The sequence below is a fragment of the Peromyscus maniculatus genome, chromosome 18 (genome assembly GCF_049852395.1).
Source record: "Peromyscus maniculatus bairdii isolate BWxNUB_F1_BW_parent chromosome 18, HU_Pman_BW_mat_3.1, whole genome shotgun sequence".
In the NCBI taxonomy this organism is placed as follows: Eukaryota; Metazoa; Chordata; class Mammalia; order Rodentia; family Cricetidae; genus Peromyscus; species Peromyscus maniculatus.
This window is the reverse complement of record NC_134869.1, coordinates 32,158,766-32,447,123: the sequence shown is the minus strand read 5'-3', so window position 1 is coordinate 32,447,123 and position 288,358 is coordinate 32,158,766. Positions and strand designations below refer to the sequence as shown.

The 288,358-nt window shown below is 38.8% G+C and overlaps 1 protein-coding gene across 1 annotated transcript; it reads left to right on the top strand.

Moving 5' to 3' along the window:
• Positions 1-107,005: 107,005 nt before the first annotated feature.
• Positions 107,006-249,560, top strand: Otogl (otogelin like). Its single transcript, XM_076554398.1, has 56 exons — positions 107,006-107,254; positions 110,267-110,333; positions 112,047-112,145; positions 114,188-114,342; positions 120,400-120,521; positions 123,965-124,170; positions 128,846-128,973; positions 129,334-129,440; positions 133,584-133,690; positions 133,893-134,018; positions 135,789-135,897; positions 136,703-136,749; positions 137,178-137,323; positions 138,919-139,042; positions 141,083-141,260; positions 146,138-146,262; positions 148,634-148,843; positions 151,456-151,621; positions 152,189-152,263; positions 155,017-155,069; positions 157,108-157,270; positions 161,739-161,846; positions 162,675-162,813; positions 184,233-184,367; positions 189,506-189,655; positions 191,636-191,755; positions 193,978-194,094; positions 197,742-197,898; positions 199,093-199,119; positions 205,265-205,432; positions 207,135-207,413; positions 209,776-209,893; positions 214,614-214,693; positions 214,988-215,026; positions 219,057-219,106; positions 220,573-220,750; positions 221,576-221,718; positions 221,935-221,958; positions 222,049-222,141; positions 224,038-224,227; positions 226,849-227,063; positions 228,567-228,708; positions 230,393-230,578; positions 231,535-231,747; positions 232,136-232,240; positions 232,473-232,580; positions 233,911-234,012; positions 234,331-234,435; positions 234,520-234,560; positions 238,674-238,737; positions 239,807-239,985; positions 240,411-240,515; positions 242,140-242,259; positions 243,327-243,372; positions 246,928-247,007; positions 247,685-249,560. The coding sequence occupies exons 1-56, from the start codon at positions 107,006-107,008 to the stop codon at positions 247,883-247,885; spliced, it is 7,089 nt and encodes a 2,362-aa protein (XP_076410513.1). The 3' UTR covers positions 247,886-249,560.
• Positions 249,561-288,358: the final 38,798 nt, after the last annotated feature.

Here is a 288,358-nt window from a genome sequence, read left to right as displayed (position 1 = left end):
ATTGACCAATCAGATCAATTTGACATACAGACCACCCCACAACACAAATGGTTGTAGTTTCAGTGTGTGTGTCCATCCGTCTGTCCATGAATTCATTAGGCTGGTGTTTCCTTCCACCAAAATTTGTGATTCCTATCAGGTAGCTCACTCTATAAGACTCGCCTGTCTTCAGACTGAGAGTGTAACATCCTCCTAGAACCAGCTCTAGACTTCTTCCATCGCCTTTTCTATTTTTGGAAACTTTTCCCATTAAACTCTCTATAGATGGCCCAACTTGAGTTGCTTGTGGTTTCTACTGTAGTCCCGAAGGGCATGGCAGACACGTTAACTATACAAGTCCTCTAAACCTTCCTTACAGTGACACTGGATTTGTTATCAGTATAAATCTCTCTAAACCAATGGGATATATTAAAGCATATGCCTAATCAGGTGTCCAATACATATAGTATGTATTCTTTCCCTCTATCTTACTAGTTAAAAAAATTATATAAAATTGATTCTAAAATGTTTTTAACTTTAAACTTCTTTATCCTTAGAGTGAGTGGCTTGGGCACCATCCCAGGCCACTGTGGAGAGCCATTGTTAAAACAAGAAGACCTCAAATAAGCAGTCATTTAAGAAATAAGCAGCATTTTACTTGTAGGGAACCATTTTTGAAGTTGAAAGTTTAGGGAGGTGAAGACGATTTATTCCTGGGAAGTAAGATGAACTGAATTTTTTTTTTTTTTTTTTTGGTTTTTCGAGACAGGGTTTCTCTGGGTAGCTTTGCGCCTTTCCTGGAACTCACTTGGTAGCCCAGGCTGGCCTCTAACTCACAGAGATCCGCCTGCCTCTGCCTCCCAAGTGCTGGGATTAAAGGCGTGCGCCACCACCGCCCGGCAAAGTGTAGTCCAGGCTGGCCTCGAACTCAAGATCCTCCTGCCTCTGCCTCCTTCAGCAAATCCTACCGGTGCGCGCCACCACAACCGGCCTGAATTTTTAAAGGGAGCATCAAATGTGTTCCCTTTCCTTGATGAGAATTTTGACGACCTTATTTTTAGTATCTGAATAAGTTCAGGTGAGCATCAATCATAGAAGATGTGTGTTAGCATTCGGGCATTTACACCGGCCTGCCCTCAGGGGGAATCCAAGTGACAGCAGGACACATCACCACCAGCCTGTGACATCGTGGCTGTCAGCACTACCCCATGCAGTCACGCTCTCCCTGTGTGCATGTGCTATATGCCCTTATAAGAAGTAATCACCTCCTCCCTTTCCTCTCTGTTCTTTCTGCTCTCTCTTAGTGGCTGCCTCTGCATCCCCACCCCGCAGTAAACCTCTCAGGCGAGCTCGGTTTCATGCTGTGATTTGTGGCACCGCTTGGCTTCAACTGTTAATCCCACCAGCTGAGAATAAAACCACTACCACAGTTTGAAGTCAAATCTGAAACAAGCTTTAATTAAATACTGGGGAGGTGGATGGGCTCTGGCCAGGTCCATCTGTACCCAGGTTCCCTGGAAATGGCCTTGAATTAAGTTTTGCAAGGGCTTAAGAAGGAAAACCCATAATTCATTGCATTTCCGAGGGCCAAGCAGACATCCTAACATATTTCCTGCCTACGTACCTCCTGCCCACATGTGATCAAGCACCTTTAGTGTAGATGGGTGGGTCAAAGAAACATGTTTAGGGGAGTGAAAACATAAGACTTGTTATCTCCCATAAACAATATCTCTAGCATTTCAGGAACTTTCCATCCTTGGGCAAGGGGCTTATAAATCACAGGAATTTTTGTTTCATGGATCTCTAAGTCATAGTAATTAAAACTTAAAATGTAACTTTGGCTCTCACACAATCCACCAAGTTACCTTTGGCCATTAAATCATTACAATATGTAAATTACAGTTACGGAGGTATATAATTCAGAAGTGAAACATTGGGCCCAGAAGGCAAAATACTCTTCTATTGTTTGTTTGGTGTTGGATGACCTAAGAGAAGTATTATTGAAAAATTAAAAATCACCCTATGTATCCGTTTCTTTATCTAATGATGGGAATAATTTACCTGAGAAGATTATTGTGGGGAGTGAACGATGTAGTACATAAAATCAATTAGAAAGGAGCTTCACATATAGTAAGCAATAGAAAAAATAGATTTGACAAAGACAGCTTTTTTCAATGTCAATCAATACAAATTAAATAATTCAATGTAATATAAGGCATTACAAATTAAATGTGAAGGCTTCATTCAAATTAGGATGCAAACCTCTATAGCTATAGAAATTAGAAGGCTTTCTAATAGCATTTCAAACATTTCCTAAAAACTGCTCAATGTCGACAATTTTCTTTTATTAAAATATTGTTTAAATATACATAGGCATTACAATAGTCTTAACTTCCCAGGGCCTTTAGTTCTTACATGACAATAAAATTAAAATAAATGGAGCAAACTATAAAACCAATAAAATAGAAATTAGAGACATTAATTTAATGTGATAGGTGATGTCTTGTTGAAAGGAACTTGCTACTTATGAAAACTCATTTTTATAGCGTTGGGTCATTTGAGTCTGGCTGCCTGTAATATATTTGATGATGACTCACTTTTACCACCTTCAAAAGAGTTAGAGCACAAGGAAACCTCTGTACAGACTTCCATGATGTCACGTTGTCTTCATGGAAAATAGTCTCATCACCTAAGTATTTGGTCCATCCCAGTTCCTTCTCATTAGGCAGTGACAAGTGAGTCAGTGATCCCTGTTGGCAGCATAGTCATGAAAAGAGTCAGATACGTAGGCATCAAAGCTGAGTGCTAGTATGGAGTCAAAGAGGCAAGAGCAAAATAGCCATGCTGTCTTCTAAATGTATTCTCTTAACACCAAAGTCAAGACATGCTTTTTCTAAAAAAAAAAGAAAAGAAAAGAAAAGAAAAAAAAAAAGAAAACCAAAAACACTAAACAAACAAAACACCAAACCAAACCAAACAACAACAACAAAAACCCAAACCCACAGAGAACTCTTAATCCCTCCTAAGCCCTTCCAAGGACATTCGAGAAATAACAGTGCATAGACTTTTTTTTTTCCCTAAGAGACTGGAGATATCACTAAATTAAAAAAAAAACAACTTGTGAAAGCATGTCTTATAATTAAGAGATGATATGATTGGAAAGAGATGATGATGTTGGTAAAGAATGCATCCTTTGAAGAAAAAAAAGTGCAAAAAGTGTTAATATGGTACCTTATAGCTAAAGCAATTTTATAATTTATCCAAGAAATGTGTTACCACTTATCTAGTAATTTAAAAGTAGGGCAATAGGTAAGTCAGGATAATAAATAACATAATTCTTAGATATTAGAAAAGGTCTCCTTGCATATGTGATTGAACTATTGAAAATGTCATTTAAAATGATATTCATTGTTCCTGCATTCAGAACTCACAGTAATTGAGACTGTTTATTCTTACTCAAACAACACCATAAACTCAGCAAATCAAAATTCAAAACAAGACAATTACTCTATAACAAATATTTGTTAAAATTTTACATTGAAAAATTGTCATTGGCCCTTGAACTGTCAGCCATGTAGTGAATTCTTCCATTGTCTGAATTGCTCATTTCTCGATGAAAACATTAACCAGCCACATTGCATTATCAGATGCTAACAGCAAGAGTGGAATGCATCTATTTCACAAGGTCTAGTAAAGAGGAACGCTCCACAAGGTCAACTGAACAACTAACTAAGGTGGCATCAAATGCATTGGATAAAATATAACTACAGAGCATTTTATGGCTGTTCAGAATTCAGGGGTGAAAATAAACAGTGTGATATCATGTCCATTCTTTTCTGTGAACACATATATCTAAACAAATGGAAAAAAGAGAAAGATGAGCCAAATCTTGTACATTCTTACTTTGAATTTGAATTTAGTTTTATTTTTTACTTTTGGGAGACATGTTAATTCTTGAAAGTCATGACACAAAAAGGAGAGCAAGATGCAAATTTCATATTAAAAATGTTCTGTTTTAAAAAGTCAGTTGAGTTCCTTATAAACAGAAGTTACAAACAGAGACATATGGTAGTGACATATAAGAATTAATATATTATCAAAGGTAATGTGCTAATTTAATATATATAATGTGTAATGATCAAGCCAGTGCAATTACCATATATTGTGATGGGAACCTTTACATTTCTCTCTCTGTTGTTTTTATTTGTGTGTGCATGTGTGTGTGCATGCGTGTGTGCATGTGTGTGTGCGTGTGCGTGTGCGTGCGTGCGTGCGTGCGTGCGTGTGTGTGTGTGTGTGTGTGTGTGTGTGTGTGTGTGTATACATGTATGTGGGTAATAAGCATGCTTATTCGTGCTCATGACTGTAGAGGACGGAGGTCCACCTTGAGTGCTGCTCCTTGAAGCTGTCTGTCTTCCTTCTTGATACATGATTTCCGGTTTCTCAACAGGTTCTTTGGCTCACTTGTTTGACTGGGCTGACTGGCCGGAGAGCCTCAGGAATCCTCGTGTTTCTATCTCCCCAGCATTAGCATTCCAAGCATGTGGCACCACACCCAACTCTTTGTACGGATGCAAGAGATCAAACTCAGGCTTGCAAGTCAGGTGCTTTCCTGACTGAAACCTCTCCTCAGTCCCAGTTGTGAACTGTAGTTAGTCTACTGTGTTATAATACTAGAACTCATTTTACACATAGAGCTGTATTTTGATGCCTGATGCCTGACTTCTATTCCTTCTTTCTATTCCCTTCAATAACTTCTAATGACTTTTGGTTTACTCTCTACAAAAATCAACTTAAAAAAAAATTCTGCATGTAAGTGAGAACACGTGGTATTTGAATTTTTGTGCTTAGCTTATTTCAGTTAACACAATGACATGCATTTCCTTCCACATTGACGCAAATAAAAGGATTTCATTTTATTTACACACTGAAATGTATTTTCCTGTGTTATATACCACAATGTCAATATCTGTTCATCTATGGTTGAACACTTTTTGTATTAGTTACTTTTCTTGTTTCTGTAATCAGTTATATGGCATAAGCTACTGTAGTGATTTGAATAAGAATGTCCCACTCCCAGACTCTTATATTTGAATGTTTGGTTCCCAATTGGTGAATGACTTAGGAAGAATTAAGAGATATGGCCTTGTTAGAGGAGGAGTGGCATTAGCAGTGGATTTTGAGGTTTCAAAGACACATGCCATGCTTCCTACTATGACGGAAATGAACCAATCTTCTGAAACTGGAAGTTAGCCCCCAATTAAATACTTTCTTTTATAAGTTGCTTCGGGCATGGCATCTCTTCACAGCAATAGAACAGTAACTAAAAGAGAAACTTAAGGGAGGACAAATTTATTTTGGCTCTCTGAGGATGTAGTCTATCATGGTAAGGAAGTCACAGTGGAAGGAGTTGAGGCAGCTGGTCACATGATATCCACAGTCAACCAGAAAGTGATGAATGTTGGTGTTTAGCTTACTTCCCCCTTTATTTCAGTCTTGGACCCCCAACTTGATGGGTACCACCCACAGTTAAGGTGTGTTTCCCTACCTCAATTAACCTGATCTAAAACTCTCTTGAGGATACGCTCAGAGGGTAATCTCCTAAGTAGTTCTAGATCCTGCCAGAATGGCAATATTAATCGTCACACCTTGGTTAACTTTATGTACCTTGGCTAGTGAAAATTTTTATCACACAAATCTTTCACTTTCATGGTTAGCGTTCCCTAAAGATATATTATTTGAAGGTATTGTGAGAGGTGTTGTTTCCCTGATTTTATTCTCAGTCTGTTTGTCATTTGTATATAGGAGGACTACTGAATTCAAGTTAAATTTGTATCCAGTCACTTTACTGAAAGTGTTTATCAGCTGTAGGAGTTCCCTGGTGGAATTTTTAGGATCACTTATGTATAATTATCATGTCATCTGTAAGTAACAATACTTTGACTTCTTCCTTTAAAATTTGTATCCCCTTCATCTCCTGTAGTTATCTGATTGCTCAAGTTAAGACTTCAAGTACTATATTAAATAGGTATGGAGAAAGTGGACAACCTTGTCTTGCTCCTGATTTTAGTGAGATTGCTTTGCGTTTCTCTCCATTTAAGTAGATGTTGGCTATGGGCTTGCTGTAAACTGTCTTTATTATGTTTTGATATGCCCCTTGTATCCCTAATGTCTCTGGAACTTTTATTGAGAAGGGGTACTGGATTTTGTCAATAGCCTTTTCTGCATCTGATGAGATGATCATGTAATTCTTTTTCTTTCAGTTTGTTTATATGGTGGATTACATTGATAGATTTTCTTATATTGAACCATCCCGGTATCTCTGGTGGATGATCTTTTTGGCATGTTCTTGGATTCTGTTTGCAAGTATTTTATTGAGTATTTTTTGCATCTATGTTCGTAAGGGAAATTGGTCTGTAATTCTCTTTCTTTGTTGGTCTTTATGTGGTTTGTCTAACTGTGGCCTTATAAAATGAATGGGCCAATGTTCCTCCCATTTCTGTTTTGTGGAATAATTTAAGGAGTATTGGCATTATCCCTTCTATGACAGTCTGGTAGAATTCTACACTAAAATCATTTGGCACTGGGCTTTAAAATTTTTTTTTTAATTTATTTTTTGGTTGAGAGTCTTGTAATGACTGCTTTGGTTTCACTAGTGGTGATAGGTCTATTTAAATGTTTATCTGCTCTTGATTTAATTTTGGTAAGTGGTACCACAATTAAATATTGAGAAAACTATCCATTTCTTTTAGATTTTCCAGTTTGGTAGAGTACAGGCTTTTTAAAGTGTGTCTATATAATTCCCTGTTTTTTTTTTCTGTGTCTGTTATTATGTCCCCCCGTTTCGTTTCTGATTTTGTTAATTTGAATATTCTCGCTTTGCCTTTTAGTTACTTTGGGTGTTTGTCTATCTTGTTGATTTTCTCAAAGAACCAATTTTTTGTTTCATTGATTCTTTATGTTGTTTACCTTGTTTCTATTCTTATTTCAGTCCTTAGTTTGATTATTTCTTGCCATCGACTCCTCCTGGGTGTAGTTATTTCTTTTTGTTCTAGAGCTTTCAGGTGTGCTGTGAAGTTGCTGGTATGACATCTCTCCAATTTTTTTTTTTTTTTATGTATGCACTTAGTGCTACGAACTTTCCTCTTAGCACCACTTGAATTGTGTCCCATAAGTTTAGGTATGATGTATAGTCCTTGTCATTGAATTCTAGGAAGTCTTCAGTTTCTGTATTTCTATCTTGACCTGTTTTTCATTCAGTAGAGAGTTGTTCAGTTTCCATGAGTTTGGAAGCTTTCTGTTGTTTCTATTGTTGATATCCAGCTTTAATCTATGGTGGTCTAATAGGATGCAGAGTGTTACTTCAATTGTTTTTGTATAAGAAGGTATATTCTTTTTTTTGTTTTGTTTTGTTTTTTTGAGACAGGGTTTCTCTGTGTAGCTTTGCGCCTTTCCTGGATCTTGCTCTCTAGACCAGGCTGGCCTTGAACTCAGAGATCCGCCTGCCTCTGCCTTCCGAGTGCTGGGATTAAAGGCGTGCGCCACCACCGCCCGGCTAAGAAGGTATATTCTTTAGTGTTTGGGTGAAATGTTCTATAATATCTGTTAGATCCATTTGGTTTATAACCTCTGTTAGTTCCAGTATTTCTGTTTAGTTGTTGTCTACATGACCTGTCCATTGGTGAAAGTGAGATATTGAAGTCCCCCACTATAAGTGTCGGAGAGTCAATATGTGATTAAGTTGTAGTAGTGCTTTCTTTACAAATTGGGGTACCCTTATGTTTGGGGCATAGATGTTAAGAATTGAAATGTCATCTTGGTGGATTTTTCCTTTGATGAGTATGTAGTGTCCTTTTCCATCTCTTTTGATTAGTATAAGTTTGAAGTCTATTTTGTTAGACATTAAAATGGCTACACCAGCTTGTTTTTTAGGTCTGTTTTCTTGGAATATCTTTTTTCAACCATTTGCCCTGAGATAATATCTATCCTTGATGTTGAGGTGTGTTTCTTGGATGCTGCAGAAGGATGCATTCTGTTTTTGAATCCATTCTGTTAGTCTGTATCTTTTTATTGGGGAATTGAGACCATTGATGTTGAGAGATATCAATGAGCAATGATTTTTAATTCCTGTTATTTTTTGTTGTTGTTGTTGTGGTGGTGGTGGTTGGTGGTGAGAGTGTGTGTCTGCATATTTCCTTTCTTTTGAATTTGTTGGTTTGATAATATCTATTCCCTATGTCTTCATGGTTGTACTTAACTTCTTTAGGTTGGAGTTTTCCTTTTTAGCACCTTCTTTAGGGCTGGATTTGTAGATCAATGTTGTATAAATTTGACTTTATCATGGAATATCTTATTTTCTCCATTTGTGGTGATTGAAAGTTTTGGTAGGTATAGTAGTCTGGGCTGGCATCTGTGGTCTCTCAGAGTCTGTGGCACAACTGTCCAGGCTTTTCTGACTTTCAGTGTCTTCACTGAGAATTCAGGTATAATCCTAATAGATCTGCCTTTATATATTACTTGGTTGTTTTCCCTTGCAACTTTCAGTTCTTCCTTTGTTCTGTTCATTTAGTGCTTTGATTATTATGTGCCAAGGAAACTTTCTTTTCTGGTCCAATATATTTGGTGTTTATAGGAGTAACCAACCGTCTTATTAAATAAGAAACACAGAACCAATGTAAAAGAGAAAGCCAAGAGGTCAGAGCTCAGAGCTAAAATCTCACCCTTCCTCCTGCCGTGGTTCCAGCTTCCCGAAAGAGAGCTATTTCCCTGTGTGTAAGTTGTTTCATAGTCATTCTGCCTTCTCATTGGTTGTAAACCCAAACACGTGACTGCCTCGTCACTGTCTGTATGTACAGCCCCCCCCCCCAGGTCTTAATGGCATATGTCTCCAATGCTGGCTGTATCCCTGAACACACAGAGATCTATGGGATTAAAGGCGTGTACCACCACCGCCACAGTCTGTCTATGGCTCTAATAGCTCTGACCCCCAGGCAACTTTATTTATTAACATACAATCAAAATCACATTTCAGTACAATTAGAATACCACCACAGGTGTTCTGTGTGCTTCTTATACTTTTATAGACATCTCCTTTTTTATATTAGGAATTTTTTTTAAAAGTTTTTTTTTATTTATTTTATTTTACAATACTATTCAGTTCTACATAACAGCCACAGATTTCCTTGTTCTCCCCCTTTCTGCCTCCCTCCTCTTCCCCCCAGCCCACCCCCCTTTCCCATCACTTCCAGATCAAGGCCACCCCTGGGGACTGAGATTGACCTGATAGACTCAGTCCAGGCAGGTCCAGTCCCCTCCTCCCAGATTAAGCCAAGCGTCCCTGTATAAGTCCCAGGTTTCAAACAGCTATCTCATGCAGTGAGCCCAGGACCTGGTACCACTGCCTAGATGCCTCCCAAACAGATCAAGCCAATCAACTGTCTCACCTTATATTAGGATTTTTTTTTTTATGATTTTGTTGAAAATATTTTCTGGGTCTTTGAGCTAGAATTCTCCTTTCTCTATTCCTATTATTCCTAGGTTTGGTCTTTTTATAGTGTCCCAGATTTCCTGGATGTTTTGTTTCAGGAGTTTTTTAGATTTAATATTTTCTTTGACTGATGTATTCATTTCTTCTATTGTATCTTCAATGCCTGAGATTCTCCCTTCCATCTCTTGTATTTTATTGGTGAAGCTTTCCTCTGTAGTTCCTTTTTGAATTCCAAAATTTTTTATTTCTATCACCACCTCAGGGTCTTCTTTATTGATTCTATTTCTATTTTCAGCTCTTAAACAATTTTATTAGTTTCTTTTCCTTCCACTGTTTGTATTTTCCTTGATTTCTTTAAGGGATTTATTCATTTCCTTCCATTTGTGTGTGTTTTCTCAGATTTCTTTAAAGGATCTATTTATTTCCTCTTTAAAGACCTCTATTATCTTCATGTAGCTGGTTTTAAGGGCTTTTTTTTTTTTTTTTTTTTTTTTTGTGCTTTAGCTATGTTGGAATATTCATGGCCTGCTGTGGTAGGATAGCTGGGCTCTAGCCGAGGCATTTCCTGGCTTTTATTGGTTGTGTTTTTATGCTGGCCTCTAGGCATCTGGGATTGGGAGGATTATAGTTCTAGTTGATATCTAGCTGATATCTGGTCTTGTCTTTGTTGGGTGGGTGTTTTGCTCCTTTGCTTCTGTTACCTCTTTGATTTTAAGGAGAGTTTGATGGCTGTGTAGGAAATTTTCTGTGAACCTGATAGGTATGGACATTGCAGTTTCCAGGTGCAATGTCTTTCCCGGTATTGGGAATTGAAATTTAGGATTGGGGACAGGCTGTGGATCTGAGGGGGTTCACAGGAGGGAGGAAAGCAGAGTGTTCTGCAAGGACTTCATTTAATCTTCTTGCAATGGGGCCAGAGAATGAAGAGAGGTCACCCCCAGAAGGTCTGCCATTAAGCTGGGGATGAGACTAGGAGATTGGATCTAGAGGAATGAAGGAGAGGTGAAGATCTGTAGTTAGCCTCCTTGTTTCCCTGGCAGGAGTGACCTGTGGGTACACAGGGAATGCCTTCTGGAGCTGGATGCTGGGATAGAAGAAGGAGCTGGAGGAGGAAGATAAGGAGGGGATGCTTGTTTAAATGTAATTGCCCCCCCCCATAAAATCATAGGGAATGGCACTATTAGGAGGTGTGGCTTTATTGGGATAGGTATGGATCTGTTGGGTGAGGTGTGTCACTGTGGAGGTGGGCTTTGAAGTCTCCTATGTGCTCAAGCAGACACAGTATCTCAGACCACTTCCTGTTGCCTGCCTATCAAGATGTAGGACTCTCAGCTCCAGCACCATGTCTTCCTAAATGCTACCATACTCCCAGTTGCCATGCTCCCTGCAATGATGATAATGAACTAGACCTCTGGAACTGCAAGCTCCCACCTCAATGAAATGGTTGCCTTTGGAAGAGTTGCCATGGCCATGGTGTCTTTTCACAGCAACAGAAACTCTACGACAGAAGGTTGAGATCCGTGGTATCCATGGGAGATGTTGGGGTAGTGGTAGAAGGGAAGGCTGAAGCGAGTGTGCTTTTGCACAGCTGGGGACGAGACTGGGGGATTGGATCTCGAGGAAAAAAGGAGAGGTGAGATCTGCTGTCAGCCTATCTGCTTCACTGCCCCCTCCTTAATGGTATATCTTGGATATCCTTCAATGACCTTCCACTGAAATGTAGCCTACCTGCTTCCCCGCCCCCCTGCTTTCTTAACAATATATCTTAGATATCTTTCAATGAACTTACATGATTGTTATTAGTCCATTGTGTCATCATTGACTTAACTAGTTCTTTATTTATGTCTTTGGAATTGTTTACAGATTTCTGGCATGAATGATAGGTATGATCAGTATAGTGATAGATATTCAATTATGTAAGACATGGTGACTGTGTCAGTCAGAATAAACCAAATCATGCTTTATTAAAAAGGTTATGACTAAATAAATTAGTTTCTTGCTCATGTCAATTGCTCTTGGCAGGTTTAGGTGAATCATCTGAACAACTGCCCCCATGTGTTGGTTCTGAATTATTGGATGCTTTGATCTTATGTCTTACCTATATCAACAAATACTTTTATGATCACTGTGTTAGGAGAATTATGAACTGGAAAGCCAGGTAGTGGCAGTCGTACTATCCTAAAGATAACCTTTGCTACCATATTATTAACCCAAGAAAATCAAAGAGTCATGCTTACCTTCATGAAATCAAGGGATGCCATTGTTTTTGGGGCCAGGAGTACAGGGGATCTCAATACTGAAACACAGAAGAGGTGGACTACCATAGAGACTGGTTCACTGATTATAGAAAATAAGGGAGGCCAAGATAGCAAAGGGGTTGTAAATTTAAATAAGCAAAGGGATTCCATTAATCAAATCCTAGGTTTCATCTGTAAATGATCAGTTAGCTAAGCTAGGACACAGGTTTCAGGAATGAATGGAATCAGAAATAACACAAGTTCTTGACTGGAAGAATGGCCCAACAATTTCTGTGGACAGGGGATTTCCAACTAGAGAAGAAAAATGAGTGATAATACTGAGAAATTAATGAGAAGGTATAGTCTCAGTGTAGTTGGCAAGTAGCTATCAGGAATAAGAAGGTGAGCTGTTGTTCTGTTGTTTGAACAAGTAGTTGGAGAACAGGACTGGGAAATCCATAGTTGATGGCCCCTGAAATTCTAGCCTCACAATTGGATTTGGAAAATAATATGATAATAAGGTTCCAGAAGGTGTGACTGACTCTCATCAACTTCTACACATTCTAGCTGGTAATACCTCTTCTATACTTCCATTAATTTCTCTTTATCACTGTCATCACCATAGCTCAAGCTAGAAACCTATGTCCTGGATGTTAAAGTTTTGTAATTTATCTATCTTTAGCTCCACTGGCTGTCTCTAATTTATTACCCATACTGTAGGCTTCTAGTTAGAATGAATAACACATACACACCCATTGCTTTAAAATGATTTAAAAGTTTTTTTGTTCACTTTAGAATTGAGTAAAAAAAAAGTACTGTGTTAATGATCTACAAGGGCATTAGTATTGGTCACAATCTACATTTCCTTTTTAAACTCACAATATGCCTTGATCATCCTAAACAGCCTGCATTGACTGTTCATCTGTGTTCTCTCTTTTCCCTGATTTTGCAAATTCCATTCCTCTGCTGTGAATACTATTCATACTATCCTCCCCTTTAGATGATGTGAATATATCATCTCAGTCTTTGCTAAAGTGTCTTTACCCAGTGAAGCTTTCTTAGTTCATTTTCTGTAACTATAATGGAATTCTTGTGACTAGGCAATTTATAAAGAATAAGTTATTTTTACTCACAGTTCTGTATGGCAAGTTTTCTTGTCGGACTATCTTTGAATTACCAGCCCCCAAATAACAGCACAGAGACTTCTTATCAATTATTAAAGCTTGACCATTAGCTTAGGCTTGTCCCACTAGCTCTTATAACTTCAGTTAACCTGCTTTTACTGATATATGTTCTGCCACGTGGTTTGGTCTCCTCTACTCTGCACTGTGTGTCTGACCTCTTTATTGTCTCCCTGGTGTCCCCTGCATGCCTACACTCCTTCTCATCTTCCTTTCTCTCCCTGGAAATCCCACCTATCTTCTCCTGGCTTGCTATTGGCCGTTTAGCACTTTATTACACCAATCACAGCAACACATCTTCACACAGTGTACAAATATCCCACCACAGTTTTGGAGGCTGGGAATTCTGAGAGTGTGATGCCAGTGTCTGCAGAGGTTTAAGCGAAGGCTTTTGAATTACTTACTACAACTCACGGCTGAATGTAGAAGAGGAAGGAGACACCCAAGAAACGCCAGTGCTCCCTCCTTTTTCAACAGCCTACTTTGGTGTTTATTGATACAGTCCCTTAAGGGGGAGTCTTCCCGAAGTTGAAAAAGTACATAAGTCTATTTTGAGGTTTCAAAAATGCTAAAAAAAAAAAAAAAAAAAAAAAAAAGGAAAGGAAAGGACGGATATACTGGTCTCAAGCTAGAAAGAAGGGAAGAAAGAGTTTTGAAAAACAAACAAAATTCCCCGCAGATTTGGTGAACAGGAGACTTGGGAGGCCTTGAAGAGAGACACAATAGACATAATAGCCGGGCTTCAAGGGATTAAGGAAAGAGAAGAATACATCCAAGGATATAGATTGTTCTTTTCAAGAGTGTGGGAGCCCACAAAGATTCCAATTGTGGTTTGTTTCTGTTTTGACTCAAGGTCAGAGAGTCAAAGTTTATGTTGCTCTCCAAGGCTGCATAATAGGATGCTTTGCCCTAAGGAGTGGCTACCAAATGTTTAGAGAATTAAGAAAGGGTCTACACTTGTTTGTACTTTGTACCTTGATCTTGAAAGGGAGAGGAGGTCTTTTGGCTTTTCCCTTGCTGGTGTGTGAAAAGCCCATTAGGAATAAACTCAAGGCCCTCCTGAAGTTATCCTGTTTCTCTTTTTCTTCTTCTACATCTATATTTTTTCCTATCTAGCATTTTTCAATTCTTCAGTGTCCCCTTTAAGGACTGTTTGACAGGTCAGGGCTGGACCTCGACACAAGAGTGCTCCTAATAACCATCAGTATGTGCTTAAATGTAGACAGAAAAAAACTATGACATGACAAGAGAAAACAGTTAGAAATCAAAACTGTGAAACGTTCACTAAGGGGAGTCAATGTACAGAACAGCCTAAATATTGACTTACAGGGTATAGATACATCAACAGCCACCAATAGCACAAGTTAGGGGAGGCTTGAAAGGGACCACTAAGTTCCTAATAGGCGGGAGGGTTCCAGAAAGACAGTTTCTAGTATTACATGTGGGAAAAAAACCCTATAACCTAACTTGTGGCATAGGTCACAGAAGCCACTGGCTTTGTTTGAGGATCCTTGGAAGGAAAGGATGTGCCCACGGGAGAGGACAGGGGTGGCACGGCACAGCTACAGGTCTCATTGTGAAGGTTTATGATTATGTCATCAACCCTGGGACCTTTAGGAAGAGCCTCAGGCCACTTTGAGTTGTTTCCCGTTCTCTAGAGCTGTGGTCTGCGGAGGTCAGCAATGATGAGATGTGGTCCACGTATACTTATAGGCACCCACTTCACACACATCATCAAAGTTAATGTCCACACTGAACCTCGGAGGCAGATTCTATTTTTTTTTTAATTTGGTTCCTTAGAATATTAATAAGAGGGCGGGAGGAACACGTGGAATTCTCAAGTTGGAAGTCGTATCTCTTCCTAGTCAGTTGGCACTAAGGATGAGAAAGGATCCCAGTATTGGTGGCTGGTAGAGAAACAGGGGATCCCTGTGTGCCCTGAGTCACAGCTGCTAGAACTTTATACTGGGTAGACTGGGATGGAAAGCCTGTTCTATGGGTGTCATATCTCACAATTTTTTAGAGGTTGTACAGAGATCTTTTGGGGGGATAATTGAATCTTATGGCTTTTACCTAGTGATGTTGATGCATTAGAGAAAGAGATCTCAGGGTCCAACTTACTACAAGTGTCGTGTGGAAGCCAGAAAGAACATCTAAGTAACAATACTGAGACTTATCAGCTGCAGCGGCCTAGGCAGGAAAGGTCCAGAGATGTTTGTGAGCTTCAGGGAGTCTGCTTTCCTAGACTCAGGATTTTGCCTGAGGAGGAATGGGACCCTGAGACTTGAGCTGGGGACAGCTGTTGTGCATGGACCTGAAAATCTCGAAATTCCAGATTTTCCTGAAACTCGGGGTCCTGTGGAAGTGACTCACTTTTGTGTTTCTTCTTCCCCAGTGTGAGAAGCTGAAGAAGACACCTGTCCAAGTAGTATATCAAACTTTCCTCTCTCTTCTTATCAATTTTCACCTAAAAGAAAAAAAAAAAAAGGAATTTGAACAGAGGTATCTCATATAGTGGGCGGATAATGCTTTCCCAGGAGCCATAAGCTTTTAAGGGAAAACTCCCATGCTAGGCTTGGGATACTTTCTTACAAGTTGCTGCTTAGGGAGCTCACAAAGGCTCCTAAACAATACAAGTTATTGCCTTGCTCTTGGTTGTACATCGTGACTAAATAGCAAAACCATATTTCTGAAGACACCACCCACTTTGGTTGTAGGATATAGAGATATAAAACTGCAGTTGGCCTCCTGCTGGATAATTTTCATAATGCCAGAATGTACTATGCAAGGAAGAAAAGTTATCAATAGTCTTACCCTGCAGTGGGATCTGCATGCTACAGTACTGACCTAATAGGCAAAGTGTCATGATAGAGGAAATGGTATATATGTATTGCATTTCCATGTTATCTATATATTTTTTCAAATCTCAGTGTCTTTATCTATAAAAGGATGTAGCAATATCACAAATTGTATAAAGATGTTGTAAAAGTTAAATTAATTGAGCTAGGAAGTTGCTTAGGTAATATGTAGATTAGGATACTTTGTTTTAGATATTATTAACTGATCTACAGGGATAAACTGATCATATATATATATATACATTATATATATGTACTTTCCTATTTAAAGAGGAAAGTGCTAAGAATGTTTAAATTCAAACCCAATTTTGTCCTTAGGATCTATGATTTCAGAAAGTTGTTTACATTTTCTTTCTGTAAAATTTTTAATAATATGGTTTTAATGACTAAAAGGAGGTACTGTATATAAATCACTAAATAGTATTTGGAAATGGTAAGTACCTAATATATAATGGGGATGAGAAATCTAAAGGTTAGATTATCATGATGGAAATTTACATAGATGACATCACTTTCCAAAATGGTTTTCTAATGAAATGTATGTCAAGAATGAAGAGAGTGAAATTACTTCAATTTTCAGCAAGTTTTATGGGTCTGTCTCAGTCCTAGACAATGTTATATATTTAGAGGTGATGAGATTCCTTACTGAAAGGAGTTTGCCATTAAACGTGGAAGATGAATCATCACCACATGGGAAATTGCTTGTAAAACTATCAGAACTCTGATTGCTTCCATAGTGTTGACTGCTGTTACCCACAGATGTGAAGTCACCACTGTTGTGGAGTATTAGTTTAAGATTCGTTACTTTCATTTTTTGCTGTGGAACATTTATTTAATGATGCAAAGATGTGTTGCATTCTTTTATGTTGCACTAGTTTAACTCTGTGAAGCTGTGTTACTTTGCCTGCCTAAAACACCTGATTGGTCTGATAAAGAGCTGAACAGCCAATAGAAGAGGAAGGAACAAGAAAAGAAGAAGGAGAGGAGGATTCCAGGGGCCAGCCACCCAGCCACACAGCCAGTCATGAAGTAAGAAGGAAAGATATATAGAATAAAGAGAGGTAAAAAGGCCAGAGGCAAAATGTAGTTAAAGAGAAATGAGATAATTTAAGTTAGAAAAGCTTGCTAGAAACAAGCCAAGCTAAGGCCAGGCATTCACAAGTAAGAATAAGTCTCCATGTATTATTTGGAAGCTGGATGGTGGGTCCCCCAAAAGTAAAACAAAACAAAACAAAACAAAACAAAACACAAAACAAAATAAAACAAGAAAAACCAACTCTACATCACAGCATGGAAGGTCACAGTAAAGCACACAGGTTCCTTTGATCCTTTAGCTAAAACATCTTCCTCAGCGATCCACACATAATCTTGTCGAACATGCTCCTGTTTATATTTTTGTTTTATTTATTTACATGTGAATGTGCTTGTACATGTCTACGTGTGAGTGCACGTTTTTCAATGTCTGTGAGTACCCACGTGAGTCAGTGCACATCCATATGTATGTGGTTGCACGTGGAGACCAGAAGCTGAAGTCAAGTGTCTTCCTTGTTTGCCTTCCGATTTATATATTGAGGCAGAGTCTCTAGATGAAAGTAGACTGTTGAGATTCTGCCCATGCACAGTTCAGGAGCTAGACAAGGGGTCTTGCATCTTACATCATCAGTGTGTTCTGGTAATTATGTATGCATGGTGTGGTCACACAATCTGCACATGCGTGGCATAACTCCATAAGCCCACCTGCGCCTTAAAGAGCCAGACACAGACTCCACCTTCTCTCTCAGTTCTGTTCTCTCTTCCCCCCCCACCATCTTTCTCCCTCTCTCTGCTCTCTGCACGTGTGTCTCCCCCAGGCCCGGTTCTTCTGCCCCCTCTAATAAAGCTCTGATACTGATACTGGGTTTTGTTATGGCTCTGACCTTTCTGCGAGGTAACCAGCACCGGTAACCAGCCCTGCTTATCATTCTTACATAGACCTCACCAATTTGGTAAGTCTAGCTAGCCGATTTGCTTCCAAGATTCCCCGTCTCTGCCTCCCAGGGACTGACATTACATACTGGCTGCCATTTCTGCCTGGCATTTCTGTGGGTTCTGGGAACTGAACTGCTCTCACTGAGCCATCACCCGAGCCCCTTGTGTATCTATTTAAACCTTATTGAATGAACATTTTTGATTTGTTAATATTAAACTCATGGCCAACAGCACTGTACCTAGTGTTCGAGTGATACTGAACATAAATATTATCTTTGTAAAGCCCACCCAGACTTCTTGAGCTTATGTCTCAATAGCAGGTCAACAGTATGTTCAGGTCACTTTAGACAGCAAAATCATGAGCAAAAGTGGAAGGATGCAAAGCACATGCACCAAATAGACCATGAAATGGTACTTATTTGCATTTAGGAGAGACTGTTCTACTAGGCAGAGAACATACTATTCTGTGTATTTCTTTGAATGATCTCAAAAGTATAATGGATACTGATTCTTTGACTGTGGTGGTGGGTGGTTGTAGTGATGGTGATGGTGGTGTTACTGATACATTTTTAGCATACACTAAATCCATGAATAATGAAGATAGATTGTATGTTGTAAACCAAGAGGGCTTCATTGAGAAAATGGGTGTGTGGTTAGTTGAAGGTTAGTAATCAAGATGGGAATAATGGATGAGACATCTCAGCTCCTCATGGGTTCTTGTTTCATCACATTCTCCAAGTGCTGGCCACAAACCCTCTCCTTACTCCAGTATGCCATGCTGTCCTCAAGCTGGACCCTTGAACTTCACAGCATATCACAGAAAGAGTTTCACGATAAAACACAAGAGACACTAAATTTATAGAATGAATATTATTCAGTCTGTCTTCATATCTAAGATAAACTTCTGTCTGAGAAGTAGAGAAACCTGGAGATTTCATTCTTGTAGAAATATTTTAATTAAAAGGCTTTTGTCCATCCAATACTAATCTTCAAACCAGGAGAGATTATTGTTATTCTTTTGTTGCTACACACCCACGTTTGACAGAGCAGAGATAAAAGATTGGAAGGTGGTTAAGAGACCCTCTCATGTCTCCCACTCCCTAAATTAGCTTATGTTATCTTTGATTGTCTTTGTTAAGTGGGAAAAAATGAGCTCCCCTCACTCTATATTTCAAACATTACATCTTAATCGTGATAAAAATAGCATGTAGGTATTAGTCAAAGACTTGTTTTCTCAAGATTTGGCTCAATACCAAACTAAAACTTCCATGTGCTCCAGTAAACCTAGTGTTTCTCATAGGTTGCTATTTTTGATCCCTGTTGCCATGACAATGGACTTTACATCAGCAGAAAGGGGATGAGGTACTGAGTGATTTATACCCACTGTTTGATATTTTAAGCCACTCACCACTGCTCTTTTCCTTTTCTGTAGAAAGAGTATATGAATATTTTTCTTGTAGAGCTTTTGGATCTCCAGATAAAGGAGTTAAAAAAAAAATCCAGCCCTCTAAAGTCACATCAGTGTCTCTCTTGTGAGATGTGTGGCAAGAAGCTGCAATGGTCCTAAAGAACAAACACAGGAGTTATAGTCACTGACCTTCTCCACTGAAAATTGTTCAGTGGAAATGAAAAGTCCATGAAGCATTAATTCTGTAATGCCAAATTGGGGAGAAAAGCATTTAAAATTATTATTAAAATAAATTAGCTCAAGAATGATTAAGAATAGCTGATTTCCCTTTGAAGGCTAATCTTTCCCCTGATAAGTCCAAGGCTATAGCATGCTCACTAAATAGAAAGGTTTATTTCCCTTCCAGAGGGGAGGCTAGCAATTCTGATGGGTTCACTTGTGGCCCATGCTCGGTGGGCATCTTTGTTGTTGATAATATGTTAAAGGAAAATATTCACTGGTCAAAAAGTCAGTTTGGAAAGGGTCAGTGGAACACATGTCTCTCACTTGCATCCTTTTAGTCTCGGGCTAATTTCTTCTGACTCCCCAGAGCCCAGAGGTCAGGGGTCTCCTTCACCCAAAATTAATACGTTAACAGTTGGAACGTTTTTCCGTGAACTCAGGGCTTTGAGCTGTCCAGTTGGTAGCAAGCATTGTAACCTTAAAAGAGTGTTTATACCAAGCTTATAGAAAATGAGGGGAGGCTGATAAACACTTATGTAGTTGATTGTAACTTTTGAAAACACTGTGTTCCAAACTATTAGAAAGCGTTTGAATTCACTGAAAGCTAGCAACACATTCGGCATTTAACAGAAGCCCACCATTTTCTTAGTTCCTTCAGGCTGGGGTTAGGTACAAGGCATTTTTACAACTCTAGAACTTCTTGATTCAGAGAAAATGATTCAGCCAGGCTGCAGTGATTGCAAAAATGAATAAATCTTTCCCTACTTTTGTTTCTCCAGTTCCTCTACTTTCATTGGGTCCCTCCCTGTCGGTCCCATTTCCAATGGAGAAAATGCCAAGATGGATAAGAAAATTCTTCTTCCTTTCTCCCAACCTAATGCCATCTGCAAGCCTGGTGTCATACCTGACCCCCAGACCCTCTTTGTTTGCTCTCTACATGCCCTGCTGTAGCTATCACCTGTCATCAAAGAAGCTTCTCTTTACAGCAGCTGGAGCCACCACCAAAAACTACAACTGGGCATAATACAGAGATGAATGAACTGCGGGGAGCCCAGCCCCGATGGATACATCTGCATCTAAGGAACATCATGGAGGAGGGTGCGGAAAGATTGTAAGTCTGCTGTGAAACAGTCTCTCTCAGAGATAGTTGCATGAATAAGGCTGAGCCAACGGGGCAATATCAATAAACATGTTAACATGGAAGTGGGGAGATTTTATGGGGCCCCACCCCTAGGCAAAGAAATATAGGAAAATAGTGACTGCTGGGAGAGGGAGAATTAGCCAGTATTGCTTGTCCATACCAAGTGGTCATCCCTGAAACCATATACATATAGACAGCACAACGGACTCATCAGGTTGTATTTATACATTTAAACATACATACATACATATATATATATATATATGTAGGTAACAGTAATAATTAATAAAAAAGAGGCTATCAATTTGAGACTGGGAGGACATAGAAAAGATTGGAGGGAAGGTACCTGGGAGGGGCTGGAGAAAGGAAAGGGAAGGGAGGAAGTGATGTAATTCTATTTAATTGAAATGTATTAAAATAGAGCTTCAAGAAAAGATTGGGGAACCGATTCTTTTCAGTTATCACAGCTTTAATATATATGTGTAATATATAATCTATACACATGTAAACATCTCCATATATGCTCCTCCCTCTAATACAGGACAGATTTGATATTCAGAAATGTTCTCTTTAAAAAAAAAAACAAACTGTATTAGCTCTGGGTTCTCAGTTACTGCTGATCAGAGAACATTAATAAATGCTTGATGAAAATTTTGTAATTCCAGCATGCTGGTGAATAAACATTCAACGAAAGGCAAACTGGAAAGCCCCAGTTTTAAAGAGCGAGTTTCTCTGGCCACAATTCAAATGTTTGCTTTAAGAGCACATAAGAAGTTCCTGCAGAATCTCTTGCTCTCTCTTTTGGACAAATACGGCTTGCTCCTCCTCCGGGAAGGTTGACGTTACCAGAAGAGTTTAAATAAACGTGTGGTACAAGTCAGCACAGGCCGAATGCCTCTGAGTTCTTTTAGTTCTTGTGGTGGGGAGTGGGTGGAATGCACACACAGTTTTTTTTTTTTTTTTTAACACAAGGAATTCTAAGTACTCTGAAGAGCTGGTTGTAAGAATCAAGGTAGTCACACAACTCCTCATTCTGGAACTTTCCCTTCTCTCCACCCCTTCTCGACATCCTCCCTTCGCATGTGAAGGCTCTTGAATGCTTGCCAAAAATAGAAAGCTGGGTAGAGACTATTCTTTCTCTCCTCTGTGTTTTATCCCAGCTGCAGCATAATTCAATGAATGTGAAAAAAATGATTTCATTATTTTTCTTATGATAACATGCTTATCTGGAGGCTGTGAGGAGGGATGGTGTAAAACAGATAGTAAAATATGAAGTCCTTGGTCCTTGTATTGAATTCATATCTTCAAATTATTACAGTAACCTTTTTTATTAGGAACGCAGTGTCTTAAGTCCTCTTGTAATAGATAACATGAAGTCTCATACAAGGGATGTATTTGTTAAGGACACAATTAATTATATGGAAAACTTGAGATATGAGCCCCATGCCCAAAAGTAAAAGGGGGAAGTTGCTATAGGTAAAATGTTGTGATATTGATGTCTTCATTGCACTAGAAGAGAAAACCCTTTGAGAAGGACTCAGTAATTTGTTTCCTTTCACGTTAAAAAAAATTCTGGTGAAAGGATGCTTAGTCTCTAAGGATCATGCCATGTTGTTAATTCTGAAATGCACTCTTACGTTCTTATGTAACAATTTTTCCAAAAAAGTATTTTTCTTTCCTCTCTCTTTTTTTTTTTAATTCAGACTTCTGCTGATTCTAGACCCATGAATCCATCAATCGACAAATCTGCGTTGCCTCCTGAGCACCTTCAGTGGGGACAATCAGGCTGCTGCATGTGGCCAAAGGACTCTACTTACATTGTCTGTGCAGCCGAGTCCCTGGTATGTCACTATGCTTATGAGTAAGTGGAGAACATGTAGACCCACCTCCCAGACCAGCTGTGACACTCTGGGAAAGCACTATACAGATGTGGGTGTCTTTGTTCTTGACACGCACAGCAGTCTAGGGACAGGATCACTGCCATGTTATTATTATTATTATTATTATTATTATTATTATTATTATTATTATTTGCTTGCTTGTCCCTTTAATGGCCTTACTGCTCTTCCTTGTGTGAACTTCATCAGCCAGAAGAGTGGGGTTAGCTTTTATTCCCTCTCTCCCATCACCTCTATGTTCAACTTATTATCAAATCTTGCTGATTTACATTTTAATGGTTCTGGGACACATCTGCTTACTTAGAGACACATTTGTTTACTTAGAGATACCTTCTCCCTTATTTTGACTACATGAAGAGACTTGGAGATGATCTTTTCTTTGTGCCCACTCTTGCATCCTTCCTCCTTACTGCAGTCACAGTGGTTTGAATGAAATTTGACTGCACCCACCTCAGCTTTCACAGTTTCTTAGATGCCAAAAGCGTTTATGAAAGTCCCACTGCCTAACCACCTCATGGGGAAACTCTCTTACCATTCTTTCAATGCTCTCTGGCCTTGTCATACCTTTTCTTCTTCTTCTTCTTCTTCTTTTTCTTCTTCTTCTTCTTCTTCTTCTTCTTCTTCTTCTTCTTCTTCTTCTTCTTCTTCTTCTTCTTCTTCTTCTTCTTCTTCTTCTTCTTTTCTTCTTCTTCTTCTTCCTCCTCCTCCTCCTCTTCCTCCTCCTCTTCCTTTTCTCCTCCTCCTCCTTCTCTTCTCCTCCTCTTCCTTCTTCCTCTTTCTACACCACCTCGTTTTCCCTCTTTTCCTTCTCCTTACCCCTCCTTTTCATTACCCTCTTCCTCCTTTTCCTCCATTCCTCTTCAGTTTTCTTGTTTCTGACTGCAAGATCTCCTTTTTTTACCACTGCCAGAATATTTCTCTTCTCACCCCATGGTTGATTATTAGTAGTTATTTAATGCTTAGCTTAAATGTCATTTCTTTGACCACATAACTAAGTTGGAGCTATTTGTCATATATGTCAAACAAGAACATATCCAAATTAGTTCTTGTTTTCTTTTCATAAGATTCATTTAAAATGTAACCACATCACTTCGGAGCTTTCTTTTATGCAGGCATGCAAGCTCCATAAAGGCTGTCATGTAACTCCTGCTCACCTTCCACTAGCAGAACGATATGAGCATCTTTGACATTTATTAAATGTGTATTGCCTGACTTTCATCACTTGGAAATTTAGAAATAGTTGAATGTATAGGAAGTTCTGTATTTTAAAAATATCCACACCAGGGGTAGGGCATGTTGATTAGTAATGAAGTTCAGAAATGAGATACTGGATTTAATCCAACACCCCCACTCTGCCTCCCCACAAATCTTTGCCAACAGTTGAGTGTAGTTTCTAGATACTGTGTTCTAGACAATTGACAGAAAACACTCAATAAATGCTAACTTTTTTTTGATTTACTTCTGAGCATTCAGGTTTGATTGGACCTTATGGCTTGGGTTTTAAATTTTAATGTAGTTCATATTGGAGACAGCTTCATAGTTTCCTGATCTATTGACTTAGCCTACCTACTAGGGTTGTGATACAAAGGTAAGGATTCTGAGTGTTCATTTTCACTTTAATATGAAAATGATTTCAATTCTATTAGGTGTGAAGCCTGAGGTAGGTGCTGTGAGTGGAAACACAGAGGTACTAGGCAAAGAACCAACTCTGAAAGCAGTTTACAAATCAACAGAGGAGATAAGAGAAACATTTGGATATCATAATTAGTTACTTTTGCTATTGATTTTGCCAAAATCCTGCCAGAAACTACTTAAGGAAGGAACAATTTATTTTGACTCCCAGGTTCAATCCATCTCAGTGGGGAGGTTGTGGAAGAAGAGCTCAGGTCACATCCTGAGGGGACAGGAAGCAAGAGAATAAGAGGATGAAGCTAGGGATATGTGCCAAGGAGCTGCCCCCAGTGACCAACTTCCCGAAGTTTGGCCACTCCTTCCAGGCTTGTAGGACCTCCACAAACAGCATTCATATCACGAGCATATGGTAGACTTACCACATCCAAGCCATGATCATATCCGTATGCAATAGACTGATGGAGGGGAGAGGATCTACTAAGAAATAGTCCAACCCTTCTTCTGGTCCCCTCTCCAAAACTAGAACTTAGACTAGCTGGAAACCTCAAGATTATTGGTGTATCACATCTTGCCTTTCATTACAATCCCTCAGGGAGCTTTAAAAGATATTTGAATTCAGCTTCAGTTTAATTTGAGATGCCACAAGGACATGTTCCGTGCTGTGTATGGTATTGTTAGACCCCAAAATCTTGGGTCTCAAGTGGGCGCCCCAAGAAACCAGACTCCGGTCCAGTTGATGCAATAGCAAGAGGTGTTTATTGATGCGGCTGTACAGTCGGGCAAACTCTGCTCCAAAGAGCAAGTGTCGCATCTTACTACAGCCCCATGGGGGCTTTTAAAGGAAAAACCCACAAAAGCCATAAGATTACAATTCCCATACAATTTCGTTTCACAAGATCATGGTCTGATCACAGAGTGGGTACAGTCATATCCACATGTACATTCTTCCTGAAACCTCAAGGGGGGGGTATCAGGGTGGGAGTGGAGTTTACACAAAGGTCCTTCTTGGGACACTTGCAACTATCCCAGTCACAGTTGAGCACATCTCTTAACAGAAATCTTTTTGCATTGTTACATTGTAGGTGTGGTTGAATCATGGCTGAGTCAGGTTGCCCTTGGAACTAGATTTTTAGTTTCTCATTTCCTGGGGCTTGGGGGTGTGTGTGTAAGCCTGAAGGGTTAGGGTCTTTCAGTATCAAGCGTGTACACATTTGGGGAAGGACCCGGCTCAGTTAGTTAGGAGACAGTGCCATGCTTCCCCATTCTTTCAGGAAGGCAACCCTGGGTAGGAGGGGGTTAAGAGCAAGGCATTAGGGTTGGAGAGGAGCTGCCTGCTCAGGCACATCAGTGCAAGGTGCTTTCTTCGATGTCTTATGAAAATGTAACACAGAAATGTTCATAATCTTTTTGGTTTTTCAAGACAGGGTTTCTCTTTGTAGCTTTGTGCCTTTCCTGTCTTAATCATTTTATTACATGGATCTTCAAAAACATCTAGGTGAATTAATCAGTTTTTAGATTAGCAACCAAAATGTATTAGAACATGAAAAGTAAAATTGTAAAAATATGCCGAGAAAAAAAATGTGATCGGATTAGCAATTCTTGGCTTTGAGTAAAATTTATTTAAAACTATTCTAAGAACATATGTAATAGAAGTAAGCGTGGGTTACAACATTTGTGGAGAGGAAGCTACATCAAAATAAATGTAATTATAAATCAAGTATAAAATGTGGAGATAAATCCCAGGGCTCATCTTTTATTTTAAAGTCAAGGGTATAGAGAAACAACTTAGGTTGCTTGCCTAGGTCACACACTAACTGTTTGGGTATGGTTTCTTTCACACTAGCTAAAATTTCTAAAGGAAGTGGAAATAGTGATATTAATTCTGAAGGTGCTATTTAGGATAACTCATAAGTTTAATCTTTGCTTTATGTATTATCATTGTTTTTGAACAGTGCATTAATCAAAGTTCTTTAGAGCAGCAGACTTTAACCTATGGGTCTTGACCACTTTGGAGGTCACATATCAGATACCCTGCATATCAGATATTTACATTACAATTCATAACAGTAACAAAATTACAGTTATGAAGTAGCAATGAAAATAATTTTATGGTTGGTGTTCACCACATAATGAGGAACTGTATTAAAGGGTCACTGTAGTAGGACAGGCCCATAGGGTCTAGGAAATTGACTCTGACCAGTTGCCAAGGCATGCACATAACATACTGCTTATGAGCCAACCTGGAGTCTGCCTGAGGGCCTAGCAACAGGCACTGTTAAGAGTTCCTGATCATGCCCAGCCAATGAAGGATGACCAGGCAATGCCACCAGATTTTGACACAGACTTGGTGTTGGGAGGAGGGTATATAAGGCCTTCCCCATTATTAAATAAGTGAGTTTGTTGTTTGCCTTCAACTGACTTCAGGTATCTGTGCTGTTGATGCCCCCCCCTCTCCAAGGAGCCATTAGAATCTAGCAACAGGTCACAGCATTAGGAAAGTTGAGAACCACTTCTCTAGAGGAACAGAATGAATATAATGATTATAATGGAAAAGGGGTATTTCAACAATGGCCGTCTTCACACCGAAGAGGCTGAGAACTTGTTCCTGTTCAGTTCATGAGGCTGGATAACTCAGCAGTCAACCTGGAGAGACTCTGGTCTTCAGTCAGAGTTGGAAGGTGGACGAAGTTGGGTTCTGACATCAGGGAAGGATGGCAGTATGGTGGCAGCGGCAGTAGCAGTGGCAGTCACCATACGGACGGATTTTCTAGCAAGATGCACAGGCAGGCAGCCACAAAGCCACGGCTTTTCCCTTGGAGCTCTCTTCATCTGGGTCACCACAGGAAGATGCTGCCTACCTTTAGTGCTGGTTTTCTCACTTCAGTTAACTCAATCAAGAAAATTCCTTGCAGGTTTGCCCAGAGGCTTGCCTCTTAGCTGATACCAGATCCAGTCAACTTGACAACCAAGATTAACCATCACAGACGGTGTGCAAATTATGGTAGTGACATGAATCAATGAATTAAATGGATTACTTTTTAATCATCACCTGTATAAACATTTAAACATACATTAAAATTTGCAATGATCATAGACCTGGATGTTAGTATAAAAACTTACAATTTTAATGACATTTTGTTTTGTTTTTGTTTTTCGAGACAAGGTTTCTCTGTGTAGCTTTGTGCCTCTCCTGGAACTCACTCTGTAGACCAGGCTGGCCTTGAACTCACAGAGATCCACCTGCCTTTGCTTCCCGAGTGCTGGGATTAAAGGCGTGCACCACCACCATTTTTATATCTGCCAGACAGACTTTGTTTTCTCCCTCAATATGCTTATCTTTGCCTACTCAGGTTCCATGATTCTGGATAAGAAATGGTAAATTGCTGTGATTCCATTTAAAGAATGCTTACTAACAGTAGTTTATGGGGCAGCTGACAAAAACACTTGGGCTTTGCTAGCAATATGTGACATTATTTTCCCCAGAAATCTTGACAAGTGGGTTTCCAAAGGTGCCAGAAAAAAAGTCACTTGCAGATAAACATTTTTTTCCCACCAAAATACGAGCAGATTATTTTTTTTGTGTGTGTCTGTTCAGATTATGATATCATTAAAAATGAAGAGGAACCCTTCCAAGATCCACAGATTCAAATCATAATTGCTATGTAGGATTGACTAGCACATTTGTTGACTCCAAAGCCATGGTGCTTCATAAAAACGTTAGCATTCAGTGTCTGTGTGTGGCCACGCTCATGCCGAGATGATGAAGGGAGGCCTTTGGCTCTTGGCAGCTGCTCCTTCGTATGAGATCATTAGTTTTCCCTGCCCTCCTTGGGACAAGGTAACCTCTATATTTCAAGGACTATCTTCATGTTGACGGCATAGCATCTGGTCTGCATAGATTATGTCCAGGGACCCAGAGCCTTATGCTGGTAATCATTTTCTTAGGTCTATTTCTCAGTGGATGGTCCACATTTTTGTTTGCTGTATTTTTCCAGAGATTGTCTATCTTTTATATCTTTCTTCTTCTTTTCTGACCACATTTTTAGTTATCTTTGCCTTGTCTTCTATATGCGTTTCCTAAACCATATAGAAGGCACACACAGTTCTTTAGGTACATATCCTACAAGAATTGCAGACTTTTGGAACTCTCTCCTCTCTCTCTCTCTCTCTCTCTCTCTCTCTCTCTCTCTCTCTCTCTCTCTCTCTCTCTCTCTCTCTCACACACACACACACACACACACACACACACATACACACACTATACCCACTATACCTTATGCTGCATTGTGTGTGATGCTTTGGGTTGTATTATTCTACACTTTATAAGCTCTTTGTCTGTACTTAGCAAGTCATAGCAATGGCTTAAACTCTCACTGGTTGAACTTATTTGTCTACTTTAAGAAAAAGCAATTTAGCCACAAATCCTATAACAACACTGCCTAATCTATAAAAATAAATGTCTTTGAGGTATTTTCTCACATTTTGGTTAATTTACTGAAAATTCTGTTTGATCAACTATTTGACAACTTTAAAAAATGTTTCTATTTGCCAAAAATGTAATTGTTGGAATTGTTCACAAATTTTATAGTAATAAATTGCACAGAGTGTTTTGTCATTTGCTTTGCTTAAGCTGAGATTACCCTGATATCTGGGACCAGCTGCTGGCATGGCTGTGAATTGAATTGTCTAGGATGGCAGTATGAGTTTCTTATGGCTGCCATAACAAAGTATTTTGAATGTGATGGACTATTTTCCAGATGGTTGAAAGCAAAACCCCACTTATAAATTTTAGTGTTAGGAAGTTAGCATGTAGACATAGTTTTCAATTTAGGTATTCAATCAATTTTTTTTTCAGTGAACTGATTTTAGAATATTTGATTTTTGGCATATTGACTTGCTTCCCTATTAGATATGTCATGTCATTTGAGTTTTACTGGAATTCTGATTAACACAATAATTCTGAATAATTCTTGTGGGGGACAAGTGCGTGTACTTCATATCCAGTTTCTTTGGCACAAATGATTTTAAAAGCTGTGACTCATATCATAAAGTGTTACGTGTTGCCATTTTGACCCAAATTGTTGTAAAATTTGATTACTTAGCTAGAATGATATTTAGTAGATTTTTCCATTATTAAATTATTTTTTCTCTTTGTAGTTGATCATAGTCTACATGGGAGTTTCTTTCAAAATGTGAAAAAATTCACTGTATTAAACTTCTAACCAATGTTTTAGGATCCATTGATTATTCTTGCTTGAATCATTTATTATATGGCTGGTTACACAATGTAAATTTTATAATATTTGTAACCCTTATTTTTGCTTTTTATGCTTATGGGTGTTTTGTCTGCATGTATGTCTTTGTCTCACATGTGTGCAGTGTTGGTAAAAGCCAGAAGAGGATATCAGACTCATCTGGTGTTACAGACAGTTGTGAGCCAGCATGGGGGACTGGGAATTGAACCTGGGTCCTCTGGAAGAGCAGCCAATGTTCTTGAATGCTGAGTCATCTCTCCAGCCCAAGTTTTCTAATGGTAATATTCCTTCTACATGTGTATATTAGCTACCTTGTGCATTGTTGGTACAAATGCCTGGCCAAGTTAAACAGCTTAAAGTTACTGTAACTAGCGGTCTAAAGGTGAAATCCATCATGGCGGGGAAAGCACAGCAGAAGGGGGATGAAGCACCTGGACCACATTGCATCTGCAGTCTGGAAGCAGAGAGATGGATGCCGGAGCGAGCTCAGCTCACTTTCTCCTTCCCTTCAGAGAGGAGCCCAGTCCAGGAACCGTGCCACCCACAGTTAGGATGTATTTTCCACCTGAATTAGCACATTCTAGAAAATCTATCACAGATATCCCCAGAAGTTTGTTTCTGTGGTGATTCTAAGCCCCGTCAAGGTCACAATCAAGATTAGCCACTGGTTTTTAAAAAATAATTCATTGTTATTATTATTCCTGATGCTCAACTTAGCTCAAATCTACAGTCATAACTCCTCTTGTGTCTTTATGACTTCATTAGATTGTAGGCTTCTCTATGTTCATATCACACACACACACACACACACACACACACACACACACACACACACGGAGGGGAGAGAAGAGAGAGAGACTCCCCAGTCTTGTCTAGCATGGCCTCTGTCTGACATACAAACTCATTAATTTGTTTTGTTTTTTGAGACAGGGTTTCTCTGTGTAGACCTGGCTGTCTTGGAACTCCCTCTGTAGACCAGCTGGCCTTAAACTCACAGAGATCCTCCTGCCTCTGTCTATGAGTGCTGGGATTAAAAGTGTACACCACCATGCCCGGCCTGAAATCATTAATTTTTTAAGGAGACGGTGTGGAACTTAATGTTTTCACTGTTACTAGGCCTTTGCCATGTTCAAACCTTCATAGAGGTCAGAGTTAAAATTAGGTCACACTAGGCCAGGCGTGGTGGCCCTTGCCTTCTTTCCCACCACTTTGGAGGCTACGGCAGGCAGATCTCTATGTATTTGAGGCCCTCCTCTGGAATGGGCCTGAAGTCTAATTAGACAGCTGTTGGTCACTGACAAGATTTCACTGTCACTATTGTATCTTTAGGGATATCTCTACATGCTGGTCGTGATTGGGTTTCATAGGCATCAGAGCTGGCTAGGACTACTAATTGTTTTGTTTCCATCCTTTGGCAGCTTGCATGGCACCTCTCCGTATGATGAAAGCTAGACCCGAGGACTGGGGTCTGCGGGGCACGGTAGGAACAGGTAGACACACCGGGTTGGGTCCCCCCACAAGATATGCAGGCTAGGCTAGGCCTTGTGATTGGATATGGTATAGGTGGATTGAAGTCAGGCAGTCACAGAGTGGGGCTGGCTGGCACCCAAGATGTATATCCTGGCCTAACCCTGGAGGTTAGGGATCACACTTGGAGAGCTCACTAGACTCTGGATGTGGGATCCAAGGTAGATATAAGCATTGAAAAGCTAACAGGGAAGGATCAGACTAACAAGGCTGGACTCTGACACAAGATGTGCCAATCTGAACATTTTTTTTTTTCATTTTGAGGGAGGACTTTTTTTTTTTTTTTCTATTTTGAAGATGGTCTTACGATATAGCCCTTAGTGGCCTGGAACTCATGATACAGACCAGGCTCAGGGAACACCATTGAAGAGGGAGCAGAAAGATTGTAAGAGCCAGAGGACCAGGACATCTGCTGCAAGATTGTGTCTCCTAGAAATGACAGGGAAGCTATACCCATAATATCTCAACAAGATAGCTGTCTAAACAAGGCCAGAATAGTAATAACACAAATGGACGCGCTAACTTGGAAAAGAGAAATCTCATTGGGTTACACCCTAAGACAAGAGGGAATTAGTCTTCCACAGCAATGAGCCCCCTAACTGGCTACTCAACACCAAGTAGTCAGCTCTGAAAATATACACATACTACACCACTAAATGAACTCAGTAGGTTGTATTCATATATTTATGTATTCATATGTAACAATAATAAAGAAAGAGACCATGAAGAAGGATAGTTAGTCAGGAAACATCATTTTATGGGGATATTAGGAATACCAGATTTTTAAGCATTTGGAGTTTGAACTTGAACTGGTCCACCTCTCTTCAAGTCATATTTCAATATTTCTACTGTCACACCTGGTTGGTTACATACAATTTCAAAGGAAGGGAGAAGCACAAATCTACTATATGCCTAGCAGAAAACCTGCAGTGACAATAACATTGATGATCACACCAAACATTTTAATACTTTAGTTTTACTTTTACCATTTATGATGCTAGAAAAGGAACCTCATTCATGCTAGATAGTGCTTTACTAGTGAGCTATATTCCCATGTATGTGTACACATGTATATGTATGTGCACATGTGTACCTATTTGTGTGTGTGTGCAGATGCATGTGTGTGATCCTAACAATCTAAATGACTAGAAAGTTTATAAAATATGCAACCAACACATCATTGGTTGCTAAGGCTTCAACTATTCTCTTAGATCAGATCCCCCAGAAAATAAAGATTGAGGTAAGGGATCTGAAATTCAATCCCAAGGAACTCATTGTGAGTGAATAGAAGAATGAAACAGGGGCAGAGAATCAAATGACGATGTCTCCTGGGCTGGTCTTTGTACGACCTTGTATCAAACATGACTGCTTACTCAGTCTTGGAGGGCCTCCTTCCAAGAGGCTGAGTTAAACTCCTGAGCTTAGGGATGCTATTGCTCCACTCTGGAAAGAATTCAACCTTGATCTCTCATGTCCCATTGCTCAAAGGATTCCTCTAAAATGGTTTGCTTCCATGAACTACAGTGGTGCTTGTGTGTTTTCTGAGCACTTGAGGTGGGAGCATCTGCCTCCGTGGTAGTAGGGAAGTCAAAGGCGAAGAAGATGAAGGATGAGCTGTTTGCATGGGATCTGGGCTGTTGGAGGAGCCTATTGAAGCTTGCACAACAGAAGAATATAAGGTATTTTTTTCTACCAAAGATGGCCATTGGATTCCCTATGTATACAGTATGCAATCATAAGCCGGCAATAAATTCAATACATTTATAAAACGCAGTAATCAATAGCTCAAACAATTAATCTGGGCACAGTCATCTGACATAGTTATTGATCAGTCACATGAAATAGGTTTCATTGAATCATTTCAAACACTCAGTTGTCATTCGCTGTAGCTGGGTGGAGTTATTTTTACTAATCGCACAGTTGGGGAGCAATGAGTCTTACTGCGTGTAAGCTAACATTTTGTACTAGTTAGAACATATTTTGGTAGGAAAAAGCTGAGTGCTAAAAATAGCCACCTGGAAAAGCCATTTTTATCAGGCTGATTTGACTGAGAAAAGTCCTTGAACTCTAGTCTTAAACATGAGGTCTGTTTTTCTTTTTCGTTATCTTATGCAATGAAAAAAAGATGACTTCTTAGTGTCGATGTTGGATGTTAAAAAGTTTATGGTTTCAAGGCAAATAGAATTTTATCTGTGGAGAAGAGGTTTCTTCTAAGGAGAAGACTGGCTAATTTTGGCTCAGTTCCCTAGAGTCACAGTTCCTCTCCGATGGGAATTCGAGGAGCTGGACTGTTTATACTTGAGAGAAGACAGGGGGATAGAGAGAGCGACTTTTTGATCTAGCTGACAGTCACAGAATCTAAGGTTTTGGAATTAGGGTTGTAGGGCATTGGGAGCGAAGCTCCTTGAGGCCAATGAAATGTGACCGTGAGTTCTGGGAACACCAGGCCTGTCTGTCTTGAATCTGTCAAATTCATCCCATCCTTACAGGATCTCCTTGACACCAGATTCAGCCTGACCTCCATTTGGTGTGAGGATCCGATCCTGGTGTCATAATGGCAGAAAGGATGTTTTTCTGGCAATCAATGATAAAAGGTTTTTTAAAATGTAAAATAAAATAAAAAGAAAAAAGTGCATTTTTCTAAAGTAGCAAAAATCAAAATCCCCTATGCTTATACACTGCTCTTGGTCATAATAAAATGTTTAACCACCTAAAGGTGACCATTGCTACCACTTAGCAGTCCTTCTCTATGCTGCTACTGTATTGTACTGACTTGTTGAGTTGATAGGCACTTTCATACTTAGCCAGCAAGTTCTGTGTTTACTTACATATTTTAAATCCCGGGTCCTGTGCTCATTGCATGAGTTGGCTGTTTGAAACCTGGGGCTTATGCAGGGACACTTGGCTCAGCCTGGGAGGAGGGGACTGGACCTGCCTGGACTGAATCTACCAGATTGAACTCAATCCTCAGGGGAGTCTTTGCCATGGAGGAGATGGGAATGGGGGGTGGGCTGGAGGGAAGGCGGGGGGGGGGGGGGGGGGGGGGGGGGAAGAAGGAGGAGAACAAGGGAATCCATGGCTGATATGTAAAATTAAATTAAATTATAAAATAAAAAATCCTTTATATATATATGTGTGTGTGTGTGTGTGTGTGTGTGTGTGTGTGTGTGTGTGTGTGTGTGTGTGTATTTGTATGTGTAGACGTGCATTCATGTGTGTGCATGTGGAGGTCAGTGGTCAATGTCAGGTGTTTTCTTCAGTGGCTCTCCATCTTGCTTTTTGAGACCATGTCCCTCACTCAACCCGAAGCTCACCAGTTCAGTAAGAATGCCTTGTCAGAAAGCTCAGAGAGTCTCCTGTCTCTGTGTCAGCACCTCTGCGGTCACTTCCCAGCTTCAGCTTTTGTATGGGCGCTGGGGACTGAGCTGAGGTCCCCACGCTTGCATAGATAGTGCTTTACCCACTGAGCCTTCTTCCCAGTGCCCATATTTTCTCTCTAGATGGTAGGTGCTGTAGTTTGGACCCACAACATCCTTCAAGGACTCATTTGTTAAAGGCTTGGTTCTTAGCGTAGCATTGTTGAGAGGTGAGAACTTCTATGTGATGAGATCTTATAGATGAAGTGAAGTGATTTAGGGCATGCCTTTGACATGATATTGGGGGCCTGTCTGTCTTTACATTACAGCTACTTGGAGGCCAGTCACTTGGCCTCACCATATACTCCCCATTGTGATATGTTGTCCCTTGTCACATCAACAAAAGGGCTGAGTGACCATGGAATAAAACTTATGAAGCTATGAACCCAAGTAAGTCTTTCCTCTTTGTAAGCTGATCATCTCAGGTGTGTGTTACAGCAATGGAGTCTCACTAATATAAGCAGGTATTCCTTACAGTTTTGCATTTAAAGATGTTATTTATTATTACACAGTTGTGTTTCCTTCATTCAGAAGGTACAATTTAACTAAAAAAATGATGCTTGCTATGTATCTATTACTCCCTAAGATCTAGATTTCACAGACTTGTTTCAATGGTTGTCTTTAGAAACTCAAAGAGTTTTGCTTGATTTTTCTCTCTTTAAAAAATATCTTCCCGGAAGGGCCCGGTGGCAGCGGCCGACAGGGACATGCAGGCCCAGCGGCAACCGGCAGAGACATACAGGCCCGGTGGCAGTTCGCAGAGGTGGATGGGCCCGGCAGCAGTGACAAGCAGAGGTAGGTAGGCCCACAGTGGCTGCCGGCAGAGCCATACAGGCCCATTGGCCGCCTGCAGAGGCAGACAGACCCAGCAGCAGCTGACAGGGACATACAGGCCCAGTGGCGGAGACAAGTGGACGCAGGTGGGCCTGTGGCGGCAGGCCACAGGGGTGGACGCAGCTTGGAACGGGGATGCCCCTAGCCCCAACACCTGGGGAAGAGGCTATCTCCGTGGGTCAGAACCAGGGTGAGTCTGGGCACACCGTCTGGGGACAACGCAGGGCCCAACTGCTGATCCTGTGAAACCCAACAACTTGGAGGTGTTGGTGAGACTACCCTGCTCAGCTGAAATCCATCTGGGAGAGGATTCAGATGCCTATAGTTTGAAGTCTGAAGAAACAAGATCAGCTGAGGAGTTGACAAATGAACAAAACGTGACCTGGAAACACAGAAGAAGGAGCTACCCAGCCACTAAACCAGATCACCAGAATCATAAGTATATAATTCACCGACTGAAATCAGCTGTCCCTGAAGAAACAGCCCAATTGCACCAATTTAACCAAGAACCCCTACTAAACCAAGACTAAAAATTAGAACAAGAGAGGCACTCTCAGACACAGACACCACCTGCACCGCACAGAGGAAGAGATGAGTAGACGCCAGTGCAAAAATACAGGCAACAACATAAAGACCTATATGGCAACATCAGAACCTAGTGATTCTACACCTGTAAGACCTAAACATACCATGACAGAAGAAACAGAAGAGATCAACCCTAAAAATGACTTTAAGAAGATGATAGAGGCCCTTAAAGAAGAAATAAAACATTCCCTCAATGAGGAAATAAAAACTTTCCTTAAAGAGGAAATGAAAAACTACCTTAAAGAGGAAATAAAAACTTTCCTTAAAGAGGAAATGAAAAACTCTCTTAAAGAGGAAATAAAAACTTCCCTTAAAGAGGAAATGAAAAACTCCATTAAAGAGGAAATAAAAAACTTCCTTAAAGAAATGGAAGAAAAAACGAACAAAAAATGGGAAGAAATCAAATCAAGCCAAGAAAAAGCAACTAAACAGATGAAAGAAACATTCCAAGATCTGAAAAATGAATTTGAGAAAATAAAGAAAACACATGCTGAGGGAATGCTGGAAGTAGAAATCCTGACTAAACGAACAGGAACTACAGAAACAAGCATAACCAACCGATTGCAAGAGATGGAACAGAGAATTTCTGACACTGAAGACACGATAGAGAAAATAGATTCGTCACTCAAAGAAAACACTAAAGACAAAAAAGTCGTAACACAAAACATCCAGGAAATTTGGGACACCATGAAAAGACCAAACCTAAGAATAATAGGGATAGAAGAAGGAGAAGAATACCAACTCAAAGGCACAGAAAATATATTCAACAAAATCATAGAAGAAAACTTTCCTAACCTAAAGAAAGAAATACCTATGAAGATACAAGAAGCTTACAGAACACCGAATAGGCTGGATCCAAAAAAAAAGTCCCCTTGCCACATAATAATCAAAACACTAAACACACAGAACAAAGAAAAAATATTAAGAGCCGCAAAGGAAAAAGACCAAGTAACATATAAAGGTAAACCCATCAGAATAACACCAGACTACTCAATAGAGACTATGAAAGCTAGAAGATCATGGACAAATCCCATGCAGACACTAAGAGACCACGGATGCCAACCCAGACTATTATATCCAGCAAAACTCTTAATCACCATAGGCGGAGTAAACAAAATATTCCAGGATAAAACCAGATTTAATCAATACCTGTCTACAAACCCAGCCCTACAGAAAGCACTAGAAGGGAAAATTCAACGCAAAGAAGCTAAACACATCCATGAAAAATCAAGCAATAGATAATCCCACACCAACATACACCACAGAAGAAACAAGCTGGTGTAGCTATCCTAATATCTAGAGAAAAAGGATGTTTCAAAAGAGAAGAAGTCTTGTGGCAATGCCTCAGTGGTCCAGGTAACTATCAGAACTCGGAAAAGTTGGTTGAACTTGGAATTGACTGGGAGGCCAAAGATTTAAAAAGCAGAGGATTCTCTCAAGACACAAGTTGTGTGATAATAGTGTGTTTTGTGTGTGTGAATGAGAATTTGTAAATGTTGAATTCTAGGCTTCAACAATCATTGTCAGTGCAGATTAAGCTGCAAGTATTTATGTTGTAAAACTTAAATTATAAAGCTAGTTACGTCTTTCTAACAACAAGTTTTAATGTTTATGAGCATATTTTACCTACATTACCTTTTCAGGATGTTGAGAAAGATGCATCACAAGCACAGGCTGGAGGCTGGGGGCTAGATGGTTTTGAGGAAGAGGTCTTGGTGGACTCTTTCATAGAGCAAAGGGAAGCAATGCCTTCTGGGAAATGAGCTAAGTTTTAATCTAGTCTTTAAGATTAGAAGTCAAAAACAAAAATATTAAGGAAAGGAAAACCTAATTGATCTTTGAAGTATTGTTATGTGGAATTGAGTGGGACTTTTGAGGCCTTTCTTCCAGAAAACAAGGACTTGGTTGTCAGGCCTATATTAGGCCTAAACCTTGGTGCCATGTAGTTGTACTTAAATCATTTCAATGGAAAGTGTCTTAGTGATTGGAACTTCTAGTGCAGTTTGGAGTTCTTCCATTTGAAAAATGTGATATTTGCATGGGATTGTTTGAATCTTGTTTTCTAGTCCCTCCCCATCACCACCCTCATAGTCTGAAGGTAGATTTTTCTCTTGATAAAGGAACAAAAAAGGTGAACATCTTGTTTATAAACAGGTATCTAGTAACTAGTGGTAAACTTGAAACAGTAGAATTCTTTAAATCCTAATTCTAGGTAGCCTTAAGAAAATGTATCTTAATTATTTTTGAACCTGTATTCACCTTGTTTTTTTCAAATATCTTAAGTTATATTTTCTTTTTCAGAGCTGCTTCTTATTTGGGGCTACTTTTTTTTTTTATTAATTGAGGCGTAATTCATAAAAGGGTATATTGTTTTGATGAGACTTTTTACAACTGTGGCTGGATGTCTTTCTTTAGTCTTCCAAGAAGGGCCATTTTACTTTTTTAGAGTTACTTTTTAAAGTCATGAGGTCAACAACTTGGACTACTATGCATGTAAGTGCTAATACAAATTAAAGCCCAAGTTGACCTCTAGCAGCAGTTCATTCTATGTTGACAGTGAGAGAACACTTTCCCTGTTAGGATACTGTTACTCGTGGACTGAAATGCTGAAGAAACCCCTTTCCCTATTTTGTTTTTTGGCAAAAATCAAGGTATATTCTAGGGTTTCCTGGTTGACCTCAACAGATAAACTGAGATGATAGTCTTAGTTCAGAAATGATCTGAATGTAGATTTACAGTCTACATGTACAGCTGGCTAAGTGAGATCGCTTTCACAGTTCTTCATGTATTCCATCGGCTCCCCATTAGTCACTGAACTCTTAAAACTGGTATTGTAACATTATCACAATGTTTTGCGCCAATTTTATAGACTTTACAGTGCAATATGTGTTCCTTTTCTGAGGCAAACCAAAGGTATATTTCTCAAGGTTCTGCTGCTATCAGTAGCGTTGATGGAGGATTCTTTATACATTTGTAATAGATAGAAATAAACCAGAAAAAAAGAAGAAAAAAAGTGGTGGAGGAAAAGGTGAACACTGCAAGAATACTCAAAAGGGCTGAGAGTTGCAAAAGCCAAGAATGGCTTTGCATAGTAAATGGAATAGAACAGTTCTGAACTATAGCTTACTTTTCCTGGTTTGGTCTGACAGAATGATTGAATGCTTTTGTACAAAAATCAGAGCCTTAAAAACAAGGGTTTGGTGAGATTGTAAAATGGTGTGCCACTTTGGCAAAACAGTTTGGTGGTTGGTCAAAATGCAAAACATTGTTACTCCGTTACTCAATAATTCTACCCTTAGGAATATATCCTCAAACTACTGAAAATGTGCACCTATGAAACATGTACATGAAGGTTTACAGCAGTGTGTTGCTAATAGTAAAAAAGTTAAAACAACTCAAATAGCTATCAAATATTGGAGAGAAATAAAATGTGGCTTATTCATACAATAGAATATTATTAAGACATAAAAATGAATGAGAAACTGACAGATTAAATGACTTTGGTGAACCTTCATAATTTCATTTGTAGATCTTTCCGTTTCTAATTTATAAATACATTTGGGGTTATAAATTATAAATGTACTGCCTCCTGTCAACATTGTATACTTCTATTTGATGATTTCTGTGTCAAACATTATATGGAAATGTTTCCAAGTATTTTCTGTATTAACTGTGAATGAATAGAACAAAATAAATTGCCTGTGATGGGAAAAAAAAATATCTTCCCTTATGAAGCAATGCTTGAGTTTTTTTTTTTAAATCTTAAAATCAAACCTGTCACATGTTTACACATTTGTTTTTCTCTGGAAGAGCAGAGTTTGCAAGTAGCAATACAGGAGGGATTTAAATCCTAGTGTCTCTCATTCTTGAGTACAAGTGTTTCCATCATTCCTGTGTTTTTTAAACTTGAAAAACTTACAAACTCCTTGGAGATATACATACATACATACATACCCAGATATGTATGCAGGTACACACATATATACACACATATACACACTCATACACACATGTTCACACACAACCTAAGAAGCTTCTCTCCTCTGAAAATTCTCTCTCCAGTTTGAGAAAGACTGATGTAAGAAAGTAATGTTTTATTCTATGGAAATTGTTTTCAGTATGAATCATGGCTACAAAAGAATTGTAGATTTATAAAGGAGTAAAATAAATTATTAAATGATTCCATCAACTTTAAAAAATTTCATAATTGTGTGTGTGTGTGTGTGTGTATGTGTGTGTGTGTGTTTGTGTGTGTGTGTACTTGGGCCTTTAGGTAGTGCCAGGACTGATGGACTCTTTGGGGCAAGACAAGGGGAATGATTTGTGCTCCTGCATTCTCCATTCTCCACTCCCATAGTGTGTGCTCTGTGCTACGTTCTTTCCAGCAGAACCTGCTGTCAGAGCTGGGACCTTGTTCCCTTGCGAATCACAAGTGCTGGGGACTGAGTTTGTTCCCGATCCCTCCTCATCTCATTCTTGGAGGTAGCATAATCTCTATGGCTGGTGGATTGGAGTCTAGGGTGGGATAAGAGCGGACACATGGACAAGGAGGCACGGCTCCTTGCTTCAATTCGGCTCCAATCTGAGGGGACAGTCCTTCTCCTGAGGACCCTATGGGACGCACCAAGGCCTGAGCTGAGACCAGGTTTCCAATCAAACTTTCCCCATGTCTCACCCTACCTCCTTCAAATTCTTGTCAGCATAACTGATGTAAACATCTCCCATACAATCACCCCTATGAAAGTATCTGGCTCAGGAATCCATACAAGACAAATGGTGAAGTCAAAGAAATACTTAATTGAAGTAAAAGAGAATGTTTTCTCGGTGCATTTAGCATAAGGCAGGACAAGTGGGTCTGCTTCTCAGGCAGCATGCATCTTGTAAGCTCCTTCTTCACATATTCCAGAAAGGAAACACATGGACTCTAGATATCAATAAGCTGTGACAACCTCTTCATTCTGAGACACGGTTTCACAGAGCCCTCTTATCCCTCCCTAGACGGGAGGATCTGTACAGCAAAGTGGATTCCACCAATTTAGGCATTTAGGCAAAACCAGACAAACCCACAGAACCAGCTCAAATCCTCTTTTTTTGGTTTTCTGAATCAGCCAAATAATTAGAACCACGATCACAACTCTTCGCTCTGGATCATGGAGGTGATCTATAATTATAATGGGCACTATCTAAGCTAACGGAGCTCAGCTGATGTTATGAGCATGACAATACAGTATAAATCAGGAATAGGAGCTTCTCTATGGGTTTATGAGGGACTAGTGGCCAATCCTTGTATCCTTTAGTAAAGTGGGAACAATTTGTATTGCATTCCAGTGGCTGGAGGTGTGCCTGAATTGCTGAGGAGTAGGAATGCCAGAAACGCACGGGGAGAATACAGAGCGACAACTGCTGAGAATGTGAATTTAGTTTTTGTAAACATACAACAGAAAAGAATGTAACATCATCATATGACTTGTATAAATCATTAGAGCCCCAATCCATCTTCGGCTCAGACCATCTCCTTTGAACCTTTGTGTGTGTGTCTGATTTTTAAAAAGAACTACCACAAAACCCCCCAAAATAATTGTCCAATCCATTCTTTTCCTTTGAATCATTCAGGTTAAATTAAACATATTTGAGATAACGTTGAGGTTGAAATGCCTGTATACCTCTACTGTCTGAAGGCAGTTCTAGGATAACACTCTACCACATGAGCAAGAGAAGAAACAACTGAGCTCTCACCCCAGCAGCAAAGTAATTTCCAGTGCTCCGGTGTTCCTTGTCCCTGGCCATCAATATATGTTTGAGATGATCAGCGGAACACAAAGGTGACACAAAGGCTCTCATTTCACTATGCTGTGAAAAACAACAACAACAACAACAACAACAACAAAAGACAAGCCTAGTCAAAAGGGAAGCTAGACTTGAGACACAGTGCAAGGTACAGTGCATTGCTAACTGTCATTATCGAATGAAAGAGAGGGACTCTCTTAGCTGGTTTAAAATGTGGCAGCCAAGAAAAACTCCAGATGTAGATTCAAGAGATAATTTCTGTGCGTAGTCCTCGCTGATGGTGTTTATAAAAGTAAATGTCAAGGTAAGCTTGGCAAGAAACAAAAGGGATGAGTCACATTCCTGCAGTCCTGCTCCCCAGATGCTGTCTGTTACCTTTCGGAGTGTGCACAAGTCTGGGGCTGGGTTTCTGCTGGGAAACAGTATGCAAACACTCAAGGAACAGCAGGACAGTCATTTTTCATATAAGCTTTGTTTTCATTGCTGCGATTTGGAAAAGTCCAAGTTTCCAAATGCAGAAATCCATGTAATTGCTCTGCAACTCGAGTCCTTGCTTGCCCTCTGGACTTTATAAAACAGCTAGGTTGAAAAAATGCACTTGGAAGAAAGAGTGAGCGACCTCTGAATTAAATGCCGCCTTCCCTTGTCTTGATTTTATATCAGACAAAAGCGAGTTTGTTTAGAGAACAGAAAGGTGTGAGGAACGGTTGTCAGGACCTTGGCTGGTTTTTGCTTTATGCATATTTTTTTCTGTGACTGCACCTGTGCCATCAAGGACTATGTCATAACCCATGAAGCCAACAAGGGTTCTGAAATGAGGTGATCCAGTGCCTTCTAGGATACGTTGCATTTAAGAATAAACGTGTCAACTAATTTGCCCATTAATTAATTGGATTATTTATCTTTTTTGCTATTCAATTTTTTTATTGAATTATTTAAAATTTCTCCCTATATTTTAGATCCTCAGTGGGGTAAATATCTGACATAGATGTTTCTTTCATACTAAAGGATGTCTTATCTGTTGATTGTTTCTTTTGGTGTGCGGAACTTTTAAATTTGATACAATCTCATTTATCAATTCCTGCTATGATTTTCTGACCCACTGGAACCCTCTTTAGAGAGTCTTTGCCTATGCCCACATCTTTTTTTTCTTTTAAACATGTATTTTTTTAATTGATTCTTTGGGAATTTCACTTTATGCACCCACTCATTTCCTAGTCCCTCCATGTCTGCCTTCCACCCTTGTAGCCTCCCATCACCAAATTAAAGATGCAAAAACAACAACAACAACAACAACAACAAAAAAAAACAGCACCACTTTGTTCCTCCATCTTTCCCGCCTCTCCATCACCTGTTCATTCATCTTAGTGGCATTGGGAGCTGTGGTGTGTCACACAGTACATCCTTTTGCCCAAACAGCTTTACTTGAGAACGTTCATTGCATTGAGTTGTTGGTCTGGTTCAAGGCCTCTGGCTTCTGGTATAGCATCAATACTGGACCCTCACCGAAACGCCCCTCCGATATCCTACTGTTGTCCTGAGTCATGGAGATCCTGCAGCCATGGTTCCACAGGACCAGTCCTTTCACTCACTCCAGCAAGTCATAGATGGAATAGATGCTGGGGTGGGTCAGCTCAAAGCACTGGATGTGGGTCTGGGTGGTAGCTGAGTTGTTCAGCCTGGACCTCAGCTAGGACCATCTCCCTCAGATGTGTGGAGGAGCCCGCTCTTCTGTGGCCATGGTGAAGGTTGGGGTTGGCTCTTTTGAGTATGGGGGTGGGTGCGAGGGGCAGACCAGCTCTGAACAGCCCTCAGGCTTCAACATGCTATGCTTACATCTTGAAGTGCTTTCCTCTAGTAATTTATGGCTTTCATGTTTTACATTAAGGTCTTAATCTATTCAGAATTGGTTTTTGTACAGAGTGGAAGATGTGGATGTGCTTTCCTTTTTCTACATGGAGACATCCAGATTTTCCCAGTACTATTTGTTGAACGATTTCTCCTATTTGTGTAGTTTGGTTTTGTGCCGGTTTGATATCAAGCTAGAGTTATTTGGGAACATTCAATTGATTGGCTTATAGGCAAGTCAGTCAAGTATTTTCTTGATTAATGATTAATGTGGGAGGGTCCAGCTCACTGTGGCTGGTACCAATCTTGAGCAGGTGGTCCTGGCTTGTATACGAAAGCAGGCTGAACAAGGCATGAGGAACAAGCCAGTAAGCAGCACTCCTCCATAATCTCTGCTTCAGCTCTGACCTCTAGATTCCTGCCTTGAGTTCTTTCCTTTGACCCCACTTCAGTGATGAAATATGGCCCAAGATAATTGCAAGCTTATGGTCATGGTGTTTTAGTTTAGCAATAGAAAACTAACTGGACACCAGTGTATGCTTTAGGCATCTTTGTTGAGAATGATATAGTAGTAACTACATGGATTATTTCTAGAATGCTTTTCCCATTCCACCCATCTTTACGTTTCTGTGTTAGTACCATGCTGTGTAGTACAGTTTGATGTCAGATATGGTGATGCCCCCAGTATTGATATTTTTTGCTTAGGATTATTTTGGCTACTTGGGGATTGTTTCTGCTCTCATAATTATGAATTACAGAATTATTGTCCCAGATCTGTGGAGAATACCATTGGAATGCTGACTGGAATTTTATTGAATCTGTAGATTGCTGTTGGTCCTGTGAACATTTTCTGTTAATTCTGCCAACTGAAGAGCAGGTAAGGTACCTTGTAAGATATAAAAATACAGATAGCCAAGAAGGACACATTTTCAATGATGTAGTCATGATGGAAATATAAACCAGACCACACTGAGATTTCACTTTACTCCAGGCAGACAAAAAAATGATTAACACAAACATGTCTCTGTCTCTCTCTGTCTGTCTGTCTCTGTCTGTCTGTCTGTCTGTCTCTCCCTTCTGGTAAGGATGTGAGGGTAAAGGAATGCATGTGGAGTAAATTAGTGACTTGGAAATCAGTATGGGGGTTCCTCAAAAGTTAAAAATAGATCTTGCATACTATCAACATGGAATATATGATCCATACAATTGTGGGTGTACCTCCAAGGAAATCAAAGCCAACTTACTATAAAGATAACTGAATATCCATGTTGATTGCTTCACAATTTCCAAACTATGAAATCAGCTTCAGTGCCAACAACAGATTGTGCTGACTAGTGTTTTGTCCACTTGGCACAAGCTGGGGTTTATCTGAGAAGAGGGAACCACAGCTGAGGAATTGCGCTCCTAAGATGGGCCTGTAGGCCAGCCTGTGGGACATTTTCTTGATTTAGTGATTGATGTGGGAGTCAGGCCCACTGTAGGTGGAGCTATACCCAGTCTGGTGGTCCTGGGATGTTTAAGAACGTAGGCTGCACAAGCTATTAGGAGCAAGTTGGTAAATAGCACTTCTCTATGTTTTGCCCTCAGTTCCTGCTTCCAGGTTCCTGTCCTGAGTTCCTGTTCTGACTTCCTGGTTCATGGACTACAAGCTGTAAGATGAAATAAACCCTTCCCTCCCCAAGTTGCTTTTGGTCATGATGTTTTATCATAGCAATAGAAAGGTAGCCAAGATATAGATGGACGAGGAAATGCATATTTTATGTATTTATATATATATTATATATACATACATAAATATACACATTTTTTATTTATAAAGAAGAATGATATGTTGTTTGAAGGAAAATGAATAGAGTGAAAGATCGTGTTAAAAGCTCAGACACTGGCCGGGCGGTGGTGGCGCACGCCTTTAATCCCAGCACTCGGGAGGCAGAGCCAGGCGGATCTCTGTGAGTTCGAGGCCAGCCTGGGCTACCAAGTGAGTTCCAGGAAAGGCACAAAGCTACACAGAGAAACCCTGTCTCGAAAAAACCAAAAAAAAAAAAAAAAAAAAAAAAAAAGCTCAGACACTGCATGCTTTCTCTCCAACATGGACTCTAGAGGCAAGGAAGATATGAAAGTAAAATGGTATTGTCATGGATGGGGGAGGGCATAGAGGGATAAGGAAAGGCAATAGTGGAGGTTAAATGATCAAATCTCATGACATGCACGCACAGAAACGCTGCAACAAACCCCTTCCTTTGCATAGTTGCTAGGTGTTGAAATATTGATTATCATTCCAGGAAGACACCGTTTTTCAGGCTACTCATGGCTCTGTAATGAGGGCAGGATGCGCCTTCCTCAACATCAATATTGTGAATCATTGTTTCATGTTTTTAACTTTGCCTCCGTTTCCAAACTTCCCTAAACCATTTGATACATGTAACCTCACTTCCTCGCTGTCGTTATTTCCTGGTGTCTGAATTCAGCCTCCTTGCTTTCTGGAAGTTTTGACAGTCACCGGTGACATTTTAGGAAGAGTATGTAAAGACTCTTGAAGGCTGATTCATTGTTTTGACCTCTCCATAGCACTCGCCTTGTTGATCACCCACACTGCCCCCCCAAAACACTTCCTTATTCTCTAAATTCCATGAAGCTTTGAAACTGATTCTCATGACCAGCATGTCTTCTAAGGTTAGGGCTTAAAACCATGAAGTAATTTTTGATGCTCTTCTACCTCTTTTTTTCTAAGCCTTCCTATATTTCCTTTGTAATATTCTACTTTTATGGTTTTAAATCTCACAGCTCCTACTGTTGTTCAAGTCCTAAGGTATGCTTGTTCTTAAGTGAGTTTTTTCCCCTCATTCCAATCATTACAAGAACTACTGTGGGTTTTTTTTCCCCCTCCATAAACCACTTTTTTTTTTAAACCAAATAAGCTACTCCATCATGTTCTGTGTTTGGGAGAGGCTGGATTCAAGCAAGTGGGAAACAATCTGTTCTAATGATACATTGTTCTTAATAGCAGAAAAAAAAAAAAAAACCAAAAAAACCAGACCAGTCTTTGCCATGAATAGATCAGAACCTTGCTCAAATCCTTCCCAGAGAAGCTTCTTGTGGTAGATGGGAACTAACAGAGACCCACCACTGGAAAATGAACAGAGAGTGAGAGATTTTGGAGCACTCAGTCCTGAATGGGATGTTTTCATCAAAGACCTCCCCTCAAGGCTCGGGGATCTTAGTGGAAAAAGAGGTAGAAGGACTGTAAGAGCCAGAGGTGATGGGTGACTCTGAAGGAAGAAATGTCTTCCAAGGACACTGATGCTCATAGGAACTAACAGAGACTGTGGCAGCATGCACAGGACCTGCACAGGTTTAAGCCAGGTAGGATACTAGCCCTGTGAAGGAGAATTAGACAGAAGTTCCCACCCCTATCTAAGAAGCTGTCTGCAACTGATACCTGCTGGGAATGGCAAGTCAGTCTTCTCTTGTAGTGTCATTGAGTACATCAACCACATTCCAGGGTAGGTCCCATGCCTAGGAGCAGTTGACCAGAACAAAATGAACTCTATGGTTTTGTTGTTGTTTTGGCATTTTTTGTCTTACTGGCTCTTTGTTTTGATTTTTATTTTTGAGACAGAGGTGGGGGTGGGGGAGCAGAGAGAACATTAAATTGGATAGTAAAGGGAGGTGGAGAGGGTCTGGGAGAGTTGGGAGAGGGAAAATACAATCAAACTATATTGTATAAAAATCTTGCCTGTCCTGAAACTCACTTTGTAGACCAGGCTGGCCTTGACCTTGCAGAGATTTGCCTCTGCCCGCTACTCCCCTTACCTAAGTGCTGGGATTAAACTCATACACCACCACTACCTGACTATTTAAAAATTTTCTAACACCCAAATTGGTCATTGTATCTTATTTTTCTCTATTTTTAATACTAAAAATATAAGATAAGACAAACACTAATATATCAGAGCTGGGCAAAGACAAACAGATGGAAAAGAGCCAAGGGGAAGACAAAAGAAATAGAGACCTACTCTTTTGCACACTCAGGAATCTCATAAAAACACTAAACTGGAAGCCATAATATGTATGCAGAGACCTGGTACAGAACTATGTAGGCACCAAGCATGCATCTGGCATGCGTTCATACATGCATAGGCAAAACAGTTAGGCTGGCAAGGTTTAAGTAGACTAAATAGTGAGGTTAAAGTTTCCTAAGCTAATTTGCCAATGCATCATTTCTCCATGAATCTCTTTATATGAACTTGTTGTTTTAACTATCTCCATCAATTACATTTTTACAATGTTGTTCCCCCCTCTGCAACATTACTTATCTATCAAGCTATGATAAGATCCTTCTTCCCAGATTTACATGATTTCTATCTTTCCTTTGATATTTATCACATATAAGCTATTACCAATTAGTTCTTGACTAAAAGAAACGGGAACAAGTGTCAGCTAACTTGGCTCTCTGTTACCCACACATGCTCCCGAAGATTCAAGGAGTCAAAACATACTGGGAGGCTCACAGATTCCCACCCAGCCAGGAAATACATGTAGGCACTAAGGAAGCTCTGAAAGAAGCAAGAAGCATAAATATCATGGCAAGAAGAGCCTGCTGAGGACTATGTCATTTTCACTACTGCCGCCTGCCATGACCTTGACCTCACACTATGCCATGACCCTGACCTCAAAATTACCCTTGTCCTGCTATCTCCCTCAGAACACCAGAGAGCATCCTTCCATCACCCGCCAATGACATGCATGTTTCCATTTATGGATGGAATATCTGTTTCAGTATTGTATGAAGAACATTAGCTATAACTGAGTTCTAGGTTGGAGACTTTCCCAAGGAGGAGAGTAGACTATTGCTTAGAAAAGTATCATCAGAAGGGGCCAGTCACTCAGCCACACAGCCAGATGTAGAATACAAAGTAAAAAAGAAAGATATACAGGAACAGAGAAAGGTAAAAACCCAGAGGCAAAAGGTAAGTGGGATAATTAGTTAAGAAACAAGCCAAGCTAAGGCGGAACATTTATAAGTAATAATAAATCTCTGTGTATATTTTTTGGGGAGCTGGGTGGCAGGCCCCCAAAAGAGTCAAAGAGCAAAAAACAAACAAACAACAACAACAACTATACTGTACTAAATAAATATTTTAAAGATTATGTTGATCATATATTTCCTATTATGGGGTTGATATCCTATGAGAATTTATGGTATGCTTTATTTATTTTCATGATGATTGAACCAAAAGAGGGCAAATAGCCTTTACCATTCACTTACTATTTGTCAGGGAACCATGGAGAGAATATTCTATCACAAGAATGAAAATAAAAACTTAGCTTTATAACCATGTGTATGTATAACTCTGGGTGACTTATGCACATCAATACCTTTCACGCCTCAACAACCAACTAAGATAGGTCCTTTTGTGTTGGTCCTTATATAGGAAAGGGTATTGTTAGGTTCTAAAGAGGTAAGTTGAACACTGGCTGCTTTTCCAGAGGACTCAGGTTCAATTCTTGCCATCCATAATGGATGGCTCTCAATAGCTCACACTTCCAGCCTCTGAGGGTGACTTCACACATGTGGTAGACACATGGAACAATACACATGAGTAAAAATGGATTTTTTTTTTTTTCGAGACAAGGTTTCTCTGTTGTAACTTTGGAGCCTGTCCTGGAACTCACTCTGTAGACCAGGTTGGTCTCAAACTCACAGAGATCTGCCTGGCTCTGCCTCCCGAGTGCTGGGATTAAAGGTGTGCACCACTACCACCACGCGGTATTTTTTAAACAAATGAAATGGATATTATTGGTTACAGAACCTTAGTAAGTTTCTCAAAGTTTCATATCATGTAAGTGAAGAGCTGGAATCCAAAGCCTCTTTGGTATTTTCTATTGCTGGGAAAGCAAGAACAGCTCAGGGAAGTTTCCCTTGCCTTGAGGACCAACCCCTTCAGTTTCTTATTATGAACTTATTTGAAATGCAAATTCTCTGGGTCTCTACCACATCAGCAAACGTGGAGGAGGGGCTGTGAAATCTGTATTTCAGTCAGCACTCCAGCTGATTCTAGAGTACATCAGAGTCTGAGAACTACAAACTGATATTCCTTCTCCCTATAAGCATCCTCATATGCCTCCACACATTCATGAGTTGTGCTTACTGATTACAGCATTCTTTTGTGTATCATTACTTATTTGTTTGTATTTTACCATATTTTTGTAATTCTGCTTTTGAAGGCGTCATTCCTTTATTTGTATATGCATGGACATTTTGACTGCATGTTCATCTGCACCATTTGTGTGCCCTGGTGCCCTCAGATGCCAGAAGAAGGTGTCAGATCCTCTTGGACTAGAGTTACACACAGTTGTGAGGTGCCATGTGGATGCTGAGGATCAGGATCTGTATTTTTAACCCTTGTACTAATAACTCCCTACCTTCCATTGATTTTTTTCCCCCACACTAGAGTCTTTGGTGGTTTTCAAATATTCTAGGAATACTCAGGCTTTAGTGTTTGCTCTTTTCTCTACTTGGATCATCTTTTTCTCCAAATAGCCGTAAACAAGGCTATAGGTCACAGTTCACATTACCCCTACCAGAGAGACCTTTCTTGCCCATCTTGTTTAAAATGACTATTTTCACTCTACTCCAATCCTTCCAACTATGCCACCAATCTCTGTAAGTTTTCTTTTTTTCTCTCTATAATGGATTTTCTTGACATCTGATATACTATATGTTTCATTTATTTACATTTATTTCTTACATTTTCCTTTCCTTCCATGCTGCCAGAAGATAAGATACGTAATAGTGAAGATTTTTATCTATCGTATTATACTGTATTGTCAGAAACTTGTATTTTGCTTAGCACATAATAGTATTTCATAATTATTTGTTGGCTAGATTAGTGTTCTCATTTACATAGAATTTTATATTTGATCAGTTTTGTAAATGAGGTTTTACTAATTTAGAATGATGATTTTCTTTCTTTTATTGAAAATGATTTTTTTCATACGATATATTCTGATCATGGTTTCTCTTCCCCAACCCCTCTGAGATTTCCCCCACCTACCCTTCCATTTAGAATAAAATGTCTTGGCCATTCAGAATAAAATCAACAGGAAATAGTTAAAATTTTATTCTATCAAGTCAGGTGTAGTTATCCAAAAGTCCTTTGTGGTATTTATAATGAAATGCTAGTGGCTACTATAATTTCATATTATTAATGAGTTTCTAGGTTACTAGAGGAAAAATGTCACTTAATTGATGTTTTCCTAAACACCCAATTACCGCTTAGTCGCAGATACTTTTAGTATAATTCTTTGTGAGTAATTGTTCCTTTTATGTTTACATAACAAAGGCCATTGGTAGCAAGTTTCAAAAGGATAACTTCAGCTGCCTGGACAGAACTTTGATGAACTTGTTTAGAAACAGAATTGACCAAAATCTCTTGCCAAATTAGACAGCTGACCCCAAACTGGATCAGAGCACTGATGTTTAGCTTGGTGCTCAGGACTTAATCTACTTTCCAAACAATAATTAATGCTGAAAGATATATGAGAGTTTAATTTTCATCCCGACTTTACAGATGAGGAGCCAAAGGAGGAAGAAGTTAAATGGCTTATTTAAAACCCATTACAGATTAACAGCAAGCTGGGACTCTGTGTGCGTTTCTCGGCTTATGTTTGGAAAGTCATTCCTGCCTCTCTATTGCTAGTACAGTCACTAGTGGCTAGGCCTGAGAGGTTGGTAATTGATAATTGGCCTTCTCCAGTGCTATTGTGCTGACTGGAAGCTTCCATTAAAATTTGGTCTTCTGACTGAGACCTGGCTCATGTTGAAAAAAAAAAAGTGACTCTCTAAACTGTATTCGTATCATTATTTTGGTTTCTCCCAATCCTTTAGACAGAGAAGTTAAACTAGTAGGAGAAATGAAAAACCAAACAAACAAACAAAAAAAAACAAAACAAAAAACAAAACACAAAGTTTCACATATCCTGATGTTAGCAAAGAGCATATTATTGTTTATAAATAAATAAGTTTGGGATTGTGATTTCTTTTGCCAAGGTGATAAGAGTCATCATATAACACGTGTAGACCATCACAACTCAATTATGGAGATGTAAAGGAGAATGTAATAAAAATGCATCATTTCCTCCTAGGGAACAGATAATTCCTACTGAATCCTGCTTTTTGGGTATGGGCTCCTTTATTTTAGGAAGAAGGCTTCAAAGTGTAGTTATACTTGTAAAACCACCAATTTGTTTCCTCTGCTCCATATTTGTAGTTTGCTCATCGAATGGTGGTTACGGTAAAAGTTCTCTAAAAAAAAAAAAAAAAGTTGCTGTAAGAATTAAGATAAAATGGTCCAGGGTGAGTGTTTAGCACAGTGCTTGGGATATGACAAGAACAGCATAATTATTATTGTTATCAGTCCCTTCATCTTGTTCCTCCTTGATATCAAATGATGATGGCTGTTCAGTGAAGATGGGAACAGTATCCTCAATATGAATAGGAATGGGGATAGTATGTGATCATTTTTTCCATCCTTGTCTTTCAAAGACTGGCTATAAACACTTTCCCTAATCAGACACAAGAGGCGTCTATTGCCGACTTGAGTTGTCAAGTGATTCCAGTCCTCAGAACTGACAGTTTAAGCTATAATTAAGCCGCAAAAGTCAAGGAAATATAATATTTCTCTTTTAGAATAGAAAAGAAAAGGCAAGGGCACGTTAACTGGCTACAGCTGACTAGCGAAACAGTTGTCTCTAGACAGTGGACTCAAGAATGAAAGCAGAAATGCAAAGTTACTATTGATGTGTTGTATTGCCAACTGAGATGCCTTTTGAGTAAGTGTGTATGCGAACTGGTGGATGGGAAGGTAATTCCTGTCCTAAGCACAGCCTCTGGACATGCCTAGTAGGACAGACATGTAGATTGTTTTACCTAACAAATCATCAACTTCCTTTCAATGAGTCCTTTTGCTCTACAGAGAGTGGAAAGCTAAAATTCCACATTTCCCAGACTTTATTAAGGGAGGAATATCTGTCCGATATGATTTGAGTTGAGTCTATCCAATGAATTCACGTGAGACTTCAACTCAGATCTTGAATTCCCCAGTGTAGAGAGGAAGGGGTAGGGGGAAGAACCTGTTTTCCAGAGTACCTGGAACCAGGGCTGGTCTTGGAGGTAGCTGTTTCTAGAAGCTGTTTTCTCAGAAGTCCATTTCTTGAGCTGGGCCTTGGTGGTTGTCCTAGGACACTCTGTTTAAGTGTATTAACTTGGCTGTTCTAATCATTCGGTAAAACACTTAATGCTTGGGAAGGGTAGCATTCTCTTTCTGTCCAGAAAGGACAACATGGATTCCATCTGCTGTAACTAAGCCTTGGCTAGTAAACAGTTTCCTCCTGGTTAGAATTTTCAGTGTTGAAATTTGATGGCACATGGGATGAATTCCAACTTCATTCTTTCTTCTCTTTTTTTTTTTTTTTTTTGATCTTGTCTTGGTTAAACTCCATTTTCCTCCTTAAATATTCCCCAATGCTCCCCAGCTAATTTCCTTCCTTTGATCCTCCAGTTTTATAATTTTATAAGTAGGTGGGTTTGTTTGTTTGGACGGATTCTGTTTGATTTCAGTTTTATCTTCTTACTCACCAAATGCAAGTGCTTTGGGGGACTGTAATACTAAATACTACTTAAAGGCCTTTGCATTTCCACAGTGCTTATCACAGTGGCACAGGGGTAGTGAGTGCTGGAGGAATTTACCCAGGATTACCTGGGCAGGCTCCCTTTGAAACACTGTGCCTGGGGGTCATTTACCTAGACTTTGGACAGTAAAATGCTTGCTAGTGCCTGCTCAGTCTCTCTTCTTCTCTCTTGAGCTTAAGCTCCATCCTATCCATCACACCCAGGCATTTCCACTCAAACACGCTGCTTACACCCTAAGCCAAGCATTCTTCAAACTGAACTCATCCTCATCACCTGGACCTGCAAGCCTGTCTTTCCCTCAGGCTGCTGTTAATAAGTAGGAGATATCATTTTCTACACCATTTAAGCAATAGCAAATCAAGAACAAAGTTGACCAGCAAGGATTCCAGAGTTAAGGTAATCTGGTTAGGCTCATCCTGGCTCTGTCACCTGATGATTTGGCTAAGTGGCTTAATTTCTGATTATTTTAGCTTTCTGTATAAAATGTGACTGAAAATCATGCCTTCTGTTATAATGGTTGAATAAACAAGATTATAGAAAGTGCTTATGGTGCCTAGCTCATAGAAAATATGTAGTATATACTATTACTATTAAATATTCATTTGGTATTATCAAGCTTTTAAATTATCTTAATGTTGTGAGATTCTTATTAAAGAAGAGATAAAAAACAGTATCTCTCAGAAAATACACAAATGTCAGTACTTTTTATACTTAGGCAACACCCCCCCCACATTTATGGAATAAAGGAATATAGAATAACTTCTTTAAATTCACCTCATATATTGACTTTAACCTCCAAAAATTTAGTGTCCTCAGATAGGGTTAAACCCTGAGACCCTGTTAATGAAGTATAGTCTGCTTTATGAGAATCACAAAAACCTGCTGATGTTTATATAGCTCTTTCAGATGTACCCTAAAACTTGATTATCTTTTTATTCTTGTACCTCTAATTTGTAAAGGAAGGCACTGGTTATAATTTGCTAAATTTCCTGGGCTATTTTATTGTATTATGCAGCATGGTAACATCAGGGAAAAGAGGCAAAAAAGTTTTAAAATTAGGAATTGAAATAAAAGTGGGATGTGTAATTATCTTCCTGTTCTTATCTCTTAACCTTATTTTTAATCCTCACTCTCTGCTGGGCAATAAGCAAACTTTCGGATACATAAAGACATCACACCGAGATTAACCATACTCAAAGTCTATACAAGTTCATGAGCTCATATGGAGTTGCGAGTTGCCGTTATCCCATTTTAATGGAAAAGTGACTTCAGAAGACTTGCTTTTTAGCCGTTAAGATAGGTCATGCAAATAGAAAACTGGTACATGCTCACTGTCTCCTGCTTTTGACCGGAAGATGCTGCTGCTTCCAGTAGAGGTTAATGTTCTTCTGAATCCCCCACTCTTCTGTACTCATGCTCAGCCCTGGTCTCTCTCTACTCAGGACACACCCGCTAAGAACAGTAAGAAAAGACAGACTTAGTTTACTAAAGAGTGCCAGTCTGTTTTTTACTTCTTTCCTAGTCATGTTCTCGGGATTTCTGTGACTGAAAGGATCAACTATCCTTTAAGATTTTTTATGTGCATTTCACAAATGGAAAAAAACGGCCCAACTCTTAGGTCATTTGGATTCTCCATAGACTCTGAAGAGTTTATAATGATAAGTGGTTTTTCTATCAACAAATAGAAGAAAATTATTTTCTTTCTTTTTTTTTTTTTTTTTGGTTTTTCAAGACAGGGCTTGTCCTATGTGTAGCCCTGGCTGTCCTGGAACTTGCTCTGTAGACCAGGATGTCCTCGGACTCACAGAGATCCACCTGCCTCTGCCTCCTGAGTGCTAGGATTTAAAGGTGTGCACCACCACCACTTGGTCTATTTTCATATTTTAAAGGTAACAGCAGAGTTCATTTTGGATAGGCTATGTGGTGGTTTGAAAGAAAATGGCCCCCAAAGGAAGTGGCACTATTAGGTGGTATGGCCTTGTTGGAGTAGGTGTGGTCTTGTTGGAGGAAGTGTGTTACTGTGGAGGCTTTGAGGGCTCATATGTGCTCAAGCCACACCCAGTGAGACTGACTACTTCCTGCTGCCTGCCTATCAAGATCCAAGAACTCTCAGCTCCTTCTCCAGCACCATGTCTGCCTGCATGCTGCCTTGCTTCCCACCATGATAATAATGGACTAAACCTCTGAACTGTAAGCCACCACAATTAAATGTTGTCCTTTATAAGAGTTGCTGTGGTCACAGTGTCTCTTCACAGCAATAGAAATGCTAAGGCAGGCTTTGTAAGGAAGCATAGAATAGCCACTCTGAGGCGGACATGGCCAATGTTCCCTGCATTCTGTCTTCTCTCTCCTCACTCCTGGGGTTAGTCAACTTAGGATAAACTGAAATAAAGAGAGAACTATCTTGCCCATTTAGTATACCCAGTGGGAGAAATTTAAATTTCTGAAACATGATTGAGGGTGGACTTGATGGGGGTGGGGAAGGGTGGGCAGGAGGGGCAGTGGGAAGACTAAGATCAGCACTCCCCATTAAAACACAGGAAGTCATACGGAATTTAAAATTTTTAGCAACTACACTAAGAACTAAAAAGAAACAGTAAAATAAATGCTGTGTTTTCGTTTTATGTGCCATGTCATCTTTGGACACACGGAGTCAGTGGTTACATACTGGACAGTGCAGTTGGACAGAGAGGCACATTGAGGCCAGTTGTCTGGAGTTCTTCAAAGAGACGTAGTTAAGGTTCTGAGTTGTAGAATGAACAGGATTATTAATTTAAATAGTTTCATTCATTCCCACCCCTATATCATCAGGAAATCTAAGATTTTTTTTTCAGTACAGCTTCTTTGTGTCTTCTTGGTAGGAGTTACTGTTTTCTAACTATTCACCCAAACCCCTGATACAATGTTTCTCTCCTACTTCACCTTTGGATCTTATTCATAACAATTGCACAGACACCTGCATCTGTGTCCTCTACGTATACTTAGATTTGGTTGCATTTGGCATTTCAAAGGAAATGGGGTTGTGTCTTTTGTAGTTGGGTTCCACGAGGCAGGGACAATAAAAACAGTCATCAGAAGGAAGATATGAGAGAGCCAGAGAGAGCTCCTCCTAGCAGAGAGGAGCAGTTTGGATGGTAGGTGAGCCTGAGGAGTAGGTTTCCCAACCTATGTTGATGGGAGATGGGATCTTTCTTACGTAAATAGTGAAACTTGATCGGGAGAAGATGCCTACTTAGGCAACTGGTGATTTTTATGGAAAGGCGTATGAATGACAAGCTGGGAAAGATGGGTCATGAGGAACTAATCTAACTCTTCTAACGTAGGAAAATAATTTGGTGATAAAGGTTGAGCTAACCTACTTGACATGAATTGGCACAAAGCTGCACATGGTCTTTTTTTTTCTTCTCACATATAATGGGAATCTATTTTTTTTTAAAAAAATTATTTAGCTTTATTTTATGTGCATTGGTGTGAAGATACCAGATGCCCTGGAATAGGAGGTACAGACAGTTCTAACTAGTTGCCATGTGGGTGCTGGGAATTGAATCCAGGTCCTCTGGAAGAACAGCCAGTACTATTCAGTGCTGAGTCATCTCTCTAGCCCAGGAATCTTCATATATTTTGCATCAGATATATTAATGTTTGTGAGTACTTCCCCATGCCTTGCTAAGGGAAGTTACAAAATATAAGGTATTCAAAAGATTCAGAATTTGAAATTATAGCAGTCTCTTAGATTTTTGGGGTGGGGACTGTGGGCTTGAATTTGGATTTGGTACTGGGGTGAATGGATATAGTTTTTTTTTTTTCTGGTACCTCTTAAATCAGCCTGGGGGGGCATTGCTGAAGTGGCCTGTCTGTATTTAACGTAATACTTGTGGAGGTAGACACACCCATTAGATTAAACATGTGTTCTTATTTCCACCCTTCCTCTCTGTTTGTCTTCCACCTTGGCACTGGATAAAGTTTCCGACATTAAATTCTTTCATTGCAGGTCTTGAGAGGAAATGCTGGAGTTAAGAATGCTATTATTACTCAGGAGCGTACTTCAGAGTTTTGTGGAGACAGGAGAGGATGTGGGTCCATCATGGCTGATGTTTGTTGCTCTTGACGACATGAAGTCGGAACGGGGATGATAAGCATGTGCTCAGTGGTGCCCTGCACTCTGCTTTTATTGTAGCAGAGACTGATTGTGTAAGTGAGGTATAAGCCCCTCTTGTGCTGAACTATTCAGGGGTGCTCTTTTGATGTCTAGAAGGTTTTTCATGCTAAGAGATAAAATGTTAGTCTAGGAGGAGATAATTTACACTCACAATACAACGTCTTGCTCAGATATAGAGGTACATATTTCTTTGTGTATTTAGAAGCACTTTGAAATACCCGGTCATGTTTGTGCCTCTCTTAATATGATGTCTGAAGGGGGAAGATGGCCGCAACTGTAGAAAGGAGCATGTTCTCCTTCAAAATAGAGTCCTGCATGACCAAAGGTCTTTGTTCTCTGTAAATTCTCTCCAGATTTTTTTTTTTTGGTTGTTTACCTTGCCGAGCCAAATTTCTTTCAAAAAATTATATCTGTCCTCTATGCGATATTCATTTTAAAAATGCTTCTTTGTCTATGCAGCTATGACAGAATAATGTGTTCCTTGCTGAGCAGAATGCCAAGTAATTTCTTATCCAATAAAAATGAAAAAATGAAGCTGTTCAAAAGAAACTTCCAAATTTCTCTGCAAGCCAAGCTGCAGAGGGATATCCCAGCAGCCCTGGGGACTGGCAAGTACTGCCCAGGACCCCTCCATCTCTGTTTATGTCTCATCTGGGCAGTGGGCAATGTGATAGTCATTGGATGCTTGCAATTCCTTCCTTCCTTCCTTCCTTCCTTCCTTCCTTCCTTCCTTCCTTCCTTCCTTCCTTCCTTCCTCCCTCCCTCCCTCCCTCCCTCCCTCCCTCCCTCCCTCCCTTCCTTCCTTCCTTCCTTCCTTCCTTCCTTTCTTTGGTTTTTCGAGACAGGATTTCTCTGTGTAGCTTTGTGCCTTTCCTGGAACTCATTCTATAGCCCAGGCTGGCCTTGAACTCACAGAAATTGGCCTGCCTCTGCCTCCCAAGTGCTGGGATTAAAGGCATGGGCCACCGATGCCTGGCTGCTTGCAATTTCATGACAGTGGATGTTAGTGAACTTTAGACCTACCTCTGATTTTTTGCTTTGTATACAACAGAGTAGCAGGGCTTCCTCCAGCAACTGCACTTGTTTTGTGTCTTAGAAATTGCAAGCACACGAAACAAGTAGTACAGTTGCTGGAGGAAGCCCTGCTACTCTGTTGTACACAAAGCAAAAAATCAGAGGTAGGTCTAAAGTTCACTAACATCCACTGTCACGGGTTTTCAGTGAGGTCCTAGTGGCAGGGGACAGCTACTGCTCAATGTGGTCATGGATGGCTGACATATACAGACCCATTCCTCAGAAAGATGCATGCACGCATGACAATTTCGTACATTATGAGAACGTGCAGATTCTCTGGAAATCTCATGTTTTATACATAGTGTTAATGTATAAAAACAAGAATAGAAAACAAGTAGGCGTAGATGCTTTTAAAATGTCTTTTTTTTTAAAAAAGGTTATTTATGTAAGTTATGTTACTTTCTATGTATGTTTTAAAGAAACAATAATGCATCCAAATAATGTTTAATTATTTAATTATGGAGTTATTTATAACTGACACAATAGATAATAGAAATCACAGCAAAATTATTTTCAAAAATCCTTGTGAGAAAGGTAGGTCCAAAGGAACCATCACAGATTTTTGCGAAAGTTCAAAATACTGATTTGTCTGGAGACATTTAAAAAAGAATTACATCTACAAAAATCAATGGACAGAGAACTACCACACTCGTATTTGAATTAGCACTGCCGTCCCAGAGCATGGGATTTTGCCTCTTGTTTGCTATCATCTTTGCATGGACTCCTTGCACGCTATGAATTGTTCAGAACAGAAAGGATGATGGGAGCGAGAAGTGGGAAGCAGTAACAAAGTCTGTTACCATGGTGAGTGTGGATGGCTTGCCAGCTTAGGTGACGTTTGAGCATTGCCTTCTACTTATAGAGCATCACCTAAAGGGCTGAATTAAAGCCCAGCAGACACGGTTAAGTGCTCACTTTCCCAAACCTTTGTTGTTCATTCCACAGGGGCCAGTATAGTCAGTTCTCTATACAACTGTGGAGCTTAATCAGTATTAGTTATTATTATCATTCTTACTTTTCAGATGAAGATTATTAATGTCAGAAATGTAAAACAACTGTCCCCCCACCCTCAAATTCAAATAGTTAAAGATGGGGCATACGTGTGAGTGTCTTATTTCTCTCCTTTTCACTTAGTCAAGAACAGTTCACTTCCTACCAGCGACATCTTGTCAGTGAGTCTTTGTGCAACTGGACCGTCTTCTCCTCGTGAGGAAAGGATGAGGGTTACCTGAGCTTGTTGGGCTCACGGTCAGAGAAAAAGACCTGACCTCCAAAGGTAGCGCTTGGGGAAGAGCAGTGGCTTATGGGTACTAGGAGATTGGTAGTAGAGAACAGAGAGCCAATTTTCTTATTTCTTGTACTGTCAGAGATCACCCCCAAATAGTATGGTTTGGTGATGAGGAAAAAAAAAAAAAAGAGATCTTTAGGAAGGTAGAGGGCAGATGCCTAATCAGTGCTGTGTTTCATTCTTTGCTAATGAAGATCCTGACATTTTTTTTCCCCTCCCAAATTCCAGCTCAAAGCTGGAAGCCAGAGGTGCCGGAATAAATAGTGACAGAGACACAGTGTGTTCTAAACTGAGTGAGAAAGTGGATGCAAGTAAATAGCTAAACTTGAGGGCGTCTATCCAAAGGAACGCAAGGAACCCAGGACTAAGGGTCTCTGGCTTTTGGGCAACTTATAGTCAGAGATGACCTTGGCTCCTAAAATTTGAGGATAGCTATTAGACTCAGTTTCCTGATTCAAAAAATCCAGCATATATATATATATATCCAGTATATATATATACTTTATTAGTCTTTAGAACCATTTTAGATTTACTACAAAGTGGAGAGAAATGCACATAGATTCTGCCTGTATCGTCTGTCTTAGTCTTTTGGGGCTGCTAGAATGATGTGCCCTCTGTGTGGTGGATAGACAGTAGAAATGTGTCTCTTAGAGTTCTTGGAGGTGGGAAAACACAGAAGAATGCATAAGCAGATTTGGGGTTGGATACGGGCCTGGAGCCTTGTTCACAGACAGCTGTCTGTTCACTGTGTTTTCACATGGCAAAAGAGGCAAGGAGCCGTATGGGGTCCCTTTTATTACAATGCTAATCTCATTAATGAAGGCGCTGCAATGATGAGTTAATCATCACTTGTAGACTGTGGGATAGTCAGTTAACTTTTTTGTGGTCCAATTTTCTCCCCTGGAAAAAGTTTCTTATTTAATAAGACTGTTTAGAAATTCATCTACAATCACTGAATCCCCCTACCCGACCCAACAGCATCGCTCTGGGGATTAGGGTATCAATATAAGGATTCTGAGGAGATGTGTCCAATCTACAGCCTTCCTTGCTCCATATATGTAGCATCTCCCTTGTGTCTCCCTCTGTCAACATTCTCCTCCACTAGAGTGGTTCATTTGTTACAACTGCTAACCTAGGCTGACACATTTTAATCACCTAAACTCAGAGGTCACATCAGAGTTTCCTAAATTTTTACCATTTGTAACCCTTTTTTTCTGATAAACTTTATGCAACCCTGGACTTTTAGGTATATAAAGTGTGTATTTAAACATTAAAACATTTACTAATAAATGATGAAGAAATTAATTTTGCAACCATTCTTTGGTATATATAAAATTTTATCATGTATTAAGGACAAACATGGTTGCACACCAGTGATATGGATGCACTTGTTTATTTTTAAGTAAAGTATTAAATCTTGTTTGAGTATTTGATACTGCAGGACAGAGCATCTTCGGTGTGCTTCAAAATATTGACCAATTTTTATAATCATCAATACTTTGGTTGTGGTTCCACATAACTATCTAGCACAAAATAGCAATTTATGGTCATTTCAGAATGGTTGGAAATTCTGTCTGACTTGCAATACAAAATTCACTTAATGATTTTTTTTATGAAGCTCAAGTCAGCAACTCAGATTTTTTTTTTTTAAATGAAGCATTCTAATGCAACACAATCCAGAGATACGTTAACCTGAGACTTACATGTGGAGGCATGAGGATGTTAAAAAGTCTTTGTCCTCCATAATCCAACCACAAGTTTCCGTAAGAGTGGAAAACCTTGCACCTGCAGTAAAACATATCATTTGGTAGCGGGTAATAGTACAGACTCTTAAGCCGAGGTGCTTCAGACAGCGCTCACTGGTATCACCTGGCATAATGGCGTAGGTACTGTAGAGCATGCGTTCAGAACCAAGGCTTCCGTGCGGTCCTGCTATGCAACATGGGATAGCGCGGCCAGCAGGACCTCACATTCATCATGTGTTTGGTTTTGAATGAAATTTTGGTTGTTATATGTTGGAAAGTCTTTGACTGGTACCATTTGGGGTGTGTGTGTGTGTGTGTGTGTGTGCCAATCCTTGGTTATACGTCTTCAAATGGGGCTCACTCCTGGTGCTTTAACAGTCTATGGGTTTGTATAAGCTCATGTGAGCATGCGTCCCACGTAGTAGTGTTATATAACGGCATTTTCCTTGTCTTAAGTCCCTGCCCCTCACCCCCTCACCCCCCCCTCGCCGTGTTCTGCTCCCTATCCATCCTCCCTCCTCTGTTCTCTTGCAGCCATTTGTCTGTCCATTTGCTTCTGCAATGGTGTCTTGACCAGGATGTCACGTCGCTGGAATCACAGTATGCAGATTTAAAGATTGTTTCTCCTAAGTAGTTCCATGGATTCAAGCTTCCTTCCTGGCTTTTCATGGCTTGGTGGAGCATTTCTTTTTAATCCTTCTACACTAAATTCAAATGGAGACCAGGCCTGAAGAATTCCAGAGTAGACAAAAACCAGTCGGACCTCATAAGTGACTTCATCCTTGTTTGACTGGCAAACAGAAGTGAAACTTAACCTGAGATGTTTCTTGTAAATGCTAATATTAAAAAAAAAAAGAAACTAAAGTTCAACCCATAAATGCCACAAATTAACTTTTAAATGTATAACTAGAGCCTTCTATCAATGCAGACCAAGTAAGGCAATTACCTAGCCAGAACCAAACTAAGTTATTCCTGCTCTACTTGTACATGTGTCTTATAAAAGTTGTCCACTTGCAATTCTGTCTCCAGTGATGTGTCATCCATAAGTCATTATTTGTCTAAGTAAAGTCTTTATAATTCTATTGTCCTGAAGTTTACCTTTAAACAGTGTTGACTATGATGCACTTGTTTTGAATAACACAATTGTTTTTGAAAAGACAATTTATTTATTATTAGTTTGAATAAGACAATGTATTTATACACATAATTGTTAAGTTGGAGCTGTCATAATAAGACTGTTTAAAATATCCATGTACAAAATCTTGTGGTTTCTGTGTGTGTGTGTGTGTGTGTGTGTGTGTGTGTGTGTGTGTGTAACCCAAACTTTGGATTCTTCTGGGTGAATACTAAGGAGGCTGATATTCCCATGGAGGGAAATGTGCTTGGTTTCATAAGAAATGGCCAAACCAGGGCTGGGATTGTAACTCTGTTAGTAGAGTGTTTCACTAGCATGACAAAGCATGATGGTGCTTATCTATAAGCCCCACTCTCTAGAGGTGGAGGCAGGAGAATCAGAAGTTGAAGATTATCCTTGGTTGTACAATGAGTTTGAGGACTGTCTATGCTGCAGAAGACCGGTTTCAAAACCAAGCCAAACAATAAGCCCCTACCAAACTGTCTTGCAAAACGGCTGTACCATTCTGCATTCCCAACAGCGACAAATCAGAGTTCTTGCTGCCCTCCACACTGGCCGGCACTGGTTGTTTTTTTGTCTGCCTTCTGGGTGTGAGCCATTCTAATAGCTCTGTATGTAACTGTTGTAATTTCCATTCTCTGATGACATATGACATGAGTTGTCTTTTCTTATGCTCATTTGTCATCTCTACCCCTTCTCTACTGAGGTATCTCCATGTCCCGTTTGATGATTGGGGTGTTTGTTTCCTCATTGTGGAACTTTAAGAGTCCTTGTGAATTTTGGCTGATGGTCTTTAAGTGTCTGTTGCATATAGTTCCTGCTACTCTGGAACTTACTTTTTCATTTTATTCACATAGTTCTTTTTCAACGTCTCAGTTATTTTCTTGCATGTGTCTTGTCTTCTATATTGTACTTTTTAAAGATTATTACCATGCACTTTTAAAGATTGTCGCTAAGTTACACAAGGTTCCTCCTTTGTTGGTTTATAGTAGCTTTCAATTTAATTTTAGGTTAATTATCTATTTTGAGACAGTTTTCATGAAGATCTATTTCTAGATACATTTTTAAAAATAAAAATACCAAATTCTAGCACATTCATTGAAAAGACTATTCTTTGCCAGAGATAAGTTGACTATATTTATAGCCTACTTTGGGTTCCTTTTGTCTTCCTTGATCTATTTGTCTTTTCTTTCATGGCTGTCACTGTCTTGATGGTTGCAGTTTGACAGACAGTTTTTGAGTTGTGTCATGTCACTTTTTCAACTTTATTTTTTCCCTTTTATTAGCATTGTGTGGGTTGTTATGAATCTCTTGCCTCTTTACAAGAATTTTAGAATCACTGGCATCTGTAAAATGACTCACTGGGATTTTGAATTGGATTGCATCGAGTCTGTAGGTCAAATCTGGACTCGCTGACTTGACAGCTTCTGCTGGGTAGGCTCACCTTCCTTTCTTCTTTCTTTAACCCTGGGTGCATGTACCATTGCCACCTCCCTTATCTGCACACCCTAGAGGTGGCAGACACCTGCAGATAGTACTTGCTCTGTGGCTTCTTCACTCATACCTGTCTGCTCAACTTCTCCAGTCATTTATGTGACCGATGCTCTAAGTCAAACTTTCTGTTATGAATTCTGAAATGGTTCCTCTTTCTCTGGTTGATTTCTTATTGATGCATGAACATAAAGTACTTAGTATAGCTAGTACCTGCACAATAATTTCTCTGATGCAATGGATATAAACAAAATAACTGAGGTGGAAATTGGTCAGTCTATATGGATTTTAAATCTGAGTAAAGTACCATTGGCTCACAACCTCTTTTTCGTAATTTCCAAATCTATAATTCTCTAAAAACTGAATTTTAAAAAAAGTTGTAGAAAATTCATTTGATTGCAAATTCTGACTTGAATTGATAAGAAGCTACCCATAGCTATTATAGTTGTTTCAACTACAGGCATTATTGCAAAAAGATTGATGAATTTGATTTCAGAAGATAACCAGTGAGGAGGTAATGAAATAAATGGAATTTGCATATATAAACTCCAAATGATTCAGGGTTCAGAAATCCACTGGACCTAAGTATAGGGTAGAAGTTTTAGGACTCTATTATAGTTTAATTAAGAAAGAGTTATCTTTGAAATGGGCCTTGTGGAAGGGTGAATAGCAGAGATGAACAGTAGGGGCACTCTGAGTAAGAAGAAAGCTATGAAGAAAATTGTGGAAAAATGGAACATGAGTCCATGTACAAAATACTAAATATTAGTAGGAGTAGGTAAAAAAGGGAACACGAGTATGAAATAAAAAAATAAAACCATCAAAAATTGAGTCTTATAATTAGAAACTTGAGAACTTTTAAGGATAATGACTTTGATGTTGTGCTGATAGTTATTAAACTAAATGACAGGCTTAGCTTACTGGGGAATTTTGGAGATGAGGTACATGTAATAGGCTGCTTTAGGAGAATGGGCAAATGAATGGAAATAAAGCAACTTTGCTCCAGACAAATACAGATTATATGAATATAGAATCTGTGAAATGTGATAATTGGCTGTATGGGCGTGACAGGGCAGGGGGAAAGGTGGGTATTTAAGGTACTACCAAGAGAAATAGCCAAGGTGGGGGTGGAGCAAGAGTTGGGAGATGAATGTTTTAGTTAGGATATGCTGAGGAACTCAAATATGAAAGCCATCTGGAGCCGATGGAATTTACTGAAGACGGCAAATAAATATCAGCTTCCCTAAAGTCATTTGTGTGGATTCATGGGTTATGCAAACGCGATTTCAAGTATGCTCATCATTTGAAATTAGCATATGGAAATTTGACTTTGGAATGGGGAGATCCGCTTTCACAGCTCTTCAAAACAAAAGTCTTGCCAATGCTAAAATTTTAAATAGATTTCTGTAACTAAGAATAGAGGTGCCCATTTCCAACGTTCCCTGATACATAATGCTGTGGCTTCCTAAGTGCAAGCTGAGTGGACACACAATTATAAAACGAGATTTCAAAATGATTCCATGGTTTAGACTTCATGATGAGTTTGCGTGACTCATTCAAGGGTGGTATGAAAGTCTCATTCCTCAAAAGTGGTGTATTAGACCATTTCTCCCTTCCTTTGTGCAATGCCAGCCACAAAACCACAGGCATATTTTTATCATTGCTCAAGTAGCATTGAAACTGCTCTGTCACAGCGGCAGATGGACCCCTCTTCTTACAGAGACACTGTCTTGCTTATAGGCAAACATGGTCTTTAAATTTACAGCTAGTTTCTTTCAATCAAGTGGATCTCTTTGTGGCTAGAATGGGATAACCTGTGTTATGTGTATGCCAGGGCACTTACATTGCCTAGGATTGTGGGGACAACCCTACCACAAACTGAATTTTACTACCTTAGTTTTAGAAGCTAGAAGCCCGACAGCAATGTGCCAGAGAGCTGTTGGTGAGATGGTAGAATCTGTCCTGGACCTGTCTCTTTTATCTCATGGACTCTGTCTTTCCCTGTCTTTGTCACATCATTCGCTCCGTGCCTATCATTTGTCTCTGTGTCATTTTCTCCTTTTAAAAGAATGCCAGTCACTTTGGATCAGGGTCTACCCTGATGCTCTCATTTTGATATATTACTTTTATAAAGACCAGATCTCCATATAAGGGCACACTTTGAGGTGCTCAATGTTAGGAATCCAGTGTGTCTTTTTGAGGCACATAGTTCAAACTGTAACAACACATTATTATTAGGTGTGCTCCTGGGACTTATGTGTTCCTGGTCCCCACTGCAACATGTAAAAAAGGCTGCTACATGGGTTCAGAACTGGATGGAACTGGCTACTGGGGACTCATCATGGGCCTCTTGGATGATGGGTTGGCCCAAGTGAAAAAATGGATTACCAATTTGTTTGTAGACTCTTCCTTTGCTATACAGTAATGATAATTCCTTGGGCTGAAAGTGTAGATAAGTGACAGAGTGCTTCTCTAACATTCATGAGGCTCTGGGTTTAATCTCAAGCACTGAAAATTTATTTTCTGTAAAAAAATAAAAATCTAGGCCGGGAGGCAGTGGTGCACACCTTTAATCCCAGCACTCGGGAGGCAGAGCCAGGCGGAGCTCTGTGAGTTGGAGGCCAGCCTGGCTTATAGAGCGAACTCTAGGACAGGCACCAAAACTACACAAAGAAACCCTGTTTTGAAAAACAAAACAAAACAAAACAAAATCCAAAAAATAAACAAAAGTAAAAATCTATTATAAATACATCATGGCTGTTTCTCTGCGACTAAAAGCAACAGTTAGTTATGGGAAAAATGTGAAGAATGGCATTTTATTTTACTTAATTGTCATAATCGTCCTTATAAAACAGTGTTTATTGAAGCGTTGCTTTTAGTAGCAACAACTAGAAGAAACATGCCTGCCTAATTACAGAATGTGTAAATAAATACTGTATATCCCTGTATAACGGATATATTGTGCTTCCCGTAATTAATTTTTATTTACCTGTGGTAAGTTTCTGATTGTTGGGCTTTGTCCTTTTCCCAGCATATACGTTATTTAAATGAATGAACTGATTAACATATCATTTATGAGAGTCTATTATTACCACTGCTTTATCATTCAGGGAAAATAATAAAAAAGATGAAACAGATAATGGAGTGACCATCTCTAATTATCATAAAAACACTGCAATTTTAGAACCTAGACACTGGCAGAAGGAATCTGCTCCCTTCTTTTACAATGCCAAATCAAGGCTCAAAGAGATCCATGTTGCTGACTTTACCCTGCAAATTAGTGTCAGGATGAACAGCAACACTACACAGTTGAAGAATCAACTAAGTCTTCTTGTTGATGTTTCTTACACAGCAATCTTTTAGATCTGCAGGTCAGTTGAGGGTAGGCTGATCTCAGCCTGGCTCAGCTGGGTGGTCCTCTGGGGGATCATCTGGGCTCACTCATGTGTCTGGAAGTCAGCTGATGTGAGCTTGGCTTGGCTGGGTGACCTTGCTTTTTTTGTTTCTGTGTCTTGTTCTTCTCTTGGGATCAGTGGGCCAACTTGAGTTTGCTGTCGTGGTGGTAATGACCACGGAACAAGGGAGCAAATCCACGTGTTTCAAGTCCTTTCTGAGCCTCAGGATATGTTATGAGGTTCAAATTCTATTTGATGAAGTCAAAAGGCTGCAGCCAAGGCAAAAAGGAAGGACATACTCTCTTCCCAGTGGGAGGAATTATGAGGTCACATGGCAAATGGTATTGATATGGGGGGTGCTATGAAGGATTATTGCCACTATCCTACCACAAATGGTACAAGATGGGAATGGAAGGAAAAAAAGGAGAATACATGAGATGTGTTTTTTTTTTACTCCAAGAATATGGTACATGAATCTTTGCTTTAATGTGCAGCTCTATGAAAATTAGCTGTCTTAGCTTATTATAAACAGAGTTTACAATATGTGTATTACTGAGTAATTATAAAGAATAAAGAGATGCCATTTATAAAATACTAGTCTTGTAGAGTATCTTGAATTATGTCAGAAAATTTCCAGTTTATCCTTTGGGGTATGATTTGAGGGCCAACATACTTAAAACTAAGAAAGACAAAAGTATCCAGCAAAATAAAGTATATAGTGACATTTTTGTATTAATGAAGAGGAAGAATAAGGGGAAACTTTCCTGGCATGAAGAAATTATCCAATGAACATTGATGGAAAGGACAGGGAGGGTCTTCTGAGGGTAAAGGGGGGACTGGCATAAAATCAAATGTAAAAATGACGTTGAGTACACTTACCAAAGTATCTCTAGATAAGCGCTTTCCCTGTGTGAGGAAGAGACTTGGCAAAACACAAGGCAGTTATTTTTTTCTCTTCTCTCTGATAGCTTTTCTTATCAGATTCTCTATAAGTTTATAAAACTGGAGAGAAGACCCAAGGAGCCTGTGACTCAATATGTTTTTCTTTTTTCTAAGCTTCTGACCTTTCCCCAACCTTACTAACCATTATCTCTAAACCTTGCTAGTATTCTTATGCTCTTTATTCATCGATTGCTTCCCGGGGCCTCCAATGTGCAAGGTATTCTATCTGATGTGGGTAGGGCTGTTGAGAAAGTGGTGACCACATGTCTGTTTAGAGGTAAATGACAAAGGAACTGACATGGTCCAAGTGTCTAGTTAGCCTATATTTGCGTCCCAATAACGTCTATTGTCTTCTGTATTGACTTCCCTATTCCGTGCCTCAGGCTGGTGTCTATGAACAGTTGCAGCTGAGTTTTATGGCCCTTTGGCTTCCATTTGTGTCTAGGTAGGCCGGAGGATCTGCCAGCACCAGGGGTGGCCAGAGGCTGGGCCAGCGGTGGCCAGAGGCTGGGAAGGCCCTCCTGCTGGCCCGAGGATTGGTGCAACTACACTCACAGATGTCCACTTTCATTCAGCAGGAAGAAGCAGCCTCTTCCTTAGAGCTCCAGCTGCAGTCGCCCTGAGTTCTGGGAACTATTTCTTCTCTTGACCAGCAAGACCCACTCCTGTTCATCCGCAAGTATTTCTCCAGCACCCCACACATACTTTCTGAGACAGTCCTTTCACTCAGCCTTTTCAATTTTTCCTCTTTATGGCATTGGTGTCTTGTGGAGACCCTGACTGGGGGCTGAAAGAACAAAAGCTCCCACTGTAAAATTAGCAGATGTGTTGAAGGCCAAGTTGATAATGTGTTTCCTTCCCAAACGCGAGGATTTCTGGGTTCGTGACACCTTATTTCATTTTTATACATCTTGGTTTGGAAATGCTTTTTCAATCTATACTATTTGACTTTCCTGAGTTACTAAGGGTAGCATAGACTGTATGGTATAGCATTTCTCTCCTCTCCTCTCCTCTCCTCTCCTCTCCTCTCCTCTCCTCTCCTCTCCTCTCCTCTCCTCTCCTCTCCTCTCCTCTCCTCCTCTCCTCTCCTCTCCTCTCCTCTCCTCCCTCCCTCCCTCCCTTCCTTCCTTCCTTCCTTTCTCTTCCTCTAAAGCTCCTTGCTTCCCTCTTGTTCCCCCTCCCCTGCCTTATTTTTCTTAATTTCTGTGTGGAGGAGGTCAAGACAGCAATGTATGAGGTCAACGTGATGTTTGGGCAAAACTATAGAAGTAAAAGTAATGATTTATGAAAAGACATAAACATTGAGGAAGACAACTTGATACCCATGATTTCATCATAAAATTTGAGCGGCTAGTATTTCCACTCGTGCATTATACCTTCTCATGCCTTATAGTTGTAGCCCGAATATTCTTCTCCCAGGAACTTGTAGGTCTCTCACAGTTTCTTTTAAAATCTTAGATACTCCCAATACTTTAGGGATTATTTTCTATCCTTTCTATAATTTCCTTTTACAGTTTCATTCGGTGGTGTGTTTGAAATATGTAAAAAGTGAATATTCAAAGGCTTAATACTTACGTTGTATTTTCCCTGTAGAAAAACTCAGCTTAGCTCACAAACAGCTCATGTAGAATCTTGTTGGGAGGGCTGGGGTGGGGTGGGGTGGGAGGAAGGAGGACAGGGGAATCTGTGGTTGACAAGTAGAATGAATAGAAAATCTCTTAATAATAAAAAAATATTTCAAAAAAAAAAAAGAATCTTGTTGGGAGCTCACACTTGCTGAGTTAAGGAAAACTCAGCTCTGCCATCTTCCTGGATGGAGCCAAGCCTCTTTATATGGACTATTGGACAAGCACCTCATCTTCTGTGTAAGAACTGCTTATAGTTTGCTGACTCACTCTCTGATGGCCAGTCTCTCTCTCTCTCTACATGATGTCACACTGACCCACTTTCTGTTCCCCAAACAGTGTACTTGATGATTTTCCTGACTCTGTTTTGATGATGTAATTTTTTTATTCCTTTATCTTTCTTCAGCTTCTTTGCTTCAGATGAACAAATGCCCACTCCATTTGACCTTTCTCATATAAATGATGAGCATCCAAAGCTCTCTGGAATAAGGTCATTCTCATTGCACAGATTGGGAACTGAGGCTGAGAGCTTTACCCAGAACCATAAAATTGCTAAATGTGTAAGTTGCCAAGGTACAGTTAGTTGGAATTTCTGCTGTTTCCAAATTTTGTGTCTCACTTTATAAGTCAGCTTTGCGTTTCTATATTAAAATACTTGAGATAATTAGATTAGAAAGATTAAAAAATGATTTATTTGGCTTACAGTTATGGGGGTTACTGGTCCAGTAATGTTTCAGGGAAGGTGGTTGGGGATACACACATTGCTCTGAACCTCTGATGAGAAAACACAAAATGGCAAATGTGTAGCAGAGCAAACTTATCAGCTAAGAAGAAAGAGGAAGAGACTGGGTCTCATGATCCCTTTAAGGACATACCCTCAGTGACCTATAGACCACTAGGTCCACTTACTAAAAGTTACCTACCTTCCATATCCTTCCCCTGTGCTGGATAGTTTAATGTCAACATGATACAAGCTAATGTCATCTGAGAGAACCTCAATTGAGAAAATGCCTCCATAAGATCAGGCTGTAGGCAAACCTGTAGGGCATTTTCTTAATTAATGATTGATGTAGAATGGTCCAGCTTATTGTGAGTGGTGCCATCCTTGGACTGGTGGCCCTTGGTTCTGCAAGAAAGCAGGCTGAGCAAGCCATGAGGAGGAAGACAGTAAGTAGGATCCCTCCATGGCCTCAGAATCAGCTCCTTCTGCTCGGTTTGAATTCTGTCCTGACTTACTTTGATGATGAACAGTGATATGGGAGCATAAACAAAATAAACCTTGTCCTCCCCAACTTGCTTCTTAATCATGATGTTTCATTGCAGCAACAGAAATGATAACTAAGACAGCTCCATCATGGAATCCAAGATTCCATCATGGAATCTCCATTATGAGATCCAATTTATGGACCTCATAAAATGTGCTCATACAATGAATGAATGTGGGACACATAATATGCCCTAATTGGGACAGAGAAATTAAATGGTAGTAGACATAGATACTATGCTATGGGAAAGCAAGAGAGTCCTCTTGGAGAGCTAACCTTTAAAGGTGTTAAGGTCACCTTTAATTATAAGCCAGATCTTCTTAAACAGAATGAATTTCAGGCTGAGATAATTAATACTGTCTTTATTTGAAATTTTGATACTTTGTTTTTCATGCATCTTTATATTGGTTTTGGCTTTTTAAAAAATCATATTTAAGTAGTTGTCTTGATACTTGAGTTCTTCCTGCAGTGAATGATACCTTTTCTCACTCTGTTCTTTCTCCAGGAATAGTTGTGACATTTTTCATGAAGCCACAGGAAAGTCATCCTTGGTGAGGGAAGGGTGTGAGTCTGTGGAGATGGTGGAGGGTGTCTGGAGATGGGGCTTCAGGTGGTTGTGAGGTGGCTTTCCAATGGGCTGCAAGTTTTTACCCTCACCTTTTAAAAGAAAAATTGAAAGCATTTTTAAAAATCGAGAGTGAGGTAATTTAGATTTGATTTCTGGAAGATCCCTTTAGATAGGGAGTAGATGGGATCAACACTTGAGACAGCAGGAAACAAAGAATTTTATCAAATAAGATGAAAAACTTTGAGAACCCAAGTAAAATCTATAAAGATAGGTCACGATTTGAGGCAATGTGAATTTATAATTGAGTTTTCCAAGTTTCTTTGGCTAATTACACAGTTACTAGCTTGTTCTTCAAGAAAGGCTCCGGGATTGGTTTAAAGATGTCATTATTTGATATCCCTTTTAATATCTTGCATGTCTTTAGTTAAGGGATAAAATATGGTGAAGTAAGAATATTTTTGCACATCTACCACACAATATCTTATCTGATGAACCCTGCCTTCCTTTGTTCTAAAGACGCCAGCAGCAGGAAACCTCAGTTTGTTTCACTTAGCACCCTACCACCTACTGAGGTCCAAAAGTAAAATAAGGGTGAAAGTCTGAGGAATTGAATGTAGACTCTGGTTACTCAACTGTCTCCTTTGTAAATGGTTCAGCTCGGGGCAGGAGAAAAGGCCTCCACAACATCGATGTTGACTTCATCCTACTGGGGATGTCTTCCCTTTCTTTGTTGACTTAGTAACAGCTCCCGACTCTATGAGGTCTTAAAAAGATTATAGCCTAAGTTTTATAGGAGTAAACATTGTTTTAGTTAAGGAAACAAGTATCTTTGGAAGACAATTTGTTCAAGCATAAGTCAACAGTGGTTATGTCATGCTTCATTACTTAAAATTGTGCTAAATTGGTCAGGAATATCAGAGTTACTATTCCAGGATGGTAAGCTATAATAATATGAAAATGATAAATGAAAAGGATAAAGGTCTGAGAATGATGGCATTTAGTGCTTCCAACCAGTTTGCTTTATGCTTTCAGCAATATGAAAGTATGAGCTTACAAAGACTAGGGCTAAGGCTGTAGCAAGGTTTCCTGGAAAAACGTGTCACGTTGGGAGGTGATAAGTAACTTTATCTTGGCAGTGGCTCCTGGCTCACTTGGAGCGTATTGTTTAATAGATTCTTCTAAGTGTTTTCCTAATAGGGCATCTTCCTCACAAGCTTCAGTGCCAAGTGCCTTATCCTGGATATTACATCTTCACATTCAGTTTACTCAGGGAAGGGAGGTGAATAGCTTCTAGTGAGTTTGGGGAAAGGAACCTTTTCTAGTCACTGGAGTCCTGCCATCTTTGTCCTTCCTCTTCCTTGACCATTTCTCCCCTTCTTTTTTATTCACTTGGCACTTTGTCTCTTCCAGAAGTTTCAAATAACATCTCTAGGCTTGTGACTAACCCCTACCAACGCATTCCACGTTTCAGAGACCCAGAGCTTACAGGCTTATTTACTCTCTGGACTTTTCTATCGGGATTGCTCATTTTCTGTCTACTTAAACTTGCAGCACGTGATCAGCTTTTGATTCCTTTTTTGTCTTCCCCGTCTCCCCACTCTTTTCTCTGCTATCTTTGCATGTCTGTACTCACAGTCATCATAATAGGGCACTTGTTATGACATGCCTAGACCATCCCCAAAGCTCCTCTCCTCATCCTTCTAGGTATATTTGCCTCTCCTTCTTCCTCCATTCTCTCCTTTACCCCAAAGACACGAGGATTGTTATGTTACTCTTCTATTAAAAATCAGGGGAGGGGTGCCGGGCGGTGGTGGCGCACGCCTTTAATCCCAGCACTCGGGAGGCAGAGGCAGGCAGATCTCTGTGAGTTCGAGGCCAGCCTGGGCTACCAAGTGAGTTCCAGGAAAGGCGCAAAGCTATACAGAGAAACCCTGTCTCGCAAAACCAAAAAAAAAAAAAAAAAAAAAAAAAAAAAAAAAAAAAAAAAAAATCAGGGGAGGGGATTCAACTCAGCTAAATTGGTAGAATGTTTACCTAACAAAGGGAAGGTCTAAGATTTGGTCCTGAGCACTGAAAAAAAGGTCAGAAATTATTGTCTCATGCCTGGATAGACAGCTCAGTGGATTGCTTGTCTTCCAAGCACAAGGCTTAAAGTTTGAGCTGCAGAACCCACACTAAACACAAAGTCAGGTGCGGTGGGACACGCTTTTAATCCCAGCACTGGGAAGGTGGTGATAGGTGGATTTGTGGGGTTTCCTGGCCAGTCAAGGTTCTTCAGGACAGTAAGAGATCCTTTCTCCAGGAAAAGGTGGATGACGCCTGAGGAACAACCCCTGAGAATGCCTTTTAGCCTTCATATGCGTGTGTGTGTGTGTGTGTGTGTGTGTGTGTGTGTGTGTGTGTGTGTGCGCACACACACACAGAGACATACAGGCACACACACACAGAGACATACAGGCACACACACACAGAGACATACAGACACACACACACACACACACACACACACACACACACACACACACACACACGCATGTGTACAGCCACACCCACCCACCACTGTCTGCTTTTCTTTTTACCAATTCGGGCCAAATATCCCAATCCTAACCTATCTTTGTTTTATTATGTTTTCTTCTGTTTTATGTTTGAATTTATGTAGCATAAAATTTAATTTTGTGTGTGTGCATGTGTGTGTGTGTATGTATGTATGTATGTATGTGCGTGCGTGTGCATGTGAGTGTGTGTATATGTAGTTCTGGGCATGTTTTCATTATCACAGTAAGTATGTTTTATCTTTCTCAATTCTCCTCTCATAATGTCTCTCTGTAACTATATTCTTTCTTCATCCTTATCCTTGTTAATCATTGATCATTTTTCTATCCTTATGCTTTTTCTTTTCTAGATCATGCTGCAAATAGAATCATACAGCTGATTCTGGGTTCTTTCCAATAGCATAATGAATTTGAGATTTATCCTTTTTATTGCACATACCAATAATTCATTCTTTTTTTTTTTATTGTTGAGCAACATTGCTTATATGGACCACCCCATTTTCTCATTCATTCATTCATTCATTCATTCATTCATTCATCCACTGAAGGATACTTTTCTTCATTTTGGGAAAGTTAAATGTAAGTTAAATATAAATGTTTATATGTAGCTGTTTATGTGAATATGCTTTTATTTCTATACAGTGAACACCTAAAGTAGAATCACTGGGTTGTACAGTACATGCATATTTGTCTGTAAGAAACTGATGAATTATTCTGTGATGTGATCATACCATTTTAATTTCAACAGCAATGTTATAGCATTCCCATTGTTCTATACTCACTAGCATTTTTTAAAAATGTTAATTGAAATAGAATTTCATCATTTCTTCCCTCCCCTTTCTCCCTCTGGCCCCTTCCAGCACCCCTCCTTTAAACTCCTCTCATGGCCCCCACACAGTTGGTAGTCAAAGAAGGTTTTCAGTGATTCAGGGGCAGAGTTTCAGCCAGTATAGGCAGGCTTGCTGCTGACTAGTTATAATCTCTCCAATGACTAACCAGTTTTCATCAGAGAAGATGACAGCTGTTCGCTATAGTGGCTACCTGGTGATTTTTGTCCAATATTGGACAGTGACTGCTTATTCATGACTAGTATTGAATTCATAATTCAAAGAGTTTTGTTGCAGATCTCTTCTCAGAGACCCCTATACATACTGCAGCCCAACACACACACACACACACACACACACACACACACACACACACACACACACACTATGTTTTGCCAAACAGTGATATTAATATTAAATTTTTCTTGAATGTTGATTGACATACATTTAACAATATATATTTAAAATGTAAGATGGTTGCGTTCCAGTCCATAGGAATACATAGGTAGACCCTATCTTGAGGGGAAAAAAAGCACAATGGTAAATTTTAACACATGGACAAACTCATCAAAGATATACAACCATAACAAAATAGGAGACATCCTCATTATCTCCAAAAGCTTTCCTGTGCATCTTTGTAAACTCTCCCTCCCATTCTTTTGAAAAGAATGACTCTTCTTTCTCCTAAGGTAGCCACTGACCTACTTTATGTAATTGTAGATTACTTTGTGTATTCTGAATTTTATAAAAATGCAGTATATACATTATATGTCTTTTTGAGTTATTTTATTAAGCATACATTTTGATGTATGATGTAGAATGCACAAATTATTTTATTTTTCTATTGAGGAGTATGCCATCATTGTGAATATACTTCAGTATATTAATACATTTGTTTTGTCATGGCATTTGGATTGTTTTCAATTTTGTCTATTACAAAAAATACTTCTATGGATATTCACATATAATTTTGTGTTTACAAATGATTTCGTTTCTCTTTGTTAAAAATTGAGAATGGAACCATAGATCAAATGATAGGTATATATTTGACTTTATAATTTTTTTCAGGATTCTTTGTTAAATGATTGGGGCATTTTACACTTCCATCAACAGTGGGTGAGAAGTCCAGTTTTTTCTGTTACTACTATTGACAAGATTGATAATTTTTACTTTAGTCTATACTGCTATAATGACTAGTGATAACATGCTTTCATGTGCTTATTTATTCTCCACATGTCTCCCTTTATTTTTTTTGTATTTTAAAAGTCAGATTGCCACAAAGTTGGCATGGGATAAGGAGGTGGAGGGTAGACCTTGAAGGAGTTGTGGGGAGAGGTGGAGGGTAAATACGATTTAAATACATGGTATGAAATTCTCAAAGAATTGATAAAATATTACATAACAATAATTTTTCTTGTGTTATTAACAAGTTAAAAAAATCTAACAAAAACAAGTTCTAGGTCTCATTTTTAAGTAGGTTTTTCATTTTCTTGGTATTTAATTTTATTCTGATGTATTCCAGGCACTAACTCTCCATCAGATGTATAGCCGGTAAAAATCCCCCACCACTTTGTAGGCTGCTGAGTGATGGTGCCATTTACAGTACAGAAATTTTTCAGTTTCAGTTGTCAGGATCTTGTTCAGAAAGTACTTTCTTGTTCCAAGGAGCTCAGACATATTCTTTACTTTCTCCTCTATTAAGGAATAATAGGTCTTATGTTGAGGCCCATGATATATTTGGAGTAGAGTTTTGTTCAGGCTGAGAGATAATGATCAAATCTCATTCTTCTACAAGCAGTTCTCCATTTTGATCAGCACCATTTGTGGAAGATGCTGTCTTTTCTCCAATTCATATTATTGGCTCCTTTGTTAAAAACCAGGTGGATTTAGGAGTGTGGATTTATGTGGAGGTCCTAAACGCTATTACACTGATCAATGAGTCTGTTTTTATGCCACGACCATTCTGTTTCCATTACCATAGCTGTGTGGTACAACTTGAAATCTGGGATGATGATTCCTCCAGCAGGTTTTGTGTGTGTGTGTTGTTTGTTTGTTTGTTTGTTGTTGTTGTTATTGTTGTTGTTTGGGATTGTTTTGGCTATTCTGAGTCTTTTGTATTTCCATATGAAATTTAAGATTTTAAAAAATTTTCTGTGGAGAATTGTATTGGGATTATGATGGAGACTGCAGTGAATCTGAAGATTGCTTTTGACAGGATGGCTGTTTTCATGGTATTAATCACGCCAATACATGTGCAAGGGATTGTTTCCTTGATTTCTTCGATGGTGTGCTTGTTGCTTATCTAGAGGAAAGTCATTTTTTGTATGTTAATTTTGTACACTGCTACTTTGCTGAATGTTTTTATCAACAGTAGGAGTTGTCTGGTGGAGACTAAAGTACAGAACCACAATATCTGCAAATAAAGATACTTTGAATTCTTCCTTTCCTACTGGCATCCTTTTATCTCTATATATCTATATCTATATATCTTGTCTTATTGTTCTGGTCAAGACTTCAAGAACTCTGTTTAACAGGAACAGAGAGAGTGGGATCCTTGCCCTGACTCTGATTTTAGTGGAAATGCTTTGAGTTTTCTCTGTTAAGGGTTCTGTTGACTGTGAGCTTCCTGTCTGTTGCCTTTATTATGTTGAGGTATGCCCTCTGTATTTCTATTCTCTTCAGGATTTCTATCATGAATAGACATTGAATTTTATCAAAGGCCTTTCTGAATCTAAGGAGATGATCACATGGTTTTTGTCTCTTAGTCTATTTACATTGTGGCTTTAACAACTTCATTTACACATATAATGCATTTTTATTATCTTGCCTTTGTTATCTTCTTTTATTTATCTTTTCTTCCATCTGATCCTGTTTATATTTAAAAAAAATTCCCCCTCTGCATTTGTGCCCTTTAAAATGACCCGTTGAGCTTAACTTGGGTAGCATGCATGAGCATGAGTAAAGGTTTTTGCTGTGGGATGGTCTGTATGTCAAATGTGTTGCTCTGATTGGTCAATAAATAAAACACTGATTGGCCAGTAGCCAGGCAGGAAGTATAGGCGGGACTAACAGAGAGCAGAATTGAGAGACCAGAAAGGCAGAGAGGGAGACACTGCCAGCCGCCGCCATGACAAGTAGCATGTGAAGATGCCAGTAAGCCACGAGCCACATGGCAAGGTATAGATTTATGGAAATGGGTTAACTTAAGATATAAGAACAGTTAGCAAGAAGCCTGAGCCATTAGGCCAAACAGTTTAAATAATATAAGCATCTGTGTGTTTATTTTATAAGTGGGCTGTAGGACTGCCGGGACTTGGTGGGACCCGGAGAGAAAACTCTCCAGCGACAGGTTTTCTTTTTGTTTTTTAACTGGGGGATGCAAACTTACTGGTGCCCATACCACTGATGAAAAATGACACCAATTCCTCCAATGGTAAGTACCAGTGGCTTCTCAGCCAGAAGTTAGTCCTCATGAGCCCCTTCCTCATACATGATGGGATGTGGAATCTTGACCAACTCAATCTTATCTACATATAGGCAGCTGCTCTAAGCTGGGTGAAATCTCACTGTTTGCCCCAGGGTTCCACACAGTTCTTCCCAGCACCATGCACCTTCCCCATGCAATCTCTCTAATAACTGGTAGTCAAATTAATCTTTCTAAGGTACTGTTGTTTATAATAACCACTATTCAGAAGCCATCAAACATGTTACCACCTATTAGAACACACATATTGATGAAATTATTAAGGCCACTCCACGTAGTTAAAAGGAAGATTTATTTAGTGGGTGACTTACAAATGAAGGAATAGGTAGTTCGCAGGGGGGGGGTCTGGGGAAGGTGTATCGCAGTCCAGCAGTGTTCTCTGGAGCTCTGCTCAGTCAGCCTCCACCGTCTAGGGTCCAGGAACAGAGAGAGTGCTCGCCCATCCAGGTCTCGGGTCTCCAGACACCTCCCTTGGCCCCATCTCGTAGGTGTGACAGTTGCCAGAGTCTCAATGGGGGTTGGAACTTCCAGATCCAAGCTGGAATGGCTACCCACTACACACACATTTAGTGACCAATCTTCTATGAGGACCCGGTCTTTTGAGGGAGCTCCCAAGGCCTGGGAGTCGTAGTTTACTTTTGCTTCTGTGTCTTCCTCATTAGACATCAAACTCTCTGATGGAAATGACAGTGTAGTATACAATGGGTACATATTAATTATTTACCAAATGATAAAATGAATGGACTTGCTCCTACATACTAGCTGGCAATGTAGACTAGTAAAAATTCCTCTGGAAAGAAAATTTCCACACTAATATTCATTAAGATATTAATAATCTTTGACCTTAATATTTTTGAAAATGTATTGCAAGGTGATCTTTCAGTTGGGAAATAATATTTTTTTGAGATATGCCCTATAATAATGAAATGTCAGGTGGACTGAAAGCAACAATAAAAAAATGATTAAGTACAGTAAGATAAAATCCACTCAACTGAATACTACAGTCAATAAAAATTATTATAAAGAATAACTGGCATGGAATATTCTTATAAGCAATTTCTCCTTTCAAAAATATTGAAAATTAAGACTGTATCTCTATGGTTCTTCTACTGTGGGTCATGACCCTTTTTGTGTAATGAAATCCAATATACAAAGAGCAACTAGGTCACCCAAATGACAGGTATTAGACTGTCACTAGTCTACCTTTGTGTGTAGGAACTGAGAGAAGATTGAATTCAGTTTTAGAAAAGAGAAAAGTGAGCCTACTCTTAAAGTTAGTAATTTATTTTCTTTCAAGAGGACAGCTAGCTACTTGACATAAGATCCTACCTCTGGAGGTCCCCATTCCTTCAATATGAGAAACTAACTACCTCTTCATGCCATGGGATGTGCAAGTTGAGCCTGAAGGAAATGCTGTATTGATAAGGGGAATCTGGGCAGAGAGGAAGTAGGTGTAGTGTTTAGGGACATTGACTCTGAGGTCAGCCCACTTAGGTTGTGATGTAAGGTTTGTTCTATCACAAGTTAATATTAACCTCACTGTGTTGCAATTTCCTTATCTGTAAAGTGGGATCATGATGTAATGACCCCAGAATGTTGTTTTATTAAACCCATGATTAAATGAAATGATATGCACAAAACTTTTAGTGTCTAGCACATTAGTTTTCAATAAATGCTAGTGATATGCATTTTACAAATGGAAAATGACTGTGTCTTCAGGTTTATGTAGAAAAATATAATAATCAGAATTAATAGATGCTCTCACAATGTATTACAAAAAGGTTTGTGGTAACCCTACAACAAGGTCCACACATAATAAGACATTCCTTAACAATCGTATGCATTCTAAGAAATGCATTATTATGGGAAGATAATAGTATTTCCACAGCAGATACAGTCTTATGAAATCATCATTATATGTGTGGTCAGTTGTTGTCCAAAATGTTGCTATGAGACACGACTGAAATAATAATCGAATAAGGAAAAAAAGGGTTGGGTCAAGTTAGCCGGGCATAGCTCATGAATGCGCAGCACTGTATCTCCAAGTGAGTCATAGAGTCAGCACTGGGATTCCATCTGGGGGGAAGAAGAGTTTACTGGAGGCATTTATGACTAGTTTTCAAAACAATCTTTGGGGCAATACCCTTTCTGCATTTCCTTCTACACCCCATTGTATCTTAGCAGTGTAGTAATGGCTTCATTTCTCCAAAGGAGAAATGTTTCCAAAGCTGAATTCACTCCTGTTGCTTCCAAATGAGTGGCTTCTTCCTGGATTCTTAGAAGTTTAAGGTCTTGACTCTGTGATTAAATTTCAGACGGGAAACCTGCAGCTTACCTCAGTTCCTTTTGGCCTTCATCTGTTCAATAAGGACATCTTCTGTATTTCAGTGTCCCCATCAGGCCCCCTCTCTCAGTGACTGATCTTCCTGGTTCAGTTTCTCACCTTTTGTAATTTTTTTTTTGTATTACCCTCTGGTTTTCCTCCCCCACTTTTTTTCTTCTCACTCTGCTTCAGTGTCTTGAATACATCCTACTCAGATGAATTTTTCCCGAGAGACAGAGTCACTCATGTGACTGCAAGCTTTGTGGGATTGCTCCTTGGGTAAAAGCGTGAGCTACCAAGTCTGATGATATGAGTTCAACTCTCAGGTCCCACAGGGTAGAAGGAAAGAACTGATTAACTGCCACAAGTTGCCCTGACTGCCACATGCAGGTGATGCCGTACACATACCCATGCACACACACACATTCTCTTTCCCCCTTTCTCGCTCCACTCAATATTTTAAAAAAAAGATTAAAAGGCTTTGAGTGATTTTCATTACATTTCAAACCAAGAAAAACAGCTTGATAATCATTTTTATCGCATCCAGACTTCTCCTTCAGCTATTCTAACTGCTCTTCCCAGGGCTCTATTATTCCCTCCTTATTTTTGTGTATCTGGATATGTATTCTCTTCCTTTTTATTTGCCTTGCTTTGGGAAAGAGTTCAGTGAGAAACCAAGGATTTCGATTCCTGAGAATTCAAACTCCATGTAGTGCTGCCCTCTTTTGGTTACAGCAGCCAAGAGTTCCAACCACCAAATACGGAATAGCGCTTGCTGGGTGTCTGACTCATCTTTTCCTTTCAGTCAGAGCCCTCATGGAAACAAACAAATCGGGGTGAAATAATTCCACTCCCTTTTCTCATTTTAACTGACTTCAAAGATTATTTGTTTAGGGAGACAGGAAGAAGATACAATCAGTATAGGAAACAGAACCTTCATATAGTATACGTATAAGCTCCAGGAAAGCCAATGGTTACTTGGATCACATCTAGTATATTAACTTAGACTCCTGTGTAGAAGGTAGGGGCTGATCAAAGCAAATGTTTCCTCAAGGCTCTTTCAGATTGAGAACGGCTTCCTGGTTTAGGGACTGTAGGGGCGAGTGCTCTTAAGTATCTGCACAAGTAAGAAACAGAGAGGCTGGCCTAGAAGGTAAAATTCTCCTTCCTTAGGCCTCCCGTGTGCCAGGCCTGCAATAGCCATTCTGTTCTTGAAGATCTAGTGGAGGCAAAGCAGAGGATGACTCGAGCCCAGCAAGAATGGGAATCTCACAGTTTTAACAAATGATGACTGATGACACATTGACAGGAAAGGGTGTCCCAGCGACGACGGGGGGGGGGGGGCGGGGGGGGGAATGTCATACCATAGAAGTTCTAGGGCTGTTGATTTGAGAATGCTCTTACTGCGTCTTTGTTATGCATCTCACCGAACGTCCCTGGATACAAAGACGACGACAGCAGGCAGGCATGCACTATTAATAACAGGAAAGCTCAATTAAGAGTGGCCTTGGGCTTTATCTCCCATGTGAATAAAACCCAGCTTCCTTGGATCTGAAAGGGAAAGGCATTCCAAAACTGAAACTCAGCGGGTGACAGGAAGTCCCACACCTCTCCGAGGAGGACGTGGAAAGGCTTGCCTGTTGGTGCTTCGTGCAATCTTGGCACCAACTTTGATTAGGAGCTAATGTTAGCAGACAGATCAGGTGTCCATCATGAGAGAGGCTGTCCTCCGCTGTCCCGAGAAGGTCAGCAGATCCCTGCCCCTTCTTTTTGAAACATGATCTGGGGTCCACAAACAGCCACAATGAGTTGGCTCACTGCCACGTGCTCTAAATTGGGCTGACTTAGTGCCGGGACTTAATACAGGATGCAGCTTGAAATATTCGACTGGGGAGGGGGTTGGGGGTTCTTTTTCATTTTCAAGGATGCTATTTAAGGAGCTAGGATTGTATGGACACATCAAAGAGCAAATTCAGTGTGATTTGTCATGCACTGAGCAGAAGAGAACCACAACTTTCTTGCTTTCCATTTTAGTTTCTTTAGCTCGTGTAGCTGTACCAGGAAGGTGATGTTCCTTTTAAAAGAGGTTTGCCTCCTGAAACATTAGACATGTGCACTTTGGAGAAAGGCTCATCAGAGATGAAGGAAATCAGTCTTCCAGGCGAGGAGATGAATGCATGGATACATGCAGTTTCTCTTATGGGCGTGTGAATTTGCAGGCAGCACCTCACTGGAGCTGAACTTTTGCTGTATAAATAAAACCATCTGGTGTATCCAAGAATTTCAGTCTCTAGAGGACAGGATCATAAACAATCGATCCTCCCCGGGCTTGTCAGTGTTTTAGTTGGAGTAAGGCTTTCCCACAGCACTGCCCTAATTGTTCTAGCCTTTTTAATTTTCCAAAGATTTTAGAACTTGGCTTTTCCAGTTGAGGGTTCTTGGGTAGTGAGGAAAAAGTCTACCCCATCATTTTGGCAGTGTGACAGAAGAACGATGCATCCTTTCAGGTGTTTTGATGAATGACTTCCCATTAAGTATATACATAGGCAGATTAATAGAATGTTTGGAAGAGGACATTTTCTGATGGGAAAATGAGACAGAGTGACAAGTTCAAGGTCCCATGTCCCATAGCTATTAGCTTCAAAACATGATCCAGATTTTGTGAGTCCCAGTTGAATAATCTTTTTTTTTTTTCTCACAGTGACTTTAATTTGATGTTTATTTTCTTTTAAGCATGGTTAGCAAGCATGTCTCTGAATTAAATATAGAGAATCTAGTCTTTGACCAGTTGATCAAGTATGATCTAACACCTGGGACATTGATTAAGTTGCATGAGATTGGATTTCCTTTCTTTTTCTTTAACCTCTCCTTCGTTTCATTAACAACAATGTTCAGTATCAATCTGCTTTTTAGAAAAATAATTCTGAAACTAGAATATAATTGTTTGGAAGACCAAAATGGACTGCTTGCAAAAGTCACATCATTGAATACTGACTAAAGAATATCCACACCCAGAAAGTTCAACAAGAAATCATCTGGGAAATACTGGGAACAGATGAAAAGGCTTGGGTCCCTTACCTAGAAGGAAGAATTTCACTGGTCCAGGCAGGGCTCCCTAAGATGATTCTAAATGTTCAGGCTGGGTTTATGAATGCCTGTTGGCTGCGCCTGGAATTGCCATAGTGTGAATAGGGATTCTTATCTTTATCCTAGGGTGACTTCTTCATTCAGCAATAATTTGAAGTGAACATAACATTAGTGATGGGAAAGAGAATGGTTTAAATAATGGGAAAACTCACTTCAATGTGGTTTCTTTTCATTGAGGTTGACCAGATCTCTGTTGTAGCCTCAGTGAGTGCTGGGAAATAAGTTACAGAGCCTCACCTTCTCAGCTTCAGAAAGAGATGGCCATGAGACCTCAGGCTTTAAAAAAATTTTGTTATAATATTACAGACTCTTCCTTTTTAATCTGGACGTAGAGCAGTGTTGTTATTAGTGTGATTTATGTTGGCACCTAATGGCATTTGTGGCAATTATCTTCACTGCTGGATGCATACACTGATACTTGCTGAGTCATTTGTTTGGGAACAGTGTGTGCTCTGGATCTTAGTGGACCCATGCAAGAGCTTCCCCCAGTCTAGGAAAAGGCAGACTTCAACTAGTACACGATTAAAAACCATAGTGCTTAAAAGCAAAAGCAAAAGTCCAAAGAAGTACAATAAATACTTAGAGCTAATGTCTGCCTTTTCCTTTGAGGGTTGAGGCTTCCCTGTTAGCGAGCAAGTATGTGCAGCTTGGTGAGAATCAATTCGTGACTTTAGCTTTTATCCAAATCGCAGGCAGTAAGTCATTGCATCTCAGCTCGAAAGTGAATCCAAGGTTTGCTTAGTGGTCGTATTCTTAGTGGTTCCTTTTTAAAAATAGTTCTTCGTTTGCTTTGTAGTTCATGCTTTTCCCAGGCTGGTATAGTGAGCCTTGCTAAGTCTGCAGCCAGTTGGGAAGCCAGCCTGTGCATTCAGTGAGGCTGGGGCTCCTCTTAAGCAGGCTTTCCACTCCTACAGGGAAGTGGGCTGGAAGCATGGGGTATGCAGTCCACAGGCCTTAGATGCTGTTTCTCTACCTCCCGGAGTTGATCAAAGCTTGCCAAAAGACATCTTGAAGTTTGTTTTTATATTGTGACTCTAAAATTATTGGATCGTGCCCAGAAACCATTTTAGAACAAGAGAGGAAGATCTGAGTGAATTAAAAAAAAAAAGGAAAGAAAACAGCAACAAAAAACCCCCTTCTTAATGTTTCTTAATATATTCATATCAACTCAAAAGAACCAAATATGGTTATATTTTATGAAGTTTTATTCTGCTTGTTATTTGTCCTTCTAAATGAAACATTTGAACAGTTGACCCCCACAAGATAGGATACTGAGTTTTTATTTACTTCTGGATCTGTATCGGCTTTGCTGATGCTTAATTATAGAAAGCAATGGAGATCAGCAAGAGTGAGTTCTGGTCTCGGCGTTGTGACTTTGGACAAACGATCTTAAGCTCAGGGTACATGGGAGGAGGGTGCAGGATCTGCTGCAGCACCTTTACTGTGTTGCATTTGGTGAGATTTATTTTTTCATCGAATCCTAGGTGAACTCTTCATTCCGACTTGCGTTCAAGAACACCATATAGGAATGTACGCTATTTCATCCGTCATCCGCCAGAGGACTCAGGTTCTTCTCAAGAATGCAATATTTAGCAAATTGTTTGTGAGAGACACATCAGTACTAGCCCTGACCATTGTTTTTCTTACTTTTCCCCTCTCTTCCTTCCCTCCTATGGAAACCATCTATTCCCCAGTCACTGTATCTTGGAAATTTAGAAACACTATATTTGCCATTGTTGGGTATGTGCAAGATAAATGGTGATCTTTTGGAAGTGTGGTGAATTTTTTTTTTTTTTAATGAGGCAGGATGAAACCAGAGGAAACTTTCTATTCAGCTATAGCTTCTGTTCAGAACCTGAGCAATACCCAGAAACTCCAGCCTCCTTGTCCAGCCAGAGTGGAGCCCATAGCCCTGACCAAGATGGCTGCAGTTCAGGCTCTACCAGGGAGCCTTCTTCTCCCCACAGAATTTTCTCACCTCCTTATTTCAAACCCTTCCTTCCTTCTTCTCGCCATTGGACGTTACTTTCTCATGGATTTAGTGGAAAAACAGAGCTGTGCTCTATTGGTTTAATGTGCATTTCCACTTGGAAACATTGCTGTTAGTAGAATACACTCTTAGACCTTATGTAAAAAGTACATTTCTCCAAGGTGCTGGTGAGCGATTACTCAACTGCAACCCTGGTTACCAAAATAAAAATAGCACACACTTTGAACAAGCAGAACATTTTGAAAGAAAATGCCGTGTTAAATGGAGTGAAAAAAAGAACATGTATATTTTTGTCCGACGTTTTATTATATTTTTAACAAGATCAGATATCTGTCAAAAGGAAAAGCTTTTGGTAGTTGATAAAAATGGTTAAAAAGTAGAAAGTGGTTTTTAAAAATCATATTTACGTGTGTGTGTGTGTGTGTGTGTGTGTGTGTGTGTGTGAATGTGTATGTGTTTATATATGTAATGCTATGCATGGAGGCTAGAGGTTGATGGTAGAAGCTCAGTTGTGCCCCATCTCATTTTTTGAGACAGAGTCTCTCACTGAATCTGCGTATTGCAATTTAGGTAGCCTGGCTGTCCACTGAGCTGCTAGATGCCTCTGTCTCTACTTCCCTGAACTGGAATCGGAGGCATACATTTCCACAGTCTGATTTTTTTTTTTTTTACATGGGTGTTGGGGATCTGAACTCAGGTTCTCATGCTTCTGTTTCAAGCACTTTCCAACTGGGCCATATCTCCAGCTGCTCATATTTCAATTTTTAACCCATAAAAACTCTGAGAAGTAAGAACAGAGTACATATTTTGTGACTATAAAAATAAAATTATCACTGAGACAATTGACAGTTTTCAATTCTTAGACAGAATGGGCATATTCACTATATTCTTAAAAAAATGTGATATGATCTAGAAGACCTTGGTAGAATTATAGCAAGAATTGGAGGGCTGTAGACATCTTTGAGAAGACCCCTAAATCCCTTAAACTGAAGAACTCAAAATGTCCTCTAGATGGAGCACCAGGCTTTCTTTGCTTTATGAGGAAAAATATTCATATTTTTGTGAAAGTAATTTTAAAATTTTCATTTTAAGCAACAGCAACAAAAAAATAATGTGAAGAACTGTATTCTTCACCATGGCAAATATTCCTGTGAATCCTACCTTTTAATGAGAAAAATGTTATATTTTGTGATGTAGTTTATTCTTGTAAACATCGCAGTGAAGTAAATTTGTGTTTAGATTTTTCCATGAGAAGTTCACTGAGTTCCAGAGCCTCATGGTTTCAGATCCAAGAGCTGGGAAAGCTAGAGGTGACTGCAAAGGATTTCACTACTCTGGAGAGGGAAGGCTGCTGCGAACTGGGACCACAGATGTGAGGACAGGTCCTTTTGTGTAGCTGGAGACATTTCCAAAGGTGGCTTCAGGGTCTCCCTGTAACATTTGTGAGCATAAAGTGTAGGTGCTTGAAGTCATCCATTGCATCCTTCTCATTTTATAAAGGAAACTGAGACCAAGTGGGGTGGCCGCTTCTCTTCCCTTGATGGAGGTGGTGGGGCAGGGCGTAATGAAAGCAGCAGTGTTGTGGATCTTTGCTGCTTTTGCTGTCTCTTCCTAACATCACGTTTTTGCTGTTTTTTTTTTTTTGTTGTTGTTGTTTTCTTTTTTTGAATTGCGTTCTTCCAAGTATTTGGAGTCTTGGAAAGCTAATAAAGGACACTGAGGAGTCCCAGGAAACTTCTTATGTGTAACCAGACATTAGGCATGTGACCAGTTGGCCACTTGGGAAATTTAACTCTTCAGCAGTTTGTAGAGAAAATGAAGCCATAGGAATATCTTCCTTTAGATGATGACCTAAGATCTAAGCTACCTGTCTAATTGTCCTCACAGTTCTGGGGAATTTTACTATAACTTTCTGGCAAGTTCCCTTTGTTTCTAAACTGGCCAAAGTTAATTTCTAAAGTTTTTGTAACCAGAGGACTCAAGTTGTTCCCACATCTGCCATGTTCTCCAATCACAAAGCAAGATCCTTACATTGCAACTTTAAGGCACTCAGGGAAGTGACCAAGGATAATAATAAGAAACATAACCATAGTTATGCATCTTTTTAGCTATGGGTTTTAATTATGGTTAAGATTAGCTGACAACATAGTTATAATAAATACTTATTGAATAAATGAAACATGTTTTCTATTATATGACATTATACCAGAGAATATGCTAAAAGTCATATCTCAATATAGCTTTTACATTGACTCTTTTCTGATTGTAAAGGTAATATGTCTTTTGCCCAGCTTTTCCCCTAGGTCTTAAAAACTATGTGAAATGAATAAACTTATATATGTGTTCCTCTTGAAAATGATAGGAAAACAAACTCCATGCTACCAAAATACTACAAGCAAGAAGGCTTAGAAAAATATGATGGCTGAATCAGACTCAAAGGATGAGAAATGATGAGGCATGGAACATTTTTTCCCCCTTTCAAATCATTCTCACAAACATCTGGCTTAGCACTGCTATTTATAAAATATGTTACAAACCCTCGTATTTTCTTTTTAGTGGAATTCTTTTTCATGTATCTAGCAAGCAGATCCCCTCCCCCTTTGAAGAATTAAGAATGCAAATTTTAAAAGGAAGTTTGATGGTTATTAGTTTCTTTGGTTATATTAGAACTACTCTATGGACTAAGACAACATTGCGATTTATGAACTGACTTGTTTCCTGTATTAACAGTGAACTCTCCTAGAAGCAGTGAAACCATTTATTTCTAATGACATTTCAAGACAGAGTTTGCAATTTGGCCCAGCTTGGAAAGATGGGTCTAGGAAAATACAGAACCCCATCGTAGACATTGATTTCCAAAAGTGAACAGCAGAGGGCTTCCTCTGTACTTGCAACAAATGACTTGTTAATGGGCAATCTCTATCACAATTGAAGAAAAATTACTTTATTAATATAAGCACAGGCTAAGGGAAAATCAGTTTCCTGGACACAAGCTTTGTTGAATAAAAATAAAATAGAAAGATTGGTTAGATGAAAAAAGTTTATGTGACTCTGTGAGGTTCAATAATTGGCTTGCTAATATACTTCTTGAGGTATATTCCTTAGAGCAAAGCATAGGTGGCGCACGCCTCCCCAGCACTCAGGAGACAGAGCCAAGCAGATCTCTGTGAGTTCGAGGCCAGCCTGGTCTACAGAGCGAGATCCAGGAAAGGCGCAAAGCTACACAGAGGAACCCTGTCTCGAACCGCCCACCCCCCCCAAAAAAAATCCAATAGTTGGTGAGGTCCACTCACATTAGATTTTGCTATATATAGTGCTCTACTGAGACTTTTTAACTGGGTTACAGTGGTGTAATTGATCCAGTTTTTACCGGTTCATGAATGATGATTACTAATCTGCAGGAATTTTATGAGCCACTTGCAATTATACTTGAAGTTGGCAAAAATGTAAAGATTTATATCATGGAACCCTCAGGTGCTGCATACTGTGGTCCCTCATTTTGCTCAGCGTTGGCTGCTAAGTATTTACCAGTGTTCCATTGGGCATAAAATCCTGCCCACACCAGATGTCAGCACAGTTGTCCCTGAAAGTGTGACTCCATCCCTTCATCTGTCCATAGATCCAGTTGACTCTTTCTCCACTGCTAAGTGAGCTGGAGGCTAGAGGTGGAGCCACCTTGGTCTGTGGTGTGCAGGGCAAGGTGTGGGGAATGAGGCAGTGAGTGGATGTAACTGGAAGTTTTCTTTGGTCCTGCCCAGCCCTGTGGTCCTATAACCGCTTATAAAATAATCACTCAGAAGCTTATATTAACTACAACTGATCAACCATTAGCTCAGGATTATTACTGACTAGTTCTTACACCTAAATTAACCCATAATTCTTATCCATGTTTAGCCAGGTGGCTTGGTACTTTTTTTTCAGTTCTGCCTTGTCATCTTGCTTCCTCTGTGTCTGGCTGGCGACTCCTGACTCAGCCTTCCTCTTCCCAGAATTCTCCTGGTCTGCTTATCCTGCCTGGATACTGGCAAATCAGCATTTATTAAACCAAAGTACAAGAGCTTTATCTCACAGCAGGACAAGGTGTGGGGGATGAGGGTCATGAGCCGAAGACTTGATGTGCCTGTGAGTACTGATCTGCCATTGCTGTCTCTGTATTTTCCTGGCTTATTTAGTCCTCCCTGTCATTTACATGTGGTAAATGACCTTTTCCCAGGAATATTTAACCTATGTTTTAATACTGTCTTTTAAAATGTTGCCACCATTCAGTGACACACTTCATACAGCATCTGACATGGTCAATGTACTAATACTTTTATTCATAAATGTAGTGGGATTTCAGATTTATTAACACCACACTCAGACACGCAAACAAATAGTGATTTTTGTGCATTTGATCCTAGGAAGCTGTTCTGGGTTCTGTTTGGAAGACTTGGACAAATGTCTTTTAGGATTCCAGTCCTGTTCCTTGCTGGCATGTAGATGTGGGAGTTGGAGATGGTTTGTGTGTCTTTGTGTCTAACAGGTAGAATCTTAGGTTGGGTGTGCCATTCTCTGGAAGTGTGCCAGCCAGCAGCTGGTCTGAGACATTGCTTGGGCTGGGGATCTCTGCTACATAGTCAGTCTTTCCCTAGTATGCTGCGATGTCCATAGCTGTGGATGAATGTGGATGTCACGTCGGCTTTATTTTGGTTGTTTTCAGTGATGATTCAGGGGTCTTTATTAGCTCTCTCTGGTTTGAGGGCCTCTTGAAGTCTGTGAACTCCTGCCCAGGTGGTCAGCCAACGGACTTCCATTGAGGTGAGTCTTTCTTCAGAGGGTGACCCTCTTCAGTCTTGAAGCCAGACTCTCAACTGAGTTTCACAGAAGTTCCTGAGAGACAGTGGTGTCATCTTTCAAGTGGACCTGAGAGCTAGGAGGTCTGCCCTTAGATCCTCCCTTTGCTTACCAAGGCTTCTCCAACACCCCACCTTTAGCACATCTGCTGTTCTACCATCTTGCTAGCCTCTGGGTCTCTGTCCTTCCCATACCCTTAACTGTAAGCAATGGACTTTTTTGTTTTGAACTCACTGGGAATTCCATCATATATCATTCTACAATTCCATTCCTCATATTTGCCTCTTACAGTGTTAGATGGAGAGACAAAAAGCACAGAAAATTCCTTTGGTTTTAGAACAGCTTGGTTGTCAAATTAATTTAATATTTAATGATTAATGTCTTTAAGATAGTCTCATGTAACCTGGGCTTCTTTCAAATTCCTTATGTGGACCAGTCTGTCTTAAACTTCTGCTACTCACCCTCTCAGGTACTGGGATTGGAAGTGTGAGAGCTGGGTGGTGGTGAATGCCTTTAATCCCAGCACTTAAGGCAGAGGCAGGTGGATCTCAGAGTTTTAGGATAGCCTGGTCTACAGAGCAAGTTCCAGGACAGCCAAGGCTACACAGAGAAACCCTGTCTTGAAAAACAACAACAAGGACAACAACAACAAAATGCGAGCTATATGCCTGGTTTATTGTCTTTTATAAAACAATCTAGTTTTCTTTCTTTCTTTCTTTCTTTCTTTCTTTCTTTCTTTCTTTCTTTCTTTCTTTCTTTCTTTCTTTCTTTCTTTCTTTCTTTTTTGACATGGTTTTTCTGAGTAGCTTTGTGCCTGTCCTGGAACTCACTTTGGGGACCAGGCTGGCCTCGAACTCACAGAGATCCGCCTGGCTCTGCCTCCCGAGTGCTGGGATTAAAGGTGTGCACCACCACCTCCTGGCCACAATCTAGTTTTCTATGTTAGAAGCTGACTATAACCAGAATCCCAAAGGTGACACACCAGCACTGTTGAAAACACCCTTCCTGTTACATGTATTGTTGATACGTGTATCTTCATGATGCGTATTGTGTACTTTTCATACTCCTTAAGAGAAGACCCCTGCCTCCTCAAAATGGTTCCCTCTTGAGCATCCTCTCCTATATTGTCAGCACTTTACTCTTTATGACACCATGTCTATCAGTTTTAAAATGACCACCTGAAGTCACATGGAATGGTGCCTATGATGCCGGTACTCTGGAGCCTGAGACAGGAGGATTTCATTATCAAGGCCAGTAGCGTCTACATAAGAGTTTCAGGTCAGCTTTGCTACATAGTAAGACTTCTTCCTTCAAACAAAACAAAACAAAACAAAGCAAAGCAAAACAAAACAAAACAAAACAAAACAAAACACGTGACCAGCCAACCAAACCAAAATAGTCAAATCAAAAACCAAACCAAACTAACCAACCAGCCACACAAACAACTTGCAGTATATTTCATGCTATCCAAACCCGCATTTAATCAAAGGTCTATTGCAATAAATGACATTACTGCCCATTCAATTAGTCATCTCAGAAAACATCAACTTTCATATTTCCCTCCCCTCTAAGAACCACACTTGATTAAATAGAAATTCTATTACTTTATTCTAAATATTTTTTGACTAGGATCTTTCCCCAGGCTCCACCTCTTCCGTCCTAGACTGCCTTGCTCTCATCTTTTGTGGACTTTTTTCCACCACGCCTGTTTTCCTTCATTTCCTGGTGTTCTCCTGGAATACAGCCTGACTTTGAAAGCTGACGGAGATGTGTGGGTGTGTAAATCTGTGTGTCCATCCTTGCATAGGTGTGCATACATGCACACAGTCCTCCTTTGTTCCTTTGTTTTGTATTCTCCACCGGCTTCAGTGTTTTTTGAGAACTAGCCCGAAGGGGTTGAACAGCCTCCCTTCGCTATCTCCACATTCCAGTCTTCCTCCCAGCACGCCTCCGTCCATTCTACTCCAGTCCCCCTGGGCCTTTCAGTTCCTCAAGGTTTTTCGGGCTCCTTTTCTTTTCAGTCAGCTACATAAGCAAGTTTTCCTGCTTGATGGTCTTGGGTTTACTTTAAACATCATCTTTCAGACCCTCCATGTTTCCACAACTGTCTCAGAACACCTTAACTTGAATCACATTCCCCACAGTTGCACTTTGGTAATTATTTTTAGAATGATTTTTTTAAATGGAGTTTATATTATGGGATTCTTTTGGCGGGCGGGGGGGCAGGCACAACTTATTCTTTTCCCTATTTCCTTTGTCTAGTGTTGCGATGCCCATTGGATTAACTTTACAGGTGATTTATAGGTTTTATTCTTTGATGTTTCTTGTCATCTAACATAACATTTTAAATTATAGCAATGATCTCAGAACTCATATCAGTCATTATTTATCATTTTTTTTTGTGTGTGTGATTGGTTGGATTTTTCCATCTGTCCATTTCTAGGAATTTCTGTCTTTTTCTTGTCTATGTGAACAGCAGAGTAATTTACCTCAACCAGGAAGTAAGCCAGATGTTAGACTATAAAACACAGAGCGTAATGGCATCACAGAGCCGATCTCTCCTCACCTTTAAAACTTTGTTTGATTTATAAAATTATTTGATTTTTCAAGATTATAATATATTTGCATCATCTCTCCCTTTCTCTTTTCTGCCTCTGACCCTTCCTATGTATCTTCTTGCCCTCTCTCAAATTCAAATATGCATAGGTGTGGTGTGTGTGTGTGTGTGTGTGTGTGTGTGTGTGTGTGTGTGTGTACTGTGATCAGGAAATAGAGGAGAGGATACCTTCAGAATGGATTAGTATAGGTTTTATATAATCTTGAGTGGTTTCTGTTGTTATAAAGATAGGGACCTCGACTCTCAGTTATCTCTGGCTTCCCATCTTGCTATGTGATCTACTACTAAATGAGAGTCTGCCGTCTTGATCCTATATGCCATGAGGACCTTATTAGAATTAATTTCTCTTAGCTTTCAGCCTAAATCTTTGTGCACTCAATATACTTCTTTCAAAAATAAGGATATGTTGTTACAGTAACAGAAAACGGACTAAGATATACTCCTGAGGAGTGGATCATTTTATTAGGTAGAATTCCACAGAGAAATACAGTCAACAGGACACATACACATTCACACACACACAAATAATATATAAAATAAACATTTATATATGAAATTGGCTCATGGAACCTGAGAAATCCCACAATCTGCAATTAATGAGCTGGAGACCAAGAAAGCCAATAGTTGGACTCTAGTGTAAATCTGAGTCTGAAGGAAGAGGAAAACCTTTTTTTTTTTTTGCTGTTGCTTTAATATAACCATAGATAGAGAGCATATTTTTTTTTTTTTTTTTTTTTTTTTTTTTTTTTTGCTAATTTGATCCTTTTTTCCTTTAGGCCCTCAGTGGATTAGATGAGGCCTACCTGCATTGGGAAGGGTGTCGTGCTTTAATAAATCCACTGACTTAATGCTAATGTCACCCAGAAACAACCCTACAGAAAACCCAGAACAGTTTGTGTAGCAGGAATCTTAAAAGTTCTTATTAATAAAATCAATCCCGAGGCCAGTTATTGGGGTCCATGCTGGTAGATCAGAGAGACAGAACAAACCACAGCTATCTCACCTCACCAGTTCCTCAGCTGGTCCTGTTTCCTCAGACTGGAAGCCTCTGAGTCCTCATCCAGAATGAATCTCAGCTGAACTGTGTTGCTCCATAGCCTGAAAGCTTAACCAGGCCACATGCTTAACCAGCCAAATGCCTCTAGTTTCTGGTCCTCACGCCTTATATATCTTTCTACTTTCTACCACCACTCCTTGGGATTAAAGGCTGGCTTTCTGGGATTAAAGGCGTGTCACCATGCTTGGCTGTTTCCAATGTGGCCTTGAACTCACAGAGATCCAGAGGGATTTCTATCTCTGGAATGCTAGGATTAAAGGTGTGAGTGCCACCATTTTCTAGCCTTTGTATCTAGTGGCTGTCTGTTCTCTGACCCCAGATAAGTTTATTAAGGTACACAATATTTTGGTGAACACAATACCACCACAAGTTTGTCCAAATATCAAGACACCCTGTCATCCAATAGAATTGACACATAATATCAATCATCATAACTACCCTTCTTTTTTTTTTTTTAATCAACTATTACTGTATAGCAATTTTCCCCAAGATAAAAACCATCCATCTAGAAAGAAGCTGATGAAGGCTCAGGATACCTTCCTTTTAGGGAGTTAAAGCATTCCATCCTGTAGGGAAAGTCCTTAAAATGCAGGAAGTGAACAACTCAAAAGCCCCAGGAAGTCCCTGAAATGAAGCAGATTCACTAGACTCCTCTTTCCCCTCCAATAAAAGCTTATATAAACACAGTTAGGATTACTAAGAGACATTTTCAGACAAACTTAGATGTTTAGAAGAGGCAGCCAAGTTGCCTGGAAAGCAAACCAGTTGAGTTAATGGAACAGGTTCAGATCAACTGAATTGCCTCTAAGAATTACTCTCTGACTTGTTGGGCTGCCTGCACACTGTGCCATGAGCTCCAGAGTACCATCTTTCATGAGCTCTCACCCATGCTTGGGTGGACTTTTGGTGATACAACTGTCTTTGAGTCATTTCTCCTTATGTAAGTAACTTGTTACCCATATTCTTATAAGTGACCCTAATACAATCATTGGTTCATCAAGTTGGACTTTGATTGTAGCCTTACCTATTGTTGATTTCCTATTTGGGGTGAGTAGATATTTATTCATGTCTTCCTAGGAATTGGGTTACACAGTAGCTATGAATCACTGTCAACAAAACATACTAAGTTAACTCAAGTTAAATGGGAGTTATTGGATAGGTAGATGTAGCCGTGATACCACTTGTTTCTTTGCCTCTTTCTGAGCAACTGCCTCATTCTATTTCTTTCTGCAAAGTGCCTAATTGTGTTTGCCTATTTAATAGCACAAACATGGGTGAAAAAATAGATGCCATCTTCAATTCTACCTGGGCCCACAAAGGCACGGCCATTCTTGCGTAATAAATTTCCCAGGTTCTGAGAATTAGGACACAGACATCTTTTCCTAAGGGTTGAGTTCATGAGAGAACAGCACATCACACCTCTTCAGTGGGAGTCTTGAAGGTGTGTTGCCAATGGACCAGCGGCTGTGAGTGGGAGGACCTACTTTGCATAAAGAACCTAGAAAGAGTAGGAAAACTGAATAGGTCCATGTCATCTCTCCAAACAATTAGCTTCTCCACAGTGGGCAGGTATGCTCACCTTTAATCCCACTTAATTCTTCACCTTCTGTTTCTTTGTATTCCAAAGGATTTCATCAACTCCACTGTATTTACAATTCGTCTGTATTCCCTTTCCCCTACCTCTTTTGTACTCTATTCCCTAAAGCCAGATTCTCTCATTTTCAACACATAGATGCCTTATGTTCTTGACTCAGTCAGAAAGCATGAACTGGGGGGGAAGGTGGGCTTGGGAATCTGCGTATCTATATGCTCCCTAGGTAATTCTTGTATACACCAGTTAGAGAACTATCACTGTGCGCTAGGTAAAGTTGATAAACTTATCTTGTTAGAAGAGAAGACTGAAGAAATGCTTCTAACAGACCAGGGTATTGTCATTGCAGCTTTTGGGAGGTCATGAGAACACTTTTGTATGTAACTCAGTAAGAGTCTAATTCAGGCTGGGAGTAGGAAAGAGGTCATGTCAAGATAAGGGGTGCACTTTTGGGGGCTTGACCAACTGTTATTTGATTCTCAAATCATAACGAAGAACTGGGTTTCTTCTGTTGTTTTCATACTGATCTGTGGTCTGCTGAAAAAAAAAAATCACAATAAGGCCATATCTCCAAAGACAATTCAGTGTCAACCTTTCCAATTCAGAGGAAGTGTGTGATTAAATTGACACTGGACACTATCCAGTGGTTACAGTGGCAACCACCATGAGCCAGGTTGTTGCTGTTTGAATTAGAATCTTGGTGTGATAGGAAACCATCCAGTCATGGCACAGAGAAATCTGACTGATTTGGTTTTATTAATATGGTTTGGTTATTATTATTAATAATCAAATTTTATTTGGTTAAATTGTGTAATGTATCCAGAGATGAGCTGTTTGGATGTGCTTTCTTAAAAAACAGATTTTGCAGTTATTTGTTTTGAATAATTTCTGTTTATAATTAAGCTGGGAAGGTAAGCCATAATTAAGCTAATAAAAAGAAAACAAATATTTAAAATACCTGGAAATAAAAACTTGTCTTTGATGGTTAGTGTTCTGGTTTTGGTAATATGGTAGTTTATATGATCTTAAAATTTACCCATTACAAAATAGTTGGAGATGATAAACAAGATAGTTAAATTAACCCCAGAAATCACTTGATGCTTCCATGTAACTGTAAGGGACATTCCCAGAAGTCAAAACCAAAGCAAGAAGTGGACTTAGATTTCCTTTAATTTGGAGTCATGACTTGAATTCAGACTCTAAGAACCTTCAAGCTAAGAAATCAAAGAAAACCCTGGAAGACGTGGTAGCAGTAGATGCATTTTTTTTGGGGGATGTGGAGGGTGATAGATATATCCTAAACTCTGTATTTCTCATAGAAAATGCCAACAATATATACAGCACACAAAACTGTAAAGCCCTTAAAGGAGTCCACCTTGAGAGAAGCAAACTCTACATTCATTGGGATTGAAACCGTCTCTGCTTGCCCCCAGGACATTAAAATGCTTTCTCTCAGCAGTTTTAAAGTAGGTGCACACAAATGTTAATGATACAAGCAGTGATCACAGACATGAGAAACTAACGCCACTCACTTAATACCTCATGCAATGCTCTAGGTAGTGTAAATACAACATGGGGTAATAGTTCAGAGAACACGAGAGGTGCAGAAGTAACATGCAGGAAAGAGAAAACTACGTGGAGGAACATTATTTCTTTTCCTATTGGATAGTGCAAACCAGTCACCCTACAACAGCCTGGAAAATGAATGTCCTTATAAGCTGTAGCGTGATGACTTTGGGGTCTAAACTTAAAAACTGAAGTAATGGCTAATACGGATATGATTGATGAAGTATTACATATCCTTATATGGTAAAGTTAAGATCGGTCTCCCATCTATAATAAATTATGTGAAACATCCCAGGCATAGCCATGTAATCCACAGTGTGAGAGCACATGTAGGGTTCTGCAGACTACTTTATTACAATACAAGAATGAAATTCATAGTGCTAAAATTCATCTTAGAGATAGATCCTTTTTGGTATCTGAATGACAAGACAAATTCTGGGGGAAAAAATTACGGAACCTGCAATGTGTTAGGTTTAGCAAAACAAATGGGGCATAATTGAATTTCACTAATAGACTGTGATATTATAGAAGTCAAATGTTAGCTACTTTAGATGGGAATCTCAATTCATGTAAATTAATGTTATATAAATGTTCTAGGGAAATAAACTTTCTCCGAAGACAACGAAATTTGTTACAAAGTCCCTTTATCGTTGACATATATACCATGAGGACAGAGTTCTCCCATTCTTGCCAGCTGTTCTGAATGTGCTGTGTTGAGGCTAAGAGGTTGTCAGGTGTCAACTTTCGGAAGCTCATATTCCACGTGGGAAAATGTGCAGTGCTTTTTGTGGCAGAAAGGGAGCTGTTTATTGCTTGCATTCTACGCTTGACTCAGGGCTTCATATGAACTTAGTATTCATCTCTTCATAAACTGGAGGATGACTCACACTTGGTTTATGTTCCTCTGTCAGGGTAGAAAGAAATATAAAAGTTGTCATTTTGACAGTAATAATCACATGTAGCAATAGTCATAAATTTCCCTTTTGTGCCTCTGGGCCTAATCTTTCATCTAAACTCTCTGTTCTGCTGGAGCTATTCATGGAAGCCGGTTTTGCTTATTTTCATGCTGACTACCATTTCAGGTAACAAGTTCACGACGGAGTTAGTTGAAAAAGAACTTGGCATTTGGTTATTGCTTTCTTTGTCATTGTTCTTTCTTCTTTTTTAGCTTCTTCCTTAAGAGAAGCCTTGACAGAGGGGAGCAGAGGGAAGGCACTGTAAGCCTCTACTTATAAAAGAACGCCATGTTGAGGATCATTTTTTTTTTTGTGCATGTGGTAATTTTTACTCTTTTTTTTTTATTAGACAAAACACCTTCCAGCTTCTGAATACAGAGTTTTAAAACAGAAAAAGAGAGAAAAAATAAGTCAGATGATGTAGTCTTGGAATTTTCAATTTTATTCAGTGAAAATTGAAGGGATGTTTTTGGATCAAAAGATACCATATGAAAATTGAGGTGAAAATTCAGTTGATTTCATGTGCTATCAAAGTTTATATGAGAAACATGAAGTTCACATGACTTTCTAGTTCCTTCTGGGCAATTTTCAGGTGCATTAAAAAGAACTAGGTTTGTAATAAAACCATCGACTCATCAAATTTAACTTTGATTTCAATTCAAGAGTTTTCTATATGCACATCATTTGTGAAAAAAAGTTAAGTTTCAAGGAAAAAAATCAAGGTGTTATTAGACAGAGAAGAACAATTATGAAGCATTATTTAAATATCTGTCATATCATATGTTGATTTATGTGTAAAGCTAAGAAACGTTATTTTAGATTAGCTAGGGGCAGGGAAGCAAAGATTTAATAATGTATGTTGATTTAAAACATTTTACACAAAAAATTTACTTCCCTTAGTCTGAAAAATTGCCTTTGGAAGGAAATTTTTGTGTTCTAAACAGAGTCCAGTAATAGCATTTCAATTATCCTATATTGATACACTAAAAACAGATGATTTTGTAGTTTTGAACATGGCTTAGTAGATACATATTTCTGGACCAATGTTTAAAATGTAAAATATAAGTTATTAACTCAACTATCTGTATAGTCTTAATTTTCTAGTTCAAGAATAACAGACTATGAACTATTTAGTAAATATTATTGAATGCATACTTTAAAATACATGCATTAAAATTTCACAATGAGTGTGCACATGTGTGTTTTAGACAGGACCATCACTACTTTATAATTTTAATGCTATTCATGTGTATATTTCATGCTTACTTTTTTATTGAATGAGCATACATTTTCTGTTGCTTCATGGAATTAGCTGTTATTTATCAATGGAGAATTAGGACCACATGGAACAATAACAGCACATGATCAGTGAACTTGGGACAATAACAGGAAATTACGTATGTAGTGGATATTGGATGAGTCAGCCCTTGGATACTTTGAAGTTATTGCAAAGGAAGTGTCCGGGAAACCCCAAACAGTAATAACTGTTGGATAGTAACTCTGTAATCAGATGTTGTTTGTTGTTGAAGCCTATCTGCTAAGTGAGAGGGACAGGGGCAAGAAAAGTCATGGAATCTGCTGCAGGAAGTGTGCACCACTGTACAAGTGTGGCCTTGAGTTGTTTGTGGGCTCAGATCATCTCTTCGGCGTTCATTATGAAAGATGAAAGCATTTCTCCATTGCTGCTCGAGGCAGTCAATTGCTCCTGGAGAAGAGTGTCCTCCTGCTGGAATCAGAAATCTTTCTTTGTGACCAAAACAGGTACTTGTCATAGAGGATGGCAAAATGGAATATTAGGAAAAGTTTTCAGTACCCATTGAGCTGTTTTGTTTTCTTTTTAAAGATAAGTATTAGGAGAAAACATTGTTTTCTTTTCAGATCTACATCTGCTCTATAACGTTTAACAGCCCTGTGGGCTGATGAAAATGTCAACTTGTACTGGACCGTAACAGGATTTCAGTTGAAAATATACGCACATAGCTTCAGTTTAACTTTTAAGAATACGATATTACATTGTAAGGAAGGTTGGTTAGATTTCATTCCACCTGTCCCCAAAGGATACAATTTTGTAACTAACAAGACCTGGATGATGAACACTTAGGAAGAGTGGTTATTTCATGACGCTAGAAGATAAAAACAAGCATTGTTTGGATGCTCCCATCTTTCAAGTTACAAAAGGCTGACATCGGCTAAAAAGGTGTATGAGGTGCAGGTGTGTGGCTGGCTGTAACTAATACCGGCTCAGGGCTCAGGCAAGAGGCTGTCTTGCATTGCTAATGAGAGACTCAGCCAAAGGCATTGACTGTGAGTTCTAAAACCTCAGATGCTGTGTGCAGAAAGCCGGGGCTTTTCTTCCAGTTGCTTTATCCTATAACTGTATTTATTTGCGTGTGAGCACACAGCAAATACTCTCACTTGTAAGATGTCATCATAGTGAAGACCAATAATTTGGTTTCGGTTCAGGGAGAAAGACTCCACTGAAATGAACATTGTGAGAAAACTCAATTTAATGGTACCTTGGCGCGTTTTCTCGTTTCCTATACTGCTGTTTGCATTACAAGGTAAGAACTTTTGTATTTTTTTTACCTTCATTTCTCCTGTGTCGTTCTCTCTTGAAATTGATATAGCTCCCTTTGAAGCTGATTCTCAAGCATTTTGAAGTCATTAGACTAGAGATGTACTAAATAGCATTCAGACAGTTTTACTGAATTATTAAGAATGCTGAGAATTTCAATCCTTTTCTTGATATTTTTTTACATTTTCTCTAGTGGGTATTTGAAACGATGCCTTTATCATGATGGACTGCCATTCTAACTTACCCCTTTCAAACATGATTCACAACTGTTTGCTGTATGTAATTTAAGCATGTGAAACTTTGTAATAGAGTGGAATTGAGTGTTTCAACTTGCTTCATATCATTAAAATCTAAAAGAATTTTTTTTAGATCTAACTTTAACATTTGCAGTTATAAATTAATTCAATTTTTGTAGCACGTTGACCTATAAATTAATTTTTATGACATGTTTTTATGGAGATGGCTTTTATTGATATCTAATTTTTACTTTTTGATCCCTGAAAAAGAGTCTATTTTTGGAACTTTTAGGGGAAATGGAAGAAATGACAGAAAGATGAATCAAAGTCACTACCTTCCAATCAGAGTAGCACTTCATTCTCAAGGAAAAGATATAGCTGCTGTGCTGGAGGGGCCCTGAGATTGGCTTGTTCTACATGATCATTTTGTGGCTTGTTTTGCATCATGATTCTGCTTGCCAAATACTAAGTGGAAGGGCCAGAACTAGAACAGCTCTGCGATCCCATGTCTGGCCCTCACTCCATCTTGTGATGCCACTGTGTCTTGACCATAGTTTCTGGATTATTGGCCACCTCAGGTGTATCATAGATTATTTGCTGGTCAGAGTCCTCTAAAAAGAATAAAATAGCCAGCAGCAATTCTCAATCCACATTTTAGAACTGGATAAAAATGATTTGTTAAACAGCAGAACCAAGACTGAGCTATTTGTATGTCTTGCAGTCTCAACAATCTATATTTGTCTCTGGCAGGATACATTTCTGCATCATCTATCCTGACAGAAACATCAGAGTGAGTATTTCTTTGTCTTTATATTCTGAAACATCAAAGGAATGAGAATATGCCAAGCTTAGCAGACAGTTCTGTCCATTTTTTAAATATAACAAATGAAACATTGACAAAAAGCATGAGATGTTCTTCTTTGAAATATTTTGAAACACTAGAAATGAATGGGTATTCACTTTTCCGTTAGTAAGAAGATCTTGGTGTTGTCCACTACCTGTAGGTCCTAGAGAGACATGTCTTTCATTTAACAGATTGTAAAGAAATTATATCCAATAATATATTTCTTTACATTTCACTGTTGACATACATTATTGATTGCTTAATGTATTATTGTTGACATAAAGTAAACTGATTTTAGTGATTAAATGACTGAAATGGTTCTAGTAATGAATAATGAAAATAGTTTTTACTGCTTTGCTTAATGGAAAGCAGAATTATGATACAAAATAATATAAATTACAAAATTTCATAAAACATGTGTAAGTTAGTGAATTAATTATTTGATTTGGATAACTGGCAATTAAATGTCCTTGTGTTTTTGTATCACTCTACTTTTGAATGACATAGAACAGATGAAATTTGGATGTTACATTTGGAAAGGCAAAAGCATCCTTAATAAATATCTACTTCAATAAACTCATGAAGTTTTAGGGAGAATAAACTATGCCTACTGGTGCTACAACATTACACTATTTTGTTTGTTTCTCAATCTCAAAGTTCCTTCCTAAAATTCAGTTTATATCAGAGCCCAGAGAGATTTGGGGACAATCCCGAATTTTGTAAAACGAGATAGCTTCACCACCCAAATCTCACCCTTCCAAAGAAGGGAGGGGGTCCTTTAAATGTTAAACCAAGAAAGGCCTCTTTGATAAAGTGATGGAGATCTGGAGGAAAACACCAGCTCCCTCTTGGGAAAGGCTGTTCAGATTGCCCAGGGGCCTCTGACTACACAAGTTCTTTGTGTTTTCTTGCAGAAGTGAGTTTCATGAAAATGAACAGAAAAGAACTCTGTTAGCAGTACAGGTAGGTTAAGCCTCAGATGGAGAGAGGCAAAGAAATAATTCATTCTGCTCTGGACTCTGCTGTCACTTCAACAATGAGACCTTTGTGGAGGGAATGAAATGCTAAAAACAAGACAGGAAGGAGCATGAAGAGGTGAAGGCATTTCTCTGCAAGCTTTTATTGTATTTTATTTTTTTGCGACCCTCAAATATATTCTCAAGTTCACATTGGTTTGTTTGGAATGAAACACTTTTGTTCTTTCCCTTCGTTCATCTCAGTAACCTGTGCATAGGCTTCAGTGTTGATGTGGATTGGATACCATCTGTAGACAAATTTCTAAACAGTCTTATTAAATAAGAAACACAGAGCCAAATACAGGGGTGAAAGCCAAAGAGTTCAGAGAAATAGCAAATAGCCATGACTAGCTTTTCTTACTACCACATAGTAGCTTGCCCAGAGAGCAACTTCTTCTCGTCTAACCTGTGTTTTTATTGCCTTCCTGCTCTGCCTTCTCATTGGCTCTAAGCCCAGCCACATGACTTCCTCGTCACTGCCTGACTATACAGACCTCCAGGTCTCTATAGTTGATACTGGGACTAAAAGCTCATGTCACCACGCTTGGCTGTGTCCCTGAACACACAGAGATTCTGTCTGCCATGTGATTGGATTAAGGGCGTGTGCTACCACCGCCTGACTTCTGTTTATGGCTCACTGACCTCTGATCTCCAGGCAAACTTTATTTATTAACATACAAATAAAATATCACATTTCAGCACAAATAAAGTATCACCACAACCATCTACTTGTTGGAACATTAGAATGATTTAGAAATTAAACACAATATTGGATAGGACAATAGCATCAAGGTGAACACACCTAAGAAGAAATGAAGAAAGACTGGGATGACATGAGTTAAATACAGCAAAAGGGCACTAGACATATCCTGATGTACTGACAGACAGCGCTTGTGTTTTCTAAAACATCCAAATTATGGGTGTTTCTGAAGAGTAGCATACTGTGAATTTGAGAACTTTTTGCCTGCTTCCTCTTATATATTAAGGATACTGGGCAACATGATTGCATTATCATTAAAAATGCAACACATCTTTACATAGTTAATTATTCTGCAACACAAACAAACGTAGCACATCTTTACTTAGTTAAACAAATATTCTACTCCACAACACAAATGTGATGTCATACTTTGGCAATTTAGAAGACAAAAAAAAATTCATTTTTGTGGAGATTAGAGATTCTTGTGTGTGTGTTTATACAGTTTGGTGTGTTTGTACTTGTATAAGTGCATTTACTGTGCTTGCACTGTGGAGGCCAGAATTTGATATTAGGTGTTGTCTTAGTTAGGGTTTTTAATGCTGTGAAGAGATGCCCTGACCACAGCAACTCTTACAAAGGAAAACATTGAATTGAGGGGGCTCATTTACAGTTTCAGAGGTTCAGTCCATTATCACCTTGGTGGGGAGCATGGCGGCATGTAGGCAGATGTGGTGCTGGAGCTGAGAGTCCTACAACTTGACTTAGACGCAACAGGAAGTCAACTAATTAGTCACACTGAGGGAAGCTTGAGCAAAAGAGACCTCAAAGTCTGCCCCTACAGTGGCCCCTTCCTCCAACAAGGCCACGTTTTCTAATAGTGCCATTCCCTTTGGGGGCCATTTTCTTTCAAACCACCACAGGTATCTTCTTCTATTGCTCTATGCCTCCCTTTTTTGAGACAGAGTCTTTCACTAAACCTGGAGTCTGCTGGTCAGTGAGCCCCAGGACATTCTCCCTTTAATGCTGGTTTACAAGGTATATGGAACTGCACCTGGCTTTTTTAAATACAACGTTTTAATTAATTCTTTGAGAATTTCATATAACATATTTTGATCATACTCACCCTTATCACCTCCCCCAGCTTCTCCCAGAGCATCCCCAATATTCTCATGCCCCTCCCAAATTAATGTGGTCCTTTTTTTTTTTAATTTATAATTACTCACTCATTTCAGTTTGTGTTGCCCATACACTCATTGGCATGGGGCTACCCACTGAAGAATGGTTGACCTACCAGGAGCCAGTGCTGTAAATAAAACCTCTTCCAGGAGTCCTGAGCTGTCAGTAGCTCCTCAGTTAAAGGTGGCAGTGCATGATTCAACCCCCCCCCCTCTTATTTCATGCTAGACTGTTGACTGACTTCATTCTGTGCAGGTCTTATTCAGACAGCCACAGCTACTGTGAGTGCATGAGCCCAACAGTTCTGTCATGTCTAGAAGATACTGTTTCAGTCCTGTCCTTCCTGACCGCTAGCTCTTACAATCTTTTGGCACATTCTTTCTCCATGGTCCCTGAGCCTATGTTGTGGGATAACATAAAAGATTCATTTGTGGCTTAGTACTCCACACACACGATTTCTCTGCACTTGGATTACTTGTGCGTTTCTTTATTAATCACCGTCCAGTTCATGTTGAAATTTCTCGGAGAGCTGGACTAATCTATACTATATAGAGACATGAATTTAGAGGGCAGTTTGCTACAATGTCTACTTAGCAAAATAATAATAGTTGGTTCACCTCTGGGGCCTCTGAACTATTCGACCATGGATTCTTGCCCAGATTTAGAGTACCAGGCATGCGTTTCCACACACAAACCATAAATCCAATCAGAAAGTGCTTGGCTGACCCTATAACATTTGGGCCACCATTGTACCAATGGGCACATCATGCCATTCAGACCACTACTGTAGTTCACAGGGCTCACATCTAGGTAAGTCATCAATAGATAACTTCCCTTATCCCCTGCAGCCTCCTTGGCACCTTTTGGTACTCTGAAACCCAGCCAGCAGGGAATAAGCTTCTTTACTCAACATCAGTTTGATTTTTTCACATTCTGGGACCAAAGTTCACTGTACATGGCTTTGTTTTTTTTTTTTATGTGGATGTTGGAGATTCAAACTCAGACCCTTATGTTTCCATAGAAAGTACTTTATCCACTGAATCCTCTTCCTTGTCACGGGGTCTTTAAAAACACCTAGCATAGCAGTGGAAATAATAGTTCAGTTTAAGGAGCATTTTGTATTTGAGAAGCTGCAGCAGGAAAATTGTAAGTTTCCGTCTGGCCTGGGCTGTATGGGGGTATCATGTCTGAGAACAATTCTCATGTATCATGTGAAGGAGTTAAAATGAATTTTCTGTGATAATTTTGAAGGACATGCTTGCCAGTAGAGCATATTAACCACAAAAACCCATCTGTATAACTCAGTAGAAAATATATTGATGAAAAAAACCTCTTCCATTCTGGTGAACACTCTAGATTGAAAAACTTGTGTGAACTGTGTCCTAAAGGTGCATATAAAGAGCTCCGTGGATGGAACCGACCCACTGTGCATTTCCATGTCACGGATACCTGTGTGATCTGCCTACTAGGAGTTAGGTTAATCCCTCTCTTCTGTTACTAAGCAGGGATGCACTTGCTTTGCCTTGGAGTCCATTTTAGGCAGGATGACGAGCAGGAGGCTCGCTTGCACTTCCGTTTCCCGTGGCCAGTGAACACGTGTCAAGTCCATTTAAGGTCGATTAAGTTCTCAAAGGGGAAATATGTCGGGGAGCAACGAGGTCATGGTCATGCAGGGCGCTGCTGAGAAAGAGGCTGGAAGGCCATTCATGCTGAGTTCATTCCTCTGCTGCAAGCAAACGGCACTGATGGATGGATAACTGTCCTCAGAAATATGCCGGCAGTGACGTAAGCAAGTAAAGCCCCGGCATAGACTTCTATAAATGGTATGCATGTGAGTCTTACAGGGATTTCTCTGCGCAGGGCGCATCGTTATGGTGTTGACAACTCTCCTGCGGAGGTGCAATCAGGAAGGAGAAAGAATGGGCTGCCCTCCTTCATCAGTTATATGGACATTTGCACCCACTACCGCATTCTTTGCCCTACATTCAGGAATTTCTTCTGAAGCAGGCATTGAGCCCAAACAAGACTTGGGCGAGCTGTTTTTGGGAAATATGCAAAGAAGGATCAGACAAAAGCAAGAGGAGAAAGGAGGAAGATGCAACACAGGACATGTTAATGGGGTGCTTCCTGATGGAGGCATGCGGGGCTTGCTCTTGTTAGGAAGATGATAAGGAACCGTGTAGCCTGTCACCTTTGCTTCTGCAAGGGAAGAGGAAACTGGGATATTTATACCTCAATTTCTGTTTCTCTACTGGTCAAAGAGAGGAGCTAGTGTGCCCTAAATATCCTAAAAGTCCTGCCTTGATTCTGTCCTCAGGCAGAGGTAGAAAGAAGGCTGGGCTTAAGAGTGGGAGGATCTGCATGTCCACAGGAACCCAGGTGAATCTGAGATGGGCTGAAACCGCATTCCCAGTCAGAGCTCTAAATGCCATGAGAGGCAGCTTCCCATTTGAATGGTATCTTTTGTTCCAGTTCAGTTGGTTCTTGTTGCTGACATACCAGGAGTCATGGTTTATACATATAAACAAGAATAGCCAAGCTTGTAATTTAGAAGTTCCATGTCTCCGGGGATCTGTAGAAATATCATTTCTGTTCAAATGGTTTATTGAGTCTGAGTCACCATGAATTATTTGATGTTATGTACATAACACGGAAAAAGAGAATGCCCCACTTATCAAAGTGGCACACTATTCTAAGTTCAGATAGACTCCGAAGCTAAAACTGAGCGTGAAACTTTACACTGGTGGAATGTATTATTTCTGGGTAAACAGAAGGGATGCTGAATTTTCAGGAAGCTGGTGTGCTAAGTGATCATTGGGGTTTCTCTAGAGGAGGTCAGAGATAAGTGGAGCAAGAGACAAATGTATGTGCTTGCTTTAGTCTAGTGTTATACAGTGTATTCGGTTTAAAAATTACAATTATTTATTTCTGTGTGTGCACATGCATGTATGTATGTGTGTAGAGAGAGAGTGTGTGTATATGAGTGTGTATATGTGTGTGTTCTTGTGTCTTGGCATGCACATGAATGTCAGAAGACAACTTTTGGGAGCCTCTTCCTCTTTCCATCATGTGTTCTTGGGAACCCAACTCAGGTCATTGGACTTTACCTGCTGAGCTGTCTTAATAGCCCCTATATTCCATTTCAATTTAGTCATAGAGGTATCAAGCCTGTCATTCTTATTATATGAATGATGGTATTATTAAAGTGTTAACTATTTCCCTTTATCCTCATGGTTCTATAAGGGAGATACTGTTATTCCTTTTTATTTATTGGGAAACTGAGGCTTCATGGACTAGATAATTTGTTCAAGTACTTAGGCCAATGTGAGGCAGAGTTGAAGTAGCTATACATGAGTCATACATCAAAGATGATGGATTGGTTTCTGTTGCAAGGATCAGCATAAATTATTTCGGAGCCAAAGAGCTTCAAAGATGGTGTGTGCTCAGTGATGTTGATGCCCCTTTGATTTAGCAGCTGGAAACAGTATGGTAGAAGCGAGAATTAAACTTGACATCCTGGTGGAAGCATGGTCATAAACTGTTGGTTGAGTCTAACTTGTTTGAAGACAAGACAGAAAAAAACAGAAGAGACTGAGCAGTGAGGATAAAACATGGACCAATCTGTGAGGAGGAAATAATGAAAGTATGAACTTGGAGCCATAGTATGGGAAAAGGAGTTAGAAGTGAATCTTTAAGAGTCTTCAACAAATGGGAGAGTTTATGAGTTGTGTCATGTGACATGGGGTGAGTTCTCCTGATCAAAGAATGTACCGAGAGGCTAGGGAGATGGATAGGTAGGTACCTGCCAGGAAAGCCCAAGGACCTGAGTTTAGATCTCCAGTAAAAAGCCAGGAATGGCCTTTTACCATTAATTCCAGGATGGGGAGAAGGAGACGGGAAGATCCTTGGAGCTGATTGGCTAGTCAGTTAACTGAATCCCTGGGCTCAAGGTTCAATCAAAGGACCCTGTCTCAAAAATAAGGTGGAGAGTAGTTGAGGAAGTCAGCAAACGTTAACCTCTGATCTCCATAGGCAAATGCACATCCTTATGTGTACACATATAAACAATCACAAACATGCTACACACACACACACACACACACACACACACACACACACACACACACACACACACACACTACTGAAATGGAAAATGCCCAAATCAAACTTCTTGTGTGTAAGGATGATCAGGATTAGAGAAGAAAGGATCTTGTTCCTCACAGTACATCACTCATCCTTCTTATCTTGCATCCCCTTCCAGTTTCCCTAACATCATCAGCTACTTAATTTGATAATAATGGTGCAGAGTTTGAGTGTATGTCATCAGGTGAAAATGAAGTGCTATTGGTAAGGGTATGATCCTGCGCTGCATATACAATTGGAATTGAGTTGGACTGAAAAACTATAACTGATGAGTTTTAATAAACTATAATTATTTACAGTAAGTCTTAAGTAGCAATATTTCATAACAATTGTTTAAGACAGTGTCAGTTTCTTTATTGCTGGTCTTCTGTGGAGAGCACTACACTACCCCGAAGGTTTAGAGGTTAGCCTTTTACATCATCGTTATACCACACACTGAAGCTGGTGTCATGACTGTTCCCATTTTACAGATGAACAGATGGAGGCATTAAGCTGATAGGAAATGTGCCTAAGCAGAAAGGGTCAGATGGTGTTTCTGTGAGTGGTGTTTTCACAGTCAGGTCACTGCTGACTGCTAGTGTACCAACCCTGTGTATTTTCCCCCTGATTCATCTGTACTTGGAAATGTCAGAGAACTGATACTTTTTTTTTATGAAAAGAATCAGCTAATATAAATACAGTGCTTCTTCAGGAATCCTTTCACAACGGGATGATGGATGCAGGTAGCAGTAAGGGGGATGAGGCACAGAGGACAAATACTTTGCCCAAGTTATCAAAGAGACAAAAGGAAGACTTGAAGCCAGTTCTAAGCATCATGCCAAGGGAACCCTCCGGTTTCACTGAGACAATCTCAAAAATAGAATAATATGTCAAGCCAGCACTTTATAATTTCTGTATTTATAAATGCTTTCCAGAATTTTTTCATTAGCACGTTTGGCTTACGGTAAATAAATGAACTAATTTACATTTTTTATTTCTCTGTTTTAAAGTTTGAAGCAACCTCTCCAAGATACTTTTTCCATGAAGCTATTAACTGGGGCGAGAGTAAAATAAAAGGTCAGTGTGGGGAGAGCTGTTCTTTTGTACATGGTTTCTGAGGAGATCCCTTCAGGGGGTATATTAAATCAGTTCTGATTGTTTCCATAGATACTGGAGGTACTGAGCCAGGGCAGTAGTAATAGTAATTATTACGCTCCTGTCCTATACAAATCCAAGGTATTTTTAGAAATGGCCTCAACTAAACATTTAGACAAAGCTGAGGACAGTGTGGCTGGAGAAAGCACCCATGGGTATTAGAAGCTTTACTTCTTTTGTCTGAACAAATGACCTGTTCCCTGACATCTGAATTTTGTCTCAGCAGTTTACTATTTCCATTAAGCAGAAAGCTGGTGGTAGCTTAAAATGTAAAGAAACAGAAGCAATTCTTATCATTTATGTTTAAAGTCACAGTGATTCCTTTTAGATTTTGTTTGATATTCGCTTCCAGGAGCATGAGCAGCTTTGTAAATACATCTTTCAAAAAAGGATGTATTTGTTTATCTAAATATTTAGACAACCACCCTTTGGAAAAATGTAAGACTACTTGATCCAAGACCAAGTTTAAAAATGGTGCATCTCCTAAAAACCAAATTGCTTGTAGGTTTATGAGAAACATTATGTTCACCTTTATTTTGGTGAAACAAAGTTCTAAAGTTGAAACAGTTTTCCCTCATTTAAACTTTACCTAGAGATCTGAAGGCTTTGAATTATAAAGAGAAACCTGTGGATGTTTGGGAGGGGGTGGGGGTGGGGGTGGGGATGGTAACAGAGCTTGGTCCTTCTTGTGTTTGGTGGACTGCGTTTGCTATTGCAGCAGATAAGTGCCTTCACCAACATGACATCTTCCAGACAGGCCGGGCTTCTTTAGCAACATTTCACAGTGACTCAAAGATGTTCTCTTCACTCCTGATGTGTTCCTGGGGTCCGCTCAGCCTCAGCCTTGCCAGTTGCCATGGTCTTCTCCTTAACAGATGAAACAATTTCGTTAGGACTCATTTTCCTTCTTAAATTAATTCAGGAGAAGCCCATGAAATTAGAGAAAACTCATAGCAATTCACTTCTTTTTAATGTATTTATTTGGGGCAAGTTTTCTTTCCACAAAAAAGTTTTTTTGTTTTTGTTTTTATTTTTATTTTTTGGACAACCAGAAGGGACTTTTGCTTCTGCCTCACCTTTGTTAGACACAGATTCCAAAGACTAAGTCATTTATAACCGAGCCTTAGTATTAATGGGCAAACCTCAAATGAAACATACCACCCTTCTCATCAAAGGTGGGAGAAACCTCCGAGTTTTAGCTCTGTTTGAGCCCTCCCTGCAGCAAGCAAGGTCTGAGTTATTCTTCAGCACAGTGCTTGCTCCCGGAGAAAAGGGCTGTTGGGATGCGTTCCAAACTCAGTGCAGGGCATCATCTACAGCTTGGGTATTTCTGGTTCTCATCATCTGGGACAGGGATTCCTTACATGGGAACTTGACCTTCCCATTGCTCGAAGGAGGCTAACCTTTCCTCGCAAAATACTTTGAGATGTGAAAACCTGTCTCTCTGGCCTCACCGCACACATAATGAAATGAACAGATAGAGATTTGATGGCTTAATTCCTTTGCACCACAAGGCAAAAGGCCCGGGTTCTGTTTAAGTTAGTAGTGTTACAGCTAGTCCAAGCTAGATCGTGACATATTGTGTTTATATGAGCTGATCCACGCCAGAAGATAAGTTATTATTTTGCCCCTCAGGTTCTTGTCCTCATGAATGCCTTAACGGGGCTTTCTGTTCTAAGACCGGTACGTGTGACTGTCAAATATTCCAAGCTCTCGGGACAAGGTGCCAGATTGGTAAGTTTCAGGGATATTTATGAGAGAATTATGGGATATGAAAGAGAACATTAAGTCATGATTTACTTGGAAGTGTTCGTCCTCTGGGATTTGGGACATTAGCTAGAGAGCTCCAAATTTATTTCCATCAATTTGAAGTAATTTAGAAACACTGTAAAAGAAAATAGATGTGTGCGCTCTCCCTTCCCACCGGCCTCTATTTCCTCAAGCATTTTTTCTACTTTCCATTACACTAGTCCAGTAGGACCGTCTTCTCATTTATCTCTCTCTTTTACTTAGTATATTTCACTTCTCTTCTTTGTATTTGATTAACTGGATATTCAGTATAGAGACAGTCCCGAGAGTTCTTCAGGCAGGCACACGGGACTATTTTTCTTCTCTTTCTTTCTTTCTTTCTTTCTTTCTTTCTTTCTTTCTTTCTTTCTTTCTTTCTTTCTTTCTTTCTTTCTTTCTCTTTCCTTTCTCTCTTTCCTCTCTCTTTCCTCTCTCTTTCCTCTCTCTTTCTTTCTCTCTTTCTCTCTTTCTTTCTTTCTTTCTTTCTTTCTTTCTTTCTTTCTTTCTTTCTTTCTTTCTTTCTTTCTTTCTTTCTTTCTTTCGGTTTTTCAAGACAGGGTGTCTCTGTGTAGCTTTGCGGCTGTCCTGGATCTCACTCTGTAGTCCAGGCTGGCCTCGAACTCGTGGAGATCCTCCTGCCTCTGCCTCCCGAGTGCTGGAATTAAAGGCGTTCTTTTAAAATATTTTTTTATCCACGGTGTCTAAGGTGGGATCTTATGTTAATACTTATCAACCACTATTAACCGGTATTTTACCATTTGCAAGACTATATGCTAGGCACAAAGCAGGGTATATTTGTGAATAATAGAGATGTGCGTCTGCAACTCATGGTGCATAATTGATAAGCAATACTTAAACTTGAGTGCCCTAAAGGAAAGTTCAGGATGTAAGATGCACTGCCAGGGAAGACTGCCTGTAAGATGAGCCAACCAGTCTATGCCTTTTCCTGAGTGGACCAGAGTTGGCCTGAGCTAATAAATTTAGGTAAATGTTTTGAAAAGGAGGAGACACTGGCATTGACTCTTATCTTTCTGTTTTCCCTGGAGTACATTCAATCACCGAGTGACTTTTTAGCAAATATTACTACTTTTTTACATTATTATAGAGGGAAGCATTTAAAATATAAAAAAATGAGGGGACTATGAGATGACTCAGCAGAGAAAAAGTCCTTGTTACCAAGCATGATGGTGGTAGTTCTATCCCCAGAACCCACATATTCCTAGGTAGAAGGGGAGAAGCAACTCTACAAAATTGTCCTCAGACACCCGTTTGCTGTGACACAACATGACCCCATGCACACCACAAACCTACAACAACAATAATAAATAATACAAATAAAAATAAAATTGAGCAGGAGCTTACCTAGAGTAGAGGCATGATCATAATAGACAAAGTTGTTCAATTTAAAATAAATATTGCTTGAAATCTCACCAGTTTGAGGTCATCATTTTTTTTGAGATTCCAGGAAACTGAATGACTAATGCTTCCAGCTCCATTTTTCCAGGCATATAAACATGATTTTTTGGGTCATCATTTATTTTTCTCTCTGGATACCATAAAGGCATTTTTAAAAGAGTTGTGGAGACTGGTATTCTCATGCTGTCTGTGCTGTTCTATGATACTCCATGGTGACCTTTCTTTCTTTTCTGAGCCATTCATTGGCATTGTTGGCATCACCAACTTGTTGTATCACCTTCCTTGTGCTTCCTTTTTTCTGGATCTTTCTTTTTGAAACAAAAATTAGGGGGGTTTCTAATGTAAGTCTTTTCTTCACAGCAACTTGGACACTGGGTTTTCTTTAAGGAGTTGGGTAGTTTTAAGAGCAGCTGATTGTTCACTGCTACTTGTTCCTTTCTGTACTATGGGCTACCCAAAGTGGGGTGGAAATACTTACTTCAGTGAAAATTACAATTACTTATCATAACTGAACATTTTGGGACAGATGTGATTTATTTTACACTACTAAATATTATTTTATTTCTTTTTAGTCCCAAACATGGGAAGTGGCAGAGATGGGATTTGCAAAACCTGGGGACAGTATCACTTTGAAACATTTGATGGAATCTACTATTACTTCCCAGGAAGCTGTTCTTATATATTTGCAAAGGACTGTGGTAATTTGGAGCCTCAGTACACAGTATGGGTAGGTGGTACTTGAATTTAATGAATTAAAAAAATTTCTCCTGGGAAATAATGTATTTTAAAAGTATTGGACAAATGATGAGAACTGGACAATAATTATAGAACACACAGTGCTCTACTTTTAATAGAATGGTCATATTAGTGTAATTCTATTGAGATGATGACTGGCATGTTAGCAGCAGTGACTGAATCCATGCAGGATCATCTTCTAGGTTGTAGAGAAATATGTATTTATTACCATAGCAATGCTCATCAATATCCCTGATGTTTGGGTTTTCTTTGGTAATTTGGAAGAGGGTAAAGTGAGATATTAATAATCTTATTCCTATTTTCTCCCTATCTTCTATTTTGATTAGAGATGCCCACTTGCTTTCATTTTTAAAAAGTGCTCTTCCTGGCCTAGGGAATATAGCTCATTGGTGTGGCAAATTTTAGTAAGCACAAGGCCCTGGTGTGGATCCTTGGCTCCAAAAAAAGATGAGTAAATAAAAACATAAAACAAAAGCAACTCGGAGCTGGGTGGTGGTTGCCCATGCCTTTAATCCCAGCACTTAGGGAGGCAGAGGCAGGCAGATCTTTATGAGTTTGAGGCCAGCCTGGTCTACATAGTGAGTTCTAGGAAAGACTCCAAAGCTACACAGAGAAAACCTGTCTCAAAAACAAGCAAACAAACAAACAAACAAAAATCAACTCTTTGTGTGTAGAGGAAGCCAATTTTTATGAGAGCAACAACATGAATTATGTCATTGCTAGGTAGATTCGTGCTGCATGATAGAGCTCATAGAACTAGTTCTTGGCTTCAGAATTTCTAAGTCCAATGAATTACTAGGAAATATCTCAAAATTCAGCTACCAAAGAGCAGTAACTGAAACAAAGATACCAAGGATCTCCTTTCCTATTTAACCAAAGCATCTGAAATCACAACTAGGAGAGTACTGTGCTGTCCCATTTAAAAACTAACTCGTTATAGACATCATATTGAAATTTGATGTTTGTTTTATTTCTAAATCATGTTGTAGTTGTCTGAATTTCTTGTTGGGTGAAGCAAAACTTTGCATCTGTGCCCTAGGTCTGTGATCCTCTAAGGCAGTGAGGTATACTGATGGTTAAATTTTGGGCCAGTGGGATAAATAGAAAGTCTCTTGGGGAAGAGAAGAGTAGCCCAATTTGAATGCCTCCAAGGCCGTGCCCTCCCGTTTTCTCATTGTTACTAACCTCTTGCTCCCACACTCCCAGAATTCTGGCCTCTTGAACTCCTTTGACCTCCAACTAAAGTGTTCCTTTTCAGTGTCTCACTGTTTTGAGAACAAAGGTGTCAACGAGGTAATCCGTCTCAGAACATACTACAGTGCAGAATGCAGAACCATGCTCCTACAGTTAAGGGATGGGTCCAGTTTTCCATGACGGAATTTTCTTTCCAACCAAGAAACAGGTCTACTTAAATGCAGTCTTGCTTATTGGCTATGAAAGTAGTTCACTTCTTTTTTTGAATATTTGAAAAAAAATCATGAGTCTAAAACTTACAAGGGCTGTCATTCAAGGAATGCCATTGTAAATGAAATGGTTTTATACATTTTCTTCTAGGATTGTTTCTTTGGATTTTATGCAAATTCATAAATTGAAAGGCTATTGCTTAATTCTCTCTTCTATATTTTCACTGAATGTTATATCAAGAACTTTCCTCTGTGCCACAAAAGTTCTTAAAAAATACAAATTTTATTAGCTGTATTTTCTTCAAATTCATGGAGGATTCAAATGATTGAACAATACTCTATTTTGGAAATTTAGATTTAAAAAAGCAAATATTTCAGAAAAGGACTATTAATATGCATTTTACCTTTTATAGCCATGTTATTTTTATTTAAATTGGCTTTTGTTTTTATGAAGACAATAAGTGCTCATAGTTTAAAATAGTTCATCAAGACATGGGTAACAGAAATGACTCTTCTGTTCTTCAATCTCCAGTACAGCTGAATTCTGACACCCAGAAACAATTGGTCCAACTTCTTGAGCTGTTTCTTTTGTCTTATATCAAACTACGTGATGATTTTTTGCAAGTTTCAAAGTTATCAATTGCCTGTTCACTCTTGTTGTAGCAAATGAGGAATTATCTTGATTGCCCTATGTGTTTTGCCTAGCTAAGCACACCAACACACACATTTAAATACACATACATATAAACACCCAGGAATACACTCACGTCCCTGGTCCTTTCTTCTTCTTCTATTATTGTTACATCATTTTTTTTTTGACCAAATCAACCAGTAGATTTTATGTCATTGTCGCTATGTAAACAGTGGAGAGCTGAGCACAGTACGTTACACTGATTTTATTTCCCTCATGTGTTTTCCTAGGGTGAATGATTACCCTGTTTGTTGTTATTTTATCTCACTCACTGTTGTTTCCTCCACACTCTTATCTTTGTAGGTCTCATTTTGATAGAGCCCCTCTTTCTTAGAGCCTCCCTTTTTCAACCCTCCCTTTTCCTATTCCCACCAGACAAGCTGCCTCATAGGACTTCTGTCCACAGCACTCTGGGTTTCTTGTAGCCCTACTTCTGGAGACGACTCTTTTATTTCCTGTATAGGTTTTTCCTGTTTCATGGATCCAAGGAAAGGTCTGATGATAGGGGGAACTTTTCCTTCTTAGTGAATTTGCTTTGAAAAGCTTCCTGGGTCTTTGGAACTTGTGGCCTATGCTTGCGGAGGTGCATGGTCCTGCTTTTGAAGTCCATTAGGCTTTTATTATTTATTTATTTATTTATTTATTTATTTATTTATTTATTTATTTATTTATTTATTTATTTATTTATTTGTAGCTGGAGTGTTCCTGCCTTGCCCACAGTCAGGACAAATCTCTATCACCTACCAGTCCTACAGCAGCTCAGACCCAACCAAGTAAACACCGAGACTTATATTGCTTACAAACTGTATGGCCGTGGCAGGCTTCTTGCTAACTGTTCTTATAGCTTAAATTAATCCATTTCCATAAATCTATACCTTGCCACATGGCTTGTGGCTTACTGGCATCTTCACATGCTGCTTGTCATGGCAGTGGCTGGCAGTGAGTCCCTCTGCCTTCCTGTTCTCTCCATTCTCCTCTCTGTTAGTCCCACCTATACTTCCTGCCTGGCCACTGGGCAATCAGTGTTTTATTTATTGACCAATCAGAGCAATTTGACATACAGACCATGCCACAGCATTTATTCATCTATCTATCTATCTATCTATCTATCTATCTATCTATCTATCTATCTATCTATCTATCTATCTATTTTATAGCCTGGCCAGTTTCCCCTCCCTCCTCTCCACAAGTCCCTCCCCCAACATCCTCTCTGTTCCCACCCCCCAAACCACTCCTCCTTGATTTCTGTTTGAAAAAGGGCAGGCCTCCCATGAATATCAACGAAACATGGCATATCAAGTTGCAGTAAGACTAAGCACCTCCCCATGTATAAAGGCTGGGCAAGGTGACCCAGTATGCTCAGTAGGGTCCCAAAAGCCAGTAAAAGAGTCATGGGCTGCCCACTAGGTTTTTAACTTGATGTATAGAAAGGGAAGAGACACTTGTCTGAAAAATATGCATGGAAGGACAACTTTGAAACCTTGATTTTTAATTTGAAGAGAATTTCTAGAAATTTTAAGTTCAATTTACTGATTTCTGTGCATTTTTATTCAACCGTTTCCTTTATTCTTAAAAAAAAAAAAAAGAAAGAAATAGGGTCCCCACCACCACCACCAAGGATTGAAGATGTCATGATTACACGAGGCTTATAACTATTTTGTTCTTTTTTACATGAAGGGGCCCATGCAAGCTTTATGCCCCTTCAGTTTAGGAACAATATTTCTTCCTTTATTTCCTCTATTCCTTTTCTTCAGAGTTTTGCTGCTTACGTCTTAAAGTTCCTGAACTGAAGGATCTCTTCATTTTGTTACTGATTCTTGCCTATTTTCCATCATTTTGCTTTTGTTGTTGTTGTTCTACATTGTGGGAGCTTTCATTCCAACTCTTATCTCTCCCTACCTTATGATTATTTAATTTCTTCTATCATGTTGTCAATGTTCAGTTATTTTTATTTAAAAATTTCTTTTCTAAATAGTTTTGAGGCATCTAGGCAGTGGTACCAGGTCCTGTGCTCAGTGCATGAGTTGGCTGTTTGAAACCTGGGGCTTATACAGGGACGCTTGGCTCAATCTGGGAGGAGGGGACTGGACCTGCCTGGACTGAGTCTACCAGGTCCATCTCAATCCTCGGGGGAGGCTTTGCCCTGGAGGAGGTGGGAATGGGGGGTGGGCTGGGGGAAGGGGAAGGGGACAGGAGGGGGGAGAACAAGGGAATCCGTGGCTGATATGTAGAACTGAATGGTATTGTAAAATAAAATAAAAAAAAGAGTTATTAAAACCAAAAAAAATTAACAGTATTGAATTATCTTTTTAGAGATGTCATATGCTCACTTTTCTGTCTGCTATTAGTTGATATTTTAGATATATATGTATACATTATATATATATAACTTTTACAAATAATTTTTGATTTAAGATTTAATTATATGGATCACTTATTATATACCCAAAGCAAACAAAAGGTTATTGTTTCTTTGATTTCTTTTTTTCGTTGTTTTAATGGCTCCGTCTTTCATAGTATGGACTTTGATGAATATTTGTCCACATTTGAGAATAAATGTTTAAAAGTTGGTTTGGAACCACTGACATTTGGAGAGGGCTTGTTTGGCTAATGTGAGTCTGAGCATGGATACTATAGTTTCATAACACAACCCCCATGTATTGATATCTGTCAACGTTCCCCTGTTCTGTTCTCTAAAGAGGAATCTTTCAACAATCTGAATGGGATTGGATGATGTTCCTGGATATTGATAATGCTTTAGTCAAATACCTTCCCCTAGCTGTTGTATTTCTTGTCTCTTTTGGTTAAGGAGGCTGCTAGATTTGGCCCCATGCTTTCCTCTCAAGCCCCATCTTTCCCAGAATTTTGCTGCCTCAGAGAAGTTTTCCTTAGCCTGGCATCTAAAATCCTGTCCTTAAATCTTGATGTGTATACCATATGCCTTCTCTTTGCTTAATATTTTTTAATGTTATCCAATACCATATATTTTATTTCTATTTAGTTGTACATTTTACTTGTTTTCTTGTCATGGGATATAAATTTAAAGGAGGTGGGTATTTTTGTCTCTTTTATTGATGGCTATATTCCTAGAATGTGTGTTAGATTCATAATAAGTCAATAACATTTGCCACTTACATATTGAATTAATACCTTCAAAGTGTCTTATTATTAGTGTTTTTCTTATCTTTTTCATATTTCAAAGTTCTTTTGCATTTGTTTAGCTACCTGTTTTCAGTTGCCTTGTGGTTTCATGATTTTATATTTTAGTTTTTGAGCCTTCTGAAATTAATCTTGAGATAAGGTAAGAGAATGTAACATTCATAGTTTCCTTTCACCTGTTCTTTTTCTACTCCTTTTCCTTGTTTTATCTTTTCCCCAGTGAACTGAATTCCTCCTAATGTCTGAAGAAATAATTGCTTTATTCTTTAGTTTCTTTTTCTTTTAAAATATTCATGAATAAGGAAAATCAACTTTGTTTTAAATGAAGTCACATTCACTTTGTCTGCATATAAATATTACTTGCTATTATAGAGCTCCATTCAACATCCTCTCATGATAATCTATAGATAGCCTAACAGGGACATAAATACCACAAATGTGTTTCCTTGTGGTGGTTATGATTCCTCTGTCCAACTAATTTTTCCCAACATATATCATATAGATTCAGAATATTATCATCTAACATGTAAAGGTTAAGGCGAGCTTACAAATATCCTGAATAACTTGCATTTTATAAAATTAATTATATTGTCCAGTTTTTGAGGTACGTTTTATTTTCCTTTCAAAAATCCTAAGTGTAAGCGTAGTCCTCACTTTGTAGCATGTCATAGGACTAGTGATGCTGTGGATTGTTAAGATACACCATTGGTTTAGTTATCCATGTGAATCCTTGCAGTTATTTCCCATGCTTTCTTTTTGTTTTCTTTCCTTCCAGGTTCATAACAGCCCAAAGTGCCTTGGTTCCGTGTATTCTTGTTATCGTTCCATCAGCTTATTCTTTTCAAACCAAGAGGAAATTAGAATATATGGTCATGAAATAAAAATGAATGGAATCAGGTAAGATGAAAAAAAATGGTCTATGAACATGGCGTCAGAGATTCACTGACATTTCATATGTCTCAGACTGGAAGTGAGTGACAGAGAGCAGAGTAGGGGACTTGTTCTCCAGCTGACTTTTACAGCAGTGTCACGGAGACATCACACCTTCAGTGGTGCTGAAACCCACCAGGCCACTAGGAATCCAGCTGGTCCCCATCCCAGTGTGTATGATGAGGGTGGGTTTGCAGATGTGCAGCCAGGAATGCCATCTTCTCCCGAGGGTATCATCAAGAACTATCTTTATGGAGTTTAATTCGGATTCCTTTTGGCTTCTTCAACGTTTTCTCTTTCACTTCACAGAACATCTTACAAAAAATTGACTTTCTTTTCTCTTGGAAGGGATTCTGGAAGTCCTCCCAAGTCTGTGAGAATGAATCTTGGGTGTCACTTGAGGGTTTGCAGTGGGAACTTGACAAAGACTCTGAGCCAGTAAATAGCTGTCCCGTTGATAGATCAGAGCGGCCACTGTGGCTTCCTGCCTGCCAACAACATGACCTGAGAGTTTTGGGGAAGGGGATGTTTATATTAGACAAGGGTTTTATACAGTTAAAACTGGGAGTCATGGGGAATAATTTCCCTTCCAATCTAAATAATTACAAAGACACCCAGTTTGAAACATTTCCTAGTTCAGCTATGCCAGAAAAAGTAAATAGTGAGATGGAACAGTTTTATCCATCATTCAGAACTCGCTGTTGGGTGTGTGAACCATGGGATTCCTTCCAATAGTACACTGATGATGTTTTTTCTCCATGGGGAGTCAGCCAGGGCCAGGAGCACTATTGTAAAAAGGTGAGCTTCAGGGAAACATCGTGTTAGTCTGCAGCCAAGAGGAGCCCTCACCCCATTTGGAGATTATTTAATTTTTAATGCCTTTTTCTTTTGGTACAAGGTCTTGTCCTATGTTTCTTCTGTCCTAGTGCTTACTATATATCCCAGGCTGGCTGAGAACTCATAGGAATCCTCTTTGCATAAACATTCTGAGTGTTGGGGAAACAAGCGTGGACCACAAGGCCCAGATTTCTGGGCTTCTTGTTTTCTTTTCACTTTCTGTTATTTTGTTTTAAGCAAAATTTGGATTTGTTTTTAAAGTCTTAGGTTTTAGTACAGATTTAAGCAAGGATGTTAACAAAGAATGGGAGGACAGTAGTACATGCCATAGAATCTCACCACACACACACACACACACACACACACACACACACACACACTCAAACACACACACACACACTCACACAGAGAGGGAGAGAGACAGAGAGATGGAGAAAGACAGAGAGAGAGATGGAGAGAAACAGAGACACTGAGAGACACAGAGAGACACAGAGGCAGAGGCAGAAGATACTTGATTATTTTCTTCTAAAACAGTGGTTCTCAACCTGTGGGTTGTAACCACTGGAAAACACGTATTTCCAATGGTCTTAGGAACTGAGGCACCACTCAGTAGCAAAGTTACAGTTATGAGATAGCAACGAAAATAAATTTATGGTTGGGGGTTCTTAAGACCGTTGGAAATATGTGTTTTTCAAAGGATACAACCCACAAGTTGAGAACCACTATAAAGAGAAAGCTGACCATTTGAATGGAAGATAATATATTTAAACATGCATTTTCTAGAGCTGACTTTACATGATAACTTACGAATTTTCATTTGGGCTTTTGGTAATGGGCACTTAACAATGGTCATGTTTGGTAAAATAAGTTTTCTTCAGGAAAATTTTTAAGAATACTAATCATTTGTTAAATGGAAGGCTTAATTGATTTCAATAATAAAAAGAATTCTACAAGGAATTCCAGTTGTGTTATAGATAGAGGGTGAATTTATTATTTGGTAATGCTTCTTACACTAATACATTATTATAATAGTCATATTTACCATTATTATTATTATTATCATTATTATCATTATTATTGTTAGTCATTAGTCTAGTAGGCTCTTGAGAGGGGTCCAAAGAGGTCAAATGTGTGTGGCTCTTATGTCTCTGGCTTTCAGTTCTCTGAACTATGAAGTAAGGAGTTTTGGTATAGATGAACCCCTGGGTACTTGCTTAGCATAAATCTGAGTATCCCTGTCTGCTTACATTGTACATTTCCAGTTATAGATGGAAACCCAAACCCCACACACATCTTGCATAGAGTGTGTCTTAGACTGATTGGGGTCTATTCTCCTTCTACCATTCTCCTCTTCATCAGCACCCTTCTGTGTCATAAACATCAAGGTGATCACAGATACCCAATTTTCTCTTAAAAGTACTTAATTAAATTTACAGTGAAAATGAGCTGACACTCAGAGATGACTGACAGATAATCACAGCAAAATCCCCCTCACCAGAACTATATCTCCCACAGATTAGCATCCCATTAGTGTAAAATGTGTTTATAAAATATGGTCCACTACTTTGAAATACAGATTTTTATAAACTTGTAAATACAAACAAGTAATATTTATACTGTTGTTTCTTACTGACTTTTACTATGAAGTTTTTACATTAAGCTTTTAATCATAATTTTTTCTGAACTGGTCTTTTATTCTCTAATTACAGTTCATAGTGATTTCTCTTTGCTTGTAACTATTTTCTGTAAATATTTGTGTGTATAAAAGCTTTGTGTTAATGGGAAGAGATTTTATAGTGTTTCTTTAGGAATTATCTCTTAGTTTGCTTACTTCGGTTTTTGTTGGACAGAGCTATGCTCTTTCTAGAACAGAAATTACTAATTTAATTTTTGAGAGAAAGGTATGACTACATCTATTAACCACCTATCTTACACCGCATTTTATAAATTTATTTTGATATAACTCCCTTAATAAAAGTGAGCTTCTCAAATTTATTTTATGATTAGGGCCTGTTCTTTACTGCACCATTTATAAATGGAAGGAGGACAGTGTTCTTTTGTTTTTGAAGTGACTCATTATGCCTTTGCAATGTCCATTTGGTTAGTCCTTTTTGTTTGGAAGTAAAATGAAATAAAATCAGAGCTCAAAAACATCTGAATACTTTGAATATTGCTTGTCTGTACTTCACAACTGTTAAGCAGAATTTTTAGATTATCTTTAGCTGTCTGGATAAAAAGTATTCTTTAACCCTCATTCTACCAAATTAATAGAGGTAGTTTCCACATTGAAAAGATTATACATAATTTTCAGCTGTGTATTTCTGGTTTTTGAAACAACTACTAAATTGTAAGTATTACCTCAACATCAGTGGCATCTTCTTTGTATTTTAATTTAAATATTAAGTGTTGAAATTTCCCAGAGAATGAAACTTTTGGGGGATCTCCGCGTATAGCTCATTCAACAACTCTGTGTAAAAATTCTCTGTCAATTATTACCTGAATTGTCTTGAGAACATGGCATGTACAACTATGACTTGGTCATGGTTCAGATATTACATTGTTCTGTTTTCCAGTTTATCTTTGCCTCAGACAGTTGGCCAGGTGTACATCGAGAAGCTAGCTGACTACATTCTGGTGAAAACTACCTTTGGCTTTTCGTTGGCTTGGGATGGAATATCGGGAATTTACCTCAAACTGTCTGAAGAGCACAGAGGGAAATCTTGTGGCTTGTGTGCAAACTATAATGGCATTCAGTCCGATGACTTTGTGATTCATCAAGGTAAGAAGATGGAACATGAGAAAGGGGTGGGCCCTTTAGAGTCCTCTTCCTTTGGCCAACAGCAGTTAATAGCTAGAATACTTGACTAATGGTAGAAAATCTCTGGCTACCATTTGTCTGCTTTGGTCATTTCAAGTGGAGGTCAAGTTGGAAAATGTTTTCTGGCTACTTGACAACATTTGCCAAGCTAAGATGCAGCATTTGCTCACATAGCAAATGTTAACTGAGCATTTAGTTTGTATCAGGAGTTTCAGTTGCATGGGGACTTGGGAGCTGGCACTGATCAAAATGTGGAATTCCCCATTCTTGGAGTTCATATTCTAGTGATTTAAACCATTTGGCTTGAATGTGTTTACTTTAGGAGAAAAGCTAATAAAGTAAAATGAGTGCCAGATGATAGTTTTGTAAAGATGATGAAATGAAGTCAGGTTTTGTCGCTTCTCATAGTAACTGGGAAAGATTTTACATGCCTTCCTGGTCACCTGTTGAGTCTAAGGCATGAAACTCACCTCAGTGAGTCACTAGTAACAGAGTCCATTTCTATTTGGAGACTGCTGAGGGGTAAGAACACAAGCCATAACCATGATTCAGGTCCACATAAAGAGGCCAAATAAAAAAGAACATTGCTCTTAGTACCAGTGGACCTGACCTTCTACCTTCTACTCTTACATATTTCTGAGATTGGATCATTGAGTCTTTTCATTGCTGTAAAAGAGGAACATAGCAATTCTTGACTTTTAATGTAATCAGTGATAGTTAAAATATACTTTATTGTATGTCATAATGTTTAATAGGAATATATAGCAACATTATTCCTAACCCTGATATCATCTTGTAAGGCGTTTAGTATTTTCTTAATTTTATAACAACATCACAGCCTCCAGTATAACGCAACTTTCAGTTGATTCTATTAGGGTTGATTAGATGTTATTAATGGCAAACAATTGCCTTTAAACCACAGTTTGCTATATAATAGTGTTTGTTTTGTATTACAAAGTTAATGGTAGTTGTCCATATAGGTTGTACTTTAATGGGTGTTAAAAGAACATTCTAAAGTGTGTATTCTGCAAGTCAGAATGTGGGATAAAATTCTGCTTTGTTAATTATTACATTTTCTAATTTTAATGATGCGACAGTATATATTTCACAGAGTGGCAAAGATTAAGTGAGACAATTCCTGCAAACATGTAGATTTCCCAGCATGTAGATACTACTCAATCCATTTTATTTACTTTGTAATTGTCTCTAGGTATCCCACAGGAGCAGAAAGGTGTTTTTGTATAATTTTAACAAGCCCTTAGTAAAATGCAAACACATTACTCATACTACATGGATAACTTATTATCAGGGCTAATTGACCAAGAGATAGATTAGAGAGCCTAGCTCCACTGAGTCAGTTTCCTCATATACAGAATAGAAATAATGAAAACAATCCTCAGTGTCTTCTCATCTGTGAATATCTAATGAGAAAATGTAAATGGAATGTTCAGAAGTCCACAAGTACAGTATAAATATACAGTACTAGGAACACTTGGAAATGGTAACTTATCCATTGGGTACTGGGATTGAAAAGCCTTACAACTTTGGAATCTGGAGACTATGTTTGGAAGGAGTATTTGGAACTAACACAGAGCCAATCAAATGACAATTATTGATTAATTTTCTTTCTCTCTCAAAGTTTCATGAAATATGTAATAATCACTCCAGTTCTTAGTGTGGGAGTTGGACAAGATTGCTTTGAATGACTTCCACCAGGACATTCAGGGAGCCTGGTGTGGAGGTGAGGATGGAAGGCAGCATCTCTCTTGTTAGGGACAGGAAGATGGGCTAGGAGCTCTGGGGCAGAGAGTGATTTTTGGCAGTGAAGTAAGTGAAGGCAACAAACAAAAGCCTACTAGGTGATGAGCAGTGGAAAGACTGGCAAAGTCGAACTGAATTAGGGCTGAGCTGTCGGGAGGGAAGAAGACAGATTCTTGAAGACCAGGAGAGGTCTGGAGAATGGCAATTGGCTCTTTCACAATCTGGTATGCAGCACAAGGTAGAATTATTAAAGAAATCTCATTTAAAATAACTTATAAGGCCATAAAACGAGTCTACATTTGTATTTCTTCCTAGACTGCAAAAATACAAGGCAATTTCCAGAGGTGAGTGTGCTGTCTTTGGCTCTGGTGTTTGCTTGAAACCCAGCATGTGCTTTGCTGATCAGATCAAAAGTTGGATCGTTTGATGAAATACTAACTGAATATGCAGACTCCCAAGAGTAATTAGAACTGTATTTCTCTTTGCATTCCTACTTATCCTTCAAAGACGACTTCACCAAGAAACAAGACCTTTCAGAATTTCTGTGCAAGGAGGAAGGACTTAATTGGTTATCTAGTGGAAAATTCCATTTTCCTAGGTCATGTCTTGGTCTTGCTTCACGCCAACACAAAGGTCCTAGTTTACTCCCATTTCCCTGACTTGAAAATTAGCAGTACTTCTTTACTATCAATAGTGTTCCTGTGCACTCAGTGGGTTCTTTTCCTTTCAGCATCTTTCACAGGAGGCACGGTAATTCTGGTTTAGTGGGCTCCTGGACTAACAGATACGGATTTAAAGTCTCACAGTAAACAACGCATATGACTCTTTTACAATGCGATGTAGTAGAACTTGTTACATGTACGAGTCTGAAGCTAGAAGTAAAAACTCTAAGGCATTGCCCAAGCTGTTTTGTAATACAAATGTGGAAATAATTGGGACTTTTGAAAATACTTTTTGTTCTTCAGACTTTAAAAAGGTGGTATTTTGAAATAAAACATGGCTATAGCTTTACTTAAGGAAAAAAAAATCAACTTTTCCACTTTTAAATAAGTATTTTACAACGGGTTTTGTTCTGTGTGTAATGTTTCCAGCAATTTCAGTGATCACGACGGATGCTAGACATGCTTGGAAGATCAAGAATATAATTTAATAAATATTGAACAGTCATCTATGTTCTTCATTCATTTATTTGGTCAATATATTTTGAGCATGTGCTATAAGTTAGATATTAAACTAAGGATACAGGAATAAAACTGTGAAGCTAGTCTCTCATTTATTGTCATAGAAAGTAAAATAAATAAGGACACAAATTAAAGTGTAATTTTTATGAGAAATGGCAGCCTTGATGGAAAGTGGGAAATGAGATAAGAACAATAGAACAATATGTGTTGGCAATGATCTAGAACTTGTTTTCAGAAGGTCACATTAAACGAGTCTTAAATGAAGAGAGGAAACTGTTGGGAGAGTGGTTTTTTTTTTTTTAATTTGTTCACTCTTACAATAGTAGGAATTGAACTTATGGCCTTGTACATACTAGGCTAGAGTTCCATCACTAGCTACACCCTTGGCCTTCTTCTTTTGAGACTGACTCTCACTAAATTACCTAGATTGACCTTGAACTTAATTGTAGCCAGGGAAAACTGTGAGCTTGAGACCTTCCCGCTTGGCATCCCAGAAGAGTGGTTTTGGAGGAGGAGGCCCATGAAAGCCGTGAGTTGTGAACAAACAGTCCCCCAAACCAGGTGGCTAGAGAGGATTCTGTAAGAACTGGAGTAGGAGAATGATTTAGGAGGCCTGAGGTAGGAATGGCAGGTGCCCGCCCTGCCCGATCTTCTAGGCTATAGGCGAGTTTGGAAGGTAACATAAAGAACAAGCATTCCTGTAAACAATGAATTTAACCAAAGTTTACTAGGAGCCCACAGATAGTAGCTTCCCTGTCTTGAATTGCTCGAGTGGGGAAACATTTCACTTGAGATTTGCATTAGTTAGTGCAGTTATTGCCACCCATAGCTGACCTCCGACCATCAAGTCTGGATAGCAGAAAATCTGAAGCTCCAATCTGAAATCCCCCTGCCTTAGATGTTTCTGCCAAGCCTGTGAGATTTGAGATTCAGCTTTTGTCTGACTATGGGGCAGGATTCATTTCCATATCTTGTCTTGAACTTCTTCAAAGGCCAGGTGGTACCACATCTTAAATCTGATCTGTTGCAGGTCATTCACCACCGAATGTCTGCTGGGTCATATATGAACTCCTTAATCCTGCCCCTTAATTATTCTGGGATCAATTGGGCTTCTTAATGCTGGGACCCTTTTAAAGCATGCTTCAGCCCACTCTTCGTCATATTTAGATGAGATAGATGCATTTCTTAGCATTATTTCCTTTGGGTCCTTTTCTGTTCTCTCATAACCTATATGTGTGCTTTCTGAAATGATTTTATGGTTCCAATACTTTTGTTGTTGTTTCCTCTCAAAATGGAAGAGAACTTTAAAAATGTGTGCCTGTGTTTAGATGTGTATGCGAGCATTTACCTCTGGAGACCAGACGACAGCCTCGGGTTTCATTCTCAGGAACATCGCCCACCTCTCTGGAAACAGGGCCTCTCACTGTCCTGGCACCCATCAAGTATTCTTAACCTCCTGGCCAGTGTGCCCCAGGGATCTGTTTGTCCCAGCCCCCTCCCCCAACATTAGCATGACAAGTGAGCCCCACTGTGCCCCACATGCTTACATGGGTTCTGGTGATCAAACTCAGGTTCCCATGCTGGTGGGGCAAACACTTGCTGGCTGGGACCTCTTCCTCATCTCCTAAGGACAATTTTAATAAGGTTTGTGAAAATGCTTCTGATACAACACTGTTTGTGTCTGTTTGCAATAGAGGACTACACGGAAGACATTGCTATGTTTGCAAATAGCTGGCTGGTGCAAACTCTAGATGACCCTAAATGTGTACCTACTCCCTCAGACTTTCCAAATCCATGTTCCAGTGGAATGCCAGCATTTGAGGTAAGTTTGATACAAAAGAATTTGAGCATGTTGGCTTTAATACAAACCTTTTTTTTTTTTGCATTAAGCATTTTAGTGCAAATACAGCATAATTAAATTATTGAATTCAGATTATGTAATTGCAATATGGAATGACTTCACATGAATTTCAAAAAAAGTGGATATAATGGGATCCATCAATGCAGCAATTAAAAAACATATGTAGCTTGAAAATTGTTCATTGCATTTTATGAGTGTAAATTTTATGCCCTTTCCTGGTGACAACAGAGAGTTCAGCAGGTAAATTAGTCCCAAGCAGAGGTGAGCATTCTCGTGTACCAGTGACGTTGTTCTGATGATTGGCATCTGCTTTGTGCACAGGCAATCTTCTTCAAATGCCAGATATTGCTGCAATTCCCTTTTCTGAGCTGCCATGAATACATCGATCCGTACTTATATATTGCCAGCTGTGTTAATGACCTGTGCAAGTAAGTGAAACAATTGGTATTTGCAATCTATTTCTTTATACAAAACAAACAAACAAACAAACAAACAAACAAACACAAATATCCAAGAGCAGATGGAGTTCTGTGATATAGCCTTGTCAGTGGCTTGCCAAAGAGTGCTAAGTATGAAGCCCAAACTGGATTAACAGGCACTTATTAGAATCTGACTGTCTAACAGGTCGTTAAATGTTTTACATAGTGGGAACGGAATCTAGCGGCTTTTAAACATATTGTGCCACTGCCCCCCACCCTTTTTAAGATTCTAGAGATGCCTATAGAACCTTCTGTGCAACAATGTTTAAGATCCTCAAAATAAAACAATATTATGAAGGAAACTAATGGAATAGTCATCAAAAGAGTGAAAGGAATCAGTTTCTAACATACATACATGCTTTAACATATATTTCCTATTTAACAACTGCTGAAATCTGACATTGTGGGTACAAATAATCATTTGTAATTTCTACAGTTATAATGAGAAATGAGAACACATGAAAAAAAATAAATGAGACATGTTGCTGACAAAATTACATACGTTGCTAATAACATTTTGGGATTTGATTGATGCCCTTACGCACAATTGAAGGAAATGCTTAATTTCAACTGGAGATGACTAGAAATGCACCTTTAAGGTTTTTCTATTCATAGTCCCAGATTGCTTTATGTTATCCCAGGTTAACAGCACCCAGAATAGGAAGTTGTCTAGGCAACAAATTGATCACACTGTGTTTATCACAGAACTTAAGACAAATTACCCATTGTTGAACTATTTTTAAATTTTGCTTATTTTCAATTATCAAGTATATATGATTAGCCATCTTGAAGATTCAAGAGCACTTCAGGGATTTTGTATATCTGAATATTTAATGAGTCCCAAGAAATATAAATAGTATATTTGAATATTTTTATAGAATAGCTGACTAGGTTTTGGTCAAGTAAAGCCATTTTATTTTTTTGGTAGCTTGTTAAGATCTCTCCTGTTATCAAAGGTAATACAAAAAAAAGTAGAAATAGTATTGAAATTATGTTACTTGTAGATACTCTTCTTTAGATTATTGTGTATTATAACAGTATATTGAATGTACTGGTCTTTTCTAAATAATAAAATAGCCTGATTTGCTTTATGGCTTGGCTTTGAATAGAGTGTAGTCATGCCTTGACTTGGGTAGATGATCTCAAAATCTAGGGGTTCCTAAACAAGAACAAAGCTCTCAATTAGCTTCTCCTCTCCACTGATGGCCAGTGACCTTACTATGCATTTTTGAAAAAGAATTCTTCCCTCTCTTTTTAAAAAGTAAGCACTAATTGTCATGCCTTTGTTCTTTTACTCAAACTGACCTTTTTCCATTCAAGATCCACAAAGGTAAGCTTTTTCCTTATTTCCCCACTTATACAGAATTAAAAATTATTCTTTCTCCACAGTGGTTTGTGTCCCATTGTTTCAAATACCCATTTCTTTAATACCCATTTTTTTTCATAATCTGAGATAGAGCATCATTTGATATATTCAAGAAAGTCACTCTCTACTCATTAATTTGGCTGCTTCAATAGCCATAGTAATAGTGGATAAACTGAAATAGAATGTTTATACATCTCTCATTTAAAAGTTCAAGCCAGTAATTGCTCTTGGATTAACATTGTGGCTCTATTCCATAAACTTCACAGTGACTTTGCAGTCTTGTTGATACATGATGTCCTTGTTACTATTCTCAATTTCAAGGCACAAACTGGCTCCTCTTATGTCTTTATGTTAGCTGTCAGAAAAGGAGAAAGGAAACAAAGGGATAGTATTTTTGACCTGGAAGATTCATATACAGTCCTCATTCTTAGCCTTTTGGACCAGACCACTGTAGAAACATGGCTATACCTAGATGCACAGAAGGCTAGTGATGCCTCTTGCTGAGTATCCACACATCCAGGAAATATGCAAGGTTCTAATAATGAAAAGAAGGGGGAATTAGAGATAAAAGCATTGCTCGCCTATATCCATGTCATATAAACTTTCAGTGAGAAAAATCACTTTTTTACTTTATTTGTCTTGAATCTGTGATTTTTGCCTTCTCCAGGACAAATGGAGCAGAATAGTCAGGTAGAGAACTACTTTTTAGCAGTTTAAATTAACCGACCCTTAAGGCAGGTGTCTGAAATAGAAAGCCTGAGCTGGGGAAGAACAGCAGGTCATATGGGAAGAAGGGCATTGTGGTTGAGTTTAGAGGACATTGCCAAAACGGAAGTGGGAAACTCCCACAGTACGTTTCCATTTCTCCTGGCATTTCTTTCAAGGCACACCTTTGCACTGTTCTTCTGCTCTTTTCTTCATTAGAAAATGAATAATTCCTTTATTTTCCTGTGCTATGGAACTGATTCCGAAGGATCCTGCTCAATGAAAAGGCGAATTGGTTGGACACACATTCATTTCTTGCTTATATTGTGATGACTTGTTGAAATTGAAAATGAAGCACCCATCTCTTGTGCTTCATAGCTAAGCAATGGGACACACATGGAAACATAGAAACCATGTCCACATAGTCTCTGCCCTGAAAAATTCAATTCACATAGGGTAGAGAAGCAGGTTCCCAGCCATGTTTGATTCTTGCTTGTGATGGACACAAGGGATCAAGAACCGCATACAAGGCTCCATGGAAGATGGAGCATTTGGATGGGAACAATACAATCCTTGTAATTATGCCTTCCGGTTTTGCTTCTAAAACCTTGGCAGCAAAGAAACGATTTTTTAATTTTTTGGCATGTCAGAGTCCATTGAATTAGAAACAACTATTATTTAATGCTTGTTTTTCTCATTAGAGTTAACATCCAAATGGAAAATCAGCTCATTTCCTCTCAGTCAGTTAGGATAATAAATTCCTTCTTGCCCAATTTGATGTGTTTCATCAGGTGCCATATTTTAATATTTGTTGCATTGTTTGGGAAGCCCCAAACCACTTTCTTGTTAACTTTCAAAATTACTATTAATTGAAGAAAACACACCTTTTAAGGTAAATCTCTTCCAGAAACTCAACGATTTTTGACATACACTTCTTTTCAGAACGACTTTTCTTTCTGTACTTTTAGGACTTTCTAAGCTCCTGAAGTTATGTGGACAGGTTTCTCTTTTGCTTTCTAAAGCTCAGTTAATTGGACTAGATAAGCTACTTGGCTCCAATTACAGTAGCACAGAATAAGGGCAATTTGAGAAGGTGGCTTTTATAACAAAGACTGAAAATGTTAAGAGTCACAAAAAGGAATGTTCTTAAGGTTATTATCTTTTAAGATGCTTAACTATCCAATTTTGAATATGGATTGGGTTGAAAACCAAGCTCGCTACCTTGTTAGAAACCTGTTTATTTTGAAAGCGCCTTGTTAATCTGCTTTGGGAACTGGCAGATCCCATAAGGAATTATTGTTTAGAGAGCTTTCTAAAGTGATTGCACGAAAAATAATTAGAGATAAATTACTTGTGGCAATGTTGTAAAAATGTCGAGCTCCAGTGAAAGGGCTCAAAAATCTCCTTTTAAATCTTAAGTTAAATGTTATTTATTAAGTCTTTCAAAAATATTTTGGACTGTTATGGCAAGGACTGCTACAGTGTGAGTGTAATCCTTTGGAGGGCCACGGACTATTGTGCAATTCAAAATGAGGTGTTTGAAAAAAAATGTTCCTCCTTGCTACGTTTGTAGAAATATAATTTTATCTGCTTTAATTTCATTTAAGTTTTTATCTGAATTTAGTGATTATTAAATTCTAAAATGCCTGTAATAACTTTGTGTAGATGTAAAAACACATATGAAGATTTTAAAATTTTAAATATAAATATTTTTCATTCTAGTTTTTACTTGACCCATAGGAAGAGTGTTCAGTTTATTGAAAGGCTTTGATAAAGGTGTTGCTATATATTGCACTAAATTTAGGTGGGTGCATTCATCTAGGGTCTCTTGTATGTGTGTGTGTTTTCGATGTTTTTTGTCTGTGTGAAGTATGTCACGGAAGATATGCAATCTGACGTTCACTAACGTTAATGTATTCACCAAAGCCTCATTGCCTTTAAGACTCCGGAGGTCTAAGGTAGAATTCTGTCTCAATTGCCAAGTGACCCTGGCTCACTTTTTTTTTTCTTTTTCTTTTTAGAACTGATGATGATGAAACTTATTGTCGAGCAGCCACTGAGTACGCTAGAGCCTGTTCGCACGCGGGCTTCCCCATTCAAGACTGGAGGGATGACTTCCCAGCATGCAGTATGTTTGTAGTTCTCAAACCATGTAGTTTACAAAAAGTTTCAATCTTATCCTAGGATGCAGTTTACCCAACTTCTCAAAACTAATGCATTGCAAAACTTTTCAAAATTGCTGACATGTTTGTAAATTTACCCATGTCCTAAACACTGTTTTTTTGGAAAGAGGATAAACTTGACTCGTAGCTTACTGTCTCCCTTTGCAGCGGATAAATGTGACGACAGCTTTGTTCACCGGGATTGTATCAGTTGTTGTCCTCCGAGCTGCACGTTTGAGAAGCAGTGTTTCGGGAGCGATCTTCACTGCCTTGATGGATGCTATTGCGCTGACGGTAAGCACCTCACGAAGAAACCAAGCCTGCCCTTATCTCAAGTGGCACACGGTTATATGAAGACCACATCTTGGCCTTGCTGTCCGTTTCCTAGACATCAGAGCTATGGCAACTTCATACCCTCCCCCCCCCCCTCTTTTTTTTAAAGCTCAGAGTGTTTTTGATAGCGTTGATCAGGGAGGCAGGGATATTGTATACAGCTGAACTAGGAGGCAGGGTTTTTGCATCCAGATAAAGAGGTAGGGTTTATGGTATACAGCTAGAGCAGTGGTTCTCAACCTTCCTAATGCTGCGAACCTTTAATACAGTCCCTCATGTTGTTCAAACTTCACACTCTTGTAGCACTCTCAGTCCTTGAACTGACTGAGAGGAATGCTTGCTTTTCTTCAATAAAAGGGATATTTTTTATTTTGTAAAAAATTCAGAAACTTGGAATCCATTATTTTTAATTCCCAAGGTGACAAACGTATTCTTTCACTATGTAATAGTACTTTACACATGTTTATTTCCTGGACTATGAAAGTGAGACTAGGACAGAGCCTTCACATTTTTCCAATATAAAGATTTTAGTCCTAGTGTGGTTTTAATGTTTGAAGTGAAAATGATAACAAATAATGGAAATGAGGTTTAAAGTTATCATATGAATAGACATTTATAAAGAAGGCTGAAGATTTTTTTCAGAACTTCCACTCTCTCTATTTCTTTGAACATACACATGTGTAATAATTGTGATGTGTGCATCTGCATGTGGAGACAGATATTATGTGTACTTCTTTATTACTCTTCACCTGGTTTTTGGAGATGGGGTCTCTCTCTGAGTCACTGAGCTTACCATTTTGGTTAGACTGACTGACTACCAAGTTCTGGAATCCATCTGTTCAATAACCCAGTGCTGGGATTGCCTGAGCTCATCACTAGGCCTGGCTGCAGATCCAGACTCAAGCCCTATGCATGCATAGCCAACACTTTACCTACTGAGTCATATTCTCAGCCCAATGTTTTCCCCACCCTTAAAAAAGTACAAACTAGGAAAAGAAGACCAGGCATGCAGTCTAGTGCTAAAGTACTTCCCCAGTATACAAAAGACCTTGGTCAATCTCCAGGTCTCAAAAGGAACAAAATTAAAGGTCCTAAGTGTTCTTCCCAGGCCTTTTCTGAACCAGTGGCAGTCTTGAGGTGTTTGCTTACAGTGAATCACTGGATAAGGATGTGACTTCAGGGCAGAAATCCACGTACCACAGTAGGCCAATTCTTTTTCCTGTAGAAACTGGCTATGGAAGAGGCCGTTGGATGAAAATGCTGATTTAAAATCTGCTCCATCCTCATTTACCTTCACAAAGTTGTAACAAATGCACTGCGCTGGACCATTGAGCTGCACTGTTCTTCAGCGTGTGCAGGGCAATAGTGTAAATCTCTTTTATCTTGGACTGAAAAGAACATAAACTAAGGATATACCTTCTCCCTTTTTTATTTCTCTTCCCTTAAATTCAAGGAAGTGCTTTTCAGTTTCCTTTCTTCTCCCTTCATGGGCTTTGAGATTTTGATGGTAAGTTACAGGATATCAAAGTTGAAAATCATTGAAGTAAACCTTTATAAGGTAGATACTGACTGAGGACCAGGCTGCTAGAATCCTCCCTGACAGTCAAGGAGTTTTTGTTTCTAGCACCTACCATAAGCAAGGTCTCAACATCTGATTGAATTGTTATATATTCAAAGAATGTAACCCTTACTATTTCTTTTGAGATTGTGATATACATTTTCCTCAAACAGGCCTCATAATGGACAATGGGACCTGCATCTCCTTGGAAAGTTGCCCATGTAGTTTCCATGGGTTAGCTTATTCAGTTGGTTCAAAAATTGAGCAAGAGTGCACTGAATGGTAAGTGGTCAATGGGTAGAGAATAATTTCTGGGTACCGGTCTCATTGACAACTTGGTCATGACAGGTATCTTGAAGAATCTACCCATTGCTTATCTTCACCTGCAAATTCTGAGATACAGTTTGTATTTTATTTGAACTGTACAGGTTCATTGTCTTTTTGTGTTTGTATTCTTATCATTTCCCTCGGTAATTTTATAAAATCCTATGCCCATATGCTACCTGTCCCATTTTGTTATTCCTAATCATTAATTAACACATACTTTTATTCTTAGAACTAGATGGCATCCCTGGGTTTCTGTAATGCATACTTTATAAAGTGACTGACTATTGCCAATTTTTGGTCATGATCAGTAAGATTTACAATTCCTTACTAAACTAGCTCAGGCTCTGGGTAAGCATGAAATTCCTCTAGGACAATCCCAAGTAAAAACTGAAGGTGGCATGACCTTGGCCCCTTTCTCTTTGCTGACAGCATACCCAAAAGACATGTTCTCAGATGTTGACATCATCAGAGACCCTTTCTTTCCTCAGAAACTCCTCTTTTTGTCAAGGTGGGAAGAAGCCTGTGTCTTACACAAGAAGACATGTCTTTCCTCTTATTAATGTCTCGTGACATTAAATAGATATATAGTGGATAGTCATTTATGAGCCATCCAGTTCGTAACTATTAGTCCAACTTTTTTAGAGAATTTTTTTCTAGTCAGATAATAGAGAACCTATTATATTTTGTATATTAATAATATATTGAAGCAAATGTCAGCATAATTTCTGTGTCAGGCTAATATCTTTATAATTTTATTTAGTGTTTGTGTTGGTGGAGTTTGGAACTGCACTGAGCATGACTGTCCAGGTAATCTTTTCAAATGTTGGGAAAAAAAACCCTTAAAATCTTGAAAATATTTTTCAAATTGGAAGGAAAAATAACACTTTTTTGTGAATGTATCTCATATATACATCAAAGAGTATAATAATGTATAATTTACAAATAGAGGGTAATTTGGAAATTGAATACATGATACCATTGAGTAGGCAACTTTGGTAAGATTTTTGTTAAAATGGGTAAATATAATGCCTAAAACTACATGGAAAAGTTATCATTTAATAATTTTTTAAATGAAATTTAATAACTTGATACGTCAGATCAGTAAATCTAAATGAACACTTTAGATTTTCTTTTGAGGTGTGCTTATCTACCCTAAGTCATCCTCTTGTTCAGGAATTAACACAGTTTTCCCTCCCTCCTTCTCTGACTTCTCCTTCTTCATTTATTTTTGATAGTCCAGTGCTCTGTTGTGGGTGATTCTCATTTTACCACCTTTGATGGGCGCCATTATTCTTTTATTGGCTTGTGCCAGTATATCCTCGTGAAAGGAACTGGAAAAGATAAATTCACAATTACCTTACAGAAAGCTCACTGTGAACAGGTAAGCACCACTCCTAACAGGAAGCAGGAGAACAATCACACTTCAAAGTTCAACTTCACATCCTGATTCAATGACAGCATCGATAATAAAAACAGACCATTATTCTTAATGTACTGATTATTAAGAGGCCATTATTCTTAATATATCAGACAAGAATGAATGATGCTCACCGTCAGTCATGACATACATTGATGATGTGATGAGCTTTGATTTTAGATATATTTACATTTGAAAACACAAATAACTAAAAGTTATTTTCATATGTTGTTTTTTTAAAAAACTTAATCCATAATTTTCCTATAGGACTAAGCCTTAATTTATTCCCAAACCATCTGCATAACAGGGTTTTTTTTTTTATATAGGATCCAGTAGGTTTCATATCATTCTAAAGGGATACATAATGTACAATTACACAATATATAATTCTTTGACTTATTATAATATTGATGTTGGATCTTTTGTTTAAATAAACACATCAATAATTTGTTGAAAAAGGAGAAAATAATTTAAAAATTTTCAAAAATCTTTAACCAATCAGCTTGGGGAATCCTGTAGAAGATGGGGAGAAAGGATTGTAGGAGCCAGAGGGTCAAGGGTATCTCACAAGAAAACCACAGAAACAACTGCCTGGGTTCAGAGGGGCCCACAGAGTTGGAAGTGACAATGAGGGACCCTGTGTAGATCTCACCTAGGCTCTCTGCATATATGTTAGAACTGTGTAGCTTAGCCTTCTTGTGGGGCTTCTAATAGTATGAGAAGGGGCTGTCTCTGACTCCTTTGTCTGCGTTTTTGACCCTTTTCTTCCTACTGGACTGTCTCATCCAGGCTTAATACAAGGGGAGGTACCTAGTCTTATTGTAACTTGGTATGCCATGACTGGCTGATAGCCATGTGTAACTTGCCCTTTTCTGAAAGGAAACAGAGGGGGAGGAGAGGTAGTGGGGGGATGAGGAGGGGAAATTGTAGTTGGGATGTAATATATGAGAGAAAATGAATAAATAAATAAATTCCAATAAAAGGCCATTTCCAACCAATATTATAAACTAATTTCTTTGCTTTCCCTCCCCCCGCCCCAGATAGTTTGTTTTGAGATTGGCTCTTGCCTCAAATTTGTAGCATTCTTGCTCCCTTAGTGTCTGGAGTGCTGGGAATATACCTGTGAGCCACATGCCTGGCTCCACCTTGATTCTTGTATTGAAATTTATTAGTGTCAGAATTAGCTTTATAAGTTGTCCTAAATTGCTTGGTTATACAATAGAATTGTCTTTATTGACAAGTTTGTTAGTGGTACTAGCTCCGTGATGGACCATGTATTATGGAAACTAATTACTGGTACTTAACTGAAAATGTGGTTATTAAAATTTTATATAATATATATTATATTTGTTGTACCATAATAAACCATATATTGCTAGGGGTGGGAGTTACATGAAATGAATTGTGTATCAGTTGCTTCATTATATCTATCACTGGCATCCAAGCCTCCATATGTACCAGCAATTCTTATTTGTACATACTCTTTCTCCATGTTTCCTCTCTCCCCCTCCCTTCTGCCTTCCCTGTCTCTGCTCACCAATACTTTGCCTTTTATGCAGAACCTGGGTTTGGTCTGCCTTCAGTCGATAACTCTAATTCTGGAGGATGATTTTAACAAACAAGTGACACTCAGTAGAGGAGGCCAAATCCTCACCAGTCCCAACCAAGGCTTCACGCTGAATGGTAAGAAGCAAGGCTGTGAGTATATTAGTGTGGACAGCAAACGCCACCCAAAGGGCTCATTTTCTCTTGGTTGGCGGCACATCATTTACTGGGTGCTTGTATCACTCCACCAAAAATGCTGGAGGCCACCATATTTATTGTTTTTCTCAAGCGGCCTAGAATTTGCATAAGCAAACAGTATCTTAAAATCAGATGAGATAGACTCCAAGGTTTGTATAGGACTTTGTGGGTTGAAATGAGGAGTAGGCCACCCAACACCAGGGAAAGGGCTTTCAGGGTCAGGCGAGTTTTCTGAAGGAGATGATGCATCACTGAGCATTTGAAGCTGAGCAATTCTTAAGATTAAAGAGGTGAGCTGGTGCTTCAAGGGGGGAAGTGAGAGGCATGTGTGGGAAGCTTGTTTAGGGGACGATGTAACTGGATTGACTTTGATACATCCTGGACAGGGTCCAAAGAGACTATCTGGATCTGACGTCAGGAAAGCAGGTGGGGTACAAACAGTATGGAGAGAGCTTCGTATGTGGTAGTTTCCTGAGATGAACCTTGTTATGTCTGCATTGCAACATAGATATAAGAACATTTTTTTCTCTCACAGGGAAAACTCTCAGAAGTGTTCCAAATCACGTGTCAATGTTACGCAGGCATCATGCTAAGGAAAATCATATAGAAATGAATATAAAATTGTTATCGTTTCACCAGTTTATGAAATGGCAATCTCACACACTTTAGCCAAATAAACAGTGATTTTTTTAAGGAGCTGTAATTTATTTGTTTTTTTTTCTTTTGTCTTCCTTTTTCTTTGTTTTTTGACTATGAGGACTATGAGCAGTGTGGAAGTGACTTCAGATGTTAGATATTGGACATACAACATGCTGCATGCTATATAGTGAGGCATGGCAGAGCTAAGGAGGAGCTGTTTCATGGCAGTGGGAGAGGAGACAGATCGATGAGGGTCAATAGAACACAAGCGACCTGCACTTACTGCTGGATTCAGTTGGGCACGTTTGAGGGAGGCAAAGAGGAGAATGCCATGATCAAAGAATATTTCTCAGATTTATGGCTTTAGGGACCACACTGAGAAATTTAAAATCTTAAAAAATATATTGACAGGCCGGGCGTGGTGGCGCACGCCTTTAATCCCAGCACTCGGGAGGCAGAGCCAGGCGGATCTCTGTGAGTTCGAGGCCAGCCTGGGCTACCAAGTGAGCTCCAGGAAAGGCACAAAGCTACACAGAGAAACCCTGTCTCGAAAAAACCAAAAAAAAAAAAAAAAAAAGAAAAAAAAAATATATTGACATAGGAGCAAGGAAGAGCTTTTGGTGACAAAGTCACTAGTTTAGTTTTGAACATTGAATTTGTCTGTAAATGTGTCTCATAAAATAGTGGTTAGCAAGAGCTGTGCTTTCCATTTTTTTTTTTGTTGGCATTCACAAAACTATAGAAAAGTTTTGAGGAAATTGTTACTTCCTAATGGATCATGGCCATTTGGATAACATATTATACTACACCACTACATCATATACATACATCCATAGACACATACCACGTCCCCCATACAACACACACAAACGACACATACACACAATACACATACAAAATGTCACACACCACATCTCCACCCCACCTCCACCCCATACACCCCCATATAACCCCATACCACATCTCTGCTATACTATCCATCCCCACCACACACACACATATACATGTATAACACACACACACACACACCACCTGCTGTGAAAAAGATGGTTAGAATTCAAACATCTAAGATATTCAAGATGTTTGACAATGGAAATTACATGTGGACAACAGTCTATAAGAAATACATGCTGAAGACTAGGAAAGGGGGAGAGAGAGAAGGAAACAAGAGAAAGAAATCAGCCACTAAGGAAAGATTTAGCCCTGGAGCATAGGCCAGACCTGCCATCTGGCCACCCAATTCCAGGTGTCATAGACGGAGATGTCCAGTGCTGTGCTCTGCCATTTCAGAACACTGCCTGTATGTGACAACACTGTTGTATATATGCTCTTTTCCTACAGGCATTGTTGAAATTCAGACTCTGTCATCCCTCTTCATTCTTCTAAGAACCACATTTGGTTTAAAGATCTTGTTTGCTATCGATGGAGAAAGAATTTATATTCAACTCTCCAGTGCGTGGAAAAGAAGGACATTAGGTCTGTGTGGCACCTTTAACGGCAACATCAGGGATGATTTTCTGTAAGTATGATTTATGGACAGCTCATTGACTTTAATGACTGTCAGTTGAGAGGAAAGCGATTCATTAAAAATGTTTACATAACTGATATGTGGTCAGCAATCAATGGCTATGTGCTCCCCATATATCATCATATTTATTGTATCACTATCCCCAATTAGTGTCCTTGTTTTGTTAATTAGAGAAGAAACTGAGTCCCAAAGGGAAAAAATCATTCAAGGTCACTTATCTTAGGACTTTTTAAAGTTTTCCCATTTAAACCCCTTTTATCCATGCAATTTTATGCAGTCCTAGGTATATCAATATAACATAGAAACATGTATCAAACATCTAGTGATAATAATCTACAGGGACAATTATTTTGAACAATTATTTGCTATAATATATTTTTACCATTTATTAAAGATGAAAGCGAATTTGCATACTAAGAAGATGAACGTGCTTGTTCATTTTTGCACAAAGAATTGAATTGAATATACCATACTGCAGGACATACAGCATCTTCCACATCCCCCAGATTCACTCAATATTTTGATTTTTGTAATCACAAACACTGAGAATGCTGTTTCACACAAATGTGTAGTACAAAATGGTAGAGATACATTTAAGGTCATTTCAGATGTTCTTAAAATTTTTTATCCTAATCTTAAGCCAAAATAGAATGATTTTTAAAACAAAATGCAAATCAACAAGTAGAACAGTAATCCTTAAAAAATGAACATTCTACCACAATGTAGTCCAAAGGTATATTAATTTGATATTTACATGGGGGGATGGTGTTAGGAAAATATTAACAAGACATTTTCTAAAATAAGGCTCTATGCTTGCGTAAGAGTAAAAATCTTTGTACAGTTCACACATCGTAATTCATAACACACAATATTCTCAAGGTGTTCCAAGCAGCATTTGTTGGTGCTGTGTGGCATTTCAGTATGTGAAGTGTAAAGGGTCTGGTGTGTGTGTGTTCAGAACCAAAGTTGCAGTACAGTCACGCAATGCCACACAATTGAGTGTTGAGAGAAACACCTTGGGTCACAACATATTTGATGAGATGTGATGGTATGTGTGTATTTTATGTAGGCCAGAAGTCACCCTTGAGTGCTGCTCCTCAGACACCACTCACCTTGTTTTTTGAGACAGGATCTCTATAGGTTTGGAGCTCATGATTAGTGTAGGCTGGCTGGCCAAGCCCCAGGAATCCAGCTGGCTTTACTTTCCAAGTGCTGGGGTTATAAGTGTGCTCCACCATTTTGTACATGGGTTTTAGAGATAAGAAAATGTCTCATGTAACCCAGGCTGGATTTAAACCTATAGTGTAGTCAATGCTCATCTCGAACCCCTGATCCTCTTCCTTCTACCTCCCAAGTGCCGGTCTTACGGGCACGCACTCTGCATGTGACTTCATTGGTCTTGGAATTGGGTTTGGGTGGTTACCCATTTAGAAACCTTTGACTGTTGCCAAACTTTTCATGACCTCTTTTCCTGTGCATGACTCCATATGTGTCATGACCACGGTTTAAGAAGCTAGGACCTAGCTCCTATTCTGGAATGAGGCTCGGACTTACGCAACGTGACTCAGGATGTGGCTGCCTGCTGCCTCCTGTGTGCTCCTTTGCTACATATCAAGTTCAGTGGTCTGCTTTTAGCAACTGGCAGCCTTTTAGAAATCTTAGTATCATTTGCATTCATTATTAATTGCAGTGAGTACTGGTGTTATTTGATACCACTGTTAGCTATGAGACAAATTTTGCTAAGTTCATTGGATTTTATGAAAATTGGTGTTGCATTGGCAGAAAAACAATGCAATATGTTTGTCTCCCTTAATAGGAGAATGTGCTTTGCAATACCCGTGAGAATCCGCAGTGCCTGGTTCAGGGTCATGGTGTAAGTACTAGCCATTTGGTCTGAAGCCTACTGGGAACCAGTTAAGTAAGATGACTCGGTTCTTATCCTCCACAAACTGATGTTGCAGTATCAGGAAGGGATTTTAATCATTAAGAAACATGGAATTAAACAATAACAACCCTGATGCTGGGTCATGGTGGCACACCTTTAATCCCAGCACTTGGAGGTAGAGGTAGGCGGATCTCTGTGAGTTCCAGGCCAGCCTGGTCTACAGAGCGAGATCCAGGACAGGCATCAAAACTACACAGAGAAACACTGTTTTGAAAAACCAAACAACAACAACAACAACAACCAACTAACCAAACAACCAAACAACAACAAAACAACACTGATGGCTGTCGGGAGTGGTTAGGAGCTGGGCTGAAGGTAGGGTTAATGGAAGGGAGTTGTTGATCAGTGGATGAATAGAAATCTGTCATTCAGCACAGTGCCAAGAGTCAATGTGTTAGATACTTGAAAATTGCTAGGAGGCTAAATGGCAAATTTCCTCATGTAATAATGACAAGAATATGAGGTGGTACCTATGTCCATTAGCTTGGCTTGACCATTGCACAGTGGGTACATGAAATTTTAAAGAGCTATATTGTACTACATGCAACTTTAAGCTGGCCCATAATAGCTATGTAAAAGATTCTAACTAAGAAATATTTAGTGATAGGTGAGAGAACAACTAATAATGCATATAATATATTAAGGTAATTTCAAAATAATAAATGTTGCTCTTTGTGGTCATAGCCAGAAACAGAGTATAATAAGTATAGAGGTCACTGTGGCCTCATCATCCAGGGAACATGCCATAGAAGAGCTGTTCTCTAAATAACATGTGTTTTTCCCCCCTCAAATACCTTCATACATAATCTTTCTCTTTGTGGTTCTTTCCTTTGTAAATGTTGGTCATGAACGCTGATTTAATATTCAAACCAAGCAGACATTATTTGCTTTTTAAAATTTAGTTTATATGTAGCCAAAGTCAAATCTGGATTAGCTGTTAGAAGAATATTTATCATTTATCAGTTTTCTCACCAAACTGCTAGGGCTATGAGCATTAGGAGGTGACCCTTGGTTCCTGTAGTCATAGGACTTGTCCATCCTGGATGGTCAACTGCATTGAACAGGACTTTTCATTGCACACCAGGAAGTGCACTGAATGGGCAAGGAGAGCTGACATTTTAATTAAAAATTTAAAAAGTAAAGTTTATTTTACATTATCTCTCATGTCATTTATTTGCTTTTAGATTTTTTTATTTACCTGAAGTTAGAATAACAATGTAGCTATCACATTTTCCAAACAGAAACCATGCTAGGAGGCTTGGCTCAGATGTCCAGAAAAGACATTAAGCCCTCTTTCTTGGCCTTGTTTGTCAGAATGGGTTAGCAGTCAGTGGTTAACAGATGGCAGATCTGTCTGCCACTCTCCAAGGCACCAGGCTCCTCCATGCATAAACATTCAGGCGCGATAAGAATGCAGGATAATATTTCAGTCAGAGATAACTCTTGAACATTGTTTAGCTTTCCAACTAAAGTAGTTAAAATTCTTTACTTGACAAAGGTTAATGCGAATCTACAAACATAGTTTAATGGAAAAATATTAATTGAGAATTTGTTTTACATGCCCTGTTAGGGTAAGTCAAGTATGGTGAGCTGAAAGGCCATTTTATAAAGTGAAACACAATAAATAAACTGGCCTACATTCTGGTTCCTATCTTTAACAAATTTATTGTTTTAAGTCAACTAAATGAAATAAGAGAGCCAGGCTCTGGGTAGCTCCTCCTGGGAACCCTGAGATATTTTGCTTTCCCTGGGAGGAGACAGGGAGAAGGAAGGCAGGGGAGAGACATTAATAGAACTCAGGCAGTTTCTTGAATCTTAATACCTTCATCTTAACAAAATGAGACTTTTATATTAGGCTTCTTATAGGTCTTTAGCATTCTGGGGGCTTGTTGAGGAATAGGAAACGGAAGAAGGAAGTCGAGGGTCAACTTCCGTAGTGTCTTATGCACCATTTTCTTTCTCTCTCTTCTCTGTCTTTGAATAAGTGGTCTCAGCTAGATGGTAACCAAAGCACACATCTTCTAGGGTGCTAGGAGAGTGGAGTTCAAACCTACACTTCTGTTCAGACACAGTGTAGCTGTGAGCACAGGCCTACACACCCTTCAGGAGACTGGATCCACCTTGATCTGTGCAGTAAACTTCACAGAGTCTGGCACAGTGCCTGGTTGGGAAATCACTTAGTCAATGTTGGCTGTTGAATTAATGAGTTTTGAGTGCTGCTGAAGGTGGAATCTCATATTTGGTCCCTGGATGTTGTAGTCTCACTTTAAAAATGTGGTTGTTTCTCTTCTGCTTTAGTCTGCTGAGGAAACAGAAGATGTGGGGAAACTTGAAGGAAAGGTCACATTATATCAGTTTTTGCCCCAATTTTAATGTATTAATTTTGCTTAGTATTTCAGGCCTTATAATATAAATTGATGCAATGAGCCAAGAGTATAGATTATTTTACCCCATACTCCTTGCCATTAGCTTGAAAGACCATGTGAACTATGTACTTCTAGGTCTCCACATTTACCCTAATCACACTCAGATTGAATTTTTGATTCTGTGTGTTATGCTTGGTTATCTGAGTGGGAGCAAGGCCCGATCTTTTGTTTTCTTGGATACCAGCTTAATGAAACAGATTAACATTTCTCTGAGGTACTGCTTTGCTTTCTTTATAAAATGGGCATAAGGTTGTTTTCTTCTCAAGGCAGAAATGAAGATTCAGTAACATTATACATGTCCATAATCTAGCACCTTGAAAATCTTAATAACGGCACGCCAACATATCTATATCTCTTAAAAATTGACAGAAAACTTGAAGTTCTAAGATTTATTTGAACATTAAGCAAAATCGTATTTACTTATTTGAATATTTGAAGGCTACGTGCCTATAAAATGAATGAGAGAGACTATGGTGAGCATTTTCTTGGCTTTCTAGTTCTCCATCAGGCATGATAGAAGGAACGCCACAGCTTCATGCCCACGCGTGGAGAGTTTCCTCCACTTGTTTCGCGCCTGTCCATGTCCCGATGGTGGACCCCTGTAATATTAACCAACAGAACAGTAAGTCTTCCTTTCTGCATGTAGACTTAGGGGGGATGCTCAATATGTTACTCTAATTTTATAATATTATGCTATGATTTTAAATTATGATTTATTCATTATGATAAGAGCACTGCCATTCCTTATGTGTTTTTGTTCAATCATATGCCTAAATCCATGCCTTTGAAATGCAATTGAGGCTATTTAAAAGAACAGAAAACAACCCATTGCTTTGCATTTAAAAATTTATACATCATGGGTATTTATAATTTTCTTCTACTCACACACAGGCCGTATTTTGGGGTTTTTGGATTCTGGAAACACTCTCACACTGCTGTTATAGTTTAAGGATGCTCAGCTTCAGTTTCATAGTGTGGTAACTCAAGTGCATCTCCTATTTATTCTTACTCACAGCAGCTGTTAAAGCTTTATATGCAGGGGGCCCATAACTTAGTTCAGATGTGCTGGGAAGAACATATAATCTTGCTCCCAACACTTTAAAAAAGAAATGTGTTGGATGTTTTTAACGTGACAAAGAGGATTGTTAATCACTCCCACTTTTTAATCTCAAGAGTAGACTGGAATCTTGGCCTATATGATTTATTACTTTGAAGTCTCATTTCCATTTTCCCTCCTTTCCATTTCGATATTTTAAAAACGAATTTACTTCTGCACCTAATCTTATTTGGTTTTTAATACCTTGTTTCTAACATTGATGATTTCCTTCTTGCTGCTGCAATGACTTTATTAGTTATCAAATTACCATGTAAAGGTGTCAGTGGAATTCACTTGATAAGCCGTCCCTTCTGGCTGTGCTTTTATTAGCCTTCACTTCGTATCATTTCCCCTATTTTCCACCACTTTCCGAAACTCCACACTTGATGCCTTCTGTGGTCCATGCTTTAGAGATTTTCTTTTTTACTTTAGCTGTGAACTATGATTTCTTAAAACTCCCAAACAGGTAAATTAAGAAAGACACCCCCCCCCACACACACACACAAACAGAAAATAGATAAAAAGACAATAATTCTGAATAGGATATTTTCTCACAAGGACCTTCTTGAGTTACCTTTTATGTAACAACAATATGTTTTGATCTACAGTTTCTTAGAACACAAAAGAATGGTCTTTCCAGTGCATGATTTTACTCTTTCAGGATTCTTGGGGTTAGGACTACGTCTCTCACAGTGGACGGTCACTTGTTTTGCATATGTATGCATATTTAACGCAAAAAATAGTACTTAGGTAAATAGCAGATTTTGCCTTCTTGTGGCAGAGAGGGGAGAGTGGGGGGAGGGAGGCTGGGGGCGTGGGAGGAGGGAAAGAGGGGGAATCTTTGATTGGTATGTAAAATGAATGAAAAATTTTTCCTAATTAAAAAAAAATAAATATGCCTTGGATCTGGGAGGAGTGGGAAGGTGAATATGATCAAAATACATTGTATAAAATTCTTAAAAGAATTAGTGAAAATGTTACACATAAATATACTTGATGTCCACAACAAAAGAAATTTGGTCTTGTTCCTTGAAAGCAAAAAATATCTGATGTCCATCTGTCTCTCAGTGCCAATGACAATACAAAGACTGGCTGATTTTTATCTACGAGGAAACCAATGCATGTAAGGTACACTTACATCAAGGAACCACATACCTCACCTTTTCTCCTTTTCCTGAAAGACAATAGCTCCCTGATCTTGTCCAACTTGTTTCGCCAGTCCTACACAGGATTGTATTTGGTCAGCAACTGATCTGAAGTTGTGATTATAGGAACCTGCTTCAAATAATATGATGACAGTTATGTCTCACAGACTTCAAAATACATTCCAATCGCTAATTTCTATTCACTGTTCACCCAACCCCTCACACATCGATTAAGTCATCAAACAAAAGAGAGCTCCTCACGCTTGCCAGACATTGGACACTGTGTTGTGCCGATGTTGAACTGGATGACTGTGACATCTGCCCCATTGTCTTTTACCCCGAGACGCCATTGGAATGCAATGATGGCCAGTCCTGGGATAATTGTGTTTTCTACAGACTTGTCATTACATCCATTATCTGAACCACTCTTGTCATGCACGGAGGCCTGGAAATACTAATCCCCAGTCCCTCAGAGCAGGTTTCCTGAGGTGACCCTCAGGCCTGGGCTGACTGAGGCTACTGCTTCTGTCAGCCCATGCATTGCTCATGTTATTTTTGGCTAAAGGACGATTGAATGTGTTGTTCACACATTGATTTGGTGCTGTTCCCTGTGTAAGTTGCTTGACTTCTTGGCTCTCATTTAAAGGAACAATACCTTAGGAAAGGGAGGTACTCGAGTAGTTTTGGTAACCCACCCTTAGAGTAATATCTGGTCTGGTGTATGAAAGATTCATGGCTTCTTGTTCTGTCAGTTGGGTATGCCGCGCACTGTGACGTCATCCACCAGGAGCTCTTTGCTCCTTGCCATGTCTACGTGAGTCCAGGGCTGTATTATCAGCTCTGCCGCCATGATGCATGCAAGTGTGGGAGCTCCTGCCTGTGTAACGCTCTTGCCCACTACGCCTACCTGTGTGGCCAGCGTGGGGTGCCTATTGATTTCAGAGCACAGATCTCATTCTGTGGTGAGTATGGCGGCACAGGCAGATGACCAGGTAACTCTTTTGAGGGGTTGGCATTCCTAACGGCCACTTTTAATTTTTTTCAAAGAGAGGTCAATATTGTATATGAGTTATTTGAAATGTTCTTATAAGTGTGTAAGTACTGAAAAATAAATGAATACTGTTTGTTTAAAGTAGATATATGGTGGATAAAAGAACTTATAACCTGAGGAGTGGGCACTATAATGCTTACTTAGCTTGCTTCACTTAAACTCACTGGAAGAGGGAGAGGGAGGAAGGAAGGGAAAGGAAGAGAGAGACACACCCACCCACCTCCACACACATACAGAGAGAGAGAGAGAGAGAGAGAGAGAGAGAGAGAGAGAGAGAGAGAGAGAGAGAGAACACGAATAACTGTTGTTAATTATTTATTACAAAGTTAGAGTATGATTATGTATCTTGAAAGAAGCATTAGAAATAACTTGAAAATTTTGAGACTATTTTTATCCTGGAAATGTCATATCTAAATATTGAAGAATATGGAAAAAGTTGATGTGAGTGACACAGCTGATCTATATTAAGTAGGTCCAATGTGCACTTGGCAGTTGCTCTTTCATGTTCTTGAACTCTGCTACTTCTGGTGATGATGTCTGCTGTTCCATTTAAGGGAAATTCTGTATGTTTCCTATAATTATTTTTCCAGCTAGGACTCTTGGGCCTCTTTTGTGTGTGTGTGTGTGTGTGTGTGTGTGTGTGTGTGTGTGTGTGTGTGTGTGTGTGTTTTAGTAAGTTTCCTGAAAACTGTTACATTCCCTGTTGACACACAAAAGCAGGGCTCAGCCTGCAAAGCTGGAAATAAATACTAGCCCTTAGGTCCCTTACACATCTAACCCCTGCCCTTGTCCCTTCTTCCATCGAGGCTTCTCATCTTTGAGAAGTCAGCTTGCAGTTCTTCCAATTTCTGGACGTTTTGGTTATAAGCCTAACCTTTCATGGCTGAGCCATCTCTCCAGCCTGGCTCTTCCAATTTCTTGTTTTATAAGGGACTTTCCATTCCACATGAGTGAAATCCCAGATCTAAGATGACTAGGACCAGCACCCCGCTCCTCTGCTTCAAAGCTCTGTGTTTTACTTCCCTCTTTACTTACGGCATCTGGAATCCTCTCCACTCTTGTGCTCACAAAGTTACATCACACATTTAACAATTTTATGGTGTTTGAATCAGAATGGTCAAGGTGTTTGCTTTAGAGTATCTTAAATTTTTGTTTACCTTAAATAAAGGAAAAAACTCTTAAAATCGAATTTTTATTAGTTCTTAGAAATTTTCAGATGTTTTTAAATTTACTATTATATTTTTGAGAATTTTACACATGAGGACTCTGTATCATTTCCACTCACTTTTTCCCTCCAACTTCTCCAGTGTCTCCCCATTCCCTCTCAGTTATGACCTCTTCTGTAATCATTATTATTGTATATCTATGTATAAACACCACCTGCTGAGTCTATTTAATATTGCTCATATGTATATGTGTTGAGGACTGAGCACTTGGAATTAGACAACCTATCGGAGGGCTTCCCTCTGGAGAAGACTGATTCTCAACAGCCCTTAATTGCCTATAGTTCTTCATCTGGGGGTAGGAGCCCGTAAGATTTCCCCCATCCACACTGGCATGTCAGCTGGAGCTGTCATTGTGAAGATCTATTTTAGATGATTTTAACTAGCTTGCCATTTTTAGTTCCATTCGATCTAAAGAGAAATTGGTAGTTTTTTTTTTTTAAATAAAGTATAAACACGATTTAAAAAAAGAACCCAAACCCTTTATGGATCAATAAAATCAAATTGTATCACCTTTATAGACAGATGCTTACTTTGGTTTCAAGAATATGATAAATGTGATAATGACCATACTGGTTAGTTTTTGTCATCTCGACACAATTAGAGCCATCTGGGAAACAAGAATCTCAGCTGGGGAGTTGCCTCCATTAGACTGGTGACATCATAACTGTGAGACATTTTTCTTGACTGTGAATTGATGGAGAGCATAGCCCACTGTGGGCGGTGCCACCCCTGGATAGGTTGTTGAAGAAAGGGTAGCTGAATATGCACTTGGAAGCAAGCCAGTAAATACCTTTCCTCCATGGCTCTTGAGTCAGGTCCTGGTGGAGTTCCTGTGTTGACTTTTCTTTGTGATGGACTGTGGTTAGGATGTGTGAGCCAAATAAACCCTTCCTCCCTCAAGTTGGTTTTGGTCAGTGTTTTATCAAAGCAATGATGAGCAAAGTAGGATGAAGGCATAGCACTATGAAGACTTAAATTAACACAGGAATTTACTCAGGCCGTAGGACAAATAAATATGGTACAGGAATTAAGACTGCCACAGAATGTCTAAGTTAACAGCATCTGAAGAATAGGAATCTCACTTAATGTTATACTCTTACTGAGGCCAGGGATGTTTTCCCTATGTCTTTGTTTATTCATTCATTCATTTTATTGATTTTATTTTCAAATCTGTGATGTGTTCACTGATGCAAGATAGTGTTTGCCGTGTGATTTATATCCACTTTGATATCTACGTGAGTGAACATATGTGTCTATACCTGGGGCTCCTTCTTAAGTGACACTTGTCTGTCCACAGCCGTGGTGTGTCAGAAGGGCATGCTGTACCACCACTGTTCCTCGCTCTGCCGGCGTTCCTGCGCCTCTCTCTCCTCCCTCGAGCAGTGCAATGACGATTGTGCAGAAGGCTGTAATTGTCCCGAAGGCAAATTCTATGAGGACACACTTCACTTTTGTGTGCCCATGTAAGTCACAGGGACGGCTCAACAACCATAAGCCGGGTTATGTTTGTTTGTCTCCTGATAGGCCAAATGAACTTTTGTGCTCATTTCTTTAAATTGCTAAATATCTTTTTCTCCCTTGTTTTATTATATAGTTTTTTTTTTCTTAATGTGGTGAGCTACTCGCCGAAAGCAGGGATGCTTCTTACTTGATTTCTCCACACCCCAATTACTAGCAATTACATTTCCCTGTCATGTGAGTGGTAGGATGGTAGTGTCCATTCTCGCTCAGAAAGTTCTTAGCCCTCACAGGAAGTGAAGACTTTGGTTTGCAGATGTAGAGTTAAAAGATGCAGCAGATGGGTTTTTCTGAAATGCATTTCAGTGATGCTTCTTGGGACTCAACTAACAGTTCAGAACTAGTTTGACCTTCAAACTCCGTCTGGTTAGTTTCTGCCATTTGTACATCAGGACTGTGGATGGTGGCGGTCTACAGTGACCAGTTGCAGAGCGAAGAGTCAGCTGTCATTTCAGTTGTATTGGAAAAAAAATTCCTGTCTTGTTTTATTTACTTCACCTTTCCTCTTATAGATATCATTGCCGGTGTCATTATAGGGGAAGCATTTATCAGCCTGGGGAGCTTATCCCAACACCTTCAGGATTATGGTAGGTATCGATGAATATAATATAATATAATATAATATAATATAATATAATATAATATAATATAATATAATATAATATAATACAATACAATACAATATAATATAATATTATATATATATATATATATATATATATATATATATCACATTAGAGTGTGAAACAGGAAATTGCCTGAGACATGTACTGGTGAAACGGAAGCCCTTTAATAGGTTTTGGTTCTTTAGTAGATGTTAGGAATGGGGTAGTAATTCAGACTACATCTTGAGGGCTTATGGGTTCATGGTTCATCTACTGGCTCAGAAAAAAAAAAATCAATTCTGGGATAGCTCTGAACAATACCATACACAGAGGTCACTTATCTTCTGATGTGTATCAAGCCTTGTTCAATAGCACTCATAGGATAACACCCACTCCAGATATAACCTGTCTACTAAAAATACAGTCACATCCACATAGCAGGACCTATTTATCCACATCTATCTCCTAGTAGCCTCCTTATAGTGGCCCTGCAGGTGTTCACCGCTGATCCTCACGTATGGATAATGGTAGCAATCATATCGAGCCAGAACTGTGTGTTTTCTATTATCCTGGAACTGTTCTGGGCATGCTGCATTTATGATCAATTAAGCACTCATGACTATAAACTGCAAGAGATAGGGTCTGCCATTTTCTTCCAGTTTATACAGAAGCAGAATGAGGCACATGTAGTTAAGCCACCTGATAAATAATAATGCTGGGATTTGTGCCCAGGCACCTGGCTTGGCTGTGTTTGCTCTACTGCAGACCTTGCTTCACTGCTCATTTTGTATTGACAGTGAACTGTCACTGGGTGGTGGTGGCGCACGCCTTTAATCCCAGCACTTGGGAGGCAGAGCCAGGCGGATCTCTGTGAGTTCGAGGCCAGCCTGGTCTACAGAGTGAGTTCCAGGAAAGGTGCAAAGCTACACAGAGAAACCCTGTCTCGAAAAACAAAACACAACAAAACAACTCCCCCCAAAACTATCACTCACACTCAACTTACCTTTATAATTATTTCCATCTCCTCCCACCCCCTGATTACAACACAAAGAAATCATTGCATCTTTTCTTGTGTAGAATGTACTACCTTCTATAGTTTCCCAAGCCAGAAATCTGAAAATCATTCTGACTCCCTTCTTAAGCTCAATTCACTCAGCCTTAAAAACCCTAACAACCTTGGATTTGACTTGATTTTATTTTCTTGGTGTAGGTGAAATCCATTCTTTCCTTCCCATCCCAGTGCCTTAACAATGACACTCACCTTTTCTTTCCGGTGCCTTTCTAAAAATTGTCTTTGCTTTAAGTTGCTATAACAAAATACCAGAGGCTGGACACTTTATAAAGATTTACTGAGCTCAGTATTACAGGAGTCCACCAGAATTGTGGCCACAGGGAAGAGAGAGCCAAGGGAGCCAACTGCTCATAACAACCACCCTTGTAAACAGTCCAGTTCTGAGAGATTAATGATGATTCACTCCAGGTAATAAACACATTTATCTCTTTTAGAAGTAGTTCCCTGATGACCAAATCAATATGTGCCTTAAGTCTCTCCTTCTAACAGCATCACCATGAGGACTAATCCTTAACGCAAGTTTGGGAGTGAATAAATTATAACAAAACCATTGCAAACTGGTCTCCTGTTTGAGTTCTACTTCCAAGTGTTGGAAGAGCCTTCTTTTGAATTTAATATCCTTAATATTGTTGATTTAAGTTTAGTAAAATTAAAACCCACCCTTCCTTAGTGCCAAAAATAAAGCTAATTAGCGCTATGACCTTATCTGCTTCCCTGTCAAATGCCTCTCATCCAGGAGAAGTACATTAAGAACACTTGGCTGCCTCAGTTCCTCTATGGTATTTGCCGTATGAATACACCTCTGAGTGACATTCTATTTCGAAAAATGTGTGCATGTGGTTTTCATGTGATGTGGCCCTTTATATATCAATTCCTTCATTTTGCAAGTGTAGAACACAGTCTTGCTCTAAAGCCGAAGGGAAATCTGTGCTGGAGTTACTGAGGGCTGGCCTGTGTTCCTATTATGTTAACTTCTTGAGGAATTTGCGAAGTTCGTTTGTCTGTATATGGTTTTCCTCTTAATGTTACAACCAATCACATGGCGCTTGTGACTCAGTTCGTCTTCAGTGAGCTGCCCCAGGATGATTGTCTTAACATTCACACTGACCATCTCACTTCTGGTTTTAAAGACTTGGGTAGCTCGGCCCAGGAAATAAAAATCATCACATCAGAGCAGGATCTGGCTTTAACCTCTTTTACCCACCTTATCTCCTGGCACCTGGTCAAGCAGAGCAGTGCTTTGTATATTGTAGTTTATATATTTCCACTCAACATTACAATCTTTTTCTCTGATCTAAGTCTATTCTTCAGAATTGTTCCGGGTTTACTACCTCTGACTACTTAAATGTCAATTATGAACAGATTTTTAATGTTTTTTAAATGTATTTTTGTGTTGAGTGTGTATAAATCAGTTGTATCTTTTCCCCTTGTTACTGAAATATAAACACTTGGACCAGTCTATTAACAATACTGTGGCGTTTCTATCGTCATATCTTTCACAAGACCCCTTATATGGAGCTGTTTGATAAAAGATGTCAAAATGAAATGGCTGTCTTCTAGCTGGACAGAAGACAGCAATTTATTTGTATAAAACCCAAGGTTTGGGTCTATCAACTAACATTTTTTTTTTTTTTTTTTTTTTTTTTTTTTTTTTTACTTCTAGCCAGTGTTCAAATGGGACTGTGAAATGTGATGAGCCAGCAACGCCCTCTACTGGTGAGTTCCAGATAAAGATTTTCCCGTGGACCTTGTCTCTCAAACACTGCCTCTTACCCTTCTGAAGGAAGGCATCCAGTCCCTTCCACGCTTTCTTACCCAAGCACATGCATATAGTAATATCATGCAGTCAGCATAGTGTTCCAGTGATTCCTGACTTTTTTCACATCAAGAATTAGAGAGTATTTGAGGGACAGTTGAAGGTAAGCATATAATACTGTCTAGAGCAGTGGTTTTCAACCTTCCTAATACTGTGACTCTTAAATATATTTTCTCATTTAGTGGTGACTCCAAACTATAATATTATTTTTGTTGCTTCTTCATAACTATTATTTTGCTACTATTATGAATCATAATGTAAATATTTTTGGAGAGAGAGTGTTGCCAGTGGGGTCCCGACCCAGAGGTTGGAACAACTGGCCTAGAGACAGCTGAGGCATGTCACCTTTATACTGTCTACCCCAGCACCAACTCAGGTAGCCAACAGGCTTTAGGAATATAACCCAGATTCTGGTTATAACACAGTTGTGGATCAGAAATCAGAAAACTCTATCCTGGACCACCACTTTTCAGCTTTAATGTGTACACAGTGGACTGGTGATCTTGCTAAGCCTTAGGTTCTGATTCTGATTGAGAAGCAGTACCAGAGATTCTGAACGTCTACCCACAGCCAAGGTAATGTCAGTGCTCCTGGGGTCTGGGGTGTGTCTGGGTAGCATGGTCCTAGTATTAGTCGAAGTGAATTGAAAATAGCATGGAATAAGAGCATGGTATCAACACTCCTATAGTCTGGCACTGAGTGGGTGGAGGCAAGACCATCCAGATTTCAAGACCAGATTCAGCTATGCTGAGTTAGAAGCAAACAGGGCTTGTAAGTAAGACCCTATTATAAAAATGAAAATTAGAAACATTAGGTTTATTAAATATATCCATTGCCATTTCCTTTAGGATGCTACTTTCCACTAGGAGTATGTATCCTGAAGATCTTCAAGTCAGAGAACTTACTGTATGATTCTGAATTTTCATCAGATGAAGAAATAGCCTCAGATTTTCAGCAACTACAGAAAAATTCTGGGCAAATGACAGTTCTTGGTTTTCATTCTGTTAGACAGTGAGATTTAGGCTCTGTTATTTATTTGAATACACAACTATATATCATTATAAATCAGCTTGGAGCTGAGCTTAGTGGCATATATCTCTATACTCTCAGTTAAACAGGATAAAGCAGAGGCAGGAATTACAGACCAACCTGCACTTGATAGTGAGACCCTGTCTCTTCAAACACAAAATAAAAAGATGTCCTTTGAATTACATGTTCTAGATTTGCTTTGTCAAGATTTAGGTCAGTCTGGGGGTTCTCTACAGGTTATGCTACTGGGCCTCACCACGAACACAGTAGCTACTGGGAATCCTCACTATGTGCCTCTTACTTAAAGGCAGCTCCTAGTTCAAGTAAGGATGCCTAGGCAGCCTGCTTTCTCTGTGGAATCCTCACGATTCTATCCTTCTGGTCCTATGTAAGTGTCTTATTTGACTCCTGACAGATCCAAAGCTTTCTGGAGAAGCAGGAAGTCCCCATCATGCCTCTATAACAGTGGCCACTTCTATACTTTATAGTATAGTAAAAACTGATAAAAATAATTATTCATAGGTCAGGCAAAGGTCAAGAAGTAACATGCATTTATTGTGGTTTCGTAAGTGTTGAAATATATGTTATAGTTTTCAGCCCTTAAAAATTGGCGTTTGAATTAATCAACATATCCTGTTTTTGTACTTCAAGAAATTATATGCTACTTATTGAAGTGCCAGGGAAGGTGGCTAAGATTTTCAAGTCTGGAATAGCTTTTGGAAAGTTTGATGACCAGGCAGACTCTGGCTAGGTAATGTTGATAAGCTCATCCACTCAAGGATCACAGCATGAGAGCATCCTTTAGTTATAGCGATGCTCTGGTCTATGGATTTTTTCCGGATGGTTTGTGCATAAGACTGTGAAGCAAATACAAAGTTAAAGCTATGTTATCTCTGCTTCTATCTGAAGTCCCCATCTGCCCAGAAGGGAAGGAGTATTTTGACTGCAGGTTTCCTGACCCTGAATTACCAGCTGGTGGTATAAACTGCGAGACCACATGTGCAAACCTGGCCATGAACTTCACCTGTGCTCCATCCTCACCCTGCATAAGTGGCTGTGTTTGCGCTTCGGGGTGAGTTCCCTTATCTTGCTAATACAATCCTCCAAGATTTACAGAAAAAGTAAGGTCTCTTAAAAATATTCTTGGGGCCAGCTCGATGGTTCAGTGGTTAATAGAGCTTGCCTTGGGTGTCTAATGACCTGAGTTGGATCCCTGGAACCCACATAGGGGTGGAAGGAGAGCGCTGATTCCATATTCAAAGCATGAAGCACTTAGGTCCATGTATGCCTATCACACACACACACACACACACACACACACACACACACACACACACACGCACACACACACTTAAAAATAATTTAAAACTATTTTTTACAAGAATAGCTAAAATCTTTTTGACCAGTAGTTAACTTTGCGTTGGTAGCTACCAGATTATTGTAACTATTTTGCTAAGCTAATTTAACATTGTGCAATATCACTAGAGTCATGCACTGAGTTGAAGAGAGAGCACATTTTAAGATAAGGTTGGGATTTCTCCCTTTTCAGCTATAGGTTTGGAAAAAGTGACACAATCAGTCACCTTCACTCAAGGCACCTGTTGCTGGAGAGCTTCTCTCCAGGTTCCACCAAACCCCGCAGTCCCACAATCCACGTATAAAATAATCACTCAGACACTTATATTACTTATAAACTGTATGGCTGTGGCAGGCTTCTTGCTAACTGTTCTTATATCTTAAATTAACCCATTTCTATAAATCTATACCTTGCCACATGGCTGGTGGCTTACCGGCGTCTTTACATTCTGCTTGTCCTGGCGGTGGCTGCAGTGTCTCCCCCTCCTTCTTCCCGTTTCCCCAATTCTCCTTTCTCTTTGTCCTATACTTCCTGTCTGGTCACTGGCCATCAGTGTTTTATTTATATAGAGTGATATTCACAGCAGGCACCATCTAGGTATTCATCATCATACACACACACACACACACACACACACATATATATATATACATATATATTCCACTAATGCAGTGATTGTCATTGACATTAATTTGTAATAATGAAGCCAACTGATTTAATTATAAACATTGCAGGTAACAATATTGAGGTCAAACAGGGGGTTGCTTTTAAGTGGGTACTCTGACCTCATTCACAACAGGGCTCCAATTCCAGCTCTGCCACTGTTAGCCAAATGATTTTTCTACACATTCCTCTGAAGCCCCAACTAGACAGGCATTGTACGATCTATAAGATATTATAAAGTAAGTGTGTGTGTGCATGTGTGTGTGTGTGTGTGTGTGTGTGTGTGTGTGTGCAGAGTGTATTCAATATATATGAATCGCAATTTAGCTATCTACTCTTCATACATTTTTTTTTTTCTGCTGTAGAAATACCACATACTTGTAACAGACATAGAATCTGGAGGCTTTTCGCTTCCTTGTGGGCACAAATATAATCCGTTCTCCCTGGCTCTTGCTTGTCTAATGATGAATAGAGAGAGGGCCATCTCAGGTAAACAGGTCACTCTTTCTTCCTCAATGAACACGTTTTACAAAGACATTCCCAGGATCAACTCATAAGAAGCGAGAGCATAGGAGGGGGAGGTCTTGTGGTTTGCCTCCCGGGAGAATCACCTTTGTCTAAATGGCTCCAAAGAGCCAAGTATCTGGGAATGGTATCAATCTGTTTAGAGAAGAAGGGCACACGAGGGAGAGAAAGAAGGTCACAATAAACAAGAGCCCAACATACGTGAAAAATAAAGACGGGTGGAAACCAGACCAGAGAACAAATGAGCAAGGAAAACAATTTGTCTACAGGACAAGGGAAAGAAAAAGTTTATTGTGGTCCAATAATTAAAATCTACAACATTGCTTGATCTGTTTGATTGCGGTTGTTGGGATGCATGGGCGATTAAAGCCGTATCTAAACTTTATTTCTGTGTCTGATGCTGTTTACTATTACCTTTGGCTTCCAGTTCACACTTGACATTTCTTTCCTGACTAACCTTATTAAGAAACATAGAGAAGTGCAATCCTTCCTTCCTTAACGGTAGTGAATAGATAGAGCTAGAAGCAACCAAGATGCTTCTGGTCGACTGAGAAAAAGAAAATGCATACAGAAATACTTCTAGTAAAAAGTTGATGATGGTAATTAAGTTATCTTCTCTTCAGTGTGACCTTTTCTGGCTCATGTTGAGACAATACCTTAGTATATTATGTATTTTCCCAGAGATCCTGATAAGGTGAGGGCTAGCTATAAAAGGTCTACACGGACCTAGTTTAGAATTCACTGCACTGAAACAATACAAAATAGAGGAAAAGTCAATATAAAGGGCTTCAGATATTGGCCATCCTTATTAAATAACCTTCGGGCAAGTTGCTCAGTTTCAATTTCTTTTAAAAATGAGTGCAGTGGTATTTGTTTCATGGATGGCTGAGTACATCATAGCATACCAGTTACATGGTAGGTCTCCTGTCAGTGTTTATCACATCTCTCCTTCCTGCCAACCAAAGAGATACAAAATGACTGTGTCTTCATCCTCCTGCTCCTGGTTTTTAATTAGGTATGAAAAACTCATCAGTCATCTGCATAACCAGTTAAGACTATTGTTTGTCTGGGTCTTCAGAGATCATGGTCCATTTGACTGAAACAACTAAGGTTAATAAAACAGTATTTTGGGGAAGAGGGTTGGGAGGAGGCATTAAAATACACGCATAAGATGAAAACAGAATTTACTATAGTGCATTGTCCTTAGGCTAAAATGAGTCTGTGACATATTTTAAGGTAGTGTCTGTATAAGAATAAACAAAGATACTCATTTTTGTTATTGGGGTCTTTTTCACCACATCCAATCAACTATTTAGTTCACTGCGATTAATCCTCTATGAAAAGTTTACACACATTGTCACGTACTGATGCTGGTGAGGAAGTTAGGGACACAGAAGACCAACAGAAAAGAGAGAATTAAAGTGAGACTTAAACGATGAGAAGAACTCTACAAAAAGAACCAAGATTTAAAGTCAAGAAGATGACAAGTTTGGAAAAGCGAGCTGAGAGTGTGAAACCTAGGGAATAGCTGATCTCCAAGAAAGAAACTGAACCAGACAATGCATCCTTGACACACATAAGTTTCTCTATCCATCCTTTCTCAACAAAGAAGTTTATTCCATGGCTGAACGATAACAGATATCATGGTTCTCCTGAGTAGAGTGTCAAGTCTAGCAGACTGCGTACACCGATAAGGACGCACTATACTGTGTACACAGAGCTATGAGGACAGCGGAGGTCGAAAAGCATGGGTGGTTATTTCTGATGAGGGAATGAGTAGGAATTCAGGGTTTAAAACTTTGATGATATTTTTTTTTTATTGTTCTGAAAATGGAATCCAGGGTTTCATACATGCTAGGCAACATATATATATATATGTATATATATATACATACATATATATGTTGTAATAAATATATAATATATATGGATGTAAATCCTCAGCCCTATGTTTCATAACATTGGATTATAGCAATTTTAAGAAAATTCATTAAAAAATGCATTCTATATATTTTAGTAATGGTATAATTTGGTCATTTGACTATTGTTTTATTAAAATTATTTAACCAATAAATTATTCATATAAATATTGATATTAATTATCAAGGTTCACATAAATGTTATGTTTTAGTGACTTTATTATATATTTAAATAATATTTTAAACATATTATCATTATATTTATTATTATAATACTTGTTAATTATTTCAGTTTTATATACAATATTTTTGGAAAAATTTAAGAATATTGAATTATATTTTCAATGAGGGTATTAGAATATATATGTAATCTATGCAATACATATTTATTTAATCTTAATACAAGGATATTTTGATAGCACACTATTTCTTCCAATATTATGAATTTTAATTATTATATTGATATTAAATTATATATTCTAAACATTGTATAGTACTAGCTGTCTTTAGATAGTTTTTTCTGGGATAATTTTTTAAGAAAGAGGTAATGCTTCAAAGCAAACATTCAAAACAGCATATTAATATAAAGGAACATGAAACACTTGATGTATTTTTATTTAAATACACCTAAATCAAGCTGTCATGATTTTATATCTTAGCACTGAGAAACAAGCTTGTTTGCTCTCTAAATTCTTTAGCGGAAAACATTATTGATGCCATAATTTACTGTTTCACCAGGAACTGCTAGACAACACAGCCTCTTTTAGTAACTAATAGTGATGACTGGTCACCTATTTTCTCTTCAAATGTGCCTTTTCCAGAACAACCCACCATGTTAGAAATACACACTTCTGTTTCATATTCATTATGCTACATACCAAAAGGTCAAACCATAGCTGATCATGTGCTTGGCGTTTAGTTAATGCTATGATACACAAAGACCTTGTGGGGAGAAGGGGGAAGACCAGATTCATTTTCCAAGGCAAAACACAGTGTTGAATATGATAAAATTATAGACGGAAAGGCCGCCTGACCCACGCAGGTTTCTCTAATCCTGTTACCTTTTCATTTGGAAGAATGGCCGAACACAAAGGGAAATGCTACATTCCTGAAAGCTGTCCCTGCATCTGGAAAGACTGGGAATATGTCTCGGGGGAAGTCATCTCCACACCGTGTTACACCTGGTAAGGATAGTCATTTATGCCACGGACGTTTCCTTCAGCAAATGTATTCATTGCAACTGTTTGACTGACATGACTGGACATGTTTGATTAGCAAAAGGGAATTATAATCAACCTTGCGCTTATTAGAGCTGGAGGCCATTGGGAGTTGATTCCTACAGTTGTAGTTGTAGCTAATTCCTACAAGGGGACCATGGCATTTTCAGTGCATGTTTGTTTGCCTAGAAGCATGAAATATCACAATTTGGCAACAATAGGAGAAACATCCCAAACTTATAAGAAAACGCTGAGTGTTACAAAGAGAAGGCCTTATTTAGTAGCAGTTTTCCTCTTTGGAAGTCAGTGAGCACAGTGTCACAAAAAATTATTTTTTGCTAAAATTTCCTTAAAATATATTCAAGTATTCTAAAATTTCGATTGTAGAATCTTGAATATAAAAATTTCATTCTGTTGTCTATTTTCCGTGTGCCCCAGACTTAGTTTTGGTGTCTGATACTATAAATGTACATGACAAACTTGTCACTGTAATAGGCATTATCAGAAGGAATTGGCAATATTTATAAGGATTATGGACTCCAAATGCTTCTGAGAACAAATGTTTAGGCAACTTGAAAATTGCCAGTGCTGCAGAGCACTGGCTGCTCTTTCAGAGGGCCCTGGTTTGATTTCCCAGTTCCGGGGATCCAACACTCCCTTCTAGCATTCACAGGCACTAGGCACACACATAGTGAACAGAAATACATACAGGCAAAGCACCCATACACATAAAATACAAATACTAATTTGAACCTAATTTCTCCGTAAGATAACTCTTGTTATTTTTTTTAATAGTGTTTGTCGGCGGGGGATGTTCAATTGCACATATTATCCATGTCCTGCTGTATGCACAGTCTATGGGGACCGGCATTATTATTCCTTTGATGGGTTGGAATATGACTACGTCAGTGATTGCCAGGTTTTTTTGATAAAGGTTAGTCATAACTACTTTTTGCTTGAACTTGCATAAAGACAGTGTGAAGAACAGCATGTTGTTCATGGCATATCACATTAGTTTTTTACCACTAATAAAACTTATGAAAGCTGCATTCATTTTCAACTAATTTCTTCAGCTTTAAACTCATCTTAAGTTTTCGCCGGGAGGTGGTGGCCACGCCTTTAATCCCAGCACTCGGGAGGCAGAGCCAGGCGGATCTCTGTGAGTTCAAGGCCAGCCTGAGCGCAAAGCTACATAGAGAAACTCTGTCTCGAAAAACAAAAACAAAAACAAAAAACAAAACAAAACAAAACTCATCTTAAGTTTTCGTGTTCATACGGGATAGACTAATTCTTCAGCCCCATGCCTTTTGCTTTGTCTGTAAAATGAAGATAATGATTATACCTAGCTCCATGGATAGAAAGGGCATGATTACACAGTAATTGCTCATTAATGATAAATTATTTTTATTATTGTTAGCTTGGTGTGATGAATATACATATAACACATTAAACCATATATCTTATTTTTATGAACATATAAACCAAGAGAGATTATTTTTGGTTCTAGAAATGATATATTGATGGTATCTTTTGGCAAATTCCTGGATTTGTATATCTGAGAAGGTCTTAAAATTTCTCATATGTCTAAAGTGTATAGATAGATAACCTACATGCATATTTTTTTAGCCAACGCCAATCTCAGAATTAAATTTCTAAGTGAAAAACTGTGGTCTTTCTAGTGGAGTCACAGAAGAACAGTGGAATGAACACCATCTACCAGCAAATAAATATGTGATTAATGTATTTTTCTGGGCATAGCTTTTATGCCACGTTATGCTTATGTGTGATTCTGCCCAATGAGCCTTTCTCTAAAAAGTAGAGTAATAAGGTCTATTTCGAACAGTTCTACAACATAAAAATAGAGAAACTTTAATGAGGCTTTTGCTTATATATTAAAGAACTGACGTTTCCTATAAGCCCTTGTTTCACAAGTCCCATAATGAGCATCATTGAATTACCATTCATAAAAGGGGCTGCCCTTTCTGAATGATTTTAAGTTTCTTATAGAAAAATGGTAATGGATTTGGTATTATATAATTATGACACCTATAAAGTATATTTCTACTTCTTAATTAATTTTTTTATTTTTTAAATTTCATACATGAGTACTGCATTTACATAATTTCCACCTTGCCCTCTTCCCTCAAACTCCTCTTATGTCCCTCCCAACTCTTTCTTAAATTTACTACCTTTTATTTAATTAGTTTTTATGCACACACACATATAAATACAGCTTGCTGAGTTCATTTAATGTTACTTATATTCCTATGTATTTAGGGCTGACTCAATGCAGCTGGATAATGTGTCAGGGGTCTTCTCCCTAGATAAGACTGCATCTCCCTGTAGAACTTTATCTATGAATAGAACCTACTGAGATTCACACCATCCACAGTGCGCTTCAACTAGCTTTGTTGTTATTCAGGTTTTCTTTTGTCTCTTTCTTCTTCTTCTTCTTCTTCTTCTTCTTCTTCTTCTTCTTCTTCTTCTTCTTCTTCTTCTTCTTCTTCTTCTTCTTCCTTCTCCTTCTCCTTCTCCTTCTCCTTCTCCTTCTCCTTCTCCTTCTCCTTCTCCTTCTCCTTCTCCTTCTCCTTCTCCTTCTCCTTCTCCTTCTCCTTCTCCTTCTCCTTCTCCTTCTCCTTCTCCTTCTCCTTCTCCTTCTCCTTCTCCTTCTCCTTCTCCTTCTCCTTCTCCTTCTCCTTCTCCTTCTCCTTCTCCTTCTCCTTCTCCTTCTCCTTCTCCTTCTCCTTCTCCTTCTCCTTCTCCTTCTCCTTCTCCTTCTCCTTCTCCTTCTCCTTCTCCTCCTCCTCCTCCTCCTCCTCCTCCTCCTCCTCCTCCTCCTCCTCCTCCTCCTCCTCCTCCTCCTCCTCCTCCTCCTCCTTCTCCTTCTCCTTTTCTCTTCCTTTCTTTCTTTCTTTCTTTCTTTCTTTCTTTCTTTCTTTCTTTCTTTCTTTCTTTCTTTCTTTCTTTCTTTCTTTTTTTTTTTTCGAGACAGGGTTTTGGTGCCTGTCCTGGAACTCACTTTGTAGACCAGGCTGGCCTCAAACTCACAGAGATCTGCCTGGCTCTGCCTCCCGAGTGCTGGGATTAAAGGCATGTGCCACCACCGCCCGGTTTACAGACAGAATTTTTGAGAGTTCATGTGGGCAGTTTTTCTGTCATATACAGAAGACACTAGTTCACAGCAGATGTCTTGGTCCTCTGGCTTTTACAGTACAATCTTTCTACTCCCTCTTCTGCGATGACTTCTGACCTTTAGGTATGGGGGTTGTGTTGTAGATCTATTGATTGGGGTTGGACAACCCACAGTCAGTTGTTCTCTGTAGTTTGATCACTTAGGGCTTTCTGTAATAATATCTGTCTACTGAAAACAAAGTTTCTTTGATGAGGAATGGGAGCTACATGTATCTGTGGGTATAAGAATACATATTCAACATGGAGCTAGAAATTTTAATTTTTTTTTTTTTTTTTTTTGGTTTTTCGAGACAGGGTTTCTCTGTGTAGCTTTGCGCCTTTCCTGGAACTCACTTGGTAGACCAGGCTGGCCTCGAACTCACAGAGATCCGCCTGGCTCTGCCTCCCGAGTGCTGGGATTAAAGGCGTGCGCCACCACCGCCCGGCGCGAAATTTTAATTTTTTTAATAGAGTGGCAGCAATGTGTTCTCCTCTAGATTTTGTGGCCTCACTAGCCACTTGTAGTTGGCAAGTTTTACAGGACCAGGAATGAATTCCCTCCTATTTAGTGTGCTTTGAGTCCAGTTTACATACTTTCTACCACCAAGCTGTTGCTTACCTCTAATAGGTAAGAGCCATTATTGTACCCTTGGGATATCTTATAGTGGTCATTGATGTTTATAGGCTTTATATTTGGGTAAACTATTGGTTGCTTTTCTTCCTTTGCAACTTGCCTACCATCTCTGGATACTAAGTGTGCTGGCTAATTTTATGTCAATTTGACAGGAGCTATGGTCATCCGAGAGGAGAGGGCTTCAATTGACAAAATACCTTCATAAGATTGGGCTTTAGGCAAGACCATAGGGCATTTTCTTAATTATTAGTTGGTGAATTAGGGCCCAGACAATTACGGGTGGTGCTAACCCTGGGCTGGTGGTCCTGAGTTCTATAAGAAAGCAGGCTAAGCAAACCATAATGAGCAAGCCAATAAGTAGCACTCCTCCATGGCTTCTGCATCAGCTACTGTCTCCATTTTCCTACCCTGTTTGAGGTCCTGTCCTGACGTCCTTCAGTGATGAACAGTGATGTGGAAGCTTAAGCCAAACAAACCTTTTCCTTCCCAGGTTATTTTTGGTCATGGTGTTTCATCACAGCATAGCAACCCTAGGACACTATGAGAGCTAGTCTTCAGGAAGAAGGAAGAAGGTTGCTAGATCAGTTCCGGCTCAGTTCTTCAAATCCTGTGTCTGAAGTGTGTAGTGTCTCCAGCACTCCAGGGTCTTACCTTCAAGGACTGGGAAGCAACCAAGGGCCACATCAATCATCTTTATTGTTTTGCGAGTCTTGTGATCTCCTGAGCAGCAACTCATTTCAAGCATCCATTGTGTTGCTTATCTCTCCTTCTTCCCTCACTGTCTGCATTGGTCTCCCTCTTCCCAGCTTTCCCGTTCCTCTCCATAGCACCAGTGTCCAGCTACTCCATGTCTTCAGCTCCAGCTTTCCCAACCACCATGTTCTGTTTTTTACTGAACTCCACAGTTACTCCAGGTTATATACTTACACACATTAATATTCAGAACTAGGATTCCCATCTAAGCGAGAATTTGTGGCATTTGTCTTTCTAGGACAGGGTTGACTCATTCAATATATTGAGTTTTCTAGTTACATCCATTTACCTTCAAATTTTATGATTTTAATTTATTACAGCTGAATAGCAAAGCTATGTATAGTTGCTACACTTTCATTATTCATTCATCAGTTCAAGGGCATTTAGATTGTTTTTATTCCCTAACTACTGTAAATAGAACAGCAGTGAACATGACTGAGCAGGTATGCCTAGAGTAGGGTATTTAGCCCTTTGAATACATGCCAGGGAGTGATATATCTGGATCATATAGTAGATCTATGCTTAACATTTTGAGCACTCTATACAGTGAATTCCAGAGTTGCTGCACCAGTTTGCAATCCCACCAACTGTGTTTCTCCTTGCCCCATATTCTCTCCCGCATCGGCCATTAGTTGTTTTCTTAATCTTAACCATTCTTTTTGGGGTGAGATGAAATCTCAAAATAATTTTAATTTTTCAGTTCCCCAATTACTAAGGGTGCTGAACACTTTTTGAAATATTTCTTAGTTATTTTTTATTTCTTCTTTTAGAACTCTTTGTTGAGATCTGTGCTCATTTTAATTGGGCCATTTGTTTTCATAATTCTTTTATTTTTGAATTCTTCATATATTCTAGGTGTTAATCCTCTCAGATGGATAGTTTGCAAAGATTCTCTTCCACTCTGTCAGTTGTCTCTCCACCTTACAGATTATTTGCTTTGTTTCACAGAAACACTCTAGCTTTGTGAAGTCCCATTTGTCAATTTTTTGGCCTTAATTTCAGAGCAAATGAAGTCCTATTCAGAAAGCCCTTTTCTATACCTTGATCTTCTTAGGTATTACCTATATGTTCTTCTATCAGTTCCAGGGTTTCAGGCTCCACTTTGAAGTCTTTGATCAACTTGGAATTTATTTTTTCTTAGGGGTAATAGTATGGTTTTAATTTCATTCTTCTACGTATGAACATCCAGTTTTCCTAGCACTGTTGGTTGGAGATGATATCTTTGTTGCAGTGTGTATATTTGGCATCCCTGTCAAATATCAGAAGGCTATAGTTGTATGCATTCATATTTGGGCCTTCTATTTCCTTCCACTTGCCCATATGTCTGTTTTTGTGACAGTACCATGCTGTTTTTATTACAATAGCTCTGTAATGTAGCTTGAAATCATGTATGGTAATCCCCCCAGCATTGAGTTATTCTCCCAGTCTTGCTTTGGCTATTTAGGGTCTTATGTGGTTCCACATGAAGTTTAAGATAATTTTTTTTTCAATTACTGTGAAGAATGTTTCAGAGATCTTTATTGGGATTACATTGAGTCTACAAATTGCTTTTGGTAGACTGTTCATTTCACATTATTCATTTTACCAACCCATGAGCGTGGAAGGTCTTTATTTTTTTCATCTAGTGTCTTTTTCAATTTTTTTAAAATTAGAGATTTAATTGTAGAGGCCTTTCACTTTCTTGGTTAAGTTTACTTCTAGATATTTTAATTTCATAGGCTATTGTGAATGAGATCTCTTTCTTAACCTGTTTGTTACTGAAATATAGGAAGGTTACTAAGCCAATTTTCTCTTCCTACTTTGCTGAAATTATTGCTTGTTTCTCCATGTTTTCTGATGGAACTTTGGGGATTCTGCTATGTAAAATGTCACATCATCTGCAAATGTGGAACATTTGAGTTCTTTTCCTACTTGTATTCTTCATTTTTCTACTCTTGTTTTTATTGTTCCAGATCAGTGATTCTCCCTCTCCCTAATGCTGTGACCCTTTAATATACAGTTCCTCATGTTGTGGTGACTCCAACCATAAAACGATTTTTGTTGCTACTCTATAACTGTAATTTTGCTACTGTTATGAATTGCAATCTAAACATCCGTGTTTGCCGATGGTCTTAGGTGACCACGGTAAAAGGGTCCATTGACTCCCAAAGGAGTTGCAACCCACAGGTTGAGAACCACTGTTCCAGATAGTATCTTAAAATGGAGTGGGGACAGTGGACAGCCCTGTTTATCCCTGACTTTAATGGGATTGCTGTAATTTTCTCAATTTGTGATGCCGTTAGCTGTGAGTTCGTCATATGTAGCTTTTACTATGTTGACTATGTTCCCTTCAATTAATAAGGTAGACACCTTATAAACTATTAATCCGAAAATTCTATAGTTATCTTTTTCTTGGTATGTGTGTTGTTTGATGTTTGGAGCATAAGAAAAGGCAAAGTTGCTAATGTACACCATATAAATGTAATTACTTGTCTTCTCCACTTTGTATTGATCTGTCCTGTTCTTATGTCCTATTGTTTGAATAGCCATCATGTATCATGTAAAAAACAAGCTGCTAATTTTATATTTGTGCAATTAGATAGTATATCACTATATTTCAGGGCAATGAACTACATCCTTGGATTTCTCTTAGAGACTAGCATGATTATGACTGAATCATAAAGTTAAAAAAAATCTCTCGTTTGACATTTTCTACAGTCTTCCAACATGGTGGAGATAAGGCAGTTAAATTAAGTTCTTTTACTCATAGCAGCTAGCATTTATAGTAAATTCATAGAACAGCTTTCATAGTGGTATTTACATAACAACACTTCTAAACTTTAGGTGCATGCATGTCATCTGGGAATGTTGTTCAAGTATAGATTCCGTTTCCATAGAGTGTAGTGGAGTCTTGGGTTCAACTTTTTTTTTTTTTCCTGAGACAGGGGGTCTCTGTGTAGCTTTGCGCCTTTCCTCGGACTCACTTGGTAGTCCAGGCTGGCCTCGAACTCACAGAGATCCACCTGGCTCTGCCTCCTGAGTGCTGGGATTAAAGGCGTGCACCACCACCGCCCGACTTGGGTTTAACTTTTTAAGCAAGGTACCAGGTGGTAGCGATCCTGCATGTCTGGAAGCCACATTCTCACTAGGAAGGATGGAAACATTTCTACAACAAAACATAACAGAAAGCTGGGTGGTGGTGGCACATACCTTTAATTCCAGCACTCTGGAGGCAGAGCCAGGCTGATCTCTGTTAGAGGCCAGCCTGGTCTACAGAGTGAGATCCAGGGCAGGCACCAAAACTATGCAAAGAAACCCTGTCTCAAAAAAAAAACAATAAATAAGTAAATAAGTAAACAAATAAATAAAAAACCATAACAGAATACCTGTATATAATTATTTTTTGAAATTTATCCTTTTCTGAATAGTTTAAGTCATATTCAGACAAAGGAAATTTCTTTGAGAACATCGTATCAAGCATGTTCTATTCCAGTGAATTTATTATTTCTGTTAAAGATGCTTTTGTGGTATTATTTCTAATAGAGAACACTTTGCCAATTGGTATTTTCATTTTATATATAAAAATAATTGCCGGGCGGTGGTGGCGCACGCCTTTAGTCCCAGCACTCGGGAGGCAGAGGCAGGCGGATCTCTGTGAGTTCGAGGCCAGCCTGGACTACCAAGTGAGTTCCAGGAAAGGCGCAAAGCTACACAGAGAAACCCTGTCTCAAAAAACCAAAAAAAAAAAAAAAAAAAAAAAATAATTTACAACTGTCTAACAAAATTTATAGTCTAATCCATGCTCCACTGTCTACACAAACAGTTTCTAATATGTGGTAATGGTCCTTCCTCATGCATTAATTCATTTCAACTATTTTTGTCTATTAATTATTGGGGTGGTATTGTGTTCCCCAAAATATTGGGCAGAAATCCCTCTGGATCTCTGTGAGTTCAAGGCCACATTGGAAACAGCCAGGCATGGTGATTCACGCCTTTAATCCCAGAAAGTAAGCTTTTAATCGCAGGGAGTGATGGCTGAAAGCAGAAAGATATATAAGGAGTGAAGACCAGAAACTAGCAGCTTTTAGCTGGTTAAGCTTTTAGACTTTGAGCAGCACAGTTCAGCTGATAGGCATCCAGTCTGAGGAAACAGGATCACCTGAGGAACTGGCGAGGTGAGGAAGCTGTGGCTTGTTCTGTCTCTCTGATCTTCCAGTATTCACCCCAATACCTGGCTCCCAGGTTTGATTTTATTAATAAGAACTTTGAAGATTCTGCTACAAATTATGGGCTACACTAATAAAGACACATCCATTCTACATCTATAGAAAGATTTATTTAAGATTTATTTAAGAAAGATTTATTTATAGAAAGATTTATTTAAGATTTATTTAAGAACATGTTAAAGTTTTGAGGCAGGGACTGTGTTTATATTTTCCTTTCTTTCCATCCTCAAGTCATTTGGGGAATTCTGGGCATTTAATGCACTTAGTAATTATTCATTGATATCTTCTATCTGTTTAAAAAATTCTTTATTATCTTTTGCAGTAGAACAGTATCAACCACTATATTTTTACATTTGTTTCTTAGGACACATTTTAGTGATTATTTAAAAAAAGATTTATTTTATTTTATGCGTCTGAATGTTTTGCCTGCATGTATTCATATCATTGTGTGTGTGCCTGGTGTCCACGGAGGTCTTGCGGGGGAGGGTGTCAGATCCCCCTAGAACTGCAGTTACAGATTTTTGTGAATCACCGTGTAGGCTGTGGGAGCTGAATCCAGTCCGCTCCATGAGCAACAGTGCTATTAACTGCTAAGCCATCTTCTCAGACTCTAGTGGGTTTTTTATTTTTAAATAATGTTTGTATTAATTCATTGAGAATTTCATATATTATGCTTTGATCATATGCTTCCTCTTTCCTCAACGCCTTCCGTATCCAGACTCTCTATCCTTCCCTCTCTACCCAACTTGGAGTTTTCTTCCCACGCCCATCAGGCCCAGTTTGTGTTGCCCAAGGAGTCTTGGGGGCGGGGCCTGCCCTGGAGTGTGGTTCACCTACCACGGGTCACATCAATAAAGAAAACTGACTTTTCCTCTACCAACAGCCATCAAATGTCAGTGATTCCTCAGCCAGGACTGGCATTTTGTGCTCACCTCCCCTACTCTGGGCTGGGATTTTCTGCCCATCTTCATGCTGCTGGAGCCTTTTCTCTGTCCTGCTTGGTCCCGCAGCATCTTAAAAATAATCACTCAGAGGCTTAATAATAATTACAAACTGTTTGGCCTGTGGCTCAGGCTTATCATTAGCTAGCTCTTACATTTTTTTTCCTTTTATTTTACAATACCATTCAGTTCTACATATCAGCTACGGATTCCCTTGTTCTCCCCCCTCTTGCTCCCCCTGCCTTCCCCTGAGCCAACCCCCCATTCCCACCTCCTCCAGGGCAAAGCCTCCCCTGAGGACTGAGATCGACCTGGTAAACACAGTCCAGGCAGGTCCAGTCCCCTCCTCCCAGACTGAGCCAAGCGTCCTTGCATAAGCCCCAGGTTTCAAACAGCCAACTCATGCAATGAGCACAGGACCTGGTCCCACTGCCTGGATGCCTCCCAAACAGATCAAGCCAATCAACTGTCTCACCCATTCAGAGGGCCTGATCTAATTGGGGGCCCCTCAGCCTTTGGTTCATAGTTCATGTGTTTCCATTCGTTTGGCTATTTGCTCCTGTGCTTTATCCAACCTTGGTTTCAACAATTCTTGCTCATATGCACCCTCTTCTTTCTCACTAATTAGACTCCCAGTGCTCCACCAGGGGCCTAGCCGTGGATCTCTGCATCCAGATCCCTCAGTCATTGGATGGGGTTTTTAGCACGACTATTAGAGTGTTTGGCCATCCTATAACCAGAGTAGGTCAGTTCTGGCTGTCTCTCGACCATTGCCAGCAGTCTTTTGTGGGGGTATCTTTGTGGATTTCTGTGGGCCTCTCTAGCACTTTGTTTCTTCCTTTTCTCATGTGGTCTTCATTTACCATGGTCTCCTATTCCTTGTTCTCCCTCTCTGTTCTTGATCCAGCTGGCATCTCCCGCTCCCCCAAACTCTCTTTCCCTCAACCCTCGCCCTTCATTACTCCCACTCATGTCCAGGCTATTCATGTAGATCTCAGCCATTTCTCCATCAGTGGGTGATCCCCGTGTCTTTCTTGGGGTCCTGTTTTCTAGGTAGCCTCCCTGGTGATGTGAGTAGCAGTCCAGTCATCCTTGTTCCACATCTAGTATCCTCCTGTGAGTGAGTACATACTATATTTGTCTTTCTGAGTCTGGGTTACCTCACTCAGGATGATTTTTTCTAGATCCATCCATTTGCCTGCGAACCTCATGATGTCATTGTTTTTCTCTGCTGAGTAGTATTCTATTGTGTATATGTGCCACATTTTATTTATCCATTCTTCAGTTGAAGGGCATCTAGGTTGTTTCCAGGTTTTGGCTATTACAAACAATTGTGATATGAACATAGCTGAGCAAGTGCTCTTGTGGTATGATTGTAGCTCTTACATCTTAAATTAATCCATTTCTATTAACCTATGTATCGCCGTGTGGCTGGTGGCTTACTGGTACTTTCTTGGGCGGCTTGCTGGTATCTTCCTGACTCTGCCCTCTTCTCCCTGTATCGCTGCATGGATTTCCAGCCTGGCTCTATCTTGTCTTACTATAGGACAAAGCAGCTTCCTTACCAATGGCAGTAAAATATATTCGCAGCGTACAGAAAGACATCCCACAGCATCTTCCCTCCTCTGTGCTGGAATCACGTGTGCATCTTTCCTCCTCTGTGCTGGGATGTTTTTTGGCATAAATTTATCACAATCCCTGTGAGAAATTCATCTGTGAAACTATCTGTTATGTCTGGAAAATGCTATTTCTTTGTTGTTATCCACCACTGCTGGCCTTTATAATTTTTTTCATCCCCCTGCTGCTTAAGATCTCTGAACACTGGGGGAGTGGGGTGATATGTACAACCCATTTAGCACTGAGCACTCTGCAATCTTTTATTCTGTGCACACAGACCAGTTGGAAGTCTCTGTGTTACTTGCCATCTACTGCAAGGAGAAGCATCTCTGGTGAGGCCAACCACAATATTTTCATACAGGTGACCATGCAGAAAACATTCTTACGTAGAGTGTTTGTTTTGGCCAGGAAAGTATATTTTAGTACTCGATGCTGAATGATTGTAGGTCATTTTCTTAGTGGCACTGCAAAGGAGCAGAGACACTCTCCTGAGTATCTGCATCCTACAGTCATCCTAGTTTGACACCATATCCTCAAGTTAAGGTGAATACATCCTGTCCTACTTCAAATCTTGGTAAGATTGTCTTCCTGTGTCATAGTGATCATTTTCTCAGTGTATCAGAGGCACTCCCCCTTAAACCATTAATTCAATGTGAGACCAGCTCACTTCGTGAAGAATGATTTGAAGAGCCCCAGTTCTAGAATCATGTGTACCTATTTATCTGGCAATGTTCTTTTTAAAAAGAACAGTGTTTAAAGATTTTAGAGCTAAATGTTTATTGAATGTTATTGGTAGCTTGAAGAAAATGAACTTACTGTTGGTAATAAAATAGGAATTTTTTTTTTTATGATTTCACCATGGGACATTTTACTGAAATTAATAAAAGTATAACCAGGCCAGAAATGTTTCAGGACAAATTGACTATAGCACTCATGATAAGCTAATAAAACAAAAATCTAAAAAGAGAAGTAATTTCATTTGGTCATAAAACATAATATTGTGTGCCAAAGATGATTTAGTGATTAACCAATGTGGGCTGATTTTTCATAGTCTTGAAATATGATTACACCCAATTTCTCAGTGCTTGAATTCTTCTCAGTTTCACTTTTTAAATTTTTTTAATTTAATTTTTTTTTGTTTTTTTGTTTTTCGAGATAGAGTTTCTCTGTGTAGCTTTGCGCTTTTCCTGGATCTTGCTCTGTAGACCAGGCTGGCCTCGAACTCACAGAGATCCACCTGCCTCTTGCCTCCTGAGTGCTAGGATTGAAGGGGTGCGCCACCGCCGCCACCGCCGCCACCGCCACCACCATCCGGCTCAGTTTCACTTTTTTAGTGATAATATTTGTTTATGCTCACACCATGTGCCAAGACTTCCCATGGCACAGTCTTCCTTCTGGAAATACTGTGCTTCTTTTGAGAGGAGAGGGTGGCAGCTGGGCACCCTCTGACTGGGGGGCTCTAGGGTCAAGGGAGCCTCTGAAGAACAACTTCACTTTTGCCTGTCAGCCAGCTCTCCATCCTTGCATTGATTGCACCCAGGCCTTATCTTTGGAGACTGCAATGCTTCGACCCTTGGTCAAACTTACCTTGAGTTTCTTTGGGTCCTAAGGAGGATCTGGTAATCTAATTCATAAAGTATCCACTTTTATTTCACGCCTGAACTTTTAAAAATTAACACTTTTATTTTAAAGATACACTGTTCCTTGACCTTACCATTGAAGGAAGTTAGGTTTGATTTTGGTCATGATTAGACTGAATGTTTTCTTAATACAACCAAATTCCAGGTATCTCACTTGCTATAATAATAATGAATAAATACTTGTTAGAATTCCACAATTAAAATACCCTGTTACTTTATTGATTTTAGATTTTTTTTACCCCAACAGTACATAGCATGTTATTTTTTGTGCCTTGAGACAGATTTAGAGAGAAGGTCATAACTGTATTTTGTGAGGCAAGATATGATTTATGAAAAAAGAAACTCCACAAAACCCAAAACTTCCAGCATCCTGACCTATGTCACAAACTCACAAAATCAGGAGGTATATTATTTTATTTCTCAGATTTCAGAGTTGAACTCTAATTCTGTGAACCCAGAGCAAGTAGCAGGACCTGTTAGATAGACCTCTTCTCATAACTTGTCTTAGATTAGGATTTCAATGTTCTCCTTAGCAGATCCTTTAAATGTTACTAGTTTCTTTAACCCCCGAGAGCTTTCTGATTTCATCACTCTGAAATTTCTAAACGTTGCCTAAGTTTTCACATCAGTTATGCCCTGTGTGTTTTCTACAATGTCAGTCGTAGACTGAGAAATTGGGGTACAGTGATGAACAGAAATTAATGTGGGCCTAGCTTCATTTGAACCCTGGGTAATTGCTGTGGTATAATGCTTTTGTACACTGGTTTAATAAAATGCTGATTGGCCAGTAGCCAGGAGGGAAATATAGATGGGATAAGCAGACAAGGAGAATTCTGGGAAGAGGAAGGCTGAGTGAGGAGATGCCAGTCCACTATCCAGGGATCCCAGCATGTAGTGGCACACAGGTAAAGCTACAGAAAACATGGCAACATATATATTAACAGAAATAGGTTGAGTTTAAGTGTAAGAACTAGTCAGTAGTAAGCCTGAGCTAATGGCTGAGCAGTATTAATTAATATAAGCTTCTGTGTGTTTACTTGAGTTTGAGTGGCTGTGGACCAGGCAGGACACAGAAAAACTTCCAACTACAGGTCATAGGGAGATTATTATTGTTATTATTATTATTAAATTTATATGAAACTATGAAGAAAAGACAATAATTACTTAGATGTGAAATCACTTAAGGATTTTTTTGGAGTGTGTGTATGTGTGTGTGTGTGTGTGTGTGTGTGTGTGTGTGTGTGTGTGTGTGTGTACATGTGGGGGTGTAGTAGCCAGAAGCAGATATTGGATATTTTCCTGGTGTATACTTTGCGACAGGGCCTCTCATTGAAACTGAGATAAAAACTTTGGCTCTCCTGAATAGCTATTGTGCTCCAGGAATTTATTTCTCTGCTTCCTAAGAACCAAAAATGTAAATACATGCTACTGTACTGTGCCAGGCTTTTTTTTTTTTTAAATAAGGATTTACTAACCAAACTCCAGTCCTCATACTTATACAGAAAACACTCTACCAATCGAGCAGCCTCCTCTAAACCTTTTTAGTTTTCATCCTACTTTGTTTTTGAAGTCACTCTTGTCTTCTGGTAACTCTTCTGATTTCTGGTCCTCTGTTTCTCATCACCTGGTCTACTTTTTGTACCTCTTTTCTCCAGGTGTCTTAAGACGCTGGCTCTTATGGGTTCCATGTTTTTATGTGTGTTGCTCTCGTGAAGTTCTACATTGCCACGATTTCCTAACATCTTGCAGCTATAAAACCCTGCTTTATTATTTGTTGATTCATAGGTAGCTGTCAGCAGGGACTTTGTGCGGAATGGTTCACCTTAAAGGGGGTGCAGTCTTATATGGGACAGGTGTTGACAGTGGCCTGTCAAACACAATACTGTTCTACTTTGAAAGGTGCTGACAGGTTGAGTTTTGGAATCATTTGGAGGACTATTGTCTATCAGAGCTTTCAGAAGGGAGAGAAAAAAAGAGCCTTGACATTGACCTTTTTCCATCGAGCTTTGTAATTGTTCCTGCGTTGCCTAGTAACTCTGCCATATTATTTCCAAACCTAATATTAACTTGAAGTAGATGAAGAGTGGGAATTATAGACACATAATTCTTAGCATTGCTACTCTTTCAGATTTCTGTCAGCAGAGCAGGGTGTGAGGAGGCAGGCCGTGTAATATAGAATATTTCTTGACATTTCTGATTCAATATGAAGAACAGCGCTAACACTGAGATACTTTGATTCACAGTAACAGAAGTGTAATTGTAATAGAAGCCTTGTAGCCCTCTTTTTCTCGCCTTTTCATCTAAACATCTCTTCCCAAGAGGAAGACCAAACAAAACCCTGCATTATGTACTCTCCTCTGCTTTGAAAACCATTCATAAAAAGCATAAAAGTGTGGCATTAATTTTTTTTAGTAGAACAATGCTATAATCATCTTAATGGTGCTTATTATGCTGCTTTTCAAAGTTCAGGCAATGCTGTGCAGAAGGACTGTTCTGGAAGAAGCCAGGAGCTCGCAGCACCCATCAAGGAGAAGTGACTCACACAGACACATTAATTACTCTGTCAGCACTGTTCACTAAACCCTCTCCTGTAGGCACTGCTGCTGTAATTACCAACCAGCCAAGAATAATTCAGCCCAACAAGGAAATATATTGATTTAGGGCTCCTATTGCTAGCAATGTCAAAATCTGTGCGTAGAGAATTTAACATGAAAATCCATACGCTTTTAATAACACTTTCATCATTAGGAAAACAAACCCTCATCTTGCTCTAAATAAAACATTCAGGAACCTGATGTGATGCTTTGAAATTTTTGAGATGACATGATAATGTCCCACCCCAACCTAAGGTTTCAATGAACTCAGGTCCATCTCTACTTACATTCATCATTGCACCCCACTTCTCAGTCTAGAACAGATACCACAAATGTATCTATCAAATCAAAGATAGAAAGAGACCTATCTTTTCCTTTTGATGAAATCCTCACCATTGAAGTTAAGGAAAGGGCTAGGAATCAAAAGTTTTGACTCTTGGAAAGAGAAGGGCCACTTTGGAAATTCATCCACGAAAGCACATGGACTGAGGAACTTGGACGCTGCCAGGGATGTGCTAAGTGTGAGTCAGGAAGGAAAGGGGTTCAGTAAAGCGTAGATTTAGGTGTGCATGGTTCCGTGATGTTCTCTGGAATGAGGGAGTCACTGCAAGTTGGGCTTTTCTCTTCAGCCATTTCTAGAACTATTAGGAATTTCATTACTCGTGGCATGGTCAAAACCGAAACAAACAAGAACAAATTAAGATTCTCAATTCTGTCTTTGCAGTTTATAAAATAAGTGACCTTGGAATCAATTTGTCCCTCTTTTAAAAAAAAAGTTGTTTTTTTAAATCAGTGTATAGTCTTTGTTCACAGTGCTGATTTTCATAAAAGAAATTTTGCAAGTGTACCGCATACTTGGAACATCTTGATGGGGAGCCCTTCTAACCTCTGCTAATCTACTTCTTCTAGTAGCCCTTCATCTGTCACCTCATGTGCCTGTGGGTGTGTGCATGCACATGTGTGTTTGTGAATGTGCATGTGTTGTACATGTGTGTATGGTGAATGGGTGTGTGTGCATGCATACATGTGTGTGTGTGTGTGTGTGTGCGCGCGCGCGTAAATGGTTTAAGGCATCTATGTAAAACCTAGGATCCACAGGTGAGAGACAATATCTATTTGTATGCCTCACTTGTTTTACTCAGTAGTGAGATCTACCATTGCATTCACTTTCTAACAGGTGACGATATTTTTGTTCTTCTTGTGGCTGAGTAAAACTCCTGCACATGCATGTGTGTGCACTTCACATTTTCTTATCTGCTGATGGAAGCCCAGGCTGAGTCTAAAAGTTGGCTCTTGGGGAATAGTGCCGCAGCTCTGTGTGTGTGTGTGTGTGTGTGTGTGTGTGTGTGTGTGTTGATTTGGAGTCCTCCATGGGTATCCAGAAGGGGTACACTTGTATCACCTGGAAGAGCTAGTTTTAGTATTTTTTGATGAACTTTCATATATTTTCCAGGTGCCTTGACCAGTTTATATCTCCTTCCATGTCTAAAAAGTTTCCCCTTTGTCCTTCTCTTTGTCATTATCTTCTGTCAGATGCTTTCTTGATGATAGCCATTCTGACTGGGTTGAGTTGGAATCTTAATATAATTTTAGTTTGCATTTTCTGATGGCTAAGGATGTTGAGTACTTTTTTTCCATTTGTATTTCATCTTTTGAAAATTGTCTCTTCATCTCATTAGCCCATTTTTTGACCATATAATGTGGGTTTTAGTATTTATATTTTGCTCTTTTTATACTCTTAATTTTCTGTCATACGTTTAGCTTAGCAAAGACTTTCTCCCATTCTGTTGAATGTTTCTTTGCTTTGATTTCTTTGCTGTGAATAAGCTTTTAAATCTTATGTAATTTAATTTTTCCATTCTTAGTATTATTCCACGAGCTATTGGAATCCTTTTCAGAAATCACTTACATCTGTGCATATCTTAGAGTGTTTTTTCTTGATAGCTTCAGAGTTTCAGGTCCTATGCTTTGGTCATGGATCCATTTGAATTTTTTTTTTTTTTACAAGGTGCGAGAAAGGGTTCTAGTTTTACTCTTCTGCATTTGAATGTTCAATTTCCTCAGAACCATTTGTTAAAAAGAGCCTGTGGTGCACGCCTTTAATCCTAGGACTCGGGAGGCAGAGGCAGGCGAATCTCTGTGAGTTCAAGGCCAGCCTGGTCTCCAAAGCGAGTTCCTGGAAAGGCGCAAAGCTACACAGAGAAACCCTGTCTTGAAAAACAAAAAACAAAAAACAAAAAACAAACAAACAAACAAAAAGAGCCTCTTTTCTCCAGTGTATGTTTTTGAGAACTTTGTCAAAAAAAGTTAGTTTTTGCTGTGTGGATTTAATTCTGTTTATCTGCTACAGTGGTCTACATATCTGTTTTGTATCAATACCATACTGTTTTTTTTCTCTATGACTGTGTAGTGTAACTTGAAATCAAGAGTTGTTTTAAGCCCAGCATAATTCTTTTTATTCAGAACTGCACTGGCTACCAAAGTATTTTGTGCTTTCATATTTAATTTAGTATGGCTTTTTCTATCTTTATGAAGAATGCCATTGGGATTTTGATGGGAATTATGTTGAATCTGCAAGATTGCTTTTGGACACATAGCCATTTTCATTATATTAATTCTATCGATCTATGAGCATAGAAATTTCAAAACTTCTAGAATCCTCTTCAATTTCTTCAGTTGTTTAAAATTTTTCATTGTCGAATTCCTTTATTCCCTCAGTTAACTTGATTAACAGGCATTTTATTTTATTTTGGTTTTTCGAGACAGGGTTTTTCGGTGTAGTTTTGGTGCCTGTCCTGGATCTCGCTCTGTAGCCCAGGCTGGCCTTAACTCACAGAGATCCTCTTGGCTCTGCCTCCCGAGTGCTGGGATTAAAGGTGTGCGGTGGCCTGGCAGCATTTTGTTATTTATTTTTTAAGATGTTATTCATGTTACTGTTTTCATTTGATTTGACGAATTTAGAAACTTCCTCTGATTTCTTCACTGATCATCATCAGGTACCACGTCACTTAGTTCACACAAGTCTGTGCATGTTCTGCAGTTGTTTTTGGTCATCATTTTCAGCTTTATTTCACCGCTGCTAGATGGAATCCCAGAAATTATTTACATTGTCTTATGTTTGTCAAGACTTGATTTTTTGTCCTAAGATATTTTCCAGAATATTTTAAATAAGAAATTTCCATGGGCTAGTGAGAAGAATATGTATTCTACAATGATTAGTTGGAATAATATAGATGTTTGCTGAATTCATTTGTTCTTCCACGGAACTAAACTTCTGACATTTTTTTGTCTGGATTTGTCTGGATTACCTGTGGTCTGTGAAAGTGGGTATTGTAGCCACTCACTGTTCCTGTGTTGGAGCAATCTATTTACATACAGCAGTGTATAACACATATGTGTTTAGAACTGTAAAACATAAATTGACTTTCTTCATGTCTTTTGACCAATTTCAGTTTGGAATCTAATGTGTTGGATATTGGTATTGCTATAGCTGCTTGCTTTCTGGTTACATTTGCTTGGAACATTTTTCATTCCTTTCACTCTAAGGCTACATGTTTCTCTTTCCCAGTGAGGTCCTTTTCTTATAGCTAAGGGTTAGATAAGTCCAGTTTTAGAATCCACCTTCGTAGTCTATGCCTTTTAAATTAGAGAACTAAGAGAATAATAGTTAGGGTTACTATTGAGGGAGGTATATAAATTCCTGCCTGTTAGTTGTTTTTGTAGCACTGGTACATTCTTAACCCACATTGCTTATTTCTTATTCTAGTGTCACTGATTATTATTTTTACCTTGTGACCTGATGGATGTGTTTATCTTTTGCTTCAGTGTATAGAATTCCTTCCCACACTTTCTGTGGTGATAGATTTTTGATCATGTATCTCATTAGTTTGTGATCATCATGGATTTTTTTCTACCTTATTTGTGAAGAATGACTGACTATGTTGGACAGTGTACTATGACTTGGCAGTGTGGTGTCTAATACAACATCAGTCACTGAAGGTATGGAGAGAAAGGAAATAAGCAGGGTGAGACTAGTAATCATGATAACAAAAATCGAGAAGGGAAAAGTAAATGAAGGGGAAACAGTAAAGGCAAAGGGAGAATTTAGGACTGCTTCATGGAAAGAGAAAGAGGGAGAAATGTGGACTAAACACCTAAAACAGTCTCAGCACTTGGAGGTTGAGGAAGGGAGACCTCCAACTTCAGGCCCGCTTCTGTTCTCTGGGAGAACCTATTCAGAAGCCAAAGGAAAATAGGATAGTACAAGACAAAGCTGATCCACTAGGTTGAAAGTAGATATTAAATAAGAGAAAAATAAAAAAGAAGGAAAGGAACTGTTCGAGGATGCAACTTCTTTGTACATCCCTTGCATGAGCATGGGGGCAGGTCTGCCCTTGTCCAATCCGTCATGTAGGTGCAGGCCTATATGTGTGGTGCACTCTAGACTACATCTTAGCTCAGATTTCTACCTCTCTCAAAATGCATGATTCCAATTTAAAGCTCTTCTCGCCAGCTAGTGGTATTCTGCAGGCCATAGCTCAACATGTAGTCCAATGACTCTTGGGGCGGGTTTCCAGAGTGAGCTCTGGTGGGAGGGCAGTGGGGTCTAGAGTCACTCAGCTGTCAACTCCGTGGTGATGGGGTCTTTAAAAAAAGTGACTTCATTAGCAATAAAGTCTTATGACATCAGACTTAGAGGAATTGAGCTACATTGATTCAAAAGCCTCCTCCCAGAAGACTTGCTTTCATAGTATGGGAAGGTGCTATGCAAGCTGCCAAGGAAGAAAAATCCATCAATAACCCCTTGTCCACCATGCTGTGATGTCTATGAACCACAGCAATGAACAGCATAGCAAGCTATCCCCAAAGGGGCAACAGTGGCATTTATATCTTGGTTGTAACCAACAGCTGTCCAACTGGACTCAAGACCTGTCCATTAGGCAGAAATTCAAACTTGGGACTGTAAACCTAGTGTGTGTGTGTGTGTGTGTGTGTGTGTGTGTGTGTGTGTGTGCATGTATGTGCTTTATGTGTGTGTAAAGATAATAAGAAAAAGGAAGTGAATTTGAGAGAGAGTGAGAGTTGAGAGAGTGAAAGTGTAGTTGGAGAGAGGATAAAAAGGGGGAAATGATGTAAATACAGTATCCATATGTGAAATTTTAAAAAAGTGGAGCTGGGAAACCATGGAAACTCTCTTGGATTGCAAATACAAAAGAACCACCTAGAAGCAGGAGCTTTTTAACTCACTGAAGCAGAAAGCCCATGAAAGTGTCACTTCAATTTTTCATGACACCCCTGATTGTGCATTCAGATCAGTGTCATCCCAGAAATGGCACTCAGAGCTTGTTTACCACCATGGCAGTGGCTTCCACAGGAAAGTCAGTGAGATCACAACTGAAGGAAAACACTGTGGTCTCAGTACTCTCTCTCTCTCTCAACTGTTATGGGATCATTTCAACAAGATAAACTTAAGTCCCACGTCTCTCAGAGTACTCCTAACCAGCCACAGGAAATCGAGGCACAACACTGATGACTAGTCCTGGCCTAGCCAGTTAACAACAGGATAGTGTCACCGTCCAATGGTGGCCTATGACATTGCTTAAGGTTGATGGTTCTTATTGCTTGAAAAGATAGCTGTAGGTTGAACTCTGATACATGAGCACATATCAAGAAGTGATTCACTGGAATATTGTGCCTGCTTTACACGAGGCGTATATGTAGGGTGGGGAAGGAATGTTTGACACACAGACTGGAACAGGTGCACACACAATGCTGACACCAAGGGACCTCCTGGACACTCTAGTGAGACAGCTGATTATGAGGATTGTCCTGAGAGCCACCAACAGCCCAAGGTTGAGCTCTCACTTGTACACCTGTGCATCAGATCCAGCAGGCATCAACAGCCAGAGCTCTACACTGTCTTCATCAGGGCTGTGTGACATGTAGTTTTCCCACACTGCTGTAATTGAAGTGTGTTGGGGGGGAAGGAAGTACTGTAATCCCACTATAACTTGGTGAGTTCTTGGGGGATGGGCTATGAACACTTGCACAATGATACTAAGTGAATGGATACGAGAGAATGTGGGATCCAAAAGTCTGAATATAGAGACCAAATCTCCACTATCCAGCTGCCTTTGATGAAGCCATCCATCTCTGTCTCAGCATGTTCATGTACCAATGTTTTGACTTACAATAACTTTTAATGTTTAAAAAGTTTTCTTCCAGAGAGACAGTTTTCTTCCATCGTACAATGCTGTTTTTCAATAAAAATCAATTCCAAGTGTTACAGGAATTACACTAGACACCATCAAGTTCAAAGCAAACCCTCAAATAAAATGCTTTATTTTGTCTGCTAGTACATGGCACAATTTTGCAAGTGCTTCAGTTCATCCTTGGAGGTAGTAACCAGCCCAGAAAATTCCCTAAGATAAATGAAAATATATGTTTTCTGAAAATGAAAGTAGGTCAAATATCTCTAAGTGACTTATTATATTAGTGGTCATATATGATAAAGGGAATGATAGTAGCTGACAATTGGAGCTATGATGGACCTAAAAAGCTTTGCTAGAACAAACATTTAAAACATATTAGGCTAATTATTTAAAGACTGTGATATTTCAGTAGAATATTTTCTCATTTTCAGCTAAGTATAATTTTTATTTTTTGCCTTAATGGTATGATCTTTTTCAATTTATAATGTAAGACACCATAAATCTTGGTTGCCTTGAATAATAAAAGTAACTACTATTTATATATAGTATACATTTGTGCCAATAAAATGTTCTTGACATATTTCAGAGTACAGATGATTCTGATATATCTGTGATTGCCCAGAACAAGAAATGCTTTGACAATGATATTGTTTGTTCTAAAAGTGTTTTGATATCCATTGGGGACACTGAAATCTACCTCAATGATGCTCCTTACAAACAGGTTAGTGAATTCTTTCCTTTATGATAATCCTAACTTATACTATTGATAGAGAAAACAGACTAGAAATGTTTTGGATAACTCTGAATCTATGTTGTTAGAAGATCTAGATCGTTTTCTTTGTTATTTTGTGTGGGTTTTTTGCTAAACCATATACTGCTTGCATCTTCTGCTTATATTGCCTATTGTCATTTTTCAATTATAGCTACTATTTTTCCTTCCCATGATCAGCATTCTGGCTTTGAGAACCAACATCTGTTATGTGAGTTCCTCCAGTACCCTCCAATCTGTCTTCCTAATATTCCAACTAAGCTCCCACCTTTATTCCATTTCACCCACTGTAGCAACACTGGCTTTTTCCATATGGAAATCTGGCTTCCTATGTCTGCTGTACTTCAAAAATTTTCAGATGTGTTTCCGCTGCTCTGCTGGGTTCTTACTAATTAGGCTGTTGTCTCTCATTCTTGCCTCACCTCTCAGGGTTTTCTTTTTCAATCCCATATCCCAGAAGTTGAATCATTTTCCAGTTATTTACATGTTCTAGATTCTTTTTACTCTCCTCTGTAACTTTAGAAAAAAGTGACTTATGAAAACATCTGTCTGTTTAACACATTCTGTGCAGTATGTCCTATCTCCTTTGTGAAACTTCTCAGGATGCTCTCAAAGACCCTGTTAGATCAAATTCCTTGTGTATTTATCTGTCTTCCCCATGTATCTATGAGCAACGGATGAAGTAAGGTCATTGTATCTTTCACTTATTCTTGTATACCAGAAATTTGTCCAATTAAAAGATGGAATCAGTTTTATTCATTCACCTACTTATTTACTAATTCATCGATATGTCCACAGTCTACTAAAACTTGTACTCAATTTTTAGGCTGTAATAGTGAAAAGATGCCACTTGCCTTTAAGTAATGTACTTAAGTGAATAATGATTCTCTAAGGAAAATAAGATCGGACAGTGAGATGTGATATGCCAGGGTCTCCATAGGCTCCTAGAAGAACTCCTGGGAAAAACCACTAAAGTAACCCTAAATTTTCAAAGAAATTTGGAGCATAGATTTGAGAGTCACTCAGAACTGATTTAGCATCCGCGCATCACCTGCTTGCTGTGCGACTCTAGCAAGGTTTTTGGAACTTCTCAAACTTCAGCTTTCCCTCAGCATGACTACAAAACCACCTTCTTCAGTCCTGTGGAGATTGTAATGGAAGTATGGAAAAATGAATTTTAAGAACTGACCCCCCCCTTCCCCTTATCGTCCTTATTTTTATTAAGAGACATAATCTGAACTAAACCACATAAGAAGAGATGAACAAAGATAATAGGTGATGGATACATGAATATAGTTAGATGGAGAGGGAGAAAGAGCATTGCAGAAAATGATCACATTCAAAGGAGCAGAATCGGAAGACACAATGTGGTGGTTGGTAGTAGCAATTGGCTTAGGTTAAAGCAAAGTTCCTGGGATGATAGGGCAAGGGTGTGGCTGAGACTCTGGAAGGCGTGAGAACAAGAGTGGCTGCCAAGGGTTCTAGGCTCAGACCAGAAGCTCCTAGATGGCACAAGTCCCATGAGCTTCATTTCAAAGGCAATGAATTTGGAGCTTTGGAGTGTATGATCTGACAATGGTCTTTTAAAGGTCACCCTTTCAAACAGAATCCCCAGAACACCGTTTTCCTAAGTTTTCTCTGAAACTCATTTTCTTGAAAGTCATCTGGAACATTTGCTGAAAGGGCTAGTTTCTGTATTCTGCCTCTGGGACTGGAATAGGTAAAGGTGAAAAGACATGGCAGGTCAAGAGAAAACATGAACCCTCTCTGCTAAAAAGAGGGATATTTCTCAGTTTTAAACAAAGGCTGCGCTTTTTTCATTTGGACAGGGCCTGTGATTTGCGTAATCCGTTGTGCCCCTGAAGTACTTTTTGACATTTTTGCTACTTTGGTTTTCAATCGTATCCCCAAAATCTTCAACTGCAGTTTGAGAACCTTGTGTTTCAGGTAGAAACATCGAGAGTAGCCACACAGCAATCAGACAAGACGAAACGGCTTCTACAGTCATGTTGACATCTATTTTAAGTAATTACAAATGTTCAGCTTAGCCATTAGCTGGGTATTCATTTATAGGTGAAGGTCTCTCTCTGATCAAGGATGCTTTTTCAAAAGGAGAGAATTGGTTAAATGCTCATGTAAAGGCAATTTGGCACATTTCTGAAGTGGTAATTACAGCTCTGTGTAACTCCCAGCCTCCAATTTTCACCTGTACACAGGTGTTGATGGATCTCCTTTATTTAGATTGTGAGGAATGAAGTAAGATGAAGAAAAGTCACAAGAATAGTTTGATCCCAACAAGTTCCCAGCTAAAATGTCTTTCTGGGAGATCATAAGTGAAGATATAGCAAGTGCCACTTACTTCATAACTAATGGGCTGATCATCCCGGGGAATGAATAAACAACCCTCTGCTCTTCATATAAATGCACAATTGTAAGTCAATCAAATATGCCAGTTAAAAACCTTTTACAAATTGACCCGAGCTGTACTCAGAAATGCTTTAATTCTCTCCATTTCTGCCTTATCTTTCTAACGTCATTCAATTGTGTTTGGCGTGCTAAAGCACAGGTTGCTACGTTGGACAGTTCATTACCGACTCTTTTAGAAGGAAAGGCATTAGCCGATGAACTGAAAAGCAAGGAGCGCAGTCCTTTCTTTTGATTAGGAAGGACGTTCTTGTCTCAGGCTGCCTTACCTAATGAGATGAGTATTTTGTATCTGATGGCAAATAGAAAGGGCGTGCTTTTGATCTAGAGCCACTGATTTAAAACTAGACTGCTGAGATGGAGAGAGTTGATAAAGACATGTCAGGCAACAAAAAACGATTGGAAAGTATAATGAAGATAAAAGTTGATGTCGTGACCGAGTAATTTGGGGGCATAGCAGGTTATACAAATTGTGGTGCCTCCATCAAATGAAAATGTAGGATCCTTGGGGGCTGGGGGGAAGAATCTGTTTTCCCTCTTGGTTTCTTTTGTCAGGATGTTTTTCTATCCATTTAATAGGTGCTCTTTTGGGCACTGATGTCCTTCCATGGTGATTGCAGACCTTCCTAGTGTGGAGGGCATCATCATGTCACTCTTAGTTCTTGGTTCCCTGCTCAACCTGACCTTGTCCTGACTCTATGCTGTGGATGAAGTATAGCAGTGGTCCCCAAGCAGAGGCCAAGAAGCAAGAACCTGAAAAGCAGTACTGAGAGGTGGGAAATGCAAGACATAGGATGCATGTGAGTCAGGATACCATGGCACAGATGCATGATCTTTATCCTGCTGGACTTGACTCATGAATTATAGACTCAAAAGTAAACTTGATTTCAATATGGAAGTTACAGAGCATTAAAACTCTAAGTGTGGGCCCAATAAGTCAGTTTATTTGGAGTGAGAGATAGTGTGTGGCATCCTGACGGAGGAAACATTTGAGTCAAAAAGGGAATAAAGCAGTTATGCCATACTTGGGGGCAGGAGGAATACCAAGTATGTAGATTTGAGATGGTTCAAACAATAACTTGACTAACTTAGCCAGCGAGAATAGATGATTGAGGAGTAGAAGAATTTGAGGCTAGGTAAAGACAGTTAACAATATGGATGGCTATATCTGCTATGTACAATATAGTTATAAGCATTATCTTGGTATAGGAGATGGAAAACACCTTATAAATATGATTAAGTCTATTCATCTGTCCTTTGAAATATTCACTTAAAAACCACTTCCATATGGTATTCTCCCACTACACTTAGTTATATTGAAGAAAAATGGATGAAAGATTTCCTGTTCCCAGTTTTTGTTTTCTTCTGGATAAATCAGCTTTGTTCTCATTAATATAACCATGTGTTTTCAAGATCATTTGATAAGCTCAATTCATGGCTATGGTCATAATTATAGGTACTCTTGTTTCCCAATGTATTTCCCATCTAATCCCTCTTACCATTTCTAGTTTGCAAATTATTTCCTTTGAGTTTCCAAAGCATAGGCAATTACTTCCATGATCAAAGCCTTTATTACTGTATTTCGCACATATGATAGTTACTTTGTTAGAGCTACTTGGGTGCTGAGGCCTTAGGCTTGGCTTTGTCATGGTGTCCATGCTTCAGCCCTTTACTGCTTTTCTTAGACCTGAATGTGTCTTGGATGGCCCTGGCCCCAAGCCTTTGTTTAGGCCATCCCTTCTGCTTCTGTCCTCATTTCTTCTCCATTGTCATTACAGCTTCCTGTTCCTTTCTATACAGATTCTTTCCCAAGTTTAATACCTCCCCCTTGTAATCCTTCCAAAGTCTCTTTGATGATAATTCATCTCTCCTGTCTCTGTCTGTCTCTACCCCTGTCACTTTCCCATACACATACACTTCTGTGTATGCACATATATGTATATATGTGCATATATACATACATGTGTATTGTGCTTTCTCTTTTCAGTTATCAAACTTTTATTTTTTTTAAAAAATAAAGGTTTATTTATTATATATACAGTGTTCTGCCTGCACACCAGAAGATGGCATTAGATCCTATTCTAGATGGTTGTGAGCCACCATGTGGTTGTTGGGAATTGAACTCGGGATCTTTGGAGGAGCAGCCAGTGCTCTTAACTTCTAAGCCATCTCCTTAGCCCTCAGTTATCAAACTTTTTAATCTAGAAAATTTTCACTGGACTTTGAAAGCACTGTATTTTTTGCCAAATATAACAATTCTGTATTTCATTAAAGAGTTTAATAACATTAGAAGGCCAATTTTATGCTGTATTCAGATGCTTAGACTCATACATGCAGATACCTTTTTCTTTTGAAGGGAAGAACATGCATTTTCATCCTCAACCTTTTGTATTCATTGCCCCCTCCTATTCTGTGTGTCCATTCTCTTTCTCTTCCTTCTGTTGTCACTGGATTATCTTTTACCTTCCCCACGGTCTCTTGTGGAGCCCATCTTCTAGTTTTCATATGGACACCAATTTATTTAATACATTCATTTTTGTATTAGAGAATTAAAAAAAAAACAAGGCAAGCAATCATCTTAGGTAATTATTGGAAGGCATTAATGTGTCCCCTCCTTTGGTTAGAGAGTGTGATATTCACCCTCAGACATTTTATTCTTTTTCAAGAAGCGATCAGGTTTCTTCCTGGAAAACGAACCTGCATATCAGCTGTGGAAGGCTGGGCACTACATCGTAGTGTACTTTCCAGAGGAAGATATCACCATTCTGTGGGACGAGAAGACAACCATTCACATCAAAGTTGGGCCACAGTGGAAGGTAGGGCGACCTAAGCCCTAAATGGGATGCAATGAGTGGAACTGTGTTTATCTTTTCACGTTTAAAGAAAAGAACGATTGAACAAATTGTTAAGCAAATTTAATTTTAAATGATTTCTTTTTTTAATAAACTACAGAGAGTTGTTTTTGAGTTAAGTTATGTTTTCAAAATTAGCTTTAATATACTACGTGAAGGACTTCAGAAATTGGGGTACAGTTGTACAAGTGGTGTAACAGAATGCTACTTAGCAATATAAAGGAATGGACTATTAATTTGTATAACACAGGCTAATCTCATCTAGTTCTTTTTCGCTTTTAACATCACATGATCTGTTGTTGCTTCATGAATTTTCCTTCTTTCTCCTCCCTTGAGTTTTGCTATGTGAGTTTTTTTTAAAAAAGATTCACTTATTGTACTATTCCATTTTCTCTATTTTGCTTCATATTGTAGCTTTTTAAAATAAATTCACTTTTTTTAAAGATTTTATTTATTTATTATGTATAGAGCATGTATGACAGCAGGCCAGAAGAGGGCGCCAGATCTCATTACAGATGGTTGTGAGCCACCATGTGGTTGCTGGGAATTGAACTCAGGATCTCTGGAAGAGCAGTCAGTGCTCTTAACCGCCGAGCCATCTCTCCAGCCCCACACATATAGTATAAAATTGTGGTAGTAAGTGAGTAGTAGGAAGGAACATTAAAATTACCTTTACAGCTCCATGGATTTGGAAAACCGTATGGAGTCTTGATCTAATACTGTAGTTCTTTACAAAACAAGCCTACCAATGCCCGCTTTTCATGCAGGCTTCTCCATTATTGCCATGTCTTACCTCCACAATCTGGAAAAATATCATTCTACTTCCACTGTTTCTATGTCCATTGTTTTTCCTTCCACAAATAGCATATAAATGGAATTTTAGTAGTTTTTGAGATCTCTCATCTTTGACTTGGCAAAATAAATATAAAATTCATTCATATGGCATGAATTAGTATTTTTTCCCCTTATAGTACTATTGTAACTTGTGGTATGGATGTACCCTGATTTGTTTACCCATGGGTGGAAATGGTAACTGTTCTTGGACAGATGTAGTTTCTAACACAGGTTCGATACACTGTCTGCTTTTCTGGAGATAAGAAATCTGTCCATGTTACTTTAAAGGGTTGCATTCCAGGCATTACTATTGAAGAATGAGTTCAAGGAGCATCAGTTCAAGGTTTTAAGCAGGAGTTCCATTATTATTGGAATATCATCCATTTTTGAAAGTCTTAGAGGATCCTGCCTCTAAAAGTAAATTTTCTCGCAGTATTTTGAGAAAATCTGTTGTTCAGTACTGATGTGAATAGTTCCCATTGACACTGCATTTGTCATTTCAGAATCTGTACTGACTTAAGTTAGCTTTATTGTTTCAACATCTATACTGTTACAGAATCTTTTTTTTTTTTTTTTTTTTTTTTTTGGTATTTTGAGACAGGGTTTCTCCGTGTAGTTTTGCGCCTTTCCTGAAACTCTGTAGACCAGGCTGGCCTCCAAACCACAGAGATCCACCTGCCTCTGCCTCCTGAGTGCTGGGATTAAAGGCATGTGCCACCACCACCCAGCCTGTTACAAAATCTTTAATATATAAAGTAGGTTTTTCTTTATAAAAATTATTTATGCTTATATACAAGACATACATATCAGTATATATTATATGCACATATATTAATATACCTCAGTATATACCTTCCTATTTACATTGTTAGAAATATCAATGCTAAGATGTTATAGTAAGTGTGGATAGATAGTTCTTGGAGGTTGGTAAAATATTTGGGGCCTGTTACATATTATAAATAAAATTAAATTGATATGACACCATTTTATTAAGACATTTAAAGAATTATTTCTATGAATGTCCTTTATATATCTTAAATCTTTCAAGTTTTAATACATGTGAGTCTTAAAATAAACATAAAATATTTCATAATAATTTTATTACTGTAGAACAAGCTGGCAGGATTGTGTGGGAACTTTGACAAATGTACTTCAAATGATATGACCACATCTAATAACCTGGAAGTGAGAAATGCCCAGGTGTTTGGAGACAGTTGGGCCTTAGGTCAGGTAAGTTACAGATATGGAATTTAGAACAAACAAAAGACTATTCCAAAACAGTCAAATTACTTATTTTTCATATAGTGTTTTTATAATAATGTATAGTTGATGAACTTCCATAGTTACTTTTCTATGCAATTATTATGACAACTTTACTTTGCAAAAGTTATTGTCTCCACACTACTGATAGAAAGATTGTATCTCAAGGAGGTGAAATGATTTGTCTGATACAAATTATGTGTTCAGAGAATAGCAAAGGTGACATTGAAACATATACCATCTCTCATATCTTTGCAAGCATAGCAAAATACCTTCTGCTCCACATTCATTCAGTAGATTTTGTCTAATATAATTTTCTTGCTATAATATAGACACAATATGAATATCATAGTCTCTGCCTTTGAGGAATTTTAATGTTAAGTTAGTATGTGACGTGGAAAATTTACCAAAAATATATTGATATAAATAGATGTTTTAGTAGAAATTCCCACCATGTAGAAATTATAACATTCCAAGGAGGATTCCTGGAACAAATGCTGTGGAAATAAGGTCTTTAGCACCTATAAGACGTGAGAAGGTAAAGTTTACAGCAGTGGTTCTCAGCCTTCCTAATGCTTTGACCTTTCACACAGTTCGTCATGTTGTGATGACCCCTCAACCATAAAATTATTTTCATTGCTGATTCATAATTGTAATTTTGATACTGTCATGAATCATAGTATTAATATCTTATATGCAGGATATCAGATATATGACTCCTTTGGGGGTCACACAACCCACAGGTTGAGAACCACTGGTTTATAGGAAAGCAGATGGAGGAAAAAGGGAGGAAATCACACAGCAGATGTGAACAGGAGTGAAGAGAGTACAGAGCGTAAAAACCTCTCATAATGTTCATATGGTTATGACGTAGGGTTAGAAACAGAGTAACTGAAAGATCAAGGATAGATCTCAGCAGGTGCAGGAGGCTCTTGTAGTACAGCCAGATTAGCTGTTAGGGGAGATAGAAGGCTACAGAAATGTGAGAACATTAACAATGAGAACTCCCAGTACTTACTGTAGGACTTTATTGAGAAGGATGCATTTGGAAGACTCAAAAAAGCCTTATACCTTCTGGCATTAAAAATATCATCTGGAGGGGGCTGGAGAGATGGCTCAGTGGTTAAGAGCACTGATTGCTCTTCCAGAAGTCCTGAGTTCAATTCCCAGCAACCACATGGTGGCTCTCAACCACCTGTAATGAGATCTGGTGCCCTCTTCTGGCCTGCAGGGACACATGCAGGCAGAGCACTGTATGCATAATAAATACATATTAATAAAATAATATTTAAAAAAAATATCATCTGGAGTTCTCCCCTGGACAGGGCAAAGAGGGGGTGTATGTGTGCAGGAGTTGAGCTCAGGATATAGTAGAAATAAGTGTAGTACACCTTAGGATGTATTGAGAAAGATGTGATGGAAAGATATTTAGCTGGAGAAGTCTAGGTTCAATGTACAGGAAATAGCTCTGGTGTATAAATAGGGATTTGACAACCAGTAGCATATTCAGGCTGTTGAAGTGAGGACACTGTGTCAAATGAGGGACATAGAAGTTTCAAGGCAAGGTTTTGCTAAGAAAGGTGGGAACAAGAAGTTGGAGAAGAAGAGCTAGTGCGGCGTAGTATAAGAAAACCCAGCAGAAAATGTCATTGCTGAATCCAGATCCGATGAGACACTTAAGACAGAATCAAAGGTAAGTTCAAGTGGCTGCAGACTGAGACACTGGCCCTGTGCTGAGGATTGCGCAGCTCACTGGTGCCCTTTCTCCCGCAAGTTGGGAGAGGCCGACTACAGACAGCCGAGGTCAAATGGTAGGGTTTATGGAAGTCGAGCCTCTGGAGATTGTAGAGATCTGTCCATCTTAGATCTCAGAAGATGGCCTGTGACAAAAACTGGACAACATGAAAAGTTAGACGGGAGAGAGCCATGCTCATAGAACTTTTCGTGAAAAGACTGCATTCGTGAACGATTGAAAATGATTAATTTCCCTCTATAACATCACTCTGTCTAATATTTATGTTATTGATAGATAGCCTATACGGGTGAAAACAGGCAGAGATGTAGGTAGAAAATGTCTAAAAGGGTGAAACCGTGTGAGATGCCGCTGTCATGGGTGGAGTCAGGAGGCAGGGTGCTTCGGGTTCCGAGTTCAGCCTCTTGGAGATCTTTACTTGCTCTTTGATTTCCAACAGTGTGAAGATCCCAGTGAAGCCCTGAAGCCCTGCGAGGCACACCAAAACAAATTTCCCTATGCCAAGAAAGAATGCTCCATTTTGTACAGTGATGTTTTTGCTCCCTGCCGCAATGTGGTAAATGAGTACTTTTTAACTAACATCTCAGATACAAAGACTTGCTGCTCCGTGGGCTGAGATGAGCGGGGATAAATCCAGCAACTCAGGTTTCTCAGGTGTCCTATGGTCATTGTTAGGGGACCTCTGTTAGTGTGTTTTCTCTATAAACGACATGTTTAGTTGACCTGTTTTCTTCCTCATTCCATCTTATCTAAAAATGATTACTGCAGTTCATGCTAGTTTATGAAATACAATTTATTCGCAGCATTTTGTAAATGTGTATAAGTAACAAAAAGGGGACTGACGTTAATCTGTTGTCAGAGAGCATTTCAAGTGGACATTCTTTTCAACGTAAGTATAGTTTAACAGGATTCTTGGTGACATATTTAAAATAGTTTTAGGAGCTATTTCAAGAACATAACTTAGATATCTAAGCTGCTTCCTCACATGGTAATTTTGGGTTCCAGTAGAAACTGGGGAAGTAATTTAGTACAGTTTTTAAAGCCAAGTAGCACCTCTGAAGCATGCCCCCTGTTTTCTCAAAGAAGTTACTTGTGCAGTTTTTGAGTTGTGGTCCATGTTTGTTGTTTATTTCCCTGGAACGCCATGTTTACTTGAAATAACAAACACTAGAAAGATATGGCTATTCAGACAAGAATATTTGGCAGGCATTTCTTGAAAGGAGGAGAATAAGTTTGTGGCATCTGTTGTCCTTAAAAGTATTTAAACTATTTGAAGTGAAAAATAGAATTTTGCAAATCTTGGCTCCATAACTGTGTGTTAAAAAGTTTTGTTATACTTTTCTGAAAATGCACTTGATGATATGAACAAATGTGGCCCATTTTCTGTTGCATGTAATTGTAGATGTAACCGTCTTGTTAAATAAGAAACACAGAGCCAATGCAGAGATGAAAGCCAAGAGGTCAGAGTAATAGCTAAACGCTAAAAATCTTACCCTTCACTGTCACTGCTGTCCTCCTTAGCTGAACTGCTGCTTGAAAGCCTGAATGCTTAACCAACCAAATGCTGCTAGTTTCTGGTCTTCATGCCTTATATACCTCTCTGTTATCTGCCATAACTCCCTGGCATTAAAGGTTCACTTCTTGGGATTAAACACATGAGTCGCCATGCTTGGCTGTATCCTTGAACACATGGAATTCTGCCTCTGGAATGCTAGGATTAAAGGCGTGTGCTACCACTGCCTATCCTCTATGTTTAATATTGTGGCTGTCCTGTTCTCTGACCCTAGATAAGTTTATTAGCGTGCACAATATTTTGGGGAACACAATACCACCACATGTAATTAAATGCATTAATGTCTAGAAGACCTTTGTAAACTACACATTTTTCAAATAATCAATGCACAATGATATGGAAACTCACAGGAATAAAAGTTTATTTCAAAGGCAAGTTAAACCTAGAGAGCTTGATCCAGCAAAGTACAGAGTTCACTGGCATGGTTCCAGATATCTTAGTCTTTATGGATATCAATGTGGAGTTCCTTAAAAAATTAAAACAAGAACTGCCATAAATCCCAGCCATACCACTTCTCGCCTTTACAAAGGATCCATATCCTATTACGGAGACACTGTCCCATCCAAGTTTATTTATGCGTATTCACAACAGCAAAGAAATTATATCAGTCTCGCAGATGTCCACCAACAGGTGAATGCATAACAGAAATGTGGTGCATGTACATATTGAATTCTATTCAGCTGTTTAGAAAGTTGAAAATGGATGGAGCTGTGCAGTATTAAATACAGACTCAGAAAGGGAAAAAAATCTGTGTGCTTAAAAGTTTTGTATACTTTTTTGATATTAATATTTGCTTATTTTTATTTTTAAGAAAAATTTTTAAATTCATTTTATATACCAAAGATCCCCCTCTTCCCTCCTCCTGCCCCTCCAGCCTTCCCCTCCAAAATCACCCTCTATTCCCTCCTATAAGGTAAGGCCTCCCATGGGAAGGTACATTTAGTAGAGGCAGGTCCAAGCTCTCCCCTTGCCTCAAGGCTGCGCGAGGTGTCCCATTATAGAAGTGGGCTCCAGAAAGCCAGCTCATGCACTGGGGATGGATTCTGATCCTACTGCCAGGGGGCCCCTTAAACAGGTCAAGCTACACAACTGTCTCACTATGCAGAGGGCCTAGTTCTAGTTTTGTGATACTATTTTTTTTTGTGTGTGTGTGTGTGATACACATGTTCTTCTCATATACAGATCCTATCCTATAATGTATACATGTTTACATATAAAGAGATATAAGAGGATAAAGCCTAAAAATGTAGAAAGGAAACCAAGAAGGTAACTAATAGGTGATGAGTATGGATAAGAAGTGAGAAAGGGCAAAAGGGACATAAAAGAAGCAAAGATTCCCTCCTCTTTGCTCAGGGATAGTAGGGGCGAGGCCATGAGGGAAACGTGGGGAAAAGAGAATCACTAAAACACACTGTGTTCAAAACATGCCATCATGTTATCTAACACAATATATCCTGCTTTTAAAAAATAAAAAAAGAAAGCCACGGTTATGGATATAGCACAAAGAACATCATCACAGTTACTCACCCCCAATGTATTAAGAACCATTGACTTTTCTGTTATATGTACATAGAGAACTTTTCTAAGATTTTAACAAAATACAAGCCACAGCAAAAATAGTATAGCACACTGCATGGGAAATCAGATACAAGAATCAAGGTTGTGTCCTGCAAAAAGACGTTAAAGAAATCTGCAAAACTGTAAAAAAGCATTGCACTCTCCCCACTAATTTAATTTTGCTTGATCAAATGCAGATTTTTAATAAAATATGCAATTTATGTTACTATGTGATACATTACTATTAAATATGTATTATTTTAAACACCTCAGTTGTAAGTTTTATTGTGATGATTCTGCCATAATATCAAAAGTATTAAGAATTTAAAGGAAATTCAAGATGGCTTTATGTAGACTAGAGTTTTATTTATCAAAAGGCTCCATTTTGGGGTTTTTAATTCTTCTTAGGGACCATAGCTCCTTGACAGGCAGTAAGATGTTCATTCTGGAACCAAGCCACAGAGCCTCAAGGCTCCTCTCCTGGATGCTACTTGAAAAATTAATCCATGCATTGGCATACCACATCAAACACAAATTACTGATACCAAACCCTTCTTTTGTAACACATTGTCAATACTCTATCCAACTCCATCAGTGATTTAACAAGTACAATGCAAAGGAAGTAATTAATTGCATATGAGACATTTAAAAGAAACTACCCCTGTCACTCATCAGCAGCAGCATATTGCCACTTGGGAGACTAAGAAATAAAAGGGGGAAAAAAGCGAAGTGCATTTAGAAACAGAGCAAGCTGCTTTAATGCGGGTTGATTATGCCAAGAACGCAACAATGTAACAATGGACTTTGAAAAGTCTGAAATCTGCCCTAGTGCAGATGTTAAAACGGATCTATCTGTTAGTCTTACTTGTTTTGCTAGTTCTCCGAGGTGGCATTTGCTTGGTAATTCCATTTCCTTTGACAACACAGTGGGCTGAGACAATTAGGACTACGTGGGTGGCAGTATTATGCTGATGACAGCCATTGTGGAAAATGTGCACGTACTCTCCCAGAAGTTGGAATTTAATCACAATCAGCGCTTATTGAAATCATATTATCTTCCATTTTACTTCCAGATTGACGTTACTTCTTTTGCCAAAAACTGCCATGAGGATACGTGTAACTGTAACCTCGGAGGGGATTGTGAATGTCTATGTACCAATGTGGCGGCATATGCCTACAAATGCTGCCAGGAAGGGGTGCCCGTTCACTGGAGGTCACCCACTGTTTGTGGTGGGTACCTTGCTTGGGAGATCATTAAGTGGATAGTTTTTAAGAAGATCCAAAGTAATTGCCGTTTTATTGTGGAGTAATGCCATGAAGCTCATGGAAATATGATTTTTAGTTGTCTGAATTTCATAGTCTTTTGACAGTCACCAATTATCATATATCAAAGAGAAAAAATGTGTTAAGTTTTCTATTATGTTTGACTCCTCTTCCTGCAACTTTTGAAATATAAATTACATACCATCCTCACAGAAATTGTTTATGATCCCAATCCTCTTTTGCCTGTGAAGTTTCATCCTTCTGATAATAAGGATGTTCTTTTAAAAACCCATCTTGATTCCCTTTCAGCTTTGACTCCTTAATCATTTTATTTACTTATGTAGGTGGTTAGTCATCTGAAGAACAGATTATGATTTGGACAGTGTCTGTGATTGGCTTCTAAATTGCCAAGCATTTATCTACCTTTGAAATAATGTCATGAATCCTCCTCTTGTGTGACTGGTAGCAGTGGGAACAGGAGCTGCCTCTTTTAATGACTCTTTTACTGGCTTTTGGGGCCCCCACTCCTCATACTGGGTCACCTTGCCCAGCCTTAATACGTGGGGAGGTGCTTAGTCTTACTGCAACTCCATATACCATGCTGTGTTGATGGGAGATCTGCCCTTTCCTAAACAGAAATGGAGGAGGGGAGTGAATTGGGGGTAGGAACAGAGGGGTGTGTGTGTGTGGGGGGAAGAGCCTGGGAGGAGACAGGGAGGGAAACCTGCAGCTGGGATGTAAAATTAAAAAAAAATAACGTCATGAAACCTATTTTGTTGAAACATATCATCTTAAAAATACCCTTTGAGCAAGACCTGGGTGTGTACACCTGTTTCTCAGCACTCAAGAGACTGAGAAAGGAGGATCACTGTGAGTGAGTTTGAAGCTGGCCTAGGCTATAAGCAGGACTGTTTTGAAAACATCAGCTATACAGCTACATGAACATGTACATGCTTACTCTCTCTCTCACTCACACACATACAAAAATCACACACACAATCACACACACATCGCCTTTACTCATAAGAAGTTTCTAAGTAATGATGTCATTCTCTGTTATTTTATGTAGTTATTAATAAATGCTTGTCTTGTCATTGCACATACTCAAACAAGTACTATGAAATTTATATGCAATTTAATATTTATTTTTCTTTCCTTTAGCTCTTGATTGTGAATACTATAATGAAGGTATGTGTCATTTTAATGAATATTACTGCAGTATTCTGTCAGATATGTTTTCAGGTAAAACTTTTTGAACCATTTATACTATGAACAAAACACAAATAATTCATGAGTTGAAAGACAAAGTTATGAAAGCTTTTCTTTCTACAGCTGATCTAATTTTCTGAGGACTGGTGCTAAAATTTATTTTCTAAGAATAAAAGTGTGTACTAGTGCTAAAATTTGTTTTCTAAGAATAAAAGTGGGTAATTTAGGTTGTTTGTATTTAGAGGGTTTTCCAAAAATACTTTTGGAATGGCACAAATGAATGAAAAGTTAAATTAATTTTAGGTAAAATATAAAAGTATATATAGCAAAGGCACATCTTGTACCATTTCATATAACTATGAAACCTATCCAAAAGTTTTGAAATTTCCATAATTTTAAATTAATAATTTTATATATTTGCAGTGAAATGTGGCATTGTTATTAGTAAATGCACAATGGGATGATAAGATGAGACTAATTAGTATGTCAATCATCTCAACATTTACTTTGTGTGTTGAGAACACTTAAAACCCTTCTAGGTATTTCATATTTAGCCAAAAGTAATAGTAAGACTTTTGTTATTTATGACAACATGAATGAACCTAAAGGATGTCAAGCTCAATAAAATAATCCAGGTAGAATGAAATTCTGTTTGCTTCCATTTCATGGCTTATTTAAAACAGACTCTCAGAAGTAGAGACAAATGTGGTGCTCAGCAGAGTTGGGGAAGCAGAGGGTTAATGAGTAAAGGGCAGATACTGACCAAAGAGCAGAAAGTTCCGTTTGCTAAGGAGAATAAATTCTGGTGATCATGACACAGCATCGTGGCTTATCCACAATGTAATTTTGTTATATTGTGGGAAACCAAGAAACAAAGTGAAGATGATACTATAAGAAATGCCTTTTACTGCTACCGTAAAATTACATATTATCAACTGAAAACTTAATATATAATAACAATCAAATCTGCTAGCCTCAGCCAGCATTCAGGCTTGTAATGATTGGGTGTTTTAACAAATGTGGGAAGAGGTGAATGATAACATCAGAAAACAAACAAACAAACAAACAAGCAAACCAGAAGGCAACAGATTCAGACTTTGCTTTTTCTGAAACTATTTAATGAGAAAGATATAGTTATCCAAACCTCGTTCAGCCAAGTGAGGCGGTCTGGAGGGGTGGCATCTTATCAGTGCCTGGGCACACTTGGAACTGATATAGATGGATGAGGAAGTTAGAATGACGGTCACAGGAAACCCGGACCAGCAACCAATCTAAACCAGGGAGATAGCTTTCTATAAAGAAAGCTCCATAACTTCAAAGACATGGGAGATGATGAAGGAAAAAACAAAACAAAACAAAAACCAAACCAAACAAAAAAACCCAAGGGGGGGTGGTGGTAAAATGCTTTCAGTTGTTTTGTTACATTTATAGAAATTAAAAGTTGAATAAAAGCCAACATTAACACAATCCCTTTGATAAACAAAAATCTAACCAAAGGTACCTTTTGTCCAAGATTTTTATCAGATGAGCAGAAGTAGAAAGAGGAGAATAGAAGGGCAGTTAGAGAAAGAGAGAGACAGCCAAAGGGGGGAATCGGGAGGGAGGGAGAGAGGGAGGGAGGGAGGGAGGGAGGGAGGGAGGGAGGGAGGGAGGGAGGGAGAGAGAGAGAGAGAGAGAGAGAGAGAGAGAGAGAGAGAGAGAGAGAGAGAGAGAGAGAGAGAGAGAGAGACTATTAATCTTTTGGGCTTCACAATTAAAAATTTATTTGATTGACTAATTATAGCAACAGTAATAACAGAAGTAGCTTCTGTTAACATTTTATTTAAGAGGAAATTGAGACATGAAGAAACTAAATAACGTTGCCAAAGGCCCTGAACAAAAAATGGGATCATCTGGGACTTGTAAGCTGCATGCCTCCCAAGGCACTGACCTTGAAGTCTGTGCTACCTGGCCAGGTGTGGTTCTGTGCACAAGGAGGATGACCTTGAGTCACTGCCGTGCCGCAGAATCAATGTAAGGAATGCTCCAGTGATTTCTTCTTTTAAATCTGTGCACTTCCACAGCCCTGTGCTGGTCTTCTCCTGTGCTTTCTGCTTTCTGGTCTGCTGTCTGCAGATCACTGGAGTCAGGACACTCTGAGTCACTACTGCTTGCGGCTTGGTACATGTTATCAATCAGGGCGGTCTGTTTTCTATTGTGTTACAGAATTCTCAAACCTTGAGTTTTGTTTATAAGGCTGTGCTTATAGCATCAGAAGGCGAACACAGGGCATCCAGTTCTGAGAAGACACTAGTAGGTTCAATGGAGGGGCAGGCAGGGGATTGATTTTCTATGACTCAGGTAAGAGGGAAAAGAGTCAATGTGCCCAGGGGGAAGAGTTTGCTGTGGTGGACATAGGTGACTGAAGAAGGTTGTAGAATTGTAGAGATTGATGTTATATTATATATTATATTATAGAGTTGTAGATATTGTTGATGGAAGTCATTGAAAATCAACAACATTGTTTTAAGTGACTTTTCTCAACTTGTTTAACTCCAAATCATTTTACAGCTCTTATAAACTATCTTGGCTTCTCTGGACATTTATAGCTGAACTCTCTCCCTTGTTTATCTACAACATGTCAGAAACTGTGTCGTGTTATTCAAAGAAAATACATAAATAGATAATTGTCAGAAGACAAAATTAAAAATAGAATGTAAAGGTTGTACCTGAAATTGTCTCAATAACCCTATGTGTAAATTCTTCATGGTTGTTTGTGTGTTATTTTCTTATAATGCAAAGGGTGTGTTGTCATTGCTGTATGTGGGCAAAGACTTTAGTATCCTGCTCAAAATCATTATGCAATGAAGTTCAGAGTGGTTTTATTGGCTAAGATGTATTTGTAACTGTGTTTAGGATTCAGTGTTGGAAATGGCTGATTTTAGTTAACAGTAGGATTGTACATGTCACCTTAGAAACTGATATAAGATCATTAATAATATTAATTGCAGTGAAAGTACATGAACATAGTCTGGAAACATGGTGTAAATTCACTGGGAGGCTCTTTAAAAAACATTAGGCTTGATTTTTAAAATAGATTTGTATTTATCCTTGAGAATTTCCTGCATGTATATGATGTATTTTGATCATATACACCATCTCCAACTCCTCCTGTGTCCAATTTCCAACTTTCCATCCTCTTTTAAAAATATACTTCCTTTCTTCTTTTGTTTTTAAATAACTCACCAAGTATAACACAAATTACTAAATGGTCTTGTAATAAAAATCCCACTACTGGATATTGGTGTAAATGCTGAAAGATCAGAGAGACAAAGGAACAAGCCACTGCCACTAGTCTTATCTCTAGGACTCCTCATCCTGAAAAGCCTCAGTCGACAGACAGGCCTCTAGCTGAATGAGCTTCCTCAGCCACAAAGCTTCTAGTTCCCTCTTTTCATGCCTTATATACTTTTTCCTACCCAGCCATTAAAGGTGTGTGTATTTTCCAAGCACTGGGATTAAAGGTGTGTGCCACCACTGCTTGGCCGATTCTCTCCTAGACTGAGTCAATCACAGGTAGTCCAAGATGGCTTTGAACTCACAGAGATCCAGACAGATATCTGCCTCCTGAATGCTAGGATTAAAGGTGTGTGCCACCACTGCCTGGCCTCTATGTTTAATCTAGTGGCTTGCTCTGTCCTCTGATCTTCAGGCACATTTTATTAGGGTACACAAGATATCACCACAACCAAGTCTAATCAGTGCTGCCTATACATGCGTAGATGTAAGGCCATCCACCTGAACGTCATCAACCTACCTGGGGCCACAATCCTAAGGAAGGAAGACTGTCCCTAGTCTAGTAGCTATCAACTGTTAATAACTCCTCTTTTAGGGATGGGGCCATGTAAACACCTTCCCACTCTGCTCAGGGACAGAATGGTGACTGGCTTGATCTTGTGCAGGTAACTCATGACATCTTATGATTCCATGAATGCAATGGTCCCTCCATGTGCAAAAGACACTGTTTCCCCCAGTCCTCCTCAGCCATCATATTTTTACATGGATGGATGACAAGCATCTATTTATGCTGGTGTAATGAGACATATATATATTCAGTGAGAAGGAATATCTGTCTAGCTGTCCAACCTTGAGGATGAACATCCTTAAGGATGCTTCAAGTCCTTAAGCCACTGTTGTGTATGCATCTTCATTTTGATTTATACATTTATATTTATTTTTAGGCTAGCATCAAAGTAATGAGTTTCATCAAGGCAAGGCATACAAATGTGTACTGAATTATGTTACACTATGTATTAGTCACCTATTTATATATATATATATATATATATATATATATATATATATACTTATATGAATCTACATACTTACAAATTGGAGTATATTTTCCTCTTTGAGGTTTCTATCACTCTTTCTCTTAAGTTCTTTTTAGGAAGTCAGTACAGAATTTTGGTGTAATTTCCTCTAATTCTTTTGGACTTGGACTTGGCTTGACACTGTGCATAGTAAACACTAGTTACAAGGACAGAACCTCCTGATACCTGTGTTGTGGAGAATTTCTCACTGCTGCTGCTGAGCTCCACCTTGGCATGGGGGCAGTCATTCCAACCCCATCTCTGCTCAGGACATTCAAGTATTTCACTGATTCCTGGAAGCTCTTCTCTCATAGTCTGTGTGTCTCCAGCTGCTCCAGGTGACCAATTCCAGATGATATCAGTGGAGGGAACAGCACTGAATCCTTCCTTCTCCTGGTCTTTATGATGGAAAATTGGAGCCTCAGTTTCCTTCTTGGAAGGCATCTTATTCCTCTAATCTGGTTAACCCCTTCCCCCTTACCTGACTTGAGTCCTTTAAAGGAGAAAAACCCTATTCTTACATTCATTGCATATTTTTTTCTTTCTTACTTAGGGTGGGCTGAGAGGGTAAAATTGTGCTTGAGGTAAAAATGAGAAAAGGGGAAAGTGTGATCAAATGTGACATGATTAATCTTTTAGGACATGATCCACCACACCCACAGTAACACCGAATATAATCCACAAGGCAAAAATATACACACACCTGTATAAAGTAGATAGTCAGTCATGATGTAACAATATATTATGATTCATAAGAAATGTTTGAAGTTTTATTATGCTCAGTTATATTAAGAACACCAGTTGCACAGAAATTGGGTTATATAAAATAGTAATTTTAAAGTATGGACATATCATTTATATACTTATTTTTCTAAGCTGAAGTTTGCAAAAAGATTACTCTGAGGAGTTTCATGTCTGGGTCTAGGCATCTTGTTTCCTCTTTATTTTAGACTCACCTTACTGGTGATAATTTAAAATTTCCCAAACAAGAAAATATTGGATATTGTGTCTTTGAATTCTTTTTTTCCCATGCAATACAATTAGAAGAGTGTCATAGTATGATACTATTTAGTACAGACAAATGTCTTTAAGATTTTATTTATGATAACCATTTAGTGTGTGCATGTGTATGTGTATGTGCATGTGTTCCTGCATGTGTGTGTGTGTGTGTGTGTGTGTGTGTGTGTGTGTGTGTGTGTGTGTGTATGCAAGTATATGTATATGCACATGCTGTATGTCACCACAGTACTTATGTGGAACTCAGAAGACAGCCTTCATAAGTTGGGTTCTCTCTCTTCCACCATGGATTCTACGGGTCAAACCTAGGCTACCAGGCTGGTGTAGAAACCATTTACCTGCTGAGCCATCTCAGAGGCTCTGATATAGATAAACTTCATGTGTTTATTGAGGATGTCAATATCCTTGGACTGGAAGGAAACCTAGACAAATTTCTTATTAGAGGAGAGAAAATTCGAAGACTAAATGATTAAGTCATTTTCCACCGAGTTTTATTTTCTATGTATAAAAAAATTTGATGCATGCACCCATGTACATATTTACATACATAAATGTACATATACATTTGTATTCCTATAGTGTAAATTGTACATTTTAAATATGCATACTATATACTAAGTTGTTTTTATTTTTAAAATAGTTGTTAATTTATCAGTGAAAAAATTTTAATTGCAGCATATTTATGGAGTATTTTTATCTTTAAAAATGTAAAGTTCCATGCTAATCTATAATTATCTTACCTGTAACTTCACCAGGACTTGGCGAAGGACCGTATATGCTGGCAAGCTATGGGCAGAGTGGCCTTGTTCTGGGTGCCAATGTGACCAGTAGAAGTGTTTTCTCTTTGCCGAGAAGTAGTGATCGTGGTAATTTATTTTTTATTTTTATGATCACTCCGGGTCTTTTCAAAGAGAAGACATCCTGTAAGTATAATTGAGAATGTTAATTTAGTTTTTCACTTACACTTTTTCATGAACCATTCCCCAAGTATTAATTGGATATTTCATGTGCTCTGACATTTTCTAAATTCCCCAAAGAATATAAAACAAAATCTTGGCATATAAGATGGATGTTTTATAGATAAAATAATTTGTGTATCTATTGGTATTGCTATGTTAGAACTGTGGATGTTTGAGGATTTTTTTTTATTAAGTAACTCACTGTTTAAATGTTTACAGCATAGCATTAACCACAGAACTTACTTGGAAAAAATTTAAAAGATAGTCAATTCATTCCTTACACTAAAAGGACTTTAATACTGGGGTTGGGGATTTAGCTCAGTCGTAGAGCGCTTGACTAGCAAGTGCAAGGCCCTGGGTTTGGTCCTCAGCTCCAGGGGTGGGGGCGGGGGGGGGGAAGACTTTAATACCAGGTTACAGAGGAAGGGAAGGATCAGATGAGCTGAGTATGAGGTATACATATCGGAGTGTAGATCGTAGTGTGTCTTAGTACCACGCCTCTGTCCTGGTCTCAGGTGTTGAAACTGCCTTCATTCATTGGCTGCACCAGCAGCCTATGTCCTAGGCTTGGATCTCCCTGGCACCTATTCTTACAGGTGGGTGTGCCCCCTTCTGGCCAGTGATACCAGGCTACATTTTCATTGTAGTCTACCTAGAACCATGAACAGCTTCTTCTACAAGCTCAAGGAAAAAAAAATGTGAAATGAATGAATCTGATAAAATATGCACTTTGCTGAGAAAACTTTCCCAATTCTCCAGTTTGAATAAATATCTTCTTTCTTGTGAAATCAACTCTGTTCTGCAAGCATCTATCAGCCTCAACTTTTCACTTACATTAGTTGCAACTGTTTTCCTTTGTACAAAAAATTATTTTATTTTATTTTGCATCTTTGTTGTCTCAGTCATGATATTTGAAAGTTTTAAGGACAACCATAAATGTCTTTGGTAACATGGCATTTGATAGACTTCTTGATTTTATAATTTATAGTGACTATTGTTCTTGAAAGATACAGATAATTTTTTAAAATTAACTCAATGTCTTAATAAAAGTGTTTATATCAGGAGTCTTACATATATATAAGGGACAATTTCAAAGCAAATTGATGATTTACAATCATACTATCCATGCTTTGGAAATCCTGTTTATTCATTAGCTATTTTGTCATCTTTTGAGAAATAGACGATACTATTGCATAAATAACATTTTCTCAATGGAGCAAAAATTCATTACGAGAATCATTTTTGTCCTTAAGTTCTCATTGATATGGAAGTACAGTTGGTTACAAAGTTAAATTAGTGCATATTTTGGTTTCCTCACTCTTTTCCATCACACAGTTTAGTGGTTTGTAGGTTTTATATGTGAAAATATTATAGCCTATAAGTATAGCTAGCTATTATTTTTGCATATTCCTTCCAAGGGCATAATAGAAAAATTAAAACCTAGAACCTGTCAGAGATTGGTTTGGGGAGGTATTCACTGCATTTCAAGCATTGCCTTTTCTCTTTAAAAATCTCATAATTCGTGTCTGATGTGCCTGAGATGGGCATTCATTTTGCGTGGTGGTGTGTTGAATATTTTCAACATTATAAATACACATTGTGATGCCTGTGCATGTGCTCTACCTTTCCCTGAGACTCTAAGTCATCAAGACACTCTGTTTTACAGCACTGGCTCTTGTTTCCTTGGAATCTGCTGAAAGGCCAAATTACTTTCTCTATGTCCACGACAATGACACTCTTGGCTTGTCACTGTGGCAGGCAAACCCAGCATTTCGTCAGAGAGCAACGTTTTTCCACCATCAAGGGCTTTGGATTCCTGGTTATAGTGCATTTGAATTATACAGCAAGAAAGGCTTCTTCATCGTTTTCACGGATTCTAGTGTCAAAGCATTGAAATATGATGATTCGGAAGAATTCAAGCAGTCAAGCAGCTTCAGCATAGAAGGTGTGCTTCCTGAGAGCTCCGTAGAGAGTACAGATGCTTATGCCATGCAGACCTTGTCAGATGCTCGCGTTAAGTATCTGAGTAGACTTATGTGATGCTAGCCTTCTACCTCTCAAGCTACTCAGCTAAACAGGAGGCATAATGCTGATTTTTATCTACAATGGTAAATGCATAGGTATAAATGGCTTAGAATAACTTAAAATAACTTTAATACTGTTTCTCCAAATATTATTAATAGTGCTTAATGGGCTTTTGCATCAAAATCCACTCACATCTCATGAAATGGTCCAGCGTTTGGATCTACTTTTTTCATATAAAACAGCTTCCTATATAATCTAATTCTTAGACTTGAAGACAGCACATTTATCTCTGTCTTCTGAATCCAAGAGTGCCTCGATTCACTGACCTCTGCAAAGTTTCCTTAGTTTTGCAGAAGCCTGATCTGATTTCTATGAAAGTTCCTTTGCAGTCTACAGCTGAGGAGACCTGTGTGAGAGAGCAATCTTCTCTTTCTACAGCTGAAGTCATGCTCTGTTGTCAAAACCCAGTAGCTTGATTTCCATCTGAAGTCTCCAAACCCTGCTTCATTTTAAACAATCCTCTGAAGGAGTTCAATATTGCTAATCATTTGCCTTTTCTACTGTGAATGATTTTCTTAAAAGTTCTTTAAGGGGTGGATTCAGAAAACCTGAATTGTACTTGAAAAGCATTGCTTAGCATAACTCCCCGAGTTCAAAGGTTTTGAGTATGGCAGGAGGTTTTGTTTAAATGCAGCTGCGAGTGTTCTTATTTTAGCAAGGGACTCAAAGCAAGGCTACAGGAGTCCCAATGCTTCCAGTACTTGTTTTCTTAGATCTAGTCCAATGAGACAGAAGGGGTCAGGACAAGCAACATTATCACTTTCCTGGAGGTGGTAAAAATCCACTGAAGCTTAGCATTCACCTTAAGCTAGTGCCCTGACCCCCATCTCCCATGCTCAGGAGAGCAGCTCAGGGCAGGTGATGTCTTGTCTCTACATACTCCAGAGGCACTTCAGCAGCAGGAAGAGCAGGGCATGGTAGTCTTTTGGACTCCGGGTACCACTGACATCCCTAAGCACAGAATTTTCAGGACACACTGGCTTAGCAAGATAGGCCTGGGTTAATCTCAAAAGTTCCCCTCTATATGTGCATAGTACACCCCCATAGCATTCTATAGTTACTGTAAGAAGCACAAGCGGGACTCTAAATGTTGGGGATAGCCAAGGCCATCTGGGGACATTTCCTTCCCCTCTTGTTTCTTGAGAGAAAGTACTGACATGCCTGCATAATGTTCTTGTAGAGTGGTATGATTATTTTACTTGACTGTATATAAAGCTGAACTCAATAAGCCTCTATTTCCCCTCTACTCCAGAAGTCTGCTCTCCAAGAGCCAGAGCTAGCAACCTCACTCAAGGTCCAGCAAAGGACAGTCAATGACATTATGTGAGACATTGACTGCTGTAATGGTTTCATTCACTGAGAAACTCTACTGGTCTCCTCTGGTCCTAAAGCCAGTCCTCTTTCTGGACCCATGAACTAGGAACTCTAGCTTAGCTCTGTATACACAAAGAATCCTTCTGAAACAGCTTGTTTTCTTACCACACTTGAGAATTAGAGTCTTCAGGGATGCAGATTCAGGATGTAGATTTAAATGATCTCTTATGTAGAGGAAATTTTGAGCTGTGCCAGAAGGACTTCTCCATGATGTGGGAAAGAGAATATAGTGCCAGAGTTTGTAGGAGAAAAGTCTTTAACCACATGACATAGAACTGCAGAATTTATCTTTCAATCACCCCGATTTGCTCTTTTGTATTCAAGCAATCCTTACTAGGTATGAAACCATGTGCCGAGTTCTGTGGGAAGGGCAGTGTTAAAACATGCTCCCAAGAGCTTTGGTCTTGAGATGTGCATTTGGTCTTACCATTTTTCTTATTGTTTGAGTCTGGGAAGGTGCTAGGATATTATAATGAAGGCATGTTTCATTTTAGATTGCAAGTAATATTACTCATGAGAGTTGTGCAAGGATAAAATAGATTTAAAATTACATTGTAAAAAGTAAAGTTCTCAATTACTAAGATTGGAAAATCAGTGAAAATATAACTAAACATTAGAGAAAGGAGAACATTAAACTCTTTGGCGGCTAGATCTTCATTTAGCCAATCAACCCAAGTGCCAGATCTTCTGGTCATCAGGGAATTATAATGCTTCAATCAGACAGCTTTATCTTTTACAGAACACTATGAGAGAGGGGTCAAACATCACCCAGGTTCCAACTGTAAGTTATTAGATTTCAAGGTGTGTGTTTCAATGCACGTAATCTTAGCTTCCTCTTATTTTCTCAGAAATCCAGGCAGTGGTGCCTTACAGGAGGATGTGTGAGTGGAGATATCAACCTTGTGCTACTCCTTGTTTTAAAACATGCAGTGACCCCGAAGCCTTAGCCTGTGCGTTCCTTCCACCGTAAGTGACATTGGTGCATAAACCTGTAAATTCTAGTGTCTACAGGTTCTGTCCTGGGTGATCTTTGTGTCCAGTTGAAATGCATCCATTGTTAAAGAAAATTTGTTTGTTCTATCTGCTAACCTATGGGTTGATGTAATTTTAACCTTAACTAGGTATTGAAGATCTATTATGTGTAAGTAATTCTGCTTGCTACTAGGTAAGATTGTGAAGAGGACAAGAGCTTGACCTCATGTGGTCTACACATGAGTAGAAGCAGAGAATAACCCAAAGTGTATAGGATGGGTTGTGTGACTGTGTTGTTAGATAGTGCTGTGTGTTATAGATAAAATAATGGAAGGAAGGAAAGAGAGGGGGGTTCAATTGATACTGAGGGAAGAAGACACCTAGAAGGTGTGATTTTTCAGAGATCTGAAGGAAGCCAGGAAACTGGCTCTGGGGGTATCCACGGAAGAGACTTTTGATCTGTGAGAGATGCATGGATCCTGTGGTGGGAACAGGTTTGGTGTCCTTGAAGGTCGGCAAAGTTGTGTGGGTAAAGTGAAAGGTGAACAGATGTAAAAGAAGCAGGAGCCAAGGCTAGAGAACCACTGTGGCAAGCAAGCCTGTCATAAGGACTTGGTTGTTTACAGTGAGACTGGTAACCCTGGCATATTTTACACAAAGACATGACAAGATGTGCTTATGATTCAACTACATGCTCCTTGGATGTTGAACTGAAATGGACTGTTGTGGGTGGAACAGGCAAGGGCAGAATTTGCAAGTTAAGAGTTTGCTTAGACGCGATTTGGCTGGGCTGGCATCCTCAGAGGTCATGTAATCAGATTCTGGAGGTGTTTCAAACTTAGAATGTGCTGATAGAGTCAGTATGATTGACAGGTGGAAGAGAAGTTGAGCGCCCCAGCATGACCCCAGCTTGACTGAAGCTGGATGAATTTGCCTCTTTCACAGTCTTCTTGCAAAGTGTAGTTCTTACCCCAAAGGGGTAAAAGATACTTTATTCTTTATCCAAGTCCAAGCGCCCAAGGCTTCTGAACATGGATTCCAGCTACCCCAAATATCACAGATTAATGTGGAAAGGGTTCTATGATGGTTTTATGCAAAAGAACAAAAGAAAGACATAAATCAAGGCATTTTTTTTTTCACTAAAGGGTATGGGGTAGGCAGATTACAGGAAAGTGGGAAATATTTGCTATGGCCTTGGGATGCTGTCTGATGACATTGTGAGCTTTTGGGTCAGTGGCCACTAACATGATCTCTTAAGTTAGGACCTTCCCAAAGATTTTACTTAATAGTTGTAAGGATGTGAGGTCAGACACACAGATGAACAGTGGATGGCTATTAAGGGGAAGCTAAAGATAGTTCAAGAGAACCAGGCTCTGGACCTACAAACTTCCAGCCCTCCTCCATCAAACAGTTTTAACTTGCCATCCACCACTAGCCTTGTAGAACCTTGAACATATGTGTGGCTTTTTCAGGGAACTTCAGCTCACAATACTGAAAACTAGACAACTATTGGAAAGTTCAAATCATTGAATGCCATGGGAGACTATACTGCCCTTTGATGAGATAAGGAAAATGTAGGGGAGAGAAATTGACTTCTAAGTATATTCAACTGAAGACTGAAAATTCTTCATAGGGTTTAGTACCCTGGACATGAGAAAGAAACAAGATGGAAGCAGGAAGTGTCAGCCGCTTTCATAAACAGGGATTTTGCTGTGAAGGAGAAAGGGGAAATGGGCCAATAGTGGGAGGGAATATTTTGAAGTCATTTTATATTAAAGATCTAGGAGTTTCTTCTCAGAATTATTATTGCTATCTTGGTATTATGAAATGCCCCAGGCATGTGACTAAGTGAGACCTAGGTCTTAGGAGCTCTCAGTCTTCCCAAAGGAAACATACTCAAAAGCAGGGGCAACAGTCTGGCAAGAGGTAGAGAAGCGACCAAAATCACCAACACATTCAGGTGGCATTCCTCAGGGCTGTTGAATAGCTAATCTCATTATTCCTCCCCTTTCCTCCCTCCCCCACTTTTATAGAGCAGACTAGCTGAGGCCCAGAGAAGTCATTGGCTCTTCCTAAGCCACACAGTTTGAAGAGAGAGGGTCTGATTCACTGTGCCCTGTTTACCAAGTACAGTGAGAATAGAGGAATGGAAGGGAATTCTGCTTGTTATCTTTAAATGGAAGTAAGTGTGTGTGTGTGTGTGTGTGTGTGTGTGTGTGTGTGTGTGTGTGTGTGGTGTGTGTGTGTGTGTGTGTGTGTGTGTGTGTGTGTGTGAAGAAAGAAGTCTTTATTACCTTTTGGACCTCTCACAGTCACAGACGCATCTCATCATGCACCTTCTGGTAGTTATGAGGAGGCAAGGAAGCTGCATGACCACGTGGTCATGACGACCCCTGGGGAGGAAGGGAGCAGATGACACATGTGGCTGTCACCAGGAGAAAAGCCAGCTGTAACAGGAAGTGATGTTTAGGTGCCCTTATTACCTTTGTAGCACAGCCAGTGACTGAGGTGACCGAAGCCAGCTTCCCAGTGCCTTCAGTGTATTGTCTTGAAGGTCTCCCCTTGATGGGGAGAGTTGAGGGGTGACTAGGAGATGCCAAACTCTCTCTCTTTCTGCATACCCCTTCCTGTCATTCCCTCTATGCTGGAGTATCTGTGCCAACTCTTGAGTGTGCCTGTGACCCAGGGGCACCCATGCACTAAGATGGGCTTTAACATACCCCTACACCCCTCTTTCAAGTGCCCAAATGAACGATCAGTCATTCTTGTTTCAGACTCTTTGAGTTCCTGGCACCAAGCGACAGTTAAAAACAAAAGTGGTCCGTGAAAGTGAAAGCTGTTTGTGAGAAAATAATGTCAAGCAGAGTGTTATGGAGCCCATATGTAAATTCTTCTTCTTGTGTCTCTTTTATAGGAATTCTTTCACACCAAGGCATTCTATCTATTAGTTGGAAGTTGGCCATATTATTAACTGTATGCCAAAGCAAAGAGAAGCCTGCTATGAGTGACTATGAAGTTAGTGATAAAACAATGGCTTTTGGAAAACGGTTTAGGAGGATGGGTATGAATTTTGTCCCTTACAAAACAATTGGAAGACAATTGAGTTAAATAAAAAAGTAAGGATGACTTCATTTAGCGATAATCCGCTGGCTGTAGCCTGTCAATTATCCTGTAACTTCCCTGTCCTTTCTTCTGCCTGATAAAGTTTCAGATAGGGTTATATTGTCGGTTAATGTTTTATTATTCAAGTCCATTGGATGAAGCAAGCAGTTGATCATATATGAACTGTTTGTATTTTCAAAGAGTCATTGGCAAATGTGGTGTCTGAGACATTAACTGTCCCTACTTAAGTCTGTTCAGTAGAAAGAGTTTGCTTCACACACACTGCCCTCTGCTGCTGCTGACCTTCATCATGTCAAGTTAGTTCATTTTCATCCTGAAAAGAAAAACATGAAGCAACCGGAAGTGTTTTGAAAATATTAAAAATATTATTACAGTCTGCTAGTTCATTTGAGAGGAAGATAATCGGGCCTTTTCCTGTGAGGATCTGCATTAATTCTCTGTGGCATATGTGAATCTCATAATTAGACTTGGCTGTATGGTGCAGTTTACAGTTCCTTCCACTAAGGAAACATTGGACACTGGGCTTCAACTGAGTGGCAGGAAGATATGATCTCAGCCAGACTTTGATCTTATTCCTGGGGAAGAACAGTGGCCTACACTCTATCTTTAGGTCTGTGCACACAGTCCCTAAGCCCATGGCATCTTGAAAGTTTTGAGACTGTCACTTTACTTCTGTGATTTATGCAAGTAATGGGGTTCCTTATTCAAGCCACACATCCTGCATCTTGGAACTGGTCCTTCTCCAGCTCATAATTACATACACTCCCACCCATATCATGGAATGAATTTGGGTACAAATGCTAATGCTCTCGAGAACTTCCACCGCTGCCTTTACTTCTCCCTGTCCATATGAAAAGACCCTCAGCTATGTACCGCTCTGTCTCTTCTGTGTGAGATCTCCAGTCTCTTTTCAGGGAGCTTAGGACTGAATTAGGCAGCAAAAGCCACTGCTAATGTTTTGTCCTATACACCTCTTCAGGGAGATAAGAGTCAAACATTGTACAGTCTGCTTAGACCTTTGGAATAGAGAAATGAGACCAGAGGCTGGGAGATGGCTCCATGTTTAGGTGGATTGTGGTGCTTAGATACGACCTGAGTTTGTTTCCCAGTGTTAGCATCTTTCTCCAGGGTATGTGATACCTCTTCTGGTCTCTGTAAGCATCTGCACTCACATGGTACACATACACACACATGCACATGCACATGCACACACACTTAAAAATGAAGTAACAACATAATTGCTATAGCTAAAAAAACAAAACAAAACAAAACAAAAAACCCTCACCAGATAGATCATTATTCTACATTTCTACCCATTTCTAGAACATGAATCTAGTGTACCTCCAATATAAGTATATAGTTTGAACATTCTGTGTTCAAATTCTGCCTCCATCACCTTCACTATAATGATTTCTTGTATGAGTTCCTGGTTTGCGGCTTCGTCAGTTTCATAAGTAGGATGTAGTAGTAGCCAACAGAGTTCTCCCAAGTGTCTGATGATGAAGATGTTAAGCATGCTAAACCTCAGCTACAAATATTTAATGTAGATTTTTCTATGCATGCTTTATTTCATTTGTTTTTCCATTTAAAGGGTTGAAGGATGCTTGCCCTACTGCCCCAAGCATATGATCCTGGATGAGGTGACCTTTAAATGTGTTTATCCAGAAGACTGTAAGTGTGGACCTTGTTGAATTTTACTGTTAAAAATAAAATGCATGGATAATTTTCCCCTTAGGCAATTGGTTGCAATCAGAAGTTTGAGAAAGACACTAACTTAGTTCAATCTTCCTTCCTTTCTAACCTCCCAATTGTTCTCTAAAACATGTGTATCTTGCTTCCCATCTCTCTTTCTTGTGATTTCTTTCCTTAAATAGTTCCCTTGAAGGCAAAGAACTGGATGTAAATTAGGCAGGTCATCTTTTATGTAAATACAGATTAAGTCAGGGCATCTCTGTTTCTTTGCAGGCATACCACTGATTCCCACAGAACCGGCATTAATGCCAGGTAAGTGTTATAACCAGGTATTTGCTACAATTTTTAACAGTAAAATCAACATTCAGCAGTATAGACCTTGGTCCATTTATCCCAGCTGCTACTACATGAACTATCAAATTAACAAAAATCCCAGAGGTGGCTTTTGTTTTGTTGAGGGCCTGTGTGTGGATTTTACAATTGGTTGACCTCTTTCACCATTTCAGTTAGCATAGACTACTATGGTTTCTTTCAAATTCATGGTAATGGAGTTGGCTTTCAAAAGATGTATATAATCCAGGTGTCATCTGGAACCTTCCTTGATATTTTGGATTCTGCTCAGGCTTCTGAGGAAGCATTTAGGGCTTCTACACTCATATACCTCCCTCACTATGAAACTTCTTCCATTAAATAATTTCATAAATCCACTATTAGAGTCTTACCAAGCTTAATATAATCCTCCTAGGGTTGTGATTTACAAAAGTTTAGTTTCCGATACTTATATTTGGTTAGCCTCAGTAGAATAATGTAATGTGTCTGGTTCTCTCTGGGCCATTGGTTAGGGTGGGGGATGTTCAACAGGTCATAGTCTCTATCTTAATATAAACAATTGTTGTCAAAGTATTGTAAAACAAATAGCCTTCCGTGTATACAGTTTCCAACCAAGCATGGATCAAAAGTATCTGGAAAAATATTCCTGTGGGTGTATGACATATAAGATATTCCTCTTATCATCCCCTAAAATATAAGCTCAATTATTGTTTATATAGCTTTTGCATTATACTAGGCATGTCATTTAAGAAATAAAACGAGTTAAGTATACAGGAAGACACATAAGTTGTATGCAAATACCACACTATCTGATATTAGGGAGTTGACCTTCTACAGGTTATGCATTTGTGGTGAGTCTTGAATTGATTCCTCAAGAATACTGAAGGATGACTATATTACAATGCTGACACATAGGAACAACTCACAGAAGGCCATGGTTCTTATTTTGGAGGTAAAACCTCGAAAAATTACCAGTAGAGTTATCAGGTGATAGACAGGAAAGTGAGTGTGCTAGAATAAGTAAAACTGTTCTATCTTGAAAGCCCAACAGGCGTGAAGGTTTGGAAGTAAGAGGGAACATGTAGCATGCAAGCAAATGTATTTTGAATATTCAGAATTGAATCAAGAGACTGGATGAAAGAGATGATCTGTGGTAAAAGATCCATGCCAAAAAGAATTGGGTTTTATTTTCTGAAGGCAATCACTAAAGGGTTTTAATTAGTCTGTGATGTTTCCCAAATAAGAGCCTTATTACCATAATCACCACTGTCACCATTCTTATGTACTAACATTTATTACATGTTAATCATGTGCCAGTCACTGGGCCAAGTGCTTGGCATGAACTTAATGCTTGTGGAGATGAGAAATTGATTTATCATTGTAAACATTCTATCATCAAGGGCAAAGACCTACATATTAGTGTTTACTTTGATCTCACAAATCAACATTCAACATATATCTCATATGTTTAAACTATTCAGCCATAACAATTCATATGTAGTGCATTTATATTATACTTTGTAAACTTCAACAGAAAGATAATATCTAGTTGCACATAGCATATATATGTACATAAATATTTATTTTCCTAAGGTGTCCATTAAGTAATAAATGAGTCCACCAAGCTTAAACAATGTAAGGTTAATATAAAAATCAATTGTCTTTCACTACACAAGCAATTCAACATCTGAAAAGGAATGAAGAAAATAACTTCATTTACAGTGGCATCAAAAATAATAAAATATACTGGGAGTGGTGGTGCATGAATTTAATTCTAGCATTAGGGAGCTGGAGGAAGGCAGATCTCTGCAAGTTCAAGGCCAGACTAGTCTACATAGTAAGTTCCAGGCCAGCCAGGGCTACATAGCGAGATCCTCTCTAAAACAACATCCATGAATGACATAAAACACTTGAGAATATATTTAGTAAAATAACCATGGGCTGAAATATGATTACAATGGAATCTGCAAAAACATTATTGAAGGAATTAGGTAGAACAAAATACACGAGAATAAATTCTGCATTCCTAGATTAGAAGAGTTTATATTGTTGAGGCAGCAACACTTGACATTTGGCTCTGCAGAAACTGACAAAGTGATCCTGAAGCATTTGAAAATACAAATATTCTTGAATAGCCAAGATGATCTTCAAAAAAACTCAGGCAATGTGGAGACCCACACTTCTCAATTTTAAATGACCTGCGGTTGTCACGAGATCTCACCCAGCACAATTCTACAGTCAGACACTGCTGGTGACCCTGTGATGATTGAAACATCATTGTAACAACATTGACCCTGTAGCAATGTGTCTTTTGCTCTGAAGAACATACAGCCACCCAGTCACTAGGCTCCTTCCTGATTTTGTGCTGTGACTGGACAAGAAATTTATATCGTTTTACTTGGGAAATTACATGTAAGTCTTTTTTAAACCCCATTCTCTCCATGAGTCAACATCTAGACATATGATAACATGAACAGTGTTCATATGATCAATGATTGGGATTCTTAAAATACATTTTAACTGTTACTCAAGTTAGAGACTATAAAATAGAACATGTATAAGGGTTACCTGCAGAATTAACTAAATTTTATAGAAGTTATTCTGTAGATTATGGTAGACTGAAAACAGCTCTTCAAAAATGTATGTGTCTTCATCTCCTATTGGTCTCCATGTGACATTTCATGGCAAATGGACTTTGCTGATGTGAAGCTGTTGACTTATTTGTGACTAGACTATGATCTGGGAGTCTTGACCTTAATTATCCACGTGTGTCTAATATAGTCACAGTGTCCTTATAAGCGTAAGGGGCAAAGGTTCAGGGATGTGATCAAGAAAATGATGTGACAGCAGAAACAGGAGAGAGGAGAGAGAGAGAGAGAAACAGAGTCAGAGAGACAGAGAGAGAGAGAGAGAAACAGAGACAGAGAGACAGAGACACAGAGACAGAGACACAGAGGCAGAGACACAGAGAGAGACAGAGACACAGAGAGATAGAGACAGAAAAAGACAGACAGAAAGAGACAGAGAATGACAGACACAGAGAGAGAGAGAATGAGAGAGAGAGAGAGAGAGAGAGAGAGAGAGAGAGAGAGAGAGAGAGAGAGAGAGAGAGAAGAGAGAATGAGATTATTAAAGAAGGGAACATGAACCAAGGACTCAGGCAATCTGGAAGGGCGAAGGAAACACTTCCTTCTTGAGGGCTAACAGAAGAAGGCTGTACCAATGCATTGATTTTAAGAATCTGATTTCTATAGCTGCAATATAATAAATTGATAATATCTTAAGCTACTAAAATTTGTAATAATTTTAACAGCAATGGAAAACTACTGTAGTGTTTTTAAATTCTGTAAACAATAAATTGTGATTCCAGCTAGGGAAGATTCCAGCCACTTACCTTGACTGTTCTGTAGTTCTTCAGATGGAGTATTTTAGACTTGATGTTTGTCCTGACAGAGAACATTAGAATGTATGTTATAAATAAGCCTATTAATGATGTCTTTCCTTCCTGTATGTCGGCCTTCCATTACACCTATACTGTGTTGCCACTTGGTCCAAAGCATCATCTATTCTGCCTAAAAGAAGACCAGGCTGGAGGTTGACAAGGGAAAGGGACTAGATTCACAATTTAATGTTGAAACTCAATGGAGTTTGTAACTCTTGACAGACATTTGGTGATTCCCTTGATATTTCTATCTGTTCAGATAATTGGGCTACATAATCTGATCAATGAGGCTATTTATAAAAACATCAGTAAATGCTAGTTTTCTAGATTTAGAAATTCCAAATTAGAATCTGCCCATAGTATTCACCAGATTTGTCAATGGCTTCATTTCTATATCTGTAAAATTACAAAGATATTTTATTTTTATCTGCTTTACTTGATACTTGGGAGGAATGGATGAAATAATCTATGTAAAATTTCTTAGCATTTTTTTTAAATTGCATGTAACATCCTTTCATGGTAGCTCCCTTCTCACTAACAGGGATATGTTTTTATTTCTTGCAAATGCAGACATGGCTACTCCATCAGACGTGACTCCAACCACAGGTTTCGAATGTGAGGTATGACTGTGTGTCTCTGTCAGATGTTCACTGTTTCTTACAGCACTTACACTACTCTGTGTATCACTATGCACTCACAAACTTCCTTTGGTACAGTGTTTAGTTATTTGCTAAAAGAGAAGCATATTATGCATTACGTTTTTGTAACTATGCTTTCATATTGTGTGTGTATGCACGTGCGTGCACGCACACACACACGCGTGCACACGCATGTATATGTATGTCAATTAAAAGCCAGAGGACAACTTTGGGTGTTAGTCCTCAGGATTCCTCCACCTTGTCTTTTGACAAAGAGTCTCTCAGTGGCCTGGCTCTTGTTGAGTGGGATGGCCTGGTTGGATAGTGAGCCTAGAAATCTACTGTCCCTGGGATTACAAGTGTGTTTTTCCATGCCAGGCTTTGTAGCAAGCATTTTAGGGCCTGAACCCAGGTTTTATGCTTGAAATGAAAGCATTTTAGTGATTGGGGCATCTCTATAGTCCACAATTGTGTTTTCTTAACTAACTTAGATAATTCTTATTAATTAATTTCTGGCTGCAATAAGAAAAACAAAGTAATAGTTGAGTAAGACCTTAAGAATGTTTCCTTTATCTTTTCTAGTTTTATTTTTTGTTTGTTTTATCTTTTATTTTATTTTATTATTATTTTTGGATGCCTATTTGTTTCCTGAGGAGGGAGAGAAAGAAAGAGTGTGGATTTGGGTTGGTGGGTAAGTGGGGAGGATCTCAGAGGAGTTGAGGGAGGAGAAAGCATAAATCAGAATATACTGCATGAAGAAAAATCTATTTTCAATAAAAGAAAAATAGAAAAACAGAAATATCTGGTGGGTTTTCTCTGTAAATTGATGATTCATAAAAATATTTGTTGTGCAGATATTATATGTGAGACTCTGTACAACATAGTGATATACCATCACCAAAATGATGAAATTATTGACTCATAGAACTGTGTGTGTGTGTGTGTGTGCGTGCGTGTGTGCGTGCGTGTGCGCATGTGCATGTGCCATAATGCTTAGATGGAAGTAAGAGGACAACTTATGGAAGTCAGTTCTCTCTTGTGATGTTGAACTCAGGCCATCAGGCTGGGTGGCAAGGGCATTTACCCCATGAGACCTCTCACTAGCTACATACATACTTTATTAATGAAATATTGGAGTATGATTAAGTTGTAAGTTTCACTGAACAAATCTGCTCATAAAATGATCTAGAAAACTGAAGAAAAAAACTCTTGTTTAGACGTCTGATACTTCTGATCTCAAGTCAATGTTAATATAAATCCCAAGTATATATTGATTATTGCAGAGATGATCTGACAAAAAAAGTTGGAGCAAATTTTTAATTATCTTTCAAAAGCTTTTGGTTAATTATATGTTCACTATGAGGACAATGTGAATACAAAATTGAAGAGTCAGCTGAGAGCATTAGCTGAGTTTGAGAACCTAACTGATTTTGCTCTTTTGTTATCAGCCTCAACAATTTGATCCTGTTTATAACTGTAGCCAATACATCTGCCTTAATATGGAATGGACCTTTTACAACTGGTCTCTGAACTGCCCAAAGGATGTGGAAATGCCAGACTGTGGATTCAGAGGATGGCCTGTTCAAGTGAACACTGACATATGCTGTCCTGAGTGGGAATGTCCCTGTGAGTTTGATTTTTCTCATACAGTGAATAGTGTCTGAATCAGAGAACAGTGTTGAGGGTTTTTTGTTTTGTTTTATTTTGGATTTCTTTGTTTGTTTTGAGATTATCATGTCACTCTCCACCCACCCCCCACATTTTCCCCACATGCCTCAAATATATTTTAATGAGACATTCTTTAAATGTTTGCCCATTTAGAATTGAATGCATTAGAACAGATTCAGAAAACTTGAGGTCATTTCAGAAGCAACAGGGTAGAGCCTTGTATGAATAGAATAGATCTTGTAGTTGGCTATGATCATGTTTCCCTGCCTACAGCAGTTATTAGCATTTCATGGAGGACTTGTTGCAGCAAGAGTGCTAGATCCCATCTCTAGACTTTCTGGTCCCTGTAGCAGGTCTCGGTTATTTGTGTTTTTAAAATATGTATTTAAAAAATAATTTTATACCTATTTATATAATGTTTTGATTAAAAATTCCCCTCTTAATTAAAAATTATCCTCTCTTGTCTTCTCCACACAGAGCTATAGGCTACAGGGAAGAGGAAGTCTCAGTAATGTGGCCACTTATACATTGTCCCCACCCAAGGAAATAATTTCCATCTGTGCTCACACATCAAATCCCAGTTAAATGAATTGGGACACACAAACTGTGTATACACACACACACACACACACACACACACACACACACACACACACACAAAATAAAAAAAACACTACCTGAAAGTAGAGGGAATTGGGAAGTAGGTATATTTTTAAGAGAGGAATTAGTTTAAAAATTCAAATAATAATTTAAAAACTTCCACTCCGCATTGTTTTGTCTTAGGCCGGTGCTCCATGTTATCAGAGCTGAGCATTATTACATTTGATGGAAACAGTGCAGCACTGTCCAACAAGGCTTCTTACATCTTAGTAAGAATCCCCGGGGAAATAGTAGTTGTTCACATTGAAAAATGTCCCATAAATCAGGTAGGTTGTCATCCATCTTGTGGTCATTTTTTTCCTAAATCTGTAGCTCATGTACATTGTAACACCCTGGATTCCACAGTGATAAAATTGTGTTGAAACAAAAGAAGTTTTCATGTAAAAGTATTTATAATAGATTTATAATATTACTCTGATGGTTTTGAAGGACAATTAATGCATTTACTTTAAATGTGTTTCTTTCTTTCTTTCTTTCCCCAGAATGGAAATGCCCTCAAAAAACCAGTGAGTATTTGCAAATAATTTAGTAAGTTCATTTTGCTTATCACTAAAACTATTTAACATCATAAAATTTTAATTTGTTTCCAAATGAAGGGTTCTTTTGGAAGAATCTCAGGACTTTGTTTTAAGAAGCTAAACGTGACAACATCTATACATAAAATACTTATCAATAGAGTAGCAAGAAAGGTAAGAACATGCAATTAAGAAATGTTCTCACATGGGATTATAGTAGGAATTTATGCAAAACAATCATTTCCACAAAAGGAGGAATTAAATATATTGGTGTATTTTTATTGCTCTTATGGATAAGTATTCTTGTCACAGGAAGTTAGAAGATGTGTTTCTTAGTTTGATATTTTCCCTCTATTTATGTGAAGGCATTTCAAATATTTATTTTCCATGTGAGTAATGGGGGGGCACGTTAAACATGCCAACACACTCTCAAATGATGTGTGAGTCACCAAGTCTCTACTTCCAGAACTAGGGTTCATGTGTCAAGTCTGATGAGGGGAAAGCTCTGAAGAGGAAGGAGCAATCTGTAGAAAACAGTAGAAGCAAGAACATGCCAGGGAAGAGCACCAGGAGAAAGGCAGACTGAAGGCTAGTTTGGAAGTGTTGATGCCATTATATTTTGTTTTATTTTTGACACCACTATATGTTAATGAACAAGTACTAACTTAAACAGAAAGATAGCATATTCGAATTTATTCTAATAAACTAAACAAAATTATGAAATGCTTGAAAGGAATTGAGTAGTTTTTAGGAAAACTTCTAATCCCAAAGAATCTGTTTAGCATGTAAGACTGGATTGTCAGTCGAATACATCATTTAGATCTAAATTGTTCAATCTAAAGAATAAGGAAAAATGAACAAAGGTTTTACTTTACATAGACTACATATTATTTTGCTTTTTAGACATAATTACTATATTACCACAGTTCCATAGATTCTATGATATAATTAATATTAAAATGAACACAAAATAAGATAGTAAAAGGTTTTAACTAAGTAAAACCTAAAATATACATGTATGGTAATTTTTAGATGACTGCATTTGCATATTTTTTATTTTGATAGAAGTTGATAGAGTACATAGTAAATAAACTCAAATATAGTCAGTGCTATTATTTTGAGCATTTGTATGGAAGGAATTATTATTATTATTGTTTGTCTCAGTTGAATATATTCCTGGTCAATTGCTGGCCATTTGTCAAACAAATAACCAGTTACTAAAAGTATTATTTGAGATGATACAACACTGATCTTAATATCAATTAACTTGCAGTTGTGTGGATTTTGTATTCATGCCTGGTAGTTGGAAAATAGGAGATACAGGGATTAAAATTATGAGTAATGTATCAGAGAAATACAGAAAGGAAATGACGCACTGACAGAGAGGGTCAAACAGGCCTGTGTGGAGGAGATGAATCCTGAAGTCTTAAGGAGTGGGAAGAAATCAGGGAGTGGAGGAGGCAACAGGATCCAAAGATGAGGACCCAGAAGATGGGTGAGAGATGCAATTTTACCAAAATTGCTGTTACTTACAGCTCATGGTTCTATATCATGGTAATGACCTCAAGTCACTGTTTTGTTTTGTTTTTTTAAAGTATAATCTCCTTTAAAAGTATAATATTATCAAGTGGACATACTGAAAATTAAGTCCAAAATCTAAACAAAACCAAGGAAGAACAATCACTGAAATTCTTAATCTTAATTAAGTTTGATAGATGACTCTTCTGAACATTATTACTCTTGAATTCTGATATAGAAGAAAATAGAATCTCTGTCTTAAATCAGTACTAGTTAATAATGGTCTGATCACCATGTTGAGGGAATCAGACTAAAGCAAATATGTGAAACAAATTTACGTTTTCAAGAAAAACAAAAAACCAAGAGAGAATACTGAATATATCAAGGCAGAGCAGAGGGTCGACAAGAGAGACTGGAAGTCATCAGAAGCTATGGGATGCCAAGAGAAGTAAAATCTCACACACTAAAAACCCCCACATTATATAAAAGCCTAATTTTAATTTCTATATTTCGAGAAGTCTTCTCCTAAGGGCTCTACATGTGTAATTCTAGGTAGACGTGGATTCTATTGTTGTGCCTTTGCCCTTTTCAAGTCAAGAACTGCTCATAGAAGACTCGGGGACAATGTATGTGATTACTACTCCTGCTGGGCTAGTCATAAAGTGGGCTCACCTTACAGGAATCATAGACATTCACTTCGGCCCCCAGTTTAACCTGTCGTCCTATACAGAAGGGCTCTGTGGTGAGTTCTGATGTTGAAATCGCTCATTTTCTTGCACGTTTTCCATCTTACGTACATTGCTTTGTACACCAGTGGCCCACTTTCTAGACTGCCATGTGATGCTCATTTTCAGTTCTTCGTGGAAGTACTTTAGGAAGCGATGACTTTTAACAAATGAAGTAAGGAAATATATTTCAGATTAAATATTCTATTTAAATACACATTTGTTGTGTCTTACTATAGTGTTTAGACTAAGTCTTCTTCACTAAACAATCATAAGTTGTTAGGTATATTTTATCTCACTTAGTTTTAGCCTAAATTAATATATTGATTGGTCCTGGTGTAATCTTAATTTATTAAAATAAGATAAACAAAGGTTAAATTATTTTATATATTTGTTTCCTTCTTACATTTTAATGTCTGAAGTTTGGAAAAACATAAGCCATCTTGGAAGAATTTACTGTTCTGAATATTCATACCATTTTTACCATAAAGTGTACAGCTCATGTTTACCATTATGTTTAGGCTTAGTTTTGTAATATTTAACACCATTTAACATCACACACACACACACACACACACACACACACACACACACACACACACACACACACGGAATTACAAGTCATATCTGCAGCCATATAACAAAAGTTTGAAACTACCAGATCTGTTGTGTTTTAGAAAGCTCTACATAAGGGCTCTTCACAGTTATGTGATATGAAGACATATTACATTTTTTGAACTTCATACACATTAATATTTTGTTAAATATGGTTTACATATTTCCTTGACTACCAAGAAAATGTTAAACATTGCACAAACTTCTATGGTGACTTGAGATTATCATTCTCAAAATAGTGATTATTGAGTTTAAATAATAATTCATTAGTTACTGAGTAATAAAGCCAACTTTGGGAATTCATATCTATTCCTATGTTCTATTTCTTCTGTGTGGTATGGTTTTTAATTTGATTTTCATGGTTTTTTTCTCTTGTGAAGCCAGTCATTTGAGTAACTAGATTCTAAATAAGCAGTGTAGGGAAGAGACTAAGGTAACATTTGTGCTAATCACAGGTCATTGCCTAAGAACATGACCACTACAGTGGGAGATGTCTGGTTAATTAAAGTGATGTCTATGTTTCATCAAGACTGCTAGTCTGAGTGTTGGCTGAAGAAACTAGTAAAAAAGAATGACTGAGAGAATACTAGATAGGAAGCCATTATTGGCATCAGATTCTTCATAGTACTGTGAACCCCTTGCATGGTGGTTAGAATGAAAACATTTTTGAAAATGTATTTGAAACTAACACATAGTTTTGCTATTATCTCTCACTACAAAAGTTTATATGTAAAGAACTAGACTACTTTGATGTATAAAGTTATCTACAGATGCAACCTGTATTCATGCTGATATTCCTGTTTGGGGATTATAATTGGATGTTTAAAGAAAACATCTAATTCACATGTTTTACAAAACAAAGTCTTGAGAATTAAGAAAAATGACAGTTTAAATTAGGGTGGGATTTAGGTGAGGTTTGATTAGGGATCTGGGGATATTTCTCTGTGTTGCTCTTGCCTTTACAGTCCACTGATGAAGAGTAAAAGTAATTTGTCTGCCTTTCCTCAAAGAAGTTCAAAGCTACAGCATGTCAATAAGTCAAAATAATTTGAAGAAATATTTTCTCTAACCATCAATCATAGTTCAAACACTGACAGTGTGATATCCTAATATTGAATAAATCTTTTTTAGCTCAGGTGACTGCCATCAGCTGCCTGATTTACTCTAGATTATTTGTAAGGATTATGCCAACCAGATTCTGCCAGTTAGTTTCTTTCTGCATTGCTGTTAAAAAATATTCCAACAAAAGTAATTTAAGGGGAAATATTTATTCTGATCCACATTTGAAAAGTATAATACCCCATGGCAGGGAAATCAAGACAGCAGAAGTTTGAAGCAGTGGGCCACATCACACTCACAACCAGGAAGCAGAGAGCAATGAATGCTTGTGTTCATCTTCTTTTGTTTTTTCCATTTAGTCTAGGACCCAAGACCAGGGAGTGGTGCCTCCCACTTTTAGTGTGGATCTTCCTACATCACTAAACCCAGCCCACGTATTCCCTTACAGACATGCACAAAGGCTAGATAATCCCTCAAAGGTCTGTCCATAATTTGAGTCCTAGGTAATTCTACATCTGGTCAACAGTTAACAATTACCATTACAATGACCCTTTCCTGGAGTTATGTCATGAGCTAGATAATGGAGTAGGAATATTTATTGAAAGGAAAAGTTTACTATGTTTATACAAGATTTTCCTTGTAGAAGGGAAGACTGGAATTCATTCATCAAGTATTTACCATTCTAGGAAATATTTAATTTCATTTTTGTTTGGATACTGTAGGAGCAGAATATTCATATACATGATTTCCTTCATATTCACTTAACGTATATTTTATAAAAAGACATAATTTTAAATGTTCTATCAATGCCAAAGTCAAAGAATATCCAAATTCAGCTGCTTATAATTTCACTCAAATCAATTATTCACTCATTTAATACCAAGGATTAAGCCAATTTAGCTGTATTGCCTATATTTGGTGATAGTGAAAAATTTTCCATCTAAAAGCCACATGTACTTTCAAGGAATTTGCAATGACGATCCAGATGATGACCTCAGGATGCAGAATGGCACCATTATTACCAACATGGAAGACATAGAACTGTTTATTGGGAGCTGGGAAATTGAGAAATCATTTCAAGTAACAATGAGAAGACCTGCTAGGAACTGTACTGAACATGATTGCAGCTACTGCATTGAGTTATTGAACAGAGACGTTTTTGTTCCATGCCATGACAAAGTAAGTTAAAAAGCAGCCAGAAAAGTGTGATTGCATTAGAGTTTCTGCGAGAAAAAAAAAAAAGGCAAAATCTCCCTTTCCTGCCTATTCTACTGAGAATAGCTTCTCTCTCATCCTTCTGTCAGTATGTTTGAAGTTCAGAGATGCTTAATCTTCTTCATAAACTTATAGAGACAGGAAGGATAATTATCATTTTTCCTCTTACATTTTGTTAGAATTGTATAACTTTTAGGGAAATGGAATTCTTAGGCATGAATAAATTCCCCTGGCAGAAAGAGATCAATGGTGCTTGATAACCACGTGTAGAAGTTAAGACAGAGAAGTTTTAATTAATTCCTCCAGTGTGCATATGCCTGTAACACAGCCATCACTTAGTCAACTGAATTGATCTTTGTGTGCTCTTGTTTCCTCAGTTTATGGACTTCCCCCATTACTCTCTTGCTCTCTCAATAACTATTTTAAGAGACTTGTTGTCAATAAAAAAGATTTCTTGTTAAAGAAAAAAGGACAAACTGGTACAAAGTTTTGTAAGCCATTTACTCTAGCATATAATAGGGACTGTGCTAAAATTCTGTGGTGCACAAATAAGGTCCTCCTTAAGCCTTCAAGAAATTTAAAAAGAGGGGAATCTGTGAACAGATATTTACAATACATGGGCTCATATGTATGAGCCCAGCTTTGGAAAAGCCTTCAGGTAGATTCATAAACCTGAGCCATCTAAAAGCACACATTGCCAGAAAAGAAGGGGGAGAGAGAGAAAGATTGAGACACACAAAACAATGTGGATAAGAGAATACTTGGTACAAAAGTCTATGCAAGGGGAATACTGAGGCATTTTGGTGCATTCTATACAGGTGAAGGGCAGTCTAGAGAGAAGAGCGAGGCAGGTAGAGTTAGGAAGGAACTCACTGTGGATGACTGTGATGACTGTACTAGACAGGGAAGAGCAGATTCTGCAGTCCGCCTGCACTATGAGTTCCCTGAGGGAATGCACAAAAGGCTCAAAGTAATGGAAAAAAGTAGTTTTTCTGGAGGTCAGTTTCCTTCAACATTTAGATGAAAGTAAATGTTAAGTGTTTAAATATTTTAAATGCATACACATAAAAATAAACACACATGCACTTTGCCATTATTTAGATATTTTTTAAAAAAGCATCACCAATTCTTTTTCTTTTTAAAATTGTTGTGTGTGTGTGTGTGTGTGTGTGTGTGTGTGTGAAAAACAGTTTTGAAAAACTGAGATCTAAGAGAAACTTTAATGGCTTTAATTTACTGCTCTGCTTCTTTTAGCTTCTTTGAAGCAGGGTCTCACTATGTAGCCCTGGCTAACCTGAACTTGCATGTGTAGACCAGGCTGGCCTCAGACTTGTAATCACCTTCCCACCCCATGTACTGGCGTGAAAGGCATGCCCTATCTGATTTTTCGAATGGTTTGGGGTTAGCTCATGGCCTTTGGGAAAGTTAAAATGACAGAATTGATTTTGTGGTAAAATGCGTCTCTAGGTCTCTCCGAGGGACTTTTGTGAAAAAATGTGGATCAACTACACCTATCTCTGGATCTATGAATGTGATGCCATTTCTGCCTATGTGGCTCTGTGCAACAAATTTGACATCTGCATTCAGTGGCGGACCCCTGAGTATTGCCGTAAGTGACCGCGAGTACAGTGATGTCTTCTAGTCATCTAAAGTGTCCTCCTCTTCACAGACCTTTCTACATTTCACGGTCAGTCACGAAATAGCTTAGTAAATAGAAGGTGAGTGGAAAAAAGAAAACAGATGTCACAGTGCAAGGGCGGTCACCGAGCTTCAGAAATAAAAGGGAATTCGGCTCTGTGTCCTTCTCCTGTCTCCCCCTCCCCCGTCCCATCCTCCCCCCTTGTGAATCTCCACTCTTGATTCATCGTGAATGTCTACATCTCCAATTTTACTAGACACTGTGAAATTGTTCTTCGTCAAGGCTGAACCAATTTATACCACCTCCCCACAAGCTGAATATTCATTATTTTCCCCTAGGTTTTTCAAGACAGTGTTTCTCTGTGTAGTTTTGGTGCCTGTCTGGATCTCGCTCTGTAGCCCAGGCTGGCCTCGAACTCACAGAGATCCGCCTGGCTCTGCCTCCCGTGTGCCATCACCACCTGGCTTGAATATTCGTTTTTTGAACAGCACGACTTTTTTTAAAATTTTTTTATTTTTTAAATTACACTCATGATATTAATCACATTTGTGGTATTCATAGCTTACATTCGCAGTATTCATTCAATTATATATAATATATAATATATATATTATATATATATATATATATATAATTTTAAATGTCGAATGTCATTTCTTGAAGGGGGTAGGAGGTCTTAATTACAGGCTTACAGCACAATGGGAGGACCCCGGAGGGCAGAAGTTCGCTACTGATGTTTTACAATCTTGCATCTAAGCTGTTAATGCCCATTATTCAGGATACACAGACAAGGAACTTCCCTTAAGCATTCAGGAGTGTGGAACCTGGCAGGGAATTAGCATTGGGAGGATATCAAGGTCAAGGTCCGCAAGCAAGGCAACAGTTACCCAAAACGGGGGCCAGGACCCTACAGGTCCCCCTTTTATTAAAAAATGAGCTTCTGACTTGGGTTGCATGGGATGTCAGCAGGTCACCTTACCCGTCAGGCCACACAGGTGCTCTGTCTTAGGTTGGTGAGTGCCCCCCAGGCATTACCCGTCTCTGAATACTCATTATCATACCGGCTCAATCATGTGTGAGCTGGATGGTTAATTGGACAGCACGACTTTTTAAGACCAGCAGAAATCAACAAGATTTTCCTAAAGCATTATTTAGAAGCTGCTCAGCCATGCTTCTTTTGGCAGTAAATGATTAAACCTCAACAGGCAGCTTTTTCTTGTTCTTTTTTTTTTTTTTAAACTTGTTTGAGTTACATATTTAAGGAGTGTTTCCATGATTATCTTGCAGAGAAAAAGAAAAATTGTATCTCCTCTGGCTGCATGGAGATACTGGCTGCATGCAGAAACTTTGTAATAGTTGACTCCAAATTTATTTGAAAGAGACTTGTACTGGATATTAGAAATATATATTTAATATATATTAAATAAAACACTTTCAACTACAATACTGAATACTATCTAGATACTTGAAGGATGCATTTGAATTCACAAGGCTTACTACTTTGTGGTTATGCAGTAAATGAAAAATAAGCTCTAAAGAACTAAAATATGCAAAATTTATCTCTGTAATGCAGGCTGACCTCTTTCTCTTTCTCAACCAGAATTCACATAGATTATCTTGGCTATTAGCAAATTCTGTCCTTTATTGCCTACAGCTCTGAGCTGCCCTGAGGGGAAGGAATATCAGCCCTGTGTGAGACCATGTGAAGCAAGGACATGTCTCAATAAATGGAGCTATGGACACACCTCATGTCTGAATTTGAGAGAAGACTGTGTGTGCAAGAATGGAACCATTCTTCACCGGCCAGATAAAACTCTATGCATCCCCGAGCAAGAATGTGGTAAGGACTAAAGTGCAAAATGATTGCTCAGGAATCCAGAAATCACACACATACAGTATCTTTTGTACGTTGGAAATTTATGCTGAGGGAAATTGACCAAAGATGACCGAGGTGCTGGAAAGTAAATGAGTTTGTAGTTTGCTTTTAATATGGATTTAGTTGGGGTTAAAATTAGGATATTTGGTGATAATGGTCTTTAATCTTTACTTATGTATATACTAATAAGGAAAGAACAAGGTAAATTAAAAATTAAAAGTACCTTGTGGGGTCAATTTAAGTTCTAATTATTTTTGTGTTGTGGTTCACCTTTGCCTCTGTGACTCTGAGGCGATGTATCTGTAAGATAGAGAAATTAATGGGACTTAATCTCTAAGGTTAGAATAGGGAAATATAAGATAATTTAAAAAAAAACATTTTATGCATTCAGTGCCTTAAGAAAATAAGGATGCAGGAAATGGTAGATAGCATTATTTTCTAGGGGAAAACACTTAAGTACTCTGTGTTAATGTTCAAATTATTTTTGGCATAATGTCTTCATCGTTGTGGTAGATCTTAAAAAGCACAGAATTCTAAAGGTTGCAACACAGTACTTTGTCAGTCATATGGGTCTTAATCATGGCAAGAAGGAATGTAATTTTGCTAATAACTAAATGGAAGGACAGGTAGAATAGAAATGTAAGGATACTTTCAGAAATAGGCTTGTGGCTGCCAGTAAGGAAAATGCCTGTTGAAAGTTGTAGAAAAATAGTATTTTCTGTGGACTTCATTATCAACTTTGGTTAAAGAACAATGCAATGTACTAACTGAAGAAAGCAAAGAAGAATCTGAGAGAGTACATATTCATGACCTGCAGTTATATTGATGGGAAAGTCATGGTCCAAAATAAAAAACATTGTGGCTTGACTTGATGTAGTGCCCAGATTGTAAATGAAATAACATTGTTGATTTTTTTAAAGTATGTACGGACAGTGAAGATCAACCCCGCAGTGCTGGGGAGATTTGGAATGGGGGTATTGATGAATGTGCCCTCTACAAATGTTTGGAGGATGGGAGGATTATTCCTATCGAGCCTGTCTGTGAAGAAGAGCCCTCCCCCATTTGTGAACGAGAAGCTGAAGTTGTCCTGGGCTTTGTTGATGAGCTGACCTGTTGTTCTAAAGAAGTCTGTGGTATGTGAATGAACTGGAGCCTTTGTAGACATGCATTCTAATCAGTCTGAAAACACAGCAGGGTAACAGTGAAGTTCTTCCGTAAGTGTCATTTTCTCAAAATGAGTTATATAAATACATGTAAAAAAAACTTGTCAGTAACTATTAATAATATCCAACAACCTATGGCAAAAGGCAGGACTCTGAATCTCTGATTATGATAGTAAGAGATGCAAGAAAATCCCAAAAGAATCCTGAGAGCTGGTGTTCGTATACAGCCCAGTTTGGGGCTTGGTGGGTTTCCTTGGAGTGCAAACACCTTTGCTAGAGCCATCTCTCCACTCTGAGATGGCAGCAAAGACTCCAGTTGTGCTCACTGCTCCTGTAACCCTCTGCTGCTTATTTCTAGGCTGTGACATGACTTTGTGTGACATGACCATTCCGATATGCACGAGTAGTCAGAAGTTGATCGTTGGCTACAGCGCTCTTTCTTGCTGTCCACAGTATGAATGTGGTAAGTTCACCTATTAGGGAAAACAAAGCTCACTGTACATTCGAAATAGCTGAGGAGGCCCTCTTTCTCTGAGTCTCTAAGGATAGAATTTATTGTAAAAGATTGGGAAGTTGCTAATTCCTAAAAATGCCTTTATGTTAAGATTGCCACTCAATTCAAAGAGAGAAAAATGGTATTAACTTATCTGTAGTCCCACTCATACACATTTTCAAATGTATTTGTGATTCTACAGAATGTGATACATTGCAATGCCCCAATATTTCAACACCAGATTGCAGAGAAGACCAGTTTACACTTCAGGTCCGACAAGGAGAACCTTGCTGTTTCTACCCTTTCTGTGGTAAGTACTGTGAAGACAATTTGCAGCAAAAAGAAAAAGGAGCTGGGGAACATCTGTTTGCTGCAAATTTCATGGGCCTCGTGGTGAGTGGTATCCTATTATCTTGTAGGAACTGAACTGAATGCAAATGGTAGAAAGCAGAGTACATTGTAAATAACTCAATAATATTACAGTCAGTACTAACCCCATCAACAAAACTATGTGTACCTGTCCAAACATCATCAAAATAACGGAATCAAGACTTTTCTTTAATGAGGAAAGTACCTATCTTTTAAAAAGAAATTTTTGTGTGGGCTTTTCCAGAAGACCCAGCTAGAATAATATACGGTACTTAGACATACAAGACCATTTTAAAATTTTATGTCTACATACCACCTCCTGTGAACTATAATGATCCCTAAAGAGCACAGGAGAATCAGACAGATCTAAGAAGTACCCAGATCAAAGCATTCCGCTTGATGAACTAGAGAATGAATAATAAGGAAAACTCTTTCTCCAGTTCAAGAGAATTATCACACCAGAAATCAGAAGATACCTCCTGGAATTCCATTGTTTCCTTGACTGCAAGTGGCTAGATTAAGTTCCAACAAGGATTTAGGGGCAAGCACAAAAGAGAGGAAGAAGAGACGCCACCTCTATCTGCTTTCTGTTCTACTGTGCCTCCATTTCTCATTCAAATTCCGTTGAAAGAGATTTTAATCAGTCAGACTTGGGTTTTCACACAGAGTAGCCAGTCAGGATGGGGCCCCTTTATTAATAGTCTTTGTAAGAAGTGTGTGGATGAGTCATTTGCCAGAGTCATTTAGAAAATTATCACATCTGGAGGCATGTATGAACAAGTTCCTACTGCACTGTTCATCTATAAATGGGACCAATTAAAGGCAAAACAAAAATAAGATAATTACAGTAAATTAATCATTGTTGTTTTGCTTTCAGTAAGAATAAATTCCTCTGGAAATAAATGGCTTATATTTCTGATAAGATATCCTCTTTTGCATTGTGCTTAGGAAGCATAAAGTTGTACATTTAGGCAATGGATTATTTCCTTACTTCCTAATTAAACATATAATACTTTATTTTGATTTGGTTTATAATCTGAACTAACCATTAACTTGATTTTAGCTTAGTGTGACTCTGACTTTTTTTTTTTTTTTGGTTTTTCGAGACGGGTTTCTCTGTGTAGCTTTGCGCCTTTTCCTGGAACTCACTTGGTAGCCCAGGCTGGCCTCGAACTCACAGAGATCCGCCTGCCTCTGCCTCCCGAGTGCTGGGATTAAAGGCGTGCACCACCACCGCCCGGCTGACTCTGACTTTTTTGTTTCATCTTTAGTTTGTGAGACATGCACTGAACCAGCTCCTCAGTGTACCGATGGGGAATTCCTCACAGTGGATCTGAACACTACACATTTATGTTGTCCACAGTACTACTGTGGTAAGGCCGTCTTAACTAATTTGAAATATCTTAATGTGTCAATGAAAAGTCCAAAAAGAGTTAGATGTTTAAGAAGTCCAGCGGTGCTGTTAGCTTAGACCCCTTTGTCAGGGGTCTTCGTGGGATGAGCTGGGCTAGATCAACGAGTATGGCTTAATTCATGTTATCCATAAGAGCACATGGCAGGGAGAAGTAGAAGAAGAAGCCACTGGGCACTAGAAATCCTGCGTTGCCTTGGTAATGACAGCAAACTGATGAGAACTGGCAAGTCCATGAGATTCATCTTTTCATCTTTACCCATTTGGTTTTTCTTCCTAGTTTGTGAGCCAAATCTCTGTCCTCCACCGTTACTTGACTGTGCAAAAGATACGAATCTGGTGAAGGAAAATGTATCTGGACAATGTTGCCCAAACTGGCATTGTGGTAACTCATTTCATATCTTAAAACTTTGTCATAATGCATTGATGTACTTTGATTCGGGTAAACATGTTGATTTTTGCCTTTTAGAGTGCAACTGTGAAAATCTTGTCATGCCAACATGTGAAGTGGTAAGAATGTATATTTCGATAGCCTTATTGTGTTGTTCAAATTGGTATCTTTTCCCTTTATTGGCCTCATTTCTGAATTATTCAAAATTAGTGTAATTGTCATTGTTATGTTATATTGAAGTTGATTAAAACAATGGTATTACATCACGATAGCTAACCTTTTGTATTTTATTTAAGAAAGTGGCCTTGCAATGTGTTGTATACCTTTAATCCCAGTGCTTATGAGGCAGAGGCAGGTGGATCTCTGTGAGTTTGAGGCCATCATGTTTACATTGAGAGTTCCAGGCCAATCAGGGTTCCACAGTAAGATCTGTCAAAAAAAAAGTGATGCATAAAACATAATGCACTGTAATGCATAATTATTTAAGAGACAATTTAATCTACTAATGTTATATTACTGAAGGTCCCAGTCCTTAAAATGAAGCAAAATATTAAAAAAACATTATTTTAATTATTGAAATTATTAAATTATTGAAAGGCATCTCAAATAATTCTTCCAGAAAATGAGCTTCTAGTGCATACTTTACATAGGAGAAAGAGGTACAATTGTAACTGTTTGTCTTTTCTTGCATTACCTATGAGTATATAAAGAGAAAAATGTCAAGAGTTTAATGTTTTAAGACAAAAAGGTGACTGTTAACTACTAACACAGTGTGACTGGTGGAGCTTCATATGTCTTTTCATCAAATATCTACCTTCATTTTATGCTATTAGGTTTAAAAGAGAAAATATATTCTTACCCCCATTTATTAGAGCAGATATTGTCTTCCACAAAGACATTCTTATGTTTGCATGTTTCTCTTTTTCTTATGTATACTCCCAGCCCGTTCAGACATCTGAAACCCAAGCTTTTGTTGGGAAACAAATGAGGAATGGCATCAACTAATGAACTCCCTCTTTGCATGTCACTATTTTTATTTTCAATATCATTTAACTTTACGTTTGCTCAGGTGATGTTATCTATGGTTTACACAGAATGATGAAGATTTACAATAACTTTCATAGTAGTTACTTTTCTCATAACCAAATGCCTGGGGGAAAAAAAAACATCTTCAGAAAAGATTGGGCCTCAGGTCCAGGGGATATGGTCCGTGATGTTGGGAAGGCTTGGCAGCAGGAGAGGGAAAATCTGTTCACATTGTTGCTGCAGATGGGGAGAAGAGAGAGATGAACGTTGGTGCTCAGCTGGTTTCCTCCCCTTTTCTTACTTATCTGGTCTGTGACACATTCCAAGACAAGTACTTCTCTCATTAAGGGTGTGTCTTCCGTCCTTACGTAAACTGCACTGGCAATACTCTCATAGGCAAGCCCAGAGCCGTGTCTCCTAATTAATTTTTAGGTCATGTTGACAATCAAGTATAACCACCACAGATTTTGTAAAAAGTTTTCTTCTGATTTGTGTGTGTATTCCAAGCACGTTCTCATAAAAGTAGGATCATGACATCTCTCATGTTTTTACTTCACATCAAATCTTCATGACCCTGATTTTTAGCTCATTTCATAAATAAGGAAGTTGAAGCTTATAAAGGTAAATGATTGATTGAGGCCAGGATACAAAGGGTGTGTGTGAATGTGAGTGTACTGGATACCTGGCCAGGACTCCGGTAGCCAGTGGAACATTTCAGATTAGATCTGGGGAATTCCAGTCATGATTAACCTCATGCAGAGCATCTCTGCTAGCCTAGAAGATACTTAATCATCATTTGTCTTACGTGTAAACCAATTCTACAGTAGGAATGACTTCATGTCCAATTTGAAAAAAACTCACTTATAACACATATTGAAAGGATAGGAGATATGAGAACACTGCTTGAGGTGATGTAAAATGGTGTTCACACTTTCAACAACAATGTAATAATTCACTAGGTTAGACAGTTACCACTTGGTCCAACAACCCACCCACAAGAAAGAAAATGAATGCCACACAGAAACGTGTTCTTGAATATCATACCAGCCAAAGAGTGAAAACAACCCAAGATGATTGAGTTTTCTACTAACCTTAAAGGACCATGATGCTTATGCAGAAGCACACTGTCTTATTGGGTGTAATGTTAAGGACTGGTAAATAATGAAGATATATTCAAATAATGAAGATATATTCAGCTGGTGGAGTTAAGTCCTTAAGAGATAAAGCTACAAATAAATATGTGGGTATGGTCTGAAAAGACATAGACAAAGGAATATAAAATTGAAATTTGAGCTTTTGAGGAAATGCTGTGTGTGACTATGTCCTTGATTATTAAAAATAAAAACCTGTGGTAAGTAACCTGTACAGAAACACCAGGTAGATCTCTTATTTCATCTTTAGAATACCATTTGCACTGGTAGATTTGATTAATAGTTCCTAAAAAGTTCCATTAGAAAATATTATTACCAATCTCCTTGCAATTGTCTTTAAAGTCATAAAACAACAAATGAATTACCACATGAAATTACAAGTTATAAGGCACAAAAAAATGTAACATAATATCTTGAAGGAAAATTAACTTTAAGATTGTGGTGTGAATTTATTAGAATAAATTCTTTATATGAAGAATCAAATGCATTTTTTTTTTTTGAGAGAGTTTTTTTTGTGTAGTTTTGTTGCCTATCCTGGATCTTGCTCTGTAGAACAGGCTGGCTTCAAACTCACAGAGATCCGCCTGGCTCTGCCTCCTGAGTGCTGGGATGAAAGGCGTGTGCCACCACCGCCCAGCTTCAAATTCATTTCATTGATATGTGTTATGGAGATTAAAGGCATTGTGGAAAAGGAAATACAAGAAAATACTTGAAAATTGAAGCCTGGTTCTATGGTTGCTTAGGGCAGTGGTTCTCAGCCTTTCTGATGCTGTGACTCTTTTATATAGGTTTTGGTGACCCTGGGCCATAAAATTATTTTTGTTGCTACTTTATAACTGTAGTTTTGCTATTGTTATGAGTCATAATGTAAATATCCGATATTTCCGATGGTCTTAGTTGTGCCCTGTCAAGGGTTGTTGGACTCTTAGAGGGTTGCAACATACAGGTTGTGAACCTGTGCCTTAGAGACTGCTAAACCATTTCCAGTAAGGTGAGGTTTGAGTCTCAGTCATGACAACAGGTGACTAACAGCTGCAGGTTATACAGTACTCTTTTGGTGCTGCTTCAATCCTGACCTCTTTATTCACACTGGCCTGTTTATTCCTTTCCGAATGCTAAGTGGCCAGCAGTACCATTATATCTACTTTATAGATGTGGGCAATGAGGCATAGATTGGTAAAGTAACATGCACTTGTTCAGATAACTAGTAAAGAGGGAGCCAAGTTCCGCACATTGCATTCCTGTTCCTGAGTTGACTATTAGACACTGACCTAGACTCACTGATTTACTCTATGTATTTGCCATAGCTGCCTTGCTGGGATGTAGACCCTGTAGACCTTAGAACTCTGGACTGCCTCCAGAGAGCAGATGAGAACATTTCCAGGGCTGCAAGCTTCGTTTCCTCCAAATTGCCCTCTAGAACCTTAGAATCAAACAAATTTAGTAGGATTTTAGAGTTAGGACAAACCATAAATATCATCATGTCCACCTTCATTTATTTAATAGATAAGGAAATTGAAATATAAAGAGATTGAATAATCGGCGCTGGGGAGAGAGTTGAGTGGGTAAATTCACTTCACAAGAGTAAGGACCAGAGTTAGGAAACACAGCACCTATGTACCACACCTGCATTCCCTGCCCACAGAGGCAGAGATAGAAGATTCCTAGAGCAAGTTGGCTACCTACGGCACAAACTGGCTACCTACACTAGCTAACTGATGAGCTCTGAGCACAAGTGAGACACCTTGCCTTAATGTATAAGACACCAAAGGGAGAAACCTGTTGTCCACCTGTTTCAACATACATGTTCATTCTCATCCACACACACACACAAGACATACACATGCCTACACACATGAACACCTCCTCCATACAAGTACTGAGTAATCCATGATTACATTTTTGTTGTGATTTTTTTTTCCTGAATGCTCAGCAAACTTAAGCCTACTCACTAGAAGGTTTGTTAAGTATCTTAGAAGTGTCTAGGTGGGTGAAATTATTTATAATGTGTATTTTGAAAATGATCACAATAAGTCTCATGATTCTTTCTAATAGGGAGAGTTTCCCACAATTGATCAGAACTTTCAGAGTGACTGTGGATGTGTACAGTATCTTTGTGGTAAATGCTTTTTTAATACTTTTAAATAATAAATGCTTATTATTGGCATCTGTTGCTTAGCATTGATGTATTTAAAAATATGTTCTTTGAGAAATACTGTATTTGTAATAAGCCCAATTGCCAGCACTCTAAGAAACAACTCTTATTTTTCCTTCATCATATCTTAAAATGTTCAGAGAAATTTGATAAGAATGAAAAATTAATATTTTATCACAGAACTGGAATTTTTTTCTATGTCACTTTAAAATTTGCTATCAATACTTGATAAGCTTAGCCAAAAGACCAAGAATTGGTCGATTTAGTTGAAAGGGAAGGTGTGGGGGGACAGGGGAGAGATGAAGGAGGGGAAATTGTGGTCAGGGTGAAATATATGGCGATGAATAAAAAAACCTATGCTATTAAAATTGTGAACATGTTTTTGCTCTTTGTTTTATGATCGGCATTACCATTTCAAAGCTTGAAATACTATATTTTCATATTAAGATTTAGTGGGTTCACAGCATGTAGAATATTTCTTCAATGGCTTAAATTGCTTCAAATTTTGTCTGAGCAAACAATGGCAGAACCTCAGACTTAGAGGCAAGGAGAGCTTCTGGGTTACATCCAGCTCTCTCCCAGCCTGATCTAATACGCCACTATACAGATACAGTGGTGCATTATCCCAGCAGCACTAAGAATGGAATCATTTCTGTTAACATAATGATCCTTAAACTCACAAAATATTACAGAGTCCCACAATGAAGGGCACTACTATTACTGAATTAGGCTTTGCATCCATCTAGATCCACATGAACAGTGGTCATGATCTGTGTCCTGGAGAAGGAGCAGACATACCTTGCTCATACCTGAGACCTCATCCTTCTTGATGTTGCTATAAAATGCATCTTTTGGAGCATGTTAAGACAAGTGATTTTTTACAGATTGATTTTTATTGTAAGTTCTATTGATTGGTAAATACAAAAGACAACATTGTGTGTGTGTGTTTTATTGACTTTCTCTTTCTTTCTTTCTTCCTTTCTTTTTCTTTTTTCTTTTCTTTTTCTTCTTCTTCTTCTTTTTTTTTTTTTAGAAAAGGATGATGTGTGTGTGTTTCAAGAAGTATCAGTATTGAGTCCTGGACAATCTCTGACAAAGTATTTGGAAGGGGACTTTTGTTACACAATAGAATGTCTGGAAGAAAAAGATAACAACACAGGCTTTCATACTTTGAATGTTACAATGGTGAATTGTTCAAAAGACTGCGATGTTGTAAGTATCCTTACAAGTTGCTCTGGTGGCCTAATGAGTTTAAAATTAACAGCTAGAGAGTTTGAGCTTGCGAATACCCTACACACTTGAATAGCTCCTCAACACTATTATTTTATGAGATGTCTATATAATGCAGATTTTTACTTTACAATGAATGACCATGAGCTTCAAGAGCTGTTATGTGGAGCTTTCTGGCTTGGTTGACCTAAGATTGTTGTACCTGCTTGATGAATATTGCTATAGATGTAGAGGTTAATACCTACTTCATTTGTAAGTTGGTTATACAAAGTAAATTATTCTTTGAAGCTACTCAGATGCAAGTTTAGAAATGCTTACAGATGTCCAGAGAGAACACCTGCAGAACTAGCTCATCAACATGCTATTATTGCTGCATGGCTAATACTCTGCCTGTTCATTGTATGCAGCACCAGATGTACACTCCATCCCCCAGTGATTATGATTGCTGTGGAACCTGTAAAAACGTATCCTGCAAATTTCAGATGGAAAATGGAACATCAGTTATATATGAGGTATCGATTTTTATTTCCCATTAAAAATATCACCTGGACACCTCTGCACACACTGCCCATTAATATAGTTGTTATATTTTAAACTTTTTGATACTCTTTGATAATTTTATAAAAACTTGTTTAAATTAGGTAATTCTAACTTGGATTCTCACAATTTTCCAGATGTGAGAAATGAGTTCTAGGAAAGTCTGGTATCTAATCAATTATGAGGATAATAAAAATTAGTATTTTTATGGAGCCATTAAATTTTTATTTTTGATATATTGGATATAAAATCAAATTTTCTAAATTTGAATATTGTTTTTATTACCCCTGAACTTACAGATTGTAAGTTGATTGGGGTTCATTGAAGATCTGAAGCTATTTATAAACTGAGATAGGACTTCGAACAGTGATTCTCATCCTTTCTAATGCAGTGACCATGTAATACAGTTCACCACACTCATGCTGTGGTGACCCCCAACCATACAGTTATTTTAGTTGCTACTTCATAACTATAATTTTGCTACTGTTATGAATCACAATGTAAATATCTGATATGCAGGATATCTGATATATGGCCCCAAATGGGTCTCAACCCACAGGTTGAGAAGCCAGTGACCTAGAGCAAAGAAAGTGATTGAGTTTATCTAAATTTTTACTGATCTACAAGGAATCTTCAAGAATTTGACTGTATTTTTCAATTGTAGCTACAACACAACAAACGTTAGTATGCAAATGTTTTCTTCTGTCTGGCAATAAAGGTGCAGGAGGAAGAAAACAAATCCCAAGCAAGGAGGATTGAGAGGGGTGTGGTTTGTTGTTTTGTCAGCAGTAAGGAAAATCAGAGCAAGACCTTTGGCATTTTGTCATTAGAGAATCACTGGTAGAAACAGATACCACTGTTTTTCCAGTTGCTGTATGTCATACTAACCTCTCAGTTCCATCATGAAACCAAACACATACAAATATGTTCTCTCTCTCTCTCTCTCTCTCTCTCTCTCTCTCTCTCTCTGATTTTGAGATACAATTAGGGACATTTTCAAATGGAATTTTAATGTCCCAAGAAGCTCTCTGTTGTTGTTTGTTTCTATTCTTTTAGGGGACCTGCCACCCAGCTCCCAAATAAATCACACATGGAGGCTTATTTTTAATTATAAATTCCTGGACTTAGCTTGGCTTAGTTGCTAGCCAGCTTTATTTAACTTAAATTACCCCATCTACCTTTTGCCTCTGGGATTTTCCCAGTCTCTTACTTCTGTAAATATTACTCTTACTCCGTGGCTTGTGTGGTAGCTCGGTGGCTGGCCCCTGGAGTCATCCTTCTCCTTGTTCTCTCATTCCTTCTCCCCAGATTTCTCCTTCTATTTATTCTCTCTGCATGTCAGCCCTGCCTATCATTTCTTCTACCTTGCTATTGGCCATTCAGTTCTTTATTTGACCATCAGGTGTTTTAGACAGGCAAAGTAACACAGCTTCACAGAGTTAGACAAATGCAACATAAACAAAAGTAACACACCTTAGAATAATATTCTACAACACTCTGTCTTTTTTAACTTGATTATATATTTAGTTAATTTAAGGGTCTAAGGAATTAACAGATATTAGCAAGGATAGCAGTAATTTTCTTTTTTTTTCCCCTTAGGAAGGGAGCACCTGGCACTATAACTGCACCACATATGAATGTGTTAAGACTGATGAGGGAGCACTGATTCTAAACTACAGCATGGTCTGCCCTCCTTTTAATGAGACCGAATGCAAACTGGTTTGTACTTTGTTACATCTAAAGAAATTCTGCATTAGCTGTAATTTAGGAAGTACACATTAGTCTACTTTCCAAGGTCCTACAGACACCGTGGCTTATTTGCTATGGAGGATGTTTTCGTTCTTCGCATAAATAAAGTCTCTGGTGTAGCTCTTTAGTTTGCCATTTTAAATTCAAATTTGACTTCCTGAGAATGGATAATTTGCTATGTCTAGGTTTTTATGTGTATATTCAAGGATAATTGAAAAATCCTTTGGTCAGCAAATCCAGGTTCCCTTCTAATGCAGATAAATGTGCTATTTAATTGAGTTTTACCTTTTTTTCCCCCCTTAGACAAACACATAGATTTATCGTGTCATTAATGCATCCTGATTTAGTGACATTTACCTTGCTTCTCCAATACAGGCCACTGGAGAACTTAATGCTTTTCCAGATTTTATAGTTTTGCTCTCTCCCCCTCCCCCTACCCCGCACCATTTTCTCAGAGAAAAAACCATTAGGGGAAAAGATTCTTAAAGGGTTATGATTTTTATGTTAAAACAAACTCTTTCCAGTAGTATAGTCTCCTTGATTTTTTTCCTCTGAAGCTACCCTTTAATAGTGATGGCTAGGAAGCCATTGCATGTATTGAGTTATATTTAAGTTCTGGAAATGGGGTTTGTTTGAAAAATAAACTATTTATTAATGAAAAAAGTGCCCTCTTAACATTTTTATGATACTTAGAAATTCAATTCATCTAATTATTATAGCTTATTTTTTGGAGTTGAAAATGAATGACAACTAGTTAGAATAGCTTTCATTATTTTATTATCTTAAAAATATTTGGAGCATTGAAAAAGTATTCCTTAAGCAGCATATTTTAGTACTTTTTGTATTAAGGTAGAGGGAGTGCAGTTTTTAAGCAAAATATTATTCCTAAGAAATTGTTATCAGGAATTTTTAACTTCTAATCATTTCTCTATAAAGGCTTTGTGATGGCTCATAAAATATTGTGAGAGTTGGCTTTCAATTCTAGGTTAAGAGGAAATGGAAAAACACTGTACCTTTTACCTTTCTTTCTTTTCTAGAATGAAGGAATCGTAAAGCTTTATAATGAAGGCTGTTGCAAGATCTGTAAGTGAGGATATAGTTCATGCAATCGTAGAGTAGCTTTTGTGGCTCATATGGTTGCTGGGTTCTCTCAACAGTCTGTTCCCAAGATGTACTTAGTAAAGTCTGTCCTTTAAATGTTTTTGTGATGTGTGGTGGATATTACTGTAACCCAGCCTTTATACTGTGTGGTACATGTAAACAGTTTTATCTGGATAAATTCTCATTTCATTTTTGGACATTTCTTTATTGTGGTATTTTCCAAAAATCATAGTCTGTTTTTTTTTTCTTTAAAATTAAAATAATTTTATATGTATGGGTGTTTTACCTGCATGTATGTCTGTGAACCACATGCATGCAGTGCTTACAGAGGTAAATAGAGGGCATCAGATGCCCTGGAACTGGAGTTACAGAAGGTTGTGAGCTATCATGTGGGTGCCAGGTATCAAACCCACGTCCTCTGGACGAGTAGTCAGTCATCTCAACAGTTAAGCCACCCCTTCAGCCTCTAGCCTAGGATTCTAATAGGTTTGACTTTCAAGTTCACTATGTCCTACTTTGCTTGCAATATGCCCAACTACACAAACTTAGGAAGTTTATGATAGGAATGTTATTGAGACCCCAGTAGGGACATTCAGGAGATTATAGTATCTTCAGAGCATTTGAACAAATCTGTAAGTCTGTACTTCTGGGAAATGCCAACAGGGAGTTATGTTTAAATCCTATATTTAGAAAATTTCATGGTAATTAGTTAACTACATGTAAGTAATGTATTTTATATTTGTTTTAATTACCAGTGTATTTTGTGATTTTGAACAATTTAAAGACTGAAATAGAATAGAGGACTATGCAGCCAACCATTTTTATTTTTTAAAATATGAATTTATATGAATGCGAAAGTAGAAATTTTAATAAAAGTTATTTAAGTAGCAATTTAAAAATTATATAGAGATGCTCTGGGAGAAAAGAACATAGTATAATTTGGGATGGATTATTAAATAAAAGCTGAAATATTTCTAAGTAAGATTTGTGAGTATCCTGAAGGACTGAATCCCATGAATACATAAAGATAGAATATATAAATATATAAAATAATTTACACAAAAGTCCACTGCAATAAATTCTGGAAATATTCTGGTTTTCAGCTCAAAGAGGTTAAGTAATTTGATCAAATCAAATTTCCTGTGATTATTGATGATGGGCTAAAATTTAGTTCCATTGTGTGCGAACACCCAGTTAAGTCATATATAAGCCCCCCCGCGCCCCCCCCCCCCCGCAAAAAAAAGTGGAAAAGTTCGGCATTTTACAACTTCATGTCCATTTTACTGTGTGACTTTCTAGGTCTATTGAAACACAAACTCTCACAGAGCACGTGGCTTAAACAGCAAAAGTGGACTGTTTTATGGATCTGGAGTTCCCAAATGTAGATGTTGGCAAGCTGCTTTCTAATGAGTTAGTTGAGAGCATAATCTCTGTCCCTGCCTTATAGATGGCTATCTCCTTATTTGTATTATGTTTCTCTCTCTCTCTCTCTCTCTCTCTCTCTCTCTCTCTCTCTCTCTCTCTCTCTCTCTCTCTCTCTCTGTGTGTGTGTGTCTAAATTTCTCTAAGGGCCAGTCATATTGCATTATAATCAACATACTTATCTTATTCTCATCTGATTGCCTCTGTAAAGGCCTTTTGACCAAACAAAAATCACATTCTATAGCTCTACTGAACATAGGAAGAGTTGAGGGGACACAGTTCAAATAACAAGAACTATACTGACTGGACCTTAAAAAAGTGACATACATTTTAATTGCTAGAATCTGATGAAACATCAAATGAAAATTTTTTTTTATGTTCATTGAAAATAAGCAATTTTTCATTCAGGAATTCGCTGAATCACATGTGAGCTAATGTTTGTCAATTACCGACTGTAGCAGGAACACAAGAATTAAATTTAGCTGTAGAACCTAAAGAGACTTGTATTTGTATATTCTTACTTTTTCTTCCTTTGACAGCTTCGTAGTCTAGACTCTTCTTCAGATTATGAGATAGAGGCACAGTCATCTTCAAAGTCAAGGCCATGGTAATCAGCCTCATAACATCACCCCACGATAATTAATAGACAAGTTAGTGCATTTCTTTGCTGAAGGCCAACAGGAGAATAACTGGGTGGCTAAACTGATGAATGACACACTAGTATTCCTCAGCCTGCTTGGACATGACCATAGCCAGTCCTTGGAGGAAGGTGTAGCTTCCTGAAACGATCAGGAGATCAAGCCTCAGAGAAGGAGATTCCATTAGGCAATAATTGGCATTGGCCCATCATCGTTCATCTCTGCCAACCTCTTTGACTTGCGGAATAGCAAACTGCTTCCGTATCCCTCATCCAGTGTGTAAGTAATCCTTTGACACTAGAGAAGGTTTATTACAGCCTTAGATTCTGAATGACCAGGTTATGTTGTGGAGCTTAGGTGCTGTGACAAAACAATTTTACTACTACTAAGGAATCTGTGAGGAATAGATAGGAAATACTTCTAGGAACAAAATATTCAGCTAACCAACAATGAGTCATGTTGTCCCATGTATTTATTGAATTGGTTTTTCCTTGACAAGGGCAGTTTGATTTCAGCCACTCTTAGCGACCCATCTCTCCTCAAAACAGAGTAGATTAGCTTCCCCTGTTGGAATTTCACATCAGACTTTCATGGATAAGGTCATAGGAAAACTGATAATGCAATTCCACCATTCCTTAAACAAACATATTGAACAGAATGAGTCAATGAGTTGCCTAAAGTGACAAAGAACGTTCTCAGTTTCATATTGATGTATACTATTGTGTCGTAAATGATTATAAGGTGATTTTTATTTGAAATCATAAAAGACCATTTCAGAGCCATAGGATAAAGTATGAACCATTCATGCTTTGCAAAAGGCTGACAAATAAGGTTTTATACTTACCATATTAATGGGTTGTTAGAAAATGTAGTTTTATGTCCTAGTTTTATTTAAAAATTGTTGCATACTAATGAATAATTTATACACATTGCATTTTTATACAAATCACAAGTTAAATCTAAAAATTCATTATTCCATATATGTAATGTTTTGGCTAGTAATAATAGTGACTATTCTAAGATAATGAGGTAAAAAGTGAAAATAACTATGAATCTAGAAGATACAAGCTGTATGGAAGGAGAAATAGATATACATACAATATCTAAGAGTGGAGTTTGAAAAAAATTACTGAATATATGATTTAAATAAATATATCAAATTTCCAATCTAATTATATTCATGTTTTAAATTTAGAAAGCATTTTACATGGGTTTGTAATATTTATTTATTATTTTTATTTTTAATTATGTGGGGGTATGAGTATGTTCATGTGAGTGTGGTTCATGGAGGGGCCAGAAGTGTCAGGTGCCCTGGAACTGGAGTCACAGAGAGTTGTGAGCCATCTGATGTGGATGCTGGGAACTGAACTCCAGCCCTCTGGATTAGCAGCGAGGGCTCTTAACCAACACAGCCATCTTCCTATCCCCTTACATGGGCTTTTTGATGAACAAATGTATTCTTTATTTTTTTTTTCAGGCAAACGAGAAGAAAGAGTATGCCAGAAAGTTATCATTAAATCCATCATAAAGAAACAGGACTGTGTAAGCCAGAGCTCTGTAAGTGGAAAAATAACACTGGTTACATAAAGAACATTTGTGCTTCTGGAAATCTGTGGATCACTGACATGTGACAAACTAATATGCCAAGAAAATGACAACATACAGTATTTAATTTTGAGAGTGTTCCTAACCTCTAATATTAAAATATCCTGTTTCTGATGAATCATAAATTATTCTTAGCATAAGTAATCAACAGTTCTCAATAATGATTGCAATCTAGAGAGATAGATATGCAATCCTCAATATTTGACCACATTTTGTCTTTAGCTGTGTAATTTTACTCAGGGAATATTGTCTGCATTATTTCTTTACTCCTTTTATTATGTCCTACTCAATTCTATGCTGTACTTCTACCAGAACATGGCACCAGTGACCATAGAATTTTAGGGCTGGGATTAAGTTATTCCATATTTCTATTTTTATGCTCGCACAATTCATTTTTTTGAATTACATAAGCATTGCTGTATTGAGCGTGACTATGTAACAACCCTTTGATGAATGTATGTATCAATGTTCTAATAAAGTATTTCCACAATCTTTAAACATATAGAAGACTGGGGAATGAAATGGTAAAAAAAAAAAAAGTTCTTACTGACTCCTGGGAGGAATCAAATAATCACCAGTGTTGGCTGAACTTGAAGATTTTTTTTCCTCCTCTTTATCTGTCCTTGCAGATCAGTGTTGCATCCTGTGATGGAAAATGCCCATCAGCGACCATATACAACATCAACGTTGAAAGTCACCTGAGGTTCTGCAAGTGCTGTCGTGAAAACGGAGTGCGAAACGTAACTGTGCCTCTGCACTGCTCAGGAAATGGCACAGAGGTTATGTACACACTCCAGGAACCTATAGACTGCACATGCCAGTGGAATTAAGCTCTTGCCTTTGAAGAACTCTATACAACAGTGTCATGTCAGGCAACATCGGCTCACCACTATTATTTTGGCACATAACAGACTTACACAATATAAGAATAATGGTGGCCTTAACACTATTGGAATTTGACAACCTAACATCTGGTACAAACATAGTTTCAATGGAAAAAATTCAATTTGTAGTTTTATTTCAGAGAATAAAATTATTCCAAGTTGTTAAGTTGGAATGCTGTTATATTTATAATTGCATTGTGGGGTGAATTTTAAATATTCCTATAAAGTAGAAGACTTTTGATGCAGAATTCCTTCTATTTCAGTCCCTTGTTCTCTTTTTTTGTTTTGATTTTCAGTCTGCCATGGCTGTCTAAACTGAGGTAGATTTTAATTTCTGCTGCATACTCTGGCCAATGTGATCGGTTATAATTGACTGATAGATAACCATAGAGAGTTGTGTGCTTAGACACAGCACATAGAACCACAGGTTGTTAGCTTAGTGAACACTTCAACAAATATTAGAAATGTTACTGCAAACCTCTGTCATTTTTCAGGTGTGACATTACCATAACACTTTTGTGACTTCTACAAATATATGTAGCAACAATATGGGGAAGTTATGTAAAAAAAAAAAAACTAGACTATTTTCTAAGTCTTTTTGATTCTGGTTTCATGCTCTTTTATTGTAAATGACACAGAAAGGTGAAAAAAAAGTCACAGGAACTTTCATTATTAAATAGTACTGGATAGGATTAAAAAGCTTAAGTCTGATATCCATTTAGAATGCCACACATGCAGTAATAATTAATTCAATAAATAAGGAACAGGAAAATAGCATCAGTCACTACATAGAGGAAGACCTGGAGCTATATTTTTTATACCATTAAAATTATTAACTATATTGTTACTATTTAACATTTAGTTTCCTTTATTTATCACTGGGGGCTGTTTCTAAATGTATCTGTACACTATGAAACCTGAGAGCTCTTTTTGCCATTAAAACTGCTGCTTTGTCAGTGAGGAGTGATATAAAAATTGTCTGAATGTATTCATAATGTTAGAACGGGAGGCTGTGAATCATTGACATTTGCAAATAATCTGCTCTGAGATCTTTGCAAACTCCCGAATTCTTTCTGGCAGGGAGTGTATAATTATTTGAGTATGATTGTGAATACCAATGAAGTTCAATGTCAATAAAAGGACATTAAAATTGCATTGAAAAGCCTAATAAGCTAGGGTTAGTTTGAGCTAAGTGACTTGTTTTCAGACATTAATGTTTCCATTTAAAAGTTATGCTTTCAAGAAACACTGTAATTATGAAGTGTTTGGATTACCAGGGTTGCTTAGAAATGGGTGAGTATTATCTGGAAAATCCCAATGTCTACTGTACATAAAAAATGATTTACCTTGTTTTAATATCAGTATTTTCTTTAGAGATAAACATTTCTGTATCTGTGATTATTAGCATGTAGATTGAATTAAATGTTTTTGTTTAAATATATTAAAGTTTTACATAAAAATGTCATGTATCTCAAACAGAAGTATGTAATATATGTTATCTATCATTTTCTTTTAAATTCTACTCTCTATTATTAAATATTAACTGATCTTTAAACCTATTTGTGGGGAGGAGAGAAATATTCTTCTGGTATTTTATAAACAACAAATAAAATAAACACATGTTGGAGTTCTGTGATGTGTTTGATGCTGTTCTAAACATACATAGTCTTTGCTTCTGTTCAACTTAAAGTTTAAAAAGAATGCAGTCTTCAACTAGTTATAAATATGAAGAAATCTAGAAGGAGACCTGAAAGCTTATAGGAGTATAGTGTAGGATATCTTTCAAGTCAACAGAAAAGCAAAGATGGACTTTCAGTGATTGCTATTGGAACAGCTGAATCATCACTTGAACAAAAATTATTTGTGTTTAGTTATTTATTCACTGACATCAGAATACACTGAAAATAAATCCATAATTTATATGTGAAATGAACAAATAGAAGTTCTAACAGGGAAAGAGGGAAGAGATTAATTGTCAACTTGTCCAGGGGGAAAAATCATTCTAAGTTTGACTCAATATACAGCAGCCTCCACACAAGGATTAATAAATTTAATAAGAAAATGACATGAGCAAAATCTGCATGACAATGAGAAGTATCAAAAGAATGAACACTGAAACCAGAATGGTGGTGTCTCTTGGACAGGGCTAACATTCCTGCATGCAAAAAGCTCTTGAAAAACGATAGGAGAATACACCTGACAAGAAAAGTGGGCCATATGCAGATTGTTCAAAGAGAAAAAAATAATACTGGTGGAGATTTAAAATCAATGCTGAAGTAGAATTACTTTCCCACCAAGCTGGAAAAAAGTAAGATTAGTAATACTTTGTTTAAAAAAAATGTGTGAAGGTAAGTCTCTTATATTATTGCTGATGACTAAAAAGTGTAGAAATCTTAAGGAAGACTTAGCAATATATATTGATATTAGAGGGGTGTTTTTGTTTGGTCATCCCATGAAGGAAATAGAGCCTAGACAATGCATCTGTATAAACACAAACTGGCAATTGCCCAAGGATATCAATTTTTTATTAGAAAACTTTGTAATCAAACCAACAAAAATTGAATAAATTTTGTAAATCAATGATGGAATGCTATGATGACTGGGTGAAACAGAGAGATATAGTCATGTGAGTTGATCTCTAGAATTTAGTTGGGTTACAGGGATCTGAACTCAGGATTTTGTGTTTGTGTGGGAATCACTTTACTCACTGAACCATTTCTTTAGATGAAGGCAGCCTTTATGTTTCATTTTCTAATTTTTACCACCATATATTAATTTAAGTATTATTTATGGAATCCAGTATGATAATGCAATACATGGACAAAGTGGTATAATGATAAAGTCAAGGCCATTTTATCTTCTCAAGCGTTAGTCATTTCTTCCTGTTGGGAACCTTTGGACTGTACTAATTACTTTGCAATATAGCACCAGCTGTTGAAAAGTACTGTTACCCCGCTGTGCTGTAGAACACCAGGGCACTCCCCCCTGTTTAGCTGTATTGGGGTGCTTATTTCCTAGTCTCCCCATCATCTTTTCCCACTGCTCCTAGCATCCCTGTTTTCCCCCATCTTCTTCCATGAGGTCCATGTTTTTGCTTCCATAGATGATTGACGGTGCCCGATACTGGCCTCTTCTGCCTAGTTTATTTAATTTGCTATGATGAAAACTTCCGACACGGGCTATAAAGGGAAGAGGGAAAGTGCCATGCTAAAAAGTACAGCAAGATCTAACGGATCTTTTGAAGTACAGTGATAGGTTGAGGCCTGAGGCTGAGTCAGGAATCAAGTGACCAAATGTTTCTACACAACATGCACCATGTACCAAAGACCTGTGGTGAGAAAGGAGCATGCCTGGGAATCTAACATTCTTTTTGTACATTTGAGGATTTCAATGGTATAAGAAGTGGCTGGTTAAATAGGCTTGAAGGCCAAATAATTAGGGACTGGAAAAATACATCTACTGTAGTTTAGACGGAAAATGGTAGAGGGCACATGGAGAAAGTTGTATATGATATGTTTTGGAGGCAAAGTTTAAAGGACTTGGTAATCACTATGGTGCAAACATAGTTGGGAGAATTCCTCTGCAATTGAGGATTGAGTTGGTGGGTGGATGATGTGAATTTGCTGGGCGGGTAGGGAAAAGATTTAGAATTCAGTTTCCATCCTACTGTCTGGTCTATGAAACAGCTGAGTGAAATGATTAGTATCTACCCATTTCCATTGGTCTAGAGGAGAGAAGAGAGAGTCCTGTCAGGAGTTGTGAACCAAGAAACTGTACAAAAGTATGATATTGAAGTTAGTGAGGGCCAGAGTATAGAGAAAGGAAAACAGAACCGACAATTAAGTAAAAAGACCTCTTGCACTTAGAGGTCATGCAAAAAGAGCTAAGGTAGGAGGCTGAGAAAGAAGAGGGAAAGGCTAATGTAAAGCTTGGAATGGTAATGGGGAGGCCACAGAAATCCAGAGAATGCAAGAGACTGGAGGAATCTGTTAAAGGCTAATGGGAAAACCAATTTATAGAGACAGAGCTCGACATTATCATCATCATCATCATCATCATCATCATCATCATCATCATCATAAGCCATGTTGAAGAGACAAAAAAGTGATTGACAGGCAGTGAATTCTCAATGTGCTCATCACCCTGCCCTCACTGCTCACACATCACACTCACCCTTCTACACCTGGCAGCATTGGGTACTTTTGGACCTTAGTGCTTGCTTTTCTACCCTGCTGCTGAGGAACCTGGGCAGATACCTCATAGCCCAGGCAAGCTGTGCCCAGGCAACTCTGGCTTCCCCACGGCTTAGCGACGCCCTGGAAGCACAGCCTGTGAATGGCCCAGAGCCCTAGGTGAAGCAGTCTGACAAAGAGGGGGGGATTCACTTCCTGTGAGATGAACCTGTGAGTGACAGGTGGAGAACCAGCAGGAAATCCTGCTTCTCCCAACTGTGCTCTCTCCTAAGGTACATGGCTTCCTCTTGGCTTTTGGATGACTTCCAAGCTTCCTAGAGGGTGTGCCTTGCTATTAGCAATGACTTGTGCTTAATCTAGGCCTCACCTGCCTCACCTTACTTCTACTTCTCTCAAACCAGTTCCTTCTGGAGTCTTCCCTTCAGTATATACACATACATTTTGTGTAAATATTTCCCGATTAGCTAGGGAATATGAGAAGATACAATTTTTAGCGTATTAAATCAATAAAGATTTTTAGCTATTTCCAATGCCATTTTGAGAAGAGTGAGAATCAAATTCTCATGTAGTTTGTCTTTTTTTTTTTTTTTTTTTTTTTTTTTTTTTTTTTTTTTTTTTTTTTGCTCAGCCCTAGCTTATGCTATTCTTACTAGCCATCTCTTATAACTTATTTTAACCTGTTTCTTTTCAGCTATGATTTTGTCTCAGGGCTTTTTACCTTCCTTTTCATTTTGTATGTCCTATTCTCACTGCTTTCTCTGTGTCTGTCGTCTGTCTAGCAGCTGCCTGGTTGATTGGTGCTGGTCATGGCTGGCTCCCTCTTTTTCTCCCTAGATCTCTCCTGCCCAGCCTGGATTCTTCCTCCTACTTATTCTCTTTGCCCACCAGCCCCGCTTATTCCTCTACTGTCTTGCTCTTGACTGTTCAGCTTTTTATTCGACCAATCAGGTGCCTCAGGCAGGCAAAGCAACACATCTTTACATCACTAGACAAATGCAGCATAAGCAAATGTAACACATCTTTGCTTAGTTAATAGTCCACAACATAGAACCCTCCATCCACCTGGGAATTAAGCAACCTGAGTAGAGTTCGTTAATAAAGCTACCCGATTTCAGATGATTTTTCCCATCTTAGAGTTCCTAGTCTGGGTATAGACGCAAACAAATAAACAGTAAGTATTTATACTTCACCAGAACAGTGTTCTAGAAGACAGAAGTTCAGATGTTGGTGGTTTGTTACTTTCAGTGAGTGATATGTCAGGGCTCCGTGAAAGAGAGAGAAAAGAGAAGCCGCTTCTCAGTAAGCACTCTACACACAGAACACTTGCTTATTTCAAAAACATTCTGGGTAACCCAAAGAAACTTGTGGAATCCAAAAGGAGACAAGATCAGATATTATTATTATTTTTTTAAAGAAGTAACTAGAGAGGATAGATCACAAATTTAGCTTTGGGGAGACAATTCTGAGCTGCCTGTGGGAGTCATCCAGCTGGACAAATACTTCTCTTGAAGCAATCGACACAGCTTTGAATCATTGGAGAGAAATGAAATCCTAAGCAGGTAGATTAGGGATCTTGAATATGGCTGAAATCATGAAGATGAGTGAAGTAGCCCGGATGTCACTGTGAATCAAGTACCTGTTTAAGCTACAAGGTCAGAAACTTCGGTGAAGCAGACTGAAAAGATGGAAAACAAACAAAAGCCTCACATAAACAAAAACAAAACAAAGTCGAGGAAGTCGGGGCAGGTGACTGAAGATGATGAAATTAAGATATGTGTGGGAGCCCATTCTGGGGTTCCTCGTGGCTTTACCCAGCAGGTCTGAATAGAAGATGATCAGGACCACCGGCCTGAGTACAGGTGTCTGAGATGGTCTGCACTTGGCTGTGCTGGGGGAGGAGGTCTTTTGCTCCACCCTTTGACATCCCTATAAAAACCCTGGGGCAGAGACAGTCGCCCGTTGGAATAGGTTCCAGGCCTTCTCAAGGCTATCCTTTATTTTCTATTTGTTTCTCTCTGCAATATTCTCTACTATAAATCCTTCTATCTAATATTTCCTGCTGCTCGCACTCAAAAAAACTCTGGGGAGCTGTGGGGTTGGTGGGTAAACGCCCCACAGAATGGCGCCCGAACAGGGACTAAAGAAAAAAGAAGAAAAGGGGACTAAAGAAAAAAAAAGGGGGGGGGACTAAAAAAAGGGGAGACTAAAGACACATGAACAGGGACTAAAGACAAAGTAATAGGGACTAAAGATAAAGGAAAATAAGTTTTATTACAGAGTTTTTGGTGAAAGTGCTGAGTCAGCCCTGTCAGTGGAAAGGCATGCCGGTGTTATGGAAAATATATATATTTTTTATATATATTGAGAGGCAGGGGTTTTATCCTCGAGAGAAAAGGAAAGCAGACTAGAAGGATGTCCGATGCTGCAGCAAAATTCTCTTCTGTCAAAATTTTCTATCTTCTATCCCTGTCTCAATTTCTATCTGTGAAAAATAAGTATAAGGTATAGGGTAGTAATATAGTTTAGGAAAAACTTAGAAGTGTAAGATTGTGTAGGAAAAAATAAGTAAGGCAACTAGACAGAAAAACTTCAATTTTCTAATTTTGAGGGCTATGAATGCAAACTGGGGAAAAAATCTTTCTTTGGGCTTTACGGATAATAAAAAAAAGCTCTTCTCTGAGCTTATGGGGAAGAAAGTTTCTTATGGAAGCTTTTGACCTGGGGACAGCTGAAATGCTAAATCCAAGTGGCAGGAGAAAGTGATTTCTCCCTGAGGCAAAAATGGGGGTGTAAAAAGCCAAAAAGTTTAAAGTTCAGAAGTTTTGGGAAAAGTTGGTCTTTCTCCTGGGGGGAAAAAAAATCTTTCTCTTAAACTATAAAACTTTTCTTGGAAAATCTGGGGGAAAAATATCTCTAAAAAGCCTTAATCTTTTTCAAAAGCTCTTAAGCTTAAAAACTAAAGCCTTTAACTTTCTCTCTCAGAAGGACAAAAATTAGAATCACCTGAAGATATTAGGATTAGCTCTAAAGGAAAACAACAAACTTAAGACACCAAAACCTCTCTAAGTTCTTTCAAGCTTTAACAATCCTCCCTGCAATGCAGGAGGCAGGAACAAGTTTCTAAAAACCTCTTCTAAGCTCTGTCTCTTCAAGCTAGTAAAAGACAGTGGGTCAGAGTACCCCGAGAGAAACGCTTGGGAGAGTAAGGGTAAAGAGCTACAGAGAGCCCAAAAGGGCAGGAAACTTTACCCTGAGAAAAGCAAAAAAGCCAAGCTTTTCAGTTACAGCCGAGCAGAGGCATCAAGGGTTTTGTTTCTGAGTGAGCATTTCAGAATGAAAAGGTGCTCCTAATTATCCAAAGCAAAGATCCCCTGAAGCAACACAAACTGTTAGCATTGTATCCTCCCTTCTAAGCAAAAACCCAGAGGTGACTGGCCAGCATCTCTGAGTTGGAGTGCATTTCGGGGATACTAGGGTTCCTGCAGTGGCAAACTTCCTGGAGCACAGAGCTGAGGCAGGAAGGTGCAGGACCCAGGGGAAGACTGCTAATGAACAAACAAAGCTAAAGCTGGTGGGAACAGCACAGTTGTCCACTTTCCTACAAGTCTCGGGTTTATAGGTCCATAGCTACAAAAAGAAATCTGAAAAAAGCTTTCCTATCAGAGAAAGGACCTTTCTGGGAAAACAGTAAATCTGAACTGTGTCTGAAGCAGTTGTGCTGCTGAGTCAGAACGCTGTCTGGGGAAAGAGCCCAGCCAGGGCAGAAGAGAACTAACTATCCAGGAGTAAAGCTTTCTTTTCTATTGGAGAAAGCATCTCATTGAGAAAAGCTTTGTTTCAACTGACTCCTGGTGAGATGAGGGAGTGTAGCCTTAAGGGGTGATTACCTCTGGCATAAGCTCTGTCCTTGAGCACCCAGACAAACATATGCAACCCACTGGGGGACTGGACCAGGTGAAGACCTGATGAGGCAAAGCCCCTGTCCTAATGTTTAGAAATGGCAAAAAACCTCCCTTGTTAGATTTTCAGTCTGTACGCAAACCACACAGACCCCGAAAACAAAAAGCCCCTACCTTCAGTAGCAGGAAAAGCCACCACTGTAGTGTCGGAAACTGTTTCTGGGGGATAAACTGAGACCAAACTGGATACTGTCAGGGAGAAAGACTCTGAAGAAACAGAGGGGACAGATTCCTCCCCAGAAAATGCATGACCTGTGAAAGCTGCTAAGAGTTTGAGGCAGATTGGGGGGAAGAAAGCCCCTACCTCCAAAGGCAGCTAGCAGGGGAACAGAACAGACTGAGATATCTGTAGCTCTGTATCTGGGGGGAAAGGAACAAGCAAAATGAGAATAAAATCAGTGGGGGAAAATCTCTCTGAAAGAGCTATGAAAAAGCTGTTGTAAATGATCTTGTTTTTCACTGACTGGCTAAGGCAAACACAAGCCCTGAGGAAAGTTGCTATCAGAAATGCCAGCCTCAATGCCAGCTAACGAGGCATGTGCGGTTTTGATCCAGGGCCAGTGTCAAATGAAGGAGAGACACCTGTTAAAGCCAGCTGAGGAGAGACCAGAAACCTCCCAATGTGCCTGCTATGGCTGAAAATGTAAAATGCTTGTTCAAATCTCCCGTTGCAAAAGCAAAAAACTTTGTTCAAACCTCCCGGGCAAGAATTTGTAAGCAAGTCTGGTAAAAGATAACCAGTTGACTCTCAGACCCAAAAAGAACTATGGGAAATGATATAAGGGACTGATATAAGGGACTGATATTATTATGGACTGATATAAGGGAAATGCATTCTGGGAAAGGTAGTTTTTCTGCTAAAGATGGTGACATTGCCCCCAAACACTTTTGTCAGTTCAAAAATAGGTTCATGGTAAACTTAAAATACAGCTTTTAAAAAGAATAAAGGTGAAAATCATCTAAGAGTTTAAGTGTCAGTTCCAATGAAAAATTGAAAGGATACAGAACTAGGCGCTTCACGGTTTGGGGGTTGGTAAAATGCCTTATTTACCCTAATAGCTGTACAAAGTTTTTACGGTAGTTGGATGACAAAAAGCTACCTTTAAGAGCAAACAAGCCACTTTAAAATCCTTAAAACAAGGGAAAGCAGTTTATACACTGAACGTTGTCTTAGATATGAAGAAACTTATGTTGAAATGGCACAAGTTCTTTGCCTTTTGAACAAACTGCCTGCAATGAGTAATTCCTTTGCAAATCTAATAAGGAGACAAGGAAATGGGAATTCAAAAAAGAAATAACTGCTTTATAGATGGGAAACTTCAGAAAATCTGTCTTACAAAAGAGTTGCTTCACCTGAAAGTTCCTTATAAGAAATCAATGCTAAATATTACAGCTGCTAATAATAACATCAGGAGTTAAAGCTAATGAAGTGAAAATACTAAATCCTGAAAGTGCTTTTCCTCAAAGTAAGCTAATGAAGGATACCTTTCATGAAAGAACATCTATGTTCTTGACTTCCTTGAATAGTAACAGTTTTGGTGAAAATTTTGGAACTAACAACAATCAAGTCAAAATGTTTCAACAAATTCAAGAAGCTATTCTACAAAAGAAAGCTGCCATGCAGAGATGCACTGTCAGCGGTAGACTGTTTTTAACTAGAGGCTGTCCCTTCACCCAAATTCATAATAGCTCCCCTAAGTACTTCAATTCAGACAAACATTTCTATTACAGCAGTACTTTTGGTTTGTTCTACTGAAACACTTCACTTCATGCTGAGTGAAATTACCGTATTTAGCTGCTGTAAAGCTCTTCGCCAAATACTGCACAGCTATTAGGTGATATAAAGTATTTTTCTTAAGAAGCATCTGAGATCCGTAGAAAATCGACGCAACACAGAAAAAACCTGAGCTAACAGCAAAAAGGTCTCTGGCTTGAGAATAAAAGTTCAGAGACGATTGTTTGAACAAAAATTATTAACTGCAAAAAGTTTTGGTTGAAAACGTCTCTTCATATTTGGAGGTGAAAGCCTGATACCAGAATTTTTCTTGTTTGAGATAAAATTACAAAAAGATTTTGGTTATGGATTTCTCATATTTGGAAGGCTAGTACCAGAATTTATCATTTTAATTTTAAGACTTAAGAAATGAAATGAAATAAACAATAGAGATTTCATTGCAATGGGACAATTTTGAGTAATGACCTAGGAACGGTTTTCTGGAATTGGGTTAAAAATGGAACTATAAAAATGAAGAAATTTATTTCTACCTAGAATCAAGATGCAGTTTTGTGTATGCATATATGCTTTATTAACTGGTGATTCATGAATTGTTTTGTGGAACTGTTTATGTAAAAATGGAATTAGTTAAGGAACTGGTTTTGTGTTACAAATGGAACTGTTTAAATGGAAAAGTTTGGGTTTTCTAACTAGGCTTGAGACTTTGCTTAAATTATAAAGAAAAGGGAGAGTTAACATTCCTTAGTCTATGTAATTTAAAAAAACATTTTCTTATTTGAGTGGATTAATGTTATCTTAGTAAGAAATGCAAATGGGCATACTAAATTTAAAGTATAAACTCTTTTGGATGTTTTGCTAAAAGTTTTCAAAGTGATAATGGTTAGATTGAAAATATTGCTTTTCAATATTGGTTTGTAGGAATTGTATAAGTTTGGGTTCCTCTAACTAGGTTTGAGACTTTGTTTAAAAAAATTATAAAAAAAAGGAGGAGTTATGAGATTGAATTATGTTCATAGAAACCTATTGATATTAATGCACCCTGGTTTTGTGGAGTTAAGGAAATATTTAAATTCAATGTGAATACATCGAAGTTTTTCCTATGTTCTGTTAACAAGAAAATTCAAATGACTGAGTTAAAGTTGTAATCAGAGAAAATTCAAATGGTTCTGTTAAGAGTTTGCTTTGAGCTATAAGATTGAGAGAATTGTGACTATGTATAGCGATATTTATGTCAACCTGTTAATGGTAATGATGAAGCTAAGGTATTCTTTAAGTTTGTAGTCGCCTTAAGAGTTTTTGGTTTAGAAAGGGCTTGAGGCAGCTAAGACTGCTGTAGTCACCTCGGACCTAATTCAAAAGAGAAATGCCATCTATATCATCCTCTACTCCCATACTGGGAGGTGTAACAGCTATGGAGATTGCTGTAAGCCATTAATAGTTATTTTTTTATATATATATATTAAGAAGGGGGGACCTATGGGAGCCTGTTCTGGGGTTCCTCGTGGCTTTACCCAGCAGGTCTGAATAGAGGATGATCAGGACCACGGGCCTGAGTGCAGGTGTCTGAGATGGTCTGCACTTGGCTGTGCTGGGGGAGGAGGTCTTTTGCTCCACCCCTTGGCGTCTATAAAAACCCTGGGGCAGAGACAATCGGCCCGTTGGAATAGGTTCCAGGCCTTCTCAAGGCTATCCTTTATTTTCTATTTGTTTCTCTCCGCAATATTCTCCACTATAAAACCTTCTATCTGATATTTCCTGCTGCTCGCACTCAAGAAAACTCTGGGGAGCTGTGGGGTTGGTGGGTAAACGCCCCACAAAGATGCATAAGCATGACACCTGCCAAGCATGTTAAAAAAGACTATGGGTCCATACTGTTAGGTCCCAAACCCCAAATAGTAATGCCGCTCACAATATTGTAGATAACACTCTGAGCTTAACTCAGGCTGGACTCTGACCTGACAAACTTTACCCGGTATTCCTAAGAAACCTTGTAAAGTAGGTTTCTGTTTGCCAGGGAAAGCCATTACTTTCTTATCTGCCCTACACCCCCTAATCTCTGCAAAAGGCATTTAGTTTTCTATCAACTCCAACAGGCTTGCAACAGATCAAAGCCCCACACTGCTTTCCAGGCTCTTCCAGCTCACTCCCCTCCCTCCCGGGCAACATAACCCCTTACAACTGCCAAGAATTTCTCACCACTCTTGCTGGAGAGCTAACCATGGCATTGGTGAATTCCCCCTGAATAAACCTTTCTTTTTACCCATGGGGCGGTCTGATTTGGTGGTTTCACTGCGCCCTTGCTTACACAAATTTATACAAAGTCACCTGTATAAATTGAACCCCAAGCTAAGAGCTGTTTATAGCCACGTGGTCTGTTTCTTTCTCCCACCTTTCACGAGATGCCAGGTTCTCACTTGTGTTGTCCTTCCTCGCCTCCGCTTCCCTCCCCTTGTAAGTACTGAGCACAATTCTCCACTGATGTTTGAGGACTGGGCCTCCCACTCTGCCACCTCTTCAGTTTCGCGTCTCCATGGAGACCTTTCACTCAATCCAACCCCGGGAGACAGCGTTGTGGGCGGGAAAAGCAGCAGAAAACAGCCCTGGAAGAGGCAGAGCTCTGAGGGCAGGAGGAGGGAGACTACCTGGGACCTGGACTGTGCTCTGTGTTTCCTGGGGACCTCCACTGCGCAGGATCGGGGTCTGGGCTGGCTGCGGGGCCTTCAAGGCACCGGGGCAGGCATCCCAGCCCTGCAAGCCCTGGGCTTTGACTAGCTAACCCTAGCTAACACTTAGCTCTTTTTCTCCCTGAGTGCAGGGTGCCTCTCCGCCTAGGAATTTAAGCAATTTAGAAAACAGCGCACGTCTTTAACATTCTAATTTACGTGTAGACTTGGGGATGGGTACCCAGAGACCAGAACGCTTACATCAGATGGCCACTAAAATGAGCTGTGTGAAAGCTTTGTGGTTTTGTGGCAGGATCTGAAGGTCTGATGGGTGGTGTTTTCTTTTTAACTGGCCTAGGTTTTCTCTAAGGCAAACACCTGCTCCTTAGGAACCAAGGAGGATTTTGTAGGAAGAAACTTGCTTGATGGTGACCATTTGAATGGATTCTGGGGACCTGTTTCTAATTAAATGGCATTTGCAGTTTTAGAAATATATATATTACATATTACATACATGTAATAAATATATATATTACATATATTAAATACATACATATATATATGTAAAGCATAAACATACTCCTATCTTTCTTTCTATATTGTTTTCTTTCTTGTTTTGAATTTTGGTTGCTCCCTCCCTACGCCCTTCCATTTCTTTATCGAGTCTTTGACATGGGGTTTTATTCTACAGCTGATAGCTCAGGTGGGCATTTTTTTTTTTAAAGTCTAACACAAGAGTTGGATTCCTAAAGGCTGCCTTACTTTTAAAAGTAAATTGAGTTGAAGCTACCCTCGCTTGTTTTTCTACTTAAATTCCAACTTTATCAACAGCACTTGAGATATTTTTTCATAATGATGGTGTCATTTTAAAATGGGAAGGATTACTTCCAATGCAGCAGCAGTGTGTGGGTGTTCTAATTGTTCTTCTATTGAGGTTAAATAGTTTTGCACAATGAGATGTAATTTTTGTGTAATTGTCTGGTAATTCATTTTATTTCTAACATTTTCTTCATATTCAATTAAAGCGATTTCTAGGACCAAATTATTTTCCTATTTATTGGAAAGTACTGAAGCTTCCAGTTTTATTAGATGGTGGGTATTTTGTACCATGTACTCATTAATGCCTTCACATTCACCTGGATGAGCAATCAATCTAAATTGAAAAGACAGAATATTGAAGTCACACACACACACACACACACACACACACACACACACACACACACGCATGCACTCACGCACGCACACGCACATGCACACACATGCTAAAGAATGCCAAGTACTTTAGTTTTTAAGCTAAAAATATGCATCTTTGATTGAACTGAACACACTTTACTTTCCAGGTGGAAAAAAACAATTATTCTACTGCTCCAGTTACACTGTGTTAAGATGATCTTTCTGTGTGGCCCTTTGACAGTAATTAACAGTCAAGATGCGGTTGCCTTGAATCTGTCACTTTGGAAAATGAGGGATGCATTAAAGGAAAATCATAATATCGGATTCAACTCATAAGAACATTTTCCTTTGTTAGGTGTTGCATCTATGCCCATATGGAAATAGCACCTGTTTCCATCCCTAACAAATATGAGAATGGCCAGCAGAGAAGAGATCAGAGTTTAGTGAAGGTTCTGATAGATGAAGTATTTCAAGGTTGGTTTCTCTATTGTGATCAACACAGGTCTGCTGCCTCAGTGTCTGTGGAGAGTCAATCCAGCAATGCTGTGGTTCCTCAAGTCTTTGATGCTCAAATTCATTATTGAAAATGACATGGCATTTGCATATAACCCATGTGTATCCTGTTACATACTTTGAATCATGTCTAGACAATTTAGAATATCCCATACAATATGAATGCTGCACAACCATTGTTGTACTCCATTGCTTAAGAAACAATGCAACTTTTCATAAGTATTTTTGATCTGAGGTTTGCTGGGTCCACAAATATGGAACCCAGGGGTCCAGAGGGCTGACTGAGTGTCAATCTTTTCAAACATAATTTTTTTTTTAATTTTTGTAATTTAATGAAAATAAGTCATGTTGGATTCTCTAGTTTAATTGGATATTCTCATTATGTGTAAATAAACCAAAGACCTAAAATGACTCAAAGTCAACCATTCTTCTGCACCCAAGTGGCACACTATATGACTCATCTGTGGAAGATACACTGTTCTCTCATAGATATTGAAAGTAGAATGGTGGTGAGCAAAGGCTTGGGAGAGTAGGAAGGAGGAAGAGATGGGGAAAGATTTACCAATGGGTACCAAGTTGCAATCTAATAGGGTAATCTAGTGTTCTGTCTTATAGGGAAGTGTCCACAGACAATGGTTATGCACTGCATTCTCAAAAAAGGTAGGACACAGGACTTTGAATATTTTCACCCAAGAGAAGTTATACATGTGTGAGGCAGACATGCATGTTTAATGTGATTGTGTAAGGTATACATGTAATGACATATAGATATGTATAATTCTTATATCTTTTTGTATCAATCAAAAATAAATTCAAAGAAAACAACAACTGCCCAGTTATACTCCTCTACTTCGTAAAGGATAAAAAATTACTACCTGGCATATTTTAATGGTAGCTCATGATTTGTAATCAATAATGTAAAATATCTCTTTTCTCCCTCATTCTTCTACTAACTATAAGCAATACAAAAGGACTGTCTCCAGAACTCCTAATACATAGGGTTGAAGCATCAGTGGAGTACCATCATGAACAGATGCGTTTATCTCCAAACTAGCTGTTGTCTTCAGTCTTTCTGGATGCACACCATGAAAACCAAAAATCAAGCAGTTATTCCAACTTTTCCTAGAAGGTTATCACTTGTGAAACCAGAAGACCAAGAATGGAATTCTTTGCAAGATTGCCTAGTACTCTGAAATAAAAAGAAAGCAGAAGCATTTAAAAATGAAAGAAAAATAAATCTAAAGTTGGGTTTCCTTTAGAAAGAAAAACATCTGTGTCTTCTTCTAATGGTGTTATAATTGCACACTAATTCTGCACAAGTAATTCTAGCAGCTACTTTACAACTGTTTTAATTGGTGACAATTCATTTCCTACTTGATTAATAAAAACATTAACATTTTTATTGGCTTGGGAGATGTATGAGGAAAATACACGGAAAACCAGGAGGTTTGCACCGTTAAGCCTCTAAGTATGTTAATAAGGGTAATTATATGACATTATATTGCTGAGCTGTTTTTTTAACATGACGTGTTTTGGTAGGCTCATGTTCACAAGGAAACATAACTGTCACAAAATTACTGGTGTGAGTTATGAAAGATAGACCAGCAACACTACAGCACCCTCAAGTCTATCTCATCTTGTAAACATTTAAAAAGGAAAAAAAATGGAGAGGAGAGTAAATTCGTATTTTCACATCTTAGGCTAAGTAATAATCAAGTAATAATATGGACTGGTCTCAATGATGTGAAGGTCAGTAAATGTAAAGAGCTATTGTGATAAATGAAACTTTTGTCTATGTTCATTCATTCATTCATTCATTCATTCATCCATCTTTATTTAGTCCTGACTTCATTAATTCAACAAACGTTTATTATTTCATAGAGTAGGCATAGCTTCTATATCTGCAGAATTTTCCAGTCAGCCCCTTTCATAGGCATCGGGTTCTCGGGCTAATTATGTTTTAATCGTGGTCTTCCCCTGATCGGTCCAGAATTCACATGGGTGAGATCATCTCATCCATCTCATAACTTACAACCTTATCCAAATCAAACCGTTATTAACTCACTTTCCTCCTGTGAGATTCAGACATACATGTTATTGTCTTAATTAGTGGTTGGTTTTTTCCACAGATATCGATACATGGCCAAATTGAGTGTGTAATGTCCCTCCCCCCAAACCTGTTCCACTTCCTGTGATTGTCACCTCGTCTACAAATATAATAATATGACCCAATGTGGCCATTTGTTCTTTTTCATTCTTTTCACTCCATACACGTAATGTCACGATGCTGTTTTTACTGAAAGACACAGAAAGATCTGGAGGTTTTGTTTAGCACCAGTGAAATGAGGCTTGTGTGCGGTATTTCCTCCAGTTTTCCTAAAAGTGTGGAATGTCTCAAAAACTTTCATTCTGGTCTGTCTGTGATTTGCCCCAACCCCTGGCCCAATCACTGAAGCCAGTTGGCTCTCTTCCTCATGATCCTTCTAACTTTTTCTGGCACTCTGTTTTCCATCAAAGGATCACCTCAGTGTAAGAGGAAGAATATTAAATTGCCCTGAGAAACCTGTTGTGGTTGTCACAGGTGAGCATGGGTGGGTGAACCTGGGTGGGTGAGCTTGGGTGGGTAAGCATGGGTGGGTAAGCATGGGTGAGTAAGTATGGATGGGTGAGCATGGGTGGGTGAGCATGGGTAGGGAGTGTCCATTTCCTTTTAAAAATGTTGACTGCATATTTAAAAATATTAATTTTTGAAGCTTATGCTTATAATACAGGGGTATTAATTCTCAGGGTTGAATATAGATTTGATGATTGAATCACAATTATAGGTATGGATTCTAAATCCTAATTCATTTAGACCATTTGAACTCTTTTACACTAATCTACACTTTTTCCTCCTAAATAGAGCGATCTATTTTATATTAACCTTGACTGTAAAACAAGTTTATCACGAAATTTCAATTCTGTGAATGTTACTCCACTCAGATCCCTATAGCAATATTAGATTTGAAGAACAATTTTAATCAGTTCTATTTAATTTCTCATGCAATGTGGTGAGTTGAACTCTAGGGGGCAGTCTCATCATAGGAGTTTCAGAAAATTCACTTCCAGTCCACCACATGGTAATTTTTGAGTCCTGGTGTAGACCACAATTACTAATCTATTGTGTGACTAATCTTTATATTTATACCATTTAATATATCACTGTATTTGTAGAATATAAGACATTAGTTTTCAGAAACAATGCATCATTAAGCACATATCCTGAGTGTGGTGTGCATTTGTGTATCCATATTGAACATGCTCTATGTAGTTACTTTATTAATAACAGAATTTCACTATCTAAAATGTATACACTCTTCAGCTGAGATAGAAGGAATCAAAACCCTGTCTGTGCATGTCCATCCTGCACATCCTACATTCACTGGGAATATTTGATGTTCTTTGAAAATAACAGAAGGTTCAGTTTAATGTTTATCCAAAACAAAAGCAAATGTTCCATGTACCAAATCCTGAAGAAAATAGTTTTCTAACTGGGTACTAAGTACCAGGTGTTTTCTCTTCTTGGGATTTAGACAAAGCACCCTCCAGTTACCAAAGGCTTGGTTAGAACCCTTACATTTTTGGAAGGTGCTTTCTCTCCAACTGACAGGTGAGATGAGGGGAAATATTCCCTGCTGTGTAATGGTCTGATTAAATCTGGAACAAGAGAAAGGTGTGGATGGTTCTGTGTGTTTAAGTTTTGGGTCATTTGCTGTGTGTAGTGACTGTAATCTTATATATTGTTGGAATCCCTATACTGTTTTCCTCTCTTAAAGTTGAGAAAAATAAGACTTTATCCTTTATCATTCACTCAGTGGGCTCTTTTTCAGTATCAAGAACTGGGATAGGCATTAGAGATGGGAAGATGAGAGAGAATGAGCTTCAATGACACAGAGCAATTCCACGTAGTGCTAACAGGGCATCGTAATCACTGTCAGACGGATTTCACCCTGGGTACTCTGGGAACACAGAGAAGAAGCAGATAACCCAGTGCCAGGGGTCAGGCGTATCCCCCAAAGACTTCATGAATGAAAGAGAAGGAGATAGCCAGCAGGTGGGGATAGGGAGGAAGAAGCATGCTACAAGTAGAACAGGCAGCAAGCACATAGTCAGGGAGGACTGAAGAGAGAAAACGTACCTATCTCTATTTCGGAAATCAGAGAGGTTTCCTAAAGACACTGATGTTGAAACAGGTAGGGTCAGAATCCAGGACAGCGTGCAGGAAGAGTCTAGAAAGATGAAGAAGTGTCTTGGAAAATACATTTTATTCACTGAATCTTTACTGTAGAGAGTCATGGAGTTTTTGAGATCATAGAAAGATTCAACTCTTTGTCCTAAAAATGCAAACATATTCACAGAAAATTCTGTGACTAATTTCAGGGCCCTTCCTCAATCTCTGTGTATGCAGTGTTCAGTGTTGTCCTGGGTAAGCCCTACATTACAGCAAATGTTTCTTGTAGGTTTTCAAAAATCACGTTTACAAACATAAAGGTCTGAAGTTATTTCATCCTGGAAATTTTGTTGGATAGGTTTTCTAATTGGATTTAGTCTGTCATTTTCTGGTAATTTTATATAAGTGATCAACTTAAACTTTGGCTGTGAAGGTGACATCGTGATATGGAGGTGAGCAGACTGGGTAGCCTGCTTTGAATCATAGTTTCTTGAGACGTTAAAAATGGAGCTCAGGCTGGTCTTAAACTTGTGACCCTCCTGCCTCCCCCTCCTTCAGCAAATGCTAATGTGGTGCACCACCAAAACCGGCCAGTGTGTTGCTTACATTGATAAAGAACAAACTTGATTACAGATGCAAGATCAAGCAGTAGTTTCTGAAACTGATTATAAGAACCACAAATAGTTCTTTTTTCTTTTTGGTTTTTCGAGACAGGGTTTCTCTATGTAGCTTTGCGCCTTTCCTGGAGCTCACTTGGTAGCCCAGGCTGGCCTCGAACTCACAGAGATCCGCCTGGCTCTGCCTCCCGAGTGCTGGGATTAAAGGCGTGCGCCACCAACGCCCGGCTCCACAAATAGTTCTTTAAAGGTTATTTATAGAAAAACATTAATTGATTTAAAATCCTGTAACTGCTCTTCTATGCACTAGCTGATGATTTATCATTGTGTCTGAGGAGAGAAAGCTATGAGGCATTGAGAACTATAAGGAAGATGTAAACAATTTATGAGAATTATGAGGCCACAAAAAACCCACAAGGCTTATTATTCAGATAAATTGGATAAGGAAAAATACTGAAATACCCTCTTCTGTTTTTATGATAAAATACAAAGAAGATTCTCCAATGATACTCTTCCTGAATGATACAGTACTTGCTAATTTCTTGTCTGTTTCTGAATGTTTTATTCCTTTGAAAATCAGGGAAGCCATATAGAGAAAGTTGGAACTTCCTTTATAATGACTATTAACTCGGAAATGTTAGAAATATCATCTACCCCAGTGGTTCTTCTAATGCTGTGACCCTTTAATACAGTTCCTCGTGTTGTGTTGATCCCAAACATAAAATTACTTCCTTGCTACATCATAACTGTAATTTTGCTACTTTATGAACCGTATTGCAAATATCTGATATACAAGATATCAGATATGTGACCCCTGTGAAAGGGTCGTTCACTCCAAAGGGCGTTGAGACCCACAGGTTGAGAACCACGGGCTTATGCACTGAGTCCTTAAGTCACATCTAGGGCACAGGTCTTTACCCTGGACTTCAACTACAACATCTGACTCTCTTCTCATCTCACTGGGCTGTCTTGCAGGTGTGTTTATGGTATCTTGAATTCAGTATGTTCTAAACTGAATTCCAGGCATTTCCCCCCAAACCTACTGTACACAAAGCCCGTCTCATGTCAGTGTATGACGACATTCCATTCATCTAAAAGAAAAAGTTTGAATGTCCCCTTGAGTATCGTTTCTCACACAGTCCACAGCCATTAGCAAAGGAAATCGGATCTCTCCTGTCTTCAAAATACATCCAGAACCCTAGCGCTCCTCCCCACCACCCTAAGTACTGTTTCTTCCAGGCTACCTTTCCATCCTGTCTTAGGTTAGCAGGCCTGCTCCTCTCCTGTTCACCCTTGTTGTCCCTGCAATTAATGATTAAATCTTAGGAACCAACATGCCTCTGGGCACCACTGACATTTGTAGCTTTGGAGGGTGTGGCTTTCTGTTAACCCCTGCCCTTCTATTGCATTTTCCATCATTCACTCTGGCTTTCTTTCATCCCTGAATGCCTTAGGGAATCTTCAATTTAAAGGCTTTGAGCATGTAATTTTTTTTCTCAACTTTTATTGATTCTCTGTGGATTTCACATCATGCATCTCGTTCCCAGTTACATCCCTGTCCCCTCGCTTCTGCCCTCTGCCCAAGCAACCTCCCTCCCCAAAACAAAACAAAATTTAGTAGAACAATCAAAACCCAAACCAAAAAAAAAAAAAAAAAAAAAAAAAAAAGGCGGGCGGTGGGGGGGGGGGGAGAAGAATCTCGCTGTGGAAGTTGTAGTGTGGCCCGTTGAGTTTACTCTTGAGTCCATTCATCTTTACCTGTAAGTGTTCATTGCTATGAGTCAGTCACTGGTCTGATTCAAGGCTGGCTTCTGTTATGCTATTGATAATGCGGCTCTTCTTGGATACCCCGTTGTCCTGTGTCATGGAGATCCTGCAGTTTTGGATCTGTAGGTTCGTTTCCTTCACATGCTCCAACAGTTCATAGATGAGGTGAATGTGGACTAGCTCACGGCCCTGGTTCTTGGTAGCTGGGTTGGTCAGCCCAACAACTTTCCCTCATCTTCAATACCCGGGTGGGCTAGCTCTCCAGCATTGCCTCAGCTATCAGCCTACAGGAAGGGATGGGGCCGTTTCTGCTCTCAGTTCCCCAGATCTAGTCCTCTCACACTCACAGCACCGGGACCAGTTTTGCTCAGTTGAGATGTGGGTCCCTCTCTCCTCATTGTTATGGGGGGATATGAGGTGGGGGTGGGGGAGTCAGCTCTCCTGCTCTCATGCCCTTAGGGCTGGCTCACCTGCTTCCTGACAACAGGGTTAGCTCTAGTGAGCGACCCAGACTGGATGTGGAGCCCACACTCTTGTGTGCTGCAGCCGGTGAGGGGCAGGACTTATTCTCCCGCTTTTGTGACCCTGGGACCAGCTCTCTTGCCTGTCGCAGGTAGCAGTGGGTGAGCCGTGTGTGTGTGTGTGTGTGTGTGTGTGTGTGTGTGTGTGTGTGTCTTTCTCTTACCCTTGTCACGGTGAGGCGGGGTCAACTCTCCTGCCCTCACCTGAGGTTCAGCTCAAGTGTGCTGCCCGTTGAGTTGCATGCCTGTGGCGAGGGGTGGGGCCTCTTTCCCAAGTGCGGGGTGGTGGGAGGTTGGAATGGGAGGCAGCTCTTCCATGAGAGACCAGGCTTCTAATACTGCTGCAGTATCCAGTAAGGGCAGGGCTGGCTCAGCGCAGTCCTTGGATTTCCACACATGTGGTTCCTATGTCCCCTGTGCTAACACTGGCCAAGGACATCATCACAGACTCTACCTGCAGCAGGACCGCGGATACAGACATAGCCCTCAGAAGCAGCTTGAGCCCGGACATCACTATGGCCCTAGTGGCAGCACAGGCCGCCCAGATCAGTATGGCCATGGCGGCAGCATGGACTTCAGACACCAACATGGTCCCAGACCCTGGGCATGTGCAGAGCCCTCAGTGGTAATAGTAGCCGTGGACATCACTCTAGATCCCGGCCACTGCAGGACCACAGCACGTGTATTTCTTTAGTCTAATTAATACTCTTATTCCAGAAATACGTGTGCCTAACTCTTTTACCTCACTTAACACTTTGATAAAAATCCCATTTCTTTTTCAATGGACTCTTGCCTTAAAATCGGTATATAATAACATGGCTTACTCCTCAAGATCATCACCCCAGCCTCCCTTTTTTTTAAATTAAGAAATTTTTAAAATTAATTTTACATACCAATCACAGATCACCCTCTCCTCCCTCCTCCTGACCCTCCAGCCTCCCCCCCCCCCTCAACTCACCATCCATTCCCTCCTCCAACAAGGTAAGGCCTCCCATAGGGAGCCAGCAAAGCCTGGTACATTCAGTGGAGGCAGGTCCAAGCCCCTCCCCCTGAACAAGGCTGTACAAGGTGTCCCACCATAGGTAGTGGGCTCCAAAAAGCCAGCTCACACACCAAGAATGGATCCTGATCTCACTGCCGGGGGTGGGGGTGGGTTGTTGTGAATATCTATATGTTGTAAATGTATCGCTCTGATTTGGTTGATAAAACGCTGATTGGCCAGTAGCCAGACAAAAAGTATAGTATAGGCGGGACAAAGAGAGAGGAGAACATTGAAAAGTAAAAGACTGAGTCAGGAGAAGCTGCCAGCTGCCTCCATGATGTAAAGTACCGGTAAGCCACGTTAATTTAAAATATAAAAACTAGGTAGCAAAAAGCCTGAGCCATTAGACCAAACAATTTAAATAATATAAACATCTGTATGTTTATTTGTGTCTGAGTGGCTGTGGGCCTAGGCGGGACTGGAGATAACTCCAGCTACAGCCCCTCAAGCAGGTCAAGCTACACAACTGTCTTGCTTATGTGGAGGGCCTAGTCCAAGTCCTGTGGAGGATCCATAGGTGTTGGTCTAAATTTCATGAGTTCCCACTAGTTTGGTTTGGTTGTCTCTGTAGGTTTCCTCATCATGATCTACACACACACACACACACACACACACACACCCTTTACTCATATAATCCCTCTTTTCTTTCAGCTGGACTCCTGGAGCTTGGCCTGGTGCTTGACCGTGGATCTCTGCATCTGCTTCCATCAGTTACTGGATGAAGGCTCTATGATGACAGTTAGGGTATTTACCAATCTGATTACTGGGGTAAGCCAGTTCAGGCACTCTCTTTACTATTGCTAGTAATCTAAGCTTGGGTCATCCTTGTGGATTCCTGGGAACTACCCTAGCACCCAGTTTCTAGCTATGCCCATGGAGGGTAGGGTATGGGGGATGGGAACATAAGGGAACAGGATGGTTGAGCTGGAAAGCAATGAAAGAGATACCATGATAGAGGGAGACATCATGGGGATATCAAGCCTCCTTTTAAGGGCACTCCAGGGCAAACCTCCTCCCTAGTTCACTGATAGCCCATTAAATGTTTGCACAACCACCAGGTGGCCCTCGTTCCTGCTCTGTTCTGTTGTTCCTCTGGGAAAATTATTCCTATGTACTTCAGGAGTCCCAACACTTTTGTTGGGTATTATTGCTTTGTTCCTAAGCTTGATAATCACTTTTAGCACTGGATTTTTTTCTATCACCACATTTATCTCCTTCATTCAAGGCCATAAGGAAAATATCAGTCTTTCCCAAACTGCATAGGTCCAAGTTAAGAAGTGAAGTATTTTCCTTGTAGTCATTCAAAAAGTGTTTGACACACACCCATCTTTCGTCTATGACACTGTTTTTCTCTCTTCAGCACATTCTGAAGCAGTCAAGCATGGAAAAGAATTTTTTCTTTCAATGAATTGGTATAGTCATACAAAGAAAAATGCCGCTTTCACATTTATATGTTGTGTATTTTTCTCTCCATTGAAACATACTGGCCTGCATGAGTCTCTAATTTGTATTGAAAATAATCAACAGAGCTTGCTCTTCAGCTATGATTGTGAACACCTTAAAATGTGTTCTTGGGAGGAAGTGCTTGTAAGCACATAGACCTTGAAGATAGATTGCCTGGGTTGGAATTCTGGCCCCATGATTTACTAACACCTAGTCTTAGGATTTCTATTGCTGTGAAGAGACACCATGACCACAGCAACTTTTATAAGGAAAAAATTTAATTGAGGTGGCTCACTTACAGTGTCAGAGGTTCAGTCCATTATCATCACGGCAGGGAGCATGGCAGCGTGCTGGCTGACATGGTGCTGGCTACAGTTTGATCAGAAGGCAACAGGAAGTGGACTCAAGTACTGGGCATGGCTTGGGTGTATATGAGACCTCAAAGCCCACACCTAACAGTGACATACTTCCTCCAACAAGGCCATACCTACTCCAAGAAAGCCACCCCTGCTAATAGTGCCACTCACTGTGAGCTTATGGGGGCCAATGCATTCAAACTACCACATATTTTTGGCAAAGTTCATAGGCACTTCCCTTCCCCCTAAAATGGGAACGGCAAGTCTTATGAACATTGTGAAGTGAATATAATGAACAGCTTTGACATTGGTTGAAAGCAGTAAGCACCATGAGAGTGCTTGTGATTTTCATTTCTCAAGAAGGGAGGAGTGGAAACCTTGGGGAGCAGTGGACATGCAAACTAGAAGATAAAGACGTTGCACATATGTGGGTCTCCACTGAAGTGAGTGACTACAGTCAGGCTTTCTAGAGGCTGGAAAAAGCTATGAAAGACCTGGTGTTTGGGCTTCATTCCTGCCCCCCGCCCACCTTTGTGTAGAATTATTTTTCTGATAGACCACGGGTCCCTCAGAGTCATTCTACGTTGCCTATAACTAAAAATCTTTCAGGTTAGTTTAGTTCCATTTACTTTGTATCGAAAAGCCCAATGAAATTCTTAATGTTGTCACTCTTCTTAATATGGATGTAATATGGACACACAAGGACAGATGTCATAACCAAGAGAGACAGAAATCTGTGTCAAGTCTCCTAATGATTATTATTGTTTTCAAAACACGTCATGCGAATTTCCAGGTGTTTTGAAGCCAAGACAGAGCTTTGTTTCCATTTGGTTGGTTTTCAGTCTGTTTGTTCCCTTCCCAGGATAAGTAAGACTAGTGGAAATCCCCATGCTTATCTACCAGAGGCAGTGACACTCACTTCATATACTTTTCACTACGGACTATGCCTACTTATTTCTCTTAGGAAATTTCTAAATGGAAGACCTTTGGTCCCGAAGACTATCCTGACCACTCATCTCCCATCCCTGGGTCCTTTAATCCCTGGTACAGATACCTTTGGAAGCTTTCTCAGAGCATTGTCCTCAAATGCAGATGGACTAGTTGCTTCTGGATGTCAGCCTTGAAAAAGCGCTAGTTTTTGTGAGGTCTTTGGAGAGGGTTGTACGAAATTTAAAGAGGGAACTTAACAAACATGCAAGTGATGACAGATAAAATATAATTGGAGAGGGGGAAAGCCTGGTAAATGCCCCTTGAAACCCAGAAGGTACCATATGGAATCTGTTATAGGGAGTTTATTGAACGCTTACTTCCTCATTACCACCCAGGATGGAAAAGGCAAGAAGGTCCCAAGTTACAGCTGGATGAACGGATGGAGATATTGCATCGATTCCATGTCTTCGAATGCTAATTATAGACTGTGTGGAATTTCCACACAGTGTGGGCCCTGGGTAAAGTAGCAGAAACAGCATTAGCAGCTACTTAACAACTAAGAGTAAATTCCATTGCATCAAACCAGATGTTACAAAGGAAACTGAAAAAGAAAGAGTATTCTCTAGAGGGAGAAAATGCTTTCCAAAATGTATATTTTTAGGAGGAGGTACCTGCTAAATAAGAAAGACAGACTTAAGGAAACAATGGATAATGAATTCCACCTATCCATAAATAGAAGCAAAATAAAAACTGACCTGAAGAAAATAATATGAACATAAATCATCTAAAGACTCAAATCTGTTCCAAATAGCACAACAGAGAATTAAAGTACAACAGCTCTTTAGTAGAGGTCAGAGAGTTTGAGAGATGAACAAATTCTTCCTTCAAACTGTTGCCAGGAGCATGTTTCTAAAAATGAAATGACATGCTTGTTCAAAGCCCCTGTTGCCTTCAGGATACGGTCTGACCTCGCTGGCCAAGCCTGCAGAGCTTCTTACAGACAGTTGCTGTAGAAGTGGCACTTCCATGCCCAGAACTGTAGCACGAATCCTAATTGGTCTTAATCAAAGCCCTGAGCTGAAAGATCTGAGAGACAAAGGAACAAGTCGCAGCCGCCTCTCACCTCATCAACTCCTCAGTGGAAAGGACTGAGCTCCTTGAAACGTCCTGCCTTATATTCCTCTCTCTACCCAGTCATATCCACACTGTCTCCACCTCCCTAGTGCTCGGATTAAAGATGTGTGTGCCTCCCAAGTACTGGGAACAAAGGCATGAGATCCCAAGTGATGGGATTAAAGGCGTGCGCCACCACTGCCCGGCCTCTATGGCTAACTATTGGCTGGCTTTGCCTTCTGATCTTCAGGCAAGCTTTATTTGTGAGATCAGACACAAAATATCACCACACAGAACTAGTTGTTTCTCATGCACACCTCATGTTTTACCTACCTTGATGGCCTGCCACATGATGGGCACTACCCTGAGCGTGTTGTTTGTGAATGAATTTTATTTAACCATCTCCATGACTTTGTGATGTAGATACTACCTCTGCACTTAGGGATGAGAGAAACCCAGAACATTGAGAAACTAAAGAGCTGAAAAAAAATTGGAACTACTGCACTCATGATGCTCACTTAGGGTTTTATGCATTGCTCATGGTTTTAGATTTACCTGGAATTCCTTGGCCACTACCCCCACTCTGTCACACATAGTCTTTCTGGGAAACTGGTCACCTCTTGAAAGATTCAGACAAAATATGTTTGCTTGTGGGAAATCTTTAACAAGAATCATTTATATCTATGCTCTGAACTAAATGCTTAGCATGTCTCTAGCTCAGATTGTGGTTAAGTGATCGCGTTTCTAAGATTAGGAACCTTCTGAAATATTTACTTCATTTGAGCACATATATCAGAGATATTTGCTTAATACTTAAGAAGACAAAAAATGGAGAAGTTATGGATTCTTATTTGTTCAGAATACTATTTAGAAACAAAAATGAAAATAGATTATGCACATTGCACATATAATCTCTGAGAATATCTTATTTCTCTTGATACAAAATAAAAGTGTAATGCATGGATACTTGTCATTGTCATAAATTCAAGAATCAGCTAGACAAAGGACATGGAAATAGTCTTAAGACTTAAAGAATGTTCATCATAAATGTCTCTTTTTAATCTTTCAGATCCCAACTCTCTTCAGGTTGTTATTCCCTATGAATGTTGTGGTAACTCTATAATCTTCTCTGTTCAAATGCCCAGTGCTGGACAATTTGATGCTATACTTATCACAACTGAAGGAGAGACAGATATAACTGTGTTTATAAAACAAGATAAAAAGAGTTTGACATTTAACACTAGAAACAAAATACAATTGGTTCATATCATCAGTGGAGCTAAGTTAAAGAATATGAGGGGTTGGGGATTTAGCTTAGTGGTAGAGCGCTTGCCTAGCAAGTGCAAGGCCCTGGGTTCTGCCCCCAGCTCTGGAAAAAAAAAAAGAATATGTATTATGTGCTTAGAGTAATCATGTATTTTATGACTTGCATACACTTTCTTTGAGACATGGTGCACTGTTGGTCTTGAACACACAGGGATTCCCCTGCCTCATCATCTTGACTGCTGACATTACAGGTGTATGCCATTATGCCCAACCACCCAAACATTTTCTTGATTTTGGTTTGTGTAGAGTGCCAAATGAGTAGTTTCTACACGTTACTGTAGTCATGTTCAAGAATTTTTTTTCCACAGTGATTTTATGATCTCACTTAAGAGCAGGAACTTCATTGTTCCAGTATGCAGGTGAAGCTACCCAAATGCTAAACTGAAATAAAGAATTTTTATGTCTATTACAAAACACAGTTTGCATTTTAACAAGTTTTCAGTGATTTAATCCAAGAGTGAGGAAAGTAACTGATTTTAAGTAGAATATGAAAACTAGATTGTGTTCTTGAGTCCAGGACCCCCGTTAGCATCTTATGCAATTATACAGCTGCACTTTATATAATATAAAGCTGTGGTCACTCTCCACACTGCAATTTGTCCAAAGAGACTCAGTACAGAGGTTTTTTTTATTTCTTTGATTATTTGAAATTAGTATTTGTTACTATGTAATGGTTTTCACATACCAAGTAATTACACTTGAAAGTCATAATGATTTGCTATCTCTTTAACTCACTTAAATTTTTACAAATATTAATTTTGAGGATTTAAGGTGCATGAAATTCATATAAAATAGCCATTGAGTATTTGTACAAATGAATGGTAAACAATAATAAATACCCTAGTAATATCTCAAAATGTCCTAGAAACGTACATCTGAAAATAGCATGTCAGTTTCTTATCATTTTCTCTTAAAATTTTCCATTTGCACATGCCATATTGTTACCATTTGTCACTCAGAACCGTGATCATTCTATCTCTGTTTAAATTACTTTTCCATAACATAACACAATTTGATGTCACAAAACCTCACTATGTTGATAGTATTTTAGTCGATTTATTGTCAGCTCATTAAGTTACATTGCATATATATATATACACACATACACACAGACATTCATGCCACAGCACTCAAGTGAATGTCAAAAGACACTTTGCAGGTTCACTCTTTTCTTATGGCAGTTCTGAGGATCAAACTCAGGTCATCAAGCCTGACGGTAAGCACATTTATTCACTGGGGCATCTTGCTGGCCTCCCTCAGAACATTATTTTTGCTTGCAGTTTTTTATTTTTAAAGATTTATTTATTTATTTATTTTATTTATTTATTCATTTATTTATTTATTATGTATACAGTGTTCTGCCTGCATGTATGCCTGCAGGCCAGAAGAGTGCACCAGATCTCATTATAGATGGTCGTGAGCTGGGAATTAAACTCAGGACCTCTGGAAGAGCAGCCAGTGCTCTTAACCTCTGAGCCAACTCTCCAGCCCTTGCTTGCAGTTTTACATGCCCCTTTAATATCAGAATTCTCTATTTCCCTTATATTATAAATTATCTTGAATACCTCTTATCAAAGTATTTAATTCTTGATTATGTAAATGTCAATAGGTGATATGAATTGGCAGAATAAATATATATATAACATGATAATCTAGGGTATGACATTTTCCTAGATGATTCTGACTTTTTTTTTATTATGGATTATTTGGAAATCTCACATAATGCACTTCCCAGTCCTCCCAGGTACACCTCCAACTTGTGATCTCCCCTGAACAAAATAAGAAAAAGGAAAAATAAAAAAAAGTCCATTTTTTGTTGCCCATATACTCACTGGAGCATGGTCAAACTCCCAGTGGCCGACCCTGATATATCTGATTCTTTAAAAGATGATGGACTCTTCAAAATGGTGGAAAAGCACTCTACATTCTATCAGCAAAGTTGCTTTTTTCTTCTTCAGTGAATATTGAATACAGAGGGGATCCTTTTTCTCTTTGTCTAGACATCATGCATCTTAGTCCAGTGATTCTCAACCTTCCTAACACTGTAACCCTTTAATACAGCTCTTCAGTTTGTAGTGACCCCCCCAACCATAAAATTATTTTTGTTGCTACTCCATAACTGTAATTTTGATACTGTTATGAGTTGTAATGCAACTATCTACACTTTCTGATGGTCTTAGGTAACCCTTGTGAAAGGGTCATTCCACTGCAGAGGGGCCGTGACCCATAGATTGAGAACCAATGTTCTAGGCTATGCTCATACTTTCACAAAACTTTGACTTATTTCTTATCCTTTGAGTATCATATTTATTCGTTTGGATTTCTTTAATGTAATTTATGTTGTCACACCAAAATTAGATGTTTGCCATGGCATTTAAAGTGGCTCCCTGTGGTGATATATTGTGTACCCTAATAAACTTGTCTGGGGATCAAAGGACAGAGCCAGCCACTAGATTAGACATAGAGGCCAAACAGTGGTGGCACACACCTTTCATCCTATCACTGGGGAGGCAGAGATCCGTCTGGATCTCTGTGAGTTCAAGGCCCCACTGGAAACAGAGCCAGGCAGTGGTGGCACACACCTTTAATCCCAGTACTGGGAAACACACACATGTCTTTAATCCTGGGAAGTATGGCAGGGCAGAGAAAGGTATATAAGGCCTGAGGAAACAGGAACTAAAGCAGTTCAGCTGAGATCCCTTTTGGGTGAAGACTCAGGGGATTTCAGCCAGAGGAATCATGGAGTTGCTGAGGTAACAGGTGGTGGCTGTGGCTTGCTCTGCTTCTCTGATCTTCAGGCAAGCTTTATTGGGGTACACAATATATCACCCCAGCTCCCATTAATTATAACTGATTGGGACATTTCAGGAGCTGATATTGAATATATAAAAAAAATACTTTTCAATTTGGAAAGAAGGATAGAGTGATTAATAAATGTTATCATCTTTTCCTTGCTGTGCATTTAATATTCTTTAACAAGATAAAAGAAAAAAAAAACAGTAAGTAGGAACCATCCCAGAGTAATTTGTGAGTAGCATGTTATAGGTTGAAGAGTTCCAGCATGTCAGTGAATATCTGTGAGGGGAGAGTGACTCTTCACAGCCATTGTCTGGAAGCTGCTGATGGAAATTTTCAGCATTATGAAATCACATGTGTACACTGTACTTCTGCTTTCATGGTATGTTAGTAGGGGCGCTTTGGAGGATTAAACTTGGTTTGTTCATGCTGAAACCAATATTGCTGCTAAATATGCCATTTTTTTTTCTCATGTAAACTGTGGGGTCCTTCCTTAGTGAACACCCAGTAACTGGTTCTTTGGATTGATAGGTCCAGACGGACATGCAAGAGACAGCCCAGTTCTCCATCCTGGGTCTGGCCACCCTGCACATCGTTTCTATTAGGATTGAAAACTGTTTCAATAACAGTCCTCAAAACACAAGAAATACAAACAGGAACAAAGGCTGTATGTGAGCATATTGCCTGTTTCAATATTCAAATACGTCTCTGCCTCTTTAAGAATAATTAGTTAGACTATTCTCAGTTTTAGGTTGTGAGCGTTGACTCTGATTTTTTTTCTGCTTCCCTGATATGAGCTTCCACATTCTTTGCATTTTTTTTTTTTTTTTTTTTTGGTGTGGGACTGTTGCCAGACAATAGAGCTGCTAACTATCTGCTGGCTGCCAAATTTTCACTTGTGTTTTAATTTCTCCATTGTTCCATTAAGCAGAGAATGAGGCACCACTTTCCCAGTGCAAACAAGCATTCCAGCAGCAGATGGCGGTTTATACTGTGGTAGTCACAGGAAATAAAAGACATTAAAAAAAAAAAGCACAGAGAACATATAAAAATTGTCAGGTTTCCAGTGAACTAAATTATGAACTACTAATATCTATGAAAATAACTGTTTTAGTTGAGTTGACATTGACACTGTTGGATTTATGGACCTAGAACTTGGTCGTGGCTGGTATTCTTTTACTGTATTTAAAATAAGTCAGGGATGAGTATACTGGCAATTTGGGTCCTTTATTATGCAGAGAAGTATTAAGGAGGAAAGAAGATGCAATATGCATTATGTGATTTAAAGTTTTTCTTTTCATGAAAGAAGGGTGACATTTTATTTAAATTTCCACTACTTTTCTTGATGATTAACTTTGTCACAGTTTGGAATCTACTTAGGATATGTACTAATGATATTTCTGAGATATTTCTATTTGTGTTTGCACAAAACCAAGATGTAATGTATTCCCCACACTAGGAGATTGGAACATTTGGATATAACACTACCGAGAAACATATCACCTTTAGTTCAAAGTTTAAAATGATTTTTGCTGAGGTCTGTCTCTTTCTACTTTTAACTCCTCACATCTGCTAGGCAGAGCAAGAAATGTCTTAGTTACTCTCGGAGATTACAGAAAGTCAGCACAAATGATGAGCGTATCAGGGCTGTTTGAAAGCAGTAGTTTATGCTATTGAAGTTTGATTTTATTATTTATGTCTTAAATGATGTAGCCCCAAGTGAAGTTGAGTTTATGAACCATAATAGAAACTGAAAATAGGAACTGTTAGTTGGCTCAGAGCAATAGTCTTCTGGATGAGGACAATAGTTTCACATTAATGAATGAAAATGGTTTGCCTTCCACTAAAATTTATGACAATACTGAAAAGTAATAGTATTAAATTACTTAGATTACAATATCAGCATTGTCTGTGTGAATGTGTTCATGAAAGCTTTTAAATTAAAAGTACATTTTTGTCAATGTACTTAAGCAAGCAGAAGTTAGAATAAACTCAAAGTATTTTTATTGGACTAAACTAGAACAGCTAATAGCATCACATGGCAGTATTACCAGGGTGAATAAGTAATAATTCAAGGCATTTGCATGTTAATACAGATAATATGAAGTTTTGATTTAAATGAAATTTCTCTATGAAGAAAATATAGCTTAACCATTTGTTCTTCAGCACAAAAATATATTTCCACAATAGACAATGAAAAGAAACCAGAGCATGAATAAAGTTATTTCTGCAGACAGTGTGAGAAAATAGTTTTCCAAATGTTTCTGAGATAAATGTTTTAATAAGTGGCTTCTCATTAACCTGAAGAACACTCACATTTAATAGCATTTCTCCAGGGATGGACTTTTTAATTAGCATTATAACTAAGAGAGACTAAAAAGAAGCTGTCTTAATGTCATCATGGTCAATACTAGTAAGTTCACTTTATAGTTAATTAAAATCTACAGGATTAAAAAGCAAGGGAATAGCTATGTTTAGATCCATTATTTTGTTAAAGATGAAGGACGTGGATGCTAACAACCTGAGAAGAAGCACTGGTTTGTATGCAGAATGTCTGAGTAATATTCCCACCTTGGTCACATATCAGTAACCAAGGCAAAACCATTGAGCTCCCACTAGGAAAATAAGGACAATTATTCTTACCTAGGTAAGGAAACGTTATTAAAATAAAGTGCAAAACTATTTGGGAAAATGCAAAGTACTCAAGACCCAAGGCACTATTATGATGAAACACTCAATATTTTCTGAATGTTTTGGTTATTTATGCCTATTAATTTTTTTTAAAAAAAAGATGTCCTGGAATGTGAAAAATGGAAGATGTTGTCTTTTAATTGCAGTATTTGGATCCAATTAGCCTTTTCCAACAACATAAGCCTTCTCTGAACGTTATACAGTCAAGTAAAATAAAATAAAATAAAATACCCCTCTAAGTTGTGGGGCTCCTGGTTGTAATAAAGTATGTTTGTGTGCCCACACTTACTTAGTTGTGAGTGGTGACTTCAGGAAAGGACTTAGAAATGCAACTATAGTCATATCAGTTGGGAGTAAAACAGTTTGAACAATTATTACACACCAGTGTGGAATTGTGTATTTAAGTGGCTGCACGGAACAGGTGTGCATTTCCCAAGTGTAGCATGAGGCTCGGAGTGGCTCAGAACTCATTAAATGTGTAATTTTAATCTAGATACCTGACTCTAAAGGGGGTGTGAAACTTTTGTTTTCATCTGCCTCATTTTGCAGTGTGTCTTTTGTCTTCTACTGTGTATTAATAATTCTTTTTATATCTTTCTTTGTGATCCCTCTTAAATTTATTGAGATGGTGAGAGAGAGGGTATTAATAAGTAAACAAATGGATCTAACATATATTATGGGAATAAAAATTAATTTCAGTTAGAAGAAAATGTGTTAACACAGAAATTAGAATGTAAGGGGAGTTAGAATGGGCGAACAGGTTTAAATAGACCAGCCAGCTGAATTCTAATCAACTGAAACCAATCAGTGTGTTTATAGAGACCAAATTTCATGTAAAACAGACTTTTAGTGACATAATTATTATTCCACTAAAAGTTTACCATTAGATTTCTTTCTGTTGAGAAAAGAAGTATGTTGAACATAAAGTAGACGTAGGGGTGTGGCTCCAACTTAGAAGGCAAACTTCTGGACTCTGGGAAAAGGAGTAGGAGCTCTAAGATTGGAAAAAGGCCTTCTTCCCTTCTGATTTTATCCACTGCATAAATTATGTTAGAAACATAATGCCAATAACTTTTTAAGAATTCTTCTATGGAAAATTAAAAATAAAAGTCCATAGTTTATATGTGTTTTTTTTTTCTTCTTGGAAGAGGCTTTTGTGAATTTTTTTTCCCCTTTTCCTGGCCTTGGTGAAATTGGTTGCACCAGATCCGTGTGGTGCTAACATCTGCTAGGAAACCCTGGGTGTCCTGTGTCATCTAAATCATACTTTAGAAACAGTATCATCGGGTAAACACAGGTAGTTGGAGAATTTTATTTTCTTCAGTTATCACTTTTTTCTTGAGCAATGACTTGTAGGCTAGGCAGAGGCTAAGCTGGTGTGGGTGCAGACCAGCTCAGAGACAACAGAGTCTAAGCTGGTGTGAGTGCAGGCTAGCTCAGAGACAACAGAGGTTAAGTTGGTATGGGTGCAGGCTAGCTCAGAGACAAAAGAGGTTAAACTGGTGTGAGTGCAGGCTAGCTCAGAGACAACAGGGTTTAAGCTGGTGTGAGTGCAGGCAAGCTCAGAGACAACAGGGCTAAGATAGGTAATGCACAAGAGCTTCTTCTATCTTGTCCTATAGAATTAGCTGCAAATAACCTACAACAATCTGGTAAGTTGAAACAATAGAGAAATATTGATTATTTTAACACAGGGTACCAGGCAGAAAACAAGGGCCAAATGTTAGGAAGAACAATACTTAGATAAAAAGTCACTGAGAATCTATACAATTTTCATTTCTGTATTTCTGCTTCTTTCTGTTCATTTGTGTAAGCTATTGTATCATTACTAATGAGGCAATTCTATGTAGTTTATCTGGTAATCAAGAGAGGTTTATCTGGTAATCAAGAGAGGTTTATTTCTGGGGTAACTTACAGCCAATAAGGGGTTGATTACAGGATCTGGAAGAGATGAGGTACAATCCAGCCTCCAGAACCACCAGGGATCAAGAAAGAGAGAAAGAGAGCCAAACACATATATGCCTTGGGTCTTAAGGGGTCTCTTCTTGGCCATGCCCCCTGGGGCAGGTGTGACACTTACTTGCTGTCACACTAGGGGGCAGTGTTTCAAGGTCAGGGCTGGAACAGCTACCCACTACACTATTGTTTTTTTTTTTTAATTCTTTTTCCCCAAAGACAAAATTTCCCTACCAAACAGCTCAAATGCTAAGTAGAACATTGACCTACTCATCTTCTAGGCATAGATGGTATATGAGCAGCCATAGGGGCATTTTCTACCTAAATCTCTAAGGAATGGAATATGATTGCTCTAGACTGAAGTAGATATCCAATCTTTTTTTCTTTCAAGCTCTTTCTTTTTTATTAAGAGATTTCCTATTCATTTTATATACCAACCACAGATTACCCTGTCCTCTCTCCTTCTGCCCCCCAGCCTTCCTCCTTATCCCACCCCCCCATTCTCACCTTCTCCAAGACAAGGTCTCCCATGGGGAGTCAGAAGAGCCTGGTACATTAGTTGAGGCAGGTCCAAGCTCCTCCTCCCTGCACAAAGGCTGTGCAAAGTGTCTCACCATAGGCACTAGGCTTCAAAAAGCTGGCTCATGTACTAGGGACAGGTCTCCATCCCACTGCCTGGGGGCCCCCTAAACAGTTCAAGCTAAACAACTGTCTTGCTTATCCAGAGGGCCTAGTCTAGTACCACGGGGGCTCCTCAGCTATTGGTCCACAGTTCATGTGTTTCCACTATTTTGGCTAGTTGTCTCTGTACTTTTTCCAAAATGTGGTACATATACACAGTACAGTACTACTCGGCAGAGAAAAACAATGACATCATGAGGTTTGCAGGCAAATGGATGGAATTAGAAAATATCCTGAATGAGGTAACCCAGACTCAGAAGGACAAACATGGTATGTACCCAATCTTGATCTAATCAGACAAAATATGTAGCCAGAAGTTTCTGTCTTGCCTGGTCCTGCAGCCATTCAGCTCCAAATAAACACACAGAGGCTTATATTAATTATAAACTGTTTGGCCTATTACTCAGGCTTATAACTAACTAGCTCTTATACTTAAATTGACCCATAATTCTTGTCTATATTTAGCCATGTGGCTTGGTACCTTTTCTCAGTCCAGCATTCTCATCTTACTTCCTCTGCATCTGGCTGTTGTTTTTGTTTCTGCCTTTCCTCTCCCCAGCCTTCTCTTGGTCTGTTCACCATGACTACCACTTCCTGCCTGGCTACTGGCCAATCAGTGTTTCGTTAAACCAATAGGAATGACAAATCTTTATAGTGTATAAGAGCGTTATCCTACAGCATTTCCCCCTTATTATTCAAAACAAAACCACTGAATCTAATCTCCTTTGTTTAGCTTTTTTCCTGACCATTATCCATAACAATTAATAACCAACATTCTAATCCATTTTTGGGGAATGTGGTCGTAGTATTCTAGGCTACTTCCTGTTGATTGGGGGCACTGGTAATCTTATGGGGATCCAGAAAATATTTAGGATTATGATCAAGTTCTGACTGGAGTATGTGAGACTGGGTCATTTCAGCCAGCAGCCTTGAAGCCTTTCTGGACGCAGAACTCAGAGGAAACTGCAACAAAGGCACTCTGAAATGTTGGATCATCTGGGTCATCTGTTCCCATTGGAGATTTTTTCGGAGGGTCTTGTTCGATCAAACCGTATTAACCTGGAAGCAGTCCAAAGGTTCTCCTCTTCTGTGGAAACAAAAGCAGAACCTCTTTTCCAAAGCAACATATCCTTAGACCCAAACTTTGAAGTCAAGATACCTTTAAAATATATATGTTGGTGTACCTTAGCAGTTCCCACAATCAAATGTCTCTCTGTAGTTAAAAATCCAAAAGACAGCACAATAATATACAGTATGCAGATCCTGTGTATTTTCTATCTTTATGTGGCTTTTTAAAAAAATTACCCTATTTCTTTTTAAGGACTTTCTCTACCCCTTTTCTTCTCTTTCTCAAGCCTAAGTTTATTTTTGAAAGACACTGTAACCCGTTAGGGTTTTTTTTTTTTTCCCATCTGAGTCTGTTTTATTGTGTCTCTGTAATCATTCCCTGACCATTGATTTAAACTGTAGCATGGCTAGGACTGAAGCAGCAGTCCTGGCCTCTGGCTCCACCCCACTCAGCTTTTCAACGTGGCACAGGTACCAAGGAGTCATACTTACTTCCCCAATTCTGGGAAGCAGTATTAAGTAGCATGCCTGTATTTTTAAGTCCAGGACTGTGCTCTCAAGCCCACAGGCAATGGTAGGGGCTGGGAGAAGCCCTTCTATACTGGGGCCTATAGGAGAGACTACGGGAGCCTGCCAAACCACTTAGCTCATGGCCGCTGTCAGCTGTCGGGAGACTCCTCTCTATGTTGCTGCTGGCATGAGACTATGAGACCGACCAGGAAGCCCAGTGTGGCTCCATTCTAGCATCTCTTCTTAAGTTCTCTCAGGTTTTAGGTGTAAACTCTTGCCACCACTTCTGGGTACCAATTGTAGCTGGAACCTTTCCTGTGTCCCGTCTGACCCACAGCAGCTTATAAAATAATCACTCAGAGTCTTAATATTATTTACAAACTGTTGGATCTATGGCTCAGGCTTCTTGCTAGCTAGCTCTTTCATCTTAAATTAACCGTCTATGTATTGCCTTGTGGCCATGGCGTTACCAGTCTGTTGGTATGTTGCTCCTTGAGTGGTGGGCTGGCATCTCTTTTGACTCCACCCTTCATCTCTGTCTTCCGTTTGAATGTACCTGCCTAACCTTATTCTGCCTTGAGATTGGCCAAACAGTACTCTGTACAGTTTAGAAGAGCATTATTCCACAGGAAAAACATGTAATTGGCCTCTCTCTTATGATACTGTAGTCAATTGTAGTTTAAGCATAGAAGAAAGGCAAGAATGAGATCTTTTAAAAAGGATGTTGTTGTAGCCGGGCGGTGGTGGCGCACGCCTTTAATCCCAGCACTCGGGAGGCAGAGGCAGGCGGATCTCTGTGAGTTCGAGGCCAGCCTGGGCTACCAAGTGAGTTCCAGGAAAGGCGCAAAGCTACACAGAGAAACCCTGTCTCGAAAAACCAAAAAAAAAAAAAAAAACAAAAAACCAAAAAAAAAAAAAAAAAAACCAAAAAAAAAAAAAAAAAAAAAAAGGATGTTGTTGTTTGATATGCATTTAGACTGAAATGTAGAATGACCTTTGGGACAGAGTTCATTCCCTTAACAGATTCATTACGCAATGTTGGAAGAGGTCATTTCCTAGCAGCACATTCTCATCTTTAGGGTGGCTATGTTCTGGCAGAACCTCAACTATGGGGAAGGATGCTCAAGAAATAATATTACAATAACAGCTCAAGAAAGATAGGGGGAAGTGAGGCAATGTCTCCCAACATCTTTAGCTTTGGGAGGGTCAGAAAAAGACTCTCTTTAAGAACAATCTTATACTGCAGCTTACTAAAAAACAGAACTTGAAGTTGCTATTTTGTTTTGCCTAGCACACTCTGAGTTTAAAAGATAAGTAGTATTTATTAATATAGATAAACTGAAACTCATTAAACACCAAATATTTGTGCTACTTGCCAATTCTTTGAAACGATTAGCTTTCTGACATTCTTTCCCTGAGCATGGGGAGTGAAAGATTTATATCCCCTAAGGAGTCTCATAACTATGATAGAAGGGGAGGGAATAGCTATTCTAAGCATGAAAAAAAATTGCTCCCATATTTAAAAGCGGAAAGAATTCCCTATGAATCTAGACAAAAGAGCAAGCAGTTGACACAGAATATTTACAGAACTTTGCCATTTCAGTTTTTTTTTCATCCTTCAGCTGGATTTTATGAACCTGGAGTAAATCTACAGTCTATCAGATCAGTACTGTGCAATAGAATTATGAAGTGAATCAGGAATGGGAGACAATAAATTTTAAATTTTGTAGTAGAAACTTCAAAAGTAAAAAAGAAATAAAGATGATTTAACTAATATATTTTACCCTAATGTGTATTCAAAATTCTAATTGGTAACAAACATAAAAATTATTGAGGGATTTTACATCTTTCTTTTCCCCCTTGTATAGACTGCCTCAAATCTGGCATCTATTTTGTGCTTGAAACATATTTCACATTCACACTATGCATATTTGAGACCCTCAATAGCCATGGGTGGCAAATGGCAATCACTGACAGAATAGCCACAGAGAGTAGCTATTGTCATGCATTTTTAATAATAAAATGGAAGTTTGTCAAAAATCTCTTTTGGTGCTCAGCTCAAATCCCACATCTTTGAAGGCTGTCTGATATTATCACTATGAAATGATATTTTCTTGTATAGCCACTCAGAAAACTTTCTTTTAACTCGCACTGTGTTCCTTGAGCATGTCTTTTGTTACTATTGATGTTTAAATGCTAACCTCCTCATGTCTTTTTCTGGAGGAAACTTTCGCCTGTTTAGCGATAGAGTCCTAGAATTGTGTCCTAAATAATGCAATGATTTATTTTTCTCCACAGCTTCCTCTTTCAAAACCCCAGGTGATAGCTACAAAATGTTGTCATTTGATGCAATTTTGGTATGCTTATCTTTGGTCAGTTTGTGTGAGATTTTATAAGGGTGGGCGGGTCGACTGTGTGGAAGAGTCATGAGCGAGGGATTCTGTCCTCTGAATTCTGATTTGATGCCCAATGCAAAACCTTGGACTGCTTATTATTCTCTGTTGCTAGTTCCCTACCCATGAAAGGGCTTTCTATTGTTTGGCTGAGAAAACTCATCAAGATGATGTTCAGCAAATGCTCTGTTTTGCAAATTCCAGGAAAAGAATTTCTTCTGCTTTTCTCGCTGTTTTGTGTGATTACGAGTCCCATGGCTATGCACAACCAGAGAAGCATATTTTAGTGAGTGAAACATCTTCTCAGTACCTGAAGAAACATATTTAGTCTTCTGCTCAGTTTCAGAAGCATGACATTCATCTTAATAAGCACACCCTGAGTCTGTCCATTTCTTCCCATCTCCCCTTCAGTCTCCTTCCTTTTCTCACCAAGACAACCCAGGTGACACATGACCCTCCCTTCTCACAGTTGGGTACCATTTTAGACTTGCTTGCTGTTCGTACAGCATCAGTTTTAACATTTGTCCGCTTGCTTTTCAAATACACCCTGAACAATGGAGACCTCTCCTGACTGATCTTTATTTAATTTTCCAGCCTACTGAGAGACTATGTAGCAGCTGTTTATATCTCTTTGTTCCTCGGATCTCCAACCACATCCCTGTTAGATGACAAGCATATTCACTTGGCTTGGACATTCCACATCCGGATTGGATTAACTTTTTTTCCCCCTATCATTGCTCTCTCAGTTTAAATATAATTT

Bases quoted from the DNA above. Each gene is read 5' to 3' on its own strand.
- Otogl (XM_076554398.1), top strand. From the start codon at position 107,006: ATGGTGTTGACAACTCTCCTGCGGAGGTGCAATCAGGAAGGAGAAAGA. The intron at 184,368-189,505 runs GTTAGTGAATTC...TTCTTTTTCAAG, and splicing joins ATGATGCTCCTTACAAACAG to AAGCGATCAGGTTTCTTCCT. The intron at 243,373-246,927 runs GTAAGTGAGGAT...TTTTTTTTTCAG, and splicing joins TGAAGGCTGTTGCAAGATCT to GCAAACGAGAAGAAAGAGTA.